The following is a 288,358-nucleotide window of genomic DNA, read 5'->3' on the forward strand; positions in this document are numbered from 1 at the left end:
TGCTCCCATTGTGGCCATATTTCCCACAAGTCACTCATCTGGGATGTTGTCCTCTTCCTCTGCAGATATCTGCAAATCTTTCCTTAGAGCCTATCCTGTTCTCTTCATTGCTTCTTCCTGATACTGCATGAGCAAACCTACTTCTGATTACATCTGAGCACCTGTTTTTGTTATTAGTATTCTTTCTAAAAGTTTCTTGTGTTCTACCATTGTGTTTCCTTAATTCCATGCCCCAGGTATTTTGGGAAGATGGTTTCACACAGAATACACATGGTTTAGTCTGGAAAGGGTTTAACGATTTGTTCTTGAGCTTCACAGGACATTTGATGAATGAGGTAATCTTCTTATTCAAGATTCAGCGATTTGTGCCAAGAGCTTTGGATACAATCCATCAATTGAAACATAATAAACTCATGTAGACATATTGCAGAAATTGCCATAGCTACTGTATTGTAATATTTTTAAATGAGCCATCTTGCGATAAAATTAAGAGAATCTGTGCATATTTGCGATGTATTTCCAGTCTCCTGGAATAGCAAAGATACATTTCCTCATAAAGGTCTCTCAAAAAAAGTAATAATCAGACTTGCTAAAACCCAAACTGTGAGCTAGAGTGCAAGGGAAGGGCTGCCACTTTCTGAAATCCACCTCCTTTCTGTGAGGACCATTCAGATGGAAATCTCTGACTGATTCCTGCAATTCACCAATGCAATACATAAATTAACACGCAAATTTTAAGGTAATTCTCCAAGAGTTAATAACACGAGGGCTGATGTTCCTTTGTCATGACAAGATAGAAGTACCAGTCTGGCAAAAATGCTTACGTATTGCTCACCCTTTGCAACGGAACTGGCAGCAGCACACATTTTCCCTTGTACATAGTTATGAATGGGACTTACACTTTATTACCAATATTTATCAATCCTACTACAATTCAGATATCAGTTGCCCTTCCAGCAAGGAGACACAGCTCTAACCTAACCAGTTACTGCTCAAGCTGCATTTTCTGCAGACCTAGAGTCATCACTAATCCATGCTCCTGCACGGTGCCACTATATTTCTGTGTGACAGTCAGATTGCATTAAAAGAAGTGCATGTCTCCAGCTATGTTCATGCACACACCCCAGCTGACACATTTCCCCCTGGTGCCATTTTGCATCTCTGTTGGTCTCCTGCCAGCTCCAGAGACAGGACTTGGTGCTTGACCAGGCTGGGCTGGAGCAGGCTCTCCAGTCCCTCAGGTCCTGATGAAGGGTAGCCGTGCCTCTTGCTCCCTCAGTTTGGTACCATCCCCAGACTTACTCAAGTGCCCTCTGCCCCAGTCCAGCTCCAACCAGTCTGACTGTGTGTGTCGACAGGGAGTTTGTGGCAGTCTTACACCCACTGGTGGCTGCACTAGCAGGGACCACAGGTAGGAGAGTGGCCCAGCAGTGTCTGGGGCAAAGGGCAAGATCCTAGGTGTCAGGTTCATGCTGTGGTGCCACCTAAGGTTCCTGGACAGCCATCAAGGGGAAGGAAAGGGGGAGAATGCTGAGCAAGAGGTGTAAGGTTTTGCACACTAGCCCTCCATGGGGTGAGAGACAATCCACGTGCAGCTGGAGAGGGAGGCCAGACTTTGGAGAGTGGAAGAAGACCCTGGCCCAGGGAGGGGCAAGGGCCATGGCTCTGATCCTCATTGGGCTCCCATGACTCCAGGCAAGAAAGTTTGTTCCTGTCTACAAGCAGGTGGCATGAGAATATTACATGGTAAATCAGATAAGCTGCAATCTCATTATGCCAACGGATGAGTGGGCCAGAAAAGTTTGCGTATAGCTGTCAATACAGCAGCCTGCAAGCATAATGTCTAATCAAATTAGTCACTTGCAGCTCCCCTTCCCGCAGCCTCATGGTTAAGAGGAAAGCAATGTTCCAATGAAGGAGTGGCATAAAACATCTCCAGCCCTAACATGCTCAGTGCTTGCCATTCCTTTTTCTGCTTGCAGCTAATGTCTGCACCCACGGCTTTGGACACAGTCACATAAATGGCCCCAATAGTACTGCTTCTCCTGGGAGGTATGTTTTGTTACCATGTCAGCCAGGTGATTTTACTCCACAATTCCAATTTTCAGTGGTGTTCCTCATAGAACTGGGGAAAGATGTTGTATGAGTTGTTGGGAAAGGACGAATTTTATTCCCAGAAACTCTAGCTCATTTTCCCAGCTACCAGCTAAGCCTTCAGGGCAGCTTAAACATTTGAAGTTCTCATTTGAAACATTGTTTAAATGACATCCACCAACAGCCCACAAAGGAGAAGTCTCATGCCAACTTTGCAATTCAGATTTAAAGTTATTAAAAACAAATTTGTCCAACAACATGTGTTCAGATACTACTATGCTGCATGACATACTATTGCAAGTTTCCTAAAATAGAAGCCTCATCCTCCTCCAAAATCCTCCATTGTCTGCCTAAGTCCACCCAAAGAACATTATCCTATTGCAAGCTTAGACTGTATCCACCTCAGTTACCATTGTTATGCCAGCAATGGCTTTCATGGTGCCACTTGAGTATCCCTGAAGGCCTAGGGAACACCTGAAGCCTTTGCACTGTGCTTTAAATTCTGGGTACATCAGCCTACCACCCGTCTCCAAGGGTATTGCTCAGGCACTGCTGGCTCCATTTGCAAAGGCAATTTGGGTTTCTACCCTGCCATTCCCACACGGACTGCAATTACAGAGCCCTGGCCTGGTTTAACCACTCTTGCCCCAGTTTTTCTACTTCTGCAGCTGGAAACTTCAGTACTTTGAGACCTTCATTCCTTCCCCTTGTTAAGAGGAAATCTTCTTGATAAGTTCCAAACTGTGCATGCAGTAGCAGGAACTGAGCTTGTATCTTTCATATTTTGAGCCTGGAGTATCACCGCTGGACACTGCATGGTTTTTTTTTACGAATGTTTTGAAACAAAAACATTTATCTTGAATGGAACATAATTTTTCATGCCAAACAAAGTGTGAATATCTGGAAGGTTTGAATCCAAAAGAGTGCTATGTTCAATTCCATATGAATAGTTCACCCTTTTGCAATTTTTCAGCTCCCAAATCACAACTGAAGAACATATAGAAAAATTTGCATATCCCTGAATGCATCCATAACCTTTTTATGTCAGGAAAACACCATATGTTACCCAGCCCGAAGGTCCTTCTGTTCAGATGCAGGGCACTCTGAGTACATCCTATAACTCTATTATATCCATTTTGTATACAGTTTTATATACAGATTGATGGACACTGAAACATTTCTGAGAAGTGGCTCTGAGCTCCCAGGAAGCCTCCTTACACAAACCTTACCTGGCACAAGAAGGGTCAATAGATCATATGCTGGATTATAAGAGGAGTTATGCTTCACTTCAGACTTTATTTAAAAACCTGGTGACAGGAAAATGAGATTCCCCCAGCTATGAGAAGTTGTTTGCCTGTATCAGTTCCAGCTGGCTGGTGTCATTACATGTGTAGCTTTTCTGACTAGAAGTGTTCTCTGGAAAAAAGGATGGCATCTCTGTTTCTAGGGCTATCTAACATAAAGTGAGAGCAATCTCTTCCCACTGTTTTGGAAGCCTTTTCTATGCCTGTCTAAAATCTACTGTCCTTACATGGTTATGGAGAAGAAACTGATCCCTTTTTCTTAGCAGTAGCCTTTTACACAGTTGGAGACTGTTTTGTTTAGAAAGAGATGACTCAAAAAGAGACATGAAAAACCTCAGTCTTTCCTCACAGGTCAAATTTTACCATTGTATTCCAGGTGAGACATTTGTTCTGTACAACTTCACATAATCTATTAGGCAATAGAAGGTTCATCCTAATGGACGCACACCTTCTGCCTGGTAGTCTTGACACATATGTGGCCTCTGTTAAGCTCAGGTAGTGACTCATCCCCATGAATTCACTGAGTGACTGTTTTCCACATAGGTAGGACTTTCCATGCACACTTGGTGAGTTCTAGACCTCTAGTCCTGAACACACCTGTCTGCAACTCAGTTCTTAGGTCGTGCTCAAACACATTTACAGACACCTGACCATGGCTCAGTCACTGGCTTTATATTTTTCCACCCGTCAGTGGAAATACCAAGATGTTCTACATTCATGACAGCCTCCACAGAGAATCCTACTCAAGAAGTTCTACGTTTCATTAGTGAGTTACTAACAACAACTCCTCATCTTTCAAATATATTTGTTGCAATATTTTAACTATTTCATCTAAGCCCTCCATTTAAGAGACAGAGTATCTTGTGTGTCATTTCCTCATGACTCAAGAGTTGTGACAGTCACTATTTTCTTTTTGTCCACAGACTTCTTACTCCAGCATAGAGGAAATTACAATGTACTACACAGTTTGCTCTCAAAAAAATCACACTGGCTGTTAACTTGTCTCATCTATTGATGTGCAGAAACATATTTGTTCCAGTATTTATGTGCAAGCCAAATTTAAAATGGTCTGCTGTGGAATTCCCCAGTTCTTTTTTCCCCTGTCTTGAAGAAAGAATCATACATTTGCCTTTTCCTAGCATTTCAAAACCTCAGAGGATCCTCCATTAATTGCCAGAGAGTCATTAACAGTTTAGAGGTTACTTCACACAACCCTCTGAAAACTTCAGCTCTTCAATATTTTGATTGATATTCATGCTCTTCCTTATATGATAAGCAGAAAGTGTTCATTGCCCTTCATGTTCCTAATGTAATCTCATGTTAGATTTTGACTTTTCTTACTATCCATGCTTACTTTGTCACAGTATTTTTAAACACATCTTCAGTAATTTCACCATGCCTATATGCTTTCTCTCTGTTTTTCTCTCCATTAAGACCAACAAGAACATATAATTTACAAAATAGACTCTTTTTTCCCTTTTGAAACTTTCATTTCACGGTCTTACTCACCTAAACTGACTCTCACCTTAATTTTTCAGCTAGTTCTTTCCCTTGCTTACAGTCGAAACCAAAGAAAACTTCCTCTTGCTCTTTCTGCCACCTTTTGCACCCAGAAAACTGCTATGAAACCTTGCTTAACAGCCTGTAACCTGAAACACTGTCATCCCTACAGATGTTTGAAAACTAAAATTCCCCATTGCTATGAAGTCCTGTGCTTTGGAGAGTCCTACTTGTTGCTCAGAAAAATGTTTCACCCACCACCATTCTGGAGACCTGGAGCAGTCACCCACCATGATAGCTCTGAGTAGGTCCTTGTCCCTCTTTTAGAACATGGTTGTTGGAGGCATCACCTCCTTCAAGTCTTCTTAAGCAGTCATTTTATTTTAATATCCTGACTACAAGAAGTACCAGAACAAGCCGTCTTCCTCCCAGGCCTCCACATTCACATTTGGGCTGGACTGAACCACTCCTGGCGGTAGTGACACTGCTCACAGAGATGGGCAGCCTGGACCCTTACTCCTTGAGCAGGTGAGCCTTTCTTGTTTCCCTACAGTGCTATGGATGGGATTTACTTTTGTTCCCCAGTGATGAAAACTATTCGCATTGCTTAAATCCTCTGAGAGGTAATTGTCTCTGTGGCATTTTGCATCCCAGCATCACGTCTACCCTCACCTGTTGTTTGCATAGCATGGTGGCTTCATTGCTGTGAAACAACTTCTGTTCCTCACAGTCATAATTCTCACCCTTTCCTCACTGATCATGATGAGGGAAATTTTTCTACCTTTCTGGTTTTGTTGTGTTTTGTTTGGTGGTTGGTTATTTTGTTTGTCTTGTCTACAGGGCTTTCCATGTTTCCTCAGAGTGTTTCAATCCAGCAATCCCAAACAAAAGTTCTACAGGTTCCTTCCTAAAGGGATGCCACTAGGAGTTGTAATTTCCTGTCCTGGTTCTTACTTATAAGAAGAAAAGGCCACTGTTCTTGCAAATGCAGTTCAAATCCTGTACTTAAGCATTCAGGATGGTGCTTTCATTAGAGAACAGCCCTTAGAGGAGCTGCTAAAGTGCCATGAAATTGTAGAGATTGTCCTGAAAGAGCAGCATTACCTCACTATCTTTGTTCTGGCTTCTGTTCTTTTGTGAAGGATGCCATTCCTGTTCCTACTGGGTTCTGGGGGAGCAGAAATAATAAGATGCTCACCTTGTTAGCCAAGGATTAGGCCCAAGCTGTATAAATTTAATTAGACTTTAAAGAGCTTATTCCAATGTTAGGAGGTGCAGTTCTTCCCTGTTGCTGCTGCCTCAATATATTTGTTTCAGTAAGTATTCTGATTATGAAGAGAAGGGAGAGTGTTTTCAGATATTGTGAGTACTCACTGTTTGTTTGTAGTTAGATTAAGAAGAGGAAAGTTGACTCAAAGCTCTTCTAGAGGTCATCTAATCTCTTTGGTTGAGAAGATCTGTCCTCCCACAGACTCATCTTCGGCACTATAAAGGAATAAATCTTCCTGATGACAAGCTCTCTTTGCAGTGATACCTCACCCTTGGTCATTCTAGAAGCAGCATCTTCTATTACAAAAATTTAGGAACTACATGAGAAATTAGAGTGGTGCTTCCACAGACCACATCTTCGGACTTCTACTTACCACAAGATCCAGGGCATTCACAATGAGCATTAGTGAAGATGATGTGGAGAAATTTCTTGATGGCAACCCTGCTTTTGCCAAGCAGTATTTTGAGAAGAAACTGAAAACAGAGTCCTGGGATAGCAATGAGAGTGAAATACTTTTTGAGTTGATTCAAGACATGCAAGAAAGCATCAACATGGAGAAAGTTGTTTTCAAGACCTTGAGAAGAATCAGGTCCCTTATTCATGCTGATCGCTGTAGCCTTTTCATGTACAGGCAGAGAAATGGCACACCTGAACTGGCCACAAGGCTTTTCAACATTCAAGAGGGAAGTACTCTGGAGGAATGTTTAGTCTCCCCAGACTGTGAGATCGTCTATCCACTGGACATAGGCATTGTGGGTTATGTTGCACAGACCAAGAAAACCATGAACATCAGGGATGTCCATGAGGTATGTTTGTCATTTATTCATTTACTGGGTAGAAGACAGGCTCACATGCTTACTGGTACAAAGGGGTGAAGAGGTAGCATCGCATCTCAGTGGTTGGTCAAAGGTCTGTGGTGTAATAGCTTGTATACTGGAAACAAAGGCACCAGTAACAAGCCTTCAAGTTGCTTCCAATTTTATTTACGGAATGAGGTGAAGATAAGCACACTAAGTACAGTAGGTCTTAATGCCTGCAAAAAAGTGCACTGTTACACTTTTCCTGTCTAATTAAAAAAACAAAAAAAACCAACAAACCAAAAAATATCTAGTCCAGCAGAGAAGAGTGAGATGGTCAGATCTGTACTGAACGGACATGGAATATTCCATAGAATTTTATGTTCCATGAGTAGGTTGAAAGAAAGAGAAATACTTTACAGGAGTCTAGAGAGGGTTCTTACATCACAGAAAACATTTCAAAATGTTTGCTGTCTGATGAAACTTCAGCCAAAGGCATTTAGAGATATTTTTATCAGAGAGGGTGGACCTCAAAACAAGTGCATTAACTGCAACCTGTGTATGGGTGATCTTCATCAGATGCAGCAAGAGACAAGCTTTGATCAAAAAACTCTTCCAGCAAACATTGTAAACTGCAATATCAGGAGGGATCTGAAAGATTTTAATTATTTATTTTTATTTTATCATGACAATATTTACTCCCCACACTTGTGAGTTGCGTCATGTAAACCTGAATGGCAGCAATATCAATCCACTTTTTCTAATCATAGGTATAAAATAAAATCCATGTGACCCAAATATGGCATTTGGAATTACTCCATCTATTGTTTGCTAGTTACAGAGTGACCATCTGTTGATCCATTCATTTATTGCTCAATACAAGCACATCCAAAGCCTTTAGTAAAACCTTCCTTGTTTTCCACAGAACATACTGAGACACTGCATTTTTTTTCTGCTTTTTTTTTTTTAATGAGAGATGTTGTTGGTGTTCGGGGAAGCATCAGAATATGACAAACTTTTACAAGCTGTCTGGTTTCAGAGGTTTCTGAAAAAATATGGGAGGATTTCATTGTTATGCCCTACATGCTGCACTCCAACTTTAGTGCTTTCAGATATTCCTTTGAAGGAGACTCAGAGACTAAATGCTGAGTCTATCCCATTTGACAGGAAAGGCCAGCAGACATGGGGAGAAGGTGCATTATGGAGTAATTATTCTTTCTGGTGCGACCTTCTGAATATGATCAGAACTATGTGGCCTTTTCTAACCCAAATGGAAAGACTTAGAAACAAGTTATTCAGCTGAGCAGGGAGATCTTGGGTCAACAGGACAATCCCTGCACTCCCTATTGGCAGGGGACAACAGTGTCAATAGAACACTGTGCAGGTGAAGTGATCTGCCATCTGCCTTCCCTGTACTATCGTTTCTCTCCTTTGTTTTCTTTTGGCATGGAAGAAAAAGTAATATTCATTTATTCCTTTTGAGCTGCCCCTACAGGATGACCTAGCATGCTCCCAGTGGTTTGAATGGCAATTACTTCCTGAGTGACTTCCTGGACAGCCCTGTCCATAGGAGAGCTGTCTGCATATGCCAACTGCTACCAAAATGCTCCTGGGACAGAAGGGGTGGGTTGCTACCAGGTGCAGGGGAAGATTGCAAAGAAACACACACTACTGGTGCCAGCTGCATCCTCCATTGGGATACCTTCCCTACCATCTACCATCCCATGCACAAAGGCCCAGCAAAATGGGAGGGAATGTCTGAGAGAATATTTTCAAGAGAAACCAGGAATAGATGGCTTCAAGGATGCTGCAAGCTGACAACAAGCTTCAGAATCCAGACAAAAGCAGCAAAAAACCAAGGGTGAATAAAACTACCAGTGGTTGTGCTGCACTGGTTTATACACTGTGGCTGTGCAGTGCTGCACAATATCTGTCTGTACTCACTCCATAAATGCTAAGAAGAAGTTGGAGGAAAGAATGAAGGCGGTACTACAAAGAATGTCATTGCTCTGAGGATGACTGGTGGAAAGCGTCCTTGTTCTGGCAGAGTCTGACATGTTAAAGCTTATGATTTGCAAGATCTTAACACAAAGTTAGCAACACACATTTTTCTTCCTCAGTAATTTTTAAGTAAAGCAGCTTACTTTGACAGGCTGTGCCTTTATTTTGTTTTAGAGCTACAGACATTGCAGAAATGCTCATTGTAAATTCTCTATTAAACAGTGTGCCCAGTTCAGTCCATTTGTTGATGAGCTCACCGACTACACTACAAAAAACATCCTTGCGACACCCATCTTGAATGGCAAAGATTTGGTTGCTGTCATTGTGGCTATTAATAAACTGAATGGCTCACACTTCACCAGCTGTGATGAAACAGTAAGTGGTCAGTAGATGAGATTCTATCAAAAAGTTATTACTTGTGTCACATAACACAGACTCTTACAATGGGGATATCTGCTCCAGTAGTGTGAGCTTCCCTAAAGGGGACTCATCATCTAATAAAAGAGGCTTAAAATGAGGATGCTTGTCTTATAAATCTTGCGTGGAAGACACAGTGAGATAAGCTTCATCTCATGCCAATGCAGAGCAAAGTATTTATGCGGGGAAATTACCATGATGCTTGTAAAGCAGTGTTATGAAATATAATATACACAAGGCTGCTACTGCATTCAACTCAATTTCCTAATTCGTCTTTGCAGCTTTTTCTGAAGTACCTGAATTTTGCATCCTTGAACTTGAAAATTTATCACTTGAGTTATCTTCACAATTGTGAGACTCGAAGAGGCCAGGTAAGAATGAAAATGCAGAACAGGTTGTATCTCATAATCAAATGTATGCATTCTACTGATTTCAAAGGTGTACCAGAACTGCTTCAGAGATTTGTGCCTGAAGTGTAGAAAAAGAGATGTCCTCAAGTGCTTTCAGATACTGCTCCTCCCCCAAAGTTCTTTGTTACTCTTGCTGCTGCTATTGGCAAAACTGCAGGACCTGACACAGTGGTAACAGTTTCAGTGGGACTGACCACCAGATACTTTTTTGACTTGAGGCCGTGAAACTCTGAGTCATTTAACCACTTCAGCAAGCAGGACTAAAAGATTTCCTGAAACACTTAAGAATGTGGTATTTTTATCTTATGTGCTCATTAAAAAGTGCTCCTGAATTTCTTCTTAGAGCCAGTAAAATGTCATACACCTTTTGTATTAGCTTCCATTAGTAGAAATGAACACAGGTTAGGGTTTTGGGGTATCCTGAATTGAAATAATTCAGTCACCATTCTTTTCCATGACTTGGAACACAACAGGACTCATAGATTTCTTTAGATTGATGAGAATCCTTGCAATCACTTTCTGCAGCAGGCAACCAGTTGTCATTGAAGAGTGCATTCAATTGTATCATGCTTCATGGCAGCCATGCTCTATTCTCCAGCGGGGGTTCCCATGGGGAATAAATGCCTGTCTCAGCAAAATGAATGCAGAATACAAGCTTATTTTGAAGCTTGGAGCAGCACTTACAGTTACTAATTCATTATCTTACATGCTTTGTCCAAGTTTTTCAGTTATCAGAAAAATGAATGATGGCCAGGTGACACAGTCATCAGAAATGACGAGGAGTTCAGCTAAGGGAAAACTATCAAAGGTTTATTCCTGTTGAGGACTTAGGAGTAGGACTAATGTGCGTAAGAAGACAAAGTGAAGACCCAAGACATGGAAGGCCTAATAATGTCTTCTAGCGTGCTCTAGTCTCGTGCTGAGCCCAGAAGTCCTGTGTTCAAATACCACTGCTGTATCAGCAGGTTCCACAGAAAGGGAGGAAAGCAAGAATTAAATGCAGGAGACAGTGCTATAGCTCTACCAATAGTTCCATTTCAGACCTTTAGCTGTCTAGGTCTTACAGTCTGCAAGAGTTAATGTCGTTCATTGTTATAGAATTAAAAGCATTGAAATACAAAGTGAGCAAATCACATTCCCAAAGGTACTCTAGGATTCTAATATTGGTAATCCCATCTGCAACGACTGTGCAACACTATGGGTAAAATAACTTATTGCAAAGATGGTTCAGTCTGCTTGTGCTCAGATGCACCATAAGAGTCCTATTAGGGGACCATATACTACTAATAATAATTATAATACATTTTGACCAACTTCTTTACATCATGCCATGAATTAGGCATTTTTCAGCTGTTTCTTTGAGTCTTCCTCACAGGGCGTATGGCTTTCAGCATTACTTATTGCATGCTGTAAAGTGCCAGAAAATAAACTCCTGCTCATTTTCCTCCACTGTCTTGTCTGAGGAATGCTGACTATGAACATCTCAGATTTTATAGAGTTGTCCCAGTTTATGGATTAGAAACAGAGACTGATGCAGCTCATGATTATCAAAAACATCTATTAGTGGCCAATGAAGAGATGATGCACACTGTTTTCTGATGGTGGCCAAGTAACAGTGCTTCTTGCTCAGAGCACAGGTCCAGTCTACTTCAGGTTGCAGCTCTCAGTGCTTCTGAAGCACGGCTCCTCAGATCTCCTGGGCTCAGAAAGCAAAGCACACACATTTGGATACAAGCACACATGCACTATCTAAGCTAAGCAATTGTGTAGATGCTTTCTTACCATTTCAGAGAATATTTTTCTTTAGGCCTACAAAGACCCTTCCTGTGCCACCAGCAATACTTGTCAAACCTCCATTTTTACAAACAAAAGAGCCTAATAGCAACAGATTCTTAAGGGTACATCTGTGGGGCACAGAACAGGGAAAAGGATCAGAGGCTGATGTGCCCACGAAACAGCTTTGAGGAAAGCATTGATGCAGATATTTCAAATACCAGCCTCTGGAATTTGCAACACTTCTGCTGTTAACTGGTTTAGGATGCACTACTACTGACACTACTACTTTATTTGTGCTGTATTTTAATATTGGACTTCTACAGAACACTCCATGATGACCTGACTCTTTCCCCCTAGTATTTCCTAATGTGAATAAGCAATGCTTTTGCGTTTTGCTGTAAAGGTTTCCTGCATTTTTCTTGATCTGTATTATAAAACCCCAGTAATTTCCTTGTCACTCCAAACACATTTGGGTAGCCAGTCTCTCAAGGAAAGGCGGTGCTTACATTTTCACCTTACACTGCAGGTGCTGTTGTGGTCAGCAAATAAAGTTTTTGAGGAACTGACGGATATTGAGAGGCAGTTCCATAAGGCCTTTTATACAGTGAGGGCATACCTGAACTGTGACCGGTACTCTGTAGGTCTCCTGGACATGACAAAGCAGAAGGTGAGCGTTCACATGTGTGTTGTACATCTTTATGATTGCTGCTGTCCACTGAGGGGTGATGTGTGGAGACATGTTTTAGTGAGACAGTCAAAGTGCAGACTAAATTTGAGTCATAATTCCTACTTTTGTTGTCATTTTTTTATTTTGCAAGCAAAGAGATGTAGTTTAAAAATATAGAAGAAAAGGGAAGAGCTTGTCACTGGAATGGGACTGTCAAAAGCTGGGAAGACAAAGGAGGGGAAAATGTATCTGACCGTGGCAATTCTGGCCAAAGCCTGCAGCACGAACCTCACAATGTCTGTTGATATCAGAAGTATAGTGAGATACCAGTGGAACAGGTACCAGAGATACCCCCAGCAACAAAGGAGCCACCTTCCTCAAGGACTTATCCATATGCAGAATATCCAGGGTTTTAGATGAAATTTGGCTGAAATTGATGAAATTTAGATGAAAAGAACCTGGTAGAAGCTACATTACATCTGGTTTGTCCTGATTGTTTGCAACTTTAGCAAACTTTATGTGGCAGTTGCACAGCATCCTTGCCAGTGGAGCCCAGCTTTATGCCACAGTCAGGCTGACCATTTTGTCAACGGAGCTCTTTTAGCATACTGTCCACTGAAGCAGCGTATTAAAACATGATTGGTGTGCTTTGATCAGCATTATAATTTAGCTTAAGAAAAATACGTAAACAAAATACTTCAGCAATCTGGCAAGAAATAGATCAGCCCCATAGTGACACTCTGGAGAATGAAGAACACCAAAAATATTGGCATAGCTGTTTGCTCTGAGTACAGCCAGCACTGTTCACAGAATGAAGCAGCACCCTGTGCACAGCCAGTATATGATACTTCCTGATTTAGATATTTGGGTATTATTCTGCTGCCTGGTATTGAACTAGTCTTATTATTTGATGTCTTATTTTACACAGTATAAAACCCAGCATGGTAGAGCAATAGTTACTTTGAGACTGGAGGCAGAATGCACTCTTCTACTCTAAAAATCCTTCTTCAATTTTAAAACCAGGAATTTTTTGACCTGTGGCCAGTCCTGTTGGGAGAAGTTCCCCCCTACTCAGGGCCTCGCACCCCCGATGGCAGGGTATGTGAGAACGGGACTTCTTTACCTCTCTTCTCTATAGCTGGATTGCTTCACCACTAATTGTAACACCACTCTTTTTTTTATTTGTAGGAAATAGTCTTTTACAAGGTCATTGATTATATATTACATGGAAAAGAAGACATCAAAGTCATCCCGTAAGTGTCCAGTGCCTACAAGCTAGATACTGACATATAGTGTGGCTAAAACCAGTATTCCCTATGATTTAAACTCATCCATGAGCAGAAATGCAAAGGACTAACATTAGGCTGAGTAAGAGAGACAGAATGTTAGTTCTTCAATTCACATTTCTATAGGATAAAGATTTCCTCAACGGCATTGAGATTCTGACTTGTAAACCAGGCTCCAAAATTCACTGCAACCAGAGATACTTTTTAGATGCAGAAATCAGCTGTCTTTACTGCCTGCAGTTTAGCCGCTCTCCTCTATGAGGCACCACTCCTCCTCTATGCCGTCCCTGTGTCAGTGGGCAGGCCCATCCAGGATGCCATTGTGTTGAGGCACCTGCTTCCTTGTTTCTCTCTAATCCTTCAGTTGCTGACCCCATCTTAAGGCTACCTCTGGTCTTTCCACCCCTCCTCACAGCAGGAGACATCCTCATTCTAAGAACTTCCCTCTCTTCTTGTCACTGAATTTTTCAGAGGAGCCTTGGGCACCTTAGACAAATCTGATATAAATGGAGTCTTGCACAGTTCTGGTCACACTACTTTTCATCCATGTATGTGCTGCAAGAAAGGCCTCTATTGCTTAGGTAAAGCAGTGTTCAAAGTTCATGCCTGCAGACATCCTTAGCCAGGAAGTTCCTTTTTTTCTTTCTTGTGTTGAAGGTCTGAAAATGGCGCCTGCTCTCAGGTCTCTGCAGACTGTGATATTATAACAGCTATTTTTTACTGAATCCTTGAAGGTGGAGTATTTACTTACGTGAAAAAATTTTGCTTGTGCACATGGATCCTTTGAAAGCAACAGGATTGTTTTGGAAGTGAGAGTGAAATATGTAAACCTGGATTATGCAATCAGCTGGATACACTTCAGATCCACAATCAGTCTTCAGTAAACACATATCCTTGATTTCCCTTACACATTTTTCTTTCATTCAGAAATCCTACCCCAGATCACTGGGCACTAGTTACTGGACTGCCAGCGTATGTGGCTGAAAGTGGATTTGTAAGTACTTATCCTAGGATTCATCAAGTCTTTCTCAGATGAATTCAGACTCATGCCGTTGTCTCATTAATTCAGTCCTTTGTTTTAGTAGTTAAACTTCTCATTGCCCATATGGTATAACTTTTTCATTTATGTGATTCCCTAGATTTGCAACATTATGAATGCTGCTGCAGACGAGATGTTTAACTTTCAGGTATTGTAAAAACTTCCAGTTCTGTGAAGGATTCTACTTTTTTTCAGAAATGTAATATAGAGTCAATATTAGGCATATAAAGACTTCTTCTGCCTGTAGTCTTAATGTCCAATGGGAGGGCCGATGTATTTAGAAAACACTTTAAGTACATGATGCCTTTCTGCTTGCTGTTTCTTCAAGGAAGGTCCTCTAGATGAATCAGGATGGACCATCAAAAACGTTCTCTCCATGCCAATAGTGAACAAAAGGGAAGAAATTGTTGGTGTTGTCACGTTTTTTAATAGGAAAGATGGGAAACCATTTGATGAACAGGATGAAACCCTCATGGAGGTATAGTTCCTTGCTGTGGCTGGAAGTAATTCATATGGTAAAGAGGTCACTATTGCTTCTTGCACACCTGCAAAGCATCTGTAACGTTTTGCAGCTATGTAGGTATCTGTGTTGCTCAGAGAAGTGTTGCACATTGGCATGCAAGTTTTGAAAGCAACCATTTGACATACTGCAGGACTTTGTCTTGGAAACCCAGCTGTGTTCACATAATTTTGTTTCAGCATTCTTGGACTGTATGCCTGGCTATGAGCAGCTATTATGGGCCACAAAACCATTCTAACCTGTGTTCACATACCTAACAGCTGGCTCTCACTGACTGGGCCCAGTCCCTCAAAAAATTACATAGAAATTGTCTACATAACTAAGATACAAAGGGAAGCCAGCTGTTGAATCTACCAACAGCAGCTGTGATTAAGGACCTTGCTGCTTAGAAATGCTCTATGCTAATTTCAATGGGATATAAGCATTCAGCTCTTGGCATCTGTTATCAATCAGGACATTTCCTGAAGCAGAATTTTCTTTTCAAACTAAAAGACTGTAGAAAAAAAATCAGATTGAATTGGCCACTGGTCAGCAAATAAATTGAAAGTAAACACAGTGTGTGAGTAAATACATGTGAGAAGTGATGAGACCACCTTGCTCTTCCTTTATATTAGCATTTCTGACCTGCTGTCACTATCACCACTGTAACAGCAGCCTTTCTACAGGCATGGAGGCCCTTGCGACAACACAGAAATAATTTTCTGTATACCAAACTGCATAGAGGGTCCTTCAGTCTCCACAGCATGGATGCTCTGAAGGCCTGGGCAGATTCAGCAGCTGGGGAGATCCTCCTCTGAGGAGTACGTTGTAGCTGGCAGCAAACACATGGTTGCTCATTGCTATAATGGTAGTTAAAATGGAGATCGTGTTTCTCTAAAAAGAGATAATGCAGTGTTATATTTCTGTGCCTCTGATGAACAGATGGGGTTTTTTTTCACCATTTCCTTCTTTTCCCCTCACCAAGTCCTTGACACAGTTCCTGGGTTGGTCTGTACTCAACACAGACACATATGATAAGATGAACAAGCTGGAGAACCAGAAGGACATTGCTCAGGACATGGTGCTCTACCACGTGAAATGTGACAAGGATGAAATTCAGGAAATTCTGGTAATGTCTTGCAATGTGCAGCTCACATTCAAGTGTATTGGTGTATCCCATGTCATGCCACAGACACAGGTCTCCCTTTCCACAGAAATGACTCCAGCCACCCTGATGTGGAGGCAGCTCCTGGGGCCCTTGTCACTGCACAGTGGTGGAACAATTCTTTCTGTTGACACTGGGGTCTGCCCGTGACATCAGCACACTGCTTCACTATGTCCTTTCTAATTTCCTCAGCAAGACCAGCCTTTGACGTGGGCTCACACAAGAGCTACTCAGGGCTATAGAGCTGGAACAGAAACTGATTTATTGCCCAAAACCTCCTTAGAGCAGAGGATGTGAAGTTAAAGGACCCAGCTGGGACACTAGCTTTAGAGGGACATTTACATGTAGGGAAAACACGAAACAAATTCAAGGAAAAGGAGAACACTACCAGGAAGAATGACTTAAAAGATCAGAAGTAAGGTCCGGGAAAGAAACACAGTTTGTACATGGCAGCTGCCCTTGATTGCTACAAATCTGCCCAGCGCAAAGTGCAGGGTTCGGTTTTCAGCTTAACATGCCTATGCTCTTTGCAGCCAACACGGGAAAAGCTGGGGAAGGAGCCAAGTGAGTGTGAGGAAGAGGAGCTGGCAAGTGTTCTGGTAAGCACAATACACTGCTGGAACAAACAGCCTTGTTAAATATTGCCTGTAGGGATATGGGGAAGAGTTCCCAGTATTGGCATGCTGTTACCTGGTGAAGGGTGAAGGCAAAGCATACCCTGCATTCCTCAGCTGCATGAGTCTAGGATTATCATTATGACACAGTAAGTGCCTCCCCAAGTTCCTGGGGAGTCCCTGCTGCGTTGCCACTTTATCTCAAAGGGTTCAAGTCCATCTGGTAATACATCAACCACCTTGGCTTGTCACGCATTTAGTTCTCCAGAGTAATTAAGGAGTCTTCAAATGACACCAGTTGCTTAATAAAAATCAAACAGTATTTCCTGCACTTAACCAAAAACTCCCACCCTCTTCCCCCACTCATGGGAGTATTATGGAAAGCTGCATTTCAGTCTATTTATGTGTTATAATCTAAAAGAAAAAGTTCCCAGCAGTATCAGACTGATACATTTTTACTAAGGAAAGCCTAGGAATGACATAAGTAGCACAGCAATAAACCATCCCACCTCTCTTACAGAAAGAAGAACTCCCAGGGCCCAGTAAGTTCGAAATCTATGAGTTCAGGTTCTCTGATTTTGACTGCACTGAGCTAGAGCTGGTGAAGTGTGGCATTCAGATGTACTACGAGCTGGGCGTGGTGAAAAAGTTCCAGATTCCACAGGAGGTAGGAGATTGCAAAATCTGGGATCTCCTCTCTTGGATGGCTAAAGGACCCACTGTGTGGCTGAAGTCCCCTCACAGGGACCTCTGTGCATGCCCAGGACAGCTCACAGAGCTAGAGCACTGGGCTCATGCATGATTGCAGATAGGAGGGTGTGCATCCTAAGTCCTCTCACCCCCTTGAGGACAGGGAACCGCCTCTAAAAGCCACTGGTCATCACTACATGTGGGTTTGCAGTGTAAAGCTGGCCTCCCCTGCTCTGCACTGCCTGCCACAGGTGTGAGTTTGTTATGAGGTCTATATTGATGGAAAATAGACCACACAAAAAGTTGCTTGCATTTGGTGTGTCACTGCCTCTCACAGCTGCAGTGTGAAAACAGTTTCCAGGCACAACACCGGGAGCGCCTACCTGTGTACCTGTTTCCTTTGCTATAGGATGTAACCTTTAGCTTTCAGACAAGGTGTGCTAAAACCCACTCTGGTGGATGCCTTTGTTTTTCATCTCCTGGCAAACATGGACGTGCCTTCATTTGGTATAGCTGTCACCAGCTTCTTGGCTACTGTCGGCAAGAATGGTGGGACCGTGTGGGAACAAAGATTTCATAGCCCCTGATGTGCAAATTCACGACTTTTGCCACAGTTTCAACCTCTGTAGGAATCGTGAAACTGGCATTTCAACAGCTCTGGTGCTCCCCAAGGGATTTCTCAGCACATCATGTGAGGTTTACTTCCATCTAGTGGGATCTGGAGGTAACTGCAGGAAGAGTTTTCAACCCGGAAGGGCAGGCTCGGAATTAGAAGGGAAGTGAAAGGGAATTACTTCTGCGCTTCTCTGTTGTAGGATGACAATGTCAAAAAGTATTCAAAAGATATACCCCGCAACCCCTAACTCCTGGTACAGGTGAAAAAAGCAGTCAGGCTTTGCTGCAACTCTGAATAGTTGAGATTTTAAGAATTGAATACTCATCCACAATTAATTTGCTCTCTAATGAGAAAACCTGCATATCTACAACATGTAGTACACATGGAGAAGTAGAATGAAGAGTGAAACCCCCCATTTGTTATTTAATGCCCTATTTTGTAATAAAAGAAAAATAGTTTTAAAAAAAAAAGAAAGATACTAAAAATCAGAGAGCTCTATTTTAGTGTCCCATTTTGCTCTCCACTAGGCTTTACTCTAACAGCATTGTCAGGGAAGCCTGATGATATCACAGCTTCTGATCCCTTTCTGGGGCCACCTCTGTAGAACTGGTCTGAACCTCATCCATGACTTCTGTACATGATCACTATTGCAAGAGCAACAGGCAGCAGCTTCATCATGCAAACTGACATCCTCTTCCTCCTTCGCAGGTTCTGGTAAGGTTTGTGTACTCTGTCAGCAAAGGGTATCGAAAGATAACTTACCACAATTGGCGTCATGGCTTCAATGTTGCACAGACCATGTTCACTCTCCTGATGGTAAAGTAACATCACCCCAGTTAATTTTGTGGCACAGTTTTATTTACAGCAGGTCTTTGGTTGCACCTAAGAAACATGCATGGCTCCCTTTTAACCGTGGTGTAGGAAAAGAGTTTGTCGGTCATAACACAGGTCCCGACACATGAGGTCTCCATTTGCCTAGGAACAGTCATTGCAGTACACTTAAATCTTTGGTCAGCTCTGGAGAATGAATAGAGTGCTTTAATTCTCATAGGTACAGATGTGTATGGTTTTGAATAGACTCCACAGAGTCCTTCTGCAGAGCAGGGGAGAGAGACTACAGGACTTCCATTCTTCTAATAGGTTCTGACAGTAAGAGCCAGGAAGTTAGCTTGGTGGGGGAAAGGCAACCTTATTTCCATTTCCAGGCAGGACAGGCACTGGTTTAAGTCTATCACTGGTGTGAACATGACAAGTGCCATTTCTCACGGACTCCCAGGGTAACAGGTACCTCAACAAGTAAAACTGCTCTGACTAATGCTACACGACAGGGATTGACCAGCCAGGAACCAGTGCAGAGGGTTCCACACGTCTGCCTACACATCTGGGGGCAGGCTTATGTCTATCACCTCTGGACAATTCTTTGTGTGATTCAGCTTGGACATCACATTGCCCAGAAAGATGCAGAGCCTCTTCATATGCTACTCTGTGCCCAGTGACTGAAGGGGTGTTTATGACAACCTGGGTGAGCCCTAGGGCACAAGGCTTCTATAGCAGGAGGTAGCCAACACTGCAGGTGTGCAGCAAGCACATAAGCAGTACACATATGCCTACCTGAAATGTTTTGTTTCCCACCGATTCCCCATTTTAACCTAAGTCTACCATGTGTTGTGTTTATGTTCACAAGTATTTTCAGTTCTCCTGGACTATTTCAGTGAGAAGATTCCTGTCACAGAGCAGTCACAGCTCAGTACCTGTTTGTGTAATAAATGCTAACATATGGCATGTAAACTCTCTTCCTCCAGACTGGCAAACTGAAGCGTTACTACACAGACCTCGAAGCTCTTGCTATGGTAACTGCTGCTCTGTGCCATGATATTGATCACAGAGGAACCAACAATCTTTACCAAATGAAGTAAGCACTTTCTTACCACTTCAAACAAGGTTGTATTGCTCTCACATGGAGTGGAATCAGTCTGTGATCACACCGAACTCCAGTACAGCTCTGTTTAATACACAAGGGTAACAAATTTATTTCGCAAATTACCTTGCTTTTCAGCTTACTACAACACTTGGGCTTATGCTTTGGCAGAAAATTGCTGTGCTCTCTGGGACTTTGTTTACATCCTAGAAAACATCCTTTGGTAAAAGACAAACTTGCATTACCATTACAGGGTGGAACAAGTGCAGCAAAGGCATTTGGTAGCCTGAGTGCCATGGGAGACTCAGGATGCCACCAGGAGCATCCTGGGCATAAGATAACTAGTTTTTGTTGGAAGGTGTCTATGAAGAAAGCACCACTGCCCTCATCACCCAAAGAACAAAGCACTTATGAGAGTGGTGTTCTCAGTAGGTAGTTACTAGCTACAGAGAAACAATAGCATGATTTAATTGACTAGTCAAGACTCTGTTCTCCTAAAGTAGTGTCACATCACAGCTCTTCTGCAATGTCTGCTGGCAATACTGTCTTACTGTTTTCTGGAGCTTTTGAAGAATGTTAAGTGAGGCTGTGTCATGTTATTGATATTAAAGGGCTTTGCTTTTCATTTAGGAAGATGTCCAAGAATTTCAGGTTTTTCTGTTCCTATGACTAGATATCAACATGTATCTAATTCAGGAATTAAACAAGCTTACCAGACTGAGTAATTACAGTGCAGTCCTAAAAAAAATTTGGGGTGAACTTTGTAGTTGGAAGGTGTCCAAATAGTTATGAGCAGTGTCACAGAAGTCTTTCATTAGACTGAAATTATTAGCTATTGAAAGGTACTACTCTTAAGCTTTTTAAAAGGAGTTGAACTTATGTGTGTGACAAAAATTAAATATCAAATGAGACACTAATTTTTATTTGTAAGTGCTATACTAACATCTTTAATTTTTCCTTTATGCAACCAGATCTCAAAATCCTTTAGCTAAACTTCATGGATCCTCAATTTTAGAGAGACATCACTTGGAATTTGGAAAAATCCTGCTCTCTGAGGAGGTTGGTGATATATTGTAATGTAAGGGCATGAACAATTTACTTTTAGGGAAGTTTTTCATTAACAACAGAGCTTTCAGCACAAGACCTTTCTCTGGCTTGGATACCAAGAATCTGTGTCAGTCCCCGAATACTTTATGCTCATCCAGGACCAAAACACATAGACTTCCTAAATGCATGGCTTGGTTTCTTCAGAAACCACATTGTTATTCCCATAGGAATATGTTAAATACAGGATTGCTCTCCTGTAACCCCTCTGACAGGGCCAAGGCTGACACATTTCCACAGCTAACTTTTAATTTCAGGCAAATTTGCTCTGGGATGAGAGGATGGGGTTTGGGTACACAGTATGTAACAAGCCCTAGGATACTGACTGTGTTTGGTGAACAAAAGGGGAAACCAGCCATTCACATATGTGTACAGGGTTCACAACCTTTGCACCTTGCAGAAGCAAGCTGAAGCTATTAAAATTTAAAAAAAAAAAAAAAAAAAAAAAAGGGAACACGTTTTGGAAAGGGAGGTGGCCAGGAACTCATGACAACACAATGTCTGGATTTTTCAACTCTCTTTCCTTTGCTTTTCAGTCACTGAACATATGTCAGAACCTCAACCGCAGGCAGCATGAGCACATGATTCACCTGATGGAAATTGCTATCATAGCAACAGACCTGGCACTCTACTTCAAGTAAGTCAGTCATGTACACAGTGTGTGAAGGGCAGAAAGCAGCTGGCACTTCACAAAGGCCAAATGTGATGCTTTTATCTGAAAGCCCTCCATCCATGCAGTAGTCCTCTTCACAGACAGTGGCTCTGTGAGGCTGCGTTTAATACTGACCTCAGAACTGCTGGAGAACTCAAATCATTCAAAAGAATTTTGAACTTCTAGTCAATTAAATCACATATGTGACTTTTTAACCCTCTATTTCCAACAAGATAGAACTATGTGACCCCTTAATGGAAGGAGATGTCAGGTTTGGGTTTGGTTTTTTTTTCCACTTAGCACTTCAGCACTGAAAATACTCATAAATGGCAAATGGCCTGGCAAGGGCTACACTAAGTTCTCTGTAAGAGCAGTATGACACAAATAACAAAATAACAAGTAGACCATTGTAGGTGAATATCCAGTTCACACTCTATTTCATACCCAAAGCCAAAATTGCCGAACACCTTGCACCGGTGTGTGCTAACTTTCTGGGACATAAGGCTGAAACTCAATGACATGTGACTTCCTAATTAGCAAGAAGCTTTCAAAATCTGCTTTCGAAATACTCTGTTAAGGCCAGAGACTGGTTCTGTGTTTTGTACTGCAGTATAATTATGCAAAATATAAACAGTCTACAAAAGAGGAATTTGAGGGAAATTACAACACCCAGAACTCTTACTCTGGAGATACAATGTCTGTATGGGAACATATATCATCACTTCCTCACCAGCTGGGAACAAACCAGTCCTTGCCCTCCCTGGCCATGAACTGCAAGCAAAGTCTTGGTTAATACCCAGGGATACCGATGTGGATAGAACACATATGCAAGTCATTTTGCAATGTGGCCTATCTTCTCTACTAGCATTGAAACACCAGGTTTCTCTGGATTTTATCTCACTCAAAGCATGGGTATATTGTGTATAAACCATTCTTCAGAATTCCTTGCATATATTTAGGTATATAAATAAGGTTAACAATGCCTAAGTATATAAGGCCAGGTAGCTTTAAAAATACTCCAGCCAGCTCTAGGTTTCTGCAGCTTGCCTACTATTCAGGGGAAAAAGCCTTCGTGTGTTGCCAGCAAAGGTGGAAGTATTTCTCAGCTGACATAACTGGCAATTGTATGTACTTTCAAAGGAGCTGCTCATGTCTCACCACTACACTTATTTTTAAGGCATTTACAATAGTTTCCAATACTTAAGAGAAGCAGATGGCGGTGCTTGGTTTTGTTGGCGCTTCCTTGAGGATCTAAGCAACAGGCAAGCAACTCCTGGAAACCCTTCTGGAAAGGTTGCCAATACCAGGATCAGCCATCTGTTTTTAACATACTTGTTGCCTTGTTTCAGAGATTTTTAATTTTGTCTCTCTTTCTTTCCCCCCTGGTCCCCCTCCCCTCCAAAGAAAGAGAACAATGTTTCAAAAAATCGTTGATGAGTCTAAGACATACGACAGTGAGAGTGCCTGGACTGAATACCTGTCTCTGGAGACAACAAAGAAAGAGGTTGTCATGTGAGTAATCGGCTCTGGAAAGGTTAGTGATGTGTACACCTAGTGAGAGCTTCAGCACATGCTTTGCGCTGCACTTAGAGCAAAATCAGCACATAATACATTACTGTTCACTCAAATTTGATCTTCTGGAGCAGCAAGGAACAAACTGGAAGAAAATCTTAAAGTGGTTCTTCATCCAAGTAAGTCTAGTCACATAGTTCTAAGAAGATGTAGGATCCCTTCTGGCTATATATTCCTTCCAGGCTGCCCTGTGGCCTGTAGACCACAGATAGGGACATCCAATCTGTCAGCTGTTCTTCCCAGTGGCAACCAATCTGAGTTACACAGTGCTGTTGTTGTGACCTGAGATGTTTTGTAGGATGCTCTGGACTGTAAGTGAAGTCCCTTCACAACCTCACTGCACACTTTACTGCTACACAGCCATGAGGGAGCCAAAAACGTCCAAAGCCAAGAAATTCAGCCCAGCAATGACTAAAAAAGCAAACATCTTAATGCCAGTTCCCCATCACAATTTCATTTTAATCAAGAGAGAAATCCTTTGTGAGTGTCCCAGTCAGAATCAAGACTGTTACAACAACACATCTTTCTTCATCTATCACTTCAGCAGGGACTAGGGCATACCTGGCACAGTACTGGGGCATGAGGTTTCTGAGCAGGCACAGGCTGCAGACAATAAATTAATTTCTTTCCTTTTTTTAGGGCCATGATGATGACTGCCTGTGACTTGTCAGCAATCACAAAGCCTTGGGAAGTCCAGAGTAAGGTCAGCTCTTGATATATTGTTACATTTCTGTAGTTTATACTTTAAAGTAATGAAATTTCCTAAGCTGCCTAGAAGATCAGTCTCCTACCAAAATTACCAAAAGGTAATAATGGATTAACCAGTCTTTCAGATTGTAGTGGTGATTTCTGTACAAAATTCAGGTTTACCAAAAAATAAAATAAAACACCCAATTATTTTGATTTTTGGGTTACAGTGAGGTCTTTTGCTTGTAACATATGCATTGGTTTTATTACAGCAACCCCTGCTGTTTGCTCAGTTGTTTGACTTCGTTTTGGAGTTCCATTCTGTACATACGGTATACTTGGGCAATTCTAAGTAAAAAGAACTAAAAGTTAAAGGAGGGTAAAAGAAATAAAAGCATGAAGGACAACAAAAACAAATACAACAGGCAGCCACAAGGTGGCCAACAGGCAAATCTTCAAGGGGAACACATTGGAAATGTTTCTTGATGCCTGAGCAGTGGCCTAACGAGTTCCAGTACAATAAGACTGTTGAGCTGTCACTACACAGATGCAATCCTGTTGCCACAGCTGCCCTTCTCAGAAGAAGGTGTGGGGCTAGGTTTGGACAGAAAGAAACAGAAGGGTTAGAAGTCAGGTTTGCTTCACAGTGGAGACCTGAAGTGCATCAAGTTAGGAGACTGAAACTGGCGCTAATTTTTCTTTTTCCTCCTTGTCAACACAGGTAGCTCTGCTGGTAGCAGCTGAGTTCTGGGAGCAAGGAGACTTAGAAATAAGCGTCCTTCAGCAACAGCCTATTGTAAGTACCGTGCGAGAGCCAGGCAGTTCAGTTTAGACAGCAAGTGTCAGCAGAGCTTACTACAAGCAGTGCTGCTGTCACAGTGCTGTGGCTCTGACTGAAATCACCATGCCTGCCAAAACCCATTGGAAAATTGTTTATGCAATGAAGAACCTGCCTGACAGTGCCCAGGGATTCTTGTCCAGCTCTCCATATAGTTAGATGGGTTCAGTGGCTCTGAAACCATCAAGGAACAAAGTTCCCCTGGAGACTTTGTACTGGTCTCTTGGAGACAAAAAAGGAAAATTAAACAGATAAGTCACAGAAGAAAGCAGACTTTCTGATGGTGAGAAAAACTGCAAAGACAAAGTCTGTAGAGTCAAGAAATTGTTTCTGGTAAATGGAAGGGCATTTTCAACCTTTTTTCTAACAAATAGTTAAATTTGTCACTGAAAGAGCCAGAAGTCATTCCTTGATGCAGCTCTACCTGTGTGGTTCATGTTTTCTTTAAGCAGAATTTCCTACACACACACTATCCACAATGGCATCACCAATTAAATATAGTTATCAACAAGGTCTTAGAAGCATACCACTTCATGTTTAGTTACGTTTTAGAGAATTCAAAATCTCTTCAGCCCTGTAATGAACCTTTCCTCAGGTAACAAATTATTTGAGAGGCACACAGGAAAAACTCTCTGTCCTCTTTCCCATCCACTGCCACTCCAAGAACTGTCCAAAATTTCTACTAAAATGACAAAGGAAATGAGTCCACCTCGCTCCTCTGTATGACAGAACTGCCAGGCTGACACAACAAGGCAATTTTGTGGAGAAAATAGAGGTGTGTTTTTCATTTGAGTGTTTTCATACTTCATTGTGAACTTGTGTCCTCTCACAGCCCATGATGGACCGAAGGAAAGCCGCTGAGCTTCCAAAGCTTCAAGTGGGTTTCATTGACTTTGTATGCACGTTTGTCTATAAGGTAAGCACAGTGTAACCTTGCACACCCTACCCTTCTCAACAAGGGCTAAAATCCCAGGGGGGTGAGTCTCAGTGCAGCAACACCACTCATGGGGAGACTCTGAGGGGCATTGCACCATGATGCTTCTTTCTGGCATTAATGCTTTCTCTGCATAAGCCAGCTTTGGAGGTGAGGGGTCAGGGCCTGTCTTGGGGTGCAAGGGACTAGCACTGCCTCTGCACTGCATTGTTCTGACAGGTGTGTTTTGGTTAGGAATTTTCACGTTTCCACGAGGAAATTCAGCCTATGCTTGATGGGTTGCTGAACAACCGAAATGAGTGGAAGACCCGTGCTGATGAGTATGAGGCAAAAATGAAAGCTCTGGAGGAAGAGAAGAAAAAAGAGGAAGAGAGAATGGCTGCAAAGAAAGGTCAGAAACAGTAATTAGCTTTACATTCTGAATATAAAAACATACTTATGCAATACTCTCACAGATCTGCGGCAAGCTTTGCTGAGATGGCAGGGTAAGATGTCCAGAACAAGTTTCCTAAATTTGGCTCCACTGGTATGGCTGAAGGCACCGTGATGGGCTGTTAAAAAGGGCACCCACCTACATTCCCCAGAACTGTATCTGAGAAACTGGTGAGAATACGCTCAGCACAAGTTCCCATGTATCCTAGAACAGCAGAAAGTTATTTACTGTCCCTGGAAAACAGCAGAGAAATATCTCTTCATACAGAGGGAATGTTGCCTATGTGCTGTTCCACAGGTCATAAAGTAGAAGTTAAGAAAAGTTAACATAGTCCTAGAGGGAACACTTGAGGAATAATGGTTCATCCCATTTCTATCCCAGATTAGGTACTACCTAGAAGCAAGCAGTAGTGGTAGTATCTAGCAGCAATCTATTTTGGTCAAAGCTGGTTATCTTTTTCTGTGGCCCAACCTGTGTAGTACTGAAATCCATTGGCTGTAGTGAGCATTGGGTAAAAGCTAGTTTGATAGCTTGATAGCCTGAGGATTTGTTTGACTCTCAGAAAGAAGCAGAAGGTTCTCCTGGCCTCTCCCAAATGTGTGATCAAATATTTGCCAGAAGTTGATGCCTCCACTCCACAGACACTGTATCTAAACTCGTTTTGTTCCACACTGGACCAAAATTCCAACAGCCCATGGTGTCAATATTCCTCAAGTGATACAGTTTAGAAATTATTAAAGCTGTCTAGATGTCTTATCTCAGTTTAATTCATAGAAGTTAAGTTCAAATATCAAAAGTAAGTGCTTTAACTATTATTTGGAAAATTTCTGAAGAACTACTTCATGAACAAGTAATTTATATTCAAGCTAGGAAGATTTCTACTAACTCTAAAATACTCTTTTCAAGCAGTCTTATACATAAAATTATTTTGCACAGCAGACAGGTCTATACAGGGTACTACAGGTACAAACTACACTGATCACTGGATTACATAAAAGTCCTAAAATACTGACTAAGATGAAAATTTATACTGTGTCTCTAACTCTGTTTCTTCTTGTATGGCAGATGGAATAAACTGTAACGGAGGAACAGCTCCAGCTTCCAAAACCTGTAGCATACTTTAGACATATATTATCAGTGCAATACATGCCACCCAAAATGAGAATGCCAGCACTTAAAATCATGACACTCAAATATATTCCTGATTGAACTGTTCTGATACTTTATTAGGCTTATGACTAACTAGGGAAGGGCTAGATCTTGTTTGCCTTAATTACATCTCTTCCTGACGGTAAGGAGCCAGTTCCGTCCTGTCTCTCTCTCCATGTAACGCACCTGATGTCAGATGGCATATGGGAAGTTGGAACAACATTTGGCCCAAAAAAACAGGTTGCAAGACTATGGAAGAGCATTTCTCCTGCACTGAAACACTTCTTATCCCAAAGCTGATGGGGGATAGTCCTACTCCATATAACCCCACGTGATTGACAATGTATGCAACCATAGCCTGCGGAGCAGAAAAGCTGAAGAAGAGCCAAATTTATAACATCTAAGTCTGTATCTGTCAGGATATCAGAAAGAAATCTAAGGATAAAGCATTAAAACTGACCATAGTAAACCTTTGAGCTGCTCTAAAACATTACAATTCCATGTAAATCCAGGAAACACTCAGACAGATAATAGTTCTGTACTCAATTCAAGAATCAGGATGTGTTGCTATTACAAAGCATTAAGCCATAATATCCAGTAGCTGCCTTCTTCAGGAGCAGGATCCACACTGTGTGCTAACTGAGGCTTCATTCTTTCATGCATGAATTTAAGAAGACAGTGTTACCATTACCCATTACAGTTCCAGTTGTAGTTAACAAAACCACTTGAATGATGGCATCTCCTAAATTTGTTCTGTTTTACCTCATAATGCCAGTTATTAGTACATTGGATCAGAACCAATCCTTTCTTCTTTTCTTCCTCCTGTTCTGAGGTGTCTGGTTGTTAGCTTCCCCTCCAGAATTGTGACTTGTACCCTTTTATTTTAGATAAAAGTTAGTTTTCATGTTTATTCATGCAAACATATTAGAAAATTCACTTACAGTCTTGTAGAAGTAGAGGTGTCCTTCTCTGCTCCTCTCTATCTCCCTTCCTCCTTCTTTATTTTTAAAAACTGACGATCTGCTTGTTGGGGATTTTCTTCTTCTTCTATTACTCCTCCTACCTTTCAGGGCTTTACCTTTCAGTATCTTGTTTTGCATTAAAAAAGTACTGCAAGTAAAAGAAAAACTAGATCTATGGTGGTATGTGGTGATCATTTATCTGTGTCTCAGTGTAGTAAGCAAGATGTAATCCTTCAACACTATACAGCAATTTAATGAGAGGCAACTTGTCTTTCAGGAAAATATAGAAACTTGCCCCCTTGCTTGAAAGCTAAATATGCCACTAGTAAACTCCATGCTGTATGTCTCAGTTTCATTAATAGTCACAGAATCATAGAATGTTAAGGGTTGGAATGGACCTTTAAGACAATCTAGTCTGAGCCCCCTTTGCCATGAGCAGGGATACCTCCCAGTAGACCAAGGCCTTATCCAGCCTGGCCTTGAATGCTGCCAGGGTTGGGGAATCCACAACCTCCATGGGCAACCTGTTCCAGTATCTCACCACTCTCACAGTAAAGAATTTCTCCCTAATATTTGACCTAAATACCCTCTCTTTCAATTTGTACCCATTATCTGTCCTGTCACTACAGTTCCTGATGAAGAGTCCATCTCTGTCTTCCCTATAGGCCCCCTTTCAGATACTGGAATGTTGTTTTGAGGGCTTCTCTTAACCTTCTCCTCTCCAGGATGAATAGCCCCAGCTTTCCCAGCCTGTCTTTGCAGGGAAGGTGTTCCAGTTCTCTTACCAACTTCTCTTACCAGGCCCTCCTCTGGACTTGCTCCAACAGTTCCGTGTCCTTCTTATACTGCAGGAACCAGAGTTGGATGCAGTGTTCCAGGTGGGTCTCACAAGAGCAAAGAATGATGCAGGAACCTTTCATCATACAGCAGATGAAGGCAAACAAGCATTTTTTTAGGAGGAAAAGTGCCACAAGGTTATTGCATTGCAGAGTGGTGGCCTTTTGAAGATCACCACAAGACATTGTACACCCAAATGCTGAGAAAAGCTCCTTGTTCTCCAATGTTTTCTGGGAAATAAAACCTGGAGACTAATATTCCTGCCCTCTATGCCCAATGTTAAGTGCTCAGAGCACTGCAGGGTGCTCCAGCACAGCTTCTCACACATGAAGCACAGGGTTGCTGTCCAGCACACCTAGCAGTGCTGGGAGGACACAAAGCTGTGTGTGGCAGTGCCAAATCTGCGCACATGCACGTGGGAGCACAACTTGTCACACACAGCATCAGAGTGGGCATGCCGCTGTGTATTTTCAAAGGAGACCATGCACACAACACATGCAGAGGGGTGTCCATGGACATACAGGGTGGGGTGTCAGTGGAGGAGGTTTTTCTTAAGGATGGACCATTTCCATGGGAGCAGTAGGGACTCTGAGGCTCCCTTCCAAAAAGGGCAGCCCAAGATTCACACTGCAGAGGAGATGTTGCAGCAGGAAGCTGCACCAATGTAGACAGGGCTGGCACCTCTGAGACTTCCACAAGCTTCTCTGTCCACCTCCTCCAGCTCCTCTACCTACTTTTGGCACCTTCAACACCTCAAGCAGAGCATAGAGCTCTGCTGCCCATGGCCACTTTGTTGGACTATTTCTGTAGGTCAGTGGTCACACAGTCTTGCTGCTCTGCAGCTGATTGCCTCTCATCTTGCTGTGGGAAGCCACATGCAGCAATCAGATGGTAAAACAGGAAACAGCAAGGCAAGACCTTTCATTTTTCTTTTTTCCCCCTCACCATTCACTACATCTATTTCTGATGCGATACAAACCATAGGTAATTTTTTCTTTCCAGGGAGGCAATACAAGAACAACTCAATATCCACTCAGTTCTTCAAAGAAAGCAATGATATTGAACACTACAGGGTGTCATGATCCCAGCTCCACCTTCCAGGCAGATAGATTTCTCCTGTCAGTCGGTAGAGTGGCTTTATTCTACCAGCAGTTCCAGATCCTGTGTAAGAAAACCTCGGTGAAAGTCCAGAGAGTACTAGATTGAAGACTTTATTGCTGTCTGGGCTGAAAGTGGCTTGCATCGTCTGTCATAAAGGTCTGCAAGAGAAAAATCTTTTTTCTCTGTAATGTCTTCTTCTATTCCTCCCACAAAATTTTACTATTAGGAAAATATTTACTACATTCAGTAGGAAAACATTCAACTCCTCTCAAGAAGCAGCAGAGCACTGAGGAGTCAAACAAAAGAAATTCCAGCAGAAGAAAAGGTGGATATAGAGTTTTCCAGACTCAAGAACACACATAAGGAGTCTCCTCTCTTGTATCCTTTCACAGGAAAGACATTTTCTCTTTGCTTCCTTCCTCATGTTTCCGTTCTCAGACAAGTTTGACTTTCTGCTTCAGTTTTTATCTAAGAAAAAGTTGTCTGTTGACAACCATTTGATCTATCTGCTCCCTCTTCTCCCTACTTGCTTCATCCCTTGGGACCTTGGACTTGCATAATTCTACGTGGGGTCAGGATGCTGTTTTTCTGGCTTTCTTCTCTGCACCTTTCAACAAGTTGTGTTTGCTGTTACTTGCTGCTGAGGTTTGCAGTAGCCTCAGGCTCAAGTTCACAGCTCTTTTCTCCAATTATCTCAAAATCCATTACAAAACACAACTTTCATCAAATGTGCAGATAAATATAGACCTTGCTATATGCAGTCACATGGCCAAGAATTGGCCCCACTTATTTCTCAGTGACAGCAGAGAATTATCAAGGACTTATTTAACACCTGCACTTGATTTTTTCTTGTGTCATTAGCAGTCTGGAAAAGAACTTATGCCCATTCTTTCTGCAGTCCATTCTAAATTTTCCCCTTCCTCCAGAGGCAACTCCATGAGCTTCATCAGAATTGTAGGGGCTAAAGACTGGAATTGAATTCCCTCAAGTGCAAACAACTCAATTACATACTGCACAGGAAACCACCATTTAGCAAAACTACCCTACAAGGAAAATATTTTTAGTCTCCTGCAGGAACAAAGACAAACTCTTTCCTTTTCCACCTTTGGATGACTGCTTCCAAAATTGCTTGTGCAGAGTTAGGTACCTTACCTTTACTTTTCATGGACTTGCCTCTCTCTTCAATGTGTTTCATTAATGAAAAAATTGAAGCTCTGAAACCAAACATTTGTATGAATTGTATTCATAGGATGTATATGAAATTGAGCAACCAAGCCTGTGACAGAATCAAAGAAATAATTATCTCTGGATGCTTTTTGAAAGTCGGACCACCCACGTTGTCAGAGCTTTTCTCTATACTTGTGAAAATTCATGTCTCCTGCATGCAGTCCCCTAGCTGTGCATCTCTGAGCACAAGACTGTCTTTCCCAGAATCTCCCTCAGTTGAAGACAACAATTAGTTCCCCTCTTGGCCTTCTCCTTAAAAACAAAAAAAAAATTACACAGGCATTTCAGACCTTTTGTGTGCACTTTGCTGTAAGATATTTTTAGTGTTCACAGGTGCCAGAGCTTTGCTGCAAAGTGTTAGACTTGCTAGAGCTGTTCAGCACAGGCCTTTTTTTGGCTTGAACCTGATAATGTATTATCATCTATTGTCTGGCCAGAATGTGGTGGCAGAGGGAAAATCAGGTCACTGTGGGATGGCTGTAAAGAGACTTGTGGTACCTTTCCCAGCCCACATAGGAATTCTCCCAATGTAAGAGGTATTACAAGGACAGCTTTCATGCCTAGCATAGAGCCAGGTTTGAGGACTGTATGGAAAGGGGGGGTACACCTCTTCTGTATAGTCAGGATGCATAGCCAGTCCCTTCTTATTAAAGATACATACTACAATTTGGCTGTTAACTTCTTTGTTTTGAGGAATAACATCTGACCAGTTTTAGTGTTTAGAAATACCTGACTAGTGAGTCAGCATTAATTCCTCAGATCCCAGCTTAGCTTGACAAGTAAAAATCAAATCTGACTGCCTTGCCACGTGCCAAGAATGCAGTAATTCACTGTGATAGCAAAGCTGAAAAAAGATGACAACAGCTTGTCTGACAAGGCTGAGGTTCTCAACAGCTTCTGTGACCCAGTCTCCAATGGCAAATGCTCCAGCCATGCCGCCCAACTCAGGAAAGGAAAATGCAGGAACTGAGAGAATGAAGACCCTAACCCTACTGCAGGAGAGGATCAGGTTCAAGACTTCTAAGGAACCTAAATGTGCACAGGTTCATGGGACCCAATGAGATTCATCTGCAGGTCCTGAGAGAGCTGCAGACAAAGTTGCTAAGCTGCTATAATTTTTGAAATCATGCCTGACAAATTTGGTGGCCTGCTATGATGGGGCTGCAGCACTGCTGGACAGGGGCAAAGCCACTGGCATCATCTACCTGCACTTAGGCAAAGCGATTGACACTGTCCTGCATGACATCCCTGTCTCCAAATTGGACAGACAAGGATTTGATGAATAGACCACTTGGTGGATGAAGATCTCTCTGGCTGAATGGCTGCACTTAAAGTTGTTTGTGGTCAATGTGTCACTATGCATATGGAGACCAGCGATGAGTGGTGCCCCTCAGGGGTCGGTACTGGGGCTGGTGCTGTTCAACATCCTTGTCAGTGACATGGGCAGTGGGATCAAGGGCACCCTCAGCAAGTTTGTTGATGACACCAAGCTGTGTGGTACAGTCAGAGTGGAAGAAAGGGATGCCATCCAGAGGGACCTTGACATGCTTAAGAGGGGCCAGTGGAAATCTCGAGGTTCAACAAAGTGAAGTCCAAGGTCCTACACCTGGATCCCAGCATTCCCAGGCACACCTACAGGGTGATTGAGAGCAGCCCTGTGGAGGACTTGGGGGTGATGGTTGATAAAACACTCAACATGACTCAGCAATCATAGAATCATAGAGTCATAGAATCTATTGGGTTGGAAAACACCTCCAAGATCATCGAGTCCAACCCTTGGTCCAACTCTAGTCCATTTACTAGATCATGGCACCCAGCGCCACGTCCAATCTGTGTTTAAAAATCTCTAGGGATGGTGAATCCACCACCTCTCCGGGCAGCCCATTCCAATGCCTGATTACTCTCTCTGTAAAGAATTTTTTTCTGATATCCAACTTCAATTTCCCCTGGCAGAGGTTAAGCCCGTGCCCCCTTGTCCTATTGCTGAGTGCCTGGGAGAAGAGACCAGCCCCCACCTGGCTATAACTTCCCTTCAGGTAGTTATAGACAGTGACGAGGTCACCTCTGAGCCTCCTCTTCTCCAGGCTAAACAACCCCAGCTCCCTCAGCCTCTCCCCATAGGGCTTGTGCTCCAGTCCCTTCACCAGCCTTGTCACTCTTCTCTGGACCCGCTTCAGCACCTCAATATCCTTTCTGAACTGAGGGGCCCAGAACTGAACACAGTACTCAAGGTGTGGCCTCACCAACGCAGAGTACAGGGGAAGGATCACTGCCCTGGTCCTGCTGGCCACGCTATTTTTGATACAGGACAGGATCCCATTGGCCTTCTTGGCCACCTGGGCACACTGTTGACTCATGTTGAGCTTCCTGTCAATTAGTACTCCAAGGTCCCTTTCTGCCTGGCTGCTCTCCATCCACTCTGTCCCCAGCCTGTAGTGCTGCATGGGGTTGTTGTGGCCAAAGTGCAGGACCCGGCACTTGGCCTTATTGAACTTCATCCCATTGGAATCAGCCCATCTCTCAAGTCTATCCAGATCCCTCTGCAGAGCCCTCCTGCCTTCCAGCAGGTCTACACTCCCTCCCAACTTGGTGTCATCAGCAAATTTGCTGATGATGGACTCAATCCCCTCATCTAAATCATCAATAAAGATGTTAAACAGGACTGGACCCAATACAGACCCCTGGGGAACACCACTGGTGACTGGCCGCCAGCTGGATGCAGCTCCGTTCACCAGCACTCTCTGGGCCCGACCCTCCAGCCAGCTCTTAATCCAGGAGAGGGTACACTTGTCCAGGCCATGGGCTACCAGCTTTTTCAGGAGTATATTATGGGAGACAGTATCAAAGGCCTTGCTGAAGTCCAGTGCACTCGCAGCCCAGAAAGCCAGTGGAATCCTGGGCTGCATCAAAAAGAGCTTGGCCAGCAGGTCAAAGGAGGCAATTCTCCTCTCCACTCTGCTCTTGTGAGACTCACCTGGAACACTGCATCCCCCTCTGGTGCCCCCACTCTAAGACATGGAACTCTTGGAGCAAGTCCAGAGTGCCATGAAGTTGGTAAGAATATCGGAACACCTTCCTTTACAAAGACGGGCTAGGAAAGTTGAGTGTGCTTAACCTGGACAAGGTTGAGTGGAGACCACACAGCAACCTTCCAGTATCTGAAAGGAGCCTACTGGGAAGCTGCAGAGGAACTCTTGGTCAGAAACTGTAGTGACAGGACGAGTAATGGGTCCAAACTGAAAGCAGGGAAATTTGGGTTAGGAAGAAATTCTTTACTGTGTGGGTGGTGAGATACTGGAGCAGGTTGCCCACGGAATAGTGGATGCCTCAACCCTGGCAGTGTTCAAGGCTAGCATGGATAAGGCCTTGAGCAAGGTGGTCTAGTGGGAGGTGACCCTGGCCCTGGCAAGGGCAGGGTTGGGACTAATCATGTTGGAGGTTCATTCCAACTCCTTGCCATTCTATGAAACTCCCCAGTCAAGCCATTTAAATAACAGGTTCAGGCAGTCAGGGCCTCACCAGCCTCCCCCCTGCACCCACCCATATATATTAAACTGCAAGTATTTTCTGATCATAGACATTAGCTGTGAGTACTAAGTGTAGTGACTGGCTGTTGCTGAGGTTTCAGCAATGGGGGGGTTCAGCTGCAGCAATGGCTAGTTTGTGACAGACATTCCTGTCACATTCTGTCAGCATTTCTGCTGCTGTTTTGTGCTATTCACTCAAAAAATACCAGCTGAAGTGTAGTAAGTACTTTATTGATAGAATATCACGCAGAGTTCAAAACCCATTCCACAGTTCAGAGCCTAACCATGCACCTTCCGTGTGCGAAATTCAAATCACATCTTTTGTTCATTTCAATATGGAATCTTCACTTGCTAGAAGGGAAGAAAAAACAAACATGGATTACTAGCCACTCCCATGGAGTATAAAAATATGCAAAACATTAGTAGAATCAAAGGCTACTTTCATGAAATTCCTTTCTAGTCAGTTTTTATGATTCCCACTTCTGTTTATTCAACAGAATTGCAATACACAGGCTTGGGGTAAAGGCACCTTTACATTTAGTCATTAGTAGAAGACAGTTTTCTGAACTGACATGGCAACCAAGTCCTGGAAAAAGCGATCATTAAAGGTATGTCCAGTAATCTATCTGTAAAAAGAAACCTCCAGCAATTGCATTGCATTTAATGAAGGTTTAACAATCACTTTTGTGGAAAAAAACCCAACACACTAAAACCAATGATGGGAATACAGACCTGTCGTCTTTGTGCCACTTTTAAACCAAATTGCATATTTGATTTTCTGTATGTGTAGTCCATTTAATTTTACAGTGTTTAGTTCAACACCAGTTTTGCTTAGGACAATGCAAATGTCACTAGTTTCCATGGAAAGAGTTATCAAGCGTGTAGCTGCACCAAGAACAACCTGAACTATGACTTAGTTTTCTTAAAATTGCATAGGGGACCCAAGAAATAATCTTAAGGACAAGAGCAGCAACACTGCAGCAGGTAGAAGGGAATGAGAATAACGCAGCAGTACTAATCTGAACTGACCCCTCCAACACACTCTCTTCATGTGAGAGATACAACAAATGAAGCTGACCTGGCTGACACTACACCTGTGATACCACTTCAAAGCCTGGAGTTGCAATTATATGCAATTGCCTACAGCCTCTGGCTTAGATCATCAGTCATTACTTGAGAGGTTTCTACACTGCATGGAGAATAGGAATTGTATATTTATTACATACAACTGAGTAAGGCACATTCTACTACAGTCAATAAACAGATTCAGTTATTCCTCACAGATTAAACAGCAGCTTTTAGCACCTTTTTTCTCACTGGAAATTCAGATAGCCATTTAACAAGTCCTGGCTTGCTTCAAAAGCATTTTTAATGCTTCCTCTGATGAGCAATTCTAAATGTAAACAGCAGCGGTCCTCACACCTCCGTAACCACTGCCTCCATGGGTTTGCTGTAAGTCTCAATTCCTTCTACAAGCACTGTGGTAGAACAGAAGTGCTGCAGGCAAAGTGCTGCAAGCCAGCGTGGGTGGGATGCATACACTAAACTGAAGGAGTACCTTCTGCAAGCTCTTTTGCAATCCGCTCCAGCTCCTCACGTTTCTTTTTCTCTTCCGCCTCTATTCTTCTCTCTTCTTCAGCAATCGGCTTCAGGTAGTCTGCCACCAACACATTCTCTTTAAAACACAACTCCCGACGCCGCGGCGCAGGGCTCCGGCTGCGGCCTCGGCCCCGCTCGGGGGAGGCCGGGCCTGTGTGGGGCACGGCGGCACAGCCGCTCGGGGGAGGCCGGGCCGGTGGGGGGCACAGCGGCACAGCCGCTCGGGGGAGGCCGGGCCTGTGTGGGGCACGGCGGCACAGCCGCTCGGGGGAGGCCGGGCCGGTGGGGGGCACAGCGGCACAGCCGCTCGGGGGAGGCCGGGCCCGTGGGGGGCACGGCGGCACAGCCGCTCGGGGGAGGCCGGGCCCGTGTGGGGCACGGCGGCACAGCCGCTCGGGGGAGGCCGGGCCCGTGTGGGGCACGGCGGCACAGCCGCTCGGGGGAGGCCGGGCCCGTGGGGGGCACGGCGGCACAGCCGCTCGGGGGAGGCCGGGCCCGTGGGGGGCACGGCGGCACAGCCGCTCGGGGGAGGCCGGGCCCGTGTGGGGCACGGCGGCACAGCCGCTCGGGGGAGGCCGGGCCCGTGTGGGGCACGGCGGCACAGCCGCTCGGGGGAGGCCGGGCCCGTGGGGGGCACGGCAGCACAGCCGCTCGGGGGAGGCCGGGCCTGTGTGGGGCACGGCGGCACAGCCGCTCGGGGGAGGCCGGGCCCGTGGGGGGCACGGCAGCACAGCCGCTCGGGGGAGGCCGGGCCTGTGTGGGGCACGGCGGCACAGCCGCTCGGGGGAGGCCGGGCCCGTGGGGGGCACAGCGGCACAGCCGCTCGGCCCCGCGGCCTCCCGGCGGCGAATGGCGCCCGGGCCGCCTCAAGGTGCCCTTGCGGGCGCGGCGCCCGGGCCGCCGCACTCACCGTATCGCTTCTTGCCGTAGATCATCCCCACGAGCAGCGCCGAGTAGCGGGTGAACTGTGGGGGACAGACACAAGGACGTGCCCTTCGCTCGGTCCACACGCTCCGCCAGCCCCGCCGCCCCCAGCCCGGCCCGGCCCGGCCCGGCCCTCCCTGCGGTCCCGGCCCTGCCGCACCTCCCGGGCCCCCGCCCGCCGCACTCACCTTGATGAGCGGCGAGACCTGCACCGGCGGCACCATCCTGGCGGCGGCGGCGGCGGCGGCGGCGGAACGGTCGGTGGCGGAAGGGGAGGAGGCATCCCAGGAGCGGGAAGTGCGTTGCGGTGCGCCCATGGGCGTGAGGTCCTGTTGCCCGGAGATGCGGAACTGGAGCATCTCTCCTACGTGGAGAGGCCGAGGGAGCTGGGGACTGTGCAGCCTGCGAGAGAAGGATCGCGGGTAACCTCATCCATCTTGGACGCAGACTGAAATGCAGGAAATTCAAGTGGAGGAAAAATATAGCCCTTTTCTTTACTCCTAAGGGCAATGGGACATACAAACGGGTTGACCCGTTTGAAAACAGCTATTAAATTTTTTTCATTGTCAAGGTGACGAAGCATTGGAATAGTTTGCCCAGGGAGGTGGTGGAGTCACCATCCTTGGAGGTATTTAAAGAGATGCCTGGATCTGGTGCTGGGTGATGTGCTGCAGGAGATAGTGACTGGACGATCTTGAAGGTCTCTTCCAACCTTGACGATTTATAATTATATAACTTGTTGAGTGGTTATTTGTCTCTGACTGGACACAGACCTTGGCAACCATTGCAAGCCAACCCTGCTTTTAACTGGAAGGTTGGACTAGATGGTCCCAAGAGGTCCCTTCCAATGTTGTCCATTCTGGAATTGTAGTAATTGTGGTGTTTCTCTTTGGTTCTAGAGCCAAAAGGCTGTGATGGTTAGCAGTTCTGCAAAGAACAGCTAGTTACAGTTAGATTTGGGAATGCTCTTTCTACGTGAGAATGGCACAAAACTTAATTAGTGCAGTTTGTTTCTCAAGAATGTACCAAAACTATCACCCTGGTGCTAAATCAGCTCTCTGCATACATATACAAAGTCTCACATCAACTTTGCCCTCAAGTTTTTATGTTTCTACCAAATTTGGTTTGAATAATATAAGAAAGAAAATATAAATTTGTTCTTTTTGCACAACAAATTACTCCTTTGCAAGTGGGATAAAAAGAAAGCATTAGCCAATACAGCTCCTTGTAGTATTTATGCATTACAATTCAGTTCAAAGCATCTGTGTAAACACTTTGTGATCAGATTCAGTTTGCAGTCTCATTTTCTTCAAGTATCAACAGAAGCAGAATCAACATTTCTTCACATCATATTAAAAGCATTTGTGTGTTTTATACAAAATCACGAACCTGAGGTTTTTGATGATTTTGAAGGAAAAAAACCCCATCTAACATAATTGCAAAATTGCATATGTTTCACCTACATAGCAAAAATAAAGGGTGAGAAGCTTTGTTTTTTCACTGATTGAAATTTATTACAAATACATATATTCACTACTTATTATATGTCTGCTGCACATGAAAAACAAAACCATACAGAACCAAAAGTGCTTTTATTAAGTATCAGAAAAATCCTGTTACACACAACACAATGCAAGTCATTTAACTTCAACTAGGTATAAATCCCCTTGAATAACTCAACATACTCTCTTCACATGAAATATGTAACATTTACAATTACATACAAGTATCAAGGTGCTTCGAACGAAAAGCACAAGTGCTTTCCAGATGGATTTCAACTAAAACAAGATATCTGAATTTGTTTTCACCTATAATTTCTTCAGGCATACTTTGACACAGGTATTTCTTTTAAGATGAACAACAAAATTCCCCAAATGCCTTTAAATATGGCATTGAAGTTGTCAGGCACTAAGACAGTTCAAGATACCAACTAATGGCTCTGCCAAAAAGAAATACAGCGGCGTCCAGGGCAGCCAGAGCATAGATGACTTGACAAGCACAAAGCTTATCAAACTGCACCTAAGTGTAGAAAAAACCCCTACCATACCACAGACTGGAACTTCAGGTTTGGTTTCTTCTGCTGACTTCCTGAGACTCAGAAATCTATGGTATCCCTTAGTTAACCACTACTCGGGAAAAAATGCAACTCCCTTACCTGACAGGGAACTCTCATATGTGGCAGTCTTATACTCTCTTTGAATGTGACATCATGCCTCCAGAATAACAGAATGATGTCCCATGCAACAGGCATTAAAACAGACACATAAAGCCTCAGAAATGCAAACTTTTCAGATGAGCTGCTGCTGCAGAACAGACAACAAATTTACCTCTTGTCCCACAGCTCTTTTCCCTGGGAGGTTATCAAAGTTAGTTGAACCTTAGATGCAAAGCCACATGAACCCTCATTTGTTACATATATCCTTTTTTAAAAATAACAAATGTGCCTAAAGAACTTGTGTTCAGGTAGTCTGGAAGGCTGCTATCATAACTGCAACTCCCATCTACACTCACACACAGAGCCACTTAACCACAGGTAGGTTTCCAAATGCTATCCCCAGTTTGTGATTATGCAGAACAGACACTGTTTGAAAAAGAAAAAAAAAAGAAAAAAAGAAGACCAGCAACCTGTATGCACCAATGTTCTACCATGATGCACCATCCAGAAATCCAGAGGTCTCCATGTCTTTCATGGCTCACTTCTTATCTTATAGTAGCACAACCAGCTTCTATACCAGTGTGTGGCAGCCATTTTGCTGGGCATCTGTTTGTGCACCCCTTAATCAATCATCACTGCAGTTACATGTCAAGCAGCATTTTTTCCTATAGAGTAACTCTAAAGGAAACAGATTGTGGTTTTGTCTTTGTATCCCCTATTTACCCAAAATTTTCAATAGCAGATTTTGGAAAAAAGGTCTCAACCATTACCAGCTAAAACTTAAATATGCCTTAGTTACGGTCAATGCAGACTTTGGTTTAGACTGATATAATCCACACATGAAGATAATGTGAGTTAGAACTGAAGTTAATCTCCTAACTTAACATGCACTGTGTGGAAATTTAGGACAGTGTTTCAGTAGGAGACAAACATGCCTCCTCCTCTTCTAATAACACAACCTTCCGTCTGGAGAGAGACAACATGGTCTTCACAACAGTTAAAGAAATTCTAACAAAAATGCGTAAGGCAAGAAAAGCAAATGGGATTACAATCTGCATAAGATGGAAAATTGCTGTGCTAAATTCACTTAACAAGCATGTTAGAAAGAAGACCCCAAGGCTTACACAAGGGTAGAGAGCCAGCTTGGCAAACATGAAGGCATGCTCTTTGCCACCGTATCTCGCAAAGGGATGCAAGGTTTCCCTTTCATTGAGGAGGGCTGTAGTCCATATTGCAAACTGAAATATGCTAGCAAAGAAAGTAATAACACAGCTGATCTGAATGGCTTCTATTTCATTATAAGACTTCTCTGCAAATTCACTGGTCAGCTGGTAAGCTAGTGGAAGCCCACCAATGAAAGCCAATGAAAGTATGTTAAGCAGTCCCATCAGTCTGGTAGCTTTTGTTACGTGAAGGAAAAGCGAGTGATGGACAAACCACAGGAGACCGATTGTAACAAATGAGCCAAAGTAAGCAAGGTAGTTTGGCCCATATTCACTTAAAGCTTCAAGAAGGCTGCCGTGGAATCTCTCCTCAACTTCTCTGGGATCAGGGACATTGTCTTCACTGTGGAGAGAAAACTCACTTTACTTCACATGTTACTGTTATAAAACCACATCTGGAGCAACACCAAACTACGTTGCTTTAATCTGAGCAAGTAGAGAACAACAGGCATCCACTCTGCAGTTCTCTAATTTGTAACTTAAAACTGTTTCAAATAACAGCTCTGCAAAGAAATTCGATCTAAAGGGAAATCAGAATATAAGCTGGAATTCCTTTGGGTTAATGTAATAAAGTTGCCCCAGTGACTAAACAGCTTTTCTTGAAACAAGCCTCTCATCTGAAAACATAACTAAGCAAAAGAGAAAGCTTTTTTCTTCAGGATTCCACACCCCAACATGTACTAGATAGAGCGATCCCCATTACTGCTCTAATGTAGAGATTAAAAGTATCTTTGGTTTGTGTTCTGTATGTTTCCAGAAAATCATACCTAAAGTAACCACTGCAGTTTTTAGAAGTAAGAGACAATGTTCGATTATTTTCTCAAATATTACATATAGAGAGGGGGTGGTCCCGTGGTGTAAAGGAGAGCACTCTGGACTCTGAATCCCAAGGACCTGAGTTTGAGTCTCAGTGGGGACCGTCCCCTGGCAGTTCAATGCCTCCCTGCCATCCGATCCCATCAGATCTGGGATGCTGAGCAGGGTCAGCCCCGGTTAGTACCGGGTGCTGTGACAGTCCCGAGGACTTCACTGTCACTGTCCAAGCTCGCTCGGCCGTGGCAAATGAACCTCAGGACTGAAACGGTGGGGCCAGTTCTGCGCACGCTGTGCCTCACCTAAAAAATCCACTGTGCAGGCTGGAAGGGCACACCCACATGGGGAGAGCCCTTCCCAAATCTTTGTTTGTGAAGTCTGGCTATACATATATACATACAGACAGACATTCATATATTTAACAATACAAAGTGAAAGAAGCAGCACAAAGCCTTACCATATGTCCAAAATCAGCAGGGTTGCTACAATAGCATAGACTCCATCACTGAATGCTTCTACCCGCTCCTTACTCAGAGGCTCACTGAGGTAAAAAGTGAAAGTTTCTAAGCTATGGTGTTCCTCCTCTTCATCTCTCTGACCTGGATCAAATTCAGATGCTTAATAGTGAAAGAAGAAGGAAGCATAAAACAAGGTAGTTCGACAACCTAGTATGACCTCCCTTTCTCACCACCTGCCAAAATTTTCTGTAGGAAGAAGGCTGTCAGTCATCCACGGAGGTCAGTCACCCCACTTTTTTCAGCATCTGTGCCTCTCCCTCAAGTTCAGGTTTCTTTCAAGACAAGTGCTTTGGGGACAAAAATAGCCATGTCCTTTAAACTGTATGGCAAAGAATTTCTACCAAGGGAATTATGACTCAAAGCTGTAATTGAACAAAACAAATCAGATGCTGTGCCTCTAGAAGCCCTAACAGCTGCAGGTACTCTATGGCAGTGTGAAGAACTTATAGTACATGGCAGAAAAAAAGCCTCGCTGGAGTATGGGGGCTGGACTGGGATATCAAATTACCTGATTTAAAATAAAACAAGCCTGTGGTCAAAAGGTGGAGCTTTTATAGGAAATGTCAAACTCATCTCTAAAGACTGGGCTCTGAACTGCCTAGCTCACCAAAACGCGCTAGTTCAGGAGTTTAGGTTGGACAAAGAAAAAGCTTAAGCTTCCAGGAAGAGGAACTGAATGCAAAGCAAGTGTAATCACCAGAAAGCCAATAAAACAGTAATTTATGTTAGCCATCTGACAGCGTGAGACACACACAGACATGATCTGACTGCAAACTACAGTGCCCCCATCGCAATAAGCATGGAAAATATTTGTATGTGTTTATTCTCAGGCTCGGAGAGTCTGGCTTTGTCCTTTCAGAGCATTTCTGCCTCCCTATTATTGGTGCCACACGGGGGAGTTAGAAGTATTTTCCCATCTGCACTGTAAACAGATGGACTTGTACTAGGTTGAACAACAGAAGTAGAGGCACAAAGATGTTACTTTCTACCCCATCATGCAAGTTGTTGATTCCAAAGACATGATCTGTTCAGAGTTTTTGTGGTCAGTTCATACTGATCGCAGAGGGCCACTACACATTTATTTTGGCACTGATAACCTCTTTCTCAGCATGGTTTAAGAGTAGCTCAGGCTATTGGACAGACTGTGCAATTGTTAGTCCTGACACACAGAGGGCAGAAAGAACATAAGCAAGTAGCATGAGGGAAGAAGTGTGGATTTAGGCTGACTTAAACCATGCGTGAAGGTACCCATCTAGAACAAAGCACTTAATGAGATCTAACACCCTGAACAGTTAATTACCCCGAAAAAGCTTCATTTACAAGTGCAGCTCTTGCCAGTTTGAAAATGTATGACTACTCAGCATTGCAGGGAAGAAAGTAATAACAGCATAGAGCTTTCTTCCTATATTCTTCTACCCCATGCTCCCTTTTTAGAAGGCAAAACAAATAAATGGCCTGCAGCATCATTCATATACTTGTGTCTGTATGCATGTGCATACTCAGGACAAACCAGAGAGATTTTTCACTCAGAAATGATCTTCAAATGTTTTGTGCCTCACACAAATCTCAGCACAAATATGGAAAATCAGGGAGAAACTCTGGAAGCACATCAATAGGCCTCAAAATGACTACATTCCAAGACTGAAAATAGAAGCAGAACTAAAATTAATTCATTCCAGGATGTTTGGATAACACACTGACAACCTAATATGAACATACTCCTATGAATTTTGTTACTCACCAACAATTTTGGTCTTACACCATTTAATGAATCGAGTGAGGTGCGGAAAAATGATTACGAGTCCAAGAAGTACATAAGACTGTGGAGAAGAAAATTAACAGTTTAAATATAGTTACAAAAATATAAATTACCTTCCAAGTTTAATATGAAACTATTGCTCTCAATCATAGATATAATCACATTGAGAAAAACAAATCTTGACTTTACAACCTGAAAAAGGTTCAGCTGAAATGCACATGCACATCCTGAATACTGCATGTGGAACCAAATAGCGCTTTTTGATAACTAATTTAGTACCAGTAACAAAGGAAGCTAAAAGAAGAAGGGAAAGAATTCTGCTGACAAAAATGTAGGAATGACTGCACTGGAAGCTGATAAACTATTGCACATGATTCTTACAGGTCCCTTCTACTCTGAGACATTCTGTGACTACAGTTTGTGTCACAGGAACTCACTGAAGAGTCCTTAGTGGCTCAAAGGCTTTGCACAGGTCTAAGCACATAAGGAACTTGGAGACTTATTTCACTGTTGCTAATATTAAGAAAAACAAACAACCCACTGGTGAGCAGGGCAAGAGAGAAGAAGAAAACATTTTCAGATAAAATTAGGCCTTTTCACCTTTAGACTCATAACTGCCTCTTTCATTAACTGCAACCAGATTCCTTCCGAATTTGGGGATTATTTAAACAATGCCAATTCTGTGGAATCTTTCTCAAAATTCAGTTAAATCTACATTTTCCTACAGAACAAGAGGAATGGAAACTCAGGATACATTCAAAAACTAGATTTCAGTTCCAAGTAGGCGTCCTGAAAAAATAATAAAAGCTGTTACTAAGTAGGAGCAACTCACTGCCACTAAATAAACACAAAGGAGAAAAAGGCTGTGAAAGAGCAGGCCTTAGCCAATATTATTTGTTCAGAGATGCAGGTTGGCTAATTGGTTTGTTTATTCTATTTGCCCCTCCTAAGTTAGTGCAGCACTTGCATTCACTTATCTTCTCTTTATGCAATGTGGCGTGTATACCATGTAACCTTCCACATTGTTTCCCCTACTTCTGATGAGTAAGATATTAATCTAGAGTTTAAGAAAAATAAGAGTTTAGCTTAAAAAAATAAATCAAGCATAGCAAGTAAGGTTAATTTTGTAGCAGAATATTGTTTTTAAACTATATGAACCCATGGATCAAGTTACAGATTGATATGTTTGAATTGAACACATTAAATGCAAAATAGCAGCTATGATTACAATACCACAGAACTGGCAACAAAACAAATCTGCACAGTTCACATGGATATAATTATTTTTATACACAGTCCTAAAGACAACTAATATTAACTGCTCCATCAAAGTTTTTGGTTAACTGGGAGAACTTACCAAAGGAATAAAGAAAAAAGAAAAGATGGCTGCTAAAAAGCATAAAGCAGGTCCTCTTAGGATAATCTTTAAGATATGATGTTTATAGAAATTCTGATTTTCAGACTCCTGTATCTGTCGATTCAGTAGGTGTGGGTGATAGAATCCATATGCTACTATCACAGCCTGCAAGGAGAAGAGCATTACTGACCTTATTACATGTAAGTGTAAGGAGAATTTCAAATATAAAACACAAACCTATAAATCAACAAATTCCAAAAGACCTTCAGAATTATTCTTCACTTCCATATGGATGGCTGGCTTTAGAAACTCTGAGATTTCCAAATACATTGTATGTCAAGATTTTAGTCTCCTCTGGAGAATCTGCATAACCATGGATCTTACACGAAGAGAAATTAAAATCCATGACAAAGCCCTGCACCAGGAGAAAAACGGTGCCACTGGACTAAGGCTAAAAGCTACGTTCCCTCATCCACCACTGTATGGCTCAGAAAGAACACAGCAGGAAAAGTAAATTGCAATTTCCACAAGGCATTTTTAGAAAGAGTGGGAAAGGAGCTCTAGGAAGATCAGCTGATTTAGCTGGATAAAACAGCTTCACAGGACACTGTGGAAATGCAAATTTTCACCTTACATACAAATACTTTATTATCACAACAGGCACAGCTTTGAAAAAGAATGCTGTACAAATGACACATTAAGCAATTTTATAACCATAATGAGAAAACTTCATTTTAGTTCTACTCAGGAAAGTCTATTTAGAAGTGAAAATTGAGCTATCCATTTACAATACCTGTATAAGGCCAATGACAACAGCACAGACGCTGAACAGGAAGATACCAAAAGGTACCTCAGGAAAGGAGGCCATTAAGGAAAACTGTAAAATAATGCAACTAGATTAAATATTTAATTAAGAATCAATGTAGGAGTAACAGCTGAGAAACTGAAGCATTCTTCATTTAATACTGAAACTCAGAAACCTAAACTATAATTTGCATTTCAACCTAATTCCACTAAATGCAATTTCTAGCCATAGACAGATGGCAGGCATCCCAACCAAAACCATCTGAAGAGATGGCTTAGCTCTGATGTTGATACTGCTCAACCTTAACCACTCTGACAATATGTCTCCATAATAACCACAGTCTGGCCCGTAGCTCAGCTTAAAGTTTAAGTTTCTGGTGGACATAATGTTCTTAGCTGTGAAAACTATTGATATTAGACAAATTAAAAGATTCAAGAAAGTATTCTATCTCCGTGGCTCTCTGTTCTATTAATTTGTGCAGCTTCATTAAGGAGAAAAAATAAAAAAGCAGGGTGTAGTATTAAGGTAACACTGACAGCTTTCCAAAAATTATTTCAGCTTCAAGGCAAAGTAAAAAGTATGTGCTCTTGCAGATAAAGATTCTTTTATTGGCTACAGCCTCATTTTTTGCAAACTAATACATAACACAGATAAATCCACAGAAACAGGTGCCTGTCTTACACATGTAACAATCAAGATGTATTTTAAGCAATTATTTTATTCTGTTACTATAGTGTTCACTTGCAAATATCCTTCTTAGGTCATCTGACCAAAAATTGAGGAGATTTAAAAAATGAAGAAACAGCTGCCAGAATCCATCTTGCTGAAAAAGTCAAAAGCAAAACTTTGTCCAGATTAAAGGAAGATGTTCTGTCATCTAAAGAGGAGTTTGAAACACAGTTTTACTTATTGTACCAGATGCAAAATTCTCATCAGACAATTTTGGTCTTTTTCAATATAGTTGCTTTTTTAAAAGAAATTGTGGGAAATTTTTTACTCTGAGGGTGGCAAAACACTGGCACAGGTTGCCCAGTCCCTGGAAACATACAAGGTCAGGCTGGAAGGGCCTTTGAGCAACCTGATTTAGTTGAAGATGTCCCTGATCACTGCAGGGGCTTGTACTAAATGACCTTTAATGATCCCTTCCAACCCTTCTATAATTCTATGATACTATGACTTTCTATGACTATCATTTTTCTTCTAGAATATCCAGGTCTGAAATATCCAGGTCTAGAATATCTTCCAGGTCTGAAACATGAAATAATTGAAGGTTATCATGAATCCATACTCATGAATTTTAAAGAAGTGAGTCTTCACAATTATAATGGATTCAGAGTTATTATTATAGTAACATTTTCCTGTGTTTCTGAAGACTTTGGTAAAGTCTTTTCAAATAAAGGAAAAACGCTAATTAAACATATGTCATATCTTAGAAAAGTACTTACTGTATATGGCAAGAAGGTTATGATCATCATACAGGCCTAAAACAGAATAAAGCATACTGAAACACTAGCTAAAATACAAAGCAAGCAAAGCCCTCATTGAAGATGTGTCCAGAAACTACAAACAGATCAAATGCTGCACCACGAACAACACCGACATTTCTGAAGTTGCTGAGCTTTGACTACAACAAATGGCTAGTTCTGTACACATCTTCCATGTTTGGTATCCAAATTGTACAGGCTTAATATAGGAAACACTACAGTTTTGTTACCAATACCACAGGTAAAAGCTTTGCTATGGTTTTTAACAGACTTCTTTCTAAAGTAAGCAATGCTAAACACCTTCTAAATAGGTGCTTCTGATTTGTCAAGAACATTAATCTCTCATCATAAATATTTCATATATAAAAGAGCAAAATTCAGAAAACCCAAAGGAACAAAAAAAACCCAACTCAAGGACAAAGAAATGCTGTGCTTTGAAAGCTAGCTTAGGTAAGAATTACAGGCCTTAAGCTAGTCCTCTAAAAGAATTTCCTGTAGTGTTATCTCATGGAGCTTAACCAGTGTTTTTATTAACAAAATTAAATTAACTGTGTGGTTGCACACTGTCAGAGAACAATATAGAAAACTACTCAGTTCCCTCAGATGAACTTCAGACTAATCTGGCAGAGCTTCTTTTGGCTTATAATAAAACATTTGGAAGTTAAAGGGAAGTTACTTATCAATCAGTTACCTTGGCAAGGAGGAATTAAAGACCTTTATATCTTCCAGACTTGGAAATATGGCAGAGTAATGCTATTTAAATTAAAAAAATTTGGATATTCACAGCCACACTTAACAAAAAAGATCTGTACTTGTTAGTTAAACATCCATAGTGTCTGACAAGACTTACCAGATTTAAAAGAGCCAGGACATCATCTATAAGCTCTATCACCTGAAACAACCTGTCAAGACAAGGCAAGGTAACATGAACAAGCCAATTCCCAAAATATATTTTACGACACTATATGAAAATTACACATTTATGATAGTATAAGGGAACCTGATTTCCTTTGCTCCAGAATTAATACGAGTACTTTAGGTGACACCAAAACTCAAATAATTTGTTAAAAAAATCTGAAGAGAAACACACAGTCAAGTTCAGTCATGGAGGAGTTACTAAGAACCTAATTTCCATTTAAATGACAGAGTATTTTCAAAATTGTAACGCTTAAAATTATTTATCTTGAGATATAGCACATTTATTATCATGCAAAGCAAAAGCTTTCCTTGTACACTTCTCCATACCTTCTTAAAGAAATTTCTCATCCACAAAAACTGTCACTTAGAATCAACAGAACTGATCACCTCCACAAGATCCTACACTATTCACAGACTAACACCTCAGCATTTTTTTATGCAAGCTAGGAAAAGCAATGTGATAAAAGCACAGATATGAGGCATCAGCTTCAAATATTGAATTACAGGTTGCACACCTCAACTGGAAAGCAGTCAACCCACTTGCATAGTAACATTTGTAGATTTCAAAATTCCAGATAAACTGCCCTGGTTCCACTGTGATGCCTGCATGTCAGTTTCCTTTTAATTACCAAGGAAGGACAGCTGGGGGTGTGTACAACTCTACAAAATGCAGAATCTGCAACATTACAACTTATTTTGTGAGAAGCACTGCTGAGGACAGAGAGACAAGTTTTAGGACAGCGTGCTATATCAGTTCTTCTCTTGTGGAGCAAGCAAGTTACAAAGTCATGCATTTGCAGCAAAACTAGAAGTCTAGTTCCATCTAGATTATGAAGTACAATGAAAAGAAAAAAGATACATAATGCCTGTTGTTCTCTGTATCACTATGTCAGTGTAAGTGTAATTATTCAATGCTAAGGGTAGAATTTCTTTACAATTTTTCAGTATTATTCAACAAAAGACAATTCAGAAGTATGTCAGCAAGACAGAAATGTATCAGACACATGGTTATCTCCTGTGCTTTTAAAAATCAGTTTTTCTTTAACTTTGGAGTTAAATGCATTCTTCCTACCTTACATGAGCTGCCCAAGCCACTGTGACTATTAAGAAGGTCATCAAGTAGACAGCAATTTTTGCTAGAAGAAGTTGCTGAACACTCTCACCTAATTTCTGAAACAGTGGAGCAAAAGTTAAATGTTACATTACGGAATTATTACTGATATCTGCAAAAGAAAAAGGACGTTCAGTAATGTAATCTATTTTTTGAAAATGTCTCTGAAGACTGCAGTTCTCTTCCAACAATCTTTTCAGTACCTTGCAGAGGAATTGGTTTAACAGAAGCTCATTAAGCAGGCTGAAATACGGCATATGATATATCAACACGTCTCTTCAATAGTCTGTAAAAGGGCTTCCAAATGCTCTATTCACCTTTTGATTCACCCACACACTCTCCCACTGTTACTGTGATAATGTATTTCAGAGGAGGATTGGCCACAATATGCCTCTTTTATTTTCATGGCACTGACTTCTGGAGTAGACGCATCACACAAGTTTTCATGTGATGATTGTTAGCAAGGAGAGGACTTAACCACTGCAAATTTTGCCTGAAGCACTGCAATGGCTTGAATAGACCCATGCAGCATATTTGCTGTGTTACAGACCATATTTGAGCTTCCTTAACTGAGATAAAAGGCCTGTTTTTCAGAGCAGAAAAATAAATGATAAAACAAAAGAACCCATAAACTTTATCAAATTATTTTGTTTCCAAACATTCCTGTTTCTTTCAGAATTAATTTATTTTCTGTAATCTTTTCCCACTTTTGCTTATTCAGATTACATTTATTATTAACCTGATTTTACAGAAGTGGAGATGTTGATTTGGAAGGAACCCACTGGGATTACTGAGTCCAGCTCCTGAGCCTGCACAGGACACCCCAAGAATTGCATCAAGTGCGTACTTGCTGCTCCACTTCCCCTCATAAGGGTATTAAAGACCCAATGAGGTCTCCGCTCTGCCTCCTGTTCTTCAGGCTGAACAGACCAAGTAACCTCAGGCGCTCCTCAAATGGCTTCCCCTCAAGGCCCCTCATCATCTCTGTGGCCCTCCTTTGGACACTCTCCAATAGCACAATGTATATTTTCATACTGAGGTGCCCCAAACCACACACAATATTCAAGGTGAGGCCGCCCCAGTGCAGAGTAGAACAGGACAATCCCCTCCCTTGACCGGCTGGTGATGCTGTGCCTGATGCCTCGCAGGACACAGTTGGCTCTCCTGGCTGCCAGGGCACTGCTGGCTCATATTCAACCTGCCACTGACCAGGGCCCCCAGGGCCCTTGCCGGTGGCACTGCCTTCCAGCATCTCATTCCCCAGTCTCTCTGTACATCCAGGGTTGCCCCATCCCAGGTGCAGAATCTGGCACTTTCCCTTGTTAAACACCAACCGGCATCCAAGTTGTTCATGAACAAGTTAAAGAGAACTGGGCTGAGGATGGGGCTGGGCAGATCCCACTAGTGTCTGGATGCCAGCTTGATGTTACCCCAGCAGCATTCAGACTGCCCTACGTAAATGGCTTCTCTACGTGATGATTTATTATCAAGAACAGCAGATGCTTTTTGAAAGCTATTTTGGTCAGATATGCAGTTGATTTTTCATAGAAAAGTAACTGGATAACATCCAAGGCTTACATTACGCAGTTCATTCAGTCTTTACTGTCACAATGTCTGCAGATAACATAGGTCTTCCAAATTTAATTTTTTACCCAAAGTTCACCAGGTCGTCCCCTATGTGAAATTTCTGCCGGGTTTAATGTTCCTGAATGGTTTCAGCTTTGTAAAGCCTAGAACATGAAATGAAGCAGGGCTGCTACATAAGGATGCCTCATCTACTTGCAAGGACACGAGAAAAAACAGAAGACACGTGGTACCTGATCAGGATGTATTTTTGTGTGAGCCACCGGCAAAATCTGAAATAACAAAACGCTTATTAGTACATTACGTTCATTTCCTTGTTCAGAGCTTCACTAAAACCTAATAAACTTCAGGCGGCCGCCAGTATTCCCCGATGGGGTGATCACGGGCAGCTCTGGAAGCCACAGCCGCTCCTGAACCGCGGCCCGCACTGCTGGCCTCGCGGGGCGCTACCACATGTCGCGACAGCGCCGCGGGCGCGGGGCCGCTCCGCATGTCGCGACAGCGCCGCGGGCGGCCCCGGTGGAGGAGGCGCCGCTGAAGAGCCGGGAGGGCCGGGCGGGCACAGGCGCGACCCGGACCAGGACCGGCCGCGGCTCCTCCCGCGCTCTCTCCCCTCTGTCCCGTCCTCCGCCGCCGCGCCCTCACCATCACGGTGGCGATGATGGAGAGCAGCGCATCGCTGTAGGCCAGCAGCCGATGCGAGGTCTGCGTGCTGCTGCTGCTGCCCAGCTCCATCTCCGGCCCCGGCCCTCGGCCGCGCTCCGAGCCCGCGGCCCGCGGAGCCGCCATGGCCCCACCGCGCTCTGCCCGCCCCGGGGGCGGTGCTTCCCTCCCGGGCCCGGAGCGGGGAACGCAGCGCTTGGAAACAGCGGAATACCTGCGAGCGAATGGTGGCGGTGCTGAGAGCTCAGCGGCTGGAGGAGCGACACGCGGCTCTAAACGGCCTTCCAGCCGATCTCTGTTTTCCACAGCAGCATCCTGAGTCTGGTGATGCTTATTGTGTTTTCTGAGGTGGTCAGGAAACACAACGGAAGAGGCAAAGGAACACATGACTCTTAGAGAAGCAGTTGACATTCCTCAAACAATTTTCATTTCTAGAAAGGGGAGTGCATTGCCAGCAGGTCGAGGGGGGTGATCCTGTCCCTCTGCTGTGTCCTGGCAAGGCATGTCTGGAGTGCTGTGCCCAGGTCTGGGCTCCTCGGGGCAAGAGACACAAGGAACTACTGGAGAGGCTCCAGCGGAGCGCGGTGAAGGTGGTGAGGGGCAGGACTATCTCTCTTGTGAAGAAAGGCTGAGGGAGCTGGGGCTGTTCAGCCTTGGGATGACAGACAGGACCTTATCATGTATGTAACTATCTAAAGGGGAGTGAAACAAAGATTGAACTCAACACCGACATTTTATCAATGTTCAGTAGGCATCCTTTATTGACAGTACTGGGGTGGACTGGGGATAAATCCATCCATAGGTGCTCCAACGAAATCACAAGAGCAAAAGCCTTATATTTCCAACAGTTATGACACATTCGTGTTAAATACTGCCCATTCCACGTCTGTCGCAATACAGGCCTTCTGTAATTATTTCACGGTCTCTGCTGGCATCTAGCGTCCTTTTGTTACAGTCCTTTCATTACAATTGCAATCCGTCCTATTGTCTGTATCTTTTTGCTTCGGATGACGTGCCTCACATCCTTGAATGCTGACTGCTGATTGGTTCCGTTTGAGGATACGTTCTATCCATTTGCAAAAGTGCGGTTCGTTTCCCAGTACCTCTTTACTTGAAAAAGCTGTATCTCTTAACCTAAAAGATAGAAAATGCTCAGCAAGTTAAGCAAAAACTATATGGTTATTCTCATTTCTTGTCACACTCATAACTTTAGCCTAAACTTATTCTACATTAATTCTTTATTAACTGTATTAACTATTTATTAACTATTTATTATTAACATGTATCCTTTATTAACTCTTTTCTGTATAAGTGTTAGTAAAAGAATTAAAATCTGTAACAAAACTTATTCATACTAATAAATCCAGATCTATTTTGGAATGTGCACAATATAACAGGCAATGCTTAGCAGCTCCTTTTCAGTTGTCCTGTTTCCTAGTCTTGGAACTGGTTCTTCTTTTCTTTGTTCTTGGGTGGGGCTACTTTCACAGCCTTGGAGGCTGATTTCTGAGTAGTTACTCCTTTTAAGCAATGCAAAAAGGAAGCATACATCCTTTCACCTATAATCTGTGTGTCTTACCTTAAAAGTTGTAGGATTCTCAGGCAAGTTTCTCAAAAAAGGGAAACATATTTAACAGCACTATTCTCAGGCAGCTCTTCTCAGGTAAACTAAGCAGTATTAACAACCTTTCAGGGGTTTGTCAAGTGGATGGATACAGGCTCTTCTCAGTGGTGCCGAGCAATAGGACCAGAAGGAAGTAAGAAAATGGAACATGGGAAGTTTCCACGCTGTGCACCTGGGATCTCATTGAACGTGACCAGTTGAAATGCCAGGCTGTTTATTTTTTGTCATATTTCTATATTTTTACTGCAGGACTCAGAAAATATTGACTGTTCTTTATAATATTTTCCTTTTACTTTCAAGGTAGGAATTCAAATATATGCAAACCCTACTGATGAGTATATATTGAGTGAGAATATTGTATAAGACACAATCACAGAATAGGTAAGGTTGGAAGGGACCATCAGAGGTCATCTGGCCCAACTCTCTGCTCAAGTAGGGTCCTCTACAGCTTGTTATTCAGGATTGTGTTCATAGGGTTTATGAATATCCCCAGAGCAGGAGACTCCTCAATTTCTCTGCTTGTTCCAGCGCTCAGTAACCTGCCCAGTAAAGAAGTTCTTCCTCCTATTCTTCTGGTACTTTCTCTGCATCAGTTTCTTCCTGTTGCCTCTTGTCCTGTTGCTGAGCACCACCAAGAGGAGTCTAGATCCACTCTCTTGGCATCCCACCCTGCATGGATGATACTGAGAGCCATTGATAAGGTCCCCTCTTAGTCTTCTCTCCAGGCAGAAGAGGCCCAGTTTCCTCAGCCTTTCCTCATAAAAGAGGTCTTCCAGTGCAGTCATCATTTCTGTTGCCCTGTGCCCAACCTGTTCCAGGGGCTCCCTGTCTCTCTTGTACTGAGAAGTCCAGGACTGGATGCAGCCCTTCAGATGTGGCCTCACCAGAGCACAGTAGAGAGGGACAATTAGCCCCCTCACTCTGCTGGCAGTGCTCTCCCTAATGCACCCCAGGACAGCATTGTCCTTTTTGGCCACACAGGTACACAGCTGGCTCATGGACAGCTTGTTGTCTACCAGGACACCAAGGTCTTTCTCCACACAGCTGCTTTCCAGTAGGTCAGCTTCCAACTTTACCTGGTGCCTGGGGTTATTTCTCACTGGTTGCAGGACCCTGCACTTGCCTTTGTTGAGCTTTAGACACTCCTGCTCTGTTGATCCCTCCAGCCTGTCAAGGTCCTTCTGAAGGGCTGCACAGCCCTCTGGGATATTGGCCACTCCTCCCAGCTTTGTGTCATCTTTGAACTCGCTGAGGAGGCATCTGCCCCTTTGTCCAAGCCATCAATGAACAAGTTAAACAATACTGGACCCAGCATTGAACCTTGCAGAACACCACTAGTGATAGGCCTCCAACTAGACCCCATGCCACTGATCATGACCCTATGGAATCTTCCATTCATCCACTTCTCAATTCAGCTCACTGTCTACTCATACACCTTGCAATTCCTGAGCTTATGAGGATATTGTGAGAGAACCTGTTGAAAGCCTTGCTGAAGCCGAGGTACACAATATTCACTGCTCTCCCTTCATCCATCCATCCAAGTTGTTGTCCTATTGTAAAATGCTATCAGGTTGGTTAAGCATGGTTTCCCTTTAATGAATCCATGCTGACTGCTCCTGATCATCTTCTTGTCATCCATCTGGGTAGAGATGGCCTTCAGAATGAGCTGCTCCATCACTTTTCCAGGTGTAACTGTGTAAAGCACAAGAATTTTAGAATGCAGAATAATAACATGGATTATACATAGCATAGACATATATCCTATACATTATATGCATAATCCATGGAATTCATAATGGAGCAAACAAATTATTCCTCTGAATGTTTTTCACTTCTTTGTATGAAGTATTTTATGGAACATGTAACTTGAGTTCAAAGCACATTTATTACACAGAATTTAAATACTTTCAGACGTGTAAATCTCTGTATTACTAGTTTAATTCTTTACTGTATCATAATAAATAACTAGATGAGTTAATGAGTTTCTTAGTGTACTTCTGATAATCCTGAACTGTGTTTTAAAGTCTTCCTATTTATTGCTCTCCATTACAAAAACTTAAGCAATCATTGTCCTCTGGAGAACTGGTGATTTTTTGGTATTAAGTGCTGAAAACTTTTGTTCCTAGGATTAAAATAATACGAAACAAACCCCAAAGGGGTACAGATGCTCTCTTTCCTTTAACTAAGTCACCTCTTCATGTATCACTTTCCAGATGGGGGATTTTCACTGAGAATGACATACCTCTTGCAGCATACTAGCTACCACTTGAGTTGCTATAGTTAGAATGTGCCTTCTCCAGTCATTGAAAGTGAGATACAATTTTGCTTTTTTTTTTTTTTTGAAGGCTGGCTTTGTCTCATTTGTTTAAAAGTTTTGCCTTCATTACTGTTTTTGTTACTTCATGTACCCCTCTACTGTGAAGTGTCTTGAAATGAAGGCACACTGCTTTCTAGCATGGAGGAATTCTTTGCAGAATGAACACATACCTCTTGTGAGATGCTTGCTAGTGGCCCAGCAAGGAATGTGGTTTGCTTGTGATAACCTGTTGTAAAACCTTCTGTTATCACTGGAGTTTTACCTGCATCTCAATACTACTTTAATTGCTGCTTAGGTTATGGTGCAACGTTTTCAGAAATGACAAATGATTTATAGAATCTCAGCTCAACATAATGTATTGCAGCAGAGTAGAGCTGCTCAGGAGCACAAGGGTTTTTAAGACCAGACACACCTTTGTTGTTCCTAGGTAGCCTTTTGACCCTGTGCTATAGTCAGGTGTGCTGTTGCACTGTGTTGCATATGTGTATGTATGAAATAAGCCAAAGGGAAATAGCACTTCCAAATGGGCAGCACTTCTTTGCTTAGTTTGGATACTTGAGTCTGGCTATTCCCTACCAGTGTCTCTCCATCACAGCAAATGGTAGGAGAGAAGGGGTCTGTGAGTTGTGAGAGCCTGTCCATGAACAAGCTTAAGGTTTATTGAGCTAGGGCATAGCATTTATTTTCAGAATTCAAGGTAGCTTATAATGAATCCACTGTCTTCATCTCTGTTTCTCCAGGCATGCTGTTTTGTTGCTCTACAGCTCCTGACTTAGCCACTGATACAAACAGTATGGCGGAAAAAGAGCACAGTGCTTACCACCTGGAACTATTAAGAACACTTTTTCTTATGTAAAGAGAGATACATTTCTGCAAATTCACTACTGCAGATGAGTGCAAGATATGGATAGTATGCCTGGTTGAAAACATCATTTGTTCCTACAAATTCAGATAAAATCTCAGTGTTTTGTGACTATCTTGAGGTGCTTTTTAGCTAGTAATTAGAATAAAGAGTAAGAATGAGGGCTTGGGGAAGTGTGCAGAAGTAAGAGGTTAACCATGCATAAAAGTCTTAAGAAAGACGTTTCTGTAGTAGTGCATAAAAAGCAGCGAAAGCCACACAGATCAGTCTTACCCTATTGAACTTCTGAGGAACAAACAGGCAGGAGCAGTTACGTCAGCTGCTTGCATAGGCACATTAACCTTTCCACTTCACCTTCTGCTGGTGCTTGTTCTGTAGTCCAGTTGCTTTGGGTCTTTCTCATTTGCAAGCTTGCTAAAGATACCAAGACATGTCCATTCATACCTCAAAAAAAGAAAAACGATTTCTTTTTACCTCAGAATCTGTTGCTGAAGGACATTCTGGTAAGTAAAAATGTGGATTATGTCTTTGTTTTTATTAGTACTCTCGGTGAAGAATGCTGTCTGATGCAAGTTCAGTCATGCCTCTTGCAATGCAGAAAAGAAAAAACCCCATTAATTATTTTGAATAGGCTTCAGATTAGTGTCTTTGTTTACTTGACTAGAATTTGTCTTATTTGTTTAGTATGTAATATAATCTGGCATAGATAATCTTAAAATTTTGCTTGAGAAAAGCATGGATTTGTCTTCTACAGGTAGACTTGGAGCTGCCACATATACTGGAATTACAATTTCACTTTTTATTCTTTAGTGAAAAACCAGTACTTTATGCACATGTAGATTACAAGTAGTCATTGAACTCCAAATATCTGAAATGTCTGGAATAATTAGCATTAATTTTCATCAGAGCTGCATTCCAGATACTGCTGCAATATTGCATATGTCTATTTTTCACATTGCTGTCCCTAACACAAGTTTACATACAGTATGAGATGTACAAAACCATTGTATTTTCTAGGTCTGGAACTGCAGACAATGCTTCAGCTTTAATTGTTATTCACTAATTTAGCTATTTGTCATACATCTTTGTTTAAAACAATATGCATCTAGAAGCTATGTTAATTGAGACTGGGAGGAATTTCGGACCTCCAAGAGACACAGCAGTGACTGTAGTGACAGTTCCTTCTATATCAGCCTGTTCAAATAGAGCATTTTAATGTTTATACTAAAAATAGCACTACCTCTTACTTTCTCCTCAGTAGAAGGAAAGGCAAAAAAAAAACCAAAAAACAAGTGATGAAAAAAGGTAGTGTCAAACACAGAAGGTTTGCAGACAAGTTTTTGTTTTGCATCTGTATTCTCAGGACTCTTATTAACCAGATGGGAATGATACAGTATGAGACCAGTTACACCAGCCTATTTACCCAGCTCCTAGTGAACAGTCCAACACCGGCATGTTGCCCTGTATCTTGAACCACCACAACCACTTGTTTGCTTTAAAACAAGGCACTGGTTGTTGTAATGGTGCACGCAGCTGAAGGCAATAAAACTTAGTGCTGCAAGTTATACTGTTCCTCCTTGAGCACTGGACCTTTCGATGTGAATTATTTTTGCAATCTTCAGAACTCTGTCTCAGGGCATCAAACTAGCCAAATGACAAACTTTGGAATGTGGCATTTCTGATTTTATATTTGACTGTACAAATTATTTCAGAGTCTGAAATTACAACTACATGATGTTTCTGCCTTTTATCTTGTGTCCTTTTGTCTTCAATTTATTGTTGATTTTAATCAGTAAAGGTGAAATATAACTTCAGGAACTGATCAGGATTTGTAATCTATGAGTAAGTGTGCTAGCAAGAAATTCGGAAGATAATGCTTAAGCTGGGAAATAATGCAGCACAAATAGCTGAAGACAAGCTTTGCAACTATCAAGTTAATGAATTTTTTGTTTCTTTGTTTTGCTTTGCTTTGCTATTTTTAATCCTCTAAATTGTTGAACTTACTTCACAAATGATTAATAAATGCACAATTAAATGTTTCGCTTCATCTTGTTTGGGGAAAATTCTAGAAAGAGAACATAAAAGATACAGAAATCGCTGTCTCAAGTTGTGAAAATTATGCCAGTGAAGAAGCAACCTGTGCACTTCTATAAGAAAATCTCACGCTGACACTGAGATCACTGTGTGAATAAAAGGGGCACATGCATGTGTAGCATTCATGCTTTGCTTTTGGTTTTACTTTGTATTTGATTGTGGTGATATTGATGGCACAATGGTTTATCTATTCAAAGTTACAGGCTAGCATATTTCACTTTTCCTTGCTTTTAGCTTATAATGTAAGATATTATTCCACAGTTCTTTTACTAATATTCGATTTGCATTTAAACTTTGCATTGAATTAGAGGTATTTTGGGGTACAGGATAACTCTGCTCTTGCCTTGTAATTTCATTCTTATGTTTGTCTGCTTCCAGACTATACCTGTAAAAGTAAATGAGTAGTTTAAGGTGGACATTCTGTTATTATTCCTCATTAATTTTCTCTGTAGACCCTTGAGACAAGTTATTTTTAATTGGCAATTACATGTATAATTGTATAGGCACCTGGCTTATTGATACAGGCAGTTGTAGATCCATCTGTGTATGTGTGTGGCTGAGCATATTTTGGACAAATTTTTTCTGTAATGATGGTGGGTGAAAAATTAATTCACATTCCTCATGTTGGTTCTGCAGATATGCAACCTTTCAAACATGTACTTTTGAACTAATAACATGGATTGCCTTTACCTGGTTCAGTTACCCTGATAAGACAATCTCAATTTGTCCCCCAAATTGTTGATTAACTTTTAAGAAACTATATGTGTTTGGCATACTCAAGTCTTATTTGCACAATAGATTATAGGTGCTGAAGACAGAATAGGTAAAACCTTTATTCTCCAGTGCTTTTTTCCTAAAACAGAAAGACCAGCACTCACAGAAATAACTGTGAAAATTTGTGAGGATCCAATGTTTGTCCTTGAAAGAAAATTTGCAGCAGCTTTTTCTAAACATGAATGAGCCAGACAGCAGTGCATAATTACAGAAGTGGACTTCAATACACTGTACCCTTTTGCAGGGAGAGCAATGCCTCTTGTCATGCAAAAAAGTTCACACATGAGATTTCAGAGGCCCACACTGCAGGTACTGAAGGGATAAACACTGCCAAAAGTGCAAACCTCTGACAGTTATAAGAAGTAGATAAAAACAAGTAAATGATTCAGAAAATGCAATACAAAGTTTAAAACAAAGAGAAAATTGCAAAACTGCTAAAGAAAGATCTTAGCTTAATTACTACATCTTCTGTTCTCCTGAAAGGATTATTTCAGGATACTTTTGCAGGCCTTTTCCATTGTGCCTCAGCTGGGAGATTGCTGGCCTGTGCAGATGACAATAAAATATTAGAACTGACTTGAAGAGTGAAAACAGAGTAATGTATGTTGGTAAAATTGCCTCTTGGCAGATGCCATATATGCAGAAGTCTCTTGTTCACTGGAATTTAAATTTTATTATGAAAATCAATTTTTTAAATTGCAAAAAGAAGTGGGGTTTTATTTTTGTTTTCTAGATAAGATATGTGATCAGATAAGTGATGCTGTTCTAGATGCTCATCTCAGTATTGATCCAGATGCCAAGGTTGCCTGTGGTAAGTACAACACGGAGAGAAAAACAGATTAAGGAAGTACAACAGGTAATCAGTGTTGATATATTATTTGATCCAAAATTCTTCCAATAGCTGGCTGTCAGTCAAGACTTCAACCTCTAGTCAAGAGGTCAACTGTGGCTCACTGACTGAGAGGAGAAGGCAAAAAAAAGCTGCAAAAATGAACAGAAATATATAGCACAGTGCAAATTAAAAATTATTAAAAGTAAGAAGTAAAGCAGGAGAAGCTGTTTGTATCAGGGACAACTATAGCTATAGAGGCTGATGATAAAGAGGAATCTGAGAAAATCAGGGGAAAAGAGAATTGAGGAAAGATATATTTCAATGTGTATGTCTTCATAGAGTGAATAGGCTGATGCCTGTTCTTCACAGAAAGATAAGTTTATTTGCTTGTGATTCTGATCAAAGTGGCTGGCTTTCCATTAGGACTATGATGTATTCTACACAGACATTGTCATTAGCAATATCCCCAATAGAGGCTATGAACATCTTACCAAATTGGAATGAGCTAGGTTGCCACAGAGGAATAGATACAGAAAGGAATGTGTCTAAAGAGCTTTCCAAATACAGTAATTTTATTTTTAGAACCAGCCATCAAGGCCATAAAGCACAGAGGACCAGCTGCATCCCATAAACACAGTGATCTAATATGACACTTTATCTGAAGAATATCATGTGAACCTTGATGCATAGATATGAGCAGTGAGAAGATGCAGGGGGAAAGGTTACATCAAGTGTTAGACTTGATGAAGAGTGTATTTCAATTATGCAGGCAGTTATGCTTCCAAAACTGCTGAAAAGTTGATGATGGTAATGTAGGAATGCTGAAAAAATTACACAGAAAAATGTGTGAAAAGAGATGTGAGAAACACCATCAGTTTGTCTTATCAAGATAGAAGACTGAGGTGTGACAAGATTATGTGCATAATAGTTTGTATTGTTCTACTGAATTTTTTGTGATTGTTTGCTGTATGTTTTTACCTAAAATGGAAGAAAGACCAGATGCAGTCTTGAAACAAAAAATGAAATAAAATATGAAATGATTCTGCACAAAATTTGTAATGAAGTTGCATTGCTTCTTGCTCTGGATCGTATACAAGGTAAAAGTTTTTGTGGTTGTCAAGGGCAACAGGATGAATTACTGTGACAAAAATATATCAAAGACTGGTAATACCATCTGTTAATAAATTATGTCCATTTAGCTTCAGGAAGGTCCTGAGCTGAAATTGTTGGAGACCAGGAAATTATTTGGAGAAACAGCCCTACATACTGCATCTGTTCTTATAGACATTTACTTCTGGCCAGTGTGGAGATAGGATAATTGGGTACAATGAACCTCCACTACATGCAGGCAGTTAAATATTCATATCAGCTGAAGAGTGATTGCATACGGACTTTTATCTATGCTAAGGCTTTACATTGAGTTTCCCCTATGATTAATCCTTTGTTCAGAGAACCCTCCTCAGGATCATTCTGTGCAACTGTAAAATAGTAGCAGTAAAATTCTGATATTTTGTATTTTTTCCAGAGTGTGTAGCAAAAACTGGAATGATTTTGCTCTGTGGAGAGATCACATCCCAGGCTATAGTAGATTACCAACAAATTGTAAGAGAGACCCTTAAGAGGATAGGATATGATGACTCCTCCAAAGGTGAGTGAGATCCTACATGTGTTCATTCTTAGGTCTGTTCTGTGTATGGCAAAAGTCATTCCTTTAATGGTCTTCTGGAGAATCAGATGAAATGTGTATCCAGCCTAGGAGAAAAGTTACATGTTGTCGATATCTTTTTTTCAGTGTGTGGTATTGAAGGAGCTATTTCAAGGTGGCATACTTGTGAAAGACTTCCTCTTTGAAGTGTCAGGGATCTCTTGCTTCTCTGATGCAGAAAAGCTAGGGTTCGCACAAATGTCAGAGGGTGGTTATGTCTGTAGGTATGAACTATGAAAGAAAGCTTTAACACTGATGTTCCTTGTCCCTGTGGTTCATAAGCCTCTGACGCTTGAAGTTCACACAAAAAGGAATTCTTTGTGTATTCTGAACATGTATCCCAAAGGAGTTTCCTTTCAGCAGATGAATCACTTATATGACTATTCCTCTTCAGTCTTCCCTTTTCACACATGATATATATGTTTTTTCTCTAATTCTATTGAACCCTAGAACATACTACAAGAAAAACTGAATACTGGTTTCTGGTAAGGTTTTCCATACTCCTCACCCAGATTTAACAGGCAAATGGTTTGGACCCTAGTCATGATAAACAATGTAACAAGGTTTGGTGGGGCAATTTGTAGGATTATATTCACCCTGTCAGTTTCAAGAAGCCAAGTTTGACCTAATAGCACTCACTTTCCCACATCCTGGAACTGTTACATAAATGTGCTGATTGATTCCTTCTGTTAGCAATAAAAAAATGTATATTCTTATATGCTTAGAGTTTTAAAAGTTTTAACCTTAAAAACTTCTCTAGCAAATTTGTGAACTCTCAGGAATGTATGACCTAACTTTACAAAACTCCTTTCACTAGGACTGGACTATAAAACTTGCACAGTGTTAGTGGCCTTAGAACAACAGTGTAAAGAGATCAAGCATGCCATCTCCCATGGCAAGTCTGACGATGACATTGGAGCAGGGGATCAGGTAATTCCAGGCACTTATTCAAATCTACTTTATGTGCAAGCAGTTGCAATTTCCTTAAAAACTATTTTAAAAACTGGAAGTATTAGCAGCTGAGTATTATGCACTCTCTTAATCACCAGAAGACAAAAAAGTATCACAGCTTTCACTAGTTTCAAGGAAGGTGGGTTTCTCTGCATCCAGTGGCCCTAATGGGATAGAGCTACAATTTGGTTTTTATCAGTTAGTGAGTTTCCGGTATTTTAAGTACTTGGTTAGCTTAGTTTTTACTTCTTTGGCAAGGATTGCTATGTCATTTTGGTTGTCATGTGTGAGGAGAAGACTGAGCAGTCTTAATGAGCTTTATGTTTATGAAGTCTTGCAGAAGGTTCTCATAAATGTTTAAGGCAGAGCCATTCTTCGGAGCCAGCTCCTGCTGTGGCTCTGCTTCTTGCACATAAATGTTATTTCAGGCTGGTTATATGTCAAAAGGTATTAACTTTGCATGTTACTGCTGTCTCTTGCTAAGATGGTGTGATTTTAAAGTACTATGTGGCAAAGACAAGTGCGGAAATAGAGAACACGGAATTGAGTACCTCATTTCCCATTTTTCAATCCAGTTCCCTGTTTTTCGGTGCAGGGTTTGATGTTTGGCTATGCCTCTGATGAAACTGAGGAATGTATGCCCTTAACAATCCTCCTGGCACACAAACTGACTGCAAGCATAAGGGCTCTGGAACGAAATGGGACATGGCCTTGGGTTAGACCAGATGGAAAAACACAGGTTTGTAACAAAGATGGATAAACTGTCAAGGTGGGAAACAACAGAAATAATTTATCCCATCTGCTACTATATCAGAATTCATGTTTGCCAAAAGTGGTGCTGTCATTTTCATGTTCCAAGGAGGTGTGAGTTTCATAAGGTACATTTGCGTGTAGAACATATGATTTGTTTAAACTGTTCTTATCAGTATCTTAGCAGGTCTCTTCAAAACAATGTTTGCATTTTCCTTCTTTTCCCCTGGAGATTAAGAATGTTAGCAAATTACCAATAATCAGCTGGGGTTTTTACCTGAATAACTATCAGCCCCTGACAGCAGTGGATGAATCACTGAACCTAATGTAAGAGTGATGCACTTTGGCTGTCTCAAAGACAGTAATTCTGTCTTCTGGGCTGTGAAATCTGCAGGAAAGGAAAGCCATCCATGTGGCATTTCTAAGACAACAAGGTGCTTTAGTCTTAATTTCTGTTATTTAGTGTGGAACTGCATTGAGTTGTAGTGCTGCTGCTGTTGTTGTGGTACAATGTCGATTGTGTCCCTACGTCTTCTCAGGAGTGTATACAACATGTGAATAGGCTGGTTTTTTATGATGTACCTATTCAAGCATGTTTGAAGGATGGGAAATTAGAAACACCACTTTAGTCTATAAGAAAACAGACACTAAAGATGGAGCAATGCCAGTATGTATGTGCATGTACATAAAAGCCATGTGGTAGGGAGCAAAGGGTACAGCCTATCATATGATCTACAGTTGTTCATTTTAGCAGGGTCCTCCAAAAGTTATTTTGATTTTACTTTAGTAATCTGCTATCTGAAGTTATATTTACATACCAAACCGTGATTGATTTTAGCATCAACTGCTGAAATGGTAGGATTTTATAGCTTTCTTGTTATTTTGTTTTTCTGTGGCAATACATGCAATGTCCTTCAGTTATCTCTTCTGGTAGTGGTATTTCAGTACTTTCTGCAGTTTTTTTTTCTTACAGTGAGTTTAAGCATTGACAACAATCCATCATTTTTCATTCCATTTCCCCTCATCTGGTTATTTTTAGCTGCAGAAAATAACTGATAGGTTCATTTCTAGACTTAAGACTGGTTCTTTTGGCCTTGAGTGTTCACTGTTCCATTTTTTCTCACTAGGTCACAATGGAATACAAGGAATGTAATGGTGTGCTGGAGCCCCTCCGAGTGCATACACTTGTGATTTCAGTAAATCATGCCCCAGACATAGCACTACAACAAATTCGGAAGGAACTAATGGAGAAAGTTGTTAAAAAAGTCATTCCAGAGAAGTATCTTGATGAGAACACCATTTATCATCTCCTTCCAAGTGAAAAGTTTGTAGAAGGTGGTCCTAAGGTACGGTACTTTGGAAAATGACAGCCTATACAAACTTGGATTCTACTTTGCGTCATGCTTGTAAATGTTCTCTTGAACAACAGCACAATGCACTAGTACACCTTTAACCAAGGAAGTCTATACATTTTTAAGGAAGCTTCAATCATTCATGCTGGAGCTTTCCTGCTGGACAGCCAATATCTAAACTCAAGCTATGCCTGTTTGGACAGCCAAACGTACAGATTCTTGGATCTTTGTCTTGCTTCCAGAAAGTATTTTAAATGAGCAAACACCAGTCCTTAAGTTATGTGCTAAAATGACTGGCTGGAAGTATCTCTACACTTTTGCAATGAAAATCAAAACCAGAAATAACAATAGATCTGATCTCTACATTGAAATTATTTGTAAAGCTGAGCAAATTTCATGGAAGACCTAATGCGCATGTGATGTGCACCTAATAGCCATTGGAATTTGACCTGTATTCTGCTTACCACGTGTTGGTACTAGATAAGAAGGTCATTGCTGTGAATTTGTAAAATGTTATGCTACACAAAACTGTGCAGTTTTGTATGGAGTTCATGGAGATTAAAACTACAAGGTGTGCTTGGGATCACAATGGATGATGCAGGGATACCCTCTTCATTGAGAAATAAATGTCAGTTTTGCTCCCATATTACTACTTATTTGGAGATATAAAAATAGTGGATTAGTACAGGTTATCTTCTTTCAGGATGGAATTTCTCAGCACTCTGGAGCTCATTTATTGGGACACTGTTGCCACCTTTGCTAAACTGACAATAAGGCAACAATTCCCTGCTGGTTGAGCATACTGGATCAGCTCATCAAGTGGTAGGAGGCAGACAATATTCTATGCAAGAGCATGGGACTCCATTATCAGTAGCACAGGAGTGAAGGAAGAATAGTAGCACTTGTGTCACTACTGAACAATTAATATAAACTGAGCTGGAGTTTCTCAGCAAATGTGTGCTGACTGCTGTGAGCTGCAGTTTCATGAAGCTGCTGCTATGCATTTTAGTATTGGTATCCAAGTGAAGCTTGTTAACCTCTTAGGTCATATGCGATCTGGTTTTACCTCTCTAAATTCTTGGCCTTCACTGAAGTGTTGCTCACTGAAGACCAGTAACCCAGAGATAGTATTTCATGATTGCAGATTTGAAGTGAGCATTCTTTTTGTCATGTTTACAGTTGTGTCACATTCTTAGAGGTTTTCAAAAGTGACTGTAGTCCAGATGGCTTAATACCTCCTGAAAAGTACTCCAGTCACATAGAGAATGCTTTCATAAAACAGTTGCATGTGAATGTGAACACTGTGAACAGAGTAACATCTGTGGCAAACACCAAACAAAGCTATACCCCACGACCTAATATGGGATTGGATGAACTATTGTCTCTGAATATGTTCAATTATTTGTCCTTCAGAGTGATGCTGGACTGACTGGCCGGAAAATCATTGTTGATACATATGGAGGCTGGGGAGCCCATGGTGGAGGGGCATTCTCTGGAAAAGATCCCTCCAAAGTTGATCGTTCTGCAGCATATGCAGCTCGCTGGATTGCAAAATCTCTGGTGAAAGCTGGTCTCTGTAAAAGAGTATTAATCCAGGTAAGAGAAACTGTGAAATTAATACATCAAAATCTGAGACAGAAATTCTGTCTCAGAATAGATACTACCTTCACAGGCTGGGTCCAGTTTCAGAAAATAATATTTCATAGTAGAATTGGGCTCTAGGAATTTTTAAGGGCATTGTGAGGGAAGCCAAAGACATAAGCCAGGATGGTCCTGAAGCAAGTAGTGTATTCTCATTAATGTTCTTTTTCCAAGTCACTTGTCATCCCAGATCTAAGTGCTTCTTTATACTATCCTTGGCTTTAGTTCCAGTAAGTCTAATGACGCTCTGCACACACACATGCCCAGCACTCCAGCCTGGGCTGCACAGCACATTACAGTTATGGTTGCACTGTCGAGGTGCAGTTGTGCAACTTGACGTACTATATGGTCATTTTGGTTGTAACTTCATCTGTTTTAAGCTGTATTTTAAATTACCTTAAAGAAATATTACTAGTGCACTCCTATGGTGCTGTGATTAAAAGCAAATTTCAATTGCTTTTTTTAAAGAGTTATAAAAACCCCCAACCTTCGTTAGTCTTATGTGCTCAGAAAAATTGCACTTCCTGTGCGTGAATTTTGGGGGTATTATGCCTAAGAAGTAGAAAGAGATATTTTACTGACACCTAGACAGTTTCACCGTTAAACATGAATGCAATGTGACTGTTAAATCAAGTGAGATTTGCCTGTGCAGTTTGCAATACTAGTTTATATACATACTTGTTCTGTGTAGCTGCTAGGTAATAACTAATTACATAACTCATTTACAAAATAAGTAAAATGTAGCAGTAACTTGGCTGATGTTTTGCTGTAGAAGTGTGTTTAAAACCTTTTACTTTCTCCATGGACCAAAGGAGAAGCCCACTGGATATAGTTATGATCAATGACACAGTATCCAGACATCTCAATTAGGAACAAGGCTGCTTGCTTTAGGTATTGTGCATGTGTTTGATACCTGCTAGACTGGAGTTATTCAAGAAATGGGGACATTGGGAATAAGTCAAGCACAAAAAAGTTTTGGTTAGTCAACTGCTGATTTTTTTTTCTGCGGGGACAGAAGATAAACCTCTGATTTCTTGGTATGCATTTCTTTGAACACCTACATCACTGTTTTTATTTTTGATTTAGTTGGGAATGTTGTCATTCCAGTAATTCTCAAAGACCTTCCTTAAATACCTGAACCAGCCTCTAGACAAGGCAAGTTTGAATTTTTTAACAGCAAATTATGGATATCTCAGATTACATATATGAGGTAAAATGGGAGGATAGGAGAGCATAAAAGCCAATGTCCTGTGAAGTCATGGAAGGCTGGATTAAAGATTAAGAAAAGAAAAAAATGTTCTGTGTGCTATTCTGAGACTTTGTCAGCCTCCAGTGAGGCTGACAACTGAGATGGCTCTCTTATGGATATTATTTCCATACCCACCTTTCGTACTGATGGGGCAAGACAGATAATTGAAGGAACTGCAGTCTAAATAGCTGTGTATTATCACAATATTTCTTAATGCTTTAGAGAACTGTAAGCTTATTGGTTTATGACAGACTTAGCATGATCTTAATTAGCTAAGGGGAAGATAGTCATGATTAGGACAGTTTATAAAAAACCCCAAAACAGTTCTTGGTTACTAAGATATATATAGATAGAACTGAGCCATTGGACTATACTTGTTGAAATCTGTAGAAACCAGACACAGTGAGGAAAACCAGTGAAAGCCACAAAATGGTTTGCATTGCTTAGTGACATTCAGTCAGAACCTATTTTCATCAAATAAAGCATAATGGAAGAAATTAAGGTTATGTTAACCTGCACTGCAGCAGGACTGTATTTTGGAAAGTGGACTAAATGATAAAAGAAAATAAATTTCAGGAAAACCTGTCAGTGCTGTGGTGTGCAGTGGTGTGGCAAAAAGAAGCTAGCATGATTCTTGAATGTCAGAAAGGAGATATAGAACTATACTTTCTGGGTTACTTTGTCCGCTTTAGACAGCTGTGTTTTAAAAAGTACATTGGATAAAGTTTCAGGGAGTCCATGGAAATAACTCACTCTGGGAAAACAAATCTGTGACTGCTTTAGGAAGGTGGAGCTTTTCCTCACATTGTCCTAGACAATATTTTCTCTGCCTCAGAAAAGAAAACCAAACAAAACCAAAACATTTGTAGAACTCAGTCTTCAGTCTCAAAGGATGAAGCTTGTGTCTAGCTGAAGCTGAAGAATGAAGAATGGCAGTACTTAGGGGTGAAAAAAGTGTATCTTTTGCTTTAAAGGAATGTCACCCAGGGCTGGTATTTGACGAGACTGAACATTCTCTGAAGAAAATATTATTTTCTAACATAGAAGGCAAATAGAAGAAACGTATCTCCTAGTTTTCTTTATGAGACAAGGTATTCATAAACTCTACCCTGACACATATGATAAGCCTTTCCTTTCTCTTAAGCAAAAAACTGGAAAGACTGTGTTAACTGTATTTGGGTTGTTTGCATGTGTTCTACAGCTATCATATGCTATTGGGCTGAGTCATCCTCTTGCAATCTCAGTGTTTCATTATGGAACATCAGACAGATCTGAAGAGGAACTGCTTGAAATTGTCCAGAAAAACTTTGATCTACGCCCCAGAGCTATCATAAGGTTTGTGTGATACTAGTATTTACTGTATGGAATAATATTTCTAATGCTCTCTTTAATAGTTTAATATTTAATTTGCTAGCTCATAACCTCAAGAAAGTCACCTTCATCATAAATCTCTAATATAATTTCCCTCATCCATGCTTCCAGTACAACATACAAGGGCCAATTGATTAAGTAAGTAAGACCTGCCTAAATTACACCATGTATATCTAATAGTAATCCTGGTAGTGAGCTATGTTGTAGTTCATTAGCCAGGTGATAGTGTGCTTGGTAAAGCAGAACTAAAGTTTTACATTAATGCAGTTAGGTGTTCCAGTTTGTTTACAGGGTGGGTAAAGTTCCAAATTTCTGCCTTATCTGAAAGGACACCGAAATATTGGCTCTTTCTGAAAGAAGTACTGAGTTAAGTATGGTCTCTGTGCCTTTGATATTCAGGTGGCAACAACTTACGAGACAGCTGCCAGAAAATGGAAAGGCTCTCATCCTCTCACGTCACAAATGATCCTATTGAAATGAGTGAGACATTATGTGCTGTAATTTTTGCCTTTACACATGCACAGGGGTTCTGCATCACCCTAACACAATAGTGGCAGTATGGTGTTTGCTGTTGCTCTTCTGGGGATACTGGCCAGTAGCCCAGAAGACCAAGTAACACCCTAAAGGAACAACTTCTTCACAATGTGTAAATGTCACCTACTGTCTGCATCAGAAACACTGAACACTGAGAACCTGTCTCTAGTTGTCATGTAATCTTGTGCAGCTTGTTTGAAGTAAACTAAACTTAACTAAAAAGGAATCCAGATTTCTTAAATGCTCTCTTAAGATTTGGTAATTGAACTATTGCATGAATTTAAAAACCAGAACAAGAACAGCCATGAGATGAACTGTCTTGAAGTGAAAATTCAGTTGTCATCAAAAGTGTCAATGAGGCTCCCATGCAGTCAGAGACACGCAAACACAAACCTATTAACTATCGCCTTTTGCAACCCGCTCTTTTTGGAATATTTCTGGGCCTGAAAAAGCATGTCTTTTAAACAAATATAATCCTTGCACTTAAAGAGCATGGGAATTACTCTTTTCTTTGAGAGAAGAAAGGATTGGAAGAGAGAAGCAGATTAGCAGGTGTCCTAATCAGCCGTTACCCACCTGCACTCCAGTGGGCTGTAATTTGACCCAAGCAGTTTTCTTCAATTTTCTTCCATTTGCGACTAACTCATATGACTCCTTATGGTAACTTGGAGGAGGAGGAGCTTCTTGCCTATTTATAACACAGCATCCTAAGACCAAATGGTACAGGTTCATCTCAGTCCTGGAACTTCTTAATCTCTTGGCTGATTTTCACCAAACGTGACAGAGTGGACCTCTTAAAAGTTTTGTGAAACACAGCTAATGGCAATACTATCTCTTTCCTCTTTTAAGGGAGTAGCCACATTGTGAGTTCGCCTCTTATTTTAAGTCTGTGAAACTGACATGGAAATTCAAGCCTGAGATAGATAGCAGCAGGAACTTGAGTCCATGCAGACTTTGTCATTTTGAGCAAGCAGCTTTTAAAAGTTCAGTTCTAAAATGCTAAAACATACATATTAGCTATCTCATGACTTGAGGAAAATGCTTTTAGTGATTCACTTCTCTTTTAAATCCAGAGCTATTAATGTGATTCAAGTCTCTTTATTTCAGAGCAATCTTGAGCATCTTTGATTGGGGGGAGGAGGGGGGATGTCAACATGTTAGTGAATAGGAAGTCTCTTTTTACCCTTGAAAGACATTTCTGACAAGTTTTGTCAGCATTTTGCTGGTATAGTCAGGCTTTTGCATTCCTTTTCAGAGTATGGAATATATACTCTGAGAGCAGAGCTGACTTAGAACTTTAAGAGGCTGAGATGATGAGAGCCATTATAGCAACCTCTATCGATAGGTAACATTTTTCAAGTGTTACTAGTTTACAAATACAATCAAAACTCTACTTTGTCATTACGGCAGTTTATCACTAACAATAATTTGTGGGGTGATTCCTAGACAATTATTTTTTGGATTAAAAAATTGCTTCATTTTAAAAATACACTGTCATACTCCTGGAAGAGATGAAGGCAGTAGGAAAGGAAGAAAGATGGCAAAACCATGAGCATCATTGTGTGAATATTTCCTTGCTAAACATCACCTCACGGTATTTAAAATCCTGTAATTTGTGTTGGCTGTCCATTCTAACAAAACTATTCATCAACATACTTTTCATTTAGTCAGCACTCACATTTTGATGGCTTTAGGCTTAGGGTCAAGCACAAATGACTACTACAGCAGCCACTGCAGCATGTGATCATGTTGCCAAAAGATTACTTGAAACAAGACTTAGCTGCTCTACATCACAAATGTTCACATAAGTGGAAGAATGTGTAATCTCTTCACCACCTGAAATGTTTTGACTATCTTGTTAGTATTTGTACTTCTGTACTTACTTTGTCATCTCTCCACCAATTTTGTCTTCAGTACTTTACAATGTGAATAATCTATTTAAAATGTGCTTTCAAAGATTATTAAAGCAGGATAATACAATAGAAGAAAGCCCAGTCAGATGAAAATGTTTCAGGCCTTTCATGAAATGAAGATACACTTCTATGCAGATACCTGTAGCCAACCATTTAGCACAGCTGCAATCCACTACACTATGCAGGCTAAAAAGCACTTGCACCTTCATTATTTTTCTAGCCATAATTATATCATGTTATGCCCTATTCTAAATAGTGACTTAGTGTATCTACATAAGCAGTTAAACTTCCACAGTTACTAGTCTTCTAGATCATCATACTTGGCAGGTTTTTTGAGATAATTGTCTTTCTGGCACAGTAGCACTAGAAAATATTCTGTATTACAGTTTGTCCTAGTTCAGCAGGAGGGACCAGCTAACCCTGTGTGGTGGTGATCAAACCTGTGTATTCCACCCCCTCTATTCATTCCCCAAGGACAATGGGCCATTAGCAGCAGCTGCCCAGGGAGCCATTATCACTTCACACCCAGCCTGAGGGGGGCGGAGCTGCTAATGGGCCATCAACAGCTCAACAACCCCTGGCTCCCAGAGTTAATCACCCATTGTGTGAGTCCCCGCCCAGGGGGAGGGACTGAGTGCTCCCTGAGGGTACATAAGTGGTGGGTAAGAAGACCTCAGGACCTTCTCGTCGGATCCAGAGCAGCAGCAGGACCTCGACAGCAGGAGATCACCGCTCTCGCCCAGACCACAGCCCTCGCCTGCACCAACAGGTTTTTCTTTTCCTTTTGCTCTGGACTTGGGGGAGCCACAGGGGTCTCAGCACAAGGGCAAACAAACCCCCTTGGGTTTGTGCCCCAGGACACTGGGTTATACTGCTGGGGTATTGTGAGTTGAAAGCAATTTCCCTTGTGTATCAGTGTTGTTATTGTAATATTATTATTAAATTTTAGGTCTGACTTATAATCTCTCTCTCGTGGTGAGTTCATTTCCCCTGCTGGTTCACCTTCAAACCAGCACATCTTTTGGCGCCCAACGTGGGGCCACGAGAGAGAAGTCAGAACTACAATTTCATTTTGTGTATTTGGGTACAGAAACTCCCTGACTACCATGTTGCTTGATGTATTCATGTGGATGGTGTATCTGGGCCTGTTCATATTTCGACACATGGGGAACCATGTGCCTGTTTTGATGCTCTCTTTAATACCAGGGAGAAGGATCAAAATTGCTTTATTAATATACTATGTTTATGTTGTCATAACATCAGAAGCAATGAATTTCATTGTGAATGTATACTCAGTCTGGTCTGCCTGTCCTGGTTTGGGTTGTTACCTCTGGGGTCTCATTAAAAATAGCACCCAGACTGTGGGGAAAACAGGCGGAAATGGTTACTTCCACCTTTTCACCTCTGCTACAACAATCATTGAAAATATTGAGCTTCCTTTTGATGTTAGGGACAGCATAATCCTGCTGTTAGTGTTGCTTTGTCTCCTCTGTACTGTATACACCATGTTTAGGGTCAGAACTGGGCTCTCTAAGGAGACTTGCTGGAGGCCTGCCCTGGGAGTGGATGATGTTGAGTGGCACGGGAAGTGGGAAGATATGGGCCAGTATTTGGAGACCTTCTCTCCTCAAATGATCTGGAAATTCACCCCAGAACAACTGCAGGACCCTGCCAAAATGCTAAGCTATGTGAAAGGAAGATGCTCTGGTAGTCCCAGAGATGTGCAGCTCACAGCAACCTGCTGGGCCCTGGCCACTGCCTACCGCACACTGCTTGGTGTGGTACAGCATCATCAGGAGGAGGAGAAAAGGAGCAAATCCACAGGCACCATGTCCACCCAGACCATGACTGAGCCAGAGAGGAAGAGAGATACATCAACTAGCGCCATGTCCACCCAGACCATGACTGAGCCAGAGAGGAAGAGAGATACATCAACTAGCGCCACGTCCACCCAGACCATGACTGAGCCAGAGAGGAAGAGAGATACATCAACTAGCGCCACGTCCACCCAGACCATGACTGAGCCAGAGAGGAAGAGAGATACATCAACTAGCGCCACGTCCACCCAGACCATGACTGAGCCAGAGAGGAAGAGAGATACATCAACTAGCGCCACGTCCACCCAGACCATGACTGAGCCAGAGAGGAAGAGAGATACATCAACTAGCGCCACGTCCACCCAGACCATGACTGAGCCAGAGAGGAAGAGAGATACATCAACTAGCGCCACGTCCACCCAGACCATGACTGAGCCAGAGAGGAAGAGAGATACATCAACCAGCACCATGTCCACCCAGACCATGACTGAGCCAGAAGGACAACAGAAACCGATAGTAGTTGCCCCTGTCCAGAAAAGAAAATCAAAGACCAAATCAGTTCGTATAGTGCATGACGAGGAAGAGTCAGGACCTTCATCTCAAGCAGAAGAAATGGAGCCAGAAATAATCACCCGGTCCCTATCCCTGGGAGAGCTGCGTGAGCTCCGGAGAGAGTTCACACGACAGGCAAATGAGTCCATCTTGACCTGGCTACTTCGAATCTGGGATGCTGCAGCCAATGATACAATTCTAGATGGGAGTGAGGCAAGGCAGCTGGGATCCCTGTCTCGAGATGTTGTCATTGATCAGGGCATTGGAAAGAGACAGGAAACTCTCAGCCTCTGGCGGCGACTGTTGTCAAGCGTGAGGGAGAGATATCTTTGTAAGGAGGACCTCCACGTACAGCAAGGACAGTGGAACACGATGGAACAAGGTATCCGGTGCTTAAGGGAATTAGCCGTACTGGAGATAATCTTTTCAGAGGATGAGAGATTCCCTAAAAGTCCAGATGGTGTCCAGTGCACATCCCAGATGTGGTTAAAATTTGCACGACTTGGGCCAGAAATGTATTCTCGCTACCTTGCAACATTGCAGTGGAGAGAGGGAGAAGACAAGGTGGGTGCACTGGTCAGCAAACTCAGGATTTATGAAGACACTGTCACTGCTCCATTACGAGCCCATGTCTCAGCTGTGGAAACAAAACTGGCTGAACTGGAAGAGAAGATTAAGGAAGGACTCTTCCATATCTCTCCAGAACAAACAAGAGTCTCCGCCATCAGAAGCAGGCGTCTTCCAGCTAAGGAGAAAGAGTACACTCCACGCAGCAATCTGTGGTTTTACCTCCATGAGCATGGAGAAGATATGAGGAAGTGGGATGGGAAACCCACCTCTTCCTTAGCAGCTCGGGTACGTGAATTGCAAAGAGGCACAACTAACACAGGGAATTCTTCAAGGTTGAAGGCTGCTCCGGTCTCTCGTGGGCAAGGCTCCAGACAGTATAGGAATGATGATGTTATGCCCGATCCTCTTGAAGGAACCTCCCGGTCATATTCACAGGGAGAGCGCAGTGAATACCATGACCAGAACTAGGGGGGCCCTGCCTCTAGCCAGGTAGAGGAGAGGGACAATCGGGTTTATTGGACTGTGTGGATTCGGTGGCCTGGCTCATCAGACCCACAGAAATACAAAGCTTTAGTGGACACTGGCGCACAATGCACGTTGATGCCATCAGGATACGTCGGGGCAGAATCCATCTCTATTTCTGGGGTAACAGGGGGATCCCAACAGCTGACTGTACTGGAAGCTGAAGTCAGCTTGACTGGGAAGGAATGGCATAGACACCCCATTGTGACTGGTCCAGAAGCCCCATGTATCCTTGGCATAGACCACCTGAGGAATGGATATTTCAAAGACCCAAAGGGACTGCGTTGGGCCTTTGGCATAGCTGCTGTGGAGACAGAGGAAATCAGACAGCTGAGCACCTTGCCTTGCCTCTCAGAGGACCCTTCTGCTGTAGGACTGCTGAAAGTTGAAGAACAATTGGTACCGCTGGCCACAGCCACAGTGCACCGTCGGCAATACCGCACTGACCGAGACTCTGTGACCCCCATACACAAGATGATTCGTGAGCTGGAGAGCCAAGGGGTGGTCAGCAAGACTCACTCACCCTTTAATAGCCCCATATGGCCAGTACGAAAGTCCAGTGGAGAGTGGAGGCTGACGGTGGATTACCGTGGTCTCAATGAGGTCACACCCCCCCCTGAGTGCCGCTGTGCCGGACATGCTGGAGCTTCAGTATGAGCTGGAGTCCAAGGCAGCCAAGTGGTATGCCACCATCGACATTGCCAATGCCTTTTTCTCCATTCCGTTGGCAGCAGAGTGCAGGCCGCAGTTCGCTTTCACCTGGAAGGGGGTGCAGTACACCTGGAATCGACTGCCCCAGGGGTGGAAACACAGTCCCACCATTTGCCATGGACTGATCCAGACTGCATTGGAAAAGGGTGAGGCTCCAGAACATCTACAGTACATCGATGACATCATTGTATGGGGGAACACAGAGGGGGAGGTTTATGAGAAAGGAAAGAAGATAATCCAGATTCTCCTAAGAGCTGGTTTTGCCATTAAATGAAGTAAGGTCAAGGGACCTGCTCAGGAAATTCAGTTCCTAGGAGTGAAGTGGCAAGACGGGCGTCGTCAGATTCCAACAGAGGTGATCAACAAAATAGCAGCTATGTCCCCACCGACCAGCAAGAAGGAAACTCAGGCTTTCCTAGGCGCCGTGGGCTTTTGGAGGATGCATATCCCAGAGTACAGTCAGATTGTAAGCCCTCTCTACCTTGTGACACGGAAGAAAAATGATTTCCAGTGGGGCCCTGAACAACAACAAGCCTTTGAGCAGATTAAACAGGAGATTACCCATGCAGTAGCCCTTGGGCCAGTCAGGACAGGACAGGATGTGAAGAATGTGCTCTACACTGCAGCCGGGGAGAATGGCCCATCCTGGAGCCTCTGGCAGAAAGTACCTGGGGAGACTCGAGGACGACCGCTGGGATTCTGGAGCCGGGGATACAAAGGATCTGAGGCCAGCTACACCCCAACTGAGAAAGAGATCCTGGCAGCGTATGAAGGAGTTCGAGCTGCCTCAGAAGTGATTGGCACTGAGGCACAGCTCATCCTGGCACCCCGACTACCAGTGTTGGGCTGGATGTTCAAAGGAAAAGCTCCTTCTACCCATCACGCCACTGATGCCACATGGAGTAAGTGGATTGCTCTGATCACGCAGCGAACCCGGATAGGGAATCCTAATCGCCCTGGGATTTTGGAAATCATCACCAACTGGCCAGAAGGTGAGAGTTTCGGATTGTCCTCTGAAGAAGAAGAGGAGCAGGTGACACGAGCTGAGGAGGCCCCACCATATAACCAGCTACCAGAAGAGGAGAAGCGATATGCTCTCTTCACAGATGGCTCCTGCCGCATTGTAGGGACAAGCCGGAAATGGAAAGCAGCTGTATGGAGTCCTACACGTCGAGTTGCAGAAGCGACTGAAGGACAAGGTGGATCAAGTCAGGTCGCAGAGCTGAAAGCTGTTCAGCTGGCTTTGGATATCGCCGAACGAGAGAAGTGGCCAAGACTCTACCTTTACACTGACTCGTGGATGGTGGCCAATGCTCTGTGGGGATGGCTGGAGCGCTGGAGAAAGGCCGGCTGGCAGCGCAAAGGGAAACCCATCTGGGCGGCTGAGATGTGGCAGGACATCGCTGCCCGGGTAGAGAAGCTGAGTGTGAAGGTCCGTCACGTAGATGCTCATGTACCCAAGAGCCGGGCTAATGAGGAGCATCGTAACAACGAGCAGGTGGATCGAGCTGCCAGGATTGAAGTCTCTCAGGTAGATCTGGATTGGCAGCATAAAGGTGAATTGTTTCTAGCCCGATGGGCCCATGATGCTTCTGGTCATCAAGGCAGAGATGCAACATACAGATGGGCTCGTGACCGAGGGGTGGATCTAACCATGGACAGTGTCTCACAGGTTATCCATGACTGTGACACATGTGCTGCCATCAAGCAGGCCAAGCGGGTGAAGCCTCTATGGTATGGTGGACGGTGGTCGAAATACAGGTATGGGGAAGCCTGGCAAGTTGACTACATCACACTTCCCCAAACACGCCAAGGCAAGCGCTACGTGCTGACCATGGTAGAGGCAACCACTGGATGGCTGGAGACATACCCCGTATCTCACGCCACTGCCCGGAATACCATCCTGGACCTTGAGAAACAAGTCCTGTGGAGACACGGCACACCAGAAAGAATAGAGTCTGACAACGGCACCCACTTCAAGAACAGCCTCATAGACACCTGGGCCAGAGAGCACGGCATTGAGTGGGTGTATCATATCCCCTACCATGCTCCAGCTGCCGGGAAAGTTGAGCGATGTAATGGACTGCTGAAAACAACCTTGAAGGCGTTGGGTGGGGGAACTTTCAAACACTGGGAGCTGCATTTGGCAAAGGCCACCTGGTTGGTCAACACCCGGGGCTCCATCAATCGAGCTGGCCCTGCCCAATCAGAACTCTTGAATACTGTAGATGGAGATAAAGTCCCTGTGGTCCATATGAGAGGTATGTTAGGAAAGACTGTTTGGGTTAGTCCCACCTCAAACAAAGGCAAACCCATCCGAGGGATTGTCTTTGCTCAAGGACCTGGTTGCACTTGGTGGGTAATGCAAAAAGATGGAGAAACACGTTGTGTACCACAAGGGGACCTAATTTTGAGCGAGAAGAGTTTGTAATGTTTCATTGTATACATGTGTATATATATGTATAGGTAAAAAGGGGGTTAATTTGGGAATGACTAGATGGAGTGGAATAAGGGGTGGATAATGTCCTAGTTCAGCAGGAGGGACCAGCTAACCCTGTGTGGTGGTGATCAAACCTGTGTATTCCACCCCCTCTATTCATTCCCCAAGGACAATGGGCCATTAGCAGCAGCTGCCCAGGGAGCCATTATCACTTCACACCCAGCCTGAGGGGGGCGGAGCTGCTAATGGGCCATCAACAGCTCAACAACCCCTGGCTCCCAGAGTTAATCACCCATTGTGTGAGTCCCCGCCCAGGGGGAGGGACTGAGTGCTCCCTGAGGGTACATAAGTGGTGGGTAAGAAGACCTCAGGACCTTCTCGTCGGATCCAGAGCAGCAGCAGGACCTCGACAGCAGGAGATCACCGCTCTCGCCCAGACCACAGCCCTCGCCTGCACCAACAGGTTTTTCTTTTCCTTTTGCTCTGGACTTGGGGGAGCCACAGGGGTCTCAGCACAAGGGCAAACAAACCCCCTTGGGTTTGTGCCCCAGGACACTGGGTTATACTGCTGGGGTATTGTGAGTTGAAAGCAATTTCCCTTGTGTATCAGTGTTGTTACTGTAATATTATTATTAAATTTTAGGTCTGACTTATAATCTCTCTCGTGGTGAGTTCATTTCCCCTGCTGGTTCACCTTCAAACCAGCACACAGTTGAAATAACAGAAAACACATTGATGCTTGCTCAGGTATAGCTGAACTTTGTTCTCATTAAAATACTTCTGCACTGCAAGGTTTATAAAGCGTAACTGCATGCTTACTGCATCTCTGAGACATTGGAAGACACCTGACTATTTCTAGTCAGTTTAAAGTTGAAACCATCAGCTCACTATCTTTCTGTAAATCTGGGTGGGGAAAGAAGTGACACTTAGGTTTTATTGTCTTTCTTCTGGGGTTGATACTGATTATGTCTCTGATGTTTCTAGATCATAATGTGTGTTGAAATACAGTTAATTGTAAGACTTACTCTTGGTTTTTTCCTTTCATTTAGGGAGCTTGATTTGAAGAGGCCAATCTATCAAAAAACAGCATGCTATGGGCACTTTGGAAGAGATGAATTTACATGGGAAATACCCAAAAAGCTTGTGTTTTAAGCTTTTCAAAATGTTTCATGTTATTGGCAGGTGGTTTAATAACCAAGTGAAAATTTAAGCAGTTCAAGAATCATAGTCTGTATGTCATATATACTGAAAATTATTTGTATTTGATTTCTAACGTTCATAGTGGCACTTTAAATGCATGCAGCTCTATCTAATATAGTCTTCAGCTTTGTCTTTGGTAGTGTGAATGACGTAGGCATTTGATTGTGATCAAATATTAAGTACACAGATGATTATGGAAGTTGATGTCATTCTTATTCTGCCAGGGAAGCCCACTATTGCTTACCCAGTTAACTTTGTACTGAAGTGGATGAAGTCGGTGAGGTAACTTAAAGAGCTCTCTGTGAGAAGAAAGAAGAAATAGCACAAGTTGTGGTAATTATTTAGGCCAGAACTTCCAAGACTACAGCTTTAGTTAAGGTGCTTCAGTTAAGTTTAAGTAAATTAATAAAAATACCCATTTCTTAATATTGGTCATTGTAATCCTAAATATACCTAGACATGAGGCAATGTTATTGGTTTGCTTTTAGTATTATAGTTTTGTAGGCATATCTGTGAAAACTGATGTATGTTGTCATTCTTTTTTAATTTATAATTACTCCTTATCAAAGTTGAATTTTCCATGTCTACATGAATTGGAATTTGCTGTATAAATTTTCAGTTAAGTTTAATTTGGCCACTTCTGAAATGTAAAAAAACTGTAAAAACCACTTGGATGACATGAGCTTCCTTTTACTTCTCTAGCCGAAAACATGAAAGAGAGAGAATTAAAAATCATTTAGCTTCAGTTCAAGGACTACAAAGAATGAAAAGGCTCGTATATGAAAATTAGCAATTCTGGCAAGCAAATTTATCATTAAATTGGCAACTAAGACAGAATGTTGGAATGTGGTAACTGCTTTTAATACCATGGAATTTTGATAGACAACTAAGCATTATGGTTACCTTGTCCCTATTAAGGGAAAAATAAAGATTTCAGTGCTAAGTCTAATCAAATGCATGTAGTTGAATATAGCATTAGTCTCGAGCAAGTTTTAAAAAGCTGCTTCCTTTTCTGCAGGGACTGATAAATCCACTGCTCCTTTGATAGACCAGAGCTGAAGTGAGGTCATTGTACAGCTGTACCTGCCCATTTCCTAGCCTGGTACAGTTAACACAATCTAGCACAGTAGTGCTGCAGTCAATCCTTGTGACCTACAGATGAGGCACTTACTTCTTCCATAGGAAAACAAAATGCAATTATTTTGTGGGCATTTATTGTAGTTTTTATATTTAATGACAAGTTTTCCTTTTCATCACAGGGCCCTGGACCCTTCCTTTGCTTGAAATTAATCCAATTTAGGATGCATATGTCCATGTAGGCATAAAACATTTTATTAATTTTTATTAAATTTGTTGAAATTTATATTTTGTAGGAAATAATAATGTGGCTTGCTAATTCTGAAATATCAGAATAACTTACACTAGTTATTAGTAAATAGTGGTATAATGTTTAAATGGCAAGGAATTGTAGAGATCACTATATATTAATCTGACTATAGTGACCTTTTGAAAGTGATTTCAGTAAATGAGCATATAGTCCCAAATTTACAGCTAACTCAATTACAGTTAGTACCAATTTTACTGCCATAATACTTCACCCTTCCGAAGTTAAGCAATGCTTTTGTAAGAAAATGTGATGCTTTGTTTCTCAGAGAAAAAGAGCATTTTGATAAAATGTCTTTTGCTAAATTTAATGAGGAAATTATTTGTTCAATGGAGGTGTCTGCTAATCACTGCTCACTATGAAACAAACAAGGCCCCACAAAATGCCCACAGTGCATTTCAGGCAGTAAGAACACACATTCCTGCAAGACATATTTCATCTTGCTTTCTGGCTTCAAAGGTGAAGACCTTTCCTTCAAGGAGCTGGATGGACTACAAATCTTTCTTCCCCCTTGTCATTGATTGATATTTTGAAGCAGCCAGGAGTACCATCTGCAGAAGAAATCCCTAAATACAGATTGGAACAGGTACAGTGTACATTCAGTCTCCAGAGATCCTGTCTAAATATTTTAGCAAGTCTTCTGATGACTAGTGAATTAATTTTATTTATTATAGAGAGTAGCTAATTTGCCCTATGTTAAAATTTTCCTAAAGAAAACCAAAAATACTTATGCCTTGTTTGACTGACCCTAGTGAATAGAAAGATACCTCTGTTAAGTTTGTAGTGTCTAATCCAAAGCCAGAGACAAAACTAGTGCTCCACAAAACCAGCAAAGTCATGTTTTTTTGAATGATTGGCATGTTCTCCCACTATAATTCTGAAAATTAGTAACTTAAACTAGAACATCAACTATAAAAAAGGGTTCCCAAATCAGATATAAGCATTAAGATGGCAGTTATTGCTGAAAATTTAGCTAAATTAAAATGTAGCCTACATACAGGGATCAATTGAAATATCTGTAGTTCCAAATGTTGCTTTATTAACCTTGCTATTTAAACATCAAATGGACAGGATCTTACTTGACATATGTGGTTACAATATGTCATAAAAATTTCCCAATGTATAGCAGGTTACAATCTGGGTAAGAAAAAAATTTTAAGTGCACATCAGAAGAAGAACACACAGTTTATGCATTGTGTTTTGCCACTTTCACCCAAAGTAGCAGCATGCACAGATACTCAGCTAATACGAAAAGCTACATGAATGAAAAATCTGCACTGCACAAAAGTACTTGGGTGTAACATGTGGAGGTATTAGTGGCTGTTCTGAACAAGAGCTTATTCGAATAGCAAGTTTGGATAGGCACTTCCCAAAGACGGTGATTCTTGCTGGATTGTGTGAGATAAAACTAAGCCTAAATCTTTCAAAAGGGCATAGTTTCACTCAAACCTAGAATAGTCAATTAGGAAAGAAAATAAATGAACAGAGTACCAGCATGGCTGTAAAAGTGCCTTTCATATATTTTTGGTCTCAGAAGAAATGAAAGGTCTCTGCATGCAAAATGAAGATATTAAATGCAGACAGGTCAAAATTATTCTGTTTGCTTTGTGTCAGGATTGGCTTTATGACTCATGCGTTCAGAGTACGCCACAAGAGCAGGTGCACTAAAAAATACAACCATTGAAGTATTTAATCTTCTTTCTGAGAAGTACTTCTAAAAGAGATTTTCAGCTGTTAACTTAATGAACCCTACCTAGAGCTATGGAAACACTATTATGTGTGCTGTTTTTCTGGTTTTATTTCAATTAAATGCTATATATAGAGAAATGCAAAATGGAATACTAATTCATTACCATTTAATTAATTTGATCCATAAGGAGCTGAAAGCAATTACTGGAATGGAAATTAAAGTGCATACCTTTACCACATGCTGATAAACAGAAGGAAATTTTCATTTAGTGTTTCTCTGGTTTATGGCTCTGCCCTGCCTTGACCTTATGACACAAAAGGAAATCCTTTTTTATCATCTTCCCCACCTAAGATTTTTTGGCCAGAATGACTTGTGGCTCATTCTGGGTGAAGCTTTAGAAGGAAGAGGACTAGATGAGAGTTAAAATGTGAAGGCTGGAGCAGAGCTTCACGATCATGCTGCAATCCAGTGTGGTGGTCAGAACTGGAATACAAATTAGTAACAGATGGCACAACCTTGTTTTCCTCCGCTTTTCAACAGGAATTCTGCCAGCATATAAATGGATAAACTTTACTTTCTTTAACAACTTCAAAAAAAAATTCCATAGGCCTCTGAAGTTGCCTAAATAATACATTACTTTTTTCTGGCCAAGTACTCTTAAAAACTGGAGCATTATACAGCATTTTTGCCTCAACAACAAATAAAAAGGCCAGCCCCCACCGATACAGAGCCTTCTAGACAGCTGAGCACATTTTGAACTGCATCTCATTAAGGGATCTGCTTGACCTCTAAAGTATAGTCCTGGATATTTGAAATCACAAGTCAGTAAAATATTATCCATGTATTCTTTTAAACATTTTCTCCAGAAAAGCTGTATTTTTATCAAGGCTATGCTATCATACTTGCAGTAGTTGCAGTACCAAATCCATCCTGATTTTTTCAAATGTAACATTCTTGCTGGTTATGCTACATATTTTCTGATACTTCCTTCATGTGGAGCAGTTACTGCTCCTCCAGTCTTTCTTAAGACCAGCTCCCCATGTAAGCCTGACTTTTTGAGCAATTTGAATCAACAATTTGTTGAATTTCTAGTATCAAACCTCACACTTGATGCCTATCTGCATACAATTTTTGGACTGAAATTTTGGTTATTTGTGCCAAGATCCTTTCTCAGTTAGTTAAATCTGTTGCATAAGTAGGAAAACTGCAAAGTTTTAAATACAAACAGTTTTCATCGATGGATTTTTATTTGCCAATTTTTATAAATGAAAAGTGTACACATGGATAGGGAAATAAGATTCTCTGGCAGTGTGTGTAAGGGCATTTCAATCAGGCATACTGCAACTGAAAGAAATAAATAGTCCTGCTGCTTATCATCCTGTTTCTCCTGTCTTTGGGATGTTTATTCTGCACTGAGATAAATGTGAGGCTTAGCAGTGACACAGTCAGGGAATTTTAGGGTGGCATAAAGCAGGTTAGCAAAAAGCTCACAGAAAAATAAATGCCAAGAAGAGGTCATTTTAGCCCAGGTCACTCAACCTGTTACTGGAACCTCAGTCTTCAGTTAAGCTGAAGCAAGAGTTTTAGTAGCCTCATATTCCACTTACAACAGAGTCTTCCTTTGGGGAATAAGAAAGCTACTAAAATAAAATCTAGACCTCCAAATGCAGAAGGATTGCTTCCATGGTTCCTTGTAAGTTCCTGTTCTTTTTCCAGTGGTCTTTTATTGAATGAGTCTTTGAAGGGGAAGACGCAGGTGAATGATGTAAAAAGGGTCAATGAGTGGAACAGTATGGTGTAGCAAGCCTAACTAGCAGTGTTAGTTTCTGAAAGATAATTCCAGCATTTGCCTGAAGGAAAATAATTGCAAAAGTCAGAAACCAAAATGGGGTTGGAGGAAGGATGCTCCTGCAGGTGAGAATTTCCTGCAAAGAAGTAATGGTGGTACGATTTACTGTGACAGGCTTTTCACAGGGAGAATTGAAAGTGAAAATTAGCAACTGACCTCTGCTACAGATTGAAGGAAGTTCTCTATTTAACCTGACTGTGATTTTTTTTTATATGAGATATAAAAACATGGGATCTACACACAAATTTACTGGCCTTTACATGGGATCTACATACAAATTTACTGGCCTTTACGACCACACTTCTTGATTGATAAGGCATAATAGAGCAGTGAGTGAATCACAAGAGGCCATGCCCCTGTAATTTACACAGAGTATGAAGGAGAGCAAGTTCTTAATTTACGGAAGTTGATTGAGAAATACAACTTCAAAATATTTAACCACTCATCTGTTCAGGAGACTGTAACCATAGCTCTCTGAAATCTTAGGGAGTTTAGGGGTGTCTGAAATCGTCCAAATGATGGCTGCTGGCAGGGATCGGACTGCAGGAATAAAGACACCTTTTGAAGGAGAATCTTGGCTAGCAGCCTTATTTTTGGGAAAAAAACCCCAAAGTTTCGAGACAAGCCATGCTTTCAATGCTCCGCTACTCCAAGTCACTCACCCTCATTCCGCAGATGGGTTTACCAGTCCGGGATATGCGAAACACATAGAGCAGTCAGCTTTGCCCCTACAAACGCAGGATAGCGCTCTTTGCGGATACGGCATTTCCCAATACTCGTGTGACCCAGGGAAAAGGCTCCACCTCCATATCCTCCCGTGCGTTCCAGTGCTGGCAGTGGGGATACAGGGATGCAGGGAAGGGTGGGGCTGGCCCGTCAGGGTTGCAGGAAAAGGTAAAGGAGGTGGGAGATCCCGAGGGCAGAGGAACAGGAAAAGGACGACAGCAGCGCTCTGTGGGAAAAGCGCGGGTGCTGCCCGAGCTCCGGCTGTGCCGAAGGACAGCAGGAACCTTCCCGACTGCCAGCCGGGGTGTCACCACGGGATAAAACACTGCTGTCCTGTGGAATGGTGTCCCTTTCACACAGAACCAGGAATGGCCTGAAGTTGTGTCAGGGAAGGTTTAGGTTGTATGTCAGAAAGAGGTTTTTCACCCAGAGAGTGGGTCGGCACTGAAAGAGGCTCCCTAGGGAAGTGCTTACAGCACCAAGCCTGACAGGGCTCAAGAGGCGTTTGGACGATACTGTCGATCCCGAGGTGTGACTCCTGGGGATGGTCCTCTGCTGGGGCCCACGATTCTTGTGATCCCTTCCAACTCGGCATGTTCTGTGACTCCGTGGGGGGAAACGCCGCGCTCAGGGCGCTCTGGTGGGCCTGCGACCGCCAGGAACAGCAGCGGCAGCGGGGACTGGAAGCGGGAAATGGGAGAGATGAATGGGAGCGGGACTGGGAGTGGGGAATGGCAGCGGGAGCAGGAGTAGGAGTGGGGAATGCGAGCGGGGACTGGTTGGGCGCGGGGCGGCCCCAGGAGCGCGTAAGTGACGCAGCGCTGCCGGAAGCGGCGCGGAGCGGAGGGAAGGGCGGCGGCGGAGGCGGCCGGGGCTGAGCGGGCAGAGGGGCTGCGGCTGTCAGTAGCTCGGCGGAGCCGCCCTGCCGTCCCCCGAATCCATCCCGCCCCGGGCCCATCCCATTCCTACGCGCTCGTCCGCCGCCGGGCAGTGCCGGCCGGGGGTCATGTCGCTCCTCCAGTCCGCCCTGGACTTCCTGGCGGGCCCCGGCTCCCTGGGGGCCGCCAGCCGCGACCAGAACGATTTCGTGGGGCAGACGGTGGAGATGGGCGAGATGAAGCTGCGCATCAAGCGGGTCATCGCGGAGGGTGAGAGCGGGCGGCGGCGGCGCCGGGCCGTGTAGGGCGGACTCCGGCGCTGCGGGGCTGTGACGGGCTTCGCCGCGGGCCTCCCACTCCCCTTTGCCCCCTCTCCCCTTCCTGGATCGCCAGGATTTCCACCGTGGCAGCCGCGCCCTGCGGGGGGCTGGTGCCCTCCCCGGTGCCGTCCCGGCCGCCGCTCTCGCCGGGGGTCCGGCGCGTTTCCCGGGGACCGCCTGTAGGACTCCCTGCTTTGGGAGTAGCCATAGTGTGTGGTGTGGCCGCTTCTTCGCTTGCTTTGTGGTTTAAAATGCTTAACAGCACTCAAAGGGGTTTCTAATCTACCGGGGACCTCGTGCTGGATTGCTTTTATTTCTTTGTTTTAAATGACTTTATAGAATATTATGGAGAAGATGCAAGTTTGCCTGAGTTGTTTTGAAGACTGTGAAATGCAGGAAAACAACATGCTTGGTTTAAACACACGTGTCAGAAGGCTAATCTCATTGTGCGCATAGACTTTGCTAGAGTACAGGAATTAAATGTTTGGGCTGTTTTCAGTTTCAGTGACTTTTTCGGAAGGTATCCTGGCACACCGCTCGCTAGTCTGCTTTAGAATAGATGATATGTTTTGTGCATGCAAAGATATGGGCAGAAATTTGGAGCTTGTGCTTGTGGTTTTCTGGTATTTAAGTACTTTTTTGTTGAAATCCTGGTGATCAGCATGGAAGAAAAACTTTATTCTCTAAGATTATTTACTTCAAACCACTTACAAGCTACTTAAAAAAATCTGTGGTGTAAAAAACCAGGAAACTGGTCTTCACCACTACTTTAATTTGTCACTTGAATGCTTAAGCATTTTTGTCATATGAGCTTGGACAGAACCTGGCAGTTCCTTGTGCAGTAAGTTGCATTTAAAACAGTACTACATGCCAAATCCTATTCGGCTGTCAGCCTTTACTTACAGCTTCTTTATGGTCAGAGTTGTGGGTGAAATGTAAGCTTTCGGTATGATGTGAATGCTACAAAGACTGTCTGTACTGCTTATACTGTAACATTCTTGCAGTGACCACAGCCGTCTCCAAAGGACAAAGGAAAGCTAGGATAGGAAGCTACTTTTGAGGCATATCTGCTCTTTACTTCTTGGTTATGAAGAAAGTGTTTTTAATACTTGACCTTGACAGTGGTCAACTGTTTCCCAGGATCTGGCAAAGGCATTGGTAAAATTTCAGGGGAAAGATGCCAGGTTAGATGACTTAAAGCAAATAGGGGTGTGCTTTAACTCTGGTGTTCTTCACACTTTGTAATCACTGCTTCATGATCCATGTTTATCTCAGTATTATGGTTTTATCTTATGTTCTTTTCTTTCTGTATTTTGCTAACTGAAGTTCTGCTTACTGCTTGCTTTTGCTAAAATGTAAGATTTTTCTGTCCAACATAGCTGGTCTAAAAGAACCCTAGGGTCTTTTGAGCATAAACATAAAAAAGGTATAAAATTTAGAAGTCCAAGCCTCTTCTGCTATACTGAGGCTTGAGTTTGTCTGTAGCATATACTTTATTTTGTGGCTGAAATTGTATTTGTCTTTCAGCTCTGAACCTCTGTGTGACACCCTGTGATACATGTGTCCATAACTATGGCTTATAAGTATTCCCTTCTATGCTTACAAATAGAGAATCTGTTTTTCTTCTGGTTGAGTCCTTTCATGCCTTCCCTACTGGAAGGTCGAGTGCTACTTTCTGAATTTAGATTTCAAATCTATAGTGAACTGCGTATCACCTGCCAATACACAGAGACAGCCTTTTCTGTGGGATCATTGGTTCTGTTTGTGTGAACACAGCCTGTGGTTTAGCATGGCACAGTATCATGTGGCAGCACAGGTTCAGTTGTTCTCATGCCCCACAACTCCTCGCAACCCTGTAGTGTGCTGGCCGTCAGTGTTGATGCAAATACGTGTTTGGCTGTGTGGTAAGCTGAGACTTGCTGCACAGTTCATTTGGATGCATTTCCTTGTTCGTGTCACAGAGATGCCATGCTAGGGGTAGGACTGAGCTAATTGAAAACGTTCTGCCACAGGAGGCTGAGAGCAACCCAGAAGGGACAAAACTTGTGCTGGTCTCTAGTGCTGATGCTACATCTAAATGCAAGGGCAGACTTAAGTGTGTCACAGGCTGGACTGAGCACGCCTAGAATATGGTATCCTGTTTCTTTTTCTGCTTGGATGTTTCAGTAGCTCACTGCAGGTGAGGGATTTTAGAGGAAGTGAGTTGGGGCCTTTACGTGTAACTCCTGTCTGCCCCTTGTGTGATGGTGGCTTTGAGTCCTCCGGCTAGGAACACAGACCCCACACTTAAGTAAAATAGTGTTGTAGTTTGGGATTATTATGTAAATTCTCTCTCCTGCCACTAACTGCCCATGCCAGCAGTTAACAAAAAGAAATAGTTTACTGCTGATCGCTTGGGTGGGGGCAGGTTGTCTCTTTTGGTTTTGGGGACATTTTTCCATTCTTAGCTCAGCTGATCTCAGGAGCGGTGTGTGTGCTGCCGAGGAGGGAAGCTGTTCTTTTTTTCTTCTGCTCCTGCTGCTGGCTACTGCTGGGGCTTCTTGCTGAGCCGCTGCTTTTCTCCTCGCCACGGTTGTTCTCGTGGTTCCTGCATCTGGGGTCCGGTCTCTGCTCCAGTCTCACCACCGCCTGCACCGTCACGGCCTGCCTGCCCTGGCTGGGACAGCGACCCGGGAGAGAGAAGTTTGCAGCTGCTTTCCAGGACACGCGGCGGTTCCCCACTTTCAACTTCCTTTCTTCATTTGGGACAAGAGACACAGAGTTCATCTGGGAACTCACCCTGCTGCCAGCCAGGCTGTGACACTGATACTGCCATAAGTATAACTCTTCTCCCGAAGGAAACTTGTTGTTATGGGGGTTGTTGTTGTGGGGTTTTTTTCTCTGTGGTGATGGGGAAGTGGTTTGCTCTGGTCTGTTTATAGTTATACCTATACCTACATATATATATATATTTATAGCAGTTAGGGACAGTTATCCTTCTTGTATTAAAATTCCTTTTCTTAAATTTGATAAAGAGTGGCGTGATTATTGTGGAGAAGGCCCCTCCCCCGCTTGTGGGTAAACATTTTGTTTTTTTCCCCTCAAACCGAGACAAATAGCCACAGATTGCATACCTAATTAGTAGGTACTAATAAACATAGCTATCTCATATTTTATGACAGAGGGCACTCTGTTGTATAGCCATAAGTCACTTGTCAAGTCTAAATAGTCTGTACTTGTCTCAATCCTGACATGGGTGTCTGTTCTCAACAGAGTGTTTGTAGACACGTAGTCCAGCTACATTTGAGCTCTCCAAATTCTTACAAACATGTTTGGGCTCTATAGGGCCAGGTGAGAGTGGCTTAAACTGTCATCTGTCAGATCCCTTGCTATGCACATGAACAGTAAGTGCACTTTTTGTGGACTTTTTGGGTGTTCAGTTGACATCCTTGCCCTTTCTAGAATGTCAGGATTCACACACCAATCTGTACCAAATGGCTGAAGACTGAGATTGTCTATACTGATTCAATGATCAATATAGCCTGCATGTTTGGCTTTGGGGGAGAGTGGGGACAGCAAGTAGTCACGGCAGGCTGAAAAGTGCTTTTCAGAAATTTCTTGTTTCTTGTTCCTAAAAGCTGCCGTATTTCCACAAACAACCTTGCAAAGTTGTTTTTCAAGTACTAGACAGGACAGATGGGTTTTTTTGCCTGTGTTGTGCAAAACGTCTCTTCTGATAGACCACATGCCTACTTAAATGATAATTGGGGCACTAAAAGATGATGGATAAGTAAATATGGGCAATTGCTTTATCTCTGCTTGTACTGTAGAAGAAATAGGACTGTCACTGGACTGTCAGTATTTGTTTAGAGACTGGTGATGATGAAAATGATGAAGGAATTACAAAAACTCATTCTCTAATTCTGTCTAGTAATGCTACTCTAATGGGAGCATAAACTGATATGAGAATGGCAAGTCCCGTGATATGCACTGTCAAGTTCCAAAACAAAGAAAGTTGAGTTTTTTGATACCTGTAAGCTGCGCAGTTGTAGCAGCTTTGGTAGCTAGCTAATGGAAGAAAGAGGCCTGTTTGCTGGCTACTGAATGAATGTTTAATAAAATATTGCTGTCTGTAGAACACAGATGAAATTATTTGATAGCTAACATTAATAGAATGGTTCATGTGCTTAAAAATTATGCAGCCTTTAACTACAATCATATTTTTCCTTGAATGTTTCTGTTGAGCATTTTTGTTTTATAAAAGCAGGTAGCTGTTGTGTTGTTGGAGTAGCAGAAATGGTTATGGCAGATCATAAATTATTTCATATCTGCTGTTGAAAAGTTCTTTGATTTCATATGAAATGGGTTAATGCTGTCTTAGTTCAATGTAAAAAATATATATATAAAACAACTTGGGTCTTGTCAGTGATGTCTCGGAATGAGCAGCACTATCCTTTGAAGCATATAGAGAAATGTGCTGCCTGTTCATGTATGCTAATTGCAATTTGTTTCAAATGTATTTGTGTTATTGCTTTGGACAGGTACTCTTTGGCATGCCAAATATGCAGCAAAAACTGAGAATAAGTGATGTAATTAGTGTTTCAGTGTGTGTGAGGTTCTCCTACAGAAGAATCAAGAAGTTAAAATGGCCTCAAGTGAACAATCAAAGAGGGATTTTTTTCTTGATGTTTGTGGAGTGCTTGCCAGTTCTTTGAATACCAGCTTTATTTCATGAAACACTTTGACCTTTTCATGCTGATTTATGTATGGGATAACTGAGAGAAGTTCTGGAAAAATACAGAGGTACCAGACAAAGCAGTGGAACTTTTGTTTCAGCATAATTTTCCTTGAGACTGAATAAATTACAGGTTCATGATATCCATTAGCCTTGTTTCTTTCTTAGAGATAATTGTATTTCCTTCTTACTACATTGTTTCCCTTGTTCCTTAGCTTAGAAAGAACTTTAAGAATAGACAAGTATTTTTTCTTATTCCTATCTACGGACCTTTAGCGCTGTGACTTTCAGTATGTGCCCCATCAAGTTATCAAGGCTTTTTGATATGGGTTAATATTAATAATAGTCCTTTATTCTTTTTTAGTAGAACATTTTCATCTCATTACTTTGTAAATAAGCCAAAATCATCTTCTTGTGGTGTAGCACTTTGTCCAGTTGTGCTGCCATTACAAGGAAGTTCAATATGGCTAGGGGTAAATTGGCTCTAAAAAAACCAGTGAAAATCAGGATAAGTTACATGCAAGGAAATTCCCTGCAATCTTACTTTTTTAATATATCCAGATTAAAATAACAAATAATACTTCTGGTTCTTCTAAGTGGCCATGTACACTTCAAAGCTTTCCAATGTTTTTGTTGCTTTTTTTGCTTATGAGGCTGAACAATTGAGGAAAAAAATACCCAGGTGTTTGGCTGAGTGAAAAACAGGGAACAAGCAAATTCTGTACCGCACATTTAACAGCCATTCTTCATGTGTAGTGATTTCTGATGCTTCCTTTGAGCAACAAACGTCAAAAGAGAACACAAGAAAAGAAAGATCATGACCAAAAATGCATTATTCAGACTGCTTGATCTGAATGTGAAACTTTTTTACCATAATGAAAGAATCATTCATTAGTCAGAAAGGTAGCAGTTGGCGATAGGCTTTCATTTTTCTTTTGAGTTTAAAAAAGATGTCATGATTTGAAGCTGGGTAGGTGACTTATTATAAGCTGCTTTCTGACAAGGTGAAACTTGTGTCTGTCATTAAACTATCAAAAAAAAATTGCCACTTTAGACTTCAAAACTTCCTCAGTATTTTAAGTGTGAGCAGGCTGTATTACATTACAGTTTATGAAGCTTATAGGAACAATTTTATGTTCTCTGCAACCAGTGGATTCCCAGGATGGTGGTAATGTAATTAAGTGCTGATTTTGGGGTGGATCTAATTCATAAATCCTGGCAGCAGTGGCACAATGAATGCTTAATGGTCAGGTTTCTGTGAACTTTTATTTGCTGACAGATGGGAAAAAAAGATGATGATTTCTATAGAACAAGTCAAGCTCCTGACCTAGCAGTTTTTCAGTTTGCATTCTCTTTACAGCAGATATAGAGGTTATTTGCAACATGAAGCACAACAGTGCTATTTTTTAAAGCTAATGTTTATTGGCTATATCAGTTCCTGCCTGTAGGGGAGCTCTGAAAGTTTCAAGATATTCTACCTCTGTTTCCCATGGTTTTAGGAAAATGCCCAGATCTGTAGGTTTGGGACATCCTTAATTTTGAGGCAGTTTCATCTTGTCATTAGGACTTTGCAATTGACACAAATGCATGACCAAATTTAAAACATAAACAAAAAACTCCACATATTTATGAATCAATGCTTGACAACAATAGCAGAACATCTTTTCTGTTTTGATGAATGTGGTGCTTGTATTCTGATAGGAACGCTTTCAGGTAAGATTCATTGTAACTTGCAGTTCAGTCCTAGAATTGTGGTGTTTCACTCCTGTTACAATTGAGACATAAGCTACTCAAAATTGATATGGAAACAAATCGGTCAATATTGGAGTGGGGAGTGGACAAGTCATACCAAGGAGTTACAAACAGGAAACTATTCACACCCCTGCTTTCTCATGACTAGCCGAGTGTGTAATGAAACAGTGCATTACAGTAGCAAGCAATTTTGTGTTGTGGTTGGTGGTTGATGTCACTGTTTTGATGCTTCTCTTGCTGCCAAATAGGAACTAGTCTTTTCAATAAAACGGCTGATCTGAGAAAAAAAAATCTGTGAAAATGTGAAAAACTCAAACAGGATGAAAAAGAGCAGTTTAAAATCAAGTTTGATTTATAGTGCAACAAAGTTATTTAGTATTATGAGATGCCTAGATTTAACTTGAGGGAGAAGCCTAATCTCTTGGTTGCAAAAGAAGGGGCCTTCTGATCTTTATAAGAGAGTGATGAAGTACTAATAGGATCCATGCCCATGGGGCGTGGTGGTGTAAGGATGAGTGAAGAGTGCTCACTATAAAAGCAAATGAGGTAGGGCTAGTTCCTGATGGAGGTGAGGCTGGTTAAATTTTGTGTTCTTGTGTGTTACTCTGGTTTGCCTTGCAGCAAGACTACTTCAGGACTGATTGTAGTACTTTGGCTGCACCACTGCCATTAGTTGGTGTAGTGCTGTAGTGAACCTCTATGTGAGCTTATGTCTACAGAAAAGGAAGAAAACCAGTTTTCTGCTGCCATAATTTCTGTGGTGGAAAATATTAATCTGAGACTGTTTTCTGACAGCTTGTTCTGTGTTCTCAGAATGGGGCTCTGAAATGCTTCAGCAGTGCAAAACCTGTCTCTCAGGGCAAGAGCTGCAATGGGGTGTGTACATATATTTTTACAGTGGTGACCTGTATGGGGAAAGGTGATTTTACTGACGTGGCTTCACAGAAACTGCCTCAGATCCATCTACAGATGTTTACATGAGTGGAAAAATGACTGAAACACCATAAATGTAATTACATCCTTTATACACCCCTAGCAAGGGGGGTGGTCCTGTAGTGTAAAGGAGAGCACTCTGGACTCTGAATCCCAAGGACCTGAGTTCGAGTCTCAGTGGGGACCGTCCCCTGGCAGTTCAATGCCTCCCTGCCATGCCATCCCGTCAGATCTTGGATGCTCAGCAGGGTCAGCCCCGGTGAGTACCGGGTGCTGTGACAGTCCCGAGGACTTCCCTGTCACTGTCCAAGCTCGCTCAGCCGTGGCAAATGGACCTCAGGACTGAAACGGTGGGGCCAGTTCTATGCACGCTGTGCCTCACCTAAAAAATCCACTGTGCAGGCTGGAAGGGCACACCCACATGGGGAGAGCCCTTCCCAAATCTTTGTTCGTGGAGTCTGGCCATACATAACAGCCACATTCCTAGCAGTTCTACTGTTAACTTTCATTATATCATTTGCCTCAGTTGGGTCTACTGTACAGGTGTTTGTTTGTACAGATGTGTTGGAAATACTTTTTTTTTTCCTCTTCCTGTATTTTTGCAAAATATATTGGTCAGAAGGCCTGGGGGAAACTTTTATGGCAGAGAAGTGGTAAACTAGTCTCTGTGAGGGTATATTAAAACTGCTTTAATAGACTAGCTCTTTAAAGGAGAGCCAGCATCAAACCCTAAGACAAGCTGCTTCTAAAAATGAAGCAGTAGGACAAATTTTGCCTTTTGTGTAAGAATTGTTTTCACCAATAACAAGTACCTTTATGACTTACTCTACCTTCCTTGGTATCCTGGAAAACCCATGGATTCAAACATGGTATCAGCTGTAGTGCTGCAGTAGTAGTGAGCCAAATGCTACATGGAATGAGCAATGCTGTATGGAACTGAACTATGTTCAGGTGAAACAGTAAAATGACAGATTGGAAATTTTCTTTCAACATTAGTTTAAAGTGGGATAGCTGTAAGTATGAGACTGTAAAACATAGCTCTGGGATTCTCTACACAGCCACTGCAGTGAAGTAGAAATTAAGCAGGCATGATACCACTGATTTTATTTTGGAGTTCTGAAAAGTTTAGCATTTCAATACTTTAAGGTATAATCAGTAAAATAAAAATGTGGGGTTTGAGCTGTTTACATACACTCAAGGTAGTGCTATTTCAGCTAAGTTTCTCTCTGCAGCTTATTCTGAGACCTCTGTCTAAACTGTGATACCCTACTTTGTAACTCTTGTTTTGAGCTCAGGCAACATGTTCCACTGTTGAAATGGCCTTAAAGAAGACTCTCTTCATTACTTTTCCTTTTCTTGACTATTAAAGTGTTGGAAATGAACCAAGTATCTTGCTAATATACAAATTGAGTCTTGCCAGGTTTAGATTTGACCTGAGCAATATCTTAGTTTGGACATTTTGTATCCTAGTTTGATTCCAGGGAATATCAGTTGTACTTCACTGAAAATTAAGTAGCTGTGCTTTAACTGAATCAGAGAATGTATTAACTTATATTCATACCAAGAGTTTGTAAAGTTTAAATGGCTAGCATTGCACAAAGTGGTACAATGTTCATTTGCGCTTCTAAGCCAGAATTAACATTTGTGTTTTTTAGTGAGTATTGAAACTTAAGTACCAGTGTCTGTTTTGAAGTAGTTACAAAGCTGAGTATAAAATTCTGGATTTCTAGCTAGCAATAGAGAGGACTAAAATTAAGTTTTTTATTAGAAATGAGGTTAATTTAAATGCAAAAGGAGTAATTTAATCTTCAGAAGCCCTTCTAAGGTGGTTGTAACATTGTGATTCTCAGTGTTAAACCCCAGACTTCTCAATCAAAAAGTGAACTTGAATTGTTTTCATAAATGTGACTGAGTTTTAGGCATGAATTTCAAGATTATATTCTAATTGAAAGAGAAAATTTTGGGGCATCTATGATTGTGTCCAGAGTTCTCTGACAATTGTATGATGCTCAGCAGTTTTCACGAAAATTTGAAATACTATTTTTTGAGGAATTCTTCAATGTTTTTAGCCAAGTAAACTAATTCCTCATTTTACTCCTTCATACTTAGCATCAACAGAATTAAGCTTAGTGATACTGTGCAACTTAATCTATATTATAAGCATTTCCTACACTGAAGGAAGAGCTTTTGCAAAAGTTTATGGCACCAGGGGAAGTTGTGAGAAAGGTAGCAGTGTTTCCAAGAATCCGGTTGATTGTTAAACAGAGATGCTTAAAAATGGCAGACTGAATAGATTTTATGAGTTATTTCTGATTCATAGGAGCTTTCACCTGTGTTATTTCCAAGAGGACATCTGATGCATTTGTATGAACCATGGTTATGTTTTAAGGTGCCTGTGTGTAGCTCTGTAGATGTTTGTGGGGGTACTAGGAAGGTGTGTGTTTGAAATGCAGAGTAGACTTGCCTTGTTCCAGCCCTTGTAAAACCCTTGGCAGTGTGCACAGATGAACTGAGCTAGCAGAATAACTGTTCTGGGGTTCCTCTGTCACCATTTTGCTCTTGAGTGCATTCCAGAAAACCAACTGTGAAGTACTTTTGTGTGCGAGAAATTTGTGCTGACCTGAAGCCCCTGATTTTGTAAATTGAAGCATATATTTAAGATGCAGCTTGCAGGGTTGTTAGAATAAAATCATTGAAATATTTATCAATATGAATTTAAAGACTTCTTCTGTAAGCCTAGCAGTACTTTGACTGTGTAGAAGGTCTGTGGGATCTGTGTAGAACAAAAACATGCAGGCAGTAGCTCTGTGTTGGACGCTGGTGTGGGGTCTTGAACTCACTGCGACAGCAAACTCTGAAACCTGGGCAATGCCTTTGGGTGGGATAAGGAGTTGGTTGGGAAGACTAGTCAAAACCCATGGTTTCCTGGCAGTGGAAGGATGACGCACAGATTCTCTTGCTTGTTTCACCAGCTATATTAAATCTGTAAGCAGTAGCTGTAACTGGTCAGAGCTGTCCAGAACCATGTTTTTCTTGCATATATTCTCAGTCAGAGAGGAGCAAAAGTGTCCTCAGGTTATATTCTGATGTCTGTAATGGTGGGCTGCATTATTTTTCCAGCCCCTATCCCATCCATGCCCAAAATGGTGGTTGGAATTGCTGATCAGAACATTTGGACTAGGGGCTTTAGAAAAGTTAAGGGAATGTGGGGAGTACCAAACAGAGTGTTGCAGGATGAACCAAGGTGTAAACGGGTTAGGAGAATGCATGTGTAGGTAACGTGTGGTGGCACTGCACTGCAGCACCAAAGCCAAGGCAATAACCAGGAGCCTGTCACTTGTTTGTTTCATGTTGTTGATGCTACTGGCAAATAAAGATGATGTGTGGGCAGAACCATTCAGGAATCCTAGAGAACCCTGTGATGGTTAATGGCCATAAAAAACTTTTGTGAGTACTTCTTGAAAAGCTTTGTATTTGGTTAAGTTGAACAAAACAAATATTGTGTTCACTTCAGCCTCATGTTAGTATTTCTCATCTACAGAGAAGGTATTGGGTGCTAATGTGACTGTACTGATTTGGATTCTGCATCTTTTTGAAAGGAGTGCCTTGTCATCTTGTTTCTTCTCTGTAGTGGCTCATAGTCAATACTATTCTTTTTTGACTGGTAAAATTCCATAGTTCTCTTGGCACCTTCTGTGCTTATTCTCCAAATGTTTGCCAAAAAGAGAATATTTCTGTGTAGTTCAGTGAAAAGAGACTTTGTACTAGAGGAGTAGAAAGGCTAATAACTCGAGTTTTTTGCTTTGGCTTTTGTTCTGTTAAATATACTCTCCTATAGACAGCAGATGTGCAGCCACACTGTTGGTGTCACCACAAGGATGATGGTCCCAGAAGTGGAAATGATATACCAGGAACTAGAAGATGGATTAGATTTGCATAAATGTTCTTTTGATACAGTTTTATTAACACAGGTGGCTGATGAGAACTTAGCAGACCTGTAACTTTATCTCCATTTGTGCTGTGTTCTTAAGTAAAGTAGAAGTGTTCAAGAAAATACATATTTTACAAAAGGAACTTGAAATAAAATAATACTGTATGGAATAACACATTGCAAGTTAGTAATAACATCAACCTCATTGGAAATGTGTACTTCAGTGCTTGAAAACACTTTCTGCTTTTAATATGAAGCTGGAGCATGACAATTATCTTAAAAACAGGAGGTGTTAACATTTTATCTCCCTTGGTTATGGCTATTTTTTTATAGGAAGCCAAACAGTGTAATACCAAGAAGTTTAATTGAAGTCATCAGGTAATTCTGGCTTGTGTCTTGGTTTTATAAGGACTCTTTAAAAACATTTCTTTATAGGAAATCCACATATGCAGTCTTAAAAATATGCAGGAAACTAACAAAGGCAGTGTGCTGTTGGCACATGTAAAAGAAAGGAATAAAATATTTTAAATCTTGTATGTAGGTAACCAGCACTTTTTGCAAGCCACTGAAAAATATGGATGCTTGTGACAATCAGAAAAGCACATAAATTCATGTATTAATTCTGTTAGACTAAAAAAGAGTAATATACCTGAATATTGAAATTAAAATTGATGTAATGTATTTTCTTTTTGTAGGAGGTTTTGCTTTTGTCTATGAAGCTCAAGATCTTGGAAGTGGCAAAGATTATGCTTTAAAGGTAACATTAATTTGTTTCACTGCAGGTTTATAAATTCTGTGCTTTAGCTTGACACTTTAACATGACAAGTAATCCTTGCTGTATGCCACTGAACAAGGAATTTGGAAACATTCAGACTAGTTGTGATCTTTGTAACACACTGTTTAGAATGGGCATTTCTGTTAGGACCCTGCACTTTACACTTAGACAGCAAGCATTGGGAATTGGTCTCTTAGGTGCTCTATTAGGGTGGATTCTAAGGTTGCCAGAAAGTGAAACAGACATGCTGCTGAAAGATTAACAAACAGGTTTTTTATTTACCAGAGATTGTTAAGTGACAGGAGTTTTATGGTGGAAAAGGAGGGGGAAGCAAAAGGAAGGAAAAACCCCCGAAAAGCAATAAACCCAGGCGTGCAAACACGCCCCACTCCCCAAGGGGCTGGCTGGGACTAATGTCTTACCGACCCACTATCCAACTCTCTGCAGTAACAGGTTCTTCCTCGTGGCAAGCAAGCCAAAGTCTCCCGGAGATGTCTGCCCCAGGTGGGGGGAATGAGGCCTTCCTCCCCGCCCAGGGAGAAGTCACAGACCTGGCTGCTTTTACTTGCTGCTTCTTTTCTTCTCTCCTTCTTTCCCTTTAGCTTCTCCCCCAACAGCTCTCTCCTCCCCAGGCAGTCCAACCAATAGAAGAGACTCAAGTAACTTTAGTTTATGCAACGTTTCTCTTCAAGGACAAAACTTTTACTTTATCAGCTTTTGTTCCCTAGAACTTGGCACGAAAAGGATAGATCCTTTTTTCCACTGGTGGCAGATGGCAAAAACACAGATCAAAAAATGTCCACAATTCTAATTCCCAATACAGGTGCTACTGCTGTTTGTGTCTTCATTTGGTCTAGAAATTCGTGACCTTGTCCCAAATATTTTGTTGCATGAGTAAAAAGAATATTTCCTAGTTACCTGGAGGGGAGTGCAGGAATATTTTTCACTCCTCAGAAGCAGATTACTTTCAGACTCCGTTTTCTTAGTACTAAAAGTAGTGCTCCACACTTTGGCTCATTAATGAAACACTCAGCCTGGTACTTTTTGGAGACACTTCTCTGGATTCTCACTTTCTAAAGGCATGTAATAAGCAGCTCTAAACAGCTGAAATATTATGGAAAGGAGAATAAAGGAAACCATTTACATAATCATATTTTGTTGAAAATAAAACATGTTTACCACAAAATAGCCTTGTTTCTGGAGTAGGGATATTCTGTGGCTGTATCAGTACACAGACCTCTCTTGGACAGAAAGCAAAAAAGATAATAGTATGAGGGGTGGGAGAAGTAGTATGGCATTATACTGTAATTACTTGTTGTTTTGTTCCATTTCATACCACATCCTACAACAAATGCATATGCAATATATGTTCAAAATGTCCTACCAAAGTAGCCCCATTTAAAAATAACAGATAAAAGGTGAACCATTACTGTACTTGCTCTGTGCTGTAAAACTTGCACTTCCTGTACTAAATACCCAAGCTGATTATGGTCAAATGTTGACTCCAAATCCAAGTGATATTGGTAACAGTAATGCTTGACTTTACTGCTCATTACTCAAGAACCATTGAAAAAGCTGGGCCAGATAATTTGGAGGAATTTTGCTTCAAGAGGGTTGAAGGTTATTACCGAAGATTTCAGGTAGAGGATGAATCTTTCTTTGTTAGTCCAGAATGCTGTAGCCAGAAGATTTTAGTGTTTCTTACAACAGAGAACTGTCAGAGCAGTTACTTTTAAGACTGTCAAAAGTTAAAATGGCTCAATTATCACTAAACCTGAATAGTCCAGGTATCTGAAAATTTGAGTGTTTTTTGTGGCACAATGTCAAAGTGTACGGTAAGCTGGCTTTGTTTACTGCCCCATCACAGTTCCTTAGGTTTTTGAATACAGCTTATCCTTTGTATTCTGTGAAAAAAATCTATGCATGTTACTCTGTAAGTTTTAGTAACTGTGTCTTCTCAATTATTCTGTTTTTTGACAGCGATTGTTGTCTAATGAAGAAGAAAAGAACAAAGCCATCATTCAGGAAGTTTGTTTTATGGTATCCTTTTCTGTAACATATGAATTGCCTAATATCAAACATTTCAGAGGGAAAAAAGGGACTCCTGTGCAGATTCTGTTTTTTCCATGCCATACACTGCCTGGGCAGAGTGACATTCTGGAGTCTAGGTTCATGTTTTTTTATGAATATGGTACCAACATCCAGCAAGGGAAGTTCTTCAAAAATTAGTGCAATATAATGTGTGCAGAGAGCTTCTGTAGCTAGTGTGGACTTTGCCTTTTACTTCTAGCAGGAACTGAAATTACTTCTTGGGCTTTCTTGCAGTTCTGCAAATGTGTTCAACAGACCTTTTGACTATTCTGATGATACTGAAATAGAATTCCATCACTTGCACTGGATTTATTGCTCTTTGCTTTTAGTCTAAATGTTTATTAATTTCTGCTTTGGATGCATCTGGCTTTAATGGTGAAATTTAAGGAAGAAATTTCAGTAGGCTACATCAGAAACAAGAAGCAGACATTTCTCAGTATCATTGTTGTCCATTTCATCTTCAGTGGTGTTAGATAGTAGGGTGTAATGTAATGCCAGAGTGTTTTCAATCCTCGTCTTTAGTAAATTCAGTATGTGCTTCCCAGCATGTCCTATTAAACCTTCAGTTTGTTTCAACAGTCAGTGAGTAGCTGTGATATGCTTGTATGTTCCCCTTTGAGTATTCTGCTTCATTTTAAATTGCCAGGCAAAACCACCAATCTTAATTTAAGCTTCTCAAACATTTCTTTTTGTAATTGCTGATAACATTCAGCAAAATCATACCTAAACACCATTTACTAGAAGTGTGTGTGCAAGAACGGACTACCATAGCAATATACATTTTCTGACTATTCTGACTTCATCTTGCCAAAAGTAAAGAAAAGAATGTTCTTTGGATGTTTTTCACAGGTCACAATCATTCAAATGTATGTACAGTATGAACAAGGATAAATTGTTGCTAACTTTGCAAGATAAAACTGTGAAATGGAAATAATTCCTTCAGCTCTGAGTAGGAAGTTGTGAAGAAATGCAAATGATCAGAGTTATTCTAATGTGGTGGATCCAACTTGCCCTTTTTTAATAGCGTTGTTGTACTTACATCTTTGCTTTTTTCTCTTCAGACTTGGTGAATGCATCTTGTAAATCATGTGTATTTGTCTCATAGGTGTGAGTCTCATTGTGTGACTGGGGTGATACACAGACACAAATGCAATGTAAGTCCTGTGATCAGGGACTGAGACCACTTAAATTGTACTTGCCTTTACATAGTTCAAAAGTGATACCTTGAGTTTTTGAACTGGAAATGAAACATGATGATGGTTTTAGCATACAGAATTATTACTAATGATGAGAGGATAAGTTTCTTGCTCTTTAGACCACTATTTGTTTTGGATTTTTAGTTACTTAAAATTGAAACATAGCATACTTAATACTTGTTTTGGAAGGATAGATGAGGAGGCAATAGCCTTTTCTTCTTGGTCAGCTGTCTGGAGAAGCAGCTGACAGTTAGGTTTCTTTGCTACTTCTCTAATGTTTTGCTGTCATTATCAAGGTCTAAAAGAAGTAACTAGACCTGTTATGAAGTCCACTTTGCTCAGAACCTTAATGACAAGAATTATTTCATTTTGACTTTTTATTAGCTCAGGTGGCTTTCTGAGATTTTTTACAGGATTTTGTGCTTTGCTTAGTATATTAATTGCAGCTGTTATCCTTTCTGTGGCTTTAAGCTAACATTTCAAGTGAACTGCTGGATGCAGTAGTATCAATAAATTTGACAGTCATCTTCCTTGAACATGTTATCTGCAGAAAAAACTTTCAGGTCATCCCAACATTGTCCAGTTCTGCTCTGCAGCATCTATAGGAAAAGAAGAATCAGACACAGGCCAGGGAGAGTTTCTTCTGCTTACAGAGCTGTGTAAAGGTAAATTTTATTTCTTTTCTCAGCAATGCACCTTGCTTCTGACAGCTGTTTTGCTCAGGTTGCTTTATAGCTTTGCAGCTTTGAAAGCCTCTTGAAGCATGGTTCAGTGGAGCTAGAGTTCAACCTTATCTTTTATAGGATGAAGATCATGTTCTTTTTTTAGGCTACATTTCGACCTTGTCTTAAATATGAGGTAATTATTAAGTTTTTTGTGTTTGAGACTGGTCAGAGAAATTGAAGAGTCGGAATAGTTCCTTAGAGCACTATTTCTTTTGTCACGGCAGTCAGTGTGGATTTTCCGTTTTCAAAATATCTATTTAATGCAGCTCAAGACTGTAAGTCTTTCTTGACAAGAGGATTGCATGTATATTCATGCCAAGCTTTCAGAATTTGCAGTATTCTCTGTGTGTTTATGTGAGTTTCTCTGATATCCTGCAGGACAGCTGGTGGAATTCTTAAAGAAAGTAGAATCCAAAGGACCCATCTCCTGTGACACAGTGTTGAAGATCTTTTACCAGACCTGCAGAGCAGTGCAGCATATGCATAAGCAGAAGCCTCCTATTATCCATAGAGATTTAAAGGTGTGTTAAAATATTTAAATAAAGGCTGAACTTTTAAACAGTAAAGTAGCATGTTGGGCTGGATCTGTGTTAGTCTCCTGATCCAATACGGTGGACCTTCTTGAGCACAGTGCTTATATGTATTGCCTCATCATTGCTGCTGAGTGTCAGTGAAGGTCATCTTTAAACAACACCTTTTCCTTATGCTTGTGGTTAGGACTGCTTGTACTCTATCTGAACGAGCTGACAGAAAAGTATTATGTCATGGTTTGCTGATAAAAAACCAGTTGCAAGTTCTGAATTGCAGCTCTAGGATGAGCAGAAGTCTAAATAGAAAAGGTAAAGCTTTTGAGGAGAAGAATGTTGTATTACCTGTGAAAGATTATCTTGCATTTGAGAATGTATAGTAAGCTGTAGTTTTAGAACTAATAACTGGCATTGCATTTTAGTTCTTGCTTTTAATTTGAATTTTAAAATTTCGTAGGCATAATCCATGTTAGATTTGGTGTATTAGTTTTTTTGTTCTGGTTAGCCTTTACCAAGATACTGTAGCATTGTGGTATAGAAAGTGCTATCCCCATTGAAGCTTTGGAGATTGGAAAGAACTTCGTCAGAGTTTGAATTTTGTATTTTTTGAAGGCCGGGGTTCACCTTATTATGTTCAGTATACTTTAGATGAAGAAGCCCTAATAGCCAGTGAGATTTTGCTATATTACAAATATTTTCTATTGAACTTTTGTAAACATAAGCAAAATAAGAGAAAGAAGAGTCTTACTCCTGAAACAGGAATTTTACAGGTATGTCTGTTTCCAGCTTGATGTGATTTCAGCTGAATATAAAAATAAAAGCAAAAATGTTTCCTCCCTAAGTAAGCGTGTACTTGATTACTTTAGCGAAAGGAAAATGAAACCACTTTTTTGGAGTAAGTGTGTGTTATGTGCTTTCAGTACTGCTGGAAGGTTTGTTAGGCACTAGTATTGTCCATTAACTTGAACATAGTTTTTTATGGTAGAGCAGTCCTTTTTTTCTGTCTTTTTTCTTAGTACCATTGAATAGAGTTCTAGATCATGTCAAAAACATGTAAACCAAGTCTGGATAGAAATTTCTTGATGTTACTTTCTAGAATAAAATCTTGAATTGTTCACTGAGATTTCTACATACCAGCCCCTAGCTTGTGCATCTCTTTTCTGAAAAAAGGGTAAAAAAACTAATTACAGGTAAATGTACAATTTCTTACATAGCCAGCTCCATAGAGGTTGAGCTGATACTGTATTTCAAGGACTGTTTTTTCTTCTCAAGTCAGGTAAGTTCCTGGCAGAGATAAAATGTGGAAAAAGGCAGGAATTTGAAATAGTTGGTTTCATGTTACAGTGCTTGCAAAGCAAGATGATAGTTGTGTGACAGTAGGCAGAGGTCCTACTGCAGTAAGGAGTCAAATAGAGATCATTTAAGTGTGCTATCCTTTCTAGAAGGCTGAACTAAGACCAGGAGATAGAAAATGATAGGTCAAAGTTTTGAGGCAACTTCAAATGTGTACCTTATGGGGAGGTGAGTGGAAGGGTGGAGTTCTAAGTTTTTTCTCAGTTATTTTGCCTAAAAGTATAAGGTTTCATGAACTTCTACCGTGCAGCTTTGTGCTGGTTTAAAGGTAAACCGGCAGAAGAAGTGAACCCAACACAAAAGAGATTATAAGGCAGAGTTACAGTTTACTAAACATATTACAATAAGTGCAGTGATACAAAGAGAAATTGGTTTTAACCCACAAAACCCAGAAGTATAACCCAGCACCCTGGGGCACGAACAGAATGGTGTTCGTTGGCCCCTGTGTAGAGACTCCCCTCCACGTGGTTCCTCTGAGTCCAAAGTAAAAGGAAGGAAAAAACCTGTTGGTGCAGATGAAGGTTGCAGTCTGGTTGAGAGTGGTGGTCACAGTCCTGTCGAGCTTCTGGTCCTCCTCTGGATCTGACAAGTGGTACCAGAAGTCCCCAACCCCCAAGATTATATACCCTCACGTTCAGGTGGGAATGCCCAGTACATCCCCCAGGGAGGGGAGTTCCACAATGGGTGATCTGACTCTGTAAGTCATGGGATATTTTTGGAATCATTGATGGCCCATTAGCAGACATGACCCCTCAGGCTGGGTGTGAAGGTGCTAAGGGAGGGAAGTTATCACAGCTCTTATCTCACAGGCTTCTTTAACACCCGTCTTGCAGCCTGAGGGTCAGGTGTGCCCTGGGCAGCTGCTGCAAATGGTCCGTTGTTAACAGTTCATGGGAACTGAATAGAGAGTTTAGAATATACAGCTTTTGTCACACCCACACAGTGATAAACTGCTCTCAGCTGCTGAACTAGGACAAACCTAAAAAGAAGTTTACCATTGTGTAGTGGTGGCTGTTTCTGTCTTTCTTGGGTTTCTCTTCTCACGCTTGTCAGTGTGGTCCATTCTTTTTTCCTGAGATCTTTAGGCAAAACTTGCACTTAGAATGTGTGTGTTCAGCACTGAAAGAACCCAGCTAGTTACTGAGCCATAAAGCTTCAAAGCTAGTTGTTGGGTGATTTGTAAAATATTAGTGCTTCTCTCATATTTTAATTGTCTGAATTTCATCTTTTCAGGATTTGTCATGCACTGCACAACTGGACTGCAAAACACTGGTTGTAGAGCCTGTTAAAATCTCAATAATCAGCTGCAATGCTTTGCATTATTAGCAGCCTTTATCAAAGCACAAAACCCAGGTCAAATCTGCACAGACATTTGATCTCTAGTCTTACTGTGAACTTTTTTATTGTATAAATGTAATTTGATGTTGAATGCCCACCCTTCTTCTTGTACATGGAGATGAACAAAGGTTATCCACCAGAGAAGGGAACTCAGATTGCTCATTGAGATTGATACTCTAACCAGATCATTAACGGCACTTTTGTCTACCTGCAGGGTAGTCAAAATTTGTTTTATGGTGGAAGAAGTTGGAAGGGGCATGTGTAAGGAGAGCTAGTAGTATATTCTGTAAACTGAGGTTTTGCAGAATTTAGTCCAGAGATGGTGTGACTTCAGAGGGAAAGGCAAGACAAATCTTGTTATCTGAAGTGTGGTGTTGTAATGTTACAGTATGCTTCTTAATTTTTACACCTTTTCCTAACTTCCTACAAATTAAATTTTTCATCATTTTTGTCATCATAACTCCACAGTATCTATGCTGAATACTTTTATTCTATCCTTAAGTTTTTTCCACATTTCACAGTACAAGAAGGTTGGAATTTGTGAAGCAGAAAAAGGCAGGGATGATGATGAACTATTCAGGCAGCACATGATCCTCAGACAGCTGTTTTCTGTCTCTGCACAGGGTCATGGCTACCTCTTTCTGAGTGTTTCCTAGCAGTCTGTTTCTCTACTAGTACCTTCCTGTTTCTCATCTACAGCAGTCCTAATCTCCACTCCACTGCAGTTAAGCTAACAGTGTTCAGTTTTAGGCATGAAAATGTTTGGATTCCAAGACACCGCTTCTACAAATACTCCTCTGAAAAACTGGCCTTTTCTTAGGCTTTAATGAAATTATTTTTTGACCCAGGGTTTATTTCTTGCTCTCTTGGATGTTTTCTTCTCATGGTGTTTGATGCTTCCTTTTGAAATTTGGCTATATTTCTATGAAACTATAGTACTGTCTGAAATCTGTGCTCCTGTAAACAACATTTTGGTCTATCGTGAGTAGCTTTTATTTATACGCACAAGTAAGCTGATGTTTAAAAGTAGAAGACATCTTCAATCTATTATTTTTTCTCTTTTCAAAGGTGGAAAACTTGCTTATTAGTAACCAAGGGACAATTAAACTTTGTGACTTCGGTAGTGCTACAACTGTAGCTTACTATCCTGACTACACCTGGTCTGCACAAAAGAGATCACTGGTGGAAGAAGAGGTGAGACTATTTTACTGTGATTAATCTTAGTATCATCTGTGTATTCATTTAACTGTTACTGTTAATCTAATACTGATTCATGGGACATCTAAACTGAAGATTGTTTCAGTTATAGTATTATTTATAAAGTTTTGAGTTTGTATTTGGCTTGCCAGAGTTGAAACACTCTGCAGTTACAATCACAGCTTGTGTTTTGTAGCTGTAGATACAACCACTGCTTCAACATAGTCAGGGTCCATTCTGCAATCTGGTGTGAAGATAAATGATTACTAAACTTCTAATTACACTCTTGACTAAAAGTCAGAAAGTGGTTATGCCAGAGTGAGTCCCTTCTTCCCATCTGTTTTTCTCAGCTGAATGATATATAAAGAAATGGCAAGTCAGCTTAGCAGAATATGAATAGGCAGCCTTGCTTCAAAGACTACATGGCCATGTCTACCATGTGATGTGCTTTTGCAAAGTACATTTGTTCTTAGTTTACAGTTGAGAGTAATGCTGGTGAAGCTAGTGTAATACATCAACAGAAATACAGTGACACTTAAAATTCATGCGTGCAGTTTCTGATACTGTTAGTCTCTGTAAACTCCTCTGATTTGGAATCTGTCATTCATGGAGAACAATCCACTGGTTTCTGGAGAAATGATGAGGTTGTACCATTGTCTAGTATAGTCTCTGCAAGAAGGTTAAAAGTTCTCTTCAGGGATCCATAGCTTAACTCTTTGGGTATGTCTGTACTGTCTTCAAGTGAGATGAAAAATGAGAGGTGCACACAGCAGTGTGAATTCACTGCTTGGTTAATTGTTGGTTTTTCAATATTTTGTTGCCCCATATCAGGTGAAGAATCTGGCACTTTTCCTTGTTGAACTTGATATGGTTGGTGATTGCTCAGCCCTCTTACTTGTCCAGGTCTTTCTGAAATTAATTTTCAAAGTGACAATCCTATCTCTTCTACATGGAGAGCTCTTTCTTTGATTGAATGTTATTGGAGCTAATTATTCAAGATTCTGTTTCAGTAAATTCTGTCTCCGGCAGATCACAAGGAATACAACGCCAATGTATAGGACACCAGAAATGATAGACTTGTATTCAAATTTTCCAATTGGTGAAAAACAGGACATTTGGGTAAGAATTTTTTCTCTTGCTTACCACAGCTGCTTATGTCATAGTGGAACTGATTTTTGCAGGCTTTTCATTAGTTTTTGGATTAAATAAATCAAAATACCAAAATAAATGTAGTGTCTTATAGTAAAGCAAACTTAAATACTATGAACTCTGTATCTAAGTATTAAAAGATGTAGTATTCAACGTTTTCTCCCAGATCTAGCTTGACTTCCACTGTGAGAGGCAATGCTGAGCTTCTTTAGCGTTCAATAGAACTGTTGCTGAGTTGGAGCTTGGCACTAGAAACCCAGAATATTTAGAGTCCTAAGATTCAAATTCTTGCCTTTCATGCTCTGCCATTAATGTAGTCCTGGGGCTGCCTATTAGCAAGTTCAGAATGGTTATGTCTAGATATTTCATCTGTGTAACTTACTAAGAGATAGCAAGGATGAGAACAATGCAGAGATCATTCATGCTTTGCATAGAAGACATGATAAATTGTTAATGTTCACTAAAAAATCTGTAGCCAAAATTAAAGGTAATTATTAAATCCTCAGTTTACATTTTCCAATTATGTAGTACTGCAGTACTGAGGTTGCTCCCCAGTGAGATTGTGCTTAGGGATTTAGTTAATTGGATGTTTTTTATGGAGCCCGATGTCAAGCTGCAGTTGCTACCTGTATTGGCAGTGTGTCAAAAGACAAACTGAGAAAATGAAGTATTGGTGTTTTAGAAGTTTTTATTTGGAATCTCAGAACTTCATGCAATTTCTTAAATTAGTTACAAGATATTGTGGAAACTCTTGTTCAGATTCAGCAACTGTTGGTGGGTTTTTTGTGGCATGTGAAGAAACACCAAGTAAAGTACATTTTACTGACTGTTTGGTCACTTCACATGCATGAAATATTGGCAATCTGAGCCAGAATCACATCCAGTTAAACACAAAGCTAGTAATTTATGTAATAAAGCCTCACTCAAAGGGGCAATTGCTGTTTATTTTTTTTACTAGAATAATTCTGTATCTGTTAGTAGTTAAATGGTGATTGTCTCCTTTTGTTTCTTGGGAGGATCTATTTCATTTACCATGCCTTTGTTGGAACATGTTCTGTGTGTTTTCTTTATGCTTTGGATTCAAGGAAGTATTTGGCAATAGCATATAGCCCTGTCTCAGGAAGCAGGGTTGTAGTTTGTGTTTGGGATATAAACAAAGCAGTTTTCCAAAGAAAGCAAATACAGTGAGTAACACTCATGGTTGCAGTCTGTGTGCTTGTCACTGTGTGAGCTTAAAACCATGAAGGAAGTAATAATGTCTTTCTTAGAACAGCAGTACAGATATACCCTCCCACTTTTGAAGATTTCTGAAAAAGCAGAAAAATTGGATTTGGAAATGTTTGTTAAGGAGCAAAACTTCCAAGTTGGGTTCTCATTACCAATATTTAGTAAAAAGTCTTATAGTCAGTGCAAGACATCTTGCAGGTTTTAATTCTATGTGAGCTGGACAGTCCTTTTAGATTTTATGCAGATTAATTTGACTCTGTTTTGGTATAATATTTGTGTCATCCTGCATCTGTACTGTGGAACTTTTAAAGTGTTCTACTTATTGCCTGAAGCTGGTCAGGGGAAAAATAACAGTATTCTTGTTCGTTACAAACAATCCTACCCCTGCCTTTCATCCATCCTCCCAGTCCCCAAACGCTACATCAACCCTCCAGAAACTTCACTGTCCCTTTAAGGCAGGTCAAAAGTTATTCCTAGTTATTTTTGGTCACTTTGTGGTGCTGCTTTTTTGCCTTTTGGCAAGTGAGTGCTCAGACTGACCCAGGCAACTTCTCTAGAGTGACTGTACAGCTTTGGGACAGCATCTTGGGGACTGAGCCTGTCTGTTAAGTGTGTCAGTGCTGAGGCTACAACTGAAGTTGCTTTTTAAGCAAGTTGACTGACAGTCGGCATTTAAAATACCCAAAATCTCTCAGAGTTACAATCCTAAGTTACAGATAAAGCAGAGGAAATGAAAAACACTCTAACAGTTGAAGCAAAGATCAAATCTAAGTGGTCTCTACACTTCTCTGGGTGCAGCTGATGGCCTTGGTGCTTGTCTCCCCTGCTGCTTTCTGAGGTACAAGATGTCTTGGGAGTAGTTTCATTCCTCCAACTTAATTATGATCTGCCTTACTTCTTTGTAAACAGGTGTTTCTGTGGGATAGTAGATGATAGTTGCTGTATTCCCCTGCTGGATTAGCATGGAGTGTGTGATGCTTCAGTGTATGTATTAGAGAACTTTCTTCAACCGACTGACATAAATGTGCACATAAATAGAGAACTAATGTGCACTTTATTTCTGGCCCTGGACTGAGAGACTCAGTAAGTGTTTTGTAGTAACTAAATCCGGGACCTTTGAGATTCCAGTACCATTCAGATCTTTGAAGCTGCTCTTGACAACCAAGGGCAGTTGGAAATGGTGCACACAGAGGACTGGAGGCAGTAAGCAGTTTTTGTGGGTAACATCTTCCCGGGCTTGTTTTTTTTTGTCAGGGCTGCTATAAAAGCCCATGTGCTTAAAAACTGAACTGGGGTTCAGAAGAATCTTTGAGGAGAAATTTTCCAAACTTGTGCAAACAGTTGCTTGGAGGCATTGGATGCTTTATTATCAAAGTTTTATAGGTGAGAATGGAACATGTTTCTATTACAGTAGTATTAAATATAGTGGCAGAGATATATATTTTTTGAAAAAATAGATCAGTTTATGTTTACTTCAGTTACAGATGCAGTCATCCTAGCTAATCCATAATACCTGAGTTATTCAGACATGAGAATTTAAAACTGACTTCTCTCTGTTTTGGCTGTTCCCTTCTCAGATAGCACAAGTCTCAAGCTGAATACATGGAGGAACTTCCAAGTTCCCCAGAATGTGGTAGTCCTGTGTTTTGAGGATTGAATGAACTTGTCTGAAAATGATCTTTAGATTTTGTTACAAGAGTTGAATACCCATCTCTTTGTAGGAAATAAAGGAACTTTCATTTTGGGCTTATTTTTTTCAAATCTTTTGCTAAAGATGCATTTTGAAGATGCTGTTGTGTCCCCCTAATATCATTTAAACAAATTGCTTAGCACTTAAATGCTCACCTAGCTGTTGTGTTGCATAACAGAATGTATGTGAGTTAGAAATAAAAGAGACTAAATTCTGTCCTCACAAAAAAATAGTCTCCTTGCAGCACAGGATGAAGACACAGAACAAGAATTCTGGACCTTTTTGTAAGAACAGTCCTGTTCTTGAACGTATTCAGTGTTGAAAGATTACTTGTTTTTGTATGCTGTGAAGTTTCTAAAAGGGATTTCTTGTATGACTTCTGATTTTTTTAAAAAAAGACAGGAATACTTCTCAAGTAGCTGGTGATAGGATAAGAGGAAATGGCCTCAAGTTGCATGAGGGAACATTTAGATTGGATATTAGGAAAAATTTCTTCACTGGAAGGGTTTTCAGATGTTGGAACAGGCTGTCCAGGGAAGTAGTTGAGTTACCATCCCTTGAGGTATTTAAAAGATGTGCGGATGTGGCACTGAGAACATGGTTTAGTGGTAAATTGACAGTGCTGGGTTAATGTTTGAACATGAGGATCACAAAGGTCTTTTTCAGCTTACACAACCCTGAGATTCTAAGCAGTATTTTTGTGTTTTTCTCTGTAGGCTCTGGGCTGTGTCCTGTACTTGCTGTGCTTTAGGCAACATCCCTTTGAAGATGGAGCTAAACTTCGCATAGTCAATGGGAAATACGTTATCCCACAAAACGACACCCGCTATTCTGTGTTTCACAATCTTATTCGTAAGTTTAAAGTGTTATTTAATTTTGTGTTTCTATGGATATGTGTTGGTATTGACAGTGTTGTCTTACTGATAGTTGAATATTATTGATATGTGATGGTAAAAAAGGTGAACTGCAACAAATTCTCGTTTTAGTAATAAGCCTAATCTATTATCAAAAAAATTAGGATGTGAAACTTGATTTTTAGTTCTATGCCTGCCTTGCTTAGTATCTGAATTAATCCATAGGAATAACAGTGTTTTGATTTAGTTTCTTTGAACTTGCTTAAATTCTTTTAAATTTCAAATAGATGACTGGAAAATTTAATCATAGTTCCAGAAATGTATCCAAATACTACAGTATTAGACACAAAGTTACTTCTGTGGTTCTTCATTAATTGATCTTGAATTATACTCTTTGAAATATTATTAATGATAAATAGTGAGTCTTTTTTCTCATAGGTACCTGCTAAGAAAATGATATTTAGTCAGGGATTTAGCAGTTGCTCTGCTCTCTTCATGTGTTTGCTTATTGCACTGTTATGCTCTGAAGAAATCATTAATATCAGCAGGGAGAAAGACTCTGAAGAGTTTGTTACATTGTCTGAATTTCCTTTTTTAGGCTCCACTTTGAAGGTAAACCCAGAGGAGAGACTGTCAATCACTGAACTTGTGAACCAGCTGCAGGAGATTGCAGCAGCTAGGAATGTCAATCCTAAATCCCCCATCACAGAGGTAAAGTCTCACAGGAATATTAGTAAGTTTACTTTCTGTCCTCTCTTCTCCAGTAAGTGTGCATTTATTAACAGATTTCAGAGCAAGTCTCCTGTTTCTTTTGAAAATTTCACACTAATTTATTTAGAAATTCAGTTGAATTGATCTGTATCACTTCTATGATCTTTGAAAATATGCCTTTTAAAGCACAGAGACATTAAAGGAGACTGGTTGTAGTTCGTACTCTTTCTTGAGAAACTTTTCATCCTCTTAGTTTATTCTTTAGTTATGCTAGTACTCTGATATGCTGTGTTTAATCATAATTAACTTGAACAGATTAATACATGAAGGCTCTGTCTACGCTAGCTTGAAACCCACTTAGATTGTCTCCCCTTCAATGCATAATTTGCACAACACTGTCTGTGGGTAAATTAGTATATCTTAACTTCCTGACTTTCTCCTGGGGCTCAGTTTGCTTGTTCTCACCAAGTAAAAGTAATTTGCAAAGCATAACAAGTTGACAAAATTAGCAAGAAAATACTCAGTGAGCATTCATCTCCTCAGCTCCTGGAACAAAATGGAGGCTATGGAAACAATGCTCAGCCTCGAACATCTGTGACCTCTGTTTCGCAGAACGCCAAGCCGGCAGGGCAGCTCAACAATATGTACAATGCAGGTATGTGCAGAGACAGATATCATCTTTGTGTAAGAGCAGTTGCATATCTTTTATGTGGGAGGGGAAAAATCATTTGGGGGGCTGAGATATTTTACTGTAGTACTAGCTTTTTGGCATTTATATAATTGCTTCTATCCTTGTATTATTTTTTTGCAAGGTTTGGTTGTATGCTGAAACATGCATTGCTGGGCAATATAAAAATGAGGTTTCCTATGGAAAATAACTTAAAATGTGTGCTTGAACTGTAGAGGCAGGGGTGTTGACATAAGTGAATTAAAACTTGATGAAAGTGTGGATACAAGAAGCAATAATATTCAAAAGAACGAGAGCTGTAGAGAAGGTAGTCTGAGTTACGGCAAACAAGTGAAAATTGCCTAGTTAAATCCCAAACTTATTTAATTCAGTGAAGCAATAAAATTTGCAAGTCAGTTGTGTAAAGAACACCATATAAGAGGAATTTGAATTTAAACTGTTAAAAATCTTCCAAGTTTGTATTTTAATTGAAAATTGCTACTTTGTGTCAGGAGTCACTGAAATCAGTACCTATCCTGAGTTTGTGCACAACACTGCATCTTTTGTGTACAGAAGTGACAGCTGTCTTGGTTTTACAAGAACTATTTAACATCAGCTGTGTTAGAATTAAAAAGTTAGCAGCTGTTCTCTGGCATTTCCTTTAACTTTTTGCTAAAATGTGCTTTTTGTCTAATGGCTGAGGTAGCCTAATGCAGAAATGCAGAAGCAATTGCAGGGATTTGGACCATGGATCCAGAGTAGTTCATTAATGGTAGGGAGTAGCTGATCTCATTTATTTTAGCCTGAAGAAAGCTTGCATGAGGAAGCAGTACTCTCATAAGCATCTGAGGTCCATCTATCTCCTTTTCTGTCCTGGCCAGAAAGACATTTGATTCTCTGTGATATTTTGAATTATATCAGGCAGTGATCAGAACCTAAAGCTATTTAGTTTTGCAACTGCCAAAAGATTCATGTCTGACCACCTCAAAGGGAAAAAGCAGCAGCCTAAATTCAATTGAGTTCAATTTAGTCAGTAATTTCAGGAATAGCTGTAGCTGATACTGCTGTGAGCCCAGCTAATTATGGGAATGTTCTGCAGGAAAGACTTCACGAGATGGTTACACTGTAGGACACCAGTGATGAGGAGGAGGAATTGTAGTTCCTGCTAAGATAAAACAGGGATTGAACTAGCAGAACTAAATGAAAACAGCCAAAACATCTCCAAAATGACACAATTAAAAGCTGACATGACTATTCTGAAAAAACAGATATTCCACAGTACACTCAGTTGAAAATTGGAAACAAATGAGAAGCTTTATAGGCTTATTTACATCTAATTTCTTACTGTTTTTTCTGCACCCATATTAACTACCATATGTAAATGTGAAACAGTCCAGTTAATACAGATGATAGCGAGGGACTATTTCATACTGTATTCAACTTTCCTTTCAGTTTGATATTTCTTGCCTGATATTAATTGTGCTGACCTGTCAGTGTGTCTTGGGTTGAGCTGGCAAAACGTCAACTGTCCAAGACAGAGTGAAAAGGGAAGAAGAGGGAGAGGGAAAAAAACCCTCTAAACCTGGTTTATGCTGAAAGTAACTATATGTATTTATACAGAAAAGAGAAAACTACAATATAACACACACTTACACAAGTTATATATATATATATATATAACAAGAAATAACCTCCCACTCCCCAATTAATACAAAGTGTCTTACTTTAAATCTATAAGTACTCTAAAAGACACCCTGCAAGAAAGAGAAGGTATAAAACCAAAATATTTATACTTCCCTGAACTCAAACAAAATGCAAGTAGCGGCAGCAGGAGCAGGGGCCTAGCATTGTAGAAGAGCTGTGGCACATTCTTCTAGTGCTGCCATGGTGGAACTGAACAAGCCACTCCCACACACTGGATTTTACCCCTTTTGAGATGATGTAATATGGTATGGAATACAACATTATTGGCTAGAAGAGGTCAGCTGTTAGCTAGCCCAGCTCAGCTCAAGTCAGCTGACAATGCCAGGCCTGGTCTGAACTTTAAAGCCTAAATTTAGGCCTACTTTGCTAACCCATAACACAGTGAGACAAAGTATATTTATGTTCTAGGGGAAATGTTAAAACTGGGTAATATTTATTGAGTAATGTTATGTGTCTACGAATTTCTGTGGAAGAATCCAGCTCCTGAATGTACTTGTAATCCAACGTCAGTCTGGTCATCTGTGTTGTGCAAAAATGGCTACTGTTTGTTGTATACAATCACATTAATAAAAATATTGTGCTGTGATGCTGTGCTATCTGGGTTGTTGTGCTTAAAAAGGAACTTAACTATGCCAGCTGCTTTTGAAGCCCTGCATTAAAACTATCTACTGGAGATCATTAAGTAGATCTGCTAAGGAAAAGCTACACTTAAAGAAACTGATACTAAAAAAAGGCAGTATTTTGCTGCATTGACAATAAGAAACATAGGCCTTACTTCAAAAGTTTTTTGTCTTGTTTTCTCATAAATATGAACAGCAAATTAAACAATGTGTTAAGTACTTCCTGACTGTGTAGGTCATAGTTAAGGAGAGCTTTAGAACTGTGACCCTTACAGCAATGTGTAGCCTGTATGTGCTATGACTTCCGGCTTTATAGGCAATGTACTTTAATTTATATCCTGGAATGGGCTCTGTGATAAAGTAAAATTGTTTTTATTGAACTGCTCTAGGCCTGACCGTTGCGGAATGTGACCAGACGTATGGAGGGTTCTTTGATATTCTGAGGGGTGGAACAGAGCGATTTTTCACTAACATTAAGGATACGTCTTCTAAAGTTATCCAGTCTGTGGCCAAGTGAGTAACAAAAAAAAAAAATTGTGCTTATATGGGTTCTAAATGAAGGCTTAGGAGCTTACTCCAGAAATGATAAATTCAGCATAGTTTCCAAGTTGGAGCTCTCATAGCTGGTAGGGATTTTATGAATGATACTAATACCAAAGTTACTTAGGCAGTCATGTACTAGAAATGAGAAGGTTGCAGCAAAAGCCTGTCCATAAGTACTGCTTACGTTGCTGTAATTTAAGTACCTGAATGCTTATGAGAGATGAACAGATGGGCACTGGAACATGGCAGAGAGGTATGGAATAGGACTGTCATTGTTCAGAGTGAATGAATCGAATTAGTAGACAGGACCTTTGTTAATAAGAGAGGAAGAAGAAAGAGTAGAGAAAGGTACAAATCAAAGGAGTTGGATGTGAGAGGGGAAAAAGGCCTTAAGGGGAATAGTGTATAAGATCTGCAGTTTAGCTTTTAAGTGGAATGCTGTGTCTTCAAGACAGTGTGAGAAGATCTGCACTGTTTGTCTCCTTTGCCCTGAATTGTATGGATGAATGCTTTCCTCTTTAGATGTATATGATTTCAGACACCTAGTGTGTGATTATTTTTTCATCAGGTTTTCAGCCCCATTTCAAATGTTTATCTATGATCAATATTAATCAATCTGTATGACTTACATGTTTTTCTCGTAATAAAATTTTATGCAGTGTTAAGGGGTTTTCTTAGCTCCAATTCTTATTAGAGGTAAGTCACTACTGAATAATATGTCTGAACTAGAGTCTCATAAGAAATACTGAACCTTGTTCCTTACTGAAGGCTTTGTGCCCCTTTAACTGGGCTGCCGCTTGTGAAATCTATTGCTTGACATGTAGGTTTTTCCAGTTTCTGTGTGTAACTTGTACATAGTACTGCTCTGAAGTGTTTATAATATTCAGGTAAAGTTAGATACATAGATACTGTGCACCTACTTAACCACTTCAAGTGCATTTTGAACTGTTTGCTCTTACACTTAGTCTGTTTAAACTTCCTATACATGGTTTAGAAAGGCCAGGTCCTCTATTTTTTTTAAAGGTTGCAAAAGTTGGGGAGATTTGGTTTGCCCTTAAGCTTTCTACAGAAGAAACTGGGACAGTGGCATCAAACTTTCCACCCTGGGGAAACCACGTGGACTCAGAACAGGGAGTTAAGGGGAACAAACTGTTGTATGATGAAACATAGTTTTGACAAAATTATAAGCCCTACTTTCCTGTGGTTATGTATTAAGAGTTTACAATGATACTATATTTTTATTGTACACTACATGCTTCTGAAGTACTCCTGCACTTCACTGTCTTGTACTCTTTTCTCCATATGATTTTCTGGGTTGTTGTGCCTCCATCACTCAGTTACATTTGAAGAAGCTTCCTCTTCCTGCTCTTGCAAGCAGATTCTTTCTCAAAGACTATTGGAAGTTTAGTAATTTTTTTGAATTTGTTGTGCTGTTTTCCCCTTTTCTAGTGGTGGATTAAGACTGTCTAAAATTATCTTCTTAATGCGAATGGCTTAGTCTGTGCCTACACTTTATTTCTGTTACCTAGCAGGTGTGTGTAGCTTTTTGCTTTGTGTGATTTCCTTTGCTTTCGTAGTAAGTGTAGTGTGCAAGGAATAAAACAGTATGTCCAACCTCATCTGCAGAGCTCATCTAGCAGCTTCAGAAGTATTGGACAATGAGTCCTTGCTGTCTGAAAAGATTCTGCTCAGTTCTCATGCTCTTTACAATTGTTTAGATTATGGTGACTGCCCGAAATAAGGCTTACACCTATCTTAGAGTGTGTGTGATACTTCTCAGTTGCTAGTTAGTGTTCTGTGGCTGAACAGAACAGCTCAGTTCACGGATTGTGGAACTTAGTAAATATTAGTCAAAGAAAATTTCACTACTTTTACCTCTTGTTTGTTTTAATTATGGAAAGTCCTATTTCGATATTTAGTAAAACTATCTTGTAAATATAATTGTTTGACCTTGGTTTTGGTTTGATTAGGTTGATGGAATGAGAATTTATAATTAGGTGACTCCTGAACACCACCTCTGACATAACATATCAGACTATCAGATTTTTATTTCCGTTCTACGCTACCATAAAAAAACCCTTTGGTTTTGTGTAGGACCCTATGTCTTCATGCAACTACTTTTCTGTGTTCTTGTGTTACCCAAGTGAATTTAGTCATTGGGCTGAGAAGTAGAGAAAAAAAGGAAGGAATGCACGAAGTATGTCATTATACTAGTGAGAACCAATTACTTCAATACATATTTTCCAGGTAATATTTAATCAATACTGGTAGAAGAAACACTCTCCACTTGTAATTTGCCTATATTCTTTAGCAGCCCTTAGTTCTGTAATTTTCATTCCTTTGTAAGCCTGCCATGTATTTTGAATCCTAACTATATTTAATAGTTCATTGAAATGGCAAAACATGAATTAACATCATCAATACTTAGTGTTCTATTGGACCTAAGACACGGTCAGGTCCTTTAAGCATTTAACATTTTTTCAGCTGTGGAGAGCCCTATGACGTAGTTTGTGCGTTCTTAGACTGTTTCAATCAAGCTGAATTATTAATTCTTTGTTTGCATCTACTGTAGGGCGTGTCTCTTTCTGTCATGGTCATTCTCTGCTTTCACAAGCTTGTCTTGTGGCTACCGCTGATACAACAGTGATGTGAGAATATCCCTTCTACTGTTGCATTCTTGACTGCCTTTCCAAAACTCTTCAACCAACACAAGAAGCAGACATTCTGGACCAATTGAAATGTCTCTTCCTTGTCATGCATCTTCCCCACCATACTTAAGCACTCCTTGTGTTGGAGTCTGCCATCTCATTAGGTAGGGGTTCTCCTTCCTGCTTGTCGTTACTTTTCTGAATTGTGGAATTATTCCCTTTGTCTGCAGACAGACTTCTTTCAAACCCATGAGTTTCTCTCTTGTGAAGCTTCTGTGCCCTTGACCAGCTTTCATGCTTATTGAGGTCTAAATCCACACAGGTTACAAATGCCTTGCCAGAAACCATAGCTAAATGTTCAGAGTATCTAATCTTCACTGGTATTGAAAGCAGCATGCAAAACTTACCATCACTTTTCCTTTGCTTTGTCAGAACAGTCTCTTTCACTGAAGAGATTATGATGTAGTAATCTGTGGAAGAATTAGCTGCCTTTTATTGCCAACTTTCTTTGCCTCTAAGGTAATTTTGCTTCTGCTTTAATGCCGTGTCAGTATCATGAATCTTTGTATTACACTAGGTAGTTGAATGATTAATTCAGTTTCACAAAGCAAAACCAAGTGAGAACAGATTTATGTGAATTTCAGTGCTGCTTTTCTTCATGGCTTTAAAAGAATTAAACTGGAAATAAAGGTGGTATTTAGTTAATAGATTTCTAATCTTGTAAGTGTACAAATGTCTGGAGGCAGATTGCTTAGTTTTGGGGCATTATTTAACTGAAGATAATGGTTTATATACTTACATTGTAGCTGTGCTGCTTAGTGTGTAATTCTTTGTTCTTTATCATCTTCAGCTAATAACACAAAGTAACTATGCACTGCTGTAGAATTTTGTTCTGTATGTTAATTAATTTATTTTGTGAATTTAATTGTTAATTTTAATGTAATTGCTTTTAGCTTAATTTGCTGCAATGATCTTCTATATAATTTTAAACTTTGAGGCTGTAGCATCATCTAGTTCCAGCCCCTGTGCAATGAGCAGAGGCACCTTCCATAGACCAGGTTCCTCAAAGCCCCATCCAACAGGGCAGGGAACACTTCCAGGAGTGGGGTATTCAATCCAGTGTCTCACCACCCTCACAGTGAAGAATTTCTAGCTACTATCTAATCCATCCCTTCCCTCTCTGTTTAAAGGCATTTCCTCATATCCTATTACTACATGCCCTTGTAAAAAGCCCCTCTCCTGTCATCTTGTAGGCCCCCATTTGGTACTGCAAGAAAACAACACATGCTTCCATATGGAGACTAGACTAGCCTAGTCCAGTCCCACTAACCTTATTGCTAAAAAGCCTTGAAGTAGCCTGGTATCATCAGAAAAGTGACTAAATACTGGTGTTGTATCACACATTCCTATTTAAGCATATAAGAGCCTTAAAAGCAGTGGAGTTTTCCATATTGTATCATAGGCCAGAAACCCTCTTTGCAAATCTGTTTTTGTGCTTTGCTTCTCTTATCACCTCCCGGTAACATTGCTATGTAAATGAAGTTTCTGCTGTTAACAACGTGGAAAGAAATACCTTATTTATGATTTGTAGTTACAAGGTTATATCTTGAAATATGTAAGAATGCTTACCAATGTTAAGAAGCATTTTTTCACCTTCCTGCTATTTAAAGAAATCTCTGTTACCATTCTGACATATAAAACACTGCACTGTAAACAGAGTACTTTGTGTTCAAGTCTTAGTACTGAAATAGCTCTGAAATCTTCAGAATAAAGTTCAATGAACTTTAAGGACATGGTGACATGTTCTGGAGACTCCTAAATTGATTAAATGAACACAGGGGTTTTTTTCCCTTCAAAACAGCCAGCTGGAGTTGCCTGTGCTCTGTTACAGACAGATTAACTGTGTTCTTTCAGAAGTGTGTGTATGGTAAGATCCATGCTTCTAATAATGTGGAATTCTCGTTTAGACAAGTGTAAAACCCAAAGCTGAATTGAATGGTGTCGCTAGTAAGAAGTCAGTATCTGAATGTCTTGCAAAGGAATGGGTATAAGAACTGTTGGGGTTTTGGCTCTTAATGGTTTTGCACTTCTGTTTCCTGTTTCTGTTTAACCTCGGTGTTAAAGCACTGAAGAGATAATGGTTCCTTGTTTTTCAGCTACCATGTTCGGTGGTCCTTTATCATGATTTCAAACAAAAAGTTGGTATTACTGGAGAGACCTACATGTTTTCTTGCTTGAAGCTCTTGGGTGTAAGCAACAAATAGCATTTGATAGTTCTTAATTCTATAAAAGGCTATGTTCATCACATGATTAGCCCTGAATGTAAATTCCTTCCATAATTAGTCTGCAACAATATTGCTGCTTAAGCTTACACGAAGTATCTCCTTCCAAAGTGCAACACATTTTGAAATAGTCACTATTTGTCTACCTCCTTATGCAAAGTTTTTCAAAGCTGAGGATTTTTTTTAGTGCTTTTGTCTAGTGAGATTCAAACTTCCTTGTGGTGATTTCCATTTGAGGTAGAGGATCATTTTCATTGTTAGGACACTGTTTATGCCCATTTGGCATAAATACTGTGTGTAATGGCCTTCCATTCAGAACAGTTTTTGCCTTATCCAAAATGCTCCTTACTGTCCTTCATTCAATAATTTTTAATCAATCCCTCTAACCTCCTTCATGTTCACTAGCAAGGAGTAAAGTATCAAAGCTTAATGTTCTTTTGGTGTTTCAAAATTGGAGTGCAGTGTCCTGGGTCTGCTCTTTTAAGCAGTGTCTTGAAATGTTGTTGGAAACTCTGCATTCCTTAAACATGCATCAGTGTTGTAGTGACATTTTGATGTTCTGGAGTTAATGTTCTACTGAGGTATTTAAGTTAGGAATGTGTAAGTTAAGGTTGGTAGGTGAGGTTTGTTCTTATTTTGCCAATCCAGAAGTGCAGACCTGTGTAATTATACTCAAGGGTGTTGGCCTGGGTCTCTTCAGGTTTCTTTTTTCTTGAGTGTTTTCATTCTGCTACATAGCAGATACCCTAGAAACAAAAAAATAATAGTGGTCTTAAATTAGTAAATTATTGACATAATGTGGATGATAAGGTAGAGATGCAAGAAAGGGACCTAAATAAATAAATTTTCAAAAAATCACTGGGCGATTACTTTTTTAAAAGGCTGCACTTTAAAGCTATGCACTACAGGTGGGTAATGGTTAATGCCTGGTTCTCTCTGGGAGTTTCAAGAGTGAGTTTTTGGAGAAATTATTTAAATGAGGAAAGCGATTCAGGTACCCTTTATGCTGAGAAGCACATTTAGCACAGGTAGCTCGATGTGTAGCTGCAGATTGAGCTGTGGATGGGAGCCTGAGCCAAGAGGCCAGGAACTGGTGCTGACCCTTTGCACAACAAAGGGCACAGGGAGATGTAGCCCAGGCAGGAGACCAGACACTGAGACAAGCAGGAGCCAGTGACCCCCCGACTTGAGTGGGCTTAGACTGTGAGGGTATAGAGCCCAAGGTTTCCTTTGTTTAGGGCACCTCCTGGGAGGCACTAGCTCGAGCCTGTGATTCCGTTGCTGCACCATGATTAATTACTATAAGCTTATAGAGGTCTGAGACGTTGCTGTGGGAAACCTGGGGTTGATTGAGTGAGGAAACCATGTCTGAATGCGAGTGTGGGGTGTGTAGAGAGTGGGGTAAGGCTCCTGTGGGCTCACTGGAGCTTGCCCACTGTGAAGGGTCTTCAGTCCTCGTAGTGACAGTCTGGTGGTGAAAATGTGACTGCCAAAGTACTCCTGAATAGTCAGACAGGGAAGTTTACTTAATTAACACTATTTATATGGAATCTGGATATTGCATAGCACATCCATCTGTGCCAGATAGTAACATGCCAGAGTTACATAATTTTAAACTTTGAAGCTTCAACTAATAGTCTTTATTTTAAGCATTGTGATATTCTTCATTAAGGTGTTAATGCATCCTCATTAGACTTTCAAATTGATACCCTACAGCAAGTTTTTATCAGTAAAAGCAGGGGCTAGAGGAGTGAGTTAAACATTAATCGTGTCTACAAAATCCCAGAGATAGTTTTAATGCAACTGATTTAAATGAGTAACTGTTCTAACACAATATCTATTCTGAAAGCTCTGTTCTGAAAACCTTGAAGTGTGAGGTAACAAGCCTCAGATGGAAAGAATGAAATATTATTCCTGGTGGTGGGTGTGGCCTGAGAGACCTGGCTTATGGCTTGAATGATTATATTTCCCAGTATTAACTTCAATGTGTTCTGTTTCAGTTATGCAAAAGGAGACTTGGATATATCATACATCACTTCCAGAATTGCTGGTATGATAGCGTTGTCTTTCTTAAGTGTAACTTCTCATTATTCTTGTTATATGAAAAATTTCACCTGCTGTTTGTTCTGTCTTTCTTCAGTGATGTCCTTTCCAGCTGAAGGTGTAGAATCTGCTATCAAAAATAACATAGAAGATGTACGATTATGTCTGGACTCTAAACATCCTGGCCACTATGCTGTGTACAATCTATCTCCAAGAACATACCGGGCTTCAAGATTCCATAATAGGGTGTGTATATTTTTTGTGTATTTCTGTAAAACATCGTGTAACAAAATGTCTTGATTATGTCTTCAGCTTTTTATTGTAAAATATGTGAAAGAAGGCTAATCAAAAAGATGACAAAAGAATAATAATTAAAAAAAATAATAATAAACATGACTAAAGAATAAATATAAACAAAAGGTCAAATAGTAACCTGTGTTCTGCTTGTCTTTGCTTTAAATACAAACTTAACTGATTACAGACTAATCTTTAACCTTTACGACTAAAGTCTATTCTTCCTAGGCTAGTGATATCTTTGAAAACATGTCTAGGTACCTTACACGTTTCAAATTTAGATGGAGAATACTTAATGTAATTAAAATCTTACTAATATTTCAGTCTCTCCTGTATTCCGTCATCTTCCTTTATGGAGGATGTGGCGACTGGTTTGCATAACACTTTCACTGGACTTTGTCTTGTGCTGTGTCATTTGACTCTGATATTACTCAGCCATAGCTGACTGATTTTGGTACTGTCTTCAGTATTGTTGCTTAGTCAAGCCGCTGTTAGCCTTTTTGGAAATTTCTTTGATACTAAAATGAAGACATCTGCCTAATTAGTAACAAAGTAGCGAGAACAGCTTGTTAGCTGCTGAGATACTGGATTTCAATGTCTGTTCCAAAGTAAACCTCAAGTGTCCTGTAAAGAGGCTCAACAGTGGCGACTGCTATTTTGTTGTGAATTGTCTAGTACTGGCCACATTAAACCTCACTGAAAGTCTGTAGTGATCGTGCCCCTTTCTTACTAGACTGTCTGCCCAGAAGAAAGTCTAAAACCATTATTTGTTACAGGAACTCCCTTTTGGGTGTTACTCTGCAGAGCTATCCCTAGCATTGCTTCAGCTATGATAGCTGGCTTAGCATGTCAAGCTGAGATGTATTTAATGTGTTCAGTCTAGTGCTATCACTTCTTTCCTTTTGTTTCCTTGTAAACTTGTAGACAAGATCAAGTGTTGTCACACCTGAAGAAAGTCATTACTGCCTTTTGGATGGATGCAATCAGCTTCTTTATCTGCATCTGGTTCAGTATGGGGTTCAGACAGAGGCTATTCAAGATAGAAGGCAAAGCTTAATCATACATGATTATTTGTAGCAAACACCTCAAAGCAAAACATTCAGCAATGCTTTTTAACACCAGATTGCTGGAAAGTCTGCTGAGGCTGATGTAGTAAACTGATTATTCCTCATACTACAAAGCTATAAATCTCTGTGGGATGATAAATTCCATGACTGGGAATTACTTTACCCTGAAAATTGTTTTTTGATAATACAAGTCTGAGGTGTCTATACACTGATGTTTCTGATGTATCAGTGCTATAAATGGTAATATGAGCACAGCTAAACCTACCTGTGATCTGAAACTGTTCTTGTCCACATTTATCTTTTCGATATTAATGTTGTCTTATGATCTTTGTTTTGCTAGAAAGTATTAATAGGTCATAACTTGTCATAACATTGTAGGTTCCTGCTTACTTTATTGTCTATGAGTATTGAGAAAGTCTGTACAAAGTATTCTCCTCTGGTTTTCATGTGGTGTTTTTGTGAGACTTGGTTGATGTCTGGGCTTAAATCGTGACTCAGTGGAAGAATCATATTGAAGCACTGTAGCTTCAAACCAGAACACAGCCTACAAAAGCATGTACATTCAAAAAAGTAAAAAAGTACTAATTTTGGAGGGAATTTATCACTCAGAGACTAGTTTTATTACAAGATGTAAAAAGACGTAATAAAACTACATTACCTTCTGTTTCTTCGGCTGTATTTTAAGCTCAAAGTGTCCTCATAATTAGTGGAATGATGGCCAGCACACAACCTTTCTGAGCAACCTATTCCAAGCAGGACTCAAAACTGGCAGAGAAGACTTCAAAACTACCATTAATTTTAATGAAGAACTAAGAAGTTTGTAGAAGTTCCGTACAGACAGCAACCAAGTCTCACATGGCTGCTCTCTCATTTCTCACTAGTAGGATGGGGGAGAGAATCAGAAGGGTAAAAGTGAGAGCTCTTGGGCTCAGATAAAGACAATTTAACAGGCAAAGCAAAAAGTGCAGGTGCAAGCAAAGCAAAACAAGGAATTATTTTACCACTTCCCACTGGGAGGAAGATGCTCAGTCATCTCCAGGAAAGCAGGACTCCATGACGTGTAATGATTACTTAGGAAGATAAACGCTATCACTGTGAACATTCCCCTTTTCCTTCTTTCTCTCCCTGCTTTATATGCTGAGCATGATGTCCTAGAGTATGGAATATTCCTTTGGTCATCTGGTGTCAGCTTTCCTGGATGTGCTCCCTCCCAGCTTCTTGTGCACCCCCAGCTTGCTTGCTGGTGAGATGATGTGAGAGGCAGAAAAGGCCTCAGCACTGTGTAAGCACTGCTCAGCAATAACAAAAATATCCCTGTGTTACCAGCACCATTTCTAGGACAAATCCAAAACACAGCCTCATTTAGTTACTATGAAGAAAATTACTCCCACCAAAACCAGCACACTACTGTTGTAATATTTGAGATGTACTGAAGCTCATGTTTGAGATGTATTGAATCCTGTGGTGAGCAGGGAGATAAAGGATTTCTTAGCTTTTATTTGTTCACTGGTGGCTTTGCATAAGCTTTCACTAACAAAGGAGTATTAAATCTTTTGCAAAGTGGCACTTTCTGAAACTGCCTTCTTTTTTAATTAAAATACTAGAGTACTGTGGAAGGTATAGGAGATTTTGTATGTTTGACTGTTTACTTCAGCCTTTTTTCCTGTGCTTGGTGCAAACCCAGTATTTTGTGATAATCAGTTTAGGTAGCTCATCTCAGAGTAAACTCTGAACTCTTTGTCTTTAACTGTTTATCTGTATAGGAAAACATGTTGATAGGAAAACTTGTCTGTGACCTGTCAATTGCAGTTGAGATTAAAAACAAAAAAAAAGCTTGCTTTGTAAGTTTCTTCCTTGGTCTGAATGTATCTACTCTTTAGGTGTTTCAAGTGCACCAAGGATCAGGTTTCATATACTGCATTGTTACTGGACAGTTGATTTTAAGGATATGCACTCTTAAGTAGTGAAGCTGATTATTTGGTAGTGGTTTTTTGTAGCACTAATTGCAGAAGGAGTAACTTAACCATTGGAGATCTTTGTATAAAGGAGAAATACCAAAAGAAGCCTAGTTTTCTAGGGGTTTTTTGGGGGGGAGGTTGAGTTGCCTAAGTTGAAGGTGTTCTGTTTGATTCCTTGCTCTAAGAATATTTCAGACAGTAGTCTGAGTTGTTTATACTTCCAGTGCAGCAGACTTGTAGGCAAGACTGAAGTTGTATTCCATTTCATCCTATTAAGTGGTGTTTACGCTTTGTTGAGACTACTTTGCTTGAACACCTCGCTTAATTTCAAAATGAAGGTGGCATTAAAGTGTGAGATTGCCTCTCACAGTGTGTGCTGTGCAAATGTATGTGACTTAGTAATCTCATTTCTCACATCTACTGACAGTCTCATCTTTCTCATTGCAGGTTTCTGAATGTGGCTGGCCAGCGAGACGAGCACCAAACCTTCAGAATCTTTATAGCATATGCAAGAACATGCATTTATGGCTGAAACAAGACCAGAAAAATGTTTGCATTGTGCACTGCCTTGTAAGAAATTGGTTTAAGTCCAAATGCTTTGTTCAATAGAGCTTTAAATTGTGAATAAGGATGCTAGTATCCATTTAGTTGTGACTGTTACTGGCTTTCTCTACTGAGAAACCTGGAGGCAGTCCCTTACTGCTGTGTCTGTAGAGAACTTGCATTAATTTTCTCCTAAGGGAAATCAGTAGGCTAATGTATTCTGCCTTTACTTACATATAGAATGAGAGGCGGTACATCAGAGGCATTAAGGCAAAGTAGCCTTTGGGATAAAAAAAAATCTGCTCTACTCTTTCTGCTTTTTGTCTTCTGAGTGACAGATGGGTGTACACTGCATTTCCCACTACTATCCATTTAGAATGTAATCTGTAACCACAGAACCTCAGCAACTGACTGTAAGACTTTTCCTTAACTTGCTTCACCAGATTGCTCTGTAACTTCCACTGTTCTCTAGAGTATTATTAACTTTGGTATAACCAAAAAAGGTAATAAACCCCTATAGAGCCACCTCATGTCAAATATTGTGGTGGGAGGAATGAATTTTAAGAAGAGTTACTCTTCAAAATTGAAAAATATGAGGTTACTCTTCAGTTTGTGTAAGGGAATTGCATGTGAAATTTTAACATTCTAATTTGGCCACACAGTAAAAAGAAGAATATGATCATTGTGGCAATACTTCCAATGCTGCTGGAAAGCACTCAAGACATGTCCTTTGATATGGTAGAGCAGTGCATAGGGAATACCACTATCAGAGTTAAAAAGAGGATTTATTAGTCTGCCAAACCATACTTGTGTGTTTTGCACTGATTTGCAAGGAAAAGAAATCCGTTAATGTCGGTTTCTGAAAACCAGTATAATTTTCAGTGCCATTGTGAGGTTAGGTGTCTAATTCTATGTTAATGTGATTCTTCTACTATTTCAGTATGACATGATTGGTGCTCAAGTAGATAAGAAACAGATGTGATAAATTAGCACCAGTTTTTGTAACGTCTTTCCTTTGAAGTATTTCATTTAAGATACCTAATTCCTTTCCTCAGATGTGAGGGAAACTTTTGTATATCTGTGGCTGTGTGCCATATGTGGTGTGAAAAGCATATACCAGAACTATTAAAAATGAATGATAAAAATTCTGTTCTACTCTACTAGCAAAAAACCCTTGAGAAATCCTGTTCTGTCAACCATTACCTCTTTTGAATCTTCTGTCTCTTTTAATACAGGGATGAATCTGGGATATGTATATAGGAATGATTCTGGAAGAAAGGTTCAGTGTTTCAATCTCCTTATCTTAGTTTCATGGCAAGCTATCAGTTTCAGTTAGTTTGAGACAGAAGACTAAAGAGTTTATTGTGGTTTAGTTCTTCTGAATCTTTGTACTTGTCTTACAGCAGAAGTCCATGGTTGTCAGCCAGAAATAGTACTGAACTGGGGTTTTAGATAGCAGCCAGGAAACAAACATGAAAAATGGGTATTAGTGATGGTAAAATGAAAAAGATCAATTGAAAATTTCAAATAGTGTTAGACTGAAGTAATCATTCACACTTGAGTGAGCAGACAATGTGAAGGACGTTTTGTATTCTGTGGAAATGAAATGAAAAACTTTCCCATTGAGATACAAACGTCAAATGTAATGATGGCCCAAGACCTTGGACTTCATGATATTAAACAAAGAGATAGCATGTTCTTCGGAAACTTGGGTAATGCTTTTTCCACTAGGTTTAATAACAAAGTACCTTCTTTTTTTTTCCCCAGGATGGAAGAGCAGCATCTGCTGTTGTAGTTTGTTCCTTTCTGTGTTTCTGTCGCCTCTTCACTACTGCTGAAGCTGCAGTTTATATGTTCAGTATGAAACGCTGCCCACCTGGCATTTGGCCTTCTCATAAAAGGTACTGTAGGGTACTGTTAAAATAAAAGCATTCAGAACTGAATAACTGCTTTAGAAAAATAAATTATTTCAATAATGTCAGTGTTTGAACATGTGTTTTTCCAAGTATTGTGCTGTATCATGAATAGACGAATTCTGAATCTGAATTTTGGGAGCCTGTAAGTTACTGATTATGTTCTTATTAGAAGTGGTTCAATTATAACCTGTAGTGAGGAAGTGTTAGGAGCAAAAACAAAGGGTATGCAGAGCTTTTGCATGCTTTTTAAAGTTTTAGATCCTCTTTCATGTGTGCCTTATTCTGTTCCCTAGTTTATTACAATAGGTTTTATTGTGTCAGAACACAACAAATTCTGTGGAAATACCAATAATTATTTCTGTCAATTGGTTAAGAATGCCTAGTGCTTTTTAAAGGAGTTCATGCAGAGGTGACTCGCATATACTTTGACAAATGTTTTACACTAATTCTTTGATTTAATTTGATAGATCTCAGAACAGTGAAGTCTCAATAGCAAATGTCACTGATAGGAAGGGTGTTTCCTACCAAAAGGATTAGATTGTGAAGGGCAAAAAGTAAAGTAGTAGTTCCATATAAATAACAGATTATGCTGTTGTATGGATTCACTTTGTGTGTATTTAAACGATTCTCTACAAGGTAATTTATATTAATGAGAACAAATTTAAAGCCTGTAGGAAGGTTTGAGTGATCCACTGTGTGCAAGATACAAAATAAGAAGTTCTCTCAGTTTCAGGCCTTTGAAAAGTGTGGCTAGTTTGTTTTACAAGTATGTAAAGCTGCAGACTTAAACGCACTGACTGGAGCTGTCTGGAATATGGAACCCAGATGCAGATGAGTTCATCTGTAAGGCTGTATTCTATTTTCTGGGCAGTATATTTTTCTACTGTGGTGCAGCCATCCGACTTTCATACAGAAATTGTGTTGCTGTCCTTAAATGAGAGGCTGACTAGGGTTGATAAATATTTCTCTATGTTTCTATTTAATTTTTCTATTGTAACATTCTATCAGATTTGAAAATCTATTCACTGTAAGTGATGTTAAGTGTTCCCAGTGATTTACTGTTAACACTCGTCACTGGCTCATTAGTGGCTGTATAAGAACAGAAGTAACTCACCTATGTGTTCACTGATTTTTTAGAATTTTGTTCTCTGACTAAACGAGTATCTTTTGGTTTTCACAGATATATTGAATACATGTGTGACATGATGGCTGAAGAACCCATTATTCCTCACAGCAAGCCCATCCTCATCAGATCAATTGTCATGACTCCTGTTCCACTTTTCAGTAAGCAGCGGAATGGCTGTAGGCCTTTTTGTGAAGTTTATGTGGGAGATAAGAGAGTAACCACTACCTCCCAGGAATATGACAAAATGAAGTAAGTACAGGTTACAACTTGCTTTGAAACAGCATGTTACTTTTTTCTAGATTCCTCTGTCCTCTTTTAGCTCATCTTGAAAGGTAAATGAGGGGAAAGAGAATGTGGCTGTTACAGCAGCTTGGATCTGGTCTTGCAGAACAGTGGGGATGATGGTTGGGTGGCACAATGGACGCTGCAAGACAAAGGAAAGCAAGACCCTCCTACCATTCCATGTGATGTAAAACAATGACCCCTGATGTACATGTACTGAAGAGAGAATCATGTCTCAGCTGTCTCCTCCAGGCATGATACCTGTAAGGTGACTGCTTCATAGCCCCTGTACAGCTGTAGTGTCTGCACAGGAACTGCAAATGATACTGACAGTGCTAGGTGTAGGTAATCAAAGACAGGAAAAATGACAGAATACCCAAGTTCTTCTAGCTTTCTAGCTACTGAAGGCCTTGGGGAAAGCAGACTAAGCATAAGATAATACACTATTTATTTTTTTACACTTAATTAACTGTAGTTATGTTTCGGGTTTTTTTTAATTTAGGGAGTTTAAAATTGAAGATGGGAAAGCAGTAATTCCACTTGGGATAACAGTCCAAGGAGATGTTCTGATTGTGATCTATCATGCCAGGTCAACTCTAGGAGGACGACTACAAGCCAAGGTAATGACAAATTTAAACATGAGGACTTGCTTGTTCGTGTTGTAATTTTGTATCCTATGCATAATCTACTAAGTACTTCACTTTATTTGCTATTCTTTGTTCAAAGAAATGTATGAGGTTTTCATACACTTGTGAATTCAACCTTTTTAAATCTTCTGAGTATGTCCATTCTTAATGCTGAACATGCAGATACTTTGGTAAGCATTTCTAGAAATCACATCAGTAGTGATAATTAATCTATTTGCATGGAAAACCTCTAGCTATTTTTTTTGAGGCAGTGATTGTTATCTGTTAAATTGCACAGTTGTGGTGGATTCACCTTGGCTGAATGCCAGATGTTCACCCAGCCACCTCAGCCCTCCCTTTCCCAGAGGAAAGAAGAAAAGTAAAAAAACCCATAAGCTGTGAGTTACTATGAGGCAGTTTATATTTTATGCAGAAAAGTAAAAGCAACACACACACACACAAAGTAAAAGCCAACAGTAAATCTCTACTTCCCACAAGCAGTGATGAGTGATCACTCCTCCAAAAAGCAGAGCTCCAACACAGCAATGGTCATGAGCAGGTGGCCGTTACCAGAGAGAGAGAGTGAGTATCAACTCCCCTCCTTCTTTTATATCTGGGTTGTTGTCATATGGTATGGAATACCTCCTTGGTCAGTGTAAGTCAGCTGACCTAACCTGTGTCTCCTCCCAGTAACCAAAACATAGGCCTGTTCCCAGCACTTCTCTAGCTACCAATGCAGAAACACAGCACTGCAAGGTTCTGGTGAGAAAAAAAACTTTGCCTCAGCTAAATCCACTACAATAATGAACCAGAACCTTTTAACTCTATGCACACAAACTACAAATAAAAGTGAACTTTCACACAATAGAAAAGTGAAGTTCCAGGAACTGCAGTACAAAATAAGCTAGAAAAATCAGTGTGGTTTTGTACTCTATTTCTAAAGCCAGGTTCAGTTTTTATAGCTGATTTTTTTACTTGTCTTTGTTCTAATAGGGAGAATGCATATATCCTTTTTTAATTCAACTATGGATACAAATGTGTTGCAAGATCACAAAAAACTTGCTAATGAAGCTTGTCTTCAAATGTCTTAAAAAAGAGACAGGAGGCATGTTCTTTTTTTCTCCAGATAAGTAGCTCAAATTAAACTTGGAAATCCATGTAAAAGATAAGGGATAGTGCAAAGTTTGGAATAACTTAGAACATTGGCAGTTTGTCAGGCAGTTTCTGCACGTGGGACAAACATGCATATTCATACATAATTACTATTACTGAAATGAATTGTTTCCCCTATTTTTTTCTACTTTGTGAGTTGGAAGGTATCAAATCATGTGATGCAGAGGTTCAACCAGGTCTTCCAGAGCACCTTAAAATAGAAAGCCGAGTTAAATGATTCCTTAACTATTGTATGGTTCAAGGTCATCAGGAAAAAGGCATACAACAGGCAAAATTTAGCCAAGGTTAGATTGTACTCCTTGGACAATCTTGCTTTCATTTATGATAGGGTTTCTTTGATGTGGTTTTTTGGGCATTTATTCTCTGATTGGAAAAGACTAGAATCTTCTCATCCATCAGCTATAATGTGAGCAGGACATTGTGAATGTCCTCTGCTTTGTCACAGGTAATTTGAGAGAGGGTTTATTTTGTCTTGTAGGAAATGTCTTGCATAGCAAGGGATTAAGAAAATGGATTTAATAGGATGTTTAGGTTATCATATGTGGTTCAGGGTAGGGGTGGATGGATGAGAGAAGCTCTCTCCAGTATTCCTGTGTCTTTCTTGTACTGAGGAGCCCAGCACTGGACACAGGACTACAGATGAGACAGGTACTGAATAGAGAGGAAAAATCACCTCCCTCAGCCTGCTGTCAGTGCTTTGCCTATTACTTCCTTGCTGGTTATGATATTCAGTAAATGCTCATTTACAAGGAAAGCTTTCATAATTCAGTCTTCTGGACTATTAATGTTTGACTTCTCTGTAAGGATTGGCAAGACTGTTTCGCATGTGTTGTAACTAAAACTAGGGAACAAATACATTCTGGACTTAGCAGTGAGCTGTAGTTTGGATTTGTGCAAGACCAGAAGCTGCGTGAGTCTTCTGTAGTAGCATTTTCTGGATGCTCACATTCTGATGAGACATGGGAAAGTAGTTCTTCTGTCAAAGGAAGAAAGAGTTGGGAAAGTTGAATGGTTAAAATGAGTCAGCTCAGAAGAGGCCTAAAATGCTGTCTGGAATGAATGGCTGACTTGAGAAGTTGCACAGAAAAAACTCTGCATGCTTAATGAAGTGTTCTTTTAAATATACTACATTGAAACTGTTTTAAATCAACTCCTTTATATGTGACATATGTTTCTTGATTAGTGTATTGCGCAATGAGTTTTTCTGAATGTATGTTATTCTGAAAAGTAGCAAAGGTCATACCATTTCAGGCATCAGAACAGGATCTGTAAATACATGTAACTTCGATAATCTGTTTTGAGGTTAGTGATGAGGTAAATCTAACTCAAGGTTTTTTGATGTGTTAATAATAGATCTATTCATGTTTGTCTCAAAATATGAGTATACATGGAATTAAATGGAAATTGTTGCAAATCAAACACTTTACAGTATTTTCATACTGAAAATGCTTTGCCTTATATTCAAGGCAGAAAACTGTGCATAGTGTTCTTGTGGGTTTATGCTCTTTTCCTGTATTTCTTGTTTTCAACAGATGGCTTCAATGAAGATGTTTCAGATTCAGTTCCACACAGGTTTTGTGCCCCGAAATGCTACAACAGTGAAATTTGCCAAGTATGTTGATGCATTTTTGTAGAAGACTGGAAATTGTCTTTGAAACTGTCTAAGCTGCCAAAAATGAACATATAGCAGGAAGGAAAAATAGAGTCAATGATAGGCAAAGCAGATGACTTTGATTGCAATAAGATTCTTTTGTTTTCTCACCTCAAGGAAACTGAAAGCTTTGTTCATGATACAAAAAAAATCATATACAAAAGGAATACCTGTTTAAAATGTATAGGAAAAGTTAAATAATACAGTATGTTTTAAGTCTTACACTAATTGCTTTGAAGTTTTGTTCTGTACTACAGTAAATCTAATCCAGTTAGCCATCAGTATCAAGAATCTACTTGCATGTGTCTTTACAGGTACGATCTGGATGCCTGTGACATACAAGAAAAATACCCTGACTTATTTCAAGTCAATCTGGAAGTAGAGGTGGAACCCAGAGACAGGCCTAGCTGTGAACAGTCACCATGGGAGAACATGAATATAAAGGGACTGAATCCCAAGATCCTCTTCTCCACTCGAGAGGAACAACAAGAGATTTTATCAAAATTTGGTAATGAATCCCTTAAAAACTAAAGGACATGATGAGGTTTCCAGTGTACTTAGTGTCTGAGGCTTTCTTTAGTTTCTGATGTTCCATTAAGTGAAAGAAATTTAGAACATGGTGTTTTGTAAGTATCATTTAAAAATGTGCATTTTATGAAGGAGTTTAAGTTATGCTGTCCTAATGGGGTGTAATTATCCTTATCTTGCCTGTACTGTGGTTACATTTGCTTGCTTTAAAGCTATGAATATGCCATCTACAGGATTTTAGCATATGGAATTGCCACGCTCAGGATTTCTAGGCACAATGTCCTGAAAGAGCTTTATGTGGCTAAACTGGCACCAGTGTCATTTCACTTAAAATTGTCTGAGCATTCCTCACAAATAGTATTAATTAAAAATGTTTTAGTCAACATTGGTGTAGCCAAGTACTGTTGTAATTCAATTCCTCAACTTTTCCTAATATATTCCAGTAGACTTTTTATTTTGATTTGACATATGCAGTGTTTCATCTGCAGGTGCCTGTATTAATTCTAGGTAATGTTATTCAGTGTATTTTTTCTTCTGGTATCAGTAATTAGCTTTGACATTTTTCATTCACGCTTTTAAGCCTTCTCTGCATTTCCAGGATAAAAATGGCATGCTGGAGATTACTATGGTGATTTTAGTGATACATGAGATCTTACTCTATGCTGTCAATTTGGTACATCTCAATTACATTTCTTTTGAAATGAGATAGTTGAAGTTGGCTCTTGTTTTCTTCTAAGCAGGATATGTTTTGTTTGTACTATGATTTATACAATTTTCTGTTTAACTTAGTTTAATCCTACTGTGAACACAACTCTCAGGTCAGTAAAGTTAGGGTGTTTCATTGACGAGGATCTGCAAAAATTGCTCCTAATTTCTTAAGTCACTTCCATTTTCTGATAGATAAATAAAATGTAAGCACTTCAAGTTGCACTAAAAGAATTTCTTCAAGTTACTGGGAAGGAAATAGCACAAGAGCAAGTGCTGTGAACTGGTTTTAAAAAATTTGCCATATTAAAATTGAATGTACTCTATTTCATTAATCATGATCTTTCATGCATGTTTTCTGAGACAGACTATTTTTTTAGCATCTCTAAACTACAAGTGGCAATGTGGAAGGAGGGTGAAAAAGCACTTTACCAGTTTTGTATTTAGATTGACCAATAACTTTCTCTCAAGCATTCATCTGTTCTCTTCAAACAGTGGATGCATACTGACTTATTTAGGGAGTCTTCTCAATTTGCCTTGAGAAAACCTAGTTTTTGAGATATGGTATGGTAGTAGGTAACTGCCCAACTCAGTCTTACAGAAGTCACATAGTATCTGATATCAGTAAGATAAGAAATACAAGAAGCAGTTAATAGCAGCACACAGGTATATTTCTTAACTCCATTTTCTTTACTGGCTTTATACTCCGGGCTTTTTTTCTACAGCTGCATTTGTTTTTTTCTGTTGTTCTGTCTCTTATTGCAGATGCTGTTTATAAGTTTAGCATGTTTTAGAGGATAGTTGGTACAAGTGAGGTGTTCGTTACACTTTCCAGCAAATGCAAATAGAATACCTGAGTGTTTTGCTATGAGTCTGACTTAATGTCCTAGTTGAAAACAGGGTCTTACCAGTTTTTGCAGTTGAAACAAATTTAATAATGCTTTCAAGGACAGGGTGTGGGCAGGAATTTGCCTTTGCAGAGCAATAGATACTTGTAGACAGTTATCTTCCTTCAGCAGTCAGTCTGCAATGAAGTTTCAGCTGCTATGATAAGAATTGAGAAGTTACTCTCTAAGGTTTCTGGCTTAAATTCTGTTACATAGGGAAACCGGAGCTGCCTAGACAACCAGGTTCAACTGCACAGTATGAAGCAGAAGCATCCCAGATGGAGCAGTCCTCAGAAAGTGCCCCTACTGATACAGAATCCCCACACAGCAGCAGTACTGATGCAAATAACTTCTTTCACTCTCTGGACTGGAAAGGTACAGTTTTCCTCTGAAGTAACTACTTGGTTTATGTTTGTCTTGTATACCTTCCAATGACTGCTTAAGCCTTCCTATGCAGCAAGTCTCTTAATTCACCAGACCATGAGGAAAAGTTATTTTCAGAGTGAGCTCTGCAGACTAACAAGCAGTCATTCTGCTTCATTTGTATGAACACCAAGTAACAGGTTTTGGTGTTGAGCATAATCTAAATGCTGAGCTAAATTCTGATTTTTTGTAAAAATCTTAACCTTGAAGGTCTGCAAGGAAGCTTTGCATTCCTACAACCCTACTTAGGCTGGATGAGGAACAAAGAAAACAAAGTAGACTAGACACTGGGGTCCAGATCACTGTTTATGGACTGCAAAAAAGTAATTTTATAGTACATGTGTAACCCCTTTTTCTGAGTGCTGCTGTTCCTGAAGAAGTTATATTTCTTTAAGGAGTCTGTGCAGCAGTGGGGGAAGATGTTGGAAGATTCTTTTAGCTTTAGCATGATACTATGTGGTCCCTATATTCATGGTTAATACTGAGTTTTGTACTATTTACTGCATAGTACAAATATCAGAGATTGGTGTGACCTTCTGTTGGCTCCCTACATCTGTGACTAATAAGTCTTGTGCCAGCTAATGCTTCCTTATTTACTGTATTAGCAATTAATATGTACTAGTAGATGTCTTAGTTTTGAGAACATACATAGTGTCAGAATAAACAATGTTAAGAGAAGTATATTATGACCTGACCACGTCTTTAAGATACTCTCAAGGAAACAAGATTCATCAGAAGATCTGGGACTGTAAAAGGGAATTTTGGGAAATGAGATGTTCCCAAACAACCACCAAAGAACCTCCAAAGTCCTCTACTCGTATCCAAATAAGGTCATGGAAATCATTAGCATGTACACATGTATTCAGGAAGTGTGATGAATGTGTATTAATTTCATGAATATAACCTGCTCTGTGAGGTTGCTGCTCATGCATGCTTTGAGGAATAATCCTCATGCATCCAGTGCTGTTAAAAGAGTAATGTCAGGTTTCTAAGCAAACTGGTTGGAGAGTTTATTTCCAATTTTTCAGTGACACTGCTTTGTTGTCGGAAGTATCAGCAGCTGCTTATGCTTTCACTGCGTGGAGCAGCAGTTACTGAGAGATCTTCACAGCTGTAAGTGGCACAGTGATCTGAGGTGAATGTCCAAGTCAGCCTCATTTTGAAAAAAATTCCTAATACCTGCCATTGCAGAGTGGTAAGTATGGTAGTGAGCTGCTGCTTTGCCTGCCCTGTACAAAGAGGTGGTAGGAAACATTTAGTTGGTTTTTCATCAATTCTTTTGTGAGCTCTGATTAGTTAGGGCTTGATTTCATATGATCTCACCATGAAAGTCTGTCTCATCCTACACACCAGAATAATCCTGGTAATCTAAAGCTGTTATTTTTTTTTTCTCTTCAAGATGGAAAAACTCCAGAAAGTGGAATAGAGGACAGTTCATCTAAAAATGATCGTGTTCAACTATCTGAAGACAGGGAAGAGAGTGATCCTTCAGATGAAGAATTCCCTACATTTCCAGGTGAAGAAAGTGCAGTAATTGTTGATGAAAAAGACTCTACTCCACAAGGAGAGTTGCTATTTGAAGCCAATTTTGAAACTCCATCTGCACCGTTACAAAAACCTCTTCCTGAAGAGAGTGTAGACTTGCTGGGACTGGACTCTGATGTTTCACCAGAACAGAAACAATCTGTCTCAGAAATAAACTCTTCATCAAGTAATGCAGACTTGTTGAACAATCTGTTTGTGAGTAGTACATCACAGGTTTCAGAAGAGCCCACTGGAGATCTCCTTGGTCAAGGCACAGATTTCTTTTTCAGCAGCCAGTGTCCAGCTGCTACTCAGGGTACATCTTCAGCAGCAGCCATGTCTTCAGGTACGTGCATTTACCATCAATACTCTTCACCTGGGCAACACATGAAAACAGCTGCTCGCATTGTCTTTAGGAAATGAGTACCATGTAGTCATACGATCACAGTACAATGAAGGCATGCTGGTCTGTAGCAAGACTCTGCGCAGAATACCTGTTACTTTTGCATGAAGGAGAGAAATTCCTATATTCTGTATTTGGTTATGTTGCCAGTATCCTATTAGCTTTAAACCATGTAAAAAGAAAAGTATCAAATTTTTAATTCAAAGGAAATTCTTAAAGAACCATAGCTTTCCCATACAAATATTACATGCTAGATTCTTTTCCAATCTACATGTGAATAATTTCTGTTGCTAAGGCATCGAATTGTCATAACTTACTGTTTTCTTGAGCTTTACATAAAGCAATGCCATTAGTTGTACGGAGCTGTGCTGCTTAGGTCAAATGTCTGCGTGGGAATTCTGAGTGTTAATCACATAAGAGTGCTAGGCAGCTGGAAATCCTGTAGATTATTGTTTAAACCAATAGGGTAATGGTACTGCTAAAAGATGTTTTCTTCCTTGTTTTACTGATGTTGTTGACAGGTCAATATCCAGAAGGAGAATGCTATGTACTTCTGTCTATTTGGTGTATAAACAAGGTATTTTAGTTTAGAGGTTCTGTTCCTCTTACCAGTGGATAATCATCTCTTTGTCACATTACTAAACTTCTTGGAATAGCAATTCTCTGCCTGAAGCTAACAGTAAGATTTCAGGGAATATTAGTCACATAATCTGGGGAACTATTATAAGGCTTAGCTTGTTTGTGGAAAGATAATTCACGGGGACTAAAAGCTTTAATATATAGACAAAGTGTTTTTCTTACAGAGCATTTAGGTGATTTAAAGTATTTTTTTATTTTGAGGAAAGTTACTGTTGAACTTTAACTGTGGTCAGTGAGCGATTGTTTTAATTTCTTATTTTCACATATGTAGAAGTGTGTAAAAGAGAATATGTAATACTTTATCTTTCTCTAATCATGTCTAGTATCTACTGTATGAAACACCTGAGCAATAGTCATGTATGTATCTCATTCTTGTATTCATTCTCATTCAATGTATTTCATTGAATTATGTAAGAGAAAGATAATTGCAGAGGTGAGATTATTTGATCACTGTTACTTTTCACTTTGCATATCCAAGTTATACCTGAGGTTCTGTGTATGCACAGTGCTGTAGTAGGTTTGCTCAGTGACAATCCAGGATTTGGTTTTGAAGTGTTAAGGAGTTCTGTACAATGTGGTCATTACCTCAGGATGTGCTGGGGCACTATGGCAGGATTATTCCTTCTCTTCGGCTTCTGAGTCCCTAGGCTCTTGAGGGTTTTGACCCTAGAGGGCAGCAGAAACAGGAAGATCTCAAGCCATAATTCCAGCTGACTGTCACATGCTACTCCATGCTGACTATAAATACTCTTCCAGTTAGTTTTTTTCTTCATTGTGATCACTAGAGACCTGTTGAAGTCTTACTTCTGTTGGTTTTTATTCTTGGGTTGACGTGCTTTCTGCTCCAGAATCACCAATGCCCTCAAGTCTAAATGGTAGTATAAATGTTTTACTTGATACTCTTTTTACTAGAATAATAGTCCATTTTCTTTAAATTTGTTGGAGGTGTTTGGCATTATAATTCATTTAACCTGTGTAATTCTTCTGTTTATGTGCAGATAGTCAGTCACATTTGAAATGTGTCTTAAATGGATGAAATTATCAATATTATTGAATTGTATCCAGTCTAGCTAAGGATTTGTGTTTGAAGGCATAGCTGTTCTTATCACGTTTGGCTGAGATACTTTTTGTACCAACATGAAAGTACGTTTGTTACAGGAAGGGACAGGTGGTGACTCTTTGCCACAAATAATTTGCAGAAGACTGCTGTGGTTACTAACATAAACTTTGCTTTTTGTCTGTGCCCTCAAAGGAGTGAGACATTTTCTGCTTCATTTATTCTAAAACTTGTCATAAGATAACTCTTTCTGCTTCTTTTTCAGCTGATCCTTTTGATCCATTCACAATGTCGTCAAGTTCAGAGAATCAAGCCCTGTCTGGTCCAGACCTCTTTGGGGACTTCCTGAATCCAACCTCAACATCTACAGCTAATACAGTTTCTTCCACACAAAGTTCACTTCCACCTTCTTCCAGCTCAGATTTCTTAAATTTAGGTAAGTATGCTTCTGGTGTTCTGTTTCCCAAGCATTTCTGCTGCTGTGTTTGTTTGTCTTTCAGCTTAGTCAATGTGGATTAGTGTCTTAATGGATCCACTTGTTGTGATTGCTGTTTTAATTAGCTCTGTGTTCTGGGAATGCTGATACAAATGCATCAAGAAGCAAGGGTTTCCTGTATAATGTCATGCTGTTATTTATGATGTGATAGGATTTCCAGCATTGCCAGCCTTCTGCTAGAAGCTGGAGGTTCCTCTCAATGATCTTAGAACTGATGGTACCGAAACACCTGAAAACTTATTTTATAGATGACAGAATGCTATGTTGATTGTATTCAGATTCTAAAGATTTTCTGGAAACCTTGGAAAAGAATTAAGCAAGTCAAGTTACAGTATAGCCAGTTCTAAAAATGCAAGCTGAGGCTAGCTTGCAGCTTCTTGACCTGAATGGATTCTGGTAATATACTTACAAAAGATGTTATGTAATACTCTAATCTTGCTTGTTTCATTTCTCTGATGTATTCTTGCTGAAGCCTTTTCCTTGTGCATTTATTCTAAAACCTATTAATCCTTAAACAAAAAACTTCATGACATGTTTGGTCTTCTTGTTGTTCTTTAAAAAGAAACATAGACTTTGAAAAATAGTGGAGTGATAGAGTCACTGATGTTAAGAGATTTTTAAAATCTGACTTTGAAAGAGAAGTGTAGGTCCTCTCCACAGGGATAGAGTTGTAGTCAGTCTAGAGCTCTTTGGTGATCTCTCACCCCCACACTGTTCCCCTGTTCCTGTATAGGTCGTTCCCACAGGATTCAGTCTTTCAAGAACATGGGGCTCTGTAGGTTATAGTCCCTTAGGAAGAGACTACTACAGAGACACGAGCTCTCCCAGCGGCTGCAGCTTCTGGCAGGAATCTGCTGCTGTGTGGGCTGCAGCTTCATCCAGGACATGTCCACCTGTGTAAGGTCCTCCACAGTGTGCAGTGTCGAGACTTGTTCTACTGTGGTCTCCCCCTCTTTCTCCACTGACCTTGGTGTCTTCAGGACTGTCTCTCTCACACTTAATCTTGCTTGTCTCACAGCTGCTGTGCAGCATTTTTAACCCTTTCTAACATATGTTTTCTTAAAGATGCTATCATCCAGGCTGAGGGGCTCAGCTGTGTCCTGTAGTAGCTCTATTGGAACTGGCTATGTTCAACACAGAGAAGCCCAGGCCTCTCCTCACACAGACCCACACTGATAACCTGCAGGAATGGTATCACATTCCTCATCCCAAATCCAGAGTGTTTTCTTCCCAGAGCTTATTGCATGCAGCTCTTGACTTCCTCCTCCTTGTTTAGCTGTTGGTCTAGTTAATCCTGCCTCTGCATGATGCTGTCAGAGTATTAGCTACAGAGGAACTGGACAGAAAAAAAATGCAGTATTTGACTGAGATGAGGGCTTCCTCCTTGAAATAAAAGGCTACCCAGCTGATTGCCCTCTCTACCATGTGGAAAAGCATTATATTCCAGCTGTAGTTGATTCTGCTGAGAAGATTCCATTTGCTGCTTCCTTTGCAACACTTTTGTTCTGTCCTGTGGACAGTTAACAGCTGTATGTTTCAGTTTGTATGTTTTCAGTTGTATACTTGTAGAGTTGTGAGTTTTATGCCACTATTACTGTCACTGCATGAGGTTACAAAACAGATGATACATTTTTTTCTGCTCAGTACAAGATCTGATCAGTACTACCAATGGAGTATCACCTCCACCAGACTAACTAGCTGGGATGGGACAACCCAAGGTTTACTTACAAAGTGGGGAATGAGATGGTGGAAAGCAGTACTGTGAAAAGGGCCCTGGGGGTCCTGGTCAATGGCAAGTTGAATGAGTCAGCAGTGCCCTGGCAGCCAGGAGGACCAATCGTGTCCTGGGGGGGCATCAGGCAAAGCATCGCCAGCCAGTCAAGGGAGGGGATTGTCCCACTCTGCTCTGCACTGGAGCAGCCTCACCTTGAATATTGTGTGCAGTTTTGGGCTCTGCAATATGAGAAAGATATTAAGCCATTAGAAAGTGTCCAAAAGAAGGCAGTGAAGATGATGAAGGTTATTTAGGGGAAGCTGTGTGAGGAGGAGCTGAGGTCACTTCATCTGTTCAGTCTGGAGAACACTGAGGGGAGATCTCATTGCATTACAACTTCCTTGTGAGTGGAAGAGGAGGGGCAGGCACTGATCTCTCTGGTGACCAGTGACAGGACCCGAGGGAATGGCATGAAGCTGTGCCAGTCAGGGGAGGTTTAGGCTGCATGCTGTGAGAAAGTTCATCACCCCGAAGGGGCTTGGGCTCTGGAACAGGATCCCCAGGGAAGTGGCCACAGCACCAAGCCTGACAGTTCATGAAGCATTTGGATAATGCTGTCACAGGCATGTAGTGTGATTCTTGGGATTGTCCTGTGCAGGGCAAGGAGTTGGACTTCATGATCCTTGTGGTTTCCTTCCAGCTCAGGATATTCTATGATTCTGTGGTCTCAGCCAAAATCTTACTCACCCTAGAGCCAGGGACCTCTGCAGATTATCTAGTTGACCTGCTTAAAGCAGGGTCAGGTAGAGCAGGGTGTTCAGAACATGTCCTTGCTGATTTTTTGTATGCCCAAGGATGTAGCCTCTACAGCTAGGCAACCTGTTCAATCTGATCGTTGGACCAATCTTACAGCAAAAAATGTGCCCTTTGCCTCTTGTTCTTCCATTTGGCTGCACTGAGAAGAGTCTGGCTCAATCTCTTCTTTTTCTTCACATTAAGTATTTTTACACATTGATAAGATTGCCCTCAGTTTTGCTTTTCTCCAAGTTAAACAATATCAGCATCCTCAGCTGTCTTCATATCAGAAGACAGAGAACCCTTACATGTATTAAGTTGGAAAAATAAAAAAAAATGTGAATTTCTGCTCTCTAAATGTTTACCTGTGACCTTAAGGATACCACCATCAATGTTCAGCTGTTGGTAACATTTCAGCAAGTATGGAAATAAAAGAAGGCATATTTTTACATCTGACTTCAATGTTTATTGTTTTATGCTTACTTTTTCTGATTTTGGTTGATAGCTTGCACCCCGGTAAATGCATTAGGATACCTGCTATTTTAGTGTAACTTCTGGAGCTTTCTGTCAACATAAGGAAAACATACTCAAACTGTACTCATTTTCTCTTTAGTCTACTGTTATACAGTGATTTCCCAGTACTTCTCTGTTGCTATGCAGTCCTTAAAAACACTATGAAAGTGGAAGAATTGGGGTAACATTTCATGTTCCTTTACATTTGTATCTCAAATGACAGCTTTTCTATGTGTTTAACTGAAATGAAGTTTATTTGAGCCTTTAGCATTCCATCCAGTTGCAGGTGTCAATTTTCTCAAGAAGGTTTGGAATATTAGTAGTTATATTGCTTTTAATATGAATGTGGGAGTGAAAAGGCATGAACACTAATAACTGGAAAAGAAGGAACAAATAAGAACATGTTCTCAAATTTTGTAGTTGGAAGCAGAAGAAAGAGCAGACATCAGGTCATTCAACTGAGAAACAATTTTTAACTCACTAAAAATAAAATAGTACTAATGCTAATGACTATTCAAAGTAAGCTGTATTAATGAGATTTGTTGAATCCGCTGTTGGAGCAGTAATAAGTGTCTAAAATCAAATTTTAGTGATGTGTTTTCTTAGTAGTAAATGATTACTAAACCTTTATAGATACCAGTAGTTTTAGTGAACACAAGTTCAAGGATTAGCGTTTTAGCTTTACATTTCTCAAATGTGGCTTGAAATTTAAAATAATACCATTTTTAAAATGAAAGATAGTTCTTAAGGATTATTGTGTCTGTTAAGGCATTCTGACCTGTAGTAGGAAAATGTTGCACTGTTCCTGCTTAACAACCACGTATTAACAAGGTAATTTAATTTTCCTTTGGATTTGCAAGTAGCACGTCGTCTTTAACACAGGTCAAATCAGGAATTTATTTCCCTCTGTGAGAATGAACTAATATGATCAAAAGATAGCAGGAGATGTGGAAGGTGATCTGAAGAAACCTGAGTGACCAGTGTAGTCTTCTCCTGAGTGGAAGTTAGTTTGTGACAACTTGTGTTCTTCGACAGGCTTTAGACAAGGTTAAAAAACCTTGCGTCACACTAAACTAGCCTCTTGCTTCACAGAAAATCCTGCTGTCTTCTGTGATTAAAGGATTTCCTGTAGAGATGACAAGTTAAATAAAGAAAACCTTGTGTGAAGTTGTGCATAGGATATAGTGAAATGCAGATCTCTTATTTTGGGAAGCTGGAAATTGTGATCTGATTACCATCAACTTATTCTTACATCTTAGCTTGGCTTCAGCACTGCTAGTAGAGAACCATAGTTCTTTGCCCTGACCTCCAGTGGTTTATTGCTGTATAGCTAAGGATTATAAATATGCATATGAAAGAACCAAGGGACAAACAGGTATGGATCTGCATGCCCATGATCTTAATAGCTTCCATTCTTTTGAATATTGAGGTGTGCTTCATGTTTTATCCTTTAGGTATTCTGCTCCTTTACCTTAATGTGTCTGTATGAACTCCAGTGTGTCTGTTCCAAAAATAGGGATTCAGTATGTGGTCTCATCACACCTCTTCAGAATATGTAGAAGTCAGAGTATCATGTTGATAACTCTTATTTCTTAATGTTAAAATCTAACGTAATGCCCAAGTGCTACAACTAAAAAGGATATGGTATAAGAATAAACAGTTTCAGGAGTAATATATTATCTGTTCAGTATATGACACGTTCCATTGTTTCAGATTTTTCTGATAAAAGTGTAGTGGATACATTTGACCTCCTACTATTGATAGTGAATCTACTGCTGTACATAGCAGCAGGCTACTTCCTGCTTAGTTCAGGGTGGGGGAGGCAATGAACTTGACTATTCTTAAGCCAGCAGTTATAAAACAGCTGATTCCCACAGTGTGTTCACCATCTTTCAAGTGCATTCAACTGTAGTTTACTTAATTCTTATTTCTCTCAACTTGATTTTATATTAGTTAATTTCATATGTGGTTATTAATTTTCTTATGCCCCTGTAAAAAACTTTTGTCCTAAGCCAGAATAATTTCTAGCTCAAAAATCTATACTTATAGTAATTCAAGGCCTGCTTATCATTTAGCAGTGGCATATAATTCAGCAAATTTCTAAACTGGTGAATAGACAGTGCTGGATACTTCGAGGTTTATAGCTAGTGACACTAGATAGCTGAAGTCCTGAGAACTGAAGCAAATATGTACTGTTTTTCTCATGTTTCAGAGTCAGGGAGATGAAGTTTAAGTCTGGAGAAAGGACTGGAAATGGCAGATGCTTCCTGCATTTTATTCTGTTATTTTTCTTCACATGCAAAAGAGAATACTGCTGAAGTAGGGGCTCTTAACAGATGTTTGTTGCAGAGTATTTGATGTGCTCTCTTTATAGCTGCAGGATCTAAGTATAAATAGTATTAATGGACTGAGGTACTTAAAGTGGATATTTAATTTTCTTCTAATAATTTCCTCAGTTAAGAGGATTTAGTATCAATATTCAAAATGTAAAGGTGAGAAGCTGAAAGAAATGAAAGGCTCTGATGCAATAGTCAAAACATTTAAAGCCTCAAAATGTCAGTTTTCATAAGGACTGCTGGGTTAACTTTCTAAAGGCTACATCTCTGAAATATCTTGGAATGCTATTAATGTTTTGGTTTTACTGATATACCACCCCACCTCTCCCTGTAGCACTGACTGTTGTCATAGCATTGGAGAAGGGGTTATATTCAAGAACTGTCCTGCTTCACCGTGAGTCTTCAAAAGCTGTGCTCAAAGAGAATGGTCAGAGCTGGCATGCAGCTTTGAGTGTTCCATACCTAGGACCTCTCATTCTGAGGAAAGTCCACTTCACAGTGTGTGTGTGTGTGAGCAAGTGGGGAATCATTTGCAAATGTTGATGATGGCAGTTACAGCCTTGTGTTGGATGTGACACTTTGTAGGAGTTTCTGAAAGCACCATTGCATCCTTTTGAATGTGATCTTTTTCATTGCCTGTTTTTAGATAGCATGGTGGTTTTGTTTTGCATATAGAAAAGTGATTTTTAACCATGGAGCTAGAGATTCTCAATCTTTTCCCAGAAGACATCACTCTTCCTCTTGTTAATTGCATGCATTTATTGATCTATTGCACCTAAGAGGGCTATTAGGTGCTCAAGAGCTCCCTGAGTCACAACAGGCCTGGGTTAGGCAAACCTGCAATTTCAAGTGACCTGGTTCCAGCTGTGTAGGACCCAGACTGCGCAGTGATAAAGAACACCATTCATGAAGCACTACTGCTTTCTACTTACCTGCTGTGCTGTCCGGAGCAGCAGCGTGACCTAAATCCATGCCTTAACTATTCCTTGTGCCCAGGAGACCTAAGCCATTAAAATCATAGCATTGCTTGTACATGAAAATATCTTATCTATGAAGTGTCTGGAGTGTTTTAAATATAAATGACAGAATTCCAGTGGTAAACCCTTCTGAGTCCTGTTTCACTGCATAACTGTGTTATCAAGAAATTTAAGCTAGCTATGGAGTTGATCATCAGAGCAGACAGTGTGGTTCGCATTCTGTTGGTATTAGCAAAACATCCATTATTGTGATGGGTTTTTTTAAAAAAAGTAAGATTCCTTTTTTCTTGTGTAGGGAATCTGGCACCGGCACCACCTAAAATATCATCTTCTACAAGCCACCCAGATCTCTTAAGTGGATGGGATTCTTGGGCAGATTCCCCAACAATCAGTAATGTAGCAGCACCACAGCTGAAGCCTGTTAGTGAAGGTATTGTAAAATCAAATTTTTCTATTAGAGGGAATAAGAAATACTCCATATTTGGTCATGTTAATCACCTGAAACTACTGAATATGACTTCATGTATTTTTGCTTTGTTGCTTAAATAGTGCTTTAGTAAGGTACTTGTGTAGTTTTTCAGATTTAAGTTCAAGACAGAGGAGTCAAACAGTTTCAGTTCTCTATCGTAATGGTGATTCTTGTCATGGTAGATGTCATGAAGCAGAATGTAGGGGAGGTTTGCATGAGGTGTTCTGGGAATAGTACTTTCATTCATTCTCTCAATTTCCAAATAGACCAGGTACATGATACAACTTTTATTTTACAGGCCAAGCTTTTACCCCAGGGACTCAGTCTAGTGTGTCTTCAGGTTTGTCTTTCAGCCAGGCAAAATCTCAGAACTTTGATCCTTTTGCTGATCTTGCCAATCTTGGATCTGGTCTTCCAGGTAAAATCTTACTTTTTGAGAGACTGTACTTCATGCCTATACTGTTTGATTTGCTTCTTGTACCAATAAATGTTACCGATAGCCTATAACCAAAGTGTTTCCTTTTAATGTTAACAACCAGCTTGAGGCAATTGCTGAGAGCTGATGAGTAACAAGAAAATATTAAATCTTACAGATACTGTGTGAAACATCCAGAATAATATTTCAGAAGAAACCATAGCTGTGATACAGAAACAGTAAAAATACTTAATGCATCAGAATCTAGTTGAGATGATAAGAGAAAACAGGGTGCTGATACAGTAACTGAACTTGAGGTTTCTTATCTGCCATTGATTAGTACTGTGCATGAAGGATAGCAAATGAAAGCTGGATTAAATTAGTTAAATTTGTTAGTTTCAAAGTGACAGTTGTTTTCCTGTTAGTTCCCTACTTTCCTTTGAATTCAGTAGTCTTTGTAGCTCTGCTGCTCACATCTGTCATGTTTGTAACTTGAGCACAAATCAAGCCCATACATGTACATGAGTATCAAAAGGATTATGAACAATTGTCAGCTTGCAGTGTTGGGCACAAGGAGTTACAGAAGATAAGACACATTGCAGAGTAACACTTGTTTCTGGGATGTTATATTCACCTGAAATTCAATTAGCTCTGCAGCATTCTGAAATAGTGGAAAAATGAAAGGCAGTATGAGAAGCTGAGGACCTTCCATTTAGAATTCACATTACCATAAACGTGACCAGTTGCCAAGAGTACAAGGAATGATTCAGAATAGTGTAGTGTTGCCGAATTGCAGAAATGTGTTTTTCCCTTAGCTTGGAGCTGACTGAGATTTTACCCTGCTGCCTTAGCAGTTAGCAGAGTGTATTGACTTGAGTACCCGTGGAATTAGCTTCTAGAAGCACAAGGTAACATGCACTATTTGACATCTTTATGTTGCTTGTGCGTAATCACTTGCAAAATTCTGCTGTTGAAGCAGAGGCTGCTGGCAGTAAACAATTTACAAAAATTTTCTAGTTTAATAATTCGGGTTATTAACAGCTTGTTAAATCTACAGGTAGTGTGACAGTAAAAGCAATCAATTTCTTTTGACTTGAAGATGAAGGTATAGCACACCTCTGAATCCAGTGGAAGGAATTGAACTGATTTTAGCAGGACTTAGATCAATTCATTAGTCTTTCACTTAACTTTCAATAGAAAAAATGGCTGCATTAAAAAGTAGACAAATGTTACTGTTCCAGTTAACCTTCTCTGCCTTGAAATGAATTTTCAAAAGGCATTTTAAGAACTGGAATTCAGACTGCATTATTTTTCATTAGAGTTTCTTTGACTCCGCATACAAGTAATTATTCTGGAAGAGAATTTGAGTGTACAAGCTTTTTAAATATGGATGCTATATAAAACAAAAAACCCAATAGCTAAAGGTAGTTAAAAGTAGTGTATTAGAGTAGTGATAGGATACCAGTAGTGTTCTGTGCTAGTTGGTGTTATCATGCTTTTCTTTTCTAGGAATAGTCTTGTATCAGAAAGTAAGAGTGTGGTGTTAAGAAGTGTCTGTGAATAATGAGGCATTGGCTTGTCCTACAGGAAGAGTTTGTTGGCCTTGAATACTGGAATAATGAATATGGAATGCTTTGAAAAAGTAGTAGAAAGAGATAATTTTTCAGTATACAAGGTCATGTACTCTGACTAGTAACAGATTTTCTTCTGTAAATTTCTCAAGGTAATAAATGAAAACTGAGTTGACTTCAATCGAATGCTTTCCTGAAGAAAATCAGTGCATTTCTAGATTTTGTGGTGTGTTGTATTGCAATACTAGTTTTTTCAGGTATGGTATTTAAAGATACAGTAAAGTATCTCAAACATGGCCCTTGGAAGACATCCTCTTGTGCACTTTGTAACTGTGAGCAGCAGCTACAAAAGAGAGTTATCAAGAGAGCTGAAGTGTGAGGAAACAGTTTTGAAAGAGCAAACTGAGCTTACATTGCTGTGTATACTCAGAGAAACTTGGCCTGTGCCATGCTGGGGTGATTACAGCAGTATCTCCTGCAGGCTGCCATGTCTTTCTGGCTCCAGTGCAGTATTACCTGTGAATGCTGCTGTAGCATAATCTTCTCATCTTTCTTAAAAAATGGTGGAAAAAATCAACAGAGACTTTGAAAGCATTCATTTGAAAATATTTTCAATATGTTTACTTTTTTGATCATATAATTAATTATTCATTGTCTTCTGCATATTAACAAACATTGAAATGTAATGACTTGAGAGGCAGAACTTACTATCACAGGCAAATTAGCTCCTGGCTTAACACATGCCTAACCCATCGGATGAGAGTGGATGCTTCTACTAAAACTGACAGTGGAGAACTTGGGTTGTAAGAGGCTGAAGACTTTCAGTAATGGCTCTAGCTCCTGCTATCCAACTAACTTGTTAGTGAGACTCCTGACTTCATTGCACCTGCACTTTTCTGTTACATTTTCTCTTGTATAGTGATATATCACTGTCAACTTTGTGGTAATATGTCAAGACCAAACTGCTTTACTTGTATTAAACAGGTGATGAATACCACACTGAACAGCTAACTTAGTATTTATTGTTAGGTTCCTCCAGTGGTCGACTCTCGAGTAGTGGATTTAGCCAGAAGACTACTCAGTCTCAGAAGCTGGGAAATCAGTGGCAGAAACCCCTAAAACCTCCAAGTACTTCATGGCAGTCTCAGACTAAATCCAGCACAGCAGCTAAGCCAAACTACACAGTAAATTTCAGTGTTATTGGAGGACGAGAAGAAAGAGGAGTCAGAACCCCAAGCTTTGGTAAGTCTCCTGAATATGTTGCTTACAATGTCCCATGTGAAGTTAGTCGGGTGCACTGTTACCTGCAGAAGCTCTTCTATCTTCATATTTTTATTTACATGTAGGTTGTATCTAGTAGAAAACAGAAAACCAGAAGTTCTTGGCAAATCCTGCTTTTGCAAAGATATCCTGGTACATAATGGAAACAAGCTGACAATAGCCCAAATATATGCAAGTTTCACCATAAACTCTCAAGTCTAAATTTGCTTACCCACATGAGTACTGTTTTGTATCACTGGGTTTAGAAAAGTAAATGCAATCTATCTTGGGAGAGATAATTGGTGATGTTGCTTCATGTTAGTCCATTTGAGATACACATGTAAAGGGATCTAACATTATCCCTAGCTGAAAAACAGAAGGTATTCTTGAGAAAGATTGGGGCTAAACTTATTGGAAACGCTTGTTTCAAACAGATATAGGGGCAGGACCAGGTGGCATCATACCTGGAAGCAGTCCTTTAAGATGTTTGAATTGAATAGGCAGACCTAGAGTTATAGGCATGGGCATAGCTTCTTCTACACCAACTTTCTTCAAAAATTTTATTTTCCTGGTGTATTGGCATTAGGATTATGCCTCCCTTTAACTGGCATATAAATGAACAGCAGGTGAAATGATTCTGTTGATCTGTATCTGAAAAGAAGTGACAGGATGGAGAGGCAGTGGACATAAGTTACAGTGTGTTAAAGCCTGTAGAACAAGGCAAAAATGAATTAGCATGATGAAATGCTGAAATGGGATGTTGTAATTCCTCTCCCTTGAAAGAGATGGAGCTCAACTGGACAGAGACCTGAGAAATGTACATAGTTGTCCCTATTTTGGTGGAGAGTGGGGCTGGCTAACATCCAGAGGCCTCTTCAGAATTGTTACTCTGCAGTTCTCTGAAATATGTTGGTTCTATAATGAATATTCATGTTAGTGTTTTAGTCCTTGATTATTCTGTATAAGTTTCAATATTTAGATGTTGACTATGTACTTTCAGCTAGAGTCTTGGTCACTTGAAAAAGTGCTACATGGCAGAATTAACTTAAAGTGGGAAAAGGAATCATTTCCAAAATCATGAATAGATAGATATGTGTTCCCTGGTCTACTCACATTTTTTTAAAAAAGGACATGCAAGTATTTAGTCAGATGTATACATGTGAAGTTGTCTGTTCTCTTGGACTGAAAGCTTGTCAGTGGTCCCTTTTATTCTTATCCTTCTGTTAGTCGTGTGGAGTTTGATCAGATCACTAAAGAATACTTATCATGGTAGTGATACATACCCTGCATGTGTGTCTCAGTGCAATATATTTCCCTCATTGATTTATTCTCCTATGTAACTTTTCATTTAATGTTCTTCTTTCATAGGTCACAAGCCAAAAGTTTCGGAAAATGACTTTGAGGATCTCTTATCTAACCAAGGATTTTCTGCAAAATCTGATAAAAAAGGACCAAAGACCATTGCTGAGATGAGAAAACAAGAAATGTCTAAAGATATGGACCCCTTGAAACTCAAGGTTTGTTTAACAGTGATTTTTATTTAAATGAAAATCTGATCTTATGCTTAGAACTGCTGATAACAGAGCAGAAAGATACAATTACTAACAGAAAAACTAATGGTCATGGTTTAAATGCAGCCACTTGCCCTCCACCCACTGAGGTAGGACAGGGAGGAGAATCGAAGGAACAGGTAAAACTCATGTGTTGAGATAAAAATGGTTTAAAGATTGAGATAAAGTAAAATAGAATAATAGACTTGACTGGGTTGGAATAACAATAGTAAGTAGTAGAAATAATATAATAGTAATAATAGTAATAATAATAATTTAAAAGATAGAGGGGAATAAAACCCAAGAGAAACAAATGATGCACTGTACAGTTGACTCAGGGAAGAACTACATGACACACTAATGTTTTAGTTGTTGTTGTCAATATTATTCTCATACGAAAGCCAAAAACACAGCAACAACTACTAGGAATAAAAGTAACTCTATCCCATTCTGATAAAACAGAATTAAATTTTATCTTTATTTAAATCATATGCCTGTAGAATAATTAGCATGGGCCAAAGTCAGTTGGCAGTGAAGTAGCAATGATAATAGCACAAAAATGTGTGACTGGAATGCAAGTTTGTTTGCTTCAACTAAACCTGGAGAATTAAAGAACTAGTTTTCTTGTTAAACTCCCAATTATTGAAGGTAGAACTACTCTTTGAGTGTTCCTATAGGTCTCTTTAGAAAAGATGGATTAGCTGATAATACAAAACTGCAGATGAGAATAGCGGTCTTCAGGGTAACCATGTGCTTTCATTTACTGGTTAACAGGTGCTACTGCTTCCTAAGAAATTACTAGAAGATGCAATTCTGGAGATAAGCTATATAACTCACCTGGGAGGTGTTACCTGATCAACTGTTCAGATTTTTTTTTTGAGGCATTACTCATTGCATATTATCCTGTCAGTTGTTGTCTTCATAGTGCTTTCAGAAAGTTTGTAAAATAACTTTGGAGGGATGCTGAAGTTTGTTTTCACAAAATGTCCTACCTGAAGAGAGACTGCACAGCTTGCATGGTTACCTTTTAACACAAGTCACTGCAAGTAGAAATAAATACAGATTTTTATTTACCATACTCATTGTTGATAGATGGCAAAGATTTTCATATCACATAAGCATTCAGTGAAAACACTATCACTGTATCAGTGGCTTGAATATTGCTGTCAAAGTCTGAACTGTCCAGTTACTCCAATAACATTGATGGGGATACCTCAAAGAACACTTCAATTTGTGCTCCTCTGCAGGTTGCTTAAGTAAACACTGACTATTAATATACGTGATCATTTGTGCAATGCTTGTACATTGATGCATTTTTAGAAATCAAGAAAGAATTTTAGTAAATTAATCTTGTGCCCAGAAGGGGAAAAGATTCATGTGATTTTAATGTAATATCTAATTGTAACACATGTTTTTAATTACTTGTGACAATTCCCTTGTCATTAATTTTACAGAGGTTTATAATATGTAACTGGCTCAATTATTTATCTTGCAATGACTGAATTTCTGCAATAAACTAATAACAGTGAGCTACTCCCTAGTGGTATGTGCAAAATGTCACTTTTGGTTGGCTAAGCCAGTTGAACGTAGGGAGTTAGCATAGTACAACAACTGCACTGGAGTGTTGATCTTGTAGTGTTGCACAGAGTGAAGATTATGTCTGTAGATAGGCTGAGAATCCTTACAGTGCTGATTCAGTTCTATATATTCTGATTTTCACAGATTCTTGAATGGATTGAAGGAAAGGAGAGAAATATCAGAGCATTGATATCCACTCTTCATACAGTGCTTTGGGAAGGCGAAAATAAGTGGAAACCAGTCAGCATGGCAGATTTAGTAACTCCTGAACAAGTGAAGAAGTACTACAGGAAAGCAGTGCTTGTAGTTCATCCAGATAAGGTAAGTGTGTTCCTCTGATCTTTTTTACTTTAGAAGGAATACAAACTGCCTTTACCACACCATACTAGAAGTCCCTGGCAAATGCCTTGCTTCTTGATCAGCACCCTAGATGCTCTTCATTTTGCTTCCATTGTGTTCTGAATGTGGTGTCCTTCTGCGTTCAGGTAGTAGGGATTTTCCTTGTCATCCTGACACAGAGTATTCAACAGGCAAGTGTTAACAAATGAAAGATCCCATGAAAGATGTACTGAGCACCAAAGTCAGTTATGCTGGGTTCTGACTGCTGGCAGGTTTAATACTGGTTGGTGAAATCTGCCTTAAATCTGTGAGCTGTTATTTCAGGAGTTTTAGAACTATGCACCTGTATATGGAAACTGAGAGGCTGCTATAGGAACATCCTGCTGAACTTTGTTTATTGAACAATTTTTATTGGAAAAGGTGAACTTTACTAGAGTAAACAAATTACCAGGTGAAAAATACTCAATGACTATGATATTCCAGTTGTCTTCTTAAAATTTTTAATGCATTCCATTGTTTGTAGCTTCTTGTGCTGAGCTGTTGCTCTGGCTGGGTTTTTTTCTTTACAAATATAAGCACTGAATAATATATCTTGTTTGAATTTTCAGGTTTGCCATCACTGGTGGTTCAGTCAGCAGTAGTCTAAATCATAGGTCATCTTGTGTCCATAACAGAAAAAACAACACATTCTTTGGGTTTTTTTTCTCCCCACCCTCCTTCCATATTCTTGGCTGTGTGTCTTCCTTCACCTTTGTGGAGTTCTTTTGGTGTTTTCTGTAAGCCACTCAGTGCATAAGTGTCAGAACACAGCTCTCTTTAAGGCATAGTCTTCTTTCTTGTTCTCTTTTTTCCTGCCACTTACCTGTTAAAGCATTCTCTAGAAGAGTTGATACACTACTGCAGTGGCAAAAGCTAGGAAGCAGCAGAAGGGGAAGGATACTGCCCTTTTATGTTGCAAAGAACCTGGTAAAATAATTCTTCTTTTGGGGATGGGTCTTTATTAACCACAAGTGTTGAATAGTTGTGTTGGCCCAGAGTCAAGGCTGCTGTGGAATAGGCAGGGCATCGGGAGTGTACTGTCTCCGAGAATGGAAGAAAACATGCAGGAAGTGCTGTGTCATTCATGTTGAACCTTAACATCACTGGCAGTCAGCAATGGATTTTTCTTCACAAAATCACATTCAAAAGGAGTTGTCTTAAATAGTGCTCAAATTTTCCCCTTGTACACTATTGCCAGATCTCTCTGGAAACAATTCCAAAAATTACTTATTTGATCATTAAGTAATAATAACTAAAACTATTCGTAAAAACAGCTTTGAAAACTGTTTTTAGCTAAGTTTCAATTCTTTATTAATGGCGCTGAAAGCTTGAAGATAATGTAAGGAAATGAAGGGCTTGCCCTTGTTTAAAATACTTGTGGCAAGCTTTGGAAAAGGTTGGAGAGAGTTCTGTGTCTGCAAAATCATATTCACAAATCAATCTAAGGTTGTTGAATAAGACAGCAAATACAAAAGGAGTGGGATCTTTTCTAAGTCACTAATTCCTAATGGTTTTATGCTTATGATGTGTTCTGTTTGCTTTCAGGCCACAGGACAACCTTATGAGCAGTATGCCAAAATGATCTTCATGGAATTGAATGACGCATGGTCAGAGTTTGAAAACCAGGGATCAAAGTCCCTCTTCTAAAACTTCAGCTTTCACAGAACTGCTTCCAGAAACTGGAGCTGAGCATTGTTGTGACTTTATTGCGCCTATGATTTATGAAGCACTTTTCCATGATTTCAGTGCAGTTTCTAGTCATGCACTTAAATGTGGGGATGTATTTTGTAAGATGTAGAGTACAAAGCATTACATAGATGCATTAAGAAAAAAGCTGCTCAATACCTGTAGAAATCACAGTCTGGGAGTAAAGATTTCTCTTCAGTTTTATACATGAAAAATAGAGTTTTAATGAAGCTAGATAATTTCAGATATACTGGTATTAATTGTAAATCATTCCAACACCATTGATCTTTGCTGTACCTCTACTTTCCCAAATTTGTCTGTTACTTTGATTTTGTTTTGTGATTAAGTTTTGGTATTTGGTGCCTGTCACCTTCTTCAAAGTGCTTTAGTTAGCAGTAGTGAATTTGCTTGGCTTATCTCAGACCTCTAAGGGTATATATTTTCATCTGTGTTTTATGTAATCAATCTGATAATCATTCTGTAAATAATGTTTTCTGGCAATACCTGTGTTCCTTACAATAAAGTAACAGTTGTCTAGCCAAAAAGACCCCAGATGTGGGCAAGTCAGACAGGGTTGTTCACGATTTTTACCATTTTTACATATCATGAATCTAGAAACAAATTTAGACTTCAAGGTCTGCATGTTCCTTCTGCTTTGTTATTTATTATTAATCTTTGGAAGGCAGTACTCTGGCCTGTGCTTATTTTCCTAGTTCTTTAAATGGTGTTTCTTGCTTCTGATTTCAGTGGAGCATTTCTTCCATTGCACTTCCAATACTCTGATAGAAATAATATTATTCTGAAACTTGAAGTGTAAGCACAAACATTATACTGTGCTTTCATTTGTCTGAGTATTACATTACTCATTATCATCTGGAGAGCATTTAAAGTGCTTTAACACATTTCGCTGCATGTCTGAACGTCTGTATTTTTGAGATATGCATGGCATCTGTGTATATGAAAACAGGGGGCATATTTGTTGCATTCTGCTCACGTACCTTTCATCCACTGCCTCGTGCAACATGAGTAGAGACAAAACTTGCCATGTTTTCTCATCCCAACTGAGAAGGCACTTTTTCACTAGTGCTGTGGTGGATGAATGCAAATGACCAATGACTGTTATATTCTGTGTAATAACAAAATGCAATTTTCATATCAAGTTTGAAAATGCTGAAAATAAGGGTTGGGGTATTAAATCTTGGGCAGCAGTCTCGATACAGTACAGTTGGGCATTCAAGGGGATATTTTGATCATCTTGCCTTTTTATACGAGAGGGAGGCTGTGCCATTGTCAGAGGGAACTGTTCAGCTGAGTAACATCTGAACAGAAAACACGAGATTCTAATGCCACCTGAACCGTGTGTTGGGTGAGATTTTCCACTGCTACACCAGAATGAGAGCTGATGGGTTAGAGACTTGTGAACACAGGTTGCAATTTAGAGTCTCTACTCTCTGATCTAACTCAGTTACTTATTAATCTCTGATCAAAGGTTTTGTGTATATTTGCATATATATTCAGCTGCTGTGATTTTTATTTTTTTTAATATGAATCTAGGATCAGTATTGGATGAGAAAAGATATATATTATTCATAGCTGCAGTTTTATTTCAGTTACTGCCTTGAAGCAGTCTTAAATCTCAGTAGATTTCTTCATAAAAGTATGTAACTTGCTGTCTGATTTAAAGTAAGAGTTAATATTTTTTTCCTTGGGATACTTCATTAATTCTTTGTGTATGTGTTTTGCATCCATGGAAATGAAAGGCTTCTGCTGGTAGGATAGGTTTTTGGGAGGCCAGCATGGCTCTTTACAGTTCTAGAACAAATGCTGTCTAGTAATAGGTTTAAAAACACACTTGCCGATATATAATGACTTTGACTGCAGTCCTGTATTCAGTTGAGAGAGAGCATTTCTGGGGGAGCTGCTTTGAATAAGGAAGGACTATTTCAAAAACCTGTGTTTGTTTCAGCACATACAGGCAGCCTTATTTTGAGGCATGCTTTTTAATTGCTCTTTCCTTGAAATAGGTGTTTAAAAAATTAAAACCTGAAACCTTGGAGGAAACTGTCTTCCTCTGTTTTGTATATTTGGTAGCATTTTCTGGATGATGTCTGCATTATTCTGTTTTTATTTTTCAACTCTTGCTTGCAAAATTTTCTTGGAATGTCAGAGAAGAACTTAAGGTGTGATTTTAAATGAGCAGGGAAACATGAGTGCAAGTGTTTTATCTGGAACTGAAGATCTCAAAATTGATTCTCTTTAAAATTATGGAAAATCATGAAGTTTGGCTGCATAATTACTGAAATTTCAGTTGGGTTGACAGAACAGCTCAACTTTCTGTATGGTTTAGTCAAGTCTGGTTCTCAGTGGGGGAACTGGCTGATTTCTGTATTCTGCTCCTTTCTATGTAGTTGAATTTTGCTGCTAAGATTGTGGGAGAGGCTTGGTTTGGTAAAACTTTAAATCTTGGTATTGAAACTATTTCATGTAGGGGTTTGGGGGGTTTCTTTTAATAACTGTGTTATTTAGCTGTGTTGCGTACAAGAATGTGCAAAAAATGGGGATTTCCGTAAGGCACTGTAAGCAAACTGTAATTTGAAAATAAAAACAAAAAAGTTCAAGTGATGACTATAAGCATAATAAGCTGAAGTTTTGTTTTCTGTGAAATACAAAGCAGCATGAGGACCATTAAAGGTGTTTCTTAGTGTTAGGCTAACATATTCAGTTTTTAGTTACAGGAAGCTGGAAAAGGGAAGTTAAGGTACATTTCATATAAACATATATTCCGTCTTAGTATTCGTTTTAAGGGAAAGAGTCATTTGGAAGAAAGATCCAGCAGTTCTGTTTGAATTTATCTTAAAACAGTAATAAAAAATGGTAGAAAATATTGAATAAGGTATTTTCAACCTTTTGCATATTCTCTACTTTGTTAATTTTCTGTCTGCTGTATGGAATAGGACTGCAGTCAAATCATTACACACACATTTCACTATGGCTGTATTTGTGTCCACAAGCTCAAAAACTTTTAGAACATGCTACAGAAAAAATAATTCATCAGAGAGGTGACTGGATTCTCTCTTTGCTTAAAGTGTGTATTTTCAATTTATGCTTATTATTCATTGCACAGTTAAGTTTTGTAATACTGAAGCCATGCCCTGAAAGCTGGAATTTACATCTGCATCTGCTGACTGTGAAGTTTGAGCTTGAGGGAACTGAGTGCTGCCAGTGGGTTAATACTCCACCTACCAGGCCTTGAATGGGGCACTTGAAGTTCTGTGGTGAAGCGCCTACTTGACTCTTGAAGCAGATTGTGGTGCCTTCCAGCCCACGTTGGTCGTTCTGGTAACAACTGACTAATGCCATGCACTTTTTGCAGCCTATCAGAGTTCAGTTTTTTAAAGTAGGTAATTGGCATGGTTATTACAAAAACAAAGTAAAACAAAGGAAAATAGATTAAAAGGAGAGTAAAGGAGACCCCACAGGCTCTAAACGACATCTGAAATACTGTTTTCTAATTCTCTTCATTGACCAATTCCTACCTCTCTGCTAAAACCAGGTCTAGACTAGTAGAGAGAAGCTGGTTTGTAGTCTGCTTTTCCAGCCCTTTTAGACTCCTTCTGACTTGACTGTAGCAGGTGGCAGTACCAAGTCTTTAGCTTTTTGGTTTGTTTGGAGATTTGTTTATTTGTTTATTTTGATTTTTTGCAGAGGTTTCTATAAAGCAGGGTTTATAAAATGACAGGGCAGGTTTTCACTTTGTTTTTAATTAAATTGCTTGTTACATTGCTGTTAAATCTGGAGAGTCAGGCATAACTTTTAAAATAGATCTGTGAAGAAGAATTGATGTTAAGAGTGTGTGTGGCTGGAACCTGCCCAATGAAGAGAAGTGATGTGTTTTGACTGTGTTGGAGGAAGTCTGTAGGTGTCTTCAACCCTGGCATGGTGTTTCCTAGTGCTGTCAGAGTTCCTTGAGAGCAGTGAAGAGTGTTAGTGGTTAGTTAGACATAAAGCCTGGAAGGGAAAGTTCCTCTGCACTGTTAGTTGGGTCAAGTTCAGGTATTTTGCTAGTCAATGGTAGCTTCCTTCAGCAAATACAGAATGGAAAACCTACAGTGCTGATGAAGTACAATTCCTTGGAACCATGGCAAAGTCCTTGGTGTTGGACTTGTGAGGGTAACTAGTATTCATGAAAAATGCCTTGTTTACCTCCATTTTCTTGATAATTCTATAGAGTCCCTCCAATGTCTTTCCAAGTGCAGGGCAATAGTTCCTATTTGAATGCAGGCTGCGTCTCAAAGCTTGCATGCCTAAGATTAGTATTCTGCACAAACCAAAGCAGAGTTTGAGAGTAACTGAAATCCCGTCTGCCCTCTGGGACTCTGGGTTACGTGCACCATTCCACCTCCAAGGCCAGACTGCAGCTTTCCCAGCAGTCGCAGTGTGTTTGCATAGTTGTTGGCTGCTGCATTCTCTGCTGTTCACAGGATTATTTCAGGGGTAGCATAAATGTGGAAACTTTGTTGTTCCTTTAGCTGTGTTCTTAATTGTCTAACAATTGCAATGTAAGAACTGCTTTGTAAATAAGTTCAAATTAATGGACATTTTCCATCAAGAACTTCGAGGTGATTGACCTGTGAAGCTGTAAAAAGGAATGTATCATTTCCCACCCTGCTAGTCTATCCCTGGTGCAGAGCAGCTGTAGCTCTCAGTTGCCCAGTGACTGGGAGCTGAGCTGTGGTTCTGACCTTGGTCCATCTCGCAATGCTTTCTTGCTCTCTGTTTGGGTGAGCTTATTGTAGGCTGCAGTTTAGACTGCGTTAAGCTTCCAACATATGCTCCAGAAATCTGAACTCATTTTTTATGAAGGATTCATGTTGTCATAGAAGCTTTACTATCAAAAGGGGATTAAGAGGCATCGTGAGAACTCCCAAAACTCTTAAGTGGAATGTACTGTATATTTGTAATGTAGATTTCTAGAAGTGATTGTCATCTCTGATAAGATCTTGGCTTGCTCTGAGGTCCTTATTGTATTTACCTGTAGTTGTGATTGTACTTTCTATACCTTTGGGGTTTTTTCTGGTTTGGGGTGTGTGGAAGGACAGAACAGACACTCAAGTCCTGTTTTTGCTATCTTTCAGCAAATGCAATGTATTGTGTAATTTTGCTACTAGTGAAATGAAAATCCTTGAACAGAATATTTTGCTTTGAAATGTATTACAACCTAACCAGTGATCAATTAAAACAAGCAAAATCACTTTGTACATTTCCTTTTTTAGCAAGGGAGAAATGGCCTGAACACCCAAAGCATTTCCCCTGCTCTTTCAGAACAATATGCACATATTAGCAAAATGGTTCTCATTAGTATGTTCAGGCAGGAGGATACAGGAAAGTGGACAGATGTGATCAAAGAAAGATGAGTGGGATATGCATGGGGCAGGAAAGAAAAGCATTAGCAAGCAAATGCTCTCTTAGGGAAAAGCCATCGTCATTGGTTAATGTTTTTCATACTCACTATTTTGAATAGTCTGATGAGTTTACAAGAATTTAAGATAGGTCTTTTAGCATCTTTTCACTGAATAATCTTTCTCCTTGTATGCTGTGTGGAACATGCTGCCACTTTTGCTGTTAATCAGTTTATTCCTAGCATGCAAACATGCTGAAACACGTATTGCTACTTATTTCCAGTCCTTCACCACTGCAGCAAACAAGGATAACATTAGTCACGTCCATCTTTCTTTGTCATATACAAGGTCTCTCGCAACTCTGACTTGTATGTGGAAAGACTTGAGTTGGGAGAACACTGCACAGCAGATAAAAATCCTAAAGAGTCAAGCTGGCAGACATCAGTATGTAATTATACCAGGCAAAACATGTTGAAAAGAAATAGCATGGCCATAAATTCAATATCAAGCACAGCAACCAAAACAGCAAGAGCGAATGGGAGATTAGAAAAAGGCAGCAGAAACTGTATGTACTGTGGTGTACAGAGCAGCTTGTAGCAATCAAAGCCTTCCAGGTCTGCACTTGGAGACACCTGCTCTGGATGCTGGATTGCTGAAGATGATAGAATTTGCCCTTATTTGGCACTGCCTCTGTTATGAGGGTTATAAGGGCAAATGGACCACATAGGTAGGAGAAGGCTTGAACTGGAAGGAACCCTTTTTTACTGTGAACTTGTAAGAGACTATCTTCTGTAAGCTCAGAAACTGCTGGCAGTTCTCCTGGAGTGGCTTCAGCTCCTAATCAAAGGTTTGGGCACACACAAAATTATGGCTGTGAAGTTCTCTGGTGTATAATGCTGCTGGCAGGCCCAAGAATTAAGGAGTTAGCTTTGTGTGGGTGTTTAGGGGCTCATGTTTAGTAAAGCTGCACTTACTAATGGCCATTACCTGTTGGTGAATTGCACTATTTGGTTCCCTGTACACTATTCTGGTGAGCAGGAAGGCAGCAGAAGTACTCTGCAGGAGATGGGCTTGTCAGTGGGCTGCCTCCTTGCCAAGCAATACACAGTCTATTCAGCACACTTCTAATGTGCAAGATGAAACCTGAACCAGCAGCTCATCCCGTTTACTCAGGGAGCTAATTTAAATTACAAGCCTCTTCAAAGGTTTAACATTGCAATCATACCATGTGGTGCGAAGCACTGAGTGTTCCCTAGCTTAGTGTTTGACTTTGGTGCTCCCACCAGGCCTGCTCCTCTCCTGATCCCCTCCTAGTGAGGTCCTGTCAGTTTCACTATGAAGCTCAAAAATGGTGATGTTGACAGCCTTCCTAAGAGCTGTTCATGGTGTGTGTTACCTAAAGACATCCCTCTTGTCAATTCCAAGATTCAGTCTTTCTCTGTACTTCTGGAGTGTCTAAAGCAATGAATTCACCAGACTTCATGTGAAAACTGACCTTCATCAAAGAAGAACTGGAAACAGCCAACCTGCAAAAGTTAGCCACTGTGCTGTCTCACAGCTACTCCTTCCTGCTGCACATCTGCTCTGTCCACATCCTAGCTTAGGATGCCTTAAAGAGAAAAAAAGGTACCAGGCCTATTCTAGGTATGTAGGAGTCACAAGAACTGGACTCCAAGATGTGTTTCAATGGATTGAATTAAGGCTGTTGAATGCAGTGCATGTTCTACTTAATTCCACTAAGGTGATTTTGCATACTGTGGCTAAACTTAGCTCGCATGCCCTTACTGACTTGTTGTGAAACCAGGGGTGAATGCAGGGTTTGATTACTAGTATCTTTTTTAATCAACTGTTGTCACTGGGGAAGTTGCCCTCCCGTTTCCTTCTTCCACTCACTTCTCACCAGGCTTTTCTGCTTCACCTACCAGTGTGAGCCTAACATCTATTAGACCTGGAAACTTCTCATTCTTTTCTGTGCCCACCTGCTGTGTCTGCTTCCCCACATATTCAAGGCATGAGTCTCTGGCAGACCTCTCTATTTCTTCTCCTGTGCGTTGGATACCATGAGGAACATGTGTTGCCGACCAAGCCTAGTGAGACTGCACACACCAATGTGATGTTCAAGCAAATCCCAAGTTTATTCAAAAACACAGGTATATATGACCTCAAGTGACCCCGCCCCAGGTGCGGTGGTCTGACTCCAATTGGTTGAGGCTGGGAACATGTCCTTTTAAGGTGAAAATGAAACCTGTGAGGTGGTCATTCAGACCCACCTGAATCAAGGGCTGCAACATCTCCCCCTTTTGTTTCAAAGAACAAAGCAAAAATGCAAACAACATAATACACATCATGCATATTGCAACTTGAAGAGAAAGGCTGAAAATTTTGAAAATTGAGAAATAACATTTTGAAAATCTTAAATTTTGCTAATTCAAGACTTAACAGGGTATTTGCAGGTTACACATCCCTACCTCCCCCTCTCTTTTCAAAATAGACTTTTGGAAGGAGGTACAGTAACCTTTGTAAACTAACACAAACCAATACATGACTAAGACATGTATGTTTGGAATTTGCAAACTTACAACTAGTGCAAAACAAGAAACTTTTCTTTCACGCGTGAAATTGTGGTCTTTTTGTGCAGTCGTCACTGCACAGACCACTGTAAACAAACTACAAATTTTATTAAATTTTGTGCAAAGTGTCCAAGAGTGTAGAGTGACTTAGCAAAGAAGCAAGTTCAGTCCAGCTGAGCTAAATCTCCTTATGTTCAAGGTCCATTCTCAGAACTTCTGTGTGGCCATCACAGATGTCTAAGAATGAAGCTTTGATTTTCAGTCACCTTATACACTCTTGGTAAAGCAGTAAACAAGTGTGAATTCACAGAGAAAATTCACAAAGGCTAAACATAACTACTTACATTCTGCAGAAAATGTTCAGCAGCTGAGGGGACAGGTGTCCTTATCCCTACAGCCTGCTGGGCAACTTGGCAGTGCAATAAGCTCAAAACTGCACTTTAACTGAAAATTAACAGAATTTCAAAATACAGGCTAAACAACATGCTCTTGAACTGGACTGTTCTTGTTTGATTGAACAGTTAACGACTAGTCCTAGGCTACTGCTGCTTGTGGTTGTGGTTGCCATATGGGGAAGGCAGCGTGGCTCCAGTTTCCATGAGATATTTGACTGGCTGCGCCTCATGGCTTGCAGCCCCTCTGGTTTTTTGGAGGCCCAGCTCCCCACCCCATGTTTGTTAGAGGAGTACCATCCTTTTTATATTTAGAATGACAATTCTGGGCTTTGTGACCAAGTCTGTGACAACGGTTACATTCTCCAGTGAAGCTTTGAGTTCTGCTATATTTTGGTTGTGCTGGACAAGATTTTGTTGTTAAATTCCAGGGTCTTTTTCCCCTTTTTTGGGTGGATTGTTTGCTAAGAACTGTGGCTAGAGCAGAGGCATGTAGCTTTGCTTTTTCCTCCTCTTCTACCCAGGGCAATCTGGCACAGGCTTCAATTAACTGTACCAAAGTAGCTGTAGCTGGTAGAGAGGCTATGAGCTGTTTGCATTGAGGATTGGCATTATTAATTACCAGATCTTTCAATAATACTGGTTTCATTTCAGGGGTAATATTTGGAGCAGCATCCAAAGCTTCTGTTACTTTATCTACAAATTCCATGAATGTCTGTCCAGGTTTCTGCATTATTTGCATATAAGGTAGAGAAGGTTTTCCCTTCTTAGGCAGATTAGAGAATGCAGTCAAAGCAGCATTCTTTGACTGTTGCAAAATATGAAAATGTAATGCAGCTTGTGTTTGTGGGTCTTCATAAGCTCCCGATCCCATTAGCTGGTCTAAAGATGCTAATCTTAAGGGATGTCCAGTTTCTAAGTGTATATTTTTTGCCTGTTCCTCCGTTAACTGCTCTTTCCATTTTTGTAAAAATATCATATAAGCAGTAGGAGGTAGAATAAACTCCATTAAAGCCTTAGTGTCTGCTGGGATTAGGTTATTGTATTTTATGAAGGCTGTGATTTGGTTTTTTACCAAGGCATTGTCATAGCCGTATTGAAGGACTATACTGTGTATTTTTTGTGCAATTTTCCAATCAAGTGGCTCCCATTTTGAGCCTTGTGTAGTGTTAATCACAGGCGCAGAAACCAGGGGTTGCAGGGAACGTGAGGTTGTACCTACTTCTGCAGCTATGAATACTAACTCTTTGTACCTTTGCTGGGTATTAAATGTGAGGTCGTGAGGTGGCTTTGTGACTCCATCTGCAGAATCTGGTACCTGGGTATCAGAAAGCTTTGAAATTAAGTTAGCAGCATTGCGATTCCCAGCTCCCCCCAGCATGTCCCAAACAGAGGCTTCTTTGTCTGTTGCTCTCCATTCTGGAATACAGCTGGTGGGTGTGGCTGACAGTGATGGAGGCTGCAGGTACCAGGTTGCCGGTGCAGAGGCAGTCTCTACCAGCGCAGGGGGTTCCAGTGCCGGTGCTGGCAGCTGCGGGCAGCGCACGGCTATCGGGGAGAGGGTCCCCGCTGGTGCTGCAGTGCTTGGGTCCTGCGCGACCGTCGCTGTGGGAACTCGCTCCTGGGACGCTTCTTCTGTGGATGGCACGCAGTGAAGGGAATGCTCAGGGGGAGCTCTGGTGGCTCCGCTCCACTGGGGAGGAGTCTCTCCCCTCTCCATGACGTGGTCGATCCACGCAGGAGGTGGTGGGGGTGGCGCGGGAACTGATCCACCCCAGATGCGGGCGAACTCGGAGCCGACCCTGTCCCCTGCGGGCTGCGGCGGACTCGCGCCTGGCGTATGCGCTGTGATTTGCATGCAGTAGGGAGGGGGGTTGGGTGGTCCTTGCACCTCGTGGTAAGGGCGCGTAGTTCCTTTGTTTGATTTCGCGGGCTTTGCCATCACGTGGTCTCTTTGTTTTCCTGGCCACGCGGTTTTGAGTCCTGCTGAAATGTCTCCCGCGGCCGCCTCTTGCCGCAACGGAGCGACTCCGGCGTACCCGCGGGGCGGCGGGGAGCGCGGCGGCGGGGCGACCCCAGCCTCGAGGTACCCGCACGGCATTGGTGGCAGCGGCGGCGGAGCTGGCGCCGAAGGTGGATGGACAGGGGGAGAGAAACTCCACGGGGTTTGTCCCCCCCTCCACATGTCTCTCTCGTCTGAGGGCATTCCTCATCGCGCCTTCTCGGAGTTAGGATTTAAATAAAAGTCACTCGCGGTTTGGTTTTCTGCGGCGTGTCTCGTGGGGTTCCAAGGTTGCTGCTGAGGTCCGGCCGCTTCTACAGCAGCAGCCGGTGGTCTCATTTGCTGTGCATAGGCTGTTTCTCGGTAGTTGTAAGGTGGTGCAAAGACGACTTCTTGGCTTTTTGCGGTGACGAACAGCGTGGAAAAGCTTTGATTCCATGGTTGCTGTGGTCTTGTCGGGTTTTCTGGAGCGGGAGCGGGCGGTGCCGCGTGTGGGTACCGCGGCGGGGGTCCCTCAGGCGGCACGGGCAGAGAGGGGTACCGCGGTGGCGTTTCTGCGAGCGGCGGTGCCCACGGCGGTGCAGAAGGATGTTCAGGGGGAAAAACTGCTATGTAGAAGCTGACGTTTTTTTCCCTTTTCTCCGGTAGCTCGAGGTTTCTACGGGCTTGTTCTACCTCTAACAGCATTTTCCTTACAGCTGCGTATGACGGAATGAGCTGTAAAAATTTGTCGGGTGCAGTTTGCACTAAATTCCACAAATCTGCCCCAATTTTATCACACAATTCTATGGAAAGCGTGGAATTGGCATCTGTTAGGTACCCTCGAGTGAAGCACCAATGCAAAAATTCCTGTAATGCTTGTCTTTCAATGTTTGTTTTTGTAACACGAGCTAGTTTCTCAAATTTATCAAGCAATAAGTTCGTTTTAGTCGAGTTGGAATTTCCCATGTTTCTTTAACTCACCGGTTCGAAGGTCGTGGTTCCTTCAGTCCACGTTCTTCCAGCAGCTCTCAAGGCCACTACACAAAACTTCCAAGTTTACGGGAGACAGAAGCTCTCGGGGGCTTCTCCACAAAGCACCCAAAAAACTGGGACATAGCAGCTCTCAGGGGCCACTTCTTAAGGTTCTAGGCAGGTCTGCAGATGGCTTCCATGTCCTCAAATCACATTGAGGTCCACCAATTGTTGCAAACCTGCGCTAGGGAGACTGCACACACCAATGTGATGTTCAAGCAAATCCCCAGTTTATTCAAAAACACAGGTATATATGACCTCAAGTGACCCCGCCCCAGGTGCGGTGGTCTGACTCCAATTGGTTGAGGCTGGAAACATGTCCTTTTAAGGTGAAAACGAAATCTGTAATGTGGTCCTCCAGACCCACCTGAATCAGGGGCTGCAACAAGCATGTCTCCTGTGAAGAGCTGAGCTGCAATTGTTTACCATCTCCAGATGTGAAAAAGGTTGTTTGAGGGTTTCTTATAAAATCTTCCTGGGAATTCATCCAAGGGGAAGAGGCAGAAGGGACTGCATTCTGTGCTCTGCTTTTCCTAAGGCAAGCAGCTCTTTTTGGCTGGTTCTTGTACCACCACCTTTCTGGCATGTACGTCCTCGAAGTGGGTGGCAGCTGCATTGCTTCTTTGAATAAAATGCACCTCTGACTGCACACGGAATTAGTTATCATCAGTAATCATGTTTCTTTGTTTTGATTGCCATCTGCTGGCAGAATGACATGTTCATAACCATTTCATACTTGTACCACACAGGTTTTTTAACCAAGCCTCCGCCACACTGACCATTTTGAATGCGTTTGTGTAGTTTGGATATGAATGCTACAGGAAAGGGCTGCCTTTGAACATCTGAATTCACAAGCTGATAATGCCTGAGACAGAGGTCACAGCTCCCTGGAACCAGAAGAGAGCAGAGGCACTCTGCTCCTCTCCTAAGGCTTTGCTGGGGAATGTGCTGTGGTTTCCAGCCAGGGCACTGCTTTAGCCCTTCAAGAGCCTACAGGTTCTACCCCTGCTGCCTTTTTAGAGCTGGAGAATGAGGAGACATGCACCCACAGGAGTCTCTGAGCTTGGGAGCAAGGGCACACAACATAGACAGATGGGGACACGTGACTGGAAAGAGCATATAGAGTAAAGGGCTAAGGAGTAAGTGGGTACATCACAGGGCTGTGCATTACATATGCCCAGCCTGTGGTGAGTAGGTGTGACCTCAGTACAGATGTGCAAGTTGTTAGAGTGTAGACACCCAGGTGCAGATGCCTGCAGTCAGAGAAGGAAGAACAGACTGAGTATGCAAAGCTTCCTGGCAGTGCAAGCTGCTGTACTGTCCCAGTACTTGCTCCCAGTAACTGAGAGCAACTGAGTACTAACTGTTCAGCCCAAGCTGCTTCACCAGTGGTGAGGTTTTTGAGGTGACTGGGTATGAGGTACCTGGGTGGCTGCAAAGTGTGCCTACCTGCACTGTCCAGCACTAGATGCAGGGCTGGCATCCTTAACAAGTGTCTCAGAGAAAAGGCTGATCTCTCAATAGTGTTCCTGTGCCCCACCATGATTGCCACAAAATTCATCTGGTCAGCATGTTAAATACATAAACTCAGGTTCTGTCTTGGGAAGTTCCCTGCCTTAAAAAAAAATCCCAGCATTTCAAAAAAGCCCTGATGGCTGTTTATTTACCCTAATGCGTGAAGGCATAAAACTCACCTAAATGACATCAATTCACAAGGAGGTGGTATCAACAAGACCTCAAAAGCAAAGTTACAGTTTACCTGGATGAATGGTTGGAAACTTCACCTTTAATATGATCGAGCATCATCAGATGATCTTCAACTTTTAATTCTGTTGCTATCAAGTGTAATGTGTCTGCTTCAATTGAGAAATGATAATTGCAGTTCTTTAATTTCAGTCCTCTGCAAACAGAATCTTTCAGATCTTTAGCTAAGAGTGGAAGATCTATTGCTGTGATCCATGATGGGATTTAATATTTCAGATGCTTTTCCATAGATAGACTGAAATGAAAGTGTGTTTCCCAAAGACACTTCTCCTAGCACAAGTATGTGTAGTTTCTGCAGAAGCAAACAAGGGAGATGTTAGAACACCATGCATTTATCCAAAACTGTGAAATTAAGTTCCTGTTCTGCAGAACAGTGGAGTACCTTTGTATCCCTTAACAGGACAAAGGCTGCATCAGTTTAATGATCCCCACCTGGAAAATGGAAAGGACAGGGCACACATTCACCTACTGCTCCCACCTGGCAGACCCACCCCTGCATTTTCTCCCAGGAAGTCACTAGAGTTCAAGGTGAAGGAAACCAAGTATTTTTCCCCTACTCTTCTTTCAGAAATGGCTTGAGTTTTATTAATTTTCCCTCTGTACTTTGCTCTTGTGAGACCCCAGCTGAGATACTATACCCATCTCTGAAGCCCTCGGCATAAGGTTGTAGACCTGTTGGAGTGAGTTCTGAGGGGGCCACAAAGATGATCAGAGAGCTGGAGCACCTTTCCTATGGAGACAGGCTGAGGGAGCTGAGGTTGTTCAGCCAAGAGAAGAGGAGGGCCTGAGGGGACCTCATTGCAGCCTTCCAGTATCTAAAGGGAGCTTTTAAAAGGGAGGGAGAGGGACCTTTTACAAAGATATATATTTACAGAACAAAGAGCAGGAGGTTTTTTGGAGCCCAAGAACCTGGACATGTCCTGGTGTGCTGATTTATAGGTATATGTGCAGGAGAAGTGAACCCAACACAAAAGAGATTATAAGTCAGAGCTACAATTTCATAAAAATATTACAATAAATGCAATGATACACAGACAAATGTGTTTTGCCCCAGAAGACCCAGAAGTATAACCCAGCACCCTGGGGCACAAACAGAATGGTGCTCGTTGGCCACCTGTGCTGAGACCCACGTGGTTCCTTTGAGTCCAAAATAAAAGGAAGGAAAAAACCTGTTGGTGCAGATGATGGTCGCAGTCTTGTTGAAGTTCTGGTCCTCCTCTGGATTCAACGTGTGGTACCAGAAGTCCCCAACCCTCAAGATTATATACCCTCAGTTTCAGATGGAAACGCCCAGTACCTCCCCCAGGGCGGGGAGTTCCATAATGGGTGAACTGACTCTGTGAGTCATGGGTTGTTTTGGAATCATTGATGGCCCATTAGCAGACATGACCCCTCACTTAAGATCTGAAATCTTAGACATTTTAGAGTGCCAGTGATATGTTTGTGGCAAACACCCACTGTCCTCTGTAAGGAATTTCCAAGAGTTACAAGGAATGAAGTCCCTTCAAGCAATCTACAGTACCATTGACTTTGCAATGGAAGGTCAGTACTTCTGATAACTGTGATAGCTTGTAAAAATTCTATGGTTTTATACCTTTGGTACAGGCCCTACAGGCCCATATATTTCCTATTTTCTGATGTTTGACTGTATCTGAGAGAATGTTTGCTCTTGTTTTACACATCCATTTACAGATGCAGAAGCAATTTATTTTTGGAGCATTGAGCATGAACGAAAGCAGCTGGCAGTATAGGGAAATGTGTGCTGAGGCACAGCCGTGTTTTCAGACACATGGCTTTCTCAGAATTATCTGCTTATTGATCTCTGCAGTGTCAGAGTAATCTGAAATAGTGGTGATTTATCTATTTTTCTCTCTATGGCAATTTTGGAAGTCTGAAGTGGCTCCCTTGGCATTAAATTTAACTGCAAGTCATGTCTCCACCGAACTTTTTAGCTGCAAGTGAAGCTTCCACAGAAGCAGAGGCCAGCCTGTGCAATGGGGTGCCTGACTTGGGCAGATGTGGCTCCTTGGTGACACATGAGCACCACGGCACCTGTGCTGTCTGGGCATGTCTCCCAAGATGGGCCCAGGAGTGGGTCTCCCAGAGGCCACAAGCCTTCATGCAGGAGAGAGAAGGTTTCTGTGGCATTAGCAAGGTGCTGCCTTCCCAGCAGGAGAATTTAGCAAGAAAATCATGCTTTGTAGTTCCGCTTCCTGGTAAAGGGCAGAATAAATATCAATGCACTAGTAAGATCTGCGGAGCTGTCTGAATAATCCTGCAATAAATTATGTAATAGAGACGCGAATTCAGTTGGAGATCACATGTTTATACTGATCTGTAATCGATCTCTAGCAAATAACACATCTACTGAGCATCTTTCCTGCTTTCAAGAAGCACCTTTCATCTTTGGGAATGTGGAGGATGAGATGGCACAAGCTGTTTCTTACCTCTCTACTTGCAGTGTCATGGTTTGCATAGTCACCAGGATTAGGATCATACTGTGCAGTTGGAGCCACTGCTGGCCAGTTGAACCATGAGGCTTTGCAAGAGCAGTGCACTGCTACACAGACTGGTGATTGGGGTGTGCTGGCTGGCAGAAATACCTCCGTAGGCAGAACTGATTCTGCTCATGCTGCTGCAGACTCATTACCAAAAGCTACCAGGGGGGCTGGCTCTGCATTGCTGCAGGGAACACTCTGTAGGAGCTTGCTCTAGGGCATGCAGAGGCTGCTGCAGGAAGCAGGATAACCCTGGGGTTCTGGGTACCTGCTGTGGTCTTGGACCTCTGATTGCAGAGCAAATATTTTTGGAAATATGGCACATGGTAGCTGGGAATCTGCACACTGTTTCCCCAGGAACTCTGTCCTAGATCCACCTACTTTGTGTGGACTCCTGGAAGAGGCTCTTGTTATGTTTGTTTTTGTGGCTCCGGGGCTGATCAGACCTTGGGGTTTCTGGAAAGCTTGATACACTGTCTGAGATGTTATAAGCCTAAAGCATTGGAACAGCAGACCATGGAAACGCAAGTCTAATCGTTCAGCATCAGAGAAGGGATCTGCCCTTCTCCAGTGGCTCATGTCATGGCAACATACCCTTTTGTGCCATGGCATAAGGAAATGAATAAAAGGAATTAGATGCCTTCAGCCAGCCCTCTAGAGACATGCTCCTGCTGTTTCCATTGACACACCTCATGCTTGGGCAGGAGACCAGAAAAACCAGCCTATTGTTATGTGTCTGAAAATCCTGTTCAAAACATCTTGGAAAGGCTTGCCCCTACTCCTTTTCTTGTCACAGCAGCTAAAAAGTATAGGACTCAAAAGTTTTCTTTCTGGTCCAAGGCTGCACTTACTGTCTTCTACATGCCCTTCTGCAGCAGACACATCTCTGCGTAATACAACAGCACAAGAGGCCCTGCTGTTCCACCTGTTTCTTCCTTGGTGCCACAAAGGGACAGGCACTTCCCATAGGCTTCCCTCCTTCTTCTCTGCATCTGACAATTGAGTTGAGCTGCAGGGCTCAGCACCTTTTAAAGCTTCCCATCCTCTGTCCAAGGAGCTGCCCAGAAGCTGAATCTGAGATTGTGTGTTTGTGCCTAGCACTGAGTCTGCTTTGGCCCGAGAGCAGGTCTTATGTATGTACTTTGGAGTCCTAGTGCATGTCTGAGTGAAAGGCTTGTTGGGTTGCAAATGATCCAGAACCCTGGGTCAATGCACCCTCTCAGTGGGAACCAGCTGACCACATTTCTGCTGCCTGCACAGCACGATCTGGATCTCTCTCCTTCTCATTTGCTCTCTGTGTGCCAGAAGGCACAGAGACTTAATTTGCCAGCAAACAGATGTGTTGGGTATTCAGAGCACGTTGCCATATGCGTGGCCAGTTTTACTGCTAGGAAGGCTTTTTTTTAGTGCCTGTGAAATGAGGTAAGACAGACAGTGTTATGTTGGTATCAGTGGACAAAAGAATTGAAAGTAAGCCTTCTGCATAACAACAACAACAAAAAAGATGTATTAAGTCTGACGGTAGATGATTCATAAAACAATTAGCATATCTGAGTGTGTCCTAATTTCAGACAAAACTGAAAATACAACAAGATGAACAGAAAATGATGGGTTATGCTTTTGGAACAAGGCACTTTAATTGAGCCAGATGGGCCCAGATGTTTCTTCATAGACTCTGTCTGAAATGATCACCTATTCAGGGAGATATGTTGCAAAAGAAACTGTTATAAAGATGCAAGAGAAAATTTTCCACTGGAAATGATTACATTAAGAAGACTTGAGGCAGCTCTTACTGCTTTGGTGAGGCTAATTGTGTGTGAAAATAGGGACATTTCATGGCTAACTTAAAGAGGTGCTTACTGCCACTCACATTTCAGTTTGCGTTTTGATCCAAGAAAGACTTTATAATCTGTCTCTTCTCTCATCAGCTGGCTTTGACTCCAGGTTTCCTTTTGGTCATCTGCTCTTTCCGTTCCTGGTTAATGCGAGCAAACCTCTTGTCTCTGTGTTTCGGCTTTCCTGATGAATTTGATAGCAGCAACTAGGGTTTCTTTTGATCTGTTTTTAGAGTTTCAGTTTGAAGTTGTACCTAAGAGAAATTTTTTAGTATCATTGCAAAATTTGACATCATCAACTTAACCAGAGATCTCTGGAGAGTGTCTCACACTGTAGAGATCTCCCTTCTTCCCTGCACATGCATTTGAAGCTGTCAGGGGGTTGTGTGTGAGAGAGGAGGTGGTAAGCACATGTACACTCTTAGGCAGATGTGTCCATATGAGAAAACAGAGATTTAAGACTACAGCATTAGGCATCTAGTTGGTGTTAGGAAGACATTGAGGCCATCAGGTTTGCAATGGGTCTGGGCATGGGGATGCGTGATCTGCCTGCACTGGGTGCTCCCTTGCTCCCTGCACTCCTCCTCACCCTCCTGGCTGCAATCAGTCACGTGTGGTATGATGAGAAGGAAGGTTGGGTTTATTTTTCTGCCCCAGGCAACCTTCATAAAATACAATAACCTAATTCCAGCAAACACTAAGGTTTTAATGGAGTTTATTCTACCTTCTTACTGCTTATATGATATTTCTACAGAAATGGAAAGAGCAGTTAACGGAGGAACAGGCAAAAAATTACACTTAGAAACTGGACATCCCTTAAGATTAGCATCTTTAGACCAGCTAATGGGATCAGGAGCTTATGAAGACCCACAAACACAAGCTGCATTACATTTTCATATTTTGCAACAGTCAAAGAATGCTGCTTTGACTGCATTCTCTAATCTGCCTAAGAAGGGAAAACCTTCTCTACCTTATATGCAAATAATGCAGAAACCTGGACAGACATTCATGGAATTTGTAGATAAAGTAACAGAAGCTTTGGATGCTGCTTCAAATATTACCCCTGAAATGAAACCAGCCTTATTGAAAGATCTAGTAATTAATAATGCCAATCCTCAGTGCAAACAGCTCATAGCCTCTCTACCAGCTACAGCTACTTTGGTACAGTTAATTGAAGCCTGTGCCAGATTGCTCTGGGTAGAAGAGGAGGAAAAAGCAAAGCTACATGCCTCTGCTCTAGCCGCAGCTCTTAGCAACAATCTACCCAAAAAAGGGGAAAAAGACCCTGGAATTTAACAACAAAATCTTGTCCAGCACAACCAAAATATAGCAGAACTCAAAGCTTCACTGGAGAATGTAACCGTTGTCACAGACTTGGTCACAAAGCCCAGAATTGTCATTCTAAATATAAAAAGGATGGTACTCCTCTAACAAACATGGGGTGGGGAGCTGGGCCTCCAAAAAACCAGAGGGGCTGCAAGCCATGAGGCGCAGCCAGTCAAATATCTCATGGAAACTGGAGCCACGCTGCCTTTCCCATATGGCAACCACAACCACAAGCAGTGGTGGCCTGGGACTAGTCATTAACTGTCCAATCAAACAAGAACAGTCCAGTTCAAGAGCATGTTGTTTAGCCTGTATTTTGAAATTCTGTTAATTTTCAGTTAAAGTGCAGTTTTAAGCTTATTGCACTGCCAAGTTGCCCAGCAGGCTGTAGGGATAAAGACACCTGTCCCCTCAGCTGCTGAACATTTTCTGCAGAATGTAAGTAGTTATGTTTAGCCTTTGTGAATTTCCTCTGTGAATTCACACTTGTTTACTGCTTTACCAAGAGTGTATAAGGTGACTGAAAATCAAAGCTTCATTCTTAGACATCTGTGATGGCCACACAGAAGTTCTGAGAATGGACCTTGAACATAAGGAGATTTAGCTCAGCTGGACTGAACTTGCTTCTTTGCTAAGTCACTCTACACTCTTGGACACTTTGCACAAAATTTAATAAAATTTGTAGTTTGTTTACAGTGGTCTGTGCAGTGACGACTGCACAAAAAGACCACAATTTCACGCGTGAAAGAAAAGTTTCTTGTTTTGCACTAGTTGTAAGTTTGCAAATTCCAAACATACATGTCTTAGTCATGTATTGGTTTGTGTTAGTTTACAAAGGTTACTGTACCTCCTTCCAAAAGTCTATTTTGAAAAGAGAGGGGGAGGTAGGGATGTGTAACCTGCTAAATACCCTGTTAAGTCTTGAATTAGCAAAATTTAAGACTTTCAAAATGTTATTTCTCAATTTTCAAAATTTTCAGCCTTTCTCTTCAAGTTGCAATATGCATGATCTGAATGGTAACAATTTCCCCATTGGATAAGTTAGCTAAGGTGTTATGTGTATTATGTTGTTTGCATTTTTGCTTTGTTCTTTGAAACAAAAGGGGGAGATGTTGCAGCCCTGATTCAGGTGGGTCTGAATGACCACCTCACAGGTTTCATTTTCACCTTAAAAGGACATGTTCCCAGCCTCAACCAATCGGAGTCAGACCACCGCACCTGGGGCAGGGTCACTTAAGGTCATATATTACCTGTGTTTTTGAATAAACTTGGGATTTGCTTGAACATCACATTGGTGTGTGCAGTCGCACTAGGCCCTGGTTTGCATCAAAAACCTCCTGTGAAACCCATTGCTTTTTTCTCTTCCCTACTTGATTAAAGTGGCCCAGAGATCTGGATTTGCTTTAAGGCCAGACAGGAGACTGCTTTCTGTGGCTAACCCAGGACACCATGTTTCTCACCACATGCCTACAATGCTGTTGCAGATTGGCAGAAGATCAGCAACACAGTGTCTGGTATGGTGCTTGAGGCACAAGAAGCTTTGGCATCCATCAAACACAGTCAGGCTCTTTGTGGGAAGGGATTGTCTAAAGGAGAGCAATGGAGAGCTGGAGAGAAAGGACCAACAAACCTTTCTGCAGGAACTTGCTCCTCTTCAGCTTGGCAGCTTTCATCTGAGCTCCTTTTAAGCACTGCAGCCAGCTGGTGTTCTGATTCTTTCTGTGGAGACCTGTTTGCAGGTTTCAAGTGGTCTAGAGCTGTAAGATAGAATAATAGTCCCTGAGGTGAATTGCCTTATAGTTCCTATTCATCATATAAGAAAAGCTTACAGTTTTAGTCAAATGTTTAGCTGTGCTTTAGGTGCCTGTGTGTGGATTAATCACTGAGAGTCCCAGGGAGCAGAACTTGTACAAGTGTTCGATTGTTTCAAGCAAACCCTACATGGCTGTTAAAAAAGTAAGTATCTTATTAATGTAGTAACTCCTCACCACCCCCTTACATCCATTATCTAGTAGCTTGCAAAATCTCCTTTCTGCTGATGGGAATAATGGGCTTTGCTTTTTCCCCCTTTTCAGTAGGTTTCTGGGTAGGAGTTAGTTGTGCAGAGACAAAAATTACATGAGTTCCTGGCCTGATCTTGATGTAGGAGGCAGTACCCTACACAACACTCTCCCATACCGTGTACAGCTGAAAGGGAGAACTGATCAGCAAAACGCATCTGAGAGGGAGGTAGCTCTAAAGACTCCCTGTGCATCCTCGGCAATATAGCTGCACAGAAACATAAACCTGCCTTGAAATACACCTTGGCAGCAGGTTACCTACAGCTGTCACTACCACTGGACTCCAGCAGTGACAGATACTCATTTAGGAAACTGGCCTCCTAGGTAACCACCAATCCTCCTTAAGCACCTGTGTCACAATGCACAGCAGTGCATGAACCACAACTCCCAAATGGAGACTGCTTTTTGCATAAACTCTGGGATGTGGAAACATCGTTCCCTCAAGCTTTGGCAACACAAATGCAGCATTACTGACAATGTGTTCAACTTCTCCCTTGCAATGCACCACAGGCTCTCTTCTTGAGTTTTACGGGGTTTTTTCCCTCAGAAATACAGGGCAGTGAGAAGAGATAAAGACAGACTGCAGTGCTGTGAGACACAGTAGTTCCTCAGCATATTCCCAGAAACTCTCGTAGGAGTGCAAAACCCATTCTTATATCTCTGGTTCTGTTAATGTTTGAGCAGTATGACATACTGGAAGAGTCACTGAACCGTAACCAAAGTAACTTTCAAAATAAGAAGAGCTGCTTGGCAATGAATTTGGACTCAAGGGATTAAGACCTTTTGAAGCCTGGCATTCAGCAGTTCTCACCTGGATAGACCCTTCTGATGGATCTTATATTTCAGAGAACTCCTTTCAAAGTAATCGTCAGTTGCTAAACCAGGCACAGGGTAGTCTGAATATTTATTCAACCTTAGCTCTGCCCCTTTGAGTGTGACACAGCAGCTCTTGATTGTGAATACCTGCCTGCTGTCATATCAGCAGGATTGCAGCTTGAACTAGGATTTGTGTTCACAGAAACTCTGGGAAGCAGCTTTTTCTGTGCTAGAAATACTGTAGCTTCTTGAAATCACAGAAGTGGGTAGGGATGTATCTCCCACCACTTCTACACTCTAGTTCCTTTCAAATATATATATACAGCCCACCACTGCTGCTAAAGAAATATGTTTGCCCCACCGGTTATAAACACAGGGGGTTTTTGGTTGTTTTTTTTGGATGCAGAAACAAAAAGTCTTTAGCAGTCTTTAATTTCCAAAATAATTTTATCGTGAATTGTACAGTGGACAAATCTTCCTGTGAAATAGGTGATCTTTGTTGCTGTCACAGCCAGTCCAAGACATAACTTCTCACATGGGCCAGATGTCAGCAAAGGGAGAAAGAATCTTAAAAATATCAACAACAAAACAAAACACAAGGGTCAAGTCATTTTTATAAATGTTGTCTGGTGACCATCAATACAGCATTGGGCAAACAGAAGCAATCAATAAATAAAAGATGACTAGCTCTTGGTCTGTAAAAGGAAATGCCTGCCTTGTCACTGCAGTTGAGATGGCTCCCAATAATGGCTCTGATTCAGTCCTGGGAGGACACTTAGAGCATGTGAGATCCTTTCACAATGCAAATGGCACGAGTTCTCATCTCCACAGGTGGCAGTGCCCTGGTCTGCCATGGCACTCTGCAGAATCCTACAGCTGGGACTGTCTGCTGCTTGAAGCAACTGTCGTGCCCTTGCTGCTCCCAATGCTTTGGTGAATCAGGGAAGCAGACTTAGCCACAAACTGGAAAAACTTGTTCCTGCCAGCATACCCTGGATTTCACATGTGGCTCAGAGGTGTCTGCTTGTAGTTCAGCTGTAATCCTCCCTCCCATCCAGGGCCTAAAGCATGGAGCTACTGGCATGAATGTGCCATTACCTGAGCAACGGGCTCCCAACAATGCTGCCTTCTCCAGACCTTTCCTCCCATATTTCCCTTCGCTGTAGAAGTTGGCTTATGCTAACCCACTGGCTGTCGAGGGAAACCAGGTTTCTGAAGAGTCTGAGCTCCGGGTATATTTGAGCATGAAACCTACTTCTTCCTTCACATACAAGCCCTCCAAGCTGCACAGAAAGCAGGCGTCTTCAGCAGCCGATCCCTGGTCTGGCACCAGTGAACCATCAGCTGGAGTCTCAGGCTAAGGCAGCTCCTGGCCACTCTGTATCATCTCCAGTGAGACTGGTCCACACTTCTTGTATCAGCTGAAACCCAGGCATGGACGGAGCTCTCTTTCCTACAAAGGCTCAGGAGAGGAAATTGACTTTAAATGGATCATCAAAGGCTGCAAAGCAGTCAGCACAAGTACAGCAGTGATGCCCACCTCACCCTCTCTGGAGCAGTGAGCTGGGAGAGGGACCTGTATGTGTCGTTATGGGGTGCTTGTACACCTGCTATGCATTATGAGGGGGTCTGCATGTGCCCTTTTGAGGGGCTTTACAAGGGCCAGGGGAAGTCTCTTGCAAGTGAGAGGCACTGCATTGTGTGCCCTGGAGCTGAGGTATCTCCCTGAGACAAAGTCCTCTGGCAGCATATTTGTCCCACTCCTGGCATCCCCCCATCATGGGAACTTCCAGTGTCCAGGAGAAAATATGCCTGAGCACTTCTCCCAGAAACACATTTCTGAGGGTGCTCCCAAGGAGAAAATACCCTGATGCTTCTTGCATTTTGCAAACAACCACAGTAAGGATGTGACTTGTTTCAAGTATAATGCAGAAGTAAGTGAAATGCCTCCCAAAACACCACTGAAACCTGTGCCAGCCCTCCAACAGATCCTCCTCCAGGAACAGTATCTTGTCTTCCTGTCTCGGTTTGAGGGGAAAAAACCAAAATGTTTTACCCACAAGCAGGGGAGGGGCCTCCTCCACGATAATCACACCACTCTTTATCAAATTTAAGAAAAGGAATTTTAATACAAGAAGGATAACTGATATATATATATATATATATGTAAACAGACTAGTGCAACCCACTTCCCCAACACCACAAGAGAAAGAAAAAAAAAACAAAACAACAACAAAACCCAGCAGGTTTTCCTCCGGGAGAAAAGGTTATACTTAAGTGCCCATGTCACAGCCCGGCTGGCTGCAGAGTGAGTTTCAGTCCCTCTCCAGTGAGACAGACGAGCAGTGAGCTTTCAGATGGACTCAGTCTCTTCCCCCTGTGTTCCCCGTCCAAGAAGCAGAAAGGTACGAGCAACCAGAAGCAAATCCAAGGCAGGCAGCAGCAGCAGCGTGGCACGAAAAGTAGTCCGGAGTAGGCAGCAGCGAGACAGCCAGGAAAAAACCCAGCAGTAACCAGCAGGGCAGCCTGCCTCCTTGGAGCCCCCACTCCCGCATTCCGCTGAGCCAAGACTGGGAAGAATATCCAAAAAAAAAAAAAACAACCAAAAGAGACAAACCTGCCCCCACCCGAGCCATCAACAGTTAACTGCTTCTTTTGTTAACCGCTGGCCTGGGCAGTTAAGTGGCAGGGGAGAGAATTTACATAATAATCCCAAACTACAACACTTCCTCCTTTTCCCCATGTAGTGTCAGGTCTAACAGTAAGTAGATTTGGGAGTCCTTCTGCTTTAATGATATGATAATCATTCTCCTTCTGTCCTACTTCTAGGTTCTCTGGCATTCAGACAGGTCAGTGGTTTAATTCCTAAAGGAGCTGAACATATATTTCTTTTGCATCTGAAGAACTAAAAAATAAAAGAGATGGTGATTTTTTCTGGCACATTATATTGAGGCCAACCTAAAACTTTCTTGTTAGTCCAGTTCCCCTGGTATATCTGCACTGCATGGACTTTGCAACTCCAGCAAGCTAAAGGACCTCTACCAGCAAAAGTCATCTTTTGCCACTGGTGTACACCCTCTGTCTTGTCTACGGTAACACAACTTTTAAAGAACTGTGAAAAAAAAGAGGAGGCAGCATCAATGTGGCAACAGCCAAACATGCTGGTGGGAAAGGATATCAAACTGTCCAGGGAGCTGGGTGCAAGAAGGAAGTGAAATGGAGGGTGCAAGAGAGCGCAAGAACAGGCCTAAGAGCACCCGTGAACAGACCAACAGCTATGCTTTAAGGAGGACGCAGAGAGAAACTTCCCCAAGGACTTTTGGGGCCTCTGGCTGCAGCTGAAGTGAGTTACTGAGTGCTGGGAGGACATGTGTGCCTGCCAGAAACTGCCTACCCTCCCTGAAAACTGCTATGAGCTGGAGGGAATTCACTTGTCTTTTTTTCTCCTCATCTGATGATGAGTTTCCTGAGCAGCATGTTGTCTAGTGCCTGTCCTGACAAAAATCTGTCCCCAGTAAGGTTCATGGCCTCTCAGGGCTACACTGTGATGAGTCAAAACACTGCTTATGTTTGTTCAGACTGAGTAGGAAGGTGGAAAAGTGGGTGTCAGTCCATCCAAAAGTGGGTTGGATGATTTGTTTTGCTTCTTTTTCATAGGTAAGAGAGAGAGAGAGAGAGAGAGAGAGAGGTTGGTACTTTCTGTTCTCACTCCAGTCTCAGCAGGCATAACATCAGCTCAGTGGTGACCCTACATGTCAGGCAGTTTCATGAGGATGCAAAGCATGTGCAGTTGTTTTAGCAGATTTCCCATGCTCTGGTCTCTAGATAAGAACTGAGTTCCGGTGGTTAGCTCAAAAGAAGGCAGACTTTGCAAAGGAACTGAAATTAGAAGTAACATGTTGAAAATTAAGTGTATTGCAGCAGGTGAATTGAAATGAATGCACTGTAAATATTAAATAGAATAAATAGCATGTGGTCTAAATCCTACAACAGAAAGGAATACTTGTGTAGCAAACATTTTGAAATCTTGAAAATGCTAAGAATACCACAAATGAGTAGTCACACATACACAGACTTCTCATGTAGACCAGTTTTGTTACTTTGGTTTTACAAGAACTGGCTTGGCTTGTAGATATTTTGAGAGTTAAAAAAAAAGTCTGCATTACTTCTATAGCTTTTTACTGAAGACCATGTTCTCTGGTTCTTCTTTTCACTTTGATCCACCTTAAAGTGCATGGTCTAACATAACACTCATAATCCTTGAAAGCAATCTAAGGCCTCTGAAAGAAATGAAAAAACGTATTGCCTTTGTTACTTCCCTACTTCTTTTCTGTATAAGCAACTTTGCAATATAAGCAGCTGCTCTTTGTTTTTTGTTTGCACAACACCCAAATCAGCAAATCTAGTCCATCTCTGGGTTTTCCACATTCTGCTGAAAAGCCTGCAAGCTTTCCCTGCAGTCTCCAGACACTCATCAAACTTTCATTCCTGTAGGAGCCCAGATGGAATCTGCCTGCCTCAAGGAAGTACCAGGTGCCTTGTTCCTGAACCCTCCTTCACTCCATGTCAGTTCTGAAACAACATAGGTGTCCTTACAAGAGTCCTCTGCTTCCATTTTGTCTCGGTTTGAGGGGAAAAACCAAAATGTTTTACCCACAAGCAGGGGAGGGGCCTCCTCCTCAATAATCACACCACTCTTTATCAAATTTAAGAAAAGGAATTTTAATACAAGAAGGATAACTGCTATATATATATATATATATATATATGTAAACAGACTAGTGCAACCCACTTCCCCAACACCATAAGAGGAAAAAAAAAAAAAACAACAACAACAAAACCCAGCAGGTTTTCCTCCGGGAGAAAAGGTTATACTTAAGTGTCCTTGTCACAGCCTGGCTGGCTGCAGAGTGAGTTTCAGTCCCTCTCCAGCGAAACAGACGAGCAGTGGGCTTTCAGATGGACTCAGTCTCTTTCCCCTGTGTTCCCCGTCCAAGAAGCAGACAGGTACGAGCAACCAGCAGCAAATCCAAGGCAGGCAGCAGCACGGCAGGAAAAAGTAATCCGAAGTAGGCAGCGGCAAGACAGCCAGGGAAAACCCCAGCAGTAACCAGCAGGGCAGCCTGCCTCCTTGGAGCCCCCACTCCCCCGTTCCGCCGAGCCAAGACTGAGGAGAATATCCAAAAAAAACCAAAAGAGACAAACCTGCCCCCACCCCAGCGATCACAGTTAACTACTTCTTTTGTTAACCGCTGGCCTGGGCAGTTAAGTGGCAGGGGAGAGAATTTACATAATAATCCCAAACTACAACATTATCCACCCCTAAATTCTCTTCCATGCCGATACTCTACATTAAACTTAAATTTTCTTTCAAATAATTAAGTGTTTACAAATACAGTAATATGAGTCGTTTACCCAGAGATAAGTTCCCCTTGAGGTACACATCGTGTCTCTCCATCTTCCTGCATCACCCACCAGGTGGAACCAGATCCTTGAGCAAAGACAACCCCACGAATGGGTTTGCCTTTGCCTGAGGCAGGGTTGATCCAGACTGTTTTCCCTAGCATACCTCTCAGGTGTATTACAGGGACTTTGTCTCCATCTACAGTGTGAAGGGGTTCTGATTGGGCAGGGCCGGCTCGATTGACAGAGCCTCTAGTGTTGACTAGCCATGTAGCCTTTGCTAAGTGTTGATCCCAGTGTTTGAAAGTCCCTCCACCCAACGCCTTCAAAGTGGTTTTCAACAGTCCATTACACCGCTCAACTTTCCCGGCAGCTGGTGCATGGTAGGGGATATGATACACCCACTCAATGCCATGTTCTCTCGCCCAGGTAGCAACTAAGCTGTTTTTGAAATGAGTTCCATTATCTGACTCAATTCGTTCTGGGGTGCCATGTCGCCACAGCACTTGTTTTTCCAGGCCTAGGATGGTGTTCCGAGCAGTGGCGTGAGGCACTGGGTGTGTCTCCAGCCACCCTGTGGTTGCTTCCACCATGGTGAGCACATAGCGCTTGCCTTGGCGGGTCTGTGGCAGTGTGATGTAGTCAACCTGCCAGGCCTCCCCGTACTTATACTTATCCCAGCGTCCACCATACCACAGGGGCTTCACTCTCTTAGCCTGCTTAATGGCAGCACGTGTCTCACAGTCGTGGATAACCTGAGAGATAATGTCCATGGTTAAATCCACCCCTCGGTCTCGTGCCCATTTATAAGTGGCATCTCTGCCCTGATGGCCCGAGGCATCATGGGCCCATCGAGCCAAGAACAGCTCTCCCTTGTGCTGCCAGTCCAGATCTGTCTGTGATACTTTCACTTGCGCAGCTCGGTCTGCCTGTTGGTTGTTGAGATGTTCCTCATTGGCCCGATTTTTGGGCACGTGTGCGTCTACGTGGCGGACTCTCACAATCAGCTTCTCTACTCGGGTGGCAATATCTTGCCATATATCGGCAGCCCAGATGGGTTTCCCTCTGCGTTTCCAATTGGTTTTCTTCCATCGGTCTAACCATCCCCAGAGAGCATTGGCCACCATCCATGAGTCGGTGTAGAGGTAAAGCTTTGGCCATTTCTCTCGTTCAGCAATGTCCAGGGCCAACTGCACGGCTTTAAGCTCTGCAAACTGACTCGACCCACCTTCTCCTTCAGTAGCTTCTGCAACTTGTCGTGTGGGACTCCATACAGCTGCTTTCCATTTGCGATTAGTCCCTACAATGCGACAGGAGCCATCGGTGAAGAGGGCGTAGCGTATTTCCTCTTTTGGCAATTGATTGTATGGTGGAGCTTCTTCCGCACGTGTCACCTGCTCTTCCTCTTCATCTGCTAGACCAAAATTTTCACCTTCAGGCCAGTTCGTGATGATTTCCAGGATCCCAGGGCGATTTGATTTTCCCATACGGGCGCGCTGCGTAATCAGGGCAATCCACTTGCTCCAGGTAGCATCAGTGGCGTGATGTGTAGAGGCAGCCTGTCCTGACAACATCCACTTCAGCACTGGTAGTCGAGGTGCCAGAAACAGCTGTGCTTCTGTGCCAATCACCTCTGAGGCGGCTTGGACTCCTTCATAGGCGGCTAGGATCTCTTTCTCTGTGGGGGTATAGTTGGCTTCAGATCCTCTGTAGCCTCGGCTCCAGAATCCAAGTGGTCGGCCTCGAGTCTCACCAGGCACCTTCTGCCAAAGGCTCCAAGACAGGCCATTATTCCCGGCGGCGGAGTAGAGCATGTTCTGTACGTCTGGTCCTGTCCTGACTGGTCCAAGGGCTACAGCCTGAGCAATCTCATGCTTGATCTGGTCAAAGGCTTGTTGCTGCTCAGGGCCCCAGTGGAAATCATTCTTCTTACGGGTTACCAAGTAGAGAGGGCTTACGATCTGACTGTATGCTGGGATATGCATCCTCCAGAACCCTATGGCACCCAGGAAGGCTTGTGTTTCCTTTTTGCTGGTAGGTGGAGACATTGCTGTGATCTTATTGATGACTTCTGTTGGAATCTGACGGCGTCCATCCTGCCACTTCACTCCCAGGAACTGGATCTCTTGGGCTGGTCCCTTAACCTTACTCCGTTTGATGGCAAAGCCAGCTCCCAAAAGGATCTGGATGATTTTCTCTCCTTTCTGAAAAACCTCTTCTGCTGTGTCCCCCCACACAATGATGTCATCAATGTATTGCAGGTGTTCTGGAGCCTCACCCTTCTCCAGTGCAGTCTGGATCAGTCCATGACAGATGGTGGGACTGTGTTTCCACCCCTGGGGTAGTCGGTTCCAGGTGTACTGCACGCCCCTCCAGGTGAAAGCAAACTGTGGCCTGCACTCTGGTGCCAGAGGAATGGAGAAGAACGCATTAGCAATGTCAATAGTGGCATACCACTTTGCTGCCCTGGACTCCAGTTCATACTGGAGCTCCAGCATGTCCGGCACAGCGGCACTCAGCGGTGGGGTAACTTCATTCAAGCCACGATAGTCCACAGTCAATCTCCATTCTCCATCAGACTTATGCACAGGCCAGATGGGGCTGTTGAAGGGTGAGTGGGTTTTGCTGACCACCCCTTGGCTCTCCAGTTCACGGATCATCTTATGGATGGGGATCACAGCATCACGGTTCGTTCGGTATTGCCGACGGTGCACTGTCGTGGTGGCAATTGGCACTTGCTGTTCCTCAACTTTCAACAGTCCAACAGCAGAAGGACTTTCTGAGAGACCTGGCAATGAGTTCAATTGTTCAATCCCTTCTGTCTGTACAGTGGCTATTCCAAAAGCCCATCTATGCCCCTTTGGGTCCTTAAAATATCCATTCCTGAGGTAGTCAATGCCCAGGATACATGGGGCGGCTGGACCAGTCACAATGGGGTGTTTCTGCCAATCTCTCCCTGTCAAGCTCACTTCAGCTTCTAGCACAGTCAACTCTTGAGATCCCCCTGTCACCCCAGAAATAGAAATAGTTTCTGAGCCCACATGTCCTGATGGCATTAATGTGCATTGAGCGCCAGTATCAACCAAAGCCTTATACTTTTGTGGGTCTGATGTACCAGGCCATCGAATCCACACAGTCCAATAGACACGGTTGTCCCGTGCCTCTACCTGGCTAGAGGCAGGGCCCCTCTAACACTGATCCTGGTCATAGCGGTCAGAACCTTTTCTCGATGAGTACACCTGGGAGGTGCCCTCCTGTGGGTCAGATTCTTGCCCGTGGGAAACTGGGACTGCACTTACTCTCACTGACCTTCTTCCATTCTCCTTCAGTTCTTGTACTCGGGCTGCAAGGGCACGGGTGGGTTTCCCATCCCACCGTCCCATGTCTTCTCCATGTTTGGCCAGGAAGTACCACATCTCAGTTCGTGAGGTCTGTCCACTTCCTCTGGCTGGGGGGCGTCTGGCTCTGACTTCAGAGGTTCTCATTCGCACTGGTGCCACTTGGAGACTTTCCCTAATTTCCTCTCTGATCGCTTTTACCTCTGCAGGCAGCGTCTTGAGACTCTCAACCAATGTCTCTACAGCAGAAATACGGGCCTGCATTGGGCTGTGGGTCATGCTTTCATATATCCGGAGCTTATTTGCTATAGCGCCCACTGTTTCATGGTTCTCTTCCCTATACATGGATGCCAGGAAATCGGTGTATTCAGCTGGCCCCGAGCGTGAAAGGTCCCACCACATATGTGGTGTGCATCTGACCTTGTCAGGGTCATTATTGGCTTGCCCACCTCTTCCAAAAAGCACGTCCATCATTGCCATCTCCCTCAGATGTAAAATTCCTTCTTCCATCGTCTTCCAAGTCTTCCTAATATGATGTTCCTGCAGGATTTCTCTATAAACAAACTTCTCTCTTACACTCGTTAGAAGTCGTGCCCAGAGTGAAAGGGGCTTTGATTCCCTCACGAACACCTGTTCAATAGCCACGTCCTGGGCCAGAGCCCCCAAAAACCTGGCTTCAGCACCATCCAGTTGTAAGGTTTCACCCATAAGGTCCCAAACTCGGATCAACCAAGTCAGGATGGGCTCACCCGGGTGTCGAGCAATGTCTTTCCGCAAACTACGGAGATTATCAAATGACAATGACTCAGTGATGATCTCAGGCTCTGGGTCTGCTTGCTGTGGAGGTGCAGCAGCCCCCTCATCGTCTGCTGGATGGTCTAATTTGGTCTTATATTTCCTTTTCTGAATAGGGGCAACTTCCATAGGCTTGGCCTGTCCTCCTGGTTTAGCCTCATCCTTTTCTCCCTTCACTGTGGCATCAGGGGTTTTATTCTCTCGCTTTTCCCCCTTCACTGGGCTAGGTTTCTGAATGCATTCTGGAAAAACCCTGGCCCTACCTTCAAACATTCTGTAAGCTGCAGGGATACAACCCTGCAGAAAAACCATAAAGAGCAAGATATCTCTGGCATCCAGGGAGAATTTAAACATCTCAAAAGCTGTTGTAGCAGACTTGAATGGGGAATGGACAAAGGGTTGGGAGAAGAGATTCCCCTTTGTTCCTTCCCAAGGGTCCGTACTATTATCACTGAATCCCCAGAGGTAGCAGCTTAGGTTGCGGCAGGAAAACAGCCTGGAGAGCACCACCCACATGACATCCAAAGGCATCGAATTCATGGCACCATAAATCCAGAGTAAGAACTCAATAATAATTGCGGCTATTTGAGTTTTGCTCATTGATTTGTTGATAAGACTTAAACCTGCCGCTCCTTTTGGCATGAATTTGTACCAACAAAAAGCCAATATATTATACAGGATGGTCCTGATGAACTCTAAGCTCAAGACCCACATGGTGCCACAAAATAGCAGTTATCCTTCTTTGTTTACAAGCCCCACACGTTGGGCGCCAAGAAATGTCTCGGTTTGAGGGGAAAAACCAAAATGTTTTACCCACAAGCAGGGGAGGGGCCTCCTCCTCAATAATCACACCACTCTTTATCAAATTTAAGAAAAGGAATTTTAATACAAGAAGGATAACTGCTATATATATATATATATATATATATATGTAAACAGACTAGTGCAACCCACTTCCCCAACACCATAAGAGGAAAAAAAAAAAAAACAACAACAACAAAACCCAGCAGGTTTTCCTCCGGGAGAAAAGGTTATACTTAAGTGTCCTTGTCACAGCCCGCTGGCTGCAGAGTGAGTTTCAGTCCCTCTCCAGCGAAACAGACGAGCAGTGGGCTTTCAGATGGACTCAGTCTCTTTCCCCTGTGTTCCCCGTCCAAGAAGCAGAAAGGTACGAGCAACCAGCAGCAAATCCAAGGCAGGTAGCAGCACGGCAGGAAAAAGTAATCCGAAGTAGGCAGCGGCAAGACAGCCAGGGAAAACCCCAGCAGTAACCAGCAGGGCAGCCTGCCTCCTTGGAGCCCCCACTCCCCCGTTCCGCCGAGCCAAGACTGAGGAGAATATCCAAAAAAAACCAAAAGAGACAAACCTGCCCCCACCCCAGCGATCACAGTTAACTACTTCTTTTGTTAACCGCTGGCCTGGGCAGTTAAGTGGCAGGGGAGAGAATTTACATAATAATCCCAAACTACAACACATTTGTATCAGCTGCACCAGCTGGGAAATCCATCGCTGTCTGTATAAACAGCTATGTGGTGGTGCTCACTATATCCCACCACTATACAGCGTGAGACAGCAATGTAAACACCTGTGCCTTGTCTCAGTAGTGAACCACTTTCACTGCATTGACTCCCAGCACAGACAAAATAGTGCAGGATTTCAACTGTCTTACATCATCAGTAAAGATATCTGCCAGCTACTGTCACTGGGAGCAGAGAAGGCTCCAAGGGGACCTCATAGCAGCCTTTCGATGCTTAAGGGGCTGACAAGAAGATTGGAGAGGGACTTTTCAAAGGAGCATATAGTGACAGGACAAAGGGTAGGGGTTTCAAACTGAAAGAAGGTAGTTTTAGATTAGGAAAAAATGCTTTAATGTGAGGGTGGTGAGGGCACAGGTTGCCCAAAGAAGTTGTGGATGTCCTGCTGCTGGAAGTGTTCAAGGCCGGGTTGGACATGGCTTTGAGCAATCTAGTTTAGTGGATGGTTCCCAGCTGGTGGCAGTAGGGTCATAACTAGATGATCTTTAATGTCCCTGTCAACCAAACTGTTCTATGATTCTTTGACTTCACTGCAGTGCTTAAACAATGCCTCAGGCACTCACTTGAAAATACATAGTGTAAATGGGGGAACACTGTGCTCTGGTGGCTTTGTAGTCTCCTGTTTTTCTAAAAGCTTCAAATGAAGAAATTCTTTGTATCAAGAAAATATAACAAAGCTTCTGCTTGACTACAGATCTTGAATTTAGATCATTTCCTGAGCAGTCCTGACTATTAAGGCAGCAGTGTGCAGCAGTCAGTGCCTGACCCTGAGCCTGGCCTCATGCAAGCAATCAAACTTCCCCACAGAATAAAGTTCTGCTCATTCTAAGTGGGAAAAGCAGGTCCTTGGTTAACATAATTGCCTTTTGTTCATCCTATTTTTATGACAACTGTCCCCAGATGGCACTGTTTGGCCATTTTATGCTTTTATTTATTTATTTTTTAACTTTAAGTTCATAGACAGTGTACAGTCTTTGAAGAAATGCTATACATTCTTTCCATACAGAAGGGTCTGCTTCCTAAGAACAGTGGCTTGATGATGGAAATGATTATTTCTTTGTGTTTTAAAGTCTCCCCCATATATGGTTCATTCTTTTTGAATGTCAGTGTTTCACAATTCTCTGTTCTCTCCATGGCAGATCTTATCTTTGTCACCTTTGAGTATTCTTGAAGTATTAAAGACTGAAAGAAACTGCTCTGCCTGTTTAGGTGCTATATCCTGAGGTATCATACTCACAATCTGATATCTTTCTTTGCATCTGTAGATTTACATACTTATACTGTCAAGAGTGTTTATGTTTCTTTCCTTTTTTAATGTCTTTTTTCTTACTGATTCCATTGTTAAATCACACTTCAAATATTTAAAAGAAAACCAAGATGACTTTGATATACTTTTGTCCAGATGGAGATGCAAGATAACAAAGGACTTCTAAGCTGTTAATAACCACTAATATTGCTACTGTTACAGCTTGAGGAAAAGACAAAACATAATTTTTCTTGTTGTGTTCAGTATTCAGGGAGGGAACCATGAACCAAATATAGACAGCAACACAATGGAGAGATATGCTCAGGGAGAAAAACATAGTGGCAGTGAAACGTGTGGAAAGAATTAAGTTTCTCATCTAGTAAGGGAAATGATGAGGTTTGAAAGAAAGAAAATGTCTTTTCAGTAAAGGCAAGTTAAAACAACAATATGAGGAAGGCAAACATATTGTTATTCAGCTTGGGATACTGAAGAATAGCAGATTAAGAGAAGCAAAGTCAAAGGTGCTGACTGCAACAGCCCATTTAGAGGAAGGACGGATCTGTGATGTCCTATGGAGGGTAACTTTTAAAAATTTTTAGTAATGATTTTCAACACAAGAAGTAGAACTGGATTATTTAAGGAGATGAGAGTGATGATTCAGCATGAGTTTCAGTAATCTAATGTGATAAGATTATGGGCTTGAGAGCCAGCAACCAGAATCTTTGTGATCACCTGGAACACATCAGAGATGGTGTAGGAGAAACAAAATACATGACAGCATACCAGTTACAAAATGACCAGGGTACTGATGGGACACTGAAGAGAAGCTCTTCCAATATGTCATGGCTATTGCCAGCAGAGACAAAGGAGACTCTCAGGGTCGCTCAGACCTATGGAGGACGTCTTCAAAACACTGTGCGCAGTGCTAGTCACTTGCAATATTGAAATAAGGCCCAGTGTGACGAACTGTACTCTTGGCAGGTGCAGCACTGCCAAAACAGCCCAAAGTGCAGTGACAGTGTCCTCTACAAAGTCCTCAGTGCAGGGGGATGAAAAACCCGCTGGGAGTGAGAGGAGCTAAGCTGAATGACATGTGGTCCTGGCACATGAACAACAGATTACCAGTATGTTGAGGGTGGAAATTTGCAGCTTACCAGTAATTGCAATTCATCCTCTTGGAACAGAAACCTAAGAAGTCCAAATAATAGCAAGATGGAGTGTGACATGTTTAAGGATGACAGCATAAAAGATGATGGAAAAGGGAAGGTTTCAGTGTCTGAGGGGTGCCCTCTTCATCTACTTTGCTGTGCCATTTTGCTTGAAAAAAAGAGGTGCAATTAGTCATAATTCGTTCTTCCTTGTAAAGTTTTTGGGACTGAGCTTAATCACTGTTACAAGTAAACCCCCAAAAAACTCCCAAAAACAAAAACAGAGGAGAAAACAGATGAAAAACATTGTGACCCATTGTAAAGTAAACAATATTTAAAATGCGGAGGAATAAGGACACCACGCACAGACCAATGTGATCAAGTGAATGCCATTTTTTACCCACTGTACACGGTTTACATAGGGTTAAAGCCACATTCTGTTGTCTAAATTGATTCTCACACCATCAAGCTACAAATCCCAATTGGTTATAATCCATATCTCACAAGTCCAATGTTTTGGTGAACTCATCCTGACTGTTTTCAGGTACATCTCCGGAATCCTGTGGGAAGCTGGAAGAGTTCTCATGAGTTACTTCTAGGGAATAGCTGATTGCTCCCAGAGAGTGATTTCAAACCTACTACTCAGCAGCAGCTGTGGCCCTGTTCATTCCTTGCTGGCAGCTCTTTCAGTCCCACAGGGTCCATACAGATCCGAATTGTTCACATTTCATTTCTCAGTACCAACACCACTGTAGCTATTACACTTTGTTGTTTTGGTGTTCTGCACATGCTGATAATTTAACTACACTTGAGTCTGCTGTTATTTAAAGTGGAGCGGGTAAAGGAATACTTCTACTTCAATAAAAGAGAACACTTGGATGCCTGTCTAGTAGTACAGGCACTCAAGAAATGGAAAACCATTCTTACTAAGGGTTATATAGAAATCTCATCTTCTTGACAATTTTTGATTCTTAGGTGATCTGTGAAAATCTTCCAAGACCTCAGTCAATTTCAGTGTTGCTATGATCCAAGTTTCATTTTCCATCTCCATTTTGAGAAAATAGTCACTGAGTAAGGGAGAAATCTTGCTTAAGCACTGTTTCACTTGAGGGCTATGCTAGAATCTGTTTTGGAAATGAAAAGAAAGCTTAGACAAGGAAACTTTTGCAGTTTACTACGGTAGATAAGGTTAACAGCCTCTAATCAGATGTTAAGATTTCTTGACTGCTTTCCTTTATAAAGGACTTACAAGCTTATAGTGTCTCTATCTGTCAGTGTCAGTCTATCTTAACGTTTTACTCCCCTTATCATGTGCAAAGAAACATGGCAGAGAGGCAGAAATGTTCCATGACTTGAGGAAACTGGTGGCTGAGTAAAGTGAGGAGGACTGATGAATGGCTGGAAATGATATTAAGCTCTTCAAGAATTAAACCCCTAAAGATCTGAATCAAACTTTGTAGTTTTTGGATTGCTAATTTGTAGCTAGACAACTATGACTAAGCAATTGCATTGTCAGTGTTGTATGCTTGGCTAATCTTTTGTTTTCAGGAAGAGAGGACAATCCCAAGATGAATGGGCTGTCTGGATGAGAGGCATCAGGAGTGAAGCCATCAGGACTGAGCAGTAACTGGTGGTAGGTAAATCTGGCAGTGGGAGATTGCAACCACGGACTCAATGCTCACCTACTCAAAACGATCCCAGACTCACATGGAAGGGAGAACTGTGCCTGTGGGCTAATTGGCATGAGAAACAAGAGATTCAATGAGCAAATAGGGGTTTGAGTATTAATTAATTAAAAAGTCATGTAATCTGTAAGCAATGATTGTCAATGCCTTTATTTGTTAAAATGTATAGTGTAAAGCTTTGATGATGGGGGAGCCAGCCTTTTCTGGGGTACTGTGGGAATACGCTGTGAAATGGACCGCAGAGAAAGACAGCGCTGAAAGGCACCTTGAATTCTATGCGAGACTTGTTGGAGTTTAAAGTTAATGCGTTTTCTCTGTAGGGTTTAGAGTTCAGAAAAGTTCTGTACCCCTCTGCAGTTTCTACACCCCATGTTCATTCCCCGCCGCATGTGATCCCCCTCTGTTTTGTCCCTAATGCCATGGTGCTGAGGGGTTGGGACCATCTCCTGAGCACGGCCCCTGCCGCGCGCTGCCAACACAGCCGCCGTGGTGAGTGTCGCTGCTGTGCCTCAGCTTCGAGCTAGGGTGGCCCCTGCCGGGAAGACTGTCCCTGCACTGCACTGCACTGCACAGCCGGATCTTCACCGGAAAAGTGCCTGCCTTTCCCGCCCATCCTGCCCCAATTCCTGAGTTCCTATTGGTCAGTTCTCCTGTCGCTTGACGAGTGTTTCCCCATTGGCTATCCGAGTTGTCATTATCCATTCTGCCCCCCCTCACCCTATTGCATCAAAGTTCCAAAGCCCTCCCTTCAGGCTTCCTTTCTCTCTCCAGGACTCTGTTCTTATTGTGTTGTTATTGGATGTTTAGTGGTTACCGACATACTGTTCACCCAAACCCTTTTAAGTTTCCACCCCGTTCTGAGCACCTCCCTTAACCAACCCTTTATAAGTTTGCTCTTCTTTTAACAAGTGCTTTTTTGGGTTCACTCCCATGCTGAGTGCTGAGTGTTCTCTGAGAAGCTGTTCCCCCTCGGTCAGTTATCATTAGGGTACTGCCCAGCTCCATGCTTTGTGCAAATCAGAATAAAAAAACTGAAATACCTCACCTTGGTGTGTGTGATGGTGCTGTGCAATGTGTGTGTTCGGGACAACAGAAGCAGCAAAGAAAACTGTTTATTAGACTTGAGCAATCCACGAGACTTCATAATTGCCTCAATGGCAAGGAAAGTAAGAGGTCCAGCCATTGCAAGAAGTGAAATTGTAGAAAACATAAAAGATTTTGGTTTTCTGCCTGGCAAATCACCGTTTTCTTGGCATGGTGCAGTGGGCAGGTACAAACATAGGGATAGGTAACTAAAGTGTGGTAACGCAGTCAGTCTGTTTAAGGGACCAACTTCCATTAGGCAACACTGCACCAGGCTTGGCTCCCTGCCAAGACCAATCAGGCAGGCTGAGTTCCCTCTGATACCCTGTGCTCCTTCACAGGGCATGCAACAACTGACAGCTTCTCCCCATGCAAAACACAGCACTCTGCCCTTGCAGAAGCAAGCTGGGAAAACCCTCAAGGTAATGCTGTTGGAGAGCTAGTTGACTCAGGGCATGGAGGACAGAATGTCCAGGCATGCTGCAGGATGACTCTGGCACATGCAGGAGCAGCTAGCCTTTCCCCACAGGAGACTAAGTGGGTGCATCTGCCCGGCAGGGTGTTAATTGGTGACAAAGCTGTCCGAGCAAGAAGTTCTAGTTACAGAGTACTGGAAGAGATTTATCCTGAAAGTATAAGCACTTGAATACCTCTTTGAAAATTTACTGATGCCACAGTTTAATGATGCTGATTAGTTACCTTAGGTGAGCAAAGACAGATAAGTACTTGTTTCTTCCCCGCTCACAAACACTTTTGCTTTGGACAATTTGCCCATGGTCAGGTTCTTGTTCCCCTGACCTCCCTGCAGCCACTGACACATCTTATTAAGGCTTCTTGTATAGCTTTGGCTCCTCCCCTGGCAATGGCTTGGCTATTCAGCATGGATATTTGACCAATGCACACTTCAGTTAGCAAAAGTGCCAACAGCACTGCTAATGCCTGCTAGCCCTTCTCACTCTCTTTTTTTTTAATGCAGACAGCTGAATAGTGCCCGAGCATTAAGGTGAACAGGCTTACAATACTAGCTTGGTGCAGCATGGCAGTTCCCAGCAGTGAAAACTAAAACATAAAGACCTCTCTCCTGGAAACTAGGAAGTGTCAGAGAAGAAGCTGGTTTCCAAAGCATAAAGTGCTTCCATTATGCACTGGTATTTTTAACACAACATGGTGTTTAGTTATTAAAAAATATCTAGGTTTAAAGTAAATAAAGGCATTGTTACTGGACATCTGGCACCTGCAGGTGAATTTTGAAGTTAGCTCACTTTCAAAAGAAGGCTTGGGCTCAGGAAGAGATGTGAGGCAAGAAGGCTGTAAAGATTTTAAAAAATATCTTTACTAGGATTTCTTGGGGAGGTTATTTCAGTAAATTCATATGTCATGGGAGAATGCAACTACATTTCCTACTTCAGCATTGTAATTGTTTATCACCATTGCTCATAGGGACTCAGGAAAAGAGGATTTCTCCACCATGAGAAATTCTTAGTAAGAAAAGACCATGTGACTAAAGAAAGCCTTATAGCAATTGGCAGATCAGGCAAACCAGAAGGGCTGGAGGGAGTTGAAGCCATCACCTATATGCAGGGGACAATGTACTAATGTCATGGAGAAGCAGTAGCTAAGCAGGAAAATGGGCAGTTGTTGGATTCCTTTGTAACCAAGAAGCAAATGTCATTGTTGCATATGTTCTGGATGGGATGTTCTTATCATGGCCCTTTTCACCCTCTGCCCTGTGTATTCTTTGGCACCTGCTAAGGGGTCAGCTTATACCACAGTCTTTTTGTGGCACTGACAAAGTCTGTTTGCTCTTTCCAGGTTCTCATTACACCTGGAAGAGCCTAGTGTCACTGTGACCCCTGCTCATTGTTTCTCTAGAAATGAGCTAAGGCTGTCAGGAAGAGAAGGAGAAAGACTATCAAACATACAGCATGGCTGCAAAAGCTTTTGCCTTAGGAAAAAGAGGCAGATTAGGAAAGAAAATGGGATTAAAGGAGGAGACAGCAAGATAAGGAGGTAAAATTTTAGGGAGTAGAGATTACGGTTAGTTTTCATGTGTAATGAAAAGTTGCTGCTTTAGCTGGGCCCTGAGTGGTTCCTTCTCTCAGTGTCTGCACTGAAGGCTTGATGACTGGTGGAGTCTGCGGACATTTCAGAGGGGGTTCAGGCATTGATACTGTCAGAATCAGACCATCAGCTTTAAGTGGGTTTGGAATTTTCCTTGTGATTTTACTCTCTTTCATTCATGTTTTATCCAGCCCAGTTAGACTGAATGAAAAACTAACACCGAGTCACAGCATCCCATGATCTGTTCTAACCAGCAGCACAGGTGAAGTTCATGCTCAGTGATCCCAGTTTACAGTTGCAGCTCTGAGAGAACCTGCCTGCATGAGAGCACAAAATGCAGCTGTAAAGCCAGGGCTTTCTTAAGCAGAAATGGCTGTTTACACCTCTGTGCAGCCCTGTGTAGAGAAAGGGGGATGGAGATATCGCCACTAAGCTGTGTAAGCTTTGAGTGCAGGGCTCTGGTGGAAACTAAAAAGCAGGCTCTTTCTTCAATTAGTTCTTGCTCTGCAGCTTTGCTTCCCCTTCAAAAGCAAGTAATTTTATAATGCAGCAAGTAGCAAGACTGCATTCTACAGAAATCAGACTTTTGCTTCCCACAGCTTACCACCTCAGGGGTTATCAGGGGTTATATTCTTCAGTGATCCCTGGTTACTTCAATCTGAAATCCTGTAAGCTCTGCAAGCTTGGTTTCCAAAGCAGCTAAACCTGAAGGCAGCTCTGTGGGTGTGCGTACGTGTGCGTCTGTAAAGACAGACAATCAATTATTTAATGTGGATAAAACTATTGATTTATTTTTAAATATTTTTGTTTCTGTTCAATTCTCCTCTATGTACAGAAGTTCCTATTCAGTCTAAGATTGGAAGCAGGGTTTTTAATGACCGTGCTTCTGCATTGTCTTTTGCTCAGCAACTACAAACCTCTGGAGATTTTGCAGTGCGCCAGAACGGAGGAGGGAGAGTCACACTTCAGCAAATAGTCTTTGCTAACCTTTTTTGATGTTTTACTGTTGCTTAATACAGCAGAGACATGACATACATTCAGAGTCCCATGTTCTGAAGAATGGAGAAATGATTGGAGAGAAAAAATTTCTATGTGTCCTTCTGGATTTCAAACCACATAGAAGAGCTTTTGGAGTGTCAGATGACCCTGTGAAGAAGTTTTGGCTTGTTTTTGTTTTTTTCTGTTTCACTTAACTGATATGCCTCACACCCCTTGTATGTAGAAATAGTGGGTCTTACTTATACATGTCAATTTGGTCACTCTCCTCATTCCTGCTCCACTCATGTGTTTCCCAATGTGGTATTAAATGTATAGGAACAAATTTAAGAGGTATCACTCTGATTATAGAAAAGGATGCTTGTTGAAGCCACTGGCATGAGATGTTCACACATTTGACCTTGTAAAGGTCAGAAGAAATGTGCAGATTTCACACCAACACACACATTCAGATATGAAAACCGTGTTAAATTAGATCCAGACAAGGGAGAATACCCGGGGCAATTCAAAGACCAAGGCAGTAAGATGCAGATCCTCAGAAGTTAGTAACAGCAGATAGAGAGACCTGAGAGCAAAACTACAAGGGAATAAGTCAAAATAAGGTTGAGTAAGAGAAGGGGAAAGAAGAAATAGAAACTGAGAAAACTGGCTGTGTAATGGCTGTGTTTGAAACTAGAGGAGAAGGGAAGATTTGGCCTTTTTTTCCCAGACAAATTGTGAGACATAAAAAGTGAAAGAATCAGGAGGAAAGGAGCTGGGGAAGCAGACATACTGAGTGCTGACTAATGGACAGTGTATCATTAAGTGGTGGCAGAGGACACCACAACTGTTGGAGGGTGGTGTGCTCCTCTCTCATGGGACACACCAAATTTTTGCCTTACCACCTTTTGACTTCTTGCCTTAGTAAAGAAAAGCCCTAAGGTATGGCAGAGAGATTCAAAATATCACCTGGCTACTTTAAGTGTTGGTTGCAAAGAAACTCACAGAAATATGTTCCAACTATTTAGTGGAACGGTGGTACATACACATGAAGAAGACAAGACTTGCTAGGCTTTTTCTCAGCTGATATCTCAGCAGATTTGGAACAATGCCTCTAGTGAGGGCTCTGCACAGAGCCTTAAATTTCTTCTTCCTTAAAACACAGGGAGGTAAGTTTGCTTGAGTGGCTCTTCACAACATCATCAGTAGCAACACTCTGCTCCTGAAAGGAGTGACGAAAATTCATCTCCCACATGGATGAATTGCACTGTACTCTAAAACGCTTGCTAGCTCTGAATCACATGAACTGCACTTTATTGCAGCTTTCTTGACACTCTGACATGAACCCATAATATTCTAAGGGCTATTTAAGTCCGACAGAGCCCCTTGACATCAATTCATGCACACAACACTGGTTGTGTACCTAAAAACTGGGAAGCACGTAAATATTTCCTTTGAATTCTCATGAAGTCACCATCTCTCACAGGGCATAAATGTGTTATGCACGCCAGAGGAAGTTATACCCAAACATTTGTAAAATGGCCTCAAAACTGCATAGCAGGGATTTTGAGTATATTATGCTCCAACATGCTCATAGCCTCATAGACTCCATCAGATTTAAAGTCTTGTGCAGCACTCAGTGTTTTACCTGTATTTGATCCCCGTAGCTAAGTGCAATAGTAATGGACTTGAAAGCATGTTGCCGCAGGAACTTGCCAAATGATGATAGTACTCAGTAAACACCGAGAGATAGGTCCTGGGGAGTGCGAATCACATGCCAGCTAGTGTATCTATGTCTGTGGAGAAATCCTTCGGCCTGGACAGAAATTATGCTCTTTTGTGGGAATTTAAAGGTATGAATGAGGGAGAAAGATGCGGTGTTTGGGGAATTTCCACCTTATTCCTGAAAATGAAAATAGTATTTGCCCATGAAAGCAAAGGAAGACAGACATTTCTTAAATGCTATTTTGTGATTTATAAATGCTGCCTACATTGAGGTGTCTTCTATTTGTTAGTTAACCTTCATACTTTCTGCTTGAAGAATCTGCCTCACAAGTTCAAGGTCAGGAGGAGAGCAGAAAATACCCATGAAAAGCAACAAATACAGCTTTTCTGGACGTACAAATATGTAACTCAAAGACACATTACCTAAAAGCCATTTTTAAGCTTGAACACAATGGTCAAAAGTTTCATTTTCCCCCTTCCTACTGATTTAAAGCCTTGCATGTTCTCTCTGAATTTCACTCAGTTGCAGTTAGCAACTGAATAGTAATTCTCATGGGGCTTGAGAGTCACACTTCTGGAAAGAAACAAGTGAAGAGCATCTGTAAAAATGCAACTTCTTAACAAAATGGCTTTGGATCTTCTTAGGAAATGAAAATGTTGGAAGCAATCTGAGTAGGAGCAAAATGCAGAAAGAGTGACCAGAAAAAGCACTTAGGAAGCCTAAAGATATCCCACAGGACACAGGCTTTTTGATTTTTACTCTACCCTAGGAAAGGCCAAAAGGAATATTGAACTTACAACAGAGTTTTTATCCCAAGTCCACTCACACATGCCTCTTGCATCGTGGTAACTTTGCCTTGTGATAGCTTGTTGTGAACTATGAACTGCTAGCCAGCAAAAATTGGAAGTAAAACCATAGACTGACAAACTCAAGTGGGAAAACACTTTTAAAAGCATGCTACAGTGCATTTGGCCTGTCTTTACACGAAACAGATCCTACTTTGTGCTGAGGCAAAAAGAAAACTGCCCAGGCGTCCAGCTGTAGGGTGTTTGTAGCATCCCACCAGCACACACACAGCTGCACGGAAGGGCTGCAAACGGTGGCAGAGCAGCTGTGTGTGACTGACCACAGCCAGACAAGTCCAGGTGTGTCAGTGCAGCTGTGGGCACTGCACTTATTGGATCAGGGAGAACATGCTGCTAAGGACTTGTGATGTGTGTTGCAGAAACACAGCACACCCTCCTAGTGCCATAAAAATTTGCCCAGGCAGAGGTGAGCAGCATTTTTTTTTAAGAACAAAATTCTGAGGTTTTCTTTCTATAGCCATGAACACAGTGAGACCAGAATAAACTCTGTTTCACTTTGCAGACTATATTCGGTTTCCTATTTTGGAAAACTAAAGCCTTAAAACTTCTCTCCTCATTCATTTGCCATGACCCACCTCCTACCGTCTGCATTCCAATGGAAAGACAAAAAGGTTACCATTATCCAGTTTTATTTAAAAATGTGTGTGTGTGCAGGGTAACGATTCTGCTTGCCAAACACCAGCAACAGCTTGGACTCCCCCACCTGCCATGCTCTTTGTGGCACCATTAGTCTCTCCTTTCCCCTCCCGCTCCGGCGGCCCTTCCGCTGCCGCGGAGCTGGGATACACTGGGATACAGAGGCCGGACGCGGGATGCGGAGGCGGGAGGCGGGTAGGCTGTGGGGTGAGGGGGCAGATTGCAGCGTGCGGGGCAGGGCGCAGGGGCAAGGCGTGGGGTGCGGGGCAGGCTGTGGCGTGCTGGGCAGGCTGTAGGGTGGGGAGCGGGGTGCCGGCAGGTGGCGTGCGGGGCAGGCTGCAGGGTGCGGAGCGGCGTGCGGGGCAGGTTGTGTGGGGCGGGGCAGGGTGAGGTGTGGGCCGGGGCAGGGTGAGGTGCGGGGCAGGTTGTGTGGGGCGGGGCGGGGCGGGGTGCGGGTCAGGTTGTGTGGGGCGGGTCAGGTTGTGTGGGGCGGGGCGGGGCGGGGTGGGGGTCAGGTTGTGTGGGGCGGGTCAGGTTGTGTGGGGCGGGGCGGGGCGGGGTGGGGGGTCAGGTTGTGTGGGGCGGGTCAGGTTGTGTGGGGCGGGGCGGGGCGGGGTGCGGGTCAGGTTGTGTGGGGCGGGTCAGGTTGTGTGGGGCGGGGCGGGGCGGGGTGCGGGTCAGGTTGTGTGGGGCGGGTCAGGTTGTGTGGGGCGGGGCGGGGCGGGGTGCGGGTCAGGTTGTGTGGGGCGGGTCAGGTTGTGTGGGGCGGGGCGGGGTGCGGGTCAGGTTGTGTGGGGCGGGTCAGGTTGTGTGGGGCGGGGCGGGGCGGGGTGGGGGTCAGGTTGTGTGGGGCGGGTCAGGTTGTGTGGGGCGGGGCGGGGCGGGGTGGGGGTCAGGTTGTGTGGGGCGGGTCAGGTTGTGTGGGGCGGGGCGGGGCGGGGTGCGGGTCAGGTTGTGTGGGGCGGGTCAGGTTGTGTGGGGCGGGGCGGGGCGGGGTGGGGGTCAGGTTGTGTGGGGCGGGTCAGGTTATGTGGGGCGGGGCGGGGTGCGGGTCAGGTTGTGTGGGGCGGGTCAGGTTGTGTGGGGCGGGGCGGGGCGGGGTGCGGGTCAGGTTGTGTGGGGCGGGTCAGGTTGTGTGGGGCGGGGCGGGGCGGGGTGCGGGTCAGGTTGTGTGGGGCGGGTCAGGTTGTGTGGGGCGGGGCGGGGCGGGGTGCGGGTCAGGTTGTGTGGGGCGGGTCAGGTTGTGGGGGGCGGGGCGGGGCGCGCGGCCGCAGCGGGGTCCGGGCCGGCGCTGAAGGCTGAGCGTGGTGGCGGAGGCGGCACGCGCAGCTCTGCTTCCGGCTCGCGGCCGGCGCGGCCCTGGCGGGGGGCTGCCCGGCCGGCAGCCAATAGCGGCGCTCGGCGTACGGCGCTGTGGCCGCTGGTTGGCCGGGGCGGGGCCAGACGGGGGCGGGCGCAGAGCGGCCGCCAGGGCCGGTCGGTACCGCCGCCGGGACAGCGCCGGGATGCGGCTGCGCTCAGGGGTGTTCGCCTCCTCCTGCCTTCTCATTCAGGCTCTGGGCGTCGCGCTGTTCCTCCGCGGCTTCTTCCCGGTGCCCGTAAGGTCTCTGCCCCGCAGGGAGGCCCGTCCGGACCCTCCCGCCGAGCCGGCCCCGCCTGGCCCAGGTAACGTGAGCAGCTGCCGAGCGCGCCCTCCCTCGGTGCCGCGGACACCTTTCAGTCGTGCCTTCGCGTTTCCAGACCTGTTTCCGGCGTACTTTAGAACTTAACTGGTTTCCGTGTACTTGTCGATCACTGCGAGCAGCATCAGCTCACGGTCGCAAAAAGCCTCCAGCTGTCACGTCTTTGGAGGGTGTGCTTTCCTGTTTTATTCCCCTTCCCCTGGCGCTGATGTAGCCGTCATACCCGTCCTGTTTAGTGGCAAGCTGTATGAAATGATGCCGTCTCAGTTAAAACGTCTCAGTCTTGCTCTGCTAACGCGCTGGTTGTTGAGCCCCAGCTCAGTGTCTCTGGTGCTTCGGAGGTGTGTGAGTGTTTTAATGCCATCAGAGACACCTGAACGCCACAGCAGTGACAAAGCCACTGTATAGCAATGCAGTCTGCAATGTGCACAGCAGTGCTCTCCGCTATCATTTCTGTGAAATCACAATCTTTACAGGCCCTGCTCTATTCTGAGCTGAATTTGCGAAACCGAAGTTTTCAAGTGTCTTTTTAACGAGGAGTCAGAAGATGATGTGATGATAATGTAACTGTCTTATACATCCAGTCACAAGTTGTGTTAAAGTAATGTGAGGAAGAGGAATATGTACTTGAAGGAGTGTTCTTCACCAGTGTTTGAAGCTTGTGGGGTGAAACTTCAGGTTCAGTGAGCAGCTGAATCCAGTAGTATTTTGCTCATAGTTGTGCTTAGGATAACTGCTCGTGGAGTTACTAACTTGGTGGAACAAGACTGTAGCTACCAAACTGAGTCTTTATCTGCTTGTTATTTATTTTTATTCTTCTAAAGCATGTGACATTATTTGTTACATAATCATAGTGTATTCTGAGTTGGAAGGACCCACAAAGATCATTGAGTCGTTACTGAAATTGCGAGATATGGTGGAGGGAAGAGAAGGTTGTGTAATGTAAAGTATGATGTGTTCATATCGTTTAGCAGGAACACTGAAAGAATCTAAGCTGGTAACAGATGTGAGTGAATTCTGCTGAATGGCGTGTTGCTTTTTAGCTGGAGCTTGCCAAGTCTGCCAGAGGTGTTTGATAGGCTGCTGTGAGTGAAATGTTGCATTCACATATGATTATTAGCAGGAAACTGATGTAGAGAGAGACTGTTTGGATGGGAGGGAGAAGTCAAACAGTTGTGTTTTGAAAGGACTGGTCTATGGACTTTTATATACCCTGTTTTTGTTGCTTAGGAATGACTTCTAACTGGACCAAGATTCCTCCACCACTTTTCAATAAAGTTGTCATTGTGCTGATAGATGCTTTGAGAGATGACTTTGTGTTTGGATCCAAAGGGAAACAGTTCATGCCATACACTACACAAGTTATTGAAAAAGGGACTTCATACAGTTTTGTTGCTGAAGCGAAGCCACCCACTGTGACCATGCCTCGAATTAAGGTAAGTGGGTTTTTTTCTTTTTCATTTGAGAAAGTTTTGTAGTGTTTGTTTCATATGCTTGGAGTTGGCATAAGGGACAGGTATGTTGTCTGGCTGAACCTCTCTTTGCTATAGTAGTGTATGTGATAGCGTCCTCATTTGCCTTGGCCCAGAGGTTAAGGCCCCAGTGCCTGCACTTAATGATTGACGTAACCTAATTTTTTATTTTGTAATCATGGGAAGGCAGTAGCCTCTCAGTTGTCTTCTATCAAAGAACATTTTTATTGGTATTTCTCTGTGTTCTTGTAAATTCTGATAGAAAATCCAGTTTACTACTAAATTGTTTTGTCATAGGGATGTTTTAAAAGAGTTTAAAAAGGAAGTTATGTGAATTTCCAGGTAACTAAAAGATTAATTGTGGTGGTGCCGTCAAAATACTTAATCATCCAGGCTTGTCATTGATGGATCTAAGTGTCACTTCTGCATTGAAGGGGCTGAAGGAGTGATTTTTGGTAGATCAGTTGGAAGCCCAGTGAGAGGGCGAGGGGGAGACAGTCTGGTAACTCTTCACAGGTGGACTTCATTGCATTTTCTAGAGGTTTCTTACTTACTGTTTTGAATGTCCTATCATTATGAATATTGAGTCAATTTACTTAGACCTTCTAAACTGCTATCTTGGTGGTTTAATGATTTGAGTAAATGACACAAATTTCAACTGTCATATAAAGTCATTTTGATGTCCACTAAGTAAGACAATATTATTTTTAACTTTTGTAAAGCAGATGTTATGTCTGACATCAGCTGGCACTGTACTGTGGCAGGTGAGGTTATGTGTCAAGGCATCTTGTGTTCACTTTTACTTTGTTTTGTTTCTTTACTGAAAATATAATTTGCCTACCACGTGGTTTATTGGTTCCTTCCGCTTACACTTCTACTGTCTCCTGATTATTGGAAACTTCTTGTTTGACGTGTCTCTTTTCCTGTTTCATGTAGGCTTTGATGACAGGGAGCATACCTGGTTTCATTGATGTTATTGTGAACCTCAATTCTCCAGCTCTGTTGGATGACAATTTGATATGGCAGGCAAAAACAGCTGGGAAAAGAATAATCTTTTACGGTGACGATACATGGGTTAAATTGTTCCCAAAGCACTTTGTGGAGTATGATGGAACAACATCATTTTTTGTTTCAGACTTTACAGAGGTGAGAGGTTTTATATGATTCCAAGTTAAATAAATGGAATACAAATACACAGTGGCAACTTCTAAGGGTGAGCGAATAAAGCTATCCTTGTTCTGAAATATGCACCTGGCAATGAATAGAAATTGGAGTTACATATGTTTTTGGAAAGGCACTGGGAAGTTAAGCATTTCAGTCCTTTGTGCACATGCTGTTGAGAGTTTTTGGGTGATGCAGTAACCATCAAAGTGTGACTGTATAACTTTCCTAAACATACGATTTTCTTACAAAACTTCTTGTGATAGGAAGTTACACCAATTGCTTTGTTTAAAAATTCCACTGTCCACATTTCCATTTTACTGTCATATTTATATTTGCTAGTGCCATCTTGAAGAAGCCTGTTACTATATTATCTTGGTCTCCTGGAGGCTGACTTGTGTAGTATTGCATCACTTCTGTAATTGCAATGGGAGTAGTGTTTCATTATGTTATCTAAGAGGGAGCATAAAAAATAAGTGAAACACATTGTCCAAAAGTTTACTCTGTGCACATTAGAAAAGTAAATACTTCAGCAATTTTAGATCAGTTTTGAAGCTTTGTAATTTGTAAAACCTCAGGCCATTGACCCAGTACTGATGTATTTTATTATCATGTTTAAGGAAGTTAGAAAGGTCTGACATGGACTGGAAGACATTTCTAATTCGTTATGCTAATCAGACTTGCAAAAGCTGCAACATGGAGTAGAAAAATGCAAATATGCTGCTTGGTCTCTGACTATGTGGCTCTCAAGATTTTTATGCAGTCTTTATGTATCTGAATATAGTCCATTAAGTACACAGCTTTTTATAGTTTTTTCATAGTTATATCCAGAGTCAGCAAAGTGATATTGCATGTGAAATATTGTAAGAATTTTTAATATCCAGGGAGAAAATACACAACTGAAAGTGCATTGTCAGCTTAAACAGGAAAACAGACAAGTTAGGCCCCAAAAAGCACTTTTCAAATAATTTTTCTTTCTTGATATGTAACAATCTTTTTATGTTTCCACAGTAGCAAAAGTTGAATAGAAAAAAACAAATGTGGATTTTTTGTTGCCTTGTGATTCCAAGCACAAAACAGAGGCTTTTTCCTGTACTTAGGATACTTGATATACTTGATGTACTTTATCATTTGTGATCTGATAAACTAGGAATGTGAAGGATAAAACTGACTGAAAAATTCTTGAAACAGGTTTTAAAGTTTCAGTGGAAGCTTGGCAACCCATTTGCTGTGTTTGTATGTAATCTGATGCATAGTGACCTGAAAAGAGTAACTGGTGTGAAAAATCTCTTTTGTAAGAGAAATATTTTTGACTGCCTGACACTGAACTGATCAATCTGATCTTTTCTCTCATTAACATTGTGCGTGACTGTAATTCCCATCAGCTTCTACAGAATTTTCACGGGTAGCGCATGGGTAGTGTTTTCACAAGAGGGAAATTATTTTTACCCTTTAATGGTTTTCCTTTCCTTTGAGGTCGATGATAACGTTACCAGGCACTTGGATAGAGTGTTAAAGAGAGAAGACTGGGATCTCCTCATACTCCATTACCTGGGGCTGGACCATATTGGGCATATGACTGGGCCAAACAGCCCATTAGTGGGACCAAAACTTCGTGAAATGGATAACATACTAAAGAAGATTCATATTTCTCTTCTTGCAAAGGTAATAAGCTTCCTCTTGCATCACTCTTAGTTGTGGACTGACATTAAAATGCTTGTGGGTGGTTGTGGGTGATAGCTTGAGTATTCCTAGACTTAAGTGAGTATTTTGTTCCTTTCCTTCCCAGGCCAGTCCCCAGTTGTCAGTACAGTATAGCATTTTGAAGGATTTACTGACTGACTTTAGTAACATCTGTTAACAGCCTCTTCTGAGCAGCTGTAGGAAATAAGCCCCTCTTGGTGTGCAGGAATGCATCCCTAAATTTTCTCAATACTCCTGATCAGAATGGCCATTGGTGTGCTTTCTAGTAATGAAATTCAACAGGAGTAATGGGCATGTAGACCTAATGACTCTAATGTCTGCAATTATGAAGGCATATCTAATTAGATATTTGAAAAATTCAAATAGAAATGGTGTTTGTAAACTATATTTTTTCTTATCCTAAAAATAGCACATCTGAATCTGTTTTTAGGTTTGGAATATAGATTGTCACTTACCTAAACAGTATAGATGTTGAAATACCAAATCCTCATTCCAAGTGGCCTGAAGCATTTTTCTGGTTTGTTTTTGGCCACTGCAATTCAGAATAGCTGCTCATAAAATTTCAATAGCATTTTTAGACAAATGGATACTGTTGTATGAAAAGAGAGGTGAAATCCTTTGTGTGGAAGTTCCATGAATGCTGCAGTGGTTTTGATGCCGTTTTTTAGTATGTTTGCTTTTGTCAACTGTATGAAAGCCTTTATCTCAGTTTTGTGGTACAGAAATAATAAAGGCACTTTACTTTTTGGGTAGAACAGGTACAGATAATGACTAGAGATGACAAAAAGCTACTTTGTTGGGTTTTGACTGTTTTCTTCTACTGTCTTTGATTTGTTAGCTTAAAATTCTTGGACAGGCCTCACATATGTTTATGTTTATTTTTATTCAGAAACATACACATCATTTAGCATCAATCATGTCAGATTTCAACCCCAAAAGGACTTGAGACACTAGAGACTATTAGAAATAGAATTACGTTTCCATATTAGATTGGTATTATTTTTGTATTTACAATATTAATAATTCAGCATGTATATTAAAAACTCAGTGAAGCTGAAGAAATGAAGGGGGAAAATACTTTTCTATTAATGCTACTGTTCCTATATTCCTGATTTTTTTGCCACAGTCTGATAACCTTTATTTCATCTTTCAGTGAGTTTCTTGTGACTCTGTAAATTAGGGGTTTTCCAAAGTTTTTTTTTTTGTGGGCTTTTCTTCTATCATATTGACAAGTGTTTTAGTAAGTATATGCCTGAACTTCTAAAAGTATTATTGCTCAACATGGGGTCAAATGGGATCCACCCTAGGAGGAAGGGGGAGCTGGTGAAAGAGCTTGCCAAGCTGCTCTCTATCATCTTCCAACAGTCCTGGCTCTCTGGGGAAGTCCCAGATGATTGGAAGTTGGTGAATGTCACCCCAATCCACAAAAAGGGCTGCAAGGCTGACCCTGGCAACTACAGGCCTGTCAGCCTGACCTCGGTGCCTGGCAGGGTTATGGAGCAGTTCATCCCTAGTGCAGTCACACAGCACCTTGAGGGTGGACAAGGGATTAGTGCACTGTGCCCAGGTGGCCAAGGAAGCGAATGGCATCCTGTCCTGTATCGGGAATAGCGTGGCTAGCAGGACCAGGGAAGTGATCCTTCCCCTGTACTCTGTGTACACCTTGAGTATTGTGTTCAGTTCTGGGCCCCTCAGTTCAGGAAAGATATTGAGGTGCTGGAGCGGGTCCAGAGAAGAGCAACAAGGCTGGTGAAGAGACTTGAGCTCAAGTCCTGTGAGAAGAGACTGAGGGAGCTGGGGTTGTTTAGCCTGGAGAAGAGGAAGCTCAAGGGTGACGTGATTGCTCTCTACAACTACCAGAAAGGAGGTTGTAGCCAGGTGGGGGTTGGTCTCTTCTCCCAGGTAGCCAGCAGCAGAACCAGAGGACATGGGCTTGAGCTCTGCCAGGGAAGGTTTAGGTTAGGTATTAGAAAGAAATTCTTTACGTAGAGAGTAATCAGGCATTGGAATGGCCTGCCCAGATAGGTGGTGGATTCTCTGTCTCTGGAGGTTTTTGACATGAGACTGGATGTGGCACTTAGTCCCATGATCTGGTAATCACAGTGGTGTTGGATCAAGGGTTGGACTTGATGATCTCAGAGGTCTCTTCCAACTCAGTTGATTCTATGATTCTGTAATTTTATGATTTAGTTGCAGACATATCTTGTTATCTGCCCCGGGAGTTGTGAGCAAATTTAAAAACATGGAATTAATTTTGAGACATATTCATGTTTGAAAATTATAAAGATGGTGAACTGATATGTATGAATCGTGTTTGTACTATAACTTAAATTCTTTTCTGTGATTTGCAGGAGGAGGCTTCTTTGCCCAACTTACTAGTTGTTTGTGGGGATCATGGGATGTCTGAAACAGGTAGTCATGGTGGTTCTTCAGAAGGAGAAGTGCACACACCTCTGCTGTTTATCAGCTCTGCGTTTGAAAAGAGAAGTGGTAAGGATCAAAGAAGCATGACCTTTTTTAGAACTGTCTTGATTTCAGCTAGAATAGTGTTAATTTTCTTCTTAGTAGTTGGTATTGGGTTTAGATTCACTACGAGAATAATGTTGATAACACACTGATGTAGTGCTTACTCTGAATCAAGGACTTTTCTCTTTCCCATGCTCTGGCAGCAAGCAAGTGCAAAAGAAGCTGTGAAGGAGCATAGCTAGGACAGCTGGCCTGAACTGCCCAAAGGAATATTCCATACTGTGGAACATCATGCCCCATATATAAACTGGGGGCTGCTAGTTGCTCCTTGGGAATGGGCTGGACATTCGTCAGCAGGTGGTGAGCAATTTTATTGTGCACCACTTGTTTCTCTTGGATTCTCTCTCTGTCTCCTTTTCATTACTATTATTATAATATTTTATTTTGTTTCAGTTATCAAACTATTCTATTCTTAACCCATGAGGTTTACCCTTTCTTTCTGATTCTTTCTGAGTGGCTGTATGGTAGTTGGTATAAAGCTCTGGTGGATACCAGGCCATAGTGTACCCTAAAAGTCTTAGAATCATCATCCCATGGCTCGGCTTCGCGAACGAAGATTTGAGAAGGGCACTACCCAGGCTTGCTGCAAGCGTGCTGGTGGCTAAAAAGGCCGATACGGGATAGGCAGGTCTGGTCACAAAAGGCACAGTGGAACGTCTCCCTCGGTGACATTGGCAAGGAACGGTTCTTTCTGCGTTGTCTTTTCTCCTCAAGACTGACTCTCCGTGCATTCTCAAAGGAAGCAGCAGTGTCGTGAATGGTGTGTCTCCATGAATCCCGATTGGAGGCCAGAGTGGACCATTGATGGCAGTCAATATGGCCAAGGCTGAGCTGTTGTTTCAGGGAGTCCTTGTATCTCTTCTTCGGGGCTCCTCTCTTGCGGCAGCCGGTGGCGAGTTCACCATAGAGCACAATCTTTGGAAGGCAGTGATCCTCCATCCTGGAGACGTGCCCTGCCCAGCACAGCTGCGTTCTCATCAGCATGGCCTCGATACTGCTGACCCCTGCCTGTTCAAGAACAGATACACTGGTCACGTAATCAGACCAGTGGATGTTTAGGATTGAAGGGAGGCAGCGCTGATGGAAGCGTTCGAGAAGCCGCAGGTGGTGGCGGTAGATGACCCATGATTCAGACCCATATAAAAGAGTAGACAGTACAATGGCTCTGTAGACACTAATCTCTGTACTTTTCTTCAGGTGTTTATTGGACCAGACTCTTTTATGGAGTTTTCCGAAGGCTTTGTATGCCTTTGCTAGCCTGTTGTCTATCTCTTTGTCAGTCTTACTGTCTGAGGAAATTATGTTCCCAGGTAGGTGAACTGCTGGACTGACTTAAGCTCTGAATTGCCTATGGTGATGTGAGGATGATGGAAGACTTCTTGAGGTGCAGGTTGGTAGAGAACTTCCGTCTTCTTCAGGCTGACTTCCAGCCCAAAAAGCTCAGCAGCCTCTGCAAAGCAGGATGTTAAGTGCTGCAGAGCTGCTTCTGTGTGAGCAACGAGGGCAGCTCGGGGACAAGGTGATTCAGGGTCTTGGTGTGGGCCTTCAGTCGCCTTAGGTTGAATAGCCTTCCATCGGTACGATATCGGATGTAGATGCCATTTTCTTCATCAAGGTCTGCTGTGGCTCTTTGGACCATCATGCTGAAGAAGATTGTGAATAGAGTTGGTGCAAGAACGCAACCTTGTTTCACACCATTGGTTATTGGAAAGGGCTCAGAGAGTGCATCGCCATATCTGTCTTGTCCACGCTGATCCTCATGTAGCAGGATGATCATTTTGAGGAACTTGGGGGGACATCCTAAACGTTCCAAGATCTGCCACAGGCCTTTTCTGCTCACAGTGTCGAAAGCTTTGGTGAGGTCAACGAAGGTTACATAATGACCTTTGTTCTGTTCCCTACACTTCTCTTGCAGTTGTCTGAGAACAAACACCATGTCTGTGGTGCTCCTATTGGCTCTGAAACCACACTGACTTTCAGGTAGAAGATCTTCTGCAATAGTGGGTACTAATCTGTTCAGAAGTATTCTTGCAAGGATTTTACCAGCCATGGAGAGCAAAGTAATACCTCGGTAATTTGAGCAGTCTGATTTTTCTCCTTTCTTCTTGTACAGGGTGATAATGACTGCATCACAGAGATCTGGTGGTAGTTCCCCTTGTTCCCAGCAACACACAACAAGCTCGTGGAATTTGGCATGGAGTGCTTGACCTCCATGCTTCCAGATTTCAGGTGGAATTCCATCAGCCCCAGCTGCCTTGCCGGTTTTCACCTGTTGTATGGCCTTGAGTATCTCTCCCATAGTAGGGACTGCATCCAATTAATTTTTCACCAGTTGTTGTGTAATGTGCTGAATTGCTGAGCCTTGGACTACACGGTTGGCACTGAAGAGAGTCTGAAAGTGCTCAGACTGTCGGTTCAGGATGGAGGTTTTATCTGTTAGAAGCAGTTGACCATCTGCACTGAGTAGGGGACTTTGAACCTGGTGTGTGGGTCCGTACACTGCTTTCAGGGCCTCATAGAATCCTCTTTGGTCACCCAAATCTGCACATAGTTGTGTCTTTTCTGCTAGGTTGAGCCACCCTTTGTTCTGGATGTCTCGAAGTTTCTGTTGGAGCTTACTGCATGCAAGACGAAAGGCGGCTTTTTTTATATGGCAAGATGGCTGAGCAAGGTGTGCTTGGTGAGCAGTTCTCTTCTTCGTCAGTAATTCCTGGATCTCTTGATTGTTCTCATCAAACCAGTCTTTGTTTTTCTTGGAGGAGAACCCTAGGGACTCTTCAGAGGACTGCAGGATGCAACTTTTAATATGTTGCCAAAGTGCTTCAGGAGAGGGATCTATGGGATTATCTCTAAGTTAGTTTGAAGGTTTACCTGGAAGCTGTCTCTAACTGTGGCTGTTTGAAGATTGTTGACTTGGAGCCTCCTCCTTGGAGTGCCACCTCTCTTAGGTTTGGGCTTGAAGTGGAGGTTAAGTTTGCAGCGCACAAGGCGATGGTCTGTTTGACATTCTGCACTCGGCATCACTCGAGTATGACGGACATCACTGATATTTCTCTGTTGTACTAAGATATAGTCAGTGAGGTGCCAGTGCTTGGATCGAGGATGCATCCAGGTTGTCTTCAGGCTGTCTTTCTGTTGAAAAATAGTGTTGGTGATGGTGAACTGCCGTTCTGCGCAAAACTCTAGCAGGAGGCGTCCATTGTCGCTGCAGTTTCCAATGCCATGCTTGCCCAGGACTCCTTTCCAGGCTTCAGAATTCTTACCTACTCTGGCACTGAAGTCACCAAGGATTATGATCTTATCATCTGCAGGAACATTTTGGGTGAGGCAGCGCAGGTCTGTGTAGAATTTGTCTTTTTCCGCTGGGTCAGCTTGGAGAGTTGGGGCATATACGCTAAAAAGAACAACATGTTGCTTGTTGTGTAGAGGGAGGCATAAGGACATAATGCGATCGGAATGACCTGACGGCAGATTTTCAAGTTTGGAGGCAATGGAGTTTCTAATCATGAAGCCAACTCCTGAAAGGTGTCTTTCGGTTTTGGGTTTGCCTGACCAGTAGAGTGTGTAGCCAGCACCATGTTCTTTAAGGCTGCCTTCCTCATGAAGACGAACTTCACTGACAGCAGCAATGTCAATGTTGAGCCGTGACAGTTCGTGGGCAATTAGAGCAGAACAACGCTCAGGACATCCGCTATCCCCAGTATCAAGCATGGTTCTGATGTTCCAACATGCGAGTGTTAGTTTGAGCACACCTTTGCAGGCAGGTGTATGCCTTTGAAATCTCTTTGTTTTTGTTTGACCGCATGGAAGATGCCAGTTGGCCATGGTTATCCAACTGGGTGCGGAGATGACTTTTAGGCCACCTTTTCCAGACCCTTCTCCATGTGGAGCAAGCAGTGCTGTCCTTAGAAAAGGCTGCTTGTTCATTCAGGATGCTGCCTCAAGAGACTGTCATCTCTGGGGTCAAGTCTCTAATGACCCATATCCTGAACCGCCTGCATGCAGGGTTGGGTCTGCGGCTTCCAGCTGCTTCCTATCACCTGCCGTTTTCGACCCTCACCTGTCACTACAGGGCTTTACAATGTGGGTGAACCCTTCAAGCCTGCGCAATGGATTTTTTAGGTGAGGCACAGCGTGCGCAGAACTGGCCCCACCCTTTACTCCTAAGGTTCATCTGCCACGGCCTAGTGAGCTTGGACAGTGACAGCGAATACCTCAGGACGTAGGCTTGGTTAGAGTATCCTTCTCTTAGATGGATGGCCTTACAGGGCTAAATGAGCTCCATCTGCCTGGGTTTGGGGTTGGAGTTGTCCTTCTCCTAGGATGGTTGCCAGGCAGCTAGCGAGCCCATCCTGCCCGTGGACACACTTTGTCTGACCCTTCAGCTGAGACCTGTCTGGCATGGGAGACCCTACCGGCGGCACAAACCACCTCCAGCATAGCTCTCAACCTCATGAGGGCACGCAAGCTTCTCCCCCGCGACAAGGGGGTGTCCCCGGAGAAGAAAAGTCTTAGAATACTACTACCATATATGACTGTAACGGTAACAACAAGAATCATTGCATGTAGATAACAATAATTATTATTGTAATGAAAATGAGAGATGGAAAGGAATAAAACTCAAGAGAAACAAGTGATGCACAGAACAATTGCTCACCACCTGCTGACTGGTGCCTAGCCTGACCCCAGGCGGCAATGAACAGCCCTCAGTTAACTCCCTCTGGTTTGTGTAGTGGGTATGATACTCTGTCGTATGGACTGTTCCTTTGGCCAGTTCAGATCAGCTGTCCCAGTTGTGTTCCATCTCAGCTTCTCATGTACTTGCTCACTGGCAGAGCACAGGAAATGAAAAAGTCCTTTACTGTGGGTTAAGCTCTACTTATCAACAGCTAAAACATCAGTTTTATTGACATTATTCTCATACTGAATCCGAAACACAATCCTTTACCAGATACTAGGAAGAAAATTAACTCTATTCCAGCTGAAACCAGGCCAAAAACACATTGGCAACTTTAATTTATGATAGCTCTAGAATTCTTCCTGAAAAGTGCTTTGTTTTTTTCTATGGCTGTATGGCAAGGCCCCTGTGTGACCCAAAACTTCTGGTTTTAGCCAAAGTTAGCATCGGTATCCTGGTGACACCATGAGTTAAACTTTGTAACCACTGAGAGAACTGGGTGTTTTTCAGACAGTAATCTTTACAGTACTGCCCTCCTGAGCATTGAAAGCTGAGGTCTGTTGTCAGGATCCTGGGCAACTGGTAAATAAATAGGTTTAGAAGCAAAATCCCATTTGAAGTGAGTTTTAAATTTTGTCTTTCATGGCCACAGTATTTCCTTGGCCTCCATTCTTCCGTCTCAGACAGCTAGGACAGAGAAATAAATGACAATTTCTCACACTGAGACAACAGGAAAGAGCAAGAATTGCTATTGTGAAAGAGTGAGACGTGACAGGAGTGAAAACATGACTATTGATTACTAAACCTTAAGAAAGAATATGGAGTATGGGTGCCTTTACTGTATAGGCCAGGTAGTTAATTTTATATCATTGATGTGAGTTGGTTTGTTTCTGAAACTGATTTTCTACTTGTAGATGATAATAAAAAGATAAAAGTAAGATAGGTTAAGGTAAGAGGCAAGGAGGAAATGGAGTGGTAGAGACTTTGGTCTAATTGAATAGTAGTGCTTAAATAAACTTGACTGAGTGAAATGGTGAAATACAGTTATATCGGGAGTGAATATTTTCCTTGAAACAATATTTTCTTCTGCTTTTCATTCTGGCTCTTGCTCATTTCCATGTGATTTCTTTGCATTGAAAGCCTGTTTGCAGAACCTTGATTTGTTTATCTTGCTGGAGATTCCTGCAGCACAGTGGAAGTACATTTTTTTGTCTCTCACTTATAAAGTTGTTATTCAGCTGCAATAGGAAGGATTGCTTGAGGACTCATTGAACTTTCCTTGGGTCTGAAAACAAAGTCAAGAGTGGACCAAAGCTCTTGCTTTTGCTTTATGACTTGTGTCTGTGTGTGTTGACAGGCAGGCCATGAGAGTGTGGATTCTGCAAATGCAATCTCCTGTTCATTGGGATTGGTTTCTGTTAGGTTTAAAGTAAACATGCAGTTTTTACAATCCAGTGAAATATATCTCTTTACCTGTCTTGGGATAGAGTTTGTGATTTCTAATGATGTTTTCATAAATAACCAGCAGTTTACTTCTCGTTGGTAACAGTAATTAGGATTCTAGTGACTGCTCCTACTGTAAAGAAAATGTACTGTGGTTGGTTTGGTAGACTTCAAAATAGTAATCCTGTTGGCTTTTTGTGTTTAATATGCTGTCAGGATAGTACTTGTGTAGCCTTCTAAGAAACATGTCACCCATGATTGCCTAAATGCATTTGGTAGTTTTGCTTTTTTTAACCAGTTAAGAACTTGCCTTTAGAGTTAAAATCTGAAAACTGCTGACATACAGGCACTGATGCAAAGAGGCTTTATGGATTATAGATGACATTCTGTAAAAATACAGGATTAATCAGAGCTAGATGAGAAATGAGAGAATTTCTAATGCTCTTAAAGGGAGCCTTGAGAGTAATAAAAGCTATATAGAATACTTTCTTTACTGTACTTAAGTCAAAACACTCTGTGCCTGGAGTTACAAAGAGGACAAAATAGAAGTGTAACAGAAAAACACTGTTATGTAAGTAGTTCTGCATGCAAAAGAACAATTAGCAAAACAATCCTAAATAAAAAGTTCCTTATGTTAATGAAATCATTCATGTGTGTAGATGTCTGTGGGCTTGAAGGCTAATCCTGTTAACTGCCACAAGTTAATGGGATCCTGCACAGAACCTTTTAAAAATCACTGAGGTTGCCTGTGAGTAGCCATGGATTGTGAGCCTCAACATGCTTTACCTGATCTCCAGTTCTGTTTGCCTAGCAACCTGATATTAATGAAATCTTGAATTGTTGTCATTATATAGGGAAGCTTCTAGAGTGCTGTCAACATTATTTCAGATTGTCATTCTTTGTTATTCATGCATTAAATTAGCCCACTGTAGTGCTTTCTACTATTTTTAATGTAAAAGTTATGAAACCCTCTTAGGATGTGGGCTGCAGCTTGATGTTAAGGTGAGCTCCTGGACCATCTGTTTTCGTACTTGTGTAATACTCATGTTGTGTTCACAGTAATTGTTAGCATTGAAGAGTGATACTGGCTAAGGATTTAATGAATTTTGGATTTACAGCAGCAGAGGACAGCAGCTGACAGTCAGCTCTCTGTAGACCACTTGAAATAGCTGAGCTAACACCAATGAAAAAATTTTGAAACTAATAAGGTGCCATCTCTCTCTGGAGAAATAGAACAGACCTTTTGTTGAATTAGTTCTTTACCTCTCTCATTATTTTTCTCCATTCTTTTTTTTTTCTCCATTGTAGGTTCTCTAACCAAACCCAAGCGTGTGCAACAAACAGATTTAGCCAGCACACTGGCAGTAGGTCTCGGTCTACCCATTTCAAGAAACAGTGTTGGGAACCTTATATTGCCAGTTGTTGGAGGCAAGACAATGAGAGAACAACTACGTTTTGTGCACTTGAATGGGTTCCAGCTTAGCAGGTTGCTGCAAGAGAATACACCTGCATATGAAAAAGGTAAATTTGCTAGGAAAAAAAAATGTTACTTATATCCTAAAAGAAGATTGTTTATTAAACAGTTTGGACTTTTAGATTCAAGCGTACTGCAAAGTAGCTATTAATTTGAGAGCAGTGTTCAGAGGAATGATACCAAGTTCAGTACTGTAAGTTACTTTCATACACTGCCTCTGAATAGTTTTTTTAATGACCAGAAATATTCCTAGTAGGCAAAAGAACAGAAACAATGATGAAGGAGTAAGATTAAAGTAAAACTGTCAGTGTGGTTAAATCTTGGTGTTTCATAACTGCTCTTTGTGAGGTGTCCTACACAGGGCACTTATTTGGAGTTATTTGGAGAATTATCACAATGAAGTGAATTTTCTAGTATAAGTAAAAGGTGCTTCAAGTAAAACTGGGAAATAATTTAGGGTGAGTTATCTTTTTCTTTTATTCTTATGTACAAATTTATTTGGAGTGAGAACCTAGAGAACTGCAGAATTGCTTATTAAAAATATGTGCATATGTGTGTATTTGGAGGAAAGAATAAAAAGCAAGTGAAAAAAATAACCCCAGTCCAGCAAAATGTAGTATTTTGTTAAGAGGCATGGTACAAACTACGATATAAATAGGGAAGTTAATACGATAATGATGTGGAAAAATTAAGTCAAAGGATGGAGGAGAGTATTTTACCATAGACATTAGAAGATGTTGTATTAAAGTGACTGTGAAACTTGTCACTTGATTTATAATCTGTTGAATCATTAAAATGAACAGATGAGAATGCAGAGCTGTGTTACAGCTATAAATAATTAAAGTGGATAACAATGTAAATTTTAGCAAGATGGATCATTGTAGGTCAAGAATCAATTATCTTTCAACATCACAGCTTCTAATTGTAATTAAACCCTGCTTAAGAACTCAGCAAAAAATGCTGCTTATGATAGCAACATGTCAATAGCAGGACCTATGCTCTGTCTATTCTTAACATTTTTTCTTGCACGGATTTCCTCACTTAACCCATTTGTGTCAAGTGAGAAACTTGCCTTGTTGGGGGTGTTCAGGACATGTCTGTGTTGCTGAAAATTGTATCACAAAACTCTGTCTGACCATATTTCTGCGAGCACTGGTGAAACAAACTGAAGTTTCTACCAGCATTTGGCTTAAATCTTCACTTTCATTTTACTTCTTGTCTGGAAACAGATTAATTTCAACTTGTAGCTTTCATCTGAGAAATGAAATCAAAATTACTGAGTATGAAAATGCAAGAAATTTTTATGCTGCTTCCTTGTGACTGCAAACTGCTACTACAGTTGTGCCTTACTGGAAAGCGGTTGGGAGGCAAAGCATCCACAGTGAGTTTCTCTCCTTTCACTGATGGAAAGTCTCGTCACAATCAAAGTCACAATGGTAGCTTTTTTATGGAGTCTAAATGTCAATTCCCCTTGTTTAAACTTCTTAGAGGGGTCTTGTCTTTCTTAAGCTACAAGACTGTAGCTTAATGATTTGGTCAGTAGGATTTAGATTGGCAGGGAAATGTTATGTGCTGTTTGTTTAATGTTGTTTGATTGATGTGGATACTTTGAGCCCTAGAAATACTAAAGGAAAGATCACTAACTTGGTGACTAGTATATGTAATTTAAAAGCACACATGAATGGCCATTTGTTTTCCATGGCTTTTAAGTGAAGATAAATGCTGTTCCCACCTATTCCACTACAGGCACACACAGACACGTATATCTGTTGTGACTCCCGTAGAAGGAGTTACCTTGCAAAGAAGTCATTCTATTAGCAATCCAATTAATTTTTGAGAAGGTTGCCCTGTTTTTACAAAGGGTAAACAAGAGGACCATGGGAACTACTTAGCAGTCAGTCTCATCTTTGTGCGTGGTAAGATCATGAAACAGATCCTTCTGGAAGTCATGTCAAAACACAGAGAAGACAAGAAGGTTATTAGAGATGGCCAACGCTGCTTTGCTAAGGGCAGATTGTGTCTGACTAATTTAGTGTCATGTGATGGGGTAAAGAGAAATGCTATCTATGTCATTTATGTAGACTTCTGTAAGGCCTTTGGTAAGGCTTCTCTCAACATTCCTGCTACTGTTATTGGAGTTACACGGGTTTGACAGGTGGACTCCTAAATGAATATAGAAATGGTCATGCAGCCAACTTCTTAAAGTCAGTGTCTCAATGTTCAAGTGGAAACCAATAATAAGTGGTGATTTAGTGAAAGATGTCTCTGTCTTACGGTGCTGGTGATGAACTAGATGATCTTTAAAGGTATCTTCCCTTCCAACCTGAACCATTCTGTGATTTTAAGTTGGGACGGTGAAGTGAGAGAGATGCTGTTTATGTGATGATGTGATGGCTGTCATGGAGCTCTGCCTGGGACTGGATGTTTAAATAGTTGAGAACTTCCGGGTCACGATTAGTGCACAGGCCAGCATGGACAATATTGTTATGGATGTCTAATACAAACAGTCTGATTGGGAAGAATTGGGAGGTGTTCAGACAACTAGAGGAAACCCCATATTCACCATCCATACTGCTCATATGGTGCTTCAGCCATCCTATTGCAGTTCAGGTTTCAGGTTACATAACTGGACAGTGAGATGGACTGAAAAGGGGCTAAGCTGCTGGGCTCATGTGTTTGTGATCAGTAGCACAAAGTCCACCTGAAGGCCAGTCATCGATGATCAACCACAGGGCTTGACACAGGCAGCACTATTCAACATCTTAATTAATGACCTGGGTGATGGGGCAGAGTGCCCCCTCAAGGAAGGGGAGGACACAATACAGAACTGGGAGTGACTGAATGAAAAGCAGCTTCTTGGTGAACCAGCAAAGGGTCCTTGGGATCAGCAGATTGAACACCAGCCAGCAATGCACCCAAACCAATAGCTTCCAAGGCTACATTAAGAAAACAATGGTTAGTGGGTCAATCCTTCCTCTTACCAGCTGTGAGGAGTCCCTGTCTAGGGTCCTGTGTCTGGTTCTAGGCTCCTCAGTATAAGAAAGACATGGACATAATGTAGGGAGAACAGTGAATGGCCATGAAGGGTGATGAAGGGATTGAACTATCTGTTATGGGGAGTCTGAGAATGGTACAACTGTTCAGCTTGGTTAGGCAAAGACTCAGCAGGGATCTCATCAATGTAGGTAATATGTGTAATGGGAGGGAATAAAGAAGATTGAACCAGGGTCTAATTGGTTGTCCTCACAAAAAAATTTGTTTGAATTTTTTGTGTAAGGTTTGTGAAACACTGGAATGAGTTGCCCAAAGAGGTTGTGGAGGCTTCATACCTGAAAATATTCCAGACTTAACTGGACACAGATCTGAGCAATCTGCTTTAGCTCACCCTGCTCAGAGCCTTTGATTTTTATTTGTAGAAGATCTGGACACTCGTCAGAATCGTGCTAAGAGGTCTTGAGCCATATAATTTCTGCATTCCACAGACAAGGTCTGCTGCAAGATTTTTGAGGGAAAGAAAACCCAGAGGATGAGTCACTCTTGTTTGCTGCTGTAGGTTCAAGCTTCCCAGTGCAGATTCTCAGCTAGTAGCAACTGGTGGATCATAATGTTTCAGTTGAATGTTCAGAGAAATGTCCATAATTGGAGCTTTAGTTCAAAGTGAAAGATACTTGCAGGGATAGCCTAGGCCTTGGTGCTTTTTAGAAAAAATCAATTATTAGTATTTTCAACTCTCATATTTAAAAAATATTAGGCTCTTCTGAAAGGCAAAACATGGGATTCCTCTGCAGAGTGTTATCATTTGCAGCACAGAGAGGTTAGGGCACCAGCTGTTAGGACCATGAGGATGATGACTGTCAGTAATACTAAGAAAAGATTCACCCGTTGTAAGCTATAGCATAACATACACATTCATTTTTGGTGCAATATGAGTTTCCTTTTTAATGCAATAAGATGAAATCAGATGTCAATTGAGTTGAATTGCAGTCAGATGGGAAGGCAGAATGACCTCTACAAGCTGTTTCATGAAGAAGCCATGGAGTTCCCTGGATTCAGCTGCTCCAATGTTAAGACTAAACTGGAACAGTATACAAAAATATCTGTCTTCAAATGTATTTTAAATAAATCAATTAATAAAGACCAGAAGAAAGGCAGGTCAGTAACTTCTTTCCCCCTCCAGTATTTGTTACATAAACATGTGTTTTCTAAGCAAGAGATGGTGCAACATTTCATTGGAATTGGGTTGAGATTTATTGATGTACAAAGGAACCATCACAGTTAAACCTGTCTTCAAGTAAATTAAGTTTTACTTGAGGAACCTGAAGATTGACTAAGGGTTTTATTATTTTAAAAGTAACTTTTCGAAACATACTAATAAATGCTAATGTCAGGCATTAGGTTTTATTTTGATAGAATTGGGTGCATGCAAGTAAGGAAAAAGTCTGAAAAAGGACAATAGAAAGAGCTGGCAGAAATGAAGAAGCCAGAAGGAGAAGTATCTAAAAACACACTTTGGGGTTTTGAAGAAGTTCATATCTCAGTGTAAGGTAGGCAGGCAGCTCTAAGTACCTGGCAATGCTTCCCTCATGTTCTGAACTTTAGAACGTGCACTTGAATGTTAAACTAGGACTTTTTTTTGGAAAAGCACTGCACAGTGGAATGAAGAGTCATGGTAGAGAATAAGTTGGATGTTGTTATCAAAATGAGTGCCAGCCTTTCAGTTTGGGACTGATCCTGAACTTCTGGTAGAAGCATATGTTGATTGACATAATTTGAGTGTTACTGGAACATTTCTATATTGAAACTGAAGAAGTCACTTCTACATTATTCATTCTTTTTATAATTCTTTTTAAGTGATTGTTGCCTGTGACTGGAACTCAGTGATGTTTTTGTCAAACAGATGCTTGTGAAGCATAGCCACCTGCATGTGATAAGATGGTAGTGAGGCTGATGCACAAATTGCTAATTAATAGTGTGCAAGTAAACCATTTCTAGTGCTTTGGGAACTGGGCAATCTTACTTTGGATTTTGCCTTGTTGAACAAGTTTAACTTGTCTAATGAGTATCCCATGCAGGAGTGACTTGCCAGTATTACCTGCCAGTTACCAAAATGCTTCTTCAACAGTTTAGTCCCCATGACCCTTCTTACTTTGTACTTACTGCATACAACGTGCCTTTGAAGAGATATCACAGAAGTTTGGTAACTGTCATCCTTTATTCCTGTCTTCAAGATCTTTCACTCATATACAGGTTTAACTAGAACAGTCATGTTAGATAATATGAGCAAGATGAGTTTGGTGGGCAGTAACACTGAATGAGGTAGATGAGAATGAAAGAAAAATGCCAAAAGGAATGAATAGGGAGACTGGGCAAGAAGCATGTAAAGTGAGCAGAACAGGAGCAGAAGATGTGGATGAAATTTATTTATGTTTCAAAATATAGATTGAACTCATTTCAGTGTTCTGTATAGAGAAATAGTGACATGTCAAATCTCAATATGATTAAAGCTCATTTTACATGATCCTTTATAGATGCCCTCATAAGCATGAATATTTAACTCTTATTTCAAATATACTGTAAGCGAAACTTTACAGGGCGTGCATTGTTTGAAGGCCTACTGAAGTCCCCTGTGTGCCCTGGCAGCTCTCCTGATACTCAGGTGTTTGCTGCTGGCTGAATTTTGCTTTCTAGCAGATATCTGTATGCCTCCTGCCTAGCAGGCTCAACATGCTTTGGAGTTTGATAGAACCCTTGGGAGAACAGACTGGACATTGTGATTTAAACATTGGTTTCTACAATTCTCACTCTGAATTCAGTAAGTCGATCACAAAGTGTCTTGTATGATAAGCGACATACAAATGGTAGGCACAATTCTTTCATAACTGTACAAGAATTGTGAATAGGAATACTTCATTCATCTTCAATCACTTGAAACAAAATTAGAAATGTTTCTGGATTTAATAATGAACTTTTGCTGAAAAGGCTTAACAAAAAATATAGTGGTTTTTTTCCAAGTGTGATACACTGTTCATTTACTAAGAGTAAAAATGAGCTGTAATTTAAGACTTTGCGACACCAAAGTTATTTCAGTTGTTGCTTTAACCTGTATTGTCTGAAACTATGCAGCAAATGTTTTACCCTACTTTTAGCTAAGAAGGGAAATGTTACAAGTTATATAAAAAAATTCCAAATTGACCTTTTTACACTTAAGTTATCATTAACTTTGAAATGAAATTACAGGGAAATAGTAAGAACTGTTAATCTTAAGTGGAACTAAACATTTTTTCCCTCTGATGCCGTGAATGACCCTTCCCCCCAAAAACAGGACTTCAAGCCACATTAGTGTAGGGTAAGATAAAAAGTAAAGGTCCTTTAATAACACAGGGCCTACAGCCCACAGGAATACAGGATGACATGCATGTGTCTCAGTTCTTGTTTCCATGGCTTTTATAATAAGATCCCTCCAATCATTGCTTTACACATTTCTCAGTCCAGCCCCAGTCCCACCCCTGGTCCAACCCCCTGGAATTGGGTCTGGGGTCGTCAAGACCCTCTGTCTTCATCAAATCTTCTTCTTCAGGCACACAAAGGTCTCTTGGAGTTCATTCAGTCCTGGCTTTTGGGTCACTCTGACCTATATTTATGTTTCATTCTGTAGGCCTTCTGATATCCTTCAGCTCTTTACCTTGGAAAGGAGTCTAAACAAGACTAATTAACTAAAGGAATTTGAGCTCCCTGTTCTGGAACAGGGGTAGTGATAGAAAGGCATTAAACTTAAACTGTTAGAAATATTAACCCTCTAAAAATCTACAACTACTGTGTTCCTAAAATCTACAAAATGTGAAGATCAGAACAAAAACCCTTTCAGCGTCACCTCCAAAATACTAGTAAATGTGAATATTTGTGCACAGCATAATGTTCAGTGAGATGCAGTTTCTGCAAGTTAGTCTTGCTTTCCATATGTTGTCAACTGAATTTCTGTTGTGAATGCATAGTGTACTCAGTGATCAATATTTTAAAAACAGAATCACAAATTGGATAAGGTAGAGATGGATCACTGCAGGTCATCTAGTCAAATCTCCCTGCTCAAGCAAGGTCTCCTACAACATATTACTCAGGAATGTGTCCAGGTACCTTTTGTGTATCTCCAGAGAAGGGCTCTGCAACGTCTCTGTGCAACCTGTTCCAGTGCTTGGTCACTTGCACAGTAAAGTTCTTCCTCACTTTCTGCCAGTTGCCTTTTGTCCTATTGCTCAGCACCGATGAGAAGCGTCAGGCTCCATCCTCTTCACACCCTACCTTCAGGTACTGGTATGCATTGAATAACTCTCCTCTCAGTTGTTTATTCTTAAGGCTGAACAGGCCCTGTTCCCTCAGCCTTTCCTTGCAAGAGAGATGCTCCCTTAATCATCTTTGTTGCCCTATGCTGGACCTGCTGCAGGAGTGCCATGTTTCTCTTGTCCTGAGGAGCCCAGAACTGGACACAGCACTCCAGATGTGTCTCATCAGGTCTGAATAGAGGGGAAGGATCACCTCCTTCAACCTGCTGGCAGTGTTCTTCCTAAGGGACCCCTGTTTCTCACTGGTTTTCTTAGCCACAGGGGCATATAGCTGGCTCATGGACAGCTTGTTGTCCACCAGGACCCCCCCGGGTCCTTCTCCACAGAGCTGCTTTCCAGCAGGTTTGCCCCCAACCTGTTCTGGTGCCTGGAGTTATTCCTTCCCCAGGAGCAGGACCCCACACTTGCCTTTGTTGAACTTCAGATGATTCTTCTCTGCCCAACTCTTCAGCCTGTTACTGTCCTTCTGAGGGGCTGCACAGACCTCTGGAGTATAGATCACTCCTCCCAGCTTTTTGTCATCAGCAGAGGTGCTGAAGAGGCATCTGCCCCTTCGTCCAACTCATTGATAAAGTCAAACTACACTGGACCCAGTATCGACCCTTGCGTCACACCACTAGTGAAGGCCTCCAACTAGACTTTGCACTGCTCATCACAGTCCTTTAAGCTCTGCCATTCGTTCAGTTTTCAATTCACCATCCACTCACCCAGCCAGCACTGCCAGCTAATGTAGTGTGTCTGTCTCTTTTGGTGTTTCCTCTAGAGACTGGCTATTTGAGCTTTTCCCACTTAGCTTGTACAATATGCCCTTGATAATGAGCGGTTCCAGTGGAAAACACTGGGTTTTTTTTATGATGATCTGAAGCATTTGAATTGTTTGTCTTGGAAACATTTTGTAAAAGTGAATGGATATTTTAAAATATTGTTGGTTGTCAGAGGTCTTGATATACTATAGGTTAGGGATTAATTGTTTTTATTCTGAGTAACTGGCTTATCATGGTATTGCTACAGGAAGATGATGTAACTAGATGTGAAAAAAGTTTCAACTCCCATAGCAATTATATATTTTTATATATTAGACAAGCAAATATAAAAATACGATCCCAACTCTAATTCTCCTTTGTTCATGTATCCTGTTGCTGATTTTATTTTCTCCCACTCCCCCAGATCCCGGATATGAACATTTTAAGATAGCAGAAAAATCCCATGGTAATTGGATCAAGCTGTATTTAGAGGGAAATAATTCAGAAATACTCTTAAATCTTGGCAAAAAGGTCTTGAAGCAATACTTGGAGGCCCTCAAGACTCTCAGTTCTTCACTAAGCAAACAAGTGGCACAGTATGACATGTATTCTGTGATGGTGGGGACTGTGATCATTATGGAGGTATGAAAATAGATCTTTCTGTAATAAGGTTAAGTGTACAAAAGTAAAAGTATCTTGGTTTTGACTATTTAATGTATATTCTTATGGGTCTTAAAAATTACCAAACGTGAATTCTTAGAGTTGGCTGACATTCTGTTTGGATGAGGTTAATACACTTTTTTAATAATTTGGCCTTTAAAATGGTTCAGGAGTGCTTTTGATGCAAATCACTAATGTTTTGAAGTATCTGGTTGCAGTGCATATGCAGATGTGCTGCAACTTAAATTACTCATATATTAGTTAGCTTTCTCTTTTTAAGTGGCTTTGCTGCTTTAAAGAAAATTCTGGCAAGTAAATTCCTAACTATTCCTCTTTGTCTAACACTGAGCATAGGTGCTCAAAACAGGCAACACCTTAGATGGACAATTTTCACAGTTCCAGGAATTGTTCTTTGTACTGATAGTTTTGGAGCCCTGAAATAAACACTTGCTGTGAGGTGGTGGATTACCGCTTCGTATCTCTTGTAGGAATAAAGATAAGATATGACATGTCTGGAATTTTAAGTGGATCTCTCCAATATGTTTTGGGCAAAACTCAAATAGCCTCAAAAGCTCAAAAGCCTGAAAATAGTGTAATGCTTTGAGAACTGTGCTAAAGGGATTCCATGCCTGGACACTGAACTTCTGTGTACCAAAGTTGGTGCTGACCTTTTAGATAACGAGATTACTAACTTTTGTAAGTATGGTTCCCTGGGATGGAGGTACCTACTACAAGCTTAGTCCTTCAATATGTGGTGCTGTATGAGGCTCTGTTCCTGTTCAGTGCCTGAAACGGGTAACAGTATGTGAGTAGCTAGTTAATATTTGAGTCTCCTCTGTGCTGGCAGGGCTCAGTGCCTTGTCTCCTTGCATACAGAGTACTTCTGAAATGGCTTTCTGGTAGACTTCTTGGTGGGACTTGTCACTCTGCTGATCACTTCACAGCAGTGAGCTCCACAGTGCCCTTGGGGAGATGAGATGGTAGGTTCTGTTCCTGTTCTACAGATGGGAAATCTAAAGGTGAACAAAGTTCAGTGCAAAACTGAAGTGCTTGTATTTCTTTTTTGTTCCTTTGTTTCGGAAACTTATGCATTCGAGCTATTGACGGCTGAAGCACTGACTGGCTTGTTTTTTTTCTTCTGGAATGCTTGTAGGTGCTTACTGTTTCTAGAAAACAAAACCTAAATGGGCCTTCATCAAAGAAACATGCAGCTATTAACAATGGAAATTTTCAAATTTTTGTTGAGAAATGTCTATTCAGTTTTTCACTTTTTCAAGTGCAATACTCAAGAAACTACCTTGCTTTGCAAAATCGTTTTCTTTTGATGTTTATTTTCCACCTTCACTGAATAAATAAGAGTAGGGAAACTCACATGTCACTGCAAACTACACCATACTATAGATGCCAATTATCCCGTATTTCACATGAAGACAGTACCTCTGGGACATGAACTGGTAATAACTGCATTTGCTCAAAAGACCTAAATTTAGTTTTGTAGGTAACTACAATTTGAGCATTTCCATACCATGAGTTCTGTCCTTGTTTTAGTTATAAGTGCGGTGTTGAAATGTGTGACCTAAGCCAGTTTGATACTCTGTATACTTTCATAACCAAATTGAATATGAAGTACAATATGAAGAAGCAGCAAATGAGTGCAGTACATTGGTATTTTTTGTCTGTTTTACTGTATCTCACTGTATCATGGGAAAACTTTTAGGCAGAAGTCTTCCCAAGTGACAGTGAAAGATTAAAGGTTGTCAGTGGTCTGGTTTTATCTTCATTTGCTTTAATCTTGCCCTAGCACAAGCTGATTGAGGTCAGTCTAGTCCTAGTTCCATCTGTTCAGCTTGCAAAGCATTTCAGCACGTGATTGAAGTTTCCTATTCTTTGTAAAGGTTTGTACATAAGTAGCAGAAATTTTCATTGTATTATTCATCTCCACTGCTGCACTTACCTGAGAGAAAACTTGGAATTCTGCCAGATCTGTGTGCAGGTTAGAGCAAAGTGAAAGTAAAACCAGTGAATTAAATTAAAATGAGGGGAAGTACAAAAAAAATACTGGCAAAATTCGTAAGCCTGAAATTCAGCATACGCTTGTGTATGAGAACTTCCCCTGGTTTGTGGAGCTTTTTAACTCAGCAGCATCTTACATATATATGTGTATCTCTCATACAGGAGGTAAATTGCCTTTGACAGAGTATATGTGATTTCAGGCATTTACAGGTGGCAAATAATGGGTCAAATTTTTTACTTAAAAACTATTTTGGTATTAGGAGTTAAAGCTCTTAAAGGGAATAAAGATCATACATATTATCATTTACCATAGGTGAGGAGGCAAATGGTAATGTGTTAAACTTGGGAACTCATATGTCCAAGCCCTTAAATTAAAACACCATCTCGGATTCTCACATTTATATGGTAATAACTTACTGGGAAGAAATCCAGTATGGTTCCTCACAGGTTTTTTTGATGAAGTATGTATACTAGCAGAGCGACATGGATGGCAACAGCATTATTTTTTGTGTGAATTCTCACTGCACATGTTAACTAACCCTAAGTTTTAAAGTATTAATTGTCTATTTTTTTTCCTAGGTTCTGCTGCTGCTTTTGCTCAGTGTTCCAAAAGCCCTGAGCAAGCGGGCAGAATTTGAAGTGCCCCTCTCTCCTCCACTCTTCTCTCTGCTGTTTTACTTGATGTGTCTGATGCTGTGTGCAGTTCATGTTACTGTATGCACATCAGCAGAAAGTTTGTGCTATTTCTGCAGTATGTCCTGGTTAACAGCAGTTGGAGTGATGATGCTGATTTCTGCACTCATGTGTGGTCTTTTATCTGCTATTGCAAAGATCTTTGAGAATTCCCTACCTCCACAGAAGGTGAGATCATGCATTAATTATGATTCAAAATGTTTACCTTCTAATGGCATACTTTCAGTTAAAATTTTGTTAGTTTTTCTCTCTGTGTGCTTAAGGAAATTTTTATTTTGTCAGGTAATTTGATTTTAAGTTGTAATTGAAATGTGCTGTTTTCACTGTGGCATGATACTGATCGCTGTAAGAAGGATCACAGAAGTGCTTATTTTGACATGGCTTGAAGAAATGTTCTAAATATTGTAAAATATTTTCCATTTGACTTTGTGGAATCAGAAACAGTTATGCTGCGTACAAATTCTACATTGTTGCACAGTGATGTTTTACAACTGTAATTAAAGCAAGATGTGTGGTACTTTAAAACAATATGCACTGGTCATGGTCTGTCCTTTCCCAAATACAGCAGACATTAATGCTCTGAGAAGAAAATACTTTGCCAATACCCTTTCTTACATTGGTATTATTAATGTGTTTTTTTGAATAGTTTTGAAAATGCAACAGAAAGAGCTAATTTAATCTATCTATTCTACTTCTTAGGTTTAACAAATGTATTTTCTTACAATCTTTGGAATTCTTAGAAACATTCTCAGTTGTGCAAGTAGTTGTCTTTCTGTAACTTACTGGATGAGTTTTATTGTTGTGTTGAATAGAGTTCAGGTAGTTTCAAGGAAACAGATTTTGCCATGTCTTTCTTTTCTTACATTGTGAAACTTAGTATGCCAAGAGCTGTCAGTCACACCGTAAAGTCAGCTTCTAGCTGTTTTTATTAGTTCTCATTAGTCATATCTTTCTAAGGTGTCTGAAGTTGATTGCTTTAATGGTCATTAGTACCCCATTAGATGGTGCAGCCTCTGGGCAGTAAGTCCTTTGTTAGTCTGTGTTTCTTATAATCATTTGGGGTGTTAGTATGTTTTTGGGAGTGTGTGATAAAGTATAGCAAGTACATTGCTTTAATGATACAACCACATACAGCTTTCTGACATAGGCAAAGATTTAATAATAGCTTTTTTTTTTGCAATTCAGAAAATTCAGTAGTTCCTGAGTGAAGATTAATTTTGCACTTTGTGCAAATATGTGCTGTAATTCCTGAGCTTAGTTGTAAATTTAAATTCTGCTGCTAGTATTTATACAACTTCATAATTTTTCTGTAATTTATGGATTTGTATTATTCTTTCTTGGAAATGGTACCTATCTGTGAGAACTCTTGGACTAAAAATAATGCCCTTTTTTTCCTAAAGAGAGATTTTACTTTCAATTTTCTTCAGTGCATTTCACTTCAGTATATAAAGTGATGAAAAAGGGAGATGTTGATAGAACTTGTAACATTCTTATGTTTGTATTCATCGTTCAGGTAAGACTTAGACATGTCTGATCATTTAGGTAGACTGAAATAGAGGAACAAATCAGCTATGAATATCTGTTTTCTGAAATCAGAGAAGGAAGTTTCATCTCAGGTATAGCTACTAATAGAATACTCTTTGTAAGTATAAATCACAGTTTCATTTTGGTACACTGAAGTTTTTGTGTCGAAGTAGTAGTAATGTTTTGCTGCCAACGCTAGTGATGCTGGTGTGGGTCATTTTTAAAATCAAATAAAGAGAGTAAAATTCATCAACATGAATGGAGAAATCTTCTGAATGAGATGTCTAGTTTTACAGTTTACCACAGTTGGTACATAGGGGTATGTTGGTTTCTAAAAGGACTCAGTTCACTTCTGCCATTTCTGATTTGCTCTGCTTTATACCTTTATTAACTTTCTGTATTTTATTGTAAATGAGGTAAAATTGTTCTTAGAAAAAGAATGTGGCCTTGAAATAACTCATGCTCTGGTGTGTTCTGTAGCAACCTCACATTTACTTGTTGTACAGTGACAAACACAACTAGGAAAAATAAGTGCATTTTCCATCCTTTTACCAGTTTTTCTAATTTGAGTAAACAGTAGGAATCTAAACGTGATGACTTTCTAGATCTGTATAAAATTTACAGACATACCATTTCAATGCAATGAGAAGAGATGACATGTTTCTCTCCAGGTGGGTAGTCTCAAAGGATCTGGGTTGTAAGGAACCCGAGAGAGCATCCAGTTCCAAACCCTTTCTATGGTCAGGGATACCTTTCACTAAACTAGGGTGCTCAGAGCCACTTGCAGGGAAGTGGCATCCACAGCTTCTCTGGGCAGCCTGTTCCAGTGCCTCACCACCCTTACTTGAAACAGATTTATCTGCTGCAAGTTGATGATACACAAATGAGGAGGTTTTCAGCAATGTTTTCCATGTTTGCATATGTCTTTGTGTGTTCAAGTCTGAGGCATCCCACATCTATCTGTGATCACATTCCTACCTGAGATGATCTGAAAATGTGTGAAGGTTAAGTGTGTCTTATGAAGGGTAGGTAGTAATAATTGTGGTTGAGGCAGACGTGACTTTATATTCAGACCTGTAGAAATACATTTTTGTCCTCCTGTCTTCAGTTCTGTTCCACAGGTGACTGCATTACTGAGTGTGTCTCATCTCATCAAAGTAAGATGGTCTTTGCTGTCTCTCTGCAAGTTCCAAAGGAAATTTGAAATATTTTGTATGTTTAGTTAGTATGTACCTTCATTCCAGACATGGATAAAAGCAGCAATCTGGGTTTGATTAACATTTTTACCAGTCTCAGAGCTATTGTAGAATGATAGTGTGGGTTTTTTTTTGGGTCACTGCTTATACAAATGTAGAGCATGGAGAAGATGAAACAAGCCATGTATCATCTACTGCAGCTTGCAGTGTGGATGTCTCCCAAACATTTACCTCCATCTTTCATCCCCTTTTCCAATAGAATGCGTAGACTTTGGGGGAGAAACTAGTTGTCTTTGTATGATGTAGGTTGATCCTCAGGGGCCTTCCATGTGAATTAGGAACACCGCTAAAGTGCTAAAGTATCTCTAAACCCAAGAGTGGGTGACTGGTGTGTCTCCAAAGTGCAAATCTCTGTTTAGGGTCCACTTTCAAAAGAGCTCTGAAGCCCTGATCTTCTGGTGGCAGGAGTAGAATCCTGAATCATCCTTGTGCTGGTTAAATAAAGGTAAAAAGCCTTTTGTAATCTCAAGCTATACGATAAAATGTAGGTATTTTAGACGTAATTAAGATAAATTCTGCTGTTAATGGCTTCAGAGCTTCTTCCTTCAAATTGTTTCCATTCACATCTAAAGATTTCTCTGAAGTGCTTTTCATTTGTAATGCTTTTTCCCCCCACTGTGGCTGAATATAGAAACTGATTACCAAGTTCATGAATCTTCTGAAGACCAGTGCAGTCAGTGTTAGCATCTGCTTCCTGACTGTTATTTATAGATTCTGATTGCTATGTTTCTAGCAGCACCAGTCCTTTCTTTTAATGATACTTAATGCTTTAAATAATTCTGCAGCCCATCATGAATTCCATAAAATCATTGAAAATTCTAACTGCTTGTTCAAAGCCTCACTGTAATCGCGTTTTAGTTAAGTATGGTATTTGCTTCTACTAGTTGTGTTTTTGTTCTCCTTTTCTCATAGAAATAACAACTAATAGGTTTTTTTTAAACTAGAGCACCAAAGTTATAGCTTGTCAAATACAGTTTTTGAGAATTTTCATTATGCAGAATTACAGTGATTTTTATTGCATAAAGAAACTGTTCCTCTTTCAGTTTATTTGAAAGTATCCTGTTCATCTTACAGTATTTTTGGGTTTCCTCCTCTGTGTGATTTTCTTGCTGAATTGAACAATGATACATTTTTATGGAATTGCACCTAAATTTTTATTTTTTGACTTGAGAGAGAAAAAAGGAGATTGAGCGGTGTTTTTATCAGATAGCTTTCAAAAATGATCCCAAACTGCTCTGCAAATGTAGGAGCAAGTATTTCCTGTAGTACTTTGCTGTGGGAAAGGTACCATCACAGGGAATTAAGACTCAAGGGATTCAGGGTTCAGGGGGCTCAAGTGTCGTAAGGGAAGAGAACGTTAATTGTTTAAATTGTGAGTGATAGTAAGCATGAAAAATAAAATATTTCTTATCTGAAAAATGATTGCAAAATTCCTCAAGTATTAACTGTAAGTGGACTCAGAATACAGACTACAGGAGGTTTTATTTCAAAGGGAAGAAGTTTCAAAACTTCCTGGTCAGAGATGCACATATTCTATTGTTTATGTAGTGACACGCAAGCTGGTGAAATATATTCAAAGATAGGGCAAAAAGGTCAGTTTCTGTATTACTTAATTGCTAATGCTAATACATTAGCTGTTAAAGCTGCATTGGCTAGGGAGATGATATGCTTCGATTTGAAGCCTTGGATCTATAAATTGCTGCACAAAAGATTTTGTATTAAGTTTGCTTGCCAGCTTATCAGTGAGAGGCATATGGGTCTTTTAGTATCCAGAGCATCTTCCAAGTTCCTGAGGATTGGACCTGTTCTGCAACTGAAAACACAGAGCTGTGAATATCAGAGTAAGGTCTACATTTCTAGAGTGTCGACCTGCTGGAAGGCAGGAGAGCTCTGCAGAGGGATCTGGATAGACTTGAGAGATGGGCTGATTCCAATGGGATGAAGTTCAACAAGGCCAAGTACCGGGTCCTGCACTTTGGCCACAACAACCCCATGCAGCGCTACAGGCTGGGGACAGAGTGGCTGGAGAGCAGCCAGGCAGAAAGGGACCTGGGGGTACTAATTGACAGGAAGCTCAACATGAGCCAATGGTGTGTCCAGGTGGCCAAGAAGGCCAATGGGATCCTGGCCTGTATCAAAAATAATGTGGCCAGCAGGACCAGGGAAGTGATGCTTCCCCTGTACTCTGCATTGGTGAGGCCACACCTTGAGTACTGTGTTCAGTTCTGGGCCCCTCAGTTCAGAAAGGATATTGAGGTGCTGGAGCGGGTCCAGAGAAGGGTGATGAGGAGTGTGAAGGGACTGGAACACAAGTCCTGTGGGGAGAGGCTGAGGGAGCTGAGGTTGTTTAGCCTGGAGAAGAGGAGGCTCAGAGGTGACCTTATCACTGTCTGTAACTCCCTAAAGGGAAGTTCTAGCTAGGTGGAGGTTGGTCTCTTCTCCCAGGCACTCAGCAATAGGACAAGGGGGCACGGGCTTAAGCTCTGCCAGGGGAAATTTAAGGTGGGTATCAGGAAAAAATTCTTAACAGAATAATCAGGCATTGGAATGGCCTGCCCAGAGAGGTGATGGATTCACCATCCCTGGAGATTTTTAAACGCAGTTTGGACATGGCACTGAGTGCCATGATCTAGTAAATGGACTGGAGTTGGACCAAGGGTTGGACTTGATGATCTCGGAGGTCTTTTCCAACGCAATCGATTCTATGATTCTATGATTCTATGCCTTTAAACTAAATCTAAAAACTAAGTACTATCTAAGTAATTCAAAGTCAGACTGCGTATACCACTGTACTCATGACATTCCTGATAAAGCACTGTTCATTTATAAGGGATTATCAGGAAATTTAGAAAACCCTGATGGATATATTTTCAGAATTTTTTAGATTATCAAGGCTCAGGAGATTACAATTTGCAGCATAGCGTTTCATTTTGCATAGTGATCTAATTCTGATCTGAAATGTGGTTTATCAATAAATGTAACTGGATTTTAATTCTTTGATAAAAGTGTAAGACTAATGTTTTTCTCTTTTCACTGGAGTTGTGAGAGACAAGCAAGCAAGAAATACAGGTTTTGTCCCTGGGACATTTCACACTAACACTGTTGTTTTCATGAAGGTTTTGTATATTCCCCATTGATAGTGCATCACTTCTTCAGTTTTCATATCAACAGGTGACAGCAACCACATACAAGAGACCAATACTTGTATAGATTCTATGTCTTCTAAAGGAGATGTATATTGAAGACTTGTTCATTGTCATTTATTGAGAATCTCAGATTCCTTTGTGTCTGCAAGCAGATGGTACTTATATGGTCATTATTTAGTTAGCCAAGATCTTTAAGGTCAAGATGATGAAATTATTGGAATTTAAACGTTCTGTAGTTCAGTCATGCACTGTTCTTGTCTCAACTTTGTGAATTTCATGCTCTTTGGTCTTTGCACAGACTACCTTGTCCTTTCATTCCAAATACCAGCTTATGGTATTTGCTTTTCAGAATAGAGTACTAAACAAATCAGAGTGGTCTTTAGAGCATCAAAGAAATTTCAAATGCTAGTAAATGTAGATGCCCTGGGCATTTTTTCAGTTTATAATATTTTCCCCTCCACTATTGTTGTGTGTAACCTCATTAAGGACTTTTTTGGTTGTGTGTTATTTGTTTTGTGTTGGTTTGGGTTTTTTGAGGGGGAAGTGGGTTTTGGTTTTTAATTGAAGAGCTTTGTTGTAATGTATTCTTTAAAACACAAGAAATGAAGGGAACAAATAGGTGATAACCTATATATATGTCCTGCATTCTTTCACATACATCTCATAAAACTTTGATTTGCAAAAATTGTTTTCCCCAAAGCAAAATTCCAGATAGTGTTAGCTAGCTTCTTGCACCAAGTGTGTTTGTCATCCTCTCCATGTTACATGGTCTTGCTTATTAAATAACAGTAGATATGTTGCTGTCAGTAATTCATAAACACAAGTGAGACTTGCATCTAAGATGCCCTGAGATACTTGTGTTGTTTACACCTGCTTTCTGGTTACTCACTCCAAGATTAGTGAGTTTCAATGTTCTTCTAACACATGATTTAAACAGTTCAAGAACTGTATACACTGTGCATTTTTAATGGGAATACTCTGTGAAATTTATGAATATTCATGATGTTTTTTAAAAGTTTGTTCATAGGTCAAATGTAGGAGGATGATATGGTTGAAATATGCAGTTAAAGAAATGAACATGACAGTAGGTTCAGAGATCTTTGTTCTGAAGTAAAAATGGCATGCAGTAGTTTCGATTTGGCTTTTAAATTGTTGTTTATCAGGTCCTTAAAATACCAGTTTAAGAGATATTCTGTCATATTCTGTAATAGAGCAAAAATCAAGAAATAAAATGGTAATGGATGATTTTTGGCTGTGTTTTTCTCAAAATACTTCACGAGTATGTAACCCTATTTGTTAAGGTGTGTTAGGAAGCTCTTGGTGACTCTGGTGTCCTCCAGGGCTGGGGTGTTTGTCTTGCCTTGCTGTTGGAGCCGAGCTGCCCATGCCCATCTTGTTTCCCTGTCCCCACCTGTGGCTCTGATTTAGAGAGTAGATTAAACAGACAGACTCTCCAGGCAGTGGCCCTGTAACTTCTCATACACAGATGTGTACTCTGGGCGCTCCAGTTCCTGATGCAGGCCTGCAAGCTTGGTGATCCATAGTTGCTTTTCCTGTTGCTGACACCCTGACCTGTCTTGTGTGTGCTTTGATGTCTTCAGCTGCTGGCACTTAGGGCTCACAGTCATGATGGCCAGTGGTCTCCACTGCAGTTGGTCTGGCACAGGGACTGTCACATGCTGCAGTTGGTGGCACTACAGATGTGTGAGTCCAATGACCTGTAATCCTGCTCCAGCTGCTGTCATTTGCTTTTACTTACTCTCCGCTCAAGGTATTGACATGCAGGCTGGTCCCCAGCTATTTGCAGTGGCATCTTGCAGCACTCACAGATGGGACAAGAGTGGAGTTGCACAGAAAGACAGGAGAGGATTTAATAAATGGGATAGACCACACTGACCAGGCACTGGGTCAGTCAGAAAAGTTCATTGACTGGCTCCTGGTTACATGTAACTGGCTCCTTTATCCTTTTTCGTCTCACTTTGCTCCCTGCTTCCATCCTATTCCTCATCACCCCTCCTTCCCTGTGTTTGACACCTTGAAGTGTTGCTTAATGAGTTGGTGTAGAGGCACAGACACTATCAGATGTCCATAATACCCATTCTGTCACCCCTTATCTGCTAAGAGGTCCAGACTGATGCTCTTCAGAGCTATGCCTGTGATTTCTCAGTGGCCTGTCAGTTAATGGCTGAAAAGTTTTGGTGATCTTTATGGTCTCTCTCAGTGCTTACTTACCATGTTTGTGTCTCAGTGTGGTCTTTCCCTGTGTGACTTTCCCTGTGTGCTGAAATGGTTCTTTACCTGAAAGCATCAGGGAACTGGGTGCTCTCAAATTCCACATGCCCTTATGCTCTCTTTTTAGCCCTGTCATTGAGGGTAGTGATGATGAGGTGATTCCAATTTGCTGCTAGAAGAGGAAATCAAACTAATGGAGGCATTAGACAGAAAATACTCTGGTTTTAGACAGGCACAGTATGGGTGGTAAATAATAGATGGATAAGGTTTAAAAGTAGATTTCATGATGAAAGACACATTTAAAGCTAAGCAAGGTTAAGGGGTGCCATCAGACAGTACCTTTTGTTTATTTGAGTAGTGAAGGCTGTCACTGTGTTGACAGTACCACAGATCTAAACTACTGGAAAATTACCTATTATCTATATCTCAAGTTTGATTTCTGCAGGATTTCTATTTTTACTTCTTCAAATGTGCAACAGGGAGTGAAGTTTGTTTAGAACCTTCTGTCACAGGGTGGTAGGCAATCTGTACTGTTGAGATGATTATTCAGAGAAAAGTTCTATTCCTTGAATAGAATGCAATTTTTAAAATTATTATATGTTGTAATGCTAGCTAAATATGCTACACTGAAATAATTCTTTTATAAGTTTTTCAGATTTCTTAAGATAAAAATAACTTGTCTCATGATTTTTTTTGTTTTCTTAGAGGAAATTGCTGTAAGCTCACTATGAATACTTAGACAAGTGAAATTTTTATACCCTTTCACCACTCCTATATTTTTTTTTGTTTGCAGAATTCAGTTGTGTCCCATTCTAGCTGGTCAGAAATAGATGTGCTGATTCTGGCTGGAACAATTGGCCACGTTTTGAGTTTGGGGGCAAGCAGTTTTATCGAAGAGGAACATCAAACCTGGTATTTTCTTATCAATACGCTTTGTTTGGTGCTTTGTCAGGAACTTTGTAGAAATACTTTTCTCCAAAAAGAATGTGACCCTCAATATAGTGCCAATGTGAAAGAAAATTTTAATAGTTTCGGGGAAACCTCTGAATGCAAGAATATAGACATTCCAGCAACAGATAGTTCAAAACTGGGCAAGGCCACCTCTTCATCTGAATTCATGATGGGATCAGAGAAGTGGATAAGCTTAGCAACTCCATGGATCATCCTTATTTGCTGTCGGCTGCTTCGATCCTTGAATCAGACAGGTGTCCAGTGGGCTCATCGTCCAGACTTTGGGCATTGGTTGACAAGGTGGGTATCTGATTTATTGTCACACTTTCAGTTTTATTTGAAAAGTATTGTATCGTTCCTTTGGTGAAATACATACGTATCTCTATACAGTCTGTGATTAGAACATGCTGCAAACATGCAAAGCAGACAAACAGTGAAGTAACATAAGGAATTTTTCACTGCTATTTCATGCAGTGGTAATTCCTTGTGTACTATCAGTAGTTTATAATCTTTGCCCTACACTATGACTTACCTAATTAATGTCAATTACTTATGATAGGCTTATCAGAAGCAAAAAATTATTTTTTCGTATGTAAGTCAACAGTGTCTGGTTTGAGAAATTAAAAATCACTTACTAGAATTAAACCCTTGAAATAAAGGCAGAAAGATTCTGCATAATTCCATACTGTATGAAGTCACAGGAGAAGATGCCACACATAGAATTTTTCTTTGTCTATCACAGGCTTTCTATGGGTGGGTGGAAAACTGAAGAAATTTTTTGAGTGTAGTATGATAAAGAAGAAGAGGAATTTTTTATAATTTGAAGTACACCAGAGAAGAGCTTCTGTTTTTTCTAATACCTTTTAGTATTTTGCAGAAATACAGTCACTATTCAGTGATAAAAAGTACATGATATTTTGAACTGTCTTCTGTAGTTCAGTTGGTGGATGGAGAAGTGATACTTTGTGCCTGACTAGTCAAGGTTTTGCAGTCAGTGGATGAAGACGCTGTGCTGAGTAAGATAAATAGATTTCTTACCAGTATCTTAACACACATGGATGAAATGTCATTCATCATTCATTAAAAATGACATGAGCAAATGTACTAATTTGAGGCTTGTTATTTATTGGCAGCATCACAGATGAAGTGCTTGTTGCTGTGACAGGCATGAGTGCTGAAAGATGTGAGTTAGGAGGGAATTTATGGCATTATAGCAGTTGTTCTGTACCAGAGCTTTCACCATGCATTTGTGCTCTAGAGAAGAGGTGAGGGTTTGAGGAAAAAATACTGTATTTCCTACATCAAGGCCACATGATAACTCTTCATTGTAAGCTAAAGCAGTGTGTGAGCAGGATGAGGCATGATTTGGTGTGACTGTGAGGATTTTTACAATTAATCTTGAGCTTCTGCCAAAGATCTATGTGCCAAAGCCATCCTGAGCCAGATGTTTTCTTCAGACTGTCAGCTGTTTTCTTGGCAATGTACTGGTGCCACAAATGCATGAAACAAGGACCTTACACTCTTGCAGCTGAAAAATTGTGGTTTTTTCAGATATATGCTTCTACTCATGTGATCCCCCAGGAATCTTTACTGACTCTTGCAAATGTTATCAGCCTTCTAAAAATTTTGTATGCGTGTTTGGACTTAAATTCCAAATATCCTGCTTCAGTTTAATATGCTTTGACATCTGATTTCATGGTGCTAGATATGCCCTATGGAGCAGCAAAATCTATTACAGCGTTTGGCTGTGGCATCTCAGGGAGATAGCACAGGTAGAGCTGAGTCTGCAGACAGAAAAAGTGCTTATAGGGAAATTCTAGGAAATCCTGTATGCCCAGCTGTAACACTGCTGGCTGTCAGGAGCTTCAAAGTGACCAGCTCAGGTAAACCCAAGACTTTTTGCACTTGTTCTGACTTACTCTGGGGTTTTTTGTTGTTGAGGAGGGAGTTGGGGGAAGGGAGTGGACTATTTTTGTGTTTCATTTTTGTTCCTATAAATCGGAATTGATTTGAATTCAAATACATTAATATCTTTCTCTGTACTGAGTAACTCATAACTGCACCCAGGGTTGAACACCGGGGGAAGCAATATCCTTTCTCAGTCTTCTGGTAATGTTTTTCATGATGCATCTCCAAATCCTGTTGCCTGTCTTTGCTGGAAAGGGACATTGTGTGCTGATTATCAAGTCAGCATCCATCTGAAAAGATGGTCAGCCCCTAGTCTGTCCTGATATATGTAGGTAATTGTTCCAAGGTGAAGGACTTGCCTCTTGCCCCTCTTGAACTTCATTAAGATCTCAGACGGGCCATTTCTCCAGCCTGCCGAGCAGCCTTTGAGTGTCAGCAGATCCACCTACTGTATTGGCCACTCCTCTCAGTTCTGTGTTGTGTGCAGACTGATCAAAGGGGTGCTCTGCCCCATTGCTCAGGTCATTAATGAAGACATTAAATAGTATTGGCCCCAGTGTAAACTCCTGAGGTTGACAGCTAGAGGCTGGCCTTCAGGTGGACTTTGTGCTTCTGATAGCAACCCTGTGAATCCAGCATTTGAGTAGTTTTCAGTCCATGTGACTGTCAAATTTTCCTAGCCTGTGCCACAACATGTTGTCTGTGGGGATGTTACGGGAGGTGGTGTTAAAAGCCTTGTTAAAGCACAGATAAACAACAATGCCTACTTTATGCTCTTCCAGTGAGCTTGTCATCTCATCTCAAAAGTCTGTCATCACAACCCTATTCAAGCTGTCTGCTTCCCCCTTCAGTAAGGCTGAAGTACAGCAGCTAGATAGCAAAAAAACAAAAACTTCAGAATTTATGGGTGAATTGCTCCCTATGTTCTATATCAGATTATGGCCTCACATTGGGTATATTTGCTTGAGTCTTGAAGCAAATAGAAGAGAAAAGGTTCTACAGCTATAGTCTTATAGTTCTACAGCTATTATCCTACTCTGATGTTTTGGCTATAATAGTATATTATAGGAGGTCTTGCCATACAAAGCAAGGTACTTGCTCTCTTACTCTTCCTCTCACTGGCCCTGTATCTTACCTGTTCCTGTGTCAGTATGGTGAACTAAATCCTTGAATAGATGTGTCTGGAAAAATAACTCAAGATAGCTTGAGAAACACTTTGCTTTCAGTTGGATCACATCGCACTCTGATTTACCATCAGGCTTCACAGGCAAGTGGGCCGACTAGTGACAGGAGTGCAGGAAGGGAAGGGAAGAGTGTGCAGGTCAGCACTGCTGTTGTTGAAATTACTGTGGAAACAGAAGGTGGCAGTATCTTTTGAAGTGCTGCAAACATAAACATTTTTTTCTTTCTGCCATTGTCAAGCATTCCTTACAAGAACTCACATGCCTTTCAAATCAGATTGAGAAAGAATCAATGATGCACAAACTCGTATTTTGGGGGCCTTAAAAAAGCTGTTCAACAGTCCAGAGTGCTATGGCAGGCCAGGAGGATATCTGATTAGGGCTGTCACAGTTCTGCCTTCTCCCTTTCATTGGTGTAACTATTTCTGCTGTGTGTAGGGAGCAAATGGAAGAGGAGAACCCTGGCAGCCCTGGCACAGGTTGGCTTGGGCTGCTGTGGAGCTATACCCCGACTTTAACAATGGAGTAGTTTTTAGCCTAACAGGAGAATATAATACACAGCACCATGCTGACATATAGTTCAGCTGCCTTTAAAAGATTAGCAGCATTTTAAATAGACAGTTTTTGGACTTGAGGGATGAGATGTAGTTGAGTTCTTGAGTCTGCCATGGTTCACTGGACGAGCTTCAGGAAGATCAGTCAATGATGCAACTAAATTTTTGCACATCCTGGGGTTTGTAAAGTGTCTGTGAATTCCTATTTGGCAAGCATGCTTGCATTTTCTTTTGTTGGAGGTTTTAATGTCTTTGTTTCTTCTTCTTCACAAGAGAACAAGGTGGTAGAGATTTCTCTTTCCCTGGTGTTTTGATCAAGATTGAGATGATGTTTTCCTTAACAGCATGAATGAGAAGTTGGTGATAAGCTGAGTTGCATTAAGCACTTTTTCCTCTTCCCAAAATGCATTGCTAGTCTACAAGGTTGATTGTTACTTTATTTTTAGTATGAGTTTAATTTGCATAGTTATGTCTTAATAACATGCTTTTTACTAGTGAGTATTTAGAACCTTATATCATGTTTATACTTGTTAGTTTGAGTTAAACCTACTCACACTTTTTCTAGCCAGCCTTCTATTTTGTCTCTAAAATAAACTAATGAACTGCTCTCTTTTTTTATTACCCTGTATTGACCTTTTAGACTTCTATGCTCATGCTCAGACTCAATATTTTGCTTATCTGGACAGTGTTTCACGGCCTCAGCATTTGAGACAGAGAGACTGTGAAGAGAAACATCAAGACTACATTTTCTCTCCTGCAGTATTCTAGATCTTAATCCTCTCACTTTTCTCCACTGGCTTGCAGAGGGCCGTGCATTTCTTGGGAGTCTTGTTAAGTTCTATGGACTACTTGATTGGGTCCTGCATGGAGGACTGGCAGGGCAATTTTTCTGCCCCATAACCTTTCCTTTGGGATTTTTCAAGCACAATGCTGAAACAGCTATTGGTCAAACCCCGGATCATCCATATACTAGGGAATAGGAAAGTAAACCCCTTTGAAGTATAATAATTTTTATTAAATTAGAGGTAAAACTGGGATTTCATAAGTGCAGGTAGATTTAATGCAGGTAACAGCCAAGGCTGGCTGTTAGATTCCTGAAGTTAGTGATCTTTTATCTTCGCATTTTCAATTGTGGAAGACAGAAGACAGATCCCTTGGCTCTTGCACTCTACATGATGTTCTTAAGATAAATCTAACAAAAAACAGTGGGTTTATGTCTTTTGGAGTACTGGGAATAGTTGCAGTAGTCATGGGTTGGCAATTCTTGGACTAAAGTGGGCTTTCTGAAACTGTACAGGTACTTACGGTAGGAGTTGCGGCAGATCTTTCCTTTACCCCTTTACATTTTGCAGTGCTAATTCATACGACTGAAAATTTAAATACATGACATTGGCAGCATGCTCAGTGAAATGCCCTTGGTTCTGGAATGGGTGTTACCTATCTGGGATGCAGAGGAAGAAACAAACTTTATGGGTAATAGTCTGTGTCAATTATGCAAATTTTTTGTCTTTATCTCTTGTATGTATTGACACAGTACAAGGTGCTGTAGTTGCATAAGCGAATTAATGAATTTGTGTATGTGTATTTTGAACTATGTAAGTATATTTCTGGTCATTCTAGGTAAGTAGTGTGTTCTGTGTCAACAAATCAAATACATGTGTAGTAATTTCAAAAGACAGAATAGTTCTAATCCCACAGTGCAAAAATAATTTCTGTTGTGCTATAAATGAAAAGCTGTGGTATAAACAAAACACACTGTTTCAGAATGTATGTAACAAAACCCTACTTTAAAAGCATTAGACCCTTTTCCATGTTGCAATATGCAACTCACTTTTTATATAATTTACAGAAAAACTAGCATATGGTGGAACACAATAATTATACTTTTAAATATGCATGCTTGAATGGAAAAACCATATTAATAAAACTGCTTTTCTAAAAATACTACAATATTTTACCATACCTCTTGGCAAGTTCATAACAGATATCAGTGCAGTGATTAATTTTGTGCTGCATGAATTAGTACAGTTTATTAAGTGATTAATACAGTACTCTAGCTAAGGCTCTATCAAATGTGTTTAGCACTAATGTCTGTTTTCAGAGTTTTTTGTTTGTTTGTTTGTTTTTTCCCAGCTCTGAACATAAACCTGAACTCTCCTTCTTGGCTGCGATCTCCCTGCTTATGATCTTCTTTCTGGTTCAAAGAAGATGCTCCCTGGTTTCAAAAATTGCTATGGCACTTGGACTCCTGGGAGTCTACAGTTACCGGGCAGCAATTGGAAATATCGTATTTCCATGGCAACATGGTGGCAAAGATATTTCAAAGTAAGTCAATCAACAGATACATAACTCTGTTTTTAGTGAGGTGTTACCACTCTGGGTATCAGGGGATGAGGTAGAGGGGACTAGGTTGGAATTACATTCTTATGAGTAGAACTCTGGTTTGTAGGTGAGCAATATGCAGTTTTTGTGGTGTGTGCTTAATTTTAAGCCCCAAGAATAGTCCTTTCGCTGTGACAGATCAGAAGTCAGTCAGATCAGAAATTATGTTTTTGCTACAAAGAAGCTCCAAATGCACCATCTCCTGTTGGATAGACTTGCCACATTTAGCAGAGCATATGCCAAGCTCACTTCTTAGTTTCAGAAGTGCTCAGACAGTAGTTCAGAGAGCTGCCTTTCCATACCTTGGATTTGTAGTTGAGTCTCTTGTAGTATATGGTCTTTCAATACGTAACCGTGTCCTTCTTGAGGTCTCACCTGTGCAGTATAGTGCATACTAAGGTTTTTTAGGCTGATTTTAAGTTTCTTAGAGAACTAGTCTGTAACTGTAAGAAGCTGTTAACTCTTTCACCAATGACTGCTTTTGGATTATACTTAAATGGCTTTAGTTTCTAGTTGTACTTTTCACTATTGTATTGTACCTGGCTCTGCAGCCCCAAGTTTTGCTAAATGTCAGAGAGCTACAGAAAACCTCTGGAGTCAGAGCAATCGATGAGAAGTAAGAAATTATGGAAGAGAAGTTGTTGAAACTGTTGTCTTCTCGATATAATAAACATTCTCTTGCACCCATTTGGAATTTTATATGGATACAAATGGCTTCTATTGGAACTTCCTAGTCAGGGGCCAGAGATTCACAAGATGTGCAGAGATGTAAAAAGACATGCAGAGTAAGATTTTACGACATACAGAAAATCAAGTTTGCTAATGTGGCATATTTCATCACAAATATTTGTAAGGATGTGTATCTGGATACATTTACATATGTTCGATCTCTTCAAATATTGAGGATAATTCTAGTTGTATACTAGCTGTTTAGTTAACATTGTGTGTTAGTTGTGCTGCCTGAGAAAGTAATGGTAATCTTTACTTGGTCTGCAGAATTTGGATCCAAGTTTGAAACATGCTTGGATTTTGAGTGTAATCTCTAGTTTTGCTTTGTGTTTGAGTAAAATCTTTAAAGAATAATACTGTCTTTGCAATAAGAATTAAAATACTGTGGTGTGGGACAAAACATTAAATATAGCAATTGACCCACAAATAAAATGTGATTAGAGAAATAAGTGGAGTACTTAAATACTGAAGTCAAACATTTACTTGAAACTTGTTCATTTTACTGATCTCAGTTATAACAAGATACAGGCTTTTTGTATTATTTCACTTTAAAATAAATAGCACATATGGTGATTTGCTTAAATTATGTTAGAGCTTTATATACACCCCAGCTGAATCTTCCCATGGCGCACTGTGACACATGGGGTACATCTGAGGAGAGGTTCTGCCTCCTTCCCATACCATGGTGCCTTTTATTTTGTGTAAAAACAAAACAGCAAACAACAAACCAAAACCATGTGTCTAATCCTGCCAGGCTGGGACATTATTGCTGTCCTAGTACCTGTTGGTACACAAAACAAGCAGGCATAGTGGTTCCAGCATGGTCCCTTGCAGCCACAACTCATGCTAACGTGGGCTTCTCAGGGGTAAAGTACAAGGCCTGATAGAGAGACATGGTTTGCCCAAGAACAGTAAGTCATCAAACATTATCTTCATGTCAAAAAAGATAGTAGACACAACTTAGTAGATTTCAGATGATAGGTGTTGACGCGGTAATGCTAACTTACCGTTATTAGATGCCTGATGGGATACATTTGGTAAAAGCCTAGATAAAATGCCACCAGGATTAAAACCAGGACCTTCTTTTAAATGTGTCTAGAGGTATCTTTAGTGTATTCATGGTCTGGAATAGCTCCAGATCCAGGGCCAAGGTTAAGGTGTAATGTCAGAAAAAGCTGTGGGCAACCAATGCGTTTTTCATGCATAATGCATTCTTCTGTAGTATGGGGAATCTTTGCTTTCAAATGCTCCCTCTCTGTACACTTTACTACAGGTTTTCTCTGAATGTGACAAATACTGGGAGGTGGATGAGGGAGGAGAGGCAAATTGTTCTCTGTTTTCTGTGGCTTACACTAAGATAGCCTCTAAGTTAAAAAATGCAAAAAAGTAATGTAGCCTTCTGTTTTCTTCAGAGTTATTTGTACAGTGAAAAGGAGGAGTATATGCTGTACTAATACAAACAAAATAATAGTAATGCATTTTCTGAGAAATATTGTTTTATTTGAATATATATCAGCTGGTTCATTTCACTTTTCACTTAACTTATCGAAGAGAAAAATATCCCAAACTAGTTCCTAAAGTTGTATAAATATATTTGATGTAATTATTACCACAAAATATTCAGTTACCAGTGACAAAAGTCGCTGAATCTCTGCATTAGCGAGAAACAGAGGAACTCTCTAAACTTTACTGGTTTTTACTTTTTCCAATGAGCTTTACAGGGTTTTTACAAAGGGCTTGCTATTTAAGGAAATAAAATAATAGTAAAGGCATTTTGTATAGGCCATTAGATATAAATTTGAACCTTTGAAAGCTAAACCACAGAACAGTGTATTGTATTCAGGTTTTGAGAAGACTATATCACAGTGTCATATGGTGGTTTTTCTTTTTTTTCTTCATTCTGTGAATGCAAAAAGAAAATTATATGTGTAAATGCTTGTGATTATTGTTTTTCCTCTTGCTTTTTCTTTCCTATATGTGAAAAAAGAGATTGAATTCGTTAAGAAGGAAGTTGACCTTCCAAAGACAAAAAAAAAATTTGAAGTTTTAATTTTAATTATTATTTATTTATAAAATTATTATATTGGTTATTTATAAAATTTATTTTTAGACATCTTGACTAGTGCTGTTTTTTTGTGGTCAGCTAGTTACACTGGTTAGATGAGTATATGCTTTTACTATTTTTAGAGTTCTGGTCTGATCCTCCATATATGACTAAGTTCTGATGACTCAAGAATCCTCACTTCTGAGTGGATTATATTAACTTCGTAGGAGGCCATGTTCATTTATTACTCATATATAAAGTGATTGGTAGTGAGAGTTTGACTGGTGGAGCTGCTCTCCACCATGCCTTAGACAAACTGACCTACCACCTACTTCACAATAAGTAATGGTCTCCCACCCTCTCACCACCAGGTGGAAGGTCCTTAGGGATGGAGGGGAATAGAAATGGTTTCCTGCTCCTGACCTGCCTCATCTTCTCAGGTGCCCTTACACAATAGAAAAGAGGCCCTGGAATCAGAGAAGCAGAGAAATGAGGGCCAGAGAAATGAGAATGTGGGTGAAGGTCCATCCAGGTTAAAGAGGTTGCCTAGGGCAGGGCAGCTTACCCTCTGAATCACCACCTCCCCAGTTAAGAATAAAAGAATGTTAGTAATCATTGTTGACTCCCTTCTGAGAGGAATGAAGGACCTGATATGCCAACTGCATAAAATCCATAGGAAGGTGTGTTGCCTCCCTGGGCCCTGGGTAAGGGACATCACCAAGAAACTTCCCAGCCTAGTACAGCCCACTGACAGCCACCCACTACTGGTTTGCCATGTGGGTAATGACAAACTTCTAACCAGGAGTCTTTGAACAATCAAGAGGGATCTCAGGGCCTTGGGACAAACTGGTCAAGGGATCTGAAGCACAAGTTGAGTTCTCTCCTGCTAGTTTCAGGGGCTGATGGGGCAAGAAGCAGGAAAATAATGCTGATGAACATCTGGCTTTGAAACTGCAGTTACCAGCAGAATTTTGAGTGTTTTGATCGTGCGTTAGTTTATATGACACCATCTGCTGGCAACAAATGAAGTTCCCCTGTCTCAAAGAGGAGATCATAGCTTAGGAGTTCACAGGGCTAGTTGAGAGAGCTTTAAACTAGACTTGAAGGTGGCTGGGGACTTAGCCTGGCTTGACAGAGATAAGATGTGGGAAGGGGAGGAGTATGGGACCCATACAAGTAGCAAAAGGAGTCTTAAGAGGGGATACCTCAAGAAAACACAATCAAACAAAGACATAGCCACAAGACAGGACTGTGGATTATCCCTTTGTACCTCCCACTAAGATATTGACACAAATCAAATACTTCTATATAGAAAATGCTTCTATATAGAACCTGTATCCCAATGCAGTATGGGGAACCAGAAAGAGGAACTAGAGAATCTGTGAGCAGTCACAGGGCTTTGATCTCACTGTGATTATGGAGATGTGGTGGGATAGCTCACGTGACTGGAATGTTGTCATGAACGACCACATGCTGCTTAGGAAAGACAGACCAGGAAGGCACAGCGACCGAGTTGCCATCTGTGTGAGGCAACATTTGAAATGTATCGAGCTCTACCTTGGGGTGGATGAGCAAGTGAAGAGTTTATGGATTAGGATAAAAGGGCAGACTAGTAAGGGTGACATTGTTGTGTGTGTTTGCTACAGTCTGCCTGATCAGGAGGAGGAAGTGGATAAGGCAGCTTGAAGCAGCCTCAAAGTCACAGGCTTTGGGTTTTGTGGGGGACATTAACCCTGACACCTGCTGGAGAAGCAACACAACAAAGCAGACAGTCCAGGAGGTTCCTGGAAAGCATTGATGACACCTGACACAGGTAGTGGAGAATCCCACAAGGAATGGTTTGCTGCTTGACCCTATATTAGCAAATAGGGAAAGCTTTGCTGGGGATGTGAAGGTTGGAGGCAGCCTTGGCTGTAGTGTCCATGCGCTTGTGGAGTTCAGTGTTGGGCAAAGAGGAAGCAGGGCAACAAGCAACCATGGACTTCAGGAGTTCTAACTTTAGCCTCTCTAAGAAGCTTCTTGGAAGTATCCCATGGGAATGAACAGGTCCTGCAGGGAAGAGGAGTCCAAGAGAGCTGGTTGATATTCAAGGATCACTTCCTCCAGGCTTAAAAGCAACATACCCTGATGAGAAGGAAAGAGGCTTGTGTGGATGAACAAGGAACTCATGTCACTGCTTAAGCACAAGCAGAAAACAGGAGATGAAAGCAGGGTCAGATCACTTGGAATGAATGTAGAGAGGTTGTCAGAGAAGGCAGAAACAAAACAAGGAAGTTAAAGGTCCATCTGCATTTACATCTGGCCAAGAATGTAAACGACAACAAGAAGGGCTTCTTCAAATACATGAATAACAAAAGGAAGGATAACATGAGTCCATTACTAAATGGAGGGTAATGGTAACAGGATGGTAACAGGACACAGAGAAGGCAGAGTTACCGAATGCCGCCTTTGTATCCGTCTTCACTGATGGGATCAGCCATCAGGAATCTGTGACCCAGGAGACCAGGGAGAAAAGAGAACTTTCCTTTGGTCTGGGAGGAGCAGATTAGGGAACACCTAGGCCAGTTTGACATCCATAAGTCCATGAGCCCTGATAGAATGCATCTCTGACTGCTGAGAGAGCTGGTGGACACCATAGTGATGCTGCTTATGATTAACTTTGAAAGATGATGGTGATCAGGAGGGATGCCTGAGGACTAGAAGAAAGCAAATGTTACCCCAGTCTGGGGAAGATGTGGAAGGAAGATGCAGGGAACTACTGGCCACCTCAAACAACCTCACCTCAATCCCAAGAAAGGTGATGAAGCACTTCATTCTGGAGGCCATCTCTACCCACATGGATAAAAAGAAGGTGATATGAGTAGTCAGCATGGATTCACTAAAGGTCAGTAATTCTTGACCAACCTGATAGCCTTCTGCAGTCAACTACTACCTGGATGGATCAGGGGAGAGCAATGGGTATTGTCTGTCTTGACTTCAGCAAGGATTTTGACATTGTCTCTCATGACAGCCTCATAGGCAAACTCAGGAAGTGTGAACTGGTTGAGAGGACAGTGAAGTGGATTGAGAACTGGCTGAACTCAGATCCCATAGTGTCATGATTAGTGGCACAAGGTCTAGTTAGAGACCTGTCAGTAGTGGTGTCCCCCAGGATTCTATACTGAGCCCAGTATTGTTTAATTTATTCATCAATGACTTGCATGAAGGGGCAGATGCCTCCTCAGCAACCCTGCTGATGACAAAAAGCTGGGAGGAGTGGCTTCAGAAGGACATAGACAGGCTGGAGAGTTGGGCAGAGAAGAACCTTCTGAAATTCAACCAAGGTAAATGCAGGGTCCTGCATCTGGATGGGGCATTGAACTACTGGAAAGCAGCTATGTGGAGAAAGACATGGGGGTCCTGGTATCGTGGATTGTATTAGGAAAAACATGGCCAGGAGGTCAAGGGAGATCATCCTGCTGGATCCTACTCGGCCCTCGTGTGGTATATCCAGTTCTGGGCTCTTTAGGACAAGAGAGTGATGGAGCTCCTGAAGCAGGTTCAGCATAGGGTGACAAGAATGATTAAGGGATTTGAGCATCTCTCTTACGAGGAAGGGCTGAGAAAACAGGGCCTGGTCAGCCTTGAGGACAGATGACTGAGAGGGGCCCTCATCAATGTGTGTAATTATCTGAAAAGAGAGTATGAAGAAAATGAAACCAGACTTCTTGGTGGTGCCAAGCCATATGACCAGGGGCAACATCAGAAAATGGAACAGAGGAAGTTCCACCTAAACATGAGGAAAATCTTCTTTCCTGTGAGTGACCAAGCACTGGAACAGGTTGTACAAAGGGATTGTGTAGTCTCCCTCACTGGAGATATTCAAGAACTGTCTGTACACAATCGTCTGCCATGTGCTCTGGGATGACCCTGCATGAGCATGGGGTTTGGACCAGATGAGACTCTCTGTAGTCGCTTTCAACCTGACCCATTCTGTGAGTCTGTGATACTGTGAAACCTAAGGATAATGTATATTAAATTACAGATAAGGTGTGTAGATTATGTGCATTTTTATTTTTTACAAGATAAAACCACAGATCTATAAGAATAGATTTTTTCATATGCCCATTTGATGAAGTCATTGGATTATTGCTATGGCCTAGCACACATTAATGTGATCTGTGACTTTTTTATCCAAAAACCATGAGAATGTCACTACATTTTGGTGGATATTTGCTTTCAGTTTCTTAGTTTTTCAGACCTTGCACTTCTAGAATAGCAGGTCACAGTTCTTAAGCTAACTGTTCCTTGTCCTTGTCAGCTTTTTGGGTGACATACTGTGTTTTCTTCAGAAGCTGCCTTTTGCTGGAAATCAGGAGGCAAATGAATTAATAGGTGGTTTGAAAATAGTGCAAATTCCAGTTACACTTAGTACTTAAAACATTCAATGTTTTTGTAGTGGAATTCCTTAGGAATTTGAAATGTCTGTACAGTTACAAGGAACAAGTGTGCTGGTATAAACCAGCACATATGTGTACCTGTGCAGTTGTGTCAGGTGAGAAAACATCTGAAGTGCGCAAAGATTTCAGACTGAAACAGGGGTCTTCAAATACTATCACTGACATTTTGATTCTCTAAAAAGAAATGTGTGTTTATGTAAATGAGTTGTGAAAAATCGCTGTGCAATTTAAAAGAAATAGAAATTTTGAAGTCAATTTCTGAAATAAAGTTTCCATATCACTCTAAGGAATATTTTTTTGGAATTTCATCATGCTGTATAAATGGCATATTTATATGTATATATTTATGCATCTAGACCTTGAATAGTATTAGCAAAAATTTATTTTTGGTTACGTTAATTGTTCCGTCTCTTTGTGGGCCAGTCACTGAAGAGACTCTGAGTCTCTTCCAATTCAGAATATTCTGTAAAATCTGTGAAATACAGTTGTATTTTTATATTTTAGATTAATTTAGTTTATTAGCACCAGCTTTTTTTTTTGCTGACGTTGATTTGGAGTTGTTTTCATTTAAGTATGAACCTTTCCTAGAGTTTATGTAATTGGGAAAGCTCTCTCCTGAAGTTGGCCAGTACCAGCCTTAGATTTTGACCTGTTTGGCAGAACTGGTTGGTCCTGACCTCTCTTGAAATAGGCATTAGTAAATAACTCATCTCTCTGTTTTAGCTATTTATTAATATTTTTGTTCAATTTTATTTTCTCTTTAGGGGGATTACTGAAGCACATTTTGTTTATGTCTTTGTTCTTGGCATAGTCTTCACTGGCACTAAAGATTTACTAAAGTCACAGGTTATTTCTGCAGACTCCAGCATGAAGAGCACAGGATTATGGGAAGTATACAGTGGATTGGTTCTGCTAGCAGCCCTTCTATTTAGACCTCACAATTTATTGGTCTTGGTGTTTTGCCTGCTGATTCAGACAATGATGACAAAATATATTTGGAGACCTCTGAAATTTGATGCAGCACAGATTACTATCATGCACTACTGGTTTGGCCAAGCTTTCTTCTATTTTCAGGTAAGATGAATACTGTCCCTGCTGCAGAGGTGGAAGGGGGAATAGTTTTTAAAGAAATATTGTCCATAAAATGCTAGCTAAATATTAGAGAGGAAGAGTTTACTGAGTTCTCAGATGAGTTTAGTTTCTAATTGTTTTATTAATGTTTTGTTTGTAGAAACCTTGGTGTCTTATCCTCAAAACAGATTTCCAGAAAAGTTACAAGGATCAGATACCCATACCAGCATGATTTTGATCTGTTGATGGGCCTTATAAGTACTGTTCACATGATAATGAATTTAAAAATGTCATCTGAATTGATTATACCAATAAAAAGCAGATTTTTTTTTCACTGATTCTTGAGGCTTACAAGCCTTTGGTTGCATCACAATAGATCTATATACAGTTTAAGACTGAAGGAAAGCTCCGAGGCATGTAGTAGCTTTTGTATCAGCACTGATTTTCTTTCTTATTGTATCAAATTATATCTTCTTTCCTGAGAAGCCTTACTGTTTCAGTAATATAGTTCTCTGCATTGAAAATAAGGGTGGAATTCCACAAATACCTTTGAAGGAAAGGATCTTTAGCATGGAAGAGGATCTTTCTACGTCTAATAATGTTGGAAACAGTGTAGCAGCATCTAAATTAATATTGATAAGTTGAGAGTCAGGTTGTTTCTGTTTAAGAGGAGAGGTTGAGGATTTGTTACAAAATTCGGTGGTGAGTCCTGTGTTGTCTTGGCTTCTGAGGCTTGGCTGGGGATGTTAAAACTTTGATAGAGCTTTGGGTACTTCCTACTTTGTAACTACAGACTGAGGGTTGGCTGGAGTGTTCTGAGCGTATGTGTCTGGATAGGAACCTGCTGATGCAGGTAAGATCATCATGATTCTTCTCTTCTACCCAGTTTTCCTGCTCAAAGCATGTAACATTTCTTGGTTGAATGGCTTTTCATGCTTTGAATGTTACTGTTCAGGCAGTTAGCTTTGATTAAGGCCTTCTGAGAGCAGCTCTTAGTGCAGTTTGCAGGAGGCCGAAGAGACGGCCCTCAATACGGAGGTACCAACTGAAAACACCTGCCAGAAATTTAATGGTGGATAGGCTGGCAAGAAAATCCTAGTTATTGGAAAATGGCCAATAAAAAGTGGTTTGAATCTTTTTGTAAAGCAATCAATTTCAATGAGTTCTTGCTATGCTTGGCTGAGAATTTAACAAAACCATGAAATTACAGAAGAGTTGAGGCTGGAATATGCCTCTGGAGATGATTCAATTCACGCTTCCCCCACCTAAGAGCAGGTCAAATAGATAAGGTTGGCCTGGACTGTGTCCACTCCTGATCCCAGTGCTTGACCACCCTACCTAGTAAAAAGCTTTTTTTAATGTTTAAACAAAATGTCTTGTATTTCAGTTTGTGTGTATTGCTTTTTGTCCTTCTGCTAATCATTCCTGAGTGACTGAGAATGTCAGAGTCTGACTACATTTTTTGAACTACCCCCTTATCAGTATTAATACACATTGTTACTGAGCCTTCTTCTTTTGAGACTAAACAGACCCAGCTCTTTCAGATAGTTGTTTGTAGGACAGATGCTTTGTTTCTATTATCATTTTTGTATTGTGCTTCAGTGGACTTTCTCCAGTACACCCGTGGCTGTCCTGTGGTGACAACCCCAGAACTGAACCCAGGCACTCTACTGTGATCTGGGTTAATAGAAGGAATGGAGTATCTCCCTCAACCAACTAGCGAGGCTCTCCTAGTTCCAGGTGCTATTGGTCTTTGCACAGAAGGCAAATGACTGGCTGATTTCTTCCAAGCTGCTTTCCATACACTTAGTTCCCAGTGTGGAAATGCATTGTTTCATTCCTCCCCAGGTGCTGGATTTGATACTTCCTTTTGCTGAACTTTGTGAGTTTCTTTTGAGTCCATTTCTCTAGTGTGTTGAGGTGCCTCTGAGTGGCAGCACACCCATCTAACGTATCAACCACTCCTCCCAGTTCTGTGTTGTGTGTCAATACTTGTGGTTCATTTGCTACAGTTACCGTGCTCCTAAAATCTACAAAATGTGAAAATCAAAATCAAAAACCCCTTTGGCAACACTAGTGATTGGCCTCCAGGTAGACTTCATGCTGCCGATGGCAACCCTGTGGGCTCAGCATTTGAGCAGTTTTCATTCCACTTGACTTTCTACTTTCTTAGCCTGGACTGCATCAATTTGCCCATGGCGATGTGATGAGAGATGGTCTTAAAAGCTATTGTGAGATGAAAGTGCATTAGATACATGTAGCCCATGTATCTGTAGTCAGTGTGGTGTGATGAAATAGAAAATAAGTAAAATAAGGACTTCTTGAAGTAATAGTTTGGTTGTGAAAGTCTAATAATGATTTGCACCTTCAGCTGTCCTTACAATTGTCGTTTTTGGGTTTTAGAAGGCTGAAAGAAGTGCTTTCCATTTTCCTTGGCTACAGATTGTGTTGTTGGGTGTCTTGCAGTTTCAGAGCATTTGCCCAGGCCCCATCACTCTGCTGGCATTTTTGACATTTCTTCTAGAAGTGTTTCCTTTGGAAATAATAAATTCCAGTGTGATACAGATTTCAGCAAACTAAAGGATATTTTAAAAGTTATCTCTGACAAAGAAATTTCTTGCACACAGACTGCTGCTGAATCACAGCATCCAAACCTCTGAAATGAAAAATGTTCCATTGCTTTGTTGTGAACCAGATTTCTAAGTCAGTCTTTGTGCATCTTCTGTCACTGTAAGACCTAGGGAATGACCTGGGTGATAGTTACTTACCAAAACTTCTCGTAGAAAGAGACCAAAGCTTTTTTGCCCCCATGTTGTTTTCCATGCTGGTTTGTATGAAAGAGAGCAGGCCCAGATAATAAGCTGCCTTTTTGTGTCCCATCACATGCCTGTAAACTCCAGCTTTGAAGAGACATGTCACATCATTGTCAGAAGTGAAACCTGTGACTGGAGTGCCCTGTTGGATGGTTACAGGCTCTTCAGGAGGGATGGACAGCGCAGAAGAGGTGAAAGGACAGCACTGTATAATAGAAGGGTTAGAATGTGTAGAGCTCACAGTTGGGAATAGCACAATTGAGACCTCTGGGTAAGAGTCAAAGGGCAAACAAATAATGAGGATGTCATCATGGGAGGATACTGCTGCTGCTGCTGAATTCCTTTGAGGAACTAAGGGACACTTCCAAATCAACTGCGCTTGTCTGTATGGGGGACTTCAACTTGCCAGAAATTAACTGGGAGGATCACACAGCTGGTACAACCTGGGCCAGAAGAATCCTAAAATCCTGGATGGCAACTCTGTGGAACAAGTCCTAAAGGAGCTGACTGTGAAAGATGGTCTCCTCGATCTGCTTCTTGTCAACAGAGAGGATCTTGTGAGTGAAGTAGAGATAGGCAGCCTCTTGGCCACAGTGACCACAGAGTCACTGAGATTAAAATTCCTGCTGACAGGAGGAAATGTGCCAGCAAAACCTCAACTCTGTGCATGATGAGAGCAAAATTCAGGCTGTTCAAGGAATTAGTAAGGTCCCCTGAGAAAATGTTTTTGCGTGTGCTGGGGTCCATCAATGCTGGTCATTTTTAAACATCACTTTCTAAGGGCACAGGAGCAGGAAATTCCCAAATGTCAGAAGTCAAGCAGGTGAGGCAGAAGGCCAGCTTGGTTGGGCAGGGATCTTTTAGAGATAATGCAAAAAAGAAAGGTGTATGCCCAGTGAAAGCAAGGTCAAGTGACATGGGGAAGAATTCAGAGATGCTGCTTGCTGCTGTGGGGTGAAAATTCATGCTACCAAAGCTCAAATGAAGTTGAATATGGCCAAAAATAATATGGGGAGATTAAAAAGAGTTTTTTCAAATATATTAATGGCTGGAGAACATTGTCCTGATGTGCAAAAAGGGCAAGAAGCAGGACTTTAGAAACTACAGGCCTTTCAGTCTCACTTCAGTCCTGGTGAAATTTGTGGAGAAGATTATTCTGGGAGACACTGAAAAACACTTGAAATCTACACAGTTGTGGATCAGAGCCAGCACAGCTTCATGAGAGCTTATCAAACCTCATTTCTTTCTATGAAAATGTAACCCATCTAGCTAATCAAGGGAAGCCAGTTGATGTAATCTTTTTGGATTTCAGTAAAGGTTTCAGTACTGTCTCTCGCAGGATCCTTCTGGATGCAGCTGGATAAACACATCGTGTGGTGGGTGAGCAATTGGCTCACAGGTTGAGCACAGAGGGTGATAATGAATGGAGTAACATCAAAGTGGTTACCTGACGTTAGTGGGGTTCCACAGGGCTTCATCTTGGGCCCTGTGCTCTTCAACATCTTCATTGACAACTTGGACGCAGTACTGGAAGGGACACTAAGCAAGTCTGCAGATCACATAAAACTCGGAGGATCTGTTGACTCCCTTGAAGGCAGGGAGGCCCTGTAGAGAGACGTCAACAAATTAGAGGACTGGGCAGTCACCAACCATGCGAAGCTCAACAAGGGCAAATGCCAGTTTCTGCACCTGGAATAGGGCAACCCTGGATGTACAGAGAGACTGGGAAATGAGATGCTGAAAAGCAATGCTGTGGAAAGAGACCTGAAGGTCCTGGTCGATGGCAGGTTCAGTCTGAGTCAGCAGTGCCCTGGCAGCCAGGAGGGGGTCTTGGAAGGCATCAGGCACAGCATCACCAGCCAGTCGAGGGAGGTGGTTGTCTCATTCTGCTCTGCACTGGAGTGGTCTCACCTTGAATAGTGTGGAGTTTTGGGCATTGCAATATATGTTTACTAAGCTATTAAAGAATGTTCAAAGGAGGGCAATGAGGACGGTGAAGGGCCTTGAGGGGAAGCCGTATGAGGAGCAGCTGAGGTCACTTAGTTTTTCAACCTGGAGGACACTGAGGGGAGGCCTCATTGCAGTTACAACTTCCTTGTGAGAGGAAGAGGAGGAGCAAGTACTGATCTCTTCTTTATGGTGACCAGTGACAGGATCCAAGAGAATGTCCTGAAGTTTTGTGAGGGGAGGTTTAGTTGGGTATTAGAAAAGGGTTCTTCACCCAGAGAGTGTTTGGGCACTGGAACAGACTCCCTATGGAAGTGGTCACAGCGCAAAGCCTGACAGAGCTCAAGAAGCATTTCGATGATGCTCTCAGGCACATGATGTGAGGCTTACGGTTCATCCTGGGCAGGGCCAGGAGCTGGACTCAGTGATCCTTGTGGGACCCTTCCAACTCAGAATAGCCTGTGATTCTGTGATTTAGCAACAGCTTAGAAAAACTTCTGGCAAATTCTTAACGCTCTTTAGCATAGGACTTTCTAAAATCTGTCAATTTCAAAAGAACATGCCAACAGTCTTTTATAAAAAAGTATTTTTCGTGTCTGTCTACTGGGAAAACTAAGATGTGTGCCTATTCGTCATGCTTAAGACTGGTTTAAATGGCAAATGAATTGTAGTAGAACAGAAAGATAGTTTTGCTTGGGTCCTACTTCTCTGTTTTCTCTATTTCTCTTTTTTTCCGTTTTCAAAACATCTTGGAGATGTTAGATAGAGAAATCAATTCTGATAGGGAAAAAGTGCTTTTAAAAGTCTAGACAGATAGTATTTTCTTTTATATACATCCCATTTCTTAGAGAACAAATTTTCAGTTCTCTTTTAAAAATGTTTTAAGTACATTTACATTAGATGCGCTTTTTAGGATGGAGATTAAGAGTTTGACCAAAATACCAGTCTTTGGATGTTAACTTTATTCTTTTATTCTCTGACAAAAAAAATGTTCTGAAGATATGAAAAGAAACAAATGGAGTCATTCAAAGCTAAGAGGGGCTTTTTTTTTTCTGTTCACAATTGTTATCTGATGTACAAAGTCTTAGCATAGAAAAGCAGAATAGTCGAGCTGGTAGTTCATAAAATTGCAGAGGCTACAAATGCCCCTCAAAATGTAACTAATGCACTCTCTTCATTTGGTAAATTTCTCTCAATGTATTCCCAGAATAACTTTTCCAGTCTGGGACTGTAGGTTCAAAAATAGAAGAAACTTCCTGCAGAAATTATGTTTAATTTCATGCCCTTTTTATGCTGTCTTGCTCAGTATGCAGCCTTCTGATCTGCACTACCAAGTAAAATAGTTAAAAAGCTGACAACCTTAAAAAACACACTGCTTCATTAATTTTTTAATTTCTTTTTTTAATTTATACCCATTTAAGTTTCTCATTTCTATGAGTCAGCATGACTTGTTGCAAGAGAAAAATGGCCCAGTTTGTGTAGCTTGAAGTCAGGATTGAAATTTCTTACTGTTTTATTAGTGATGCACAATTAATTGACAATGATATATTGATAATTGACTGTCAGTCACTGAATTATAAATGCAGGATACATACCAGATATACAGCAGGTGAACATTTACCGATTTCTATGCTATTTTCTGTACCTCTTTTGGAAAAAAAATCTATCCCCTGCACCGGGAATCCCCTCTCCCAAACACGTAGGGTTAACCTCCTAGTCAGGTGTGTTACAGTCTCTTGTCATGGCAATTAGGTTTTCCTGTTTACTCACATCTCTTGTGACAAATGCAGGCATTCAAGCTTTAAGTCTTTTTGTATGTCTGGAGGGTACCATAGACAAGTGACCTCAGGTGAAAGCCATAAGTGATTTTGCGAGGTTATGTACATTTTCTAACTTTTCCTTAACTGGGTGATGAAAGGTGGAACTCTGAAAGTGCTCATGGTTTAGTAACAGATTTTAATTGTTTGAATAAAACATTTTCCTTTACTTTCTGGGAAAACCAGGAAGATCTTTGCTTGGTAATGGCTTGCAGATCCCGTTCCTTACTTCTGTGCCTTCCAGTGGCATGACATGGTTTTTACTGAGTGAAGTGTAGGCGTCCCAGGTTTAGCAACTACCTGTCCTGCCCATGACCATGAACACTGAGGTCTTACACTTTCACTGACTTAGGCAAGGGTCTTTCAGACAGGGCATTACATAAACATTAGGGAAGTACAACTGGGCTGTTGCTGCTGGAGAAGTCCATGAAATTCTCATCTTCTGTATTGACTTCTGTTCAGCCTGCCTTGGTAACAGTGAGTGACTTGTTTACTGTCTCAGGAGAGAGTTATCTATTCTAGATTCTAGGATATGAAGGAAGCACAAATGTATTACTGGGGATTGTGCACTGTGGGCATGGATTTAAATGTGTTCCCTGAGTTTGTTTCCTCAGGTTTTGTGGTTACTAGAGCTATCTCTATTAAACTGACTGGGTTTAGAGTGGTTGGTGCTGGGGTTTAATTTCCAGACAGGCATAAAAATCTAATGTGGCATATAAAAATGATAGCAGGTTTATAGTACAAATACAAAAATTGAAAATTTGTTGTTGGTGTAGATCAGATTGGATACTGAATTTAAACTGTGTTAGCTAAATGAGGCTGGACAAGAGAAATATGAACTAAATATGAAACACTTCCATTGGAAGTAGGAGATATATTTTTTAGAGAACTGCTTTTTGCACATGTCATAGTGTGATTATGAAGTGAATGAGACTTCTTGCCTGTGTTGCTGAGCCTTATTAAATCTTGGTAGACAAGAGGGTATGTAATGACAAAAGCAGTAACTCTGTCTGGCTGAGTGTGGAATATAAGTGCTGGCCTTTTGAATATGATGCTGAGTAAAAATAGCTTTGTTCAGGATAGCTTATTTAATGAAAGAGGCAGTGTTCTTGCAAAAAAGTACTGTAGGGTCCTTCAACACTTTATGGAAGTAGAGCAGTGAAAATCCTAAGTTTACAGAGTAAACAAGGTTCATAGGAATGGGTACTATTTTTTATCAATCCTCAGGCTTGGAGGTTTTTAGAGATTGTCTGGATAAAGTCCTGTGTTATTTATGTAGAACTGAGTGAAACCACTTTGTTTTATAATCTTGTTTTAGTAGGTAAGATCTTTGCTTTATTTGTAATTTTTAGCAAATTGATGAAGAGAAGTTAAAAATATTCCAGTATTGTCAAAAATATATGAAATTAATACATTTTGTCAGAATGCTACTTATTTGTCAAGACAGAATTGCAAACTCAAGGACTCCTTGATGAATTTTTCAATGAGCTTGAATGGTTTGATTGTTTTCTCCTAAGCTCTTGAGTTGTCCACATCTCATAACTCATCAGTAACTTCCCAAAAGTATACTGCATCTTTAGCATTGCCACATACCCTTCAAATGCAGTGAGAAGAGAAGTAAATGACTTGGTTGTTTCTCTTCACTAAAGCAGCTCCTAAAAAATCTGTTTTGCAGTAAATTTCTAAAAATTGCAGTATTTCTAAAAATGTTTTCATTACCTTGGATGAAAGCTTGTAAATGAACAAAAATTCCCTGTATTTATTTATTAATCTTATGTGGTTTTGTTCCCTTTCTTAGTGCAGTATATCTGCAGAACAGAAGAAAGAAAATATAATCTCAAAACCTTTAAAGTTTGTTTATTTATACTTTCTGGGGCTTTTTATCACTGGAGGAAATCAGAATACGTTTCTACCTTTTTAGAATCCCTTAGGTCTAATTCATCTTGCCTCTAGGTAAAGAGACGGACTGAGTGATATTTTAAAATGGCTTGTAGCATTCTCTTGTTACGATTTCAAAGCATTGTAGGATGATTTACATTGGAGAGGACTTCAGAAGGCCCACAAGTTTCACCCCATTTTCAGAGCAGCATCAGCTGTGAGGTCAAACCAGATTGCTCAGGATCTTTAAACCTCCAAGGTCTGTGTAGAGACAGCAGAACTTTTTTCATCGTAAATTATTTGCTACAAGTAATTAAAATAAATTCCTCAATATAGAATTCCAGTGACCAGGAAGGCATACAAGTGCCAGTACGTGAAGAGCACAGTGGAAGTCTGGTAAACGTCTGCTGTGTTAAAGCAGTCATATCTTGCGCTTCTGTACTTCTCAGTTCAGAGGAAGTAATTGAGATACTCAATTAATGCCTCATCTTTGGTAAATGGTGTAGTATCTGAAAAATTTTCAGTAAAGTCATTGCAGCTTTGAAAAGGTTGTTTTCATTTCTGTCTATGGAGGGATCCTTCTCTGCTACTGTAGCAAATATTCTGGGTAGTTTCTCTAGCCAGTGTCCTTATATATGTGCTTCATTGATTTTGATCATGAGGGATTATGGAATGCTTTTATGCAATAATGCATTATCTCCTTCTGTTCTTTGCCCTTTGCAAAATAAACTATTGCATTGTTTGAAATAATTCAGTGATATGTTAAAAGGAGACACTTTGAATTGTCAATTATTTATGTATTGTGTAGAGTATTAGAATTTATAAACTATGACAATTTGGTTTAAACATATGAAGCAGTCTTGGAGAAACATGTCCAGTCTGAAGGAAAAGTGCTTCTTACTGCTCCGCAGGGCTCTTCCAGTAGTAGCTGTGGCACCATCCATCAGTCTCACAAGATTTAAGAGTGGGGTGTTTTGACACCTAACAGTGTGGTTGGAGTTAAAAGTGTATGAATCCAAATGTGTGCATCCTTGATCTCATTGTTCTTCTGCTACATCACTTCAAACAAATTTAGAGACAGACCAAGTGAGTCTGGTGCAGGGGAAACAAGGAGCTGAGGAGAAGGGCGAGAGCACAGTTCCTTCCTAGTTCCTTCCTTTGCCCTCACTAGCTTCCAGAGGCGAGTACATCATTTTGCCCTGTTCCACAGGACCAGTGATATGCACTGCAGTGCTGTGTTTATTCCTGCCCCTTCTCATAATGAAGTGGGATGGGGGGTTGGCCCAGGGGGCCGAGAATCAACCATGTGCAGGTGGAGTGAACAGTGTTAAGAGGCATTTCAGCTCTTCATGACATGAACAGGATCTCCTGATGTCTCAGCTTTTCTACTCTGCACACATCATGCAGAGAAGGAGGGGAGTAAAAAATAAGTAGGTTGGGGTGGGGAAAAGACCTGTCCTTGTGGACAAGGATGGGAGGAAAAGATAGCAGGTTTCCTCTCTACCTGTCCCTGTCAAACTTGTTTGTAGAGGAGCAGCAACATGTCCTATTCTCAAAGTGCTACAGTTGACCTCTCTGCTCTTGCCATGACCTCTGGCTGTAGTCCTTAAACCTGAAGAGTACCATTAATTTACATCTTTCTTTTCCAGTCTCATCTTAAAGGTTCTAGGGCACAGATAGGCTTTTTCTTTAGCTGCTCATTATTAGTTAATCTTTCCTCTGTTCCTGCCCTTGCTGAACATTACACTAATTGCGTAACAATAATTTATTACACCTGTGCAGCATAATGGTAAGTTACTACAGTGGTGCATGTTGAATGTCAAAATGAGGAAGACTGAGGGTCATAATTCAAGACTTTTCTACTGTATGATATCTTTGTAAAATTCATATTTTACTGCCCTCTTTACAACTTTAAACTCCCCTTACATTGTGAGGATATCTACATGGTAGCATCCATGGGACAGTTACTACTTTGTATGAGCTCTGAATGGTTCTGTCAGCATGGATGGCTTTTTTGTCTTAGTGTTTAGAGCTGTTTCAGAACAGGTGTTTTTTGCTGTCACTGGTGCCTAGTTACTTATGTATCTGAAAAAGCTACCTAATTTTTGTGCTTCCCTGTATTCTCTGGGCTTTATGACAGATATGTATTTAATGGTATCACTTCCTTGCTGGATTAACTTGCAGTTCAAGAAGACTGCAGTCACTATGGTGAGTGCAGGTCAGGTTTGAGGGAAATGTGGAACCATCACTCCTCATATGCTCTGCTGGAAGTGAGTCTAAGGGTATTAGTGATTACAGCCCTTACATTAGGGTTGTTCTGGGATTCTCTAGGTGGAAAAAGAGACTTTGATAGCTGTTAGAATATCAGTGCTGTACAAACCTATCAGTTTCTCCAGGTACAGTAAGAATATCTCAGAGCTTTCTCACTGGTCTGATGAAACTTACCTGTGACCTGCTAAGGTAAGAAGTATTCTGCTTAATCACAGGATGTATTTGCTACTTTAGGTATTTGAATAAAGTTAAATATTTGAAGATTTTCAGTTGAAAACACTTCCTTAAATTTTTTATTATTTATTGTTATTTAGTGATTTTGGTCATTGGAAGAGAAAGGTACATAAAGTATACAAGTCTTAGACAGCTCTTGATACTTTAATTGCTGTATGTTCCTTTTGTTTTTTTGCTTACTAGGTTTTGAAAGCCTTTTATTGATGGTTCAGGCTATCTAGGCTGACTTTTGGTCTATCTCAATGAAATCTTTTGCGGTACAGAGACGTGGGAAGCAGAAACCTTTCTAAATTTGCCTGTCTTAATCTGTTTACATGCAGGTGCTGGTGCCATGGGGCAGGCAAATGGGCGATGTGGCATTCTGTTACAGCTCTAATTAGATTCCTATTGTCTCTAAGGGCAAGAAATATTTATTTCCTGATGTAATTTTAGGCAGCAGGTCTACAATATTGTGTTTGAAGCATGTGTGATGAAAAATGCCTTTTTTTCATTAGATCAGCTAGTGTAGCTCTTTTCTTTATTTTTGAAATATCATTTATTAAACAGTAGCTGGGTTAATTTACAGGTTATGCAAAATAGATGCTGTTTATGCCTTCATTAGCCTGTAAATCCTAAATAAAAGCATTTGTTTGGTAAGCTATTTTATTGAAATTCAGATGTAAAGAATATGTCTGTAGTGTAAAGTGGGTTAAAGAGTAAATCTTTAACTGATGCAATAATTAATATTCATTCCAATGTATTCTAAATGTGTCTTTGGAGATATTTGAATATTTACTCTTTTTTCCCTTTTTTAGGGAAATTCAAATGGCATTGCTACTGTAGATGTGTCAGCAGGTTTTGTGGGACTGGAAAGCTATGTGGAGATACCTGCTATCTTCCTTACGGCATTTGCAACATATGCAGGACCTTTTCTTTGGGCCATTCATCTGCTGTGCTACTTAAGTTCTGAAGTCAGCAGGTAATCATGTTTTCAACTAAAGTAGTGCTCCTCTGTGTACTGAAGATATAAATACCATCCATAAAGTGTATACTTTTTCAGAGATATAGAATAGTTTTTGTTCACATAATTTTTTTCTTTGAAAGTTAGTTTTCTATTAACAAAATACATGTTCTTTTTTGGGTATGATTGTGTGTCAACTAACTCTTTCAGTTTCATTTTATCTGCAGAAGTTTTGCACTGGGAATATACATGTATGTTTTACTAATTTTTTTCTCATAGTGCATTCTCAGTTTGCTGTGCTAAATTACTTTAAATTTTATTGCATTTTGTTGTGACAGCATGTTCTGCCTAAAAACATTCTTTTTGGAACCTATTAAGTCAGAGACCTGAAAAAGACTTTTTAAAGTAATAGAATAGAATTCTAGCTTAACTAATGTGATGTTCTTTGAATGTCTGTCCTTTGACATAGTGACATGCAACACTTTATAAACAAAACATACTTATTTTATTGTATGTAACTGGTTATGGCAGTCATTTGTAGCTAAAATATTTGTATTCTGGGTATCCTGTGTGTGGATTAGTTGAAACAAAATTAATTAATGCATTGAAATATGAAGAAGACAGTTGAAAAATGCCAAAGTTACTTAAGAGTGTTCATATAAAACCCAGTTGGACTCTCTAAAATTATTTTTAGCTCATCATTGAGGATATTCAGAGTGATGCTGTATGTTAAAATAGAGAGAGGAGTTGTGAGTTCTGTATCATATCAGTGCCCAAATGCAAAAAGTTGATGTATTTTCACAGAAATAACATTTAGCAGTGACTAAATTCCTACCATCTCGGACTCTTTTCTCAGTTATCTATGGAATTGAAATACACATTTTTTCTTTAATGATGAAAATGTTGCAGTGGGCTTGGCAGGTAGGATTTTAGACAGTATTTAGTTTATCACAGCTTTTTGCTTTATGCATTGTCATCCTCTGTAAACCTCTTACTGCCTTTTACCTACAGAGTATCATCCAGTCTCATTGTGTCAGTATTTTTTGTTTTTTGGCTTTTCTCTTCTGCTTGTTTTGGGCTATTCCTAAAGGGGTAAAGAGATAGGACCCCATCTGACCAAGCTGCATTGACTAGTGGAGGGTTTTGAGCCAGCAGGGACCTGGTCTAACAAACTAAATCCCCGCACAGACACTGTGTCCACTGTACTGTATTAATAGGAACCTTTAATAGGTATTCACAGTGATTAACCTTTATTGTCTTATTTGCCTGTGTGCTATATTGCTGTCTAAAGATGTCTAGCACTCTCTACTTGGTTCCTGTGGAATTATGCAGCCCAGTGCTGGACCAATGCATTGCTCTAGTGATGCACTCCTTTAGTGTAGATGACACTCACTGTAGAACACTGCCTCTTAGTGGGAGGCCAGCCAGCCTGAAGTCATCTTGGGTCTTACATAGATTGGTAGGGTTTAAGTACTGGTGTTCTTATATAACACTTCCAAAAGCCAGTCTTTTCTCTGTTCTTTCTGGTATTTTTTTGTTTCAGGAGGAGTAGATGTGGAATACTCTAATTATTGGTGCCCTGATTTGTATAACCTAAGAGATCCTTTTCTTAAATTTTCCTTACTACCTGGTGACTTGACACCAGACTGAGTTTTAACTCTGTTTGTAATGCTTCTCAGTTTAGCTGTAATTACTTCATCAATACATTTTCCTAGTATCCAAGCTCTTCAATTTTCTCCATTCTTTCAAGTGCTTTCTAAGAGTGATCATGTACGTAGTAAAAGTGCTGCCACTTGTCTTCTAGGAAATATGTGACCCATGTACCTGCTTACATTCTACTAATGTCCCGTTTTTCTCAGTTTCTTTATATCACTGTCATGCTTTGTTTAAAATAGTACTATATGGTTGCCATGTTCCTGTCATGTTGGGGGCTTTTTTTGGCAGTCCCACTCTCCATTCTTCATTATTACACTGTAGGTGCTTTGGAATTTTTTGCTTGATCTTGGAAGACTCCGAGCGAGGGAGAAAGAGTAAGAGTTCTCATAATTTAAAGAGCTGCATTTTTAATGTAGTTCAAAACCTAGGCTGCAGACTGTGATGAACACTAACATACAGTGAAGAGAAAATGACACCATATAGCATGTTTTTCAAAAACTCTTCTAGCAAAATAATGAAAAACTTTCTGTAATAAAATCTTTGAGTATCTGTACCTGTTTAATTGTGTTTCAAATAGTATGCCTCTGTAGTAGTGTTGGTTGTTCTGATATTTTCTTGGTTGAATTTTTGCAGATTAAAAGGTCAGCTAGTAGTGTTGTCAGGTACAGTGCTGGTTTAACCTGCACTCAAGTGGGTAGCTGTGGCCTGTAATACCTACATCACTTATGTAAGTAGATTCCATCAAACAGCTTGTGTCTGTAGCCATTTTAAGGTTCATTTGGGTCAACTGCTAAAGTTGTGTCCTCCACAGTGCATAGAAGTGAATTGGAATCTCTAGCTGTTGGGACTTGATTAAATTGGTATGTTAATCTGCTCAGAACTTGGTCTGTATGCTTTTTATTTTACTCTTGTGCTTTACCATTGCTGTCTAAATGATTGTCTCATTATTTTGTTGATATTCACTGGAACCAAAGCCAGAACTGCAGAAGGCAGAGGGTCAGCTGCTTCATGTGTTTTCTTAAATGTATGGGAAACTGGACTTGTGAAAAACCTGCTAGATGCTTTAGGATGTTCTTTATAGAACCTTAGTAACTGTCTTATAAGCAATATGCCTTGGTCAGTGAAATTCAAACTTTTCTTTTTAATGTGATCCTGAGAGCAAGATGAAGATCCTTTCCCCACTTCCTCCAGACAGGAAAATGTAAAAGAATCCAGCAGCCCTTAGTTTTTGGAGTATGCTGAATGGGCCCCCTTGGATTGCCACAGGATGTTGTCAGGTTTCCTGGCCCATCCTGGTACAGTCTTAGCTGAATGGATGTGCCCAGAACCACTCAGCAGTGCCATTCTTAGCAAAGAGCCTAGCATCTTGCAGCCTGTTTTAGAGCTGTTGCATCTGAGGTAGTTGACCTGGACAGGGAAACCTGACTTCAGGGCTATCTTCGTTTATTCCAGCCACTTAGCAGAACTCACGTAATATATAGCTGCATCAGTTGTGTTGGCTTACCAGAGCTTCTTGCTCAAGTTCTTTGATGCTGAGTTTCACTGGTCATCACTGCCTAGGGGCAAATGCACATGCATACTCTTCTCTATTTTTGCACTTTGCATTTATGAAACCACAGAAATGCTTGAGTCTGGAGTCCAACCCTTCTGTCCAAAGGAGGGTCATCCAGAGAAAGTAGGGGTACTCCAGGGTCTCCTTGATCAACCTATCCCAGTGTATGGCAACACGTGCAGTTAAACAGTTGTTTATTAGCGTTTAAGGGGAATTTGTTGTGTATCAGTTTGTGTCCATCAACCTTTCATTGAGAACCAGTGAGAAGAGTCTGAATACACCTTCTTCACTTCTGCCCATGAGACATATATGAATGTTGGTGAGAACCCTGCTGAGCTTACTCCACTGAAAGCTAAACAATCCCAGCTTTCTCAGCCTCTCATTATGTGTTAGATGCTCCAATCCCTTAATCATCTCTGTGAGCTTTCAGTGGACTTACATCAGTATGCCTGTGTCTGTCTTGTACTGGGGAGCTCACAACTGGATTGAGAACCCCAGACGTGATCTCACCACTGCTCAGCAGAGAGGAAAGATCTCTTTCTTCAACCTACTAGCTCTACTTTTGAACTGCGGCTCTGGGTTGTTTCATGGAAACATTGCTTGCTTAAGCTTAGCTTGTCCAGCAGTAGTAACATATGTTGTTCTCTGCCAAGCTGCTTTCCAGATGGTCAGCTCGCAGCCTGTTCTGATGCATAGATTTATTTTTCCCCAGGTGCAGTATTTGGCATCTCCCTTTGTTAAACTTCTTGAGTTTCTTGTCAGTTCATTTCTCTAGGCTGTGGAGATGCCTCTGAGTGGCAGCAGACCATCTGCAGACCCACCTTGTGCACAGACCTCTCCTCCCAGTTGTGTTGTGTGCAGACTGGCTGAGGGGGGCACTCTGCCCCATCACCCAGATCATTAATGAAGACATGAAACAGTGCTGGCCCCAGTATGCCATCCTGTTGATCACTGGGGACTGCCTTCAGGTAGACTTCATGCAGCATCTGAACAGTTTTCAGTTTACCTGACTATCCACATTTCCTAGCCTGGACTGGATCAGTTTGCCTGTGGGGATGCAATGAGAGACATAATGTGAGGTGAAAAGTGCATTAGGTACATGTGGCCTGTGTATAAATGTGGCCAGTATGGTAAGGTGAAGTGGAAGATAATGCGGTTTTCAGATAATACATTTGCTGTGGAAATGTGGTTGGAAGTCCTTAAATAACTTGCTTCCATCTGATCAAACATGTGAAACTGTAAGTGATTCTCCTCATATGGAAAGGTAAATATGTTTCCAAAACAATTAAGTGGCATGTGATAGACACTTACATGGATATAACTGCCACTTTTAATCCTTCAGGTTCTCCTGAGAAACTTGGCAGCTTAAATGTGATGGGATTTTCACAGACAGAAATAGAAAGAAGAACTCTTTAAGTTCAGTCTCCATGGAAACTGCAATAACTCTTGAAACTATTTTAGAGACAGGGAGTACTGATTAAACTGATGCCTGAACTTAACCGAGTGTTCTGTGTGTGACTTGCATAAATTCCAGGGAGCACCTCGTTCATGTGAAGGGTAGTTTTTACAGTGACTACTTTGTTACTCTGATGGGAAGTCAAACGTTGGATTTTTGGATCCTTGTGACTGGAAAAGGGTTTTGTTGTTGGACAATCTGACCTATATTGTATGACCTCACTGTGCAGTACACTCCAGATGGATTCAGTTTTCAAGCTCCTGCCCAAGCAAAATTGTTACGTGGGTGATGTTCACAGCATTCAGCTACACATCAGGATAGTTTTCAGATTACCTGCACTTTGCCATCTGTGTTTTAATTGGTTTAATGTGTTAAGTGTCAGAGTGGACTGGTAACTCTGTCCTACCATTGAAGGCTGCATACCTATTGCCTCTTCTTCTTTAATGTTTCTGAATGCTGCTTACAAAAAGGAGTTCGTTAAGTGTTAATACACACATAAGCTGGTTGAGTATTTTAAGAGTACCAACATTACTGATGTTGAGCATGAGTAACTTAGGGGAAATTTTGTGATCCAATGGTAAGCACTCAAAGTATCCTCAATGAGTAAGGACAGTCTAGTCAGAAACTGCTAACAGGATTCTAGGAGGACTTGAAAAGCTACTGAAAAGGTGAAAAAATTATTGAAAGTAATGTTGGTTATGTTTTGTGTCTTTAAATAAACTTAACAGCAGTCCTTCCTCTTGTTACTGAACCATGGCTACTCGAATACAACAGAGGAAAACTAACTTTTGTCAGAATTACAGGATGACAGGTGACCATGGGACATGTTGTTTTCAAGAACTGTAGGCAGTGGGTATGGAATTTTAGCAAATTCTGGTGAAAAGGGTTAGGTTTGTCTGTTACTGTCATCTTAAGAAGGTTTTGATTAGCCCAAATAACTGATAGTAGAGGAAAGGCTGTGAAGCTTGGTGCTGCTATAAAATGAAGGTACACTTTTCTGTGTGCTTTCCTTCTCTCTTTCTGACTCACTATCCTTCATTATCTCTTGTTTGCTATCTCTTCTCTCTTTCACTCAGTTACCCTTTCTTTACCCTGCTTGTATCCTCCCTATCCCTCTCTTGCTATCCCCTCACCACCACCACACTTACCTTGCCCCAAACTTCCCTTCTCTCTTAGACACACTTTATATCTTTTTTCATACTTTGCCTCTCACTTGCATGTGCTTTGCCTCTCTCCTTCTCACACTTGCAGCGTGACGAGACTGCTCCATTCAGACTGAGGAGAGAGACCAGGACAGAAACCATAGAATTACAAGAGTACATACTTATTCATGCACATGAGGTGTCCCAGCCAAACTAGGGCACCTGGATGTGATTTTACACAGCATTCTTACACCTTTGTTCATGCTTCTCTCTCGCTATCCAAGTCTGTGTCTCTGTTTTGCACTACGCCTGTCTTCTCCCCCCACCCCAGCTATTCCTCTCTCTTGCTTTCTTAGGCTGTTACAGACACTTGCCCTCCTGATGTACTGGTGTACTTTTCCTGTCTCTCATGCCTATGCTTTCATCATCCCTCATGTTTGTATGTTCCCTGCCTCTTGTGTGTAGACTTTTCTCACCTCTCACACGTGTGCTTCCTGTCTCTCACGGACGTGCTTCCTCTCCTTGCAGTTGCTGACCTCTCTCTCATGGGCTTCCCCACACCTGTGCGTTCCTCCCAAATTCATTTCTGTCCCTCTTAATACTTCTGTTCCTTTGCATGTGTGCTTCTCCCTGTCTTGTGCTTCCATATGTGCTTTCCTCTTCATGTACTCTCTCCCTCACACTTCTCCTTTCGTGATTCCCCATCATGCTTTTCCCCTCTCTCATGCTCACTTTCTCCCTCTCCCACTCATACTTTCTCCTTCTCGTGCGTGCATTCTCCCTGCCCTGTGTGCTCTTTTGACTTTCTCTTAACACACTTCTCTGCCTCTCATACAGCCTTCTACCTTCTCTCATGCACTTCCACCTTTTCTCACGTGCCTCTCTCTCTCTTGCCTACTTCCCTCACCTTTATGCTCTTCCCCAGGCTGGCACACTCCTATCTTTTGTGTGCTCTTCTCCTCCTTTGTGTTTTCCTATCTTGCAGCTTCCCTCTTGCACGCTTTCCCTCTCATGCATGCGCTCTTCTTGTACATGCAGTTTCTCCCTCTTACATACACATGAATGCTCTCCCTCTCTCGCTTGAATGTGCTTGTCTTTCCCGTGCTTGCTTTCTTGTGCACATTTGGTGTCGTGTCTTTGTCTTGTGCATCCTTCCCTCACTTGTTTTTCCTTTTTGTGTCTTCCTTTCACTTCTCTAGCTTTTCTCCTTTATTGCGTTCTTTCCCATGTCTCACTCTTATTCCAGCTCACACACACACTCAAATGCTTTCAAATTCCTTGCACTCTCCCTTTCTGTCCCATGTTAAATCTTTTACCTGGGGCCTTCTCTTCTACCTTTTCTCTCCCACAAGCCTTTTCTTCCTCTAGCACTTCCCTCCCTCATTCCCAGTTTGCCTCTTTGTCTCTTACTTTCCTCTGTATGCTATCTAGTCTCTGACAGACTTTCTTGCAGGCATCCCTCTCTTAAGCTTGCAGAATCTCTCTTGTGCTTTGTCCTTCCCACTCACTCTCTGCGCCTTCTATCTGTATAGCTTTTCCTCTAAATCTGTAGAGCTTCTCCCAACCATACCTTGCATTTGACTTGTCTTGAACCTGATTTGTGTTTTCTCTCCCTTAGGGATTTCCTGTCTCTGTCTTTTCAAGCTTTCTTGAGTCCTACCTCACACACAGTGGCTTCTCCTCCTGTCTCCCTCCCTCTGTCATTATCTTCCCTTGTTTCTCTTCCTCTTCTCTGTGGTTCCTTCCCACATCTCTCCCCATCTCACATTCCCTCCCATGCTGGGGCTTACCCTCTCTTTCTCTCTGCACTCCTTTTCCCTGACAGCCTTTGCCTTTTTCTAATGTGCTTTGCCTGTCCCTCATCTATATCCTTATCAATGTATGAGAGGATTGAGTGCATCTTCAGTCAGTTTGCAGATGCAACCAAGTTGGGTGGGAGTGTTGATCTACTGGAGGGTGGAAAGGCTCTGCAGAGGAATCTGGAGAAGCTGGATTGATGGGCCAAGACAATTGTATGAGGTTCAACAAGGTCAATGTCAGGTCCTAAACTTCAGCCAGAATAACTCTGTAGTGTTACAGGCTGGGGAAAGGGTGACTGGACAGCTGTCCGGCAGAAAAGGACCCCTGTCCACAGTCAGGAGCCATCAGTGTGGTGAGGTGGCCAAGAAGGCCAATGACATCCTGGCCTGTTTCAACAATAGTGTGGCAAGTAGGACCAGGGCAGTGATTGCCCCTCTGTAATCAGCACTGGCGAGGCCAAACCTCAAATCCTGTGTTCATTGTTGGGCCCCTCCCTGCAAGAAAGACAGTGAAGTACTGGAATGTGTCCAGAGAAGGGCAACAAAGATGGTGAAGGTTCTGGGGCACAAGCATTATGAGGAGCAGCTGAGAGAATGGGGTTGTTTAGCCTGGAGCAAAAGAGGCTGTCATTCTCTACAAATACCAGAGAAGGGTTAGCAAGGTGGCAGTCTGTCCCAAATATCAAGTGATAGGGCAAAAGGAAATGACCTCAAGCTGTGCCAAGGGAAGTTTAGATTGGATATTAGGAAAACAAATCTTCACTGAAATGATTGTGGAGCATTGGAACAAGCTGCCCAGGGAAGCAGTTGAGTCATCATCCCTGGAGGTATTTAGATGTGAATAACTGGCACTTTGGGACATCATTTAGGGGTGGACTTGGCACTGCTGGGTTAATGGTTGTACATGAAGATCTTAAGATCTTTTCCAACTTAGATTATTTGCTATGTTCTGCCTCTTGCATGTATGTTCCCTCTCATGCTTTCTCTTGCATGTTTCACCTCTCCTGCCTTTCACCTATATATTGTGCTGTGCCTCCCTCATGTGCCTTTTTCCTTGTAATTCTGTACTTCTCTGTCTCATACTGTCACTTTGCCCTTGTGCTTTACCCTTTGCCTCTTGTGTGTACTTCCCTTCACTTGTGTGGTTCCCCTTGTACATATTTTCCCCCTCTTGCACACTTCCCCTCTTAGGTCTTCTTTATGTGCATGTTGTCTCTGTCTCACACACTTTGCCTTTCATGTGGGCTTTACTCTTTTATGTGTTCTGCCACTCCCTTGTGCCTTGCCTCTCATGTGGATATACTTCACCTTTCTCTCTGTTTCGTGTGAACACATGCTCTCTCTCTTTCCCTCTCTCTTCTCAACCTTTTGTGCTCATGCTTTACCTCTTGTGCATGTGAGCTTTACCTCTCGTGTGCATGCTTTGCTTCTCTCCCCCTCTTATATGCATTTTGCTTGTCTTACATGCTTTGATGTTGATGTGTAAATTTAGGCACTTTATTCTCCTGTCTTGCTTCTGTGTCTGTCATTCTTTCCTGACCACTTCTGCATTTCCATTTCTCAGTTTTTCTCTCTTAGCACGTGTCTCCCTCAAGCTTTCTGTCTATTCTCCTTGTCTCACTTGCTGTCCTATTCTCTGTCTCACTATACTTCTCTCTTCTGCTCACTATCCCTCTCTCTCAATCACACCCCGCAACCATTTCTTTCCCTCTTGAACTTTTGATCTCATTCTCAATATCTTTTTTCTCACCTCTCTCCCCCTCTCAGTCTGTCTCACTCTGGCTTCTCTCCTTTGCTACCTCCATTTCTTCTGCTCTGTCTCCTATCTTTCCCTCTCCATGAGATGTGCTTGTCCTCTCTCAGTTGTGTCCCTGCTCCCCTGCTTTCCTTCTCTTCTGGATATGTTTTATCTCTCTCCCTCACTTACTTTGCTTCTCTCATGGTTTGTTTTCTCTTGTGCTTGCCTTTTTGCATTATCCCTTGCTTTGCTTCTTGTATTTTCTCCATTCCTCATGTGCTTTCCCACCTCTTGATACATTCTTGCAATTACTTTCCCTCATGCTTTCAGTACCTTACTTGTGCTTTCCTTTCACTGCTTGCTATTTCTCTGTTACTCCCCCTCCCTCCTTCTTGCTCTCAGCATCCCACTCTCTCTCCCCCTTTCTATCTCCCATCTCTTGGACTTTGTTTTAGACATGCTGTCTCTCGCCCCACCTCACAAATTACCCCCCTCTCCCACTTTTATGTTTCTTCTATTTGTTTAGCTTCTTCCTCTTTGTCTTTGCTTGCCTTGGGCTTTCTCTGGACTCCCTGTCTCTGCCCTTCCATTTGTCTCATTCCCTTAGATATGCTTTCTCTCATGGCAGTGTACTTTTTCATTGTCTCCATTCCCTCTGGCCTCCCAACCTTTCCCAATTCCCAACCTCTTGGCCGTGTTCCCCATCCCCTCACAGAAATCCTGTTTTCCTTGTGTAGATATGCTTTCCCTCCCATTCTGATCGGCCACCTCTTTCACAGACCCTTCCACTCTCCTACAGCCTTAAACGCATCTGCTCTCTTTGACGTATATTGCCTCACACACATGCATTGCCTCTCTTGCTTTCCATATCTCTTACATTCTTGTGAGCATCTATGCTTTTGAATATTTATTTTCTATTTTCTGTTTCTTCTGTGTTCTCCACATTTTCTCTCTGCTGTCTTCCCATTGTTCTCTATTTTTCTTGCTCTCACCATCTCTATGTGTTTTTCTCTCTTTGCCCCAATTTCCCCTTCTTTTTCACATATGCTTTCTTTCTCTCTCTGATAGGTTCTTCCTCTTTCTCTAACATGTTCCCACTTTTGAATTTTTCCTCTTTTCCTATTTTGAAAGCACTTTTCTACTTGCACTTTCTTTTGCTTGTGCTATTCCATGCTGTCTGTTGTTGTCCCTCTCTCATATTGTCCTTTGCTCTTGCTTTCCCTCTTTCTCTTTCTTTCCCTCTTTCTCTGTTGCTCTTCTCCTCAGTCTTATATTTTATCCATCCCTTGCATATTTGTCCATCTCTGAAACATGTCCTTTGTTGTGTGTACTTTATCTCATTTATGTTTTCAGTCCCTCTCTCATGCCTTCCTCTCTCTGTGGTTCTTTATCCCTCCCTCTAATGCACAGCATGCCCCACACTATCCCCGTCTCTTGGATGCATTTTGCTTCCTTACACACACTTTGGCACTCTCTTATGCTATCCTTTATTATCTCATGTGCTTTGTCTTTCTTTGTTCTCTTCTGGTTTTTTCAATCTTGTGCTTTTTCCTTCTCTGCCTTACATTCCCACTTTCTCTTTCCTCATCCTGCGTGCTTTCTTCCCATTGCACAATTTTCATATTTCCTCCTTTCGGTTTTCCTTTTGTTCATGCTTCCTGTACTTTGTGATTTTCCGCCCTTTCTTCTGCTACCCTTGCTAACCCTTGCTATCCATGTATCTCTCTTGCTTGTGCCTTTCACGCTCACACTGTCTTTTTCTCTCTCCCATCTCAGTTTATTTTCCTTTTATTTTCACTTCTTCTTACTTGCCCCTTCATTTGCCCTCTCTCCCTCTGAGATGCCTTTTGCATATAATCTTTTTTCTCTGGCATAGTTTCTTTCCCTTCCCTCTCCTTTCCATAGTTTCTCAAATTCAGATGCTTTCTTCTCTCTTAGCCTCATCTCTCTCAGGTGCCCTTTCCCGGTCACATGCACTTTGCATCTCACTGTAGTTTCCCAGCCTTGCATGAGCTTTTCTTTATTTTGCACTTCCTGATCCTTCTCTCTCCCTCTCCCTCTGCCTCTCCCTTCCCTCTCCCCAACATGCTTTCTTTAGCACAATCCCTTTTTCTCCTGCTGGTACCTTCCCTCCCTCATGCTTTGTGTCTTGGTGCTTCCCTACCTTCTTTCCTGCTATCCCTCTCTCCCCAAATTAGTTTTTCTCAATTCCCTTCTTTCTTGCATTTTCCATTCTCAATCTCTTGTTCCCTCTTCCTCCTCTCCCTTCCTCCTCATCTATCATTCCTTGGACACTCCCATCTCTCCACTCTGTATCTCTCTTCACCCTCCTTGCTTTAACTCTTTCTCAGACATTTTTCCATTTCACTTTTCCTCTCTCATGTGCTCTTTGTTCTTCTTTACTTTCTTTGCCTTTCTCACACTGCTTCTGTCATGTCCTTCCTTCTTTTGGATGCTTTCCCTCTTGACTGCTGTTACTTTCTTTTGCACTTCCTTCTCGCCACTCCCACTTCTCTCTTTCATCCCCTTTGTGTACTTTTCCATCTAGGACACATTTTTGTACTTTGGTACATGCATTTTCACCGTTGCTCATGCTTGCAGTCTTTGTCGCTTGCAATCTCTGTTCTTACTGCTTTCTACCCCTATTGCTCCATAAGTATTGTGTTCCCCTTGTTATTCCTCCCTCTTTGTCTCTCTCGTTTTCCTATTGCCTCAGCCATGCTTTTCCTCTCTCTCTGATGTGCTTGCTCTCCCCTTTCCCCTCTGTGTTTCTCTCTCAAGCAATGCCCCTGTCTTGATCACCCCATCTGACGTGCTTCATCTCTTGTATGCACTTTGCCTATCTCGTTCTCATGCTTTGCCTCATTCACATGTTTGCTTGCTCTTGGGGATTTGGTTTGCCTCTCTCATATGCAGTTACACTCTCTGGCATACTTACCTTCTCTCTGATGTGATTTCCTGCTTGCTTCTGCTTTCCTGATGTAATTTCCCTCTTGCCTCTGCTTTCAGTGTCTTAGGTGGGTTTTTCTTCCCTCTCTTGTGCTATCCCTGGCCACCCTCTCTCTGGTGCCTTCTTCCCCACTAGTGCTCTCCACCTTTCTCCCTTTCCCTCCCCATGCCTTCTCTCCCTTCCCTGTCCCACATGCATTCCCTCTCCCACTGGCATACCTCACATGTCTCTGCCATTCCATCTGCATGTCTCTCTCTCACAGGTCACACCTCTCTATCTTCTTTCTCAAACATACCTTACCTCCCTCGTGTTTTCCCTCTTATTTTGCCTCACTCACTTGCCATTTTTCTTGTGCCTTTGCTGTCCTGTGTGTTTATGCTTTCTCAGGTGCTTCCTTTTCTGTTCTTAACTTTTCCTCTGGCATTTTCCTTCTCTCATGTGCTTCGTCTGTCTCTCACGCAGTTCTCCTCTCTTTTGATTGCAGTTTTCCTCTTGCTTGCATGTTTACTTGGGCTTTTTCTCCTTCCACCTCCTGCTCTCCCTGTTTGCTTTGACTTTCTGATGCTTTTCCTCTTTTCCTTTTCTGCACTTCTACTTTTTCTCTCACTCTTTGCCTTTCGCAGGCTTCCTGCACCCTTTTCCTCCTTCTGTTGTGCCCTTTACCTCTTTGTGATGCATCTTGAGCCTTCTGTTTCAACAGCCTCCCTCTTGTATGCATTCTTCTTTCTTTCTCTCACGTACTTCCTCTCTCACATGAATTCTGCCTGTCATACTTGCATTATCTCCCATGTGTGCTCACTACTCAGATTCTCTTGCACTCTCTCATGTGTCTTACTACTTTCCATTTCTGTCCTTCTCCCTCTCTTCCATGCTTTCTATCTCACACAATTACGCTGCCTGTTTGCACTTTCAGTGTCACTCATGTTTTTTGTCTCATCTAGTGCCATTCTTCCTTCTCCGTTCTGCTATGATTATTGGCTCTGTCCTGCTCGCTTTCTTTTTCTCTAGCTTTCCCCCTTTCATCTCATTCCCTCTTCATATTGTCCTCAGTTCCCCCCTACTTCTCTCCTTCTTCAGCTCCCACCCTCTGTCACTTGCCTCCTCTTCCTCACACACTTTCCCAGAAGCACATGATTTGCCTCCCACTCACTTGCTATGCCTCTCTCTGTCTTGTGCTTTCCCTGAACTTAATATCATTTGCCGATGTCATGCTCCCCTAACTTTGTGCTTTTCCCATCTCCGCCTCATGTTCCCTCTCTCACACACATCTTCCCTCCTGCTGTCACGCAGTTTGACCATCTAGTATGTGTTTTTTGTCTTGGACGTGCACTTTGTGCTCACTCTGTCATGGTTTCCTTCCCTTGCATGCATTTCCTTTCCCTTGTGCTTTACTGTTTCCCTTTTTAAGTCATGTAATGTCTTTGTCAGTAACCTCCTCTCTTATGCTTTCCCACCTTTCTTACATTTTTCCTCTTTCTTGCATTTACTTTGCCTTTCACTTGTGCTTTCAATCTCTGGCTAAAGCTTTCCCCCTCTAGCTTGCTATTTCCCTCTTTATTGCTCTCTGTCCTTATCCTGATTGCTACACTTCTATAGCTTTATGTCTCTCACTGTATGTTTCACTCTGTCATATGGCTCTACTGCTGTCTTGGATGTTCATGTTCTCTCTCTTGAATGGACTCTGACCCCTTCTCTTGCTTTCTGTATCTCTCTTGTGTGTCTTCACTCGATTGTGTTGTCATCATTCTCTTGCACACCCTTGCCCTTTCTTTGTTACTTTGCTCTTCTGCTGCCCCCCTTTCTTGTATTGTTGTACAAGGCACACAGTTCTCTCTTGCACTTATTCTACTCCTGCTGTTGGTTTCCTCCCTCTTTCTCACACTGTCCCTTTTGATCTCTCATTGTCCCATCTTCCTTTCTCTTCCTCTTGATTTCCTTTCCTCTCTCACACGCACTCCTGGTTTCCTCCATCTTCCCTATGCTCTTCCCACTATCATGCTTTCTCACGTCACTTCTTGTAGTTCTCTCCCTCACTTTTATGCCTCACTGTCTCTCACTTTTGCTTTACCCCCTGCACATTCTGTCACTCTTGCTGGTGCTTTTCCTGTCTTTCACTTACTAGCTTTCATCTCACTGTCTACTTAGTAGTTACCTCTCACTCTGCATTCCTCTCCTCCATATATTCATCTTGCTGCCCCCTTACTTTCCCTCTAAAATTCTCTCCAGCACTTCCTTTCTTGCTTCCTTCCTCTCTTTGCTTCTCACATACCTATGCACTCGCTGTCATACACAGGGTCTGTCAGTCTCACATGCTCTTCCCCCATTAGTTCTCTCTTCTCTCTCTCTCTCAATCTCTCAATCTCTCTCTCCCTTGCACTTCCTTCACCCTGTCTGGCTCTCCCTTCCTCCCACCCTCACTGTCCCTTTGGCTCCCCCTATCTCTCCCTCCTTTTCTTTTTCACACACTTCCCTCTCTCTCTTGCTTGCTTTCTCACACTTTACCCGCAGGGCTTCCCTGCCTAGCATGGTTTCCTTGGCTTCTACACTTCTGCATATGCTTTTCCCTATCCTTACTGCACTCCTTACATTTTTTTTTCCTTTTCTTGTGAGGTCTCTCTCACACATTTCATTTCTCTTTTATACTTCACTGTCTTTAATGCTTTCCCTTTATCACATTCAGTTTTTGTTGAACAGTCTCCCAATCTCTTTTGCTTGTTCTGCCTTCATGTACACTGCCTCTCTCTTTGCCCTTCCTTCACTTGGTCTTTCACTTCTCTTCTGCTCTTTTGCTCGTGCTTTCTGTCCCTCTTTTACACATTCCATCCCTTTCCATTTTCACACTTTTAGTTAATGCTTTCAATTTCTAGAATGCTCTCCATCTCATATGTGCTCTTACTTTGTTGCATGTGTTTTGTCATTTGTCTAGTGCAGTTTTCCTTGCTCATCCATGTACATTTCTTGTTGTGTGTGCTTCCCCTCTCTGTTTTCCTCTCAATTTACCATTTGTTTCCTCCTGTTCATTTTCCTTCTCTTGCATGCATGCTTTTCTTTCTGTAGTGCCTTCCCCCTCCTCTGCATGTGTTCTTCCAATCTTGCACACTTTCTCATTCTCACAGCCTTTCACTTTCCCTGTATTGATTGTTCCTACATGCACATATATGCCCTCTCTCAGATTTTCCTATCTATTTTCCCCTTTCTGACACCTTTTCATTCTTTCTGTTGCACCTTTCCTCTCTCATGTGCACATTCCCTTCCTCCCTTCCCCATATGCGCACACCTTCCCCATTCACTTTCAGTTTCTGTTTTTGGTATGCTTTCCCTCTTTTTCTCTGACGTTTTTCATCTTTCATACTTTTGATACATCTCTCAGGTGCTTTCTCTTCAGTCAGTGTCCTGCTCTATCATGCGCATTCTCTCTCTGATACACTCTTTCACTTTCTCATACATGCTTTGCCTTTTGTTTGCTCAAGCGTTCCTTGTCTCTGATGTGAATGTTTATCACTTTCATGCTCTCTCAGTCTCTCTCGTTCAAGATATGTTCCCCTCTTGTGCCTACTTCCCCTCTCAAATTATTTCCTTTTTGGTCGAACATCTCTCTCACCCTGTTTCACTCCTTTTTGCATGCTTTATCTTCCTCCCTATTGTGTAAGGTTCCCTCCCCTCCCATATGTGCTTTAACTCTGTTCTGTACATCTGTTCCTCACTCGGACACTCTTCACACTTTCCAGTAATTCCTTGATTTCTCTTTCCCCCTCTCTCTCTTCCAACCACTTCTCTGTCATGCACTGTTGCTTTAATGGGTGACATCTCCCTCCCTTTCTGGCACACAGCACACATCCTCTCCCTTTCACCACCCCTCTCTCTCTCACTGATGCACTTTCCTGCTCTTTCTTCCTTCGTTCTCTTAGGCACATTTACCCTTTTCTCTGTCACATTCCTTATCACAATTGCTATCTCTTCATGCCTCCCCTTTTTCCTTGGTCCATTTTCTTGCAATGTCTTCACTTTCCCCTGCACTTCACACATCTTACATGTGCTTTTCTCATTTTTACTTTGTCTACCTTGCTGTTTCTTCTGTTAACAATCTCACTTTCGCTTCCTATCTTACACGCTTTCTCTGTGTCAGGCTTTCTCGACATCTCATGTTTACCTCCTGTACACACTTGCAGGTTCGCATGCTTGCTCCCTCTCTCATACAAACTCTGTCTTTAACGTTTTCTCTCTCATCTGTCTGCTTTCCTCATAGACGTTGTAGTTTCACTCTCTTGTGTATTCTTTTCCTTAATTTCAGGTGCTTATCTCTCACACATGCATTCTGTCCTTTTCTCTTACATGTCATTTCCCTCTTTTTCCTTGTGCTCCCTCTCTGTTGTGCTCTTCCTTCTTTCTGTCATGTTCTTTCCCTCTTTCTTGCATGTGAGGGCTTTCCCTCTCTCCTGACCACATTCTGTCTTGCGTGTTATTTCTTTCTGTCCTGGGCGTTTTTGTCTCTCTCTCTTGCAATTTTTCTTCTTTACCTCATGTCATGCTCATTGTCTTAACCTGCTGCCTCTTTGCTTCCGCGTCCTTCTCTCTTGTTCATTCCCTGTCAATCTCTGCTTATGCTTTGCCCTTTCCCTCTCACTCTTCTTTCCTTCTTGCTTCCTGCCTTACCTTTGCTTTTCTTTCCTTCTGCCTGACTCATTTTATTCCCTTCTCACTCTTTTCTATCTGCTCTTTTTTCTTTTAATCACATTCTGCTTTCCTCGCTCTGCTTCTGTTTATATTTCTTTGCCTCTCAGTCACTCCGTCTATCCCACATGCTCCTTTCCAAGTCACTGGCACTCTCAGTAGTCCTGTTTTCTTTGCATATCTTGTTGCCTTGCTTGCTCTTTCCTTCTGCAATTACTGTGCTACTCCATCTTTGCATCTTCCTCTTCACTGCCCTCTTGTTCAATCCCATGTTTGCTCCTCCTTTCCCCTTGATCCCCTCATCTTTCTCACACCCCCTCTACCCACTCATCATCTCTCCCAACATCACACTACACACAGCGCTACCATCCATTCTCTTCCTTGCCTCTCTCTCTCTCCCTCTCCCTCCCTCTCTCTCTCTCTCTCTCTCGCTGCCTTTCTATCTCTCCCCTTTTTCCCCCTTAGTCTGTGCTTCTTTTGATCTCAGCATGCCTCCACCTCAACTCCCTCTTGTGCCAATTTTTGTTTTTCTGCCTTCCCCTCTTTCTCTCTCCCTCTTGCTCCTCTCTCTTTTCCTTCCTTCCTTCCTTCCTTCCTTCCTTCCTTCCTTCCTTCCTTCCTTCCTTCCTTCCTTCCTTCCTTCCTTCCTTCCTTCCTTCCTTCCTTCCTTCCTTCCTTCCTTCCTTCCTTCCTTCCTTCCTTCCTTCCTTCCTTCCTTCCTTCCTTCCTTCCTTCCTTCCTTCCTTCCTTCCTTCCTTCCTTCCTTCCTTCCTTCCTTCCTTCCTTCCTTCCTTCCTTCCTTCCTTCCTTCCTTCCTTCCTTCCTTCCTTCCTTCCTTCCTTCCTTCCTTCCTTCCTTCCTTCCTCCCTTCCTCCCTTCCTCCCTTCCTCCCTCCCTCCCTCCCTCCCTCCCTCCCTCCCTCCCTCCCTCCCTCCCTCCCTCCCTCCCTCCCTCCCTCCCTCCCTCCCTCCCTCCCTCCCTCCCTCCCTCCCTCTTCCTTCCAGTCCTCTTGCTGTCTCCTTCTTGTCCTCTTTCTCCTTTCTGTCCTCTTTCTCTCATTGTATTGCTTTTTTCCTCACTTCCCCCTCTCTTCTGCCTTTCTCTATCAAACTTAGTTTCTCCCATTCTCTTCCTTCTTTGTACCTCATCCTCTGTCCTCATTGTTTGTCTTCCTTTTGTGTCTTCCACCTTCTCCTCCTTCTCTTATTTCTTCTCTCGCCCTTCTTTTCCCCCATTTCCCTTTTCCTTGCTTTTTTTGTCAGTCTTTCTTTATCTCTCTCTTTACTTTTCTCTCAGTCTCTTTGAAGGCTCTCTTTCGACCGTCCCCTTTTGCCTTTTCCCTTTCCTGTCACCCCCTTGCCCTTTCCCCCCATTTTTCACTCCAGACCCTTCTCTCTGTCTTCTCTTTTCAATACTTGGCTCTCACAGTCTCTCCATAAAGCCTTCCATCTTTTATCTCTTTCCTGCCCTGCTCTCTCTTTCCCCTATGTGTACTTCTTTCCCTTTGTTTGCCTCCTTCTTTAGCCTTTGTTTTTGGGTCTTCACCTTTCTGTTATTTCCTCTTGCCTCTACATTTGTTCTCTGTATCCATATCTCCTCACTCACACTCCCTTCATCTTCTGTCTAGGGGTCACTGTGAGTGCATCCCTTAAGGAAAGCAGTTTAGAGTTCTCCTTTAAAGGGAAGAGAGCTACCTGGAATGTGTGTGGGGTCCTGTGACCAATGAGATGCTTTGGTGAATGTGAGGTGAATGGGCTAGTCAATAATGTCATGACATGTTGGATGTGAGAGGATGTAAAAGAGAATATAAGATCTACTAATATTACTTCTATAACTACTACTACTACTACTATGATCTATGAGCTATGAGGAAACTGTCTGTGAAACTATCTTGAATCAACTCTTGTAAGTCTTCTGATCAGCCTTCTGATGCCTGCTGTGCCTGAGCTCTTCTGACTGTCATTCACGCTGCCCCCTTACTCGGGATAAGGGGACCCCAATAAATGGTGACCCCGAATGTGCCCCAATACTTCTGCTTATTTTCTTCCTCTCATTCTGCTTTCTCTCTCTCTTGCTCTTCCACTCCTGCACTCTGATGTCTCTGTTTCCCACTCTCTCTCCCCGTTCTGCTCTCAAGCTCTCCCCTTTTCTTGTTTTTGCCCTCCTTTCCTTTCTCTCCCTCTCTCTAACAGGTGATGTCCACATTTTCCTCAGAGCTGTCTTTTCAGTTTCTTGGCCCTGCTGAACATACTCAAAGTGCAAAGTAACATATGCAATCTTCTGAAAGCTGGATCCTGTCTGTTTACATTTGCTGTGTTAGAGCCAAGATTACCATTACAGTATCACCAAACGTATGGCATAAAAAATCCTGTGCTGGTTTGTCTGCCTTGTCTGCTTGAGTCCAGTGAGTAAGAAGGTCTGCAGCTACTATAGCAAGGTATCTTCCTCAAAAATCAAGTTGGTCTTGCACTTTATTTCTTACCAAGACAAAACCATTTTTGTTCACTGTTCCTTTTATGCTTCATGGTATTAGCATTGTCTCATCCTTTGCAGAGGTTCTAGGGTGTGGATTTACAGGTCTTGCTGTAATCCATTTTGTTTTCAAGAGAAGGTGTATGGACCTCTACAGTCCCTATGCTAATGTTGAGTATTGTTCTTTTTAATAATTCAGCTTAATGCAAATTATTTGTAAGTCCAACATGCCTATAAACGTGCCAAAGTAAAAAGGGTGTATGATACTTGGGCTTAGTAAGAGCTTTTGTAAGGACTTTATAGTCCCAGAAGACATCTCATTGCACCACAAGGAACAAAGAGTCTCTGAAGATCAATCTGCTGTGCCTCGTGCCGGAAAAAGTTGTGAGAAAGTTGAGGGCAGTATTCTGATGCCATGCATGAAGTATACACAGTGCACTAAAGAAATTATTCCCCCCTTCTCTTCAGTATATCAGATATTCCTTCCTCTGAATTCTGAAACAGATAGGAGTATAGTATAAGCTTTACTTTGTCTCTTAAATTAGTAAAAGCTGCTTGATGATGCTGGCCTCTCAGTGGTTTGTGTTGCTACTCAAGCAGAAGCAGTCATTCAGAGGAACACTGCCAGAAAGAGGACCATATTTATAGACTTTTGCTTATATCCTTCTTTATGGTAGAAGTGTTTCTAGATGTAATCTGTACTTTTTGCTGTTAATGACCTTGACCTGTTCTTACAGTTTTTTTACTTTGTCACAGTTAGTTTTCTGTCCTCTTCTGTTCTGTGGCCAACATAACTGACTCCTTGGTTCTGGTAGCTGTGGATAGGACTGAACATGACATATTGTTCTTCTACATTTATCTAGAATTTTTCTGTCTTCTCACACCTTTTGTTGAAGTTCACAAATCCTTCTTGAATATTTGTGTTTTTGAAGTGGCAGGAGTAATTTGCGGAGAGAGCTATTATTTTAGTTGTGACAAGTTTAAAAACAGTTACTGTAATTGAAAAATACAAGAAATAATTGGCTTTGCTCTCAGTGAAGAAAAGTGAGCCTTCATAGAACCATAGAACAACCCAGGTTAGAAACACCTCAAAAGATCATGTGGTTCAACCTTTTATGTGAAAGGGGAGCCTCCATGAGGTCACCTAGCATCCTCTCCAGTTCCATATTGAAAATCTGCAGTGATGGGGAGTCGACCACATTCCTGGGAAGATTGTTTCCGTGATTGATTGATTATTCTCACTGTACAACATGTCTTTCTTAAACTGAGATGTAACTCTCCTGGTGCAACTTGTACTCATTGCCTCTTGTCTTCTCCATGTACTTACTGTATGGTGAAGAGAGCACCTCCATCCTTTTTGTAGCCACCTTTAAGTACTTAAGTGTTGGAATGTAGTGGTCAGGTCTCCCTGAGCCTTCTCCATGGACACGAGACCTAACTCCTACAGTCTTACCTTGCAGAGCCCTTTGATCCTCTCCAGTCCTCCTTCAGATCCTGTCCAGTCTGTCCATGTCTTTTTGGAGTGGTGGAGACCAGAACTGAACATTGTACTACAGGTATGGCCTGACAAGCACTGAGTGGAGTTGGATGATCACATCCCTCCCTGCTAGTAATGCCCCTGAGAATGCAGCCCAGGACTGATTCACCTGTTGCTGCAGTGGTGCTCTTCTGATTAATTTTTGGCCTGTTGTTGACCAACACCCACCCAGTCACCTGCAACAACACTGTTCCCCAGGTACATGGGTCATAGCCTGTACTGGGCCCTTTGGTTGTTCTGAGTCAGGTGCAAGACTTTGTTTAACTTGTGTTTGTTCAAGTTCATATAGGTCTTGCTAACCCACTCCTCCAGCCTGTCCAGATATCACTGGAGATGTAAGGTGGCTCTCCCTTTGGATGTGTCCACCACAGTGTCACCACTCAGATTAGTGTCATCAGCACGTTGGTGAGAGTGCTTTCAGTCCTACTATCTAGGTAATTTATGAAAATGCTGAACAGTTTTGGGGCTCAGTATTAACCACTGAGGAACCCTGTTTGTGATTGGCTGCCAGCCTGAGTGAAAAACATTGATCATCATTTTTTGTGGCCTGATTGGCCAGTTTCCTACCCATATTTGAATAATTGGTGCTTCAGCTTTCTAGAATATTTCTTTTCACTGTCAACATGTCCTATTAGACTGGTACATTTTAAACTGTTAAGTTTGAATTTAACTGAATAACTTGATAACAGTCTGTTAAATTTCTTCAGACCCTGCTTGTCAAGAGCAATTGTTGGCTGCAATTTTTCTTTACACCTTTAGCTAAGATGATGAAGAATAAATGTTTACTGAGATGGACAAGAAAGCCTACAGATGCATCTTAACAGAAAATCAAGCTCTAAATTCCATTGTTATTCCTTGCATGTATGATGCCAATGTAAAATGGTTCAGATTTTTTTCTACCGGAAGCCTTGTTAATTGAATTTTGGAAGAATACTTGCAGAAAATGGACTAATGCTGGGCTTTGAAATACTTACAGCTTGTGTTTTGCTTGTTAGGAATTTTGGTGATTTCGTTATATCTTGTTGCGTTAAACTCTGGGCCAGTATCAACAGGAATAGACTGATTTTACTTTTTTTTTCTTTGGACCTGAATGAAATAGCACATGCTAAGGATAACCTGAGAAGAGACTTTCGGGAATGCTTGAAGCCATGGTAACAGGCAGGAACAGTCACTACATATATACCAGCATGGGTCATCACAGAAATAGTGAGGAAAAACATTTCAAGCATAGCACTTGGGATTTCATCCTGTGTTTGAAGAATGGCTGGAACTCAGCAATAGCCATCCTAGCTTACATGGAGAAAGTTGTTTACCTGAATCAATGGTATCTACAGAAAAGGAGTAGCTTCTTGTGAAGAAATCTGGAGATTGCATAACCTTGTTGCCTGGAGTGCAGTTTAGTTGTCTCTTTGTTTGCAGTCCTGAAAAGGACTCAGATATTTGAGCTTCTAAAGTGCTTTCTCATTTCTGTAAGGGAAGGTGAAGACTGATCAAGTGAAACTGAAAACCAGAGAGTTTCCACTATTTTTTAAATTGATTGCCACAGGATCAGTATTTGAGGAACCTGGCACAGGCAGGGAATGAATTGGTCTAGTCTTTCTAGTTATGTTACCCAGAGTTTTAGAAGCCTTTAGTAAGGGTACAGTTGATTTCTTACTTCAGCAATTAAATTATCATAGTAGCCATTCAGAGTGCTGTTCAGACCTTCTAGCCCAATGTCAGGATTAACTGGATTGCTGCAGTGTAATATAAATCTATAAATCTGTATGCAGATTTTCGGAGGTCTAGGCTGGCTAGATATGAGAAAAAGGAATCTGAACAGCAATCAGTTTATGCCCTGTGTTTTAGATAGAGTTCTGTTCTAAGCAGGAGAGCTAGTAGTGGGTGCCGTTGGGAAGAGTCACCTGCTGTGTCTGGCTGACACTTTGCAGACAGGAAGCTCACAGCACAACTGATTATGCCAGCAGTGAAAACAGGACAAACTATAGACACTATTCTATTTTTTCTGCTCTTGATGCTGAAATGAGGAGAATTGAAGCTTCAGGACTTAACAGCCTTTTACATCTAAATTTTTATGAGAACCTGCTGAACCCTATATTGCAATCCATATGTGCTACAGTCCCCTGTACCTTACTGCCACAGACACTTGACCTTGCTTGGGTAATTGTAGCTTTTCTGCCTTTCTTACTGGGAAAGAGAATGCACAGGAAAATCAGTAATCATCCCCAAGTTCCATAATTTCCATGGCAGTAGAATGTACTTGATAGCTGTTTTAGCTTGCTGGCAACCACCCATTTTTACATCTGTCTACTGATGGTGTTTAGCAACAAAAATTGTGACTTTATAGAATTAATGTTACCCTGATTGGTAGTCTGTACCAGAGTTAATCATGCAAATTTCCAAAGGACTCTTGGTTCCTTTGGAACTGCTAAAAACATAGCGTTTTCCCTGACAATGCAGGATTGTGTGCTATAGTCTAAAATAGCCTTGTAGCAATTATAGTAGGTGAGAGTGGGACATGTGGGAGCAATATAATGAATTTGTGCTTGCTGCTAAACTGATTGATATTTGCTTTGATAAGAGAAATTTCATGCAGATTGCAGATACTCTAAGATGTTGCTGACACTTGGAGTGCTACAGTATTTGTTTCTGAGTGCAACAGTTCATTAGTATACACAGGACAGATTAACAAAATGCCAACTATTTTTCAGAAAGTACTAAACAGGGATATTTTACCAACTGAAAGTGCAGAATGCCTAGAAAGAAAAGTGTTGCTTAATTCAGTTAACTATGTTAATATAGTAAAAATTGCCTTAAAATAGGCAAATTCAGTATCTCTAATAAGAGATAATCTAGACAGTGATACTAAGATGGAGAAAAGGAGATGGAAGGGCAGAAATGCTGGAGGATAGATTTTGTTGAAAGGATTCAGCGTATTTCATACTGAAACCCTCCAGAAATGATACTCCTTCTCCAATCCTAGAAAAATGACAAACTAGGGTATTCCTTGCTCATATACTAGCATGTTTCTAAAACGCTTGTTTGATCTGGGGGGTTGGGACAAGGATTGGAATTCTGTAATGTCTGTGGAGTTCTTTTGCTTGATTTTTAAACTACAAAACTTGTTGCTGTCATCTGTGAAGTATTCTGTATAACTGGGAGTTATATTTTCACAAGAAAAGTTTGCTTTGGGTTTGTGGAGAGTTTTTTGACACCATCATTTTTTCATTTTGCAAGCCTTATATTACCCATTTTAATGGCACCTTAGAGATAGATTGAGAGGTGAAAGATTGTTGACAAAACATTGGAATTAGGATTTAGGATATCCAAAGAAGCAGAAAACTTATTAATAGCGTCATTTCTTGGCCGAATTTTTCTATGTATTAAATACTCAGTTTGAAGAGATGATTCTTGTCGAAAACCAGTATGTGCTCTAGACCATACTTAGTGTTTTCAGTCTATATATGGCATGTTTAAGGATGTGAATCTAGTGGGTTTTGCTTCAGAAGTTTCCAAAGGCATTGCTTTTTAATGCATCTTGCATGAAGTTTGGATATGCTTTGTCATCTTTGACACATACAGATTTCTCATTCAAGTCCTCATAAGCTAACTTGCTAAATGAGCTCAGGGTTAGAGGCTGAGTATTCCCTTTTTTGCTGCTGCTTTGTGGGAAGGTCTTAATGTCAGGCTGGTTTTGTCAGAACATGGGCGTAGTGTGTACAGTTTATGTCTCCCTGTGCTCTTCTCCTTTAAATAAGGAAAGGCATTAATTTCTGAAGAGACTGTTCAGTATGGAGTAGTTAAAGATTGATGCCTTAGATTTGTCCTGTGATCTTCCATTATTTTCATTGAAACAGCATGGAGATGTTGCAAGGTTGTTCATTACTCGCTGATACAGATCATAAACAGTAGGATACATGAGTGGCATGCCACAGCCAGCATTCTGTGTTCTTCTGGTGACTTCTTTCAGAATAACTGGGGAACCAGCTGAACTAGCTGTATTGTCATGGTAATGTTATCGATAGCAGCCTGTTCCACAAAGTCATACTCTTAGGTGTTCAGCAAATTTTGTCCCTGGCTGGGGCAAGAAGAAACTATGGTAATGTTCGTAAAGAACTAAGTTGTTGCCTCAGTGTCAGAACAGCCAAGTAGGTCTAACTGGCTTTGCTCGGTCATTCCAGTGCTGTTTCCACAACAGCACACATGTGAACCCTTTCAGCAGCTCCAAAATAAACCAAATTATTTTGCTATTGAACCCCACTAGCAGTTAAACTTTGTGGATACAGTGTGCTTTTTTTGCCTTCTCTAAATTGCACCACTGCATTATACTGTGAAACTGGATTTCCCTCTGCAGGTAGATGTCTGTGATTTTTTGAGAGGTGGAGTGAGAGCTGAGACCATTTTGAAGTAAATGTATTATATAAGCAGAAAAGAGTCCACTATTTTTATCATACCAGAATACACAAAGAATT

At 41.3% G+C, this 288,358-nt stretch overlaps 6 protein-coding genes and 1 long non-coding RNA gene across 13 annotated transcripts in view; 4 read left to right on the forward strand and 3 right to left on the reverse strand.

The window, feature by feature from the left end:
- Positions 1-6,201: 6,201 nt before the first annotated feature.
- PDE6B (phosphodiesterase 6B) lies at positions 6,202-33,808 on the forward strand. 4 transcript variants are annotated; one of them, XM_071579849.1, is made up of 23 exons: positions 6,203-6,974; positions 9,189-9,341; positions 9,665-9,754; positions 12,096-12,236; positions 13,260-13,334; positions 13,425-13,489; positions 14,450-14,516; positions 14,662-14,709; positions 14,890-15,039; positions 16,046-16,189; positions 16,759-16,824; positions 17,360-17,506; positions 18,854-18,961; positions 19,948-20,057; positions 21,035-21,122; positions 21,704-21,804; positions 23,224-23,331; positions 24,031-24,094; positions 24,800-24,874; positions 25,749-25,832; positions 26,085-26,241; positions 29,246-29,272; positions 30,234-33,806. In XM_071579849.1, the coding sequence occupies exons 1-23, from the start codon at positions 6,564-6,566 to the stop codon at positions 30,311-30,313; spliced, it is 2,559 nt and encodes an 852-aa protein (XP_071435950.1). In that variant the 5' UTR covers positions 6,203-6,563; the 3' UTR covers positions 30,314-33,806. The 4 variants fall into 4 exon arrangements, 3 of the variants coding, with proteins under 3 accessions (XP_071435952.1, XP_071435950.1, XP_071435951.1); XM_071579851.1 differs by lacking the exon at positions 18,854-18,961 and having other exon boundaries at positions 6,202-6,974; positions 30,234-33,808; XM_071579850.1 differs by lacking the exons at positions 29,246-29,272; positions 30,234-33,806 and adding an exon at positions 27,349-28,565 and having other exon boundaries at positions 6,204-6,974.
- Positions 33,809-35,296: 1,488 nt separating this feature from the next.
- Positions 35,297-37,909, reverse strand: ATP5ME (ATP synthase membrane subunit e). The gene is made up of 4 exons (XM_071580806.1): positions 37,798-37,909; positions 37,596-37,650; positions 36,645-36,743; positions 35,297-35,437 (listed from the first exon to the last, which is right to left on the reverse strand). Exons 1-4 carry the CDS (start codon positions 37,831-37,833, stop codon positions 35,412-35,414), a joined length of 216 nt encoding a protein of 71 aa, XP_071436907.1. The 5' UTR covers positions 37,834-37,909; the 3' UTR covers positions 35,297-35,411.
- A 1,273-nt stretch (positions 37,910-39,182) lies between these two features.
- Positions 39,183-52,144, reverse strand: TMEM175 (transmembrane protein 175). Its single transcript, XM_071580805.1, has 10 exons — positions 51,982-52,144; positions 51,570-51,608; positions 49,714-49,811; positions 48,574-48,625; positions 47,685-47,720; positions 46,228-46,311; positions 45,435-45,599; positions 44,060-44,138; positions 42,258-42,399; positions 39,183-41,330 (listed from the first exon to the last, which is right to left on the reverse strand). Exons 1-10 carry the CDS (start codon positions 52,123-52,125, stop codon positions 40,667-40,669), a joined length of 1,503 nt encoding a protein of 500 aa, XP_071436906.1. The 5' UTR covers positions 52,126-52,144; the 3' UTR covers positions 39,183-40,666.
- A 611-nt stretch (positions 52,145-52,755) lies between these two features.
- Positions 52,756-85,629, reverse strand: LOC139684941 (uncharacterized). The gene is made up of 4 exons (XR_011700000.1): positions 85,366-85,629; positions 57,076-57,246; positions 55,098-55,315; positions 52,756-53,133 (listed from the first exon to the last, which is right to left on the reverse strand). It is a non-coding gene; the product is annotated as an uncharacterized lncRNA (long non-coding RNA).
- Positions 57,138-81,139, forward strand: LOC139684940 (S-adenosylmethionine synthase-like). Its single transcript, XM_071581364.1, has 9 exons — positions 57,138-57,305; positions 60,404-60,481; positions 62,028-62,150; positions 63,025-63,137; positions 63,754-63,897; positions 65,036-65,254; positions 66,674-66,856; positions 69,352-69,485; positions 79,630-81,139. The coding sequence occupies exons 1-9, from the start codon at positions 57,233-57,235 to the stop codon at positions 79,730-79,732; spliced, it is 1,170 nt and encodes a 389-aa protein (XP_071437465.1). The 5' UTR covers positions 57,138-57,232; the 3' UTR covers positions 79,733-81,139.
- A 636-nt stretch (positions 85,630-86,265) lies between the features above and the next one.
- GAK (cyclin G associated kinase) lies at positions 86,266-161,088 on the forward strand. The gene is made up of 28 exons (XM_071579871.1): positions 86,266-86,577; positions 98,653-98,714; positions 100,713-100,772; positions 102,570-102,684; positions 103,123-103,265; positions 107,031-107,156; positions 108,189-108,278; positions 111,942-112,077; positions 112,678-112,790; positions 113,334-113,445; positions 116,171-116,294; positions 123,255-123,304; positions 123,395-123,543; positions 127,064-127,186; positions 128,927-129,060; positions 130,256-130,450; positions 130,986-131,103; positions 133,815-133,894; positions 134,248-134,441; positions 136,270-136,428; positions 137,876-138,346; positions 140,365-140,535; positions 147,226-147,360; positions 147,698-147,817; positions 150,415-150,627; positions 152,014-152,162; positions 153,918-154,094; positions 155,697-161,088. The coding sequence occupies exons 1-28, from the start codon at positions 86,436-86,438 to the stop codon at positions 155,796-155,798; spliced, it is 3,963 nt and encodes a 1,320-aa protein (XP_071435972.1). The 5' UTR covers positions 86,266-86,435; the 3' UTR covers positions 155,799-161,088.
- A 40,333-nt stretch (positions 161,089-201,421) lies between these two features.
- PIGG (phosphatidylinositol glycan anchor biosynthesis class G (EMM blood group)) overlaps positions 201,422-288,358 on the forward strand; it is a 90,252-nt gene continuing 3,315 nt past the window's right edge. The window contains exons 1-12 of one of the 4 annotated variants that reach the window (XM_071580276.1): positions 201,422-201,675; positions 202,923-203,128; positions 204,101-204,310; positions 205,802-205,990; positions 208,381-208,519; positions 215,985-216,197; positions 224,655-224,872; positions 227,483-227,764; positions 236,548-237,005; positions 242,482-242,673; positions 250,707-251,016; positions 262,768-262,931. In XM_071580276.1, coding sequence (XP_071436377.1) covers positions 201,516-201,675; positions 202,923-203,128; positions 204,101-204,310; positions 205,802-205,990; positions 208,381-208,519; positions 215,985-216,197; positions 224,655-224,872; positions 227,483-227,764; positions 236,548-237,005; positions 242,482-242,673; positions 250,707-251,016; positions 262,768-262,931 — 2,741 coding nt within the window. In that variant the 5' untranslated portion in view covers positions 201,422-201,515. Of the gene's footprint in view, positions 201,676-202,922; positions 203,129-204,100; positions 204,311-205,801; positions 205,991-208,380; positions 208,520-215,984; positions 216,198-224,654; positions 224,873-227,482; positions 227,765-236,547; positions 237,006-242,481; positions 242,674-250,706; positions 251,017-262,767; positions 262,932-288,358 lie in introns of those variants that run through there. The other 3 variants (XM_071580277.1, XM_071580279.1, XM_071580278.1) reach the window with 3 other exon arrangements.

This window comes from Pithys albifrons, chromosome Z (genome assembly GCF_047495875.1).
Source record: "Pithys albifrons albifrons isolate INPA30051 chromosome Z, PitAlb_v1, whole genome shotgun sequence".
NCBI lineage: Eukaryota > Metazoa > Chordata > Aves > Passeriformes > Thamnophilidae > Pithys > Pithys albifrons.

Bases quoted from the DNA above. Each gene is read 5' to 3' on its own strand.
- ATP5ME (XM_071580806.1), bottom strand. From the start codon at position 37,833: ATGGTGCCGCCGGTGCAGGTCTCGCCGCTCATCAAG. The intron at 37,651-37,797 runs GTGAGTGCGGCG...TGTCCCCCACAG, and splicing joins AGGTCTCGCCGCTCATCAAG to TTCACCCGCTACTCGGCGCT. The intron at 35,438-36,644 runs GTACTCCTTCAG...CTTCCCTTCTAG, and splicing joins TGCAAAAGAGCTTGCAGAAG to CAAGTGAAGATTCCATATTG.
- LOC139684940 (XM_071581364.1), top strand. From the start codon at position 57,233: ATGTCCATTCATACCTCAAAAAAAGAAAAACGATTTCTTTTTACCTCA. The intron at 57,306-60,403 runs GTAAGTAAAAAT...TTTGTTTTCTAG, and splicing joins TGTTGCTGAAGGACATTCTG to ATAAGATATGTGATCAGATA. The intron at 66,857-69,351 runs GTAAGAGAAACT...TGTGTTCTACAG, and splicing joins GTAAAAGAGTATTAATCCAG to CTATCATATGCTATTGGGCT.
- GAK (XM_071579871.1), top strand. From the start codon at position 86,436: ATGTCGCTCCTCCAGTCCGCCCTGGACTTCCTGGCGGGCCCCGGCTCC. The intron at 129,061-130,255 runs GTACTGTAGGGT...TGGTTTTCACAG, and splicing joins ATTTGGCCTTCTCATAAAAG to ATATATTGAATACATGTGTG. The intron at 147,818-150,414 runs GTAAAATCTTAC...ATTTATTGTTAG, and splicing joins TCTTGGATCTGGTCTTCCAG to GTTCCTCCAGTGGTCGACTC.
- TMEM175 (XM_071580805.1), bottom strand. From the start codon at position 52,125: ATGGCGGCTCCGCGGGCCGCGGGCTCGGAGCGCGGCCGAGGGCCGGGG. The intron at 47,721-48,573 runs GTAAGTCTTGTC...ATTCTGTTTTAG, and splicing joins TCCTGGCTCTTTTAAATCTG to GCCTGTATGATGATCATAAC. The intron at 42,400-44,059 runs GTGAGTAACAAA...AATTTGATCCAG, and splicing joins GTGTAAGACCAAAATTGTTG to GTCAGAGAGATGAAGAGGAG.
- PDE6B (XM_071579849.1), top strand. From the start codon at position 6,564: ATGAGCATTAGTGAAGATGATGTGGAGAAATTTCTTGATGGCAACCCT. The intron at 24,875-25,748 runs GTAAGTACCGTG...GTCCTCTCACAG, and splicing joins TCCTTCAGCAACAGCCTATT to CCCATGATGGACCGAAGGAA. The intron at 26,242-29,245 runs GTCAGAAACAGT...CTTATACTGCAG, and splicing joins GAGAATGGCTGCAAAGAAAG to GAACCAGAGTTGGATGCAGT.